Genomic DNA, 265,182 nt, shown 5'->3' on the forward strand with positions numbered 1-265,182 from the left:
ATTAAAAGCCTTTTTTTTTCTTAATACCTGATTGATTTTTCCTTGTTTTTAGATCCAAGGGGTTTGGATCTGTGTTCACCAGGGAATTGGTGGAGTCCCTCAAGGCAACCCAGGGAGGGGAAAGTTTTGAGGGGATAGGGAGTGCTCCAGACACTAATCTCTGGATGGTGGCAGTGTTACCAGATCTAAGCTAGTAATTAAGCTTAGAAGGGTCCATGCAGGTCCCCACATCTGTACCCTAAAGTTCAGAGTGGGGGAGGAACCTTGACAGTTCCCATCAGCAAATCTTGGAACAGATTTGAGTGAGTCTGTGTCATAGTATAATTCCCAATTCTGGACCTTAGCGTCCAAAATATGGGTACTAGCATGAATTCCCCTAAGCTTAATTACCAGCTTAGATCTGATAGGCTGCCACCAATCAGGAGCAGAGTGCCTGATAGACTCTGGTCTCCCCCAAAAACCTTCCCTGGGGGTCCCAAGACCCAAATTCCTTGAGTCTCACAACAAAGGGAAATAAACCATTCCCTTCCCCCTCCCAGCTCCTTCCCGCCCTGGGAGCACTAGGAGATCGCCCGATTCAACTTCTTGAATCACCACACCGAGAGGAGTGTTACCTTCCCCCTCACCCAGAGACCATACAGATTCAAGCTGCGTGAATCTAACACAAAGAGAAAATTTATCCTTCCCTTCTCCCCACCAATTCCCTTGAACCTTAATTAGGAGAAAAAAATCACACGTCTTAAAAGCAAAAAAAGAAAGAAAAGTTAAAGGTTTCTCTCTGCACTTTAGATGATAAAAAGTTACAGGGTCTTTTAACTATAAACAATAGAAAGAAACTTTCTCCAGCAGAAACACAATTTAAGCTACTTCCAGCAAGTACACATATGCAAATGAAACAAAAAACAAATTAAAAGACTATGACCGCCTTTTTTTACTTACAATTCTGAATAGATAAGAGACTGTAGCAGGGAGATTGGCAGAAACCTGGTTGCACCTCTAGTCCCGTCCAGGACCCAGAGAGTATTTTGTCTCCTGATTGGTCCTCTGGTCAGGTGTTTGCAGGTCACTGTTTGTTAACCCTTTATAGGTGAAAGAGACATTAACCCTTAGCTATTTGTTTATGACAGTCTGACTTGCTTCTATGCCATGCAGAGAAGGGGGGAAAATTCTATAGTTCACATATCTTAGTCAATACACCAAAGCTTTTGTGCTGATTTTTATGCAATCTTGTCTTACATTGTCCAACTGCTGTATCTTGTCTGATTCCCACCTTGGGGAAACACACATACACTAGCTCCACTCAAGCTAATGTGCTAAAAATAGCTGTGGTGGCCAGGGCAGCAGCTGAGGCTAGCTACGTACCCAAGGGAGTACCCGAGTACGTACCCAAGGGAGCAGACGAGATTGTACTTGGGTCACTTGTCCAAGCTACCACCTGTCAGTCATGGCCACCTTGCCATTTTTAGCATGCTTGGTCAAGCAGAGCTAGCGTGTGTATGTTTACCAGGCTGGGAATCACACCTCCCAGCTGTGATGTAGATGTACTCTTAGATAGTAACTTCTTGGGGCAGGGACTGTCTTTTTGTTCAGTGTTTGTTCAGTGCCTACCACATGACTTGGACTCCTAGGTGATACAGTCACACAAATAATAATTTGAGGGAATTTTTGTTCAGTGCCTACCACATGACTTGGACTCCTAGGTGATACAGTCACACAAATAATAATTTGAGGGAATGTTTAATTTAAGTTGTCATTCTAGTAATGCTGCTCACAGATGTATAAAAGAGACTACATTTGGTGCATCTGACAAAGTGGGTATTCACCCACAAAAGCTCATGCTCCAAAACGTCTGTTATTCTATAAGGTACCATAGGAAAAAAAAAGTTTACATTTGAGAAGTGAGGGGACAGGCAGGAAGAGGAGGAAGATTTGTCCCAGGTGCTTATCATCCTTTTGTTTTTTCTGTCCTGTAACAGGGAGGTTTCAGCTAGTATCCAGTTTCATGTGTTCACTAGCTTGTAATACAGTTATTTTCAAACATGTAATTTCAAAACAATTTGATTTTTCATATATGATTAATTTCCCAGCTGCAGATCTGGTCTCACCAGAGCTGGGTCACCACTGTCAGGGGTTTTTGGTCAAACGCTATTTTAGCTATCATGAGACATTTCATATAGGAGCAAATCCTATTCCCTTTAGTTCATTTGCATTAGGGGAGATAGGATTTAATGGAAGCTCTACAGGTGGTGTATGACCTCTGCATGGTGCACAGCTCTGCTCTTTGGAAGCTTCCAGAATACCAGCACAGAGGGAAGGGGCAGGGTAGGAGAAGTCTACTTGTGATAGGGTGTGTTAGAGCCATGCCACAGGGGCCACTGTTGTAGTGGCAGCCATGGAGTGGCTTTGCAGCCACTCTATTTGGGGAGGATTCCTTCCCTGCCACCGGGGATCCCCAGCATTTGAGCTCTGTGCTGGATGGGAGGATTTGGGCCTCACAATAAGCATAAGTAAAGCTGCATGTCTATCATGGAGATCACGGAAAGTCACGATTCCATGACCTCAGTGATTTCTGCAGCGGCCGGTGCTGGCTCAGGCTGACCTCAGGCAGCCCCTGGAACAGCAGCAGCAGTTTGGGTGTGGGAGGGGGCTCAGGGCTTGGGGCAGGGGGTTGGGGTGCAGGGCGGTACTTACCTTGTGGTGGGGGGCTCCCTGGCTCCCACAGGCATGTCCCTGCAGCTCCTAGGCAGAGGGGCCAGGTGGCTCCACGTGCTGCCTGTGCCCACAAGTGCCAGCCCTGCAGCTCCCACTGGTTGAGGTTCCCAGCCAATGGGAGCTGTGGAGATGGTGCTTGAGGCAGGAACAGCACATGGACCTCCCCCATCCAGCCCTCCCCTAGGAGCTGCAGGGACACATGGAGCCAGGTAGGGTACCTGCCAGCCCTACCAACCCTCTCTCCCAGCACCTGGCCCTGCCCTGCACTCCCTCCCTGAGCCAGCAGGGGTCCTGGGCCATGTGATGCTGCCAGACCACCCATCCCAGCACCTGTAGTGTCCCCAGATTGCCACCTAAGATCACTCATGCCCCCCACCCAAGTTTTAGTCAGGGGCATATAGTAAAAGTCATGGACAGGTCACAGGCCGTGAATTTTTGTTTACTGCTCGTGATCTGTCCATGACTTTTACTAAAAATACCCATGACTAAAACGTAGCCTTAAGGATAAGGAATAGGCATGAAGTGGGATCACAGACGTTAACTGCAATATACATGTGTGCGGAAGAGAGTATGTTGTAGAGAGATTACTTAGCACTCATGCAGAGCCACACTGGGTACTACAGTAGTTTGAACAGAACAGAAATACTTTTCAGCACTAACCAGATTGTTATACCTTTAAAAAACTATCCCTGTCAAGGGGTGCTACACTCACCACTGGTCTGGCACCTCCTCCTGGTCCCTTCTAAGATAGACGCCCTCATCCGTGGTTGGCATACCATCACTCTGACTCTGGTCTGTAGCTCCTCTCACTCCAGGACTCACAGCATTTCCTTCATGACTTAGCCCCCTATCTAGACCACTCAGTGTTCCCTCTTCCACGGTACAGTCCATCAGTAGCCCTAGGCAATCTCCCATTCACTGCCTCTAGTCTATGCCGCACCCTCAGTGGCTGGTAGGGGAACCTGGACCCACACTCTTCCCTGGGTTCCAGTCCAAGGACCCTCAGTTTAGCAGTTCCGTGCTTCCTTTCTGCCCTCACTGCTTCTTCCCTGATTGATTCCTACCTTCTGGTTCCCCTTCTCTCTCTGGGTGTACCAGCTCCAAAATCCTCCTCCTTCTTCCCTGCTGTGTACCTTCCTGTTACCTTTCCCAGCCACCTAGTCTGTAGGTCCACTACCTGGCTTTCTAGGTCCCACCTGTTCCTGCGCAGGTGAGCCTTGTTCCAACCAGCTGCCTCTGGCCTAAAGCTGCCCTGTTTGCAGCTTAATTAGCTGAAAGGGCCTGCCTGCCCAACCCAGCTCTTGTAGGGCCAGTGTGGAGAGTTCACCTCCTCACACACCTCCTCTGCAAGACTGCAGTCCAGAGGAGAGTAGGTATTCTCCTACTCTGAATCACTTACCCTACACCTGAGGCAGATGGGCTCTCAGGTCATCCCTCACTTGTCTCAAGTTCCTTATCATGCGCTGCAGACTGTCCTGTTCTATACCTTGATTTTAACAAAGCTTTTGATATGGTCTCCCACAGTATTCTTGCCAGCAAGTTAAAGAAGTATGGATTGGATGAATGGACTATAAGGTGGATTGAAAGCTGGCTAGATAGTCAGGTGCAATGGGTAGTGATCAAAAGCTCGATGTCTAGTTGGCAGCTGGTTTCAAGTGGAGTACCCCAGGGGTCAGTCCTGGGGCTGGTTTTGTTCAACATCTTCATTAATTATCTGGATGATGGGATAGATTGCACCCTCCGCAAGTTCGTAGATGACACTAAACTGGGGGAAGAGGTAGATATGCTGGAGGGTAGGGATAGGGTCCAGAGCAGTGGTGGGCAACCTGTGGCCCGTGGGCCACATGCAGCACGTCAGGGTAATACACTGGTGGGCTACAAGACAGTTTGTTTACATTGACCGTCCACAGGCACAGTCACCCACAGCTCCCAGTGGCTGCAGTTCTCCATTCCCAGCCAACAGGAGTTGCGGGAAGCAGAGCAGGCTGGTCAGTTTTCACAATGGAAAGAGGTAAATAGCAGGGACTTGCAAGGGTCTGTAATGGGGCCAAATATATTCAACATATTCATAAATGATCTGGAAAAGGGGGTATTAACAATGAGGTGGTAAAGTCTGCAGATGATACTAAATTACTGAAGATTGTTATATCCTAAACTGACTGTGAAGAGTTACAAACAGATTTCACAGAACAGGATGTCTGGGCAACAAAATGGCAGATGAAATTCAATGTTGATAAACGCAAAGTAATGCACATTGGAAAACATAATTCCAACTATGCACATAAAATAATGGAGTCTAAATTAGTTGTTACCACTCAAGAAAGATCTTGGAGTCATTGTGGATAGTTTCCTGAAAACATCAACTCAATGTGCAGCAGCAGTCAAAAAAGTGAACAGAATGTTAACCACCATTAGGAGAGGGAAAGATAATAAGCCAGAAGGTATCATAATGCCACAATATAAATCTAAACACCTTGAAAACTGTGTGCAGTTCTGGTTCCATCATTTTAAAAAGGATGTATTAGAATTGGAAAAAGTACAGAGAGGGGCAACAAAAATGATTAGGGTTATGGAACAGCTTCCACATAAGGAGAGATTTAAAAGACTGGGACTATTCACTTGGAAAAGAGATAACTAAGGAGAGATACGATTAAGACCTATAAAATCCTCCTCCCAGTTTCACCTCACATCTTTATCTCCCTCTTGGGCTTCTCCACTATTCTTCTGGGCCTCTATGCTTTTCCTGGCTCTCTTTCTTTTCCCTGTGGAGGCAATGCCTCTTTATATGGCCCTTTTCCCCACACCAAAAGCAGGTCGTCCTCCGACCCAATTGCATATTGGATGGGACTCTCTGGGCCCTTGTCTTAGTGCTTGCTTTCTGGTAAGCTTCTTTCGTTCCCTCTAAATAAGGGCACTCCCTCTTCATGTCCCGTCCTCACCCCCCACCCCGACTCCCTAAACCATAGCACCTTCGGGGTTGGGCCTCTGGCCTCCTAGTCCTGAGTACCTTTCCCATTCCTGGTCCTTACATCTCTTCCTGCTTCTTTCCTGCAAGATTCTGTACAGCTGCTGCTGTTGAGCAGACACCCACACCATACAGTCTTGCAAACACACTTGGGCTTCCCAGAGTCTCTGCTGGTTCTCTAATATCTGTCCCCACATAGCATGGACTCATCCCTGTGCTTTACTCTGTGGGAGCAGCAACTCTGGCATCCACCCTAGTAGGGGACATTTTCCCTCAACAAAGAAAATCTGTACTGTAGGCATCTCTGTCTTCAATGCCCTTGTATCAGGGCTGATCACATTATGCAGTCCTTCACAGTACCTTCCCTCAGGGACAACCAAATGCCCACATTCTCCATCAAGTTGTCACAGGGTGCTACACTCACCGCTGGCCACTGCCTCCTCCTAGTTACTCTGGGGATTAACTTCAAAGGTAGATACCCCCATCTGTGGTTAGCATGCCATTACTCTGACTTTGGTCTGCACCTCCTCTTGCTCCAGGACCTGCAATGTCTCCTTTGTGACTCAGCATGCCCCCTTCCAAGGTACAGTCCATCAGTAATCCTAGGCGGTCTTCCCATTCACTGCTTCAGTTCTATGCCACACGCTTGGTAGCTGGCAGGGGAACCAATCCTCTTCTATGGTTTCCAGTTCAGGGACCCTCAGCTCAGCAGTACTGGGCTGCCTCTCTGCCCTCCCCGCCCCCGCTCCTTCCCTGCACTGCTTCCTACCATGTTGGTTCCCCTTCTCTCTCTGGGTGTACCAGCTCCAAAACGTTTCTCCTTCCCCCCAGAGTGACTGTTGCCTGCCTTTCTGTTACCTTTCCCAGCCACCTAAGCTGTAGGTCCAGTACCTGGCTTTCTAGGTCCCACCTGTTCTTGCGCAAGTGAGCCTTGTTCCAACCAGCTGCCTCTGGCCTAAAACTCTCCTGTTTGCAGCCTAATTAGCTGAATGGGCTCACCCAGCCAACCCAGCTTTTAGAGGGCTAGTGTGAAACTCACCCCATCCCAGCCCCTTTCTACATTTTATACTAGTGTTGATAGTTAAGAATTAGCTTCCTATGGGCCTGTGTGGTACCTTTTGAAGTCAACGGAAGTTTTGCCATTGGCTAAAATGGGAACAAGCTCAGTGCACTAAGTAAAATTGTCCCATATCACAGCTCTGATCTGTTGCAGTAGATAATTTAGCAAATAGATGGTTCCCATCTTTTTCAGACCAACCTATTGTCCTGATGCCATAGACCCAGTTATTGCTCTTTTAAATTGGTGTTTGAGGGCACCTACTAATTGTTGTACATTGAGATACCATCTGTCCATCAAGAAACAAACCAAGCTTGGAGCTGGTCTACACCGGGGGGGGAGGGGGCAGGTGGGAATCGATCTAAGATACGCAACTTCAGCTACGAGAATAGCATAGCTGAAGCCGACGTATCTTAGATCGACCTACCTCCAGTCCTCACGGCTTGGGATCGATGGCTGCGGGCCCCCCGTTGACTCCGCTTCCGCCTCTCACCCTGGTGGAGTTCCGAAGTCGACAGGAGTGAGTTTGGGGATAGATTTATCGTGTCTAGACGAGACGCAATAAATCGATTCCCAATACATCGATCGCTATCTACCGATCTGGCGGGTAGTGTGGACATATTCAAAGTCAGACTTTTGACATTTCTTGTACTCAGTTAACATAAACAGATTTTTAATGAGATTTACATCTCTATATGGATATAATTTACTCTCTCCCCTTACAGAAGGCCTAGGAGCTTACTTTAATTGTGAGCTGGTTTGTTAAGATGGCTTAACAAGGTAATTACATTTTCCTTTTGGCATGTTTATCTATTAATCTCTCATATGAATGGCAATGGGTAACTTTGCTGGAAAGAAGAGATGTTTTAAAAGTATTTATAAAATACATTTAAAGACATTTTCCAGTTAAACAAAACAATATGCTTTTCCATATGTATATTAGCTAGTAAAATGTTTTCACTAATGCTTGAGACAAATAAAAAGTATCATTAATGTGAAAGAAATTTGTTGAAGCAACAAGTGTTCAATACACAGGTGATAAAGTGTGCACAGATGGTAGAAGTCCCAAATTGCACAGCAGAATGTACATGGTCAAAGGAGCAAAATAGCTACAGCAAATCCACAAAAGAGACTTAGAACAAGTTTAATATATTCAAAAGGTAGCTCTCAGATAGAAGAATTCATCAGAAAGAATATAAAATACAGGAACTCAGGTGTTAGTGACCTATATAGATACAAAATTATGTATTTCTAGCTCCACTGTAGTGTGTGAATTCAGAACTGTTAACTACTTCAGTTAATGATGGTCTTTCCTTTGACTATATCCTTCACCATTTTAGTATTATACATTTGGATAATTTAATATATCAATATACATAAAAACACTATTTGTTCTGTGTATCAAGTTTGATGGTTTGTTTTGACACAAACAGTTGTATTTTAATATAATGGGAACTGTTTTATCCTATGATGCAAGAACATCTTTGCCGCTAGTGATTATTTACCTAGTTAAGGGTACATGGAATTTATTCAGACTGCAATTGATGGAGGTTACAGAAACTTTGATAGAAATAGATGTAGCTAGACATTGGTTGTAAAGTATCATTGATGTTTTGGATACAATTTTTTAAGGAATTCAAGCTTTTAAGTACAAGGGCTTGTGAAGTGGCAAAAATAAGCTGGTTTGGGTGCTGGTCACTAAGAGTTTTCTGTTTAATGGTGTAGCTGCATACTCACATATGCATGTGTGATTTGGAGGTTAGGTTAGTGCCAGAATTTATTTAATCATTGTTATGTTTTTCCATTGTTTTTATTGTGTGTGTTTTGTTTCTTAACAGCACCTTTCAAATGGCTCTTAGTAAACTTAGCTGTAAAGTAACAAAGTTCTTGTTTTGAAAATTCCTTTGTTTTATGAAAATATCTAATTTAATGATGCCAGACTTCTGATGCTTCATGTGAAAAACTGTCTGCTGTCCAGAAGAAGCCTGAGCATTGGTTAGAGCTTTCTGTGTCAGGTATGCAAAGTCTTTTCCCCCAGAATAATAATTAATAAATAAATAAATACCTAAAACTTACATAATGTTTTCTGTCAGTAGATCCCAAAACACTTCACAAAGTAGCTCTGATTGTTTAACTAGCTACCTGCTGGCTCTAATCTGCTTTGCTTACTAGTGGCCTGAAGAGGTTGAAATAGCAGCCAACGGTAATGCAGTGTAGGGGTATTCTGGCCATGATTTTTTCCCCTCTAGCCCCATTCCCCATGTCAGTAACAAGAAGGGAAATGATTTAAGGAGTTTCAATGCTGGCTGCACTCTACTGGAACATATGTCTTATACTGCGGTGATCCTTCTGGTGCTGGGCATGCTTCCTTTACAGCTAAAAACCGAGCTGTACTGCAGTCCAGCAGCTGACCCTTCTGTATTAGCATTTTTAGAAAATGTTTCAGTTTTACCCCATTTGTTCATTTCTAACTAATTTCCTACACCCACACTTTGTTTGTCACTTCACTACAAATGGACAGTTCATTGTATAAGCAAATCAAAAGTTGTAATGAATAGAAGACAAACAAAATTATAATATAATTACATTATGATACAGTGGTGACCAATACCTATGTCCACAAATGTCAGTATGTTATTAATATAGTAATGATTGTAGGTTCTGAATTACATGTAACTACTATAACTAGCATGTACATTTAAGAGCCAGACTCTGCCTCTGATGTGGCATACAGCTGCCACTAACACCAGCGGAAGTTGTGTATGCACATCTGAAGATCAAATTTGGTCCCTAAAGTGTCAGCTCAAGCAAAAACAACTAATCAGCACTATACATATAGTTCATTTTAACTTTTAGCTATAATATATGGGATCTGCCCAATCCTTGGTAAATACTGTTTCAAAAAAAGTTCCAAAGAATATTTCCCCAGGTTTTCTTGCTATTATTCTTTGTGAATATAGAACATATAACATTGTTATACTATCTTCTCAGAGCAGAAAGCTGGAAATTAAACTTCTATTGCTCTCACTGAAGTAAAATGCATACATTAACCTCTCTGGTATACAAGAGGAGCTGTTTAAGAACTACAGGTAATAACTTGCTTCACTGTTTGATGAATAACTGTAAGTTATAACTCAAGTCTAAACTTTCTGTGTTTCCCTAAGACTGTAACTGGGAGAATTCTTACTGGGAATCATAAGACGACGCAGCATGAAAAAAAATTGGGAAATAGTCCAGTCAGTAAAAGTTTACCCATCAGTCTCTGGATTAATGGATCTTCTCTAGTATTGGAGAAAAGCGTACAGTAATTCAGATCTCTTTTGCATTTTTGACGTGTGACACACTGTCAGACACGAACAGCAGCACAAGTCTGTAAGAAAATGCCTGCCCTCTTTGCTCCCAAAAAGAAAGAAAGGGTTTACTCCAAAATTGTCCTTGTTAACTGTTTAGAGTGGCAATACACGTTATTTTTGCATTCCTGTGGGCTACAGCAAATTCTCTCTCTTGACTGCCATTGTTTCCTATGGAAGCACAATGGTTTCCATTTATCACAAGCTGACACCATATGGTGTGTGAAATCATACCCCGCACTGCAGCATCCAAGGAGATAATGCATGTCACAACTATATATGTTAAAATAACAGCAATAAAACCAAATATTGTAACCAGTGTTTCTATTATTGAAAAAAAAGTACATTTTCAAGAATCATAATCACTTCCACACCCAAAAGTGTTAGTTAATTCAAACTCAGACTTAATACAGAATATATATGATGAAGCTGATTGTGTTCAGCCTAACAAGAAAATCAATTCCACCTTAAAAAACCAACCCATAATTCTTATAGGCATATAGTTTTCTACAAACATCAAAGTACAGTGCAGCTGTTGTGTTGTCAAAGGAGTACTGTGTTCCCGCTGACACCAGTGAATTGTTAGCTTGTGTTTAGTATTATTGATATTAGACCAAGAAAATGCATTAGCTTGCACAGTGATTCTAGGCTCTCTTCATTTTAGTGACTGATGGTGGTATCAGTGATTCATATGTTTTTATGTGCGGGAGGTAACTTATCCAGAGACTTATCTAGAGGACCTTTCATTGCTGGACATAAAGACTCTTCCCCAGCAGGACGGATAACATCTACTTCAGTTGCTTGAGAAATGTCTGAGCTCTTCTGTGCTCTCACAGGGATTCTGGGGTATGCCTTGGCTGCTTCTCTGACCTCTGGTTTTGATAAGTGAGTTTCACAGCCTAATGTCTCCTGGGAATTCTGCAGGCAGAGACTGGGTGAGGTCATTTGGCTTTCCATTGAGTTTCCTTTCTCTGATTTCGGCTGTTCCAGTGAGCCTGACCCTCTAGTACTCAGGAAAACTTCTGTTCCCTGAGGAACTATTGGCCCACTCACTGGTTTTATCTCTGTCCACACAAAAGCTCCATGTTGCTGGAAAGGGAAACAAGGTTGACGTTAACCAGGGGAGCATAAGCAGTTAGTAAAAACAGCTGTGATCTGAGTTCATTTATTAGCTCAACTGCTGGCAAAACATCCACCTATTTCTTGGTCTCTCTACTGGCCATCAGCCTAGGTCCCCTCCCAATAACTGCACGCAATGGAATAATGACTGGCCTGTTAGCCTTTTTTATTCATGAAATGGGGCACAGCAGGAAAACTTGGAGAGAAACAACAAATAAAAGAAAAAGTGCATCTTATTTTCTCTGGTTCACAACCATTCTGTCACTCTGAGTGTGTGACTTGCATATAGCTCTCCTGTGCAAGTCTAATCAGATCAGATTTCATTTCTTGCTACATGGGTTGCTATGGATACAATTCTAAACTGCTGCTTTTGTAGGCCAGGAGATTTATGATTGGAACCCAAAGGACTTTGTCCATTAAGGTCGCACAGAAAGGTTCTCTTTTTTATAAACAGAAGTGGGAACAAACAATAGGCTGTACTCTTCAAAATGTTTCCAACAATGGAATTCTGCATTTTGGGCCTGATTCAAAGCCTACTGGAGTTACTGGAAGTCTTTCCATTGATTTCAGTTGCTTTTGGATCAGGCCCCTACACAGTTAATTATTGATTTGTAAGAAACACACACACAAAGAACTTGTAGCAACAAAGACTGACAAAACTTTTGGACATTTACTTATGGAATGGTCTCAAAATACACATTGGGCCTGGTTCCGGAGGCACATCATTTTTACTCCACTGACCTCAGATGTAAGTGAGAGCGAACACAGACCTACTGGATATCCAGACTGTGTCATATATCATTTGGGCATTTATTATTATTATAGGTGCCGGAAACCACAGTGTTATGATGCACATAAACATAAAATGACATGTTTATGTTATAATATTAATGACAGTTTTTAATAAAACCTGGCAATTCTAAAGCATGTGACAGTATTTCTTAATTTTAAAACAGTCGGAAGTTTGGGAATAAACTTACTCCTCCAGCTTCCTGCACGCTATTCATCATACAGGATGCACATTGTCTTACCTTTCCTCGGATGGGTTCATTAGGAGATTTTCTGGCATTGTACTGATGAATAAAGGAGGTCCGCTCCTGTAAAATTTTTGGAAGGCTTGTTGATGTTCTAGGCATTGCAAGTGGAACTGGGGGGAAAAAAACAATACCGTTGTAAAGTCAGGGCAATGACGTATGGCGTGGCCTCATGTTGGACAGCACAGAATCACTGTTTAACAGCACTCACAAATGTACTAGATGTTGCACAGAAACACAAAAGAAAAAAAAATAGACAGATGCCTGTCCTGAATTGCTTAAAAAATAAATGATGGACTTGACAGACAAGTGAAGATGTAACATATATCTGGAAAGGCAGAGGCAAAGAGGGGCATGACTGTATGGACACTCCATTTTACATGCATACATCCATCATGTTGATTCAAGGCTTTTTGGAATGGAAACAAACTCATTTTTCATAGGCAATGCTGCATAAGTGTTTTGTTTTGTTTTTAAATGAGTGATTTGGATGAGGTGACAATGGATGCCAGACAAATAGAAATTGGAAGGGCATTCTGAGTATAAGAATTATCAAAGTGAGATGTAGAAAAACACTTGTTAGATCACCTAGTACGTACAGGACTGTTCCTGACAATACAGTTCCTCGTCCTTAATATTAAAAAGTCCCAAGTGAAGTTATAATTCTGTATCACAAGAACAATCTTAGGCACAGATTGCAACTGGCCTGCCTGTGGGTGGATGTCAGGAGGGAATGCAAAGAAGCCTTCCTCCCCTGGTGAGTCCCCACAAGGGGGAAAAAATGGACCTGCCCCCTTCACACTGAAACACAGAGTGGGTCTGGCACATTCAGGAAGCAGTTAGGACCTTAAAAAAAAATAATGGTGCATACTGTAAACTCCTCCTATGCACCAGAGTACCAAGACCAGATATCACAAAGATCTCAGGGTACCTGTTTAGACACTTGCCCACAATTAGATATATTATCATTTAATTTTACTCTTTATTGAAAATCTTTTTGCCAGTTTTCAGTCCAGATGACAGGATTCTGTCCAAGCTAACTGGAATAAATTTTGCAGTTATTACTTCATGACACAGACTAAAATGCTATACTGAAATATGCTGCATGTGTACAGTATAAATGTATAATTTTAAAGCATAATTCAATTAAACATACCCTAAATTTCAAATAGGACTACAGATTTTGAGTGCCCAACTTGATAAAATTTGAAGGGGCCTGATTTTGTGTGAACAAATGCTTCATACTTTGTGCAAATCAGGCTCCTTAAAGATATCCCAAATTGGGCACCCAAAATCACTAGTCACCTTTGAAAAATACAGACCATACGTACTTTCATTTGCACAGTGTTAACAAATCTAAATAGCTGCAGCAGTTAGGATACACATTTTGAAAATAGTGACAAAGAGTCCTGTGGCACCTTATAGACTAACAGACATATTGGAGCATAAGCTCTCTCCAATACGTCTGTTAGTCTATAAGGTGCCACAAGACTCTTTTTGTAACTTTTTACAGATCCAGACTAACATGGGTATCCCTCTGATATTTTGAAAATAAACACTAAATATGGGATCAGAGCTGAAATCTTATGTTTACAGCAAAGACCCTTGTCATGCGACTTGTACCATATGGGCAGATATGGACTTCATGCTATACGCTACGGGATCAAGGCCTAAGTTTGGTGGAAATTCAATTATTCTTAAAGGGTATAAGTTAAAAATCATTTTATTCTTTGTGTTAAGAAAAATTTAAAGACAATTGGTTAATTGGCCCTACCTATTGATAACAACATTTAGCTCTTATATAGCACTTTTTGTTTAATGATCTCAAATATCGACATTTTACAGATGAGGAAATTGAGGCACAGTGGTGAGCTGGCTAGGATCTTTGTTGCATATCAAGTCAGTGGAGAGCTGGGAACAGAACCCAATATTTTTCCATTGTGCCAAGATGTTTGAAGTTGCTAATGTTCCATCTTCTATTTCATCCAGTTTTTACTTGTATATACTCATAAGAGAACATAACACATAATTTAAAATATTTTTAAAATATCCTCCATATAACTGTCTATAAAACAGAATGATACACAAGTTTCACAACAATAAAGGACCTGATCAGATTCTTCTAACATCAATGGAAAGACTCCGGTGGACTTTGGAGGGAGCTGGATTGGGCCTTTAATCATTAAAAGGAATAAAGGGGCCAATGGGGGCTGAGCTATCCTCTCCACCCTAGAGATGGTCCCTTCTCATCATTGCCCAGGCACGCTAGCAGGAAAGTGTGAACAAGTTTATGCTAATATTGCTCATGCTGTGTCTGTTCTGGGGATAAACAGAGAAATTGAGTCTCCAGTGCTGTCAGCAGGGCACTGGTCATGAGCATTAAAATTCACATAATACACTGAGGAAATTGTACCCAAAAATGTCAGTACACCAATGAATACATCAATATATTCACCATGAGGGCTTATCTACATTACCTGCTGGATTGATAGGCAGCGATCGATCCAGCAGGGGTCGATTTATCATGTCTAGTCTAGATGCAATAAATTGATTGCCAAGTGCTCTCCCGTCGACTCCAGTACTCTACCAGGGCGAGGTGGAGTCGACGGGAGAGCGTCAGACGTCGACTTACGCAGTGAAGACACTGCGGTAAGTAGATCTAAGTACGTCGACTTCAGCTATGTTATTCATGTAGCTGAAGTTGCGTAACTTCAATCAATCCCCCGCTCTAGTGTAGACCAGGCCTAACTCAGAATACATGAACAAAGTGTACCAACAGTGTTCACAGGCACCATACAGAGGCAAAGGGCAAATCAGGCACAAAGATGATAACCTACTGAGTTTTGGTAGAATCATATTCGAGGAAACAAAATACATCACTGAGTAGACATGGAAACAGAGGTCAATACTGTATTCTGGAAGATCAGCATAAGGTGGATTTTGAGTCTATGTTTAAGTGCTTTGATGCCAGATATATCAAGTTTAGATCAATAGGCAGACCACTTTGTAAAATTAATCTTCCACTCTTTTTGAAAGTTGCAAACTCTTTCAACTAGTTTTTAGTTACTGGAGGTTTAGGATCTGGCTAGCATTTAGCAGTACATTGTTCTGGCACAAGCTGTCAGTATTACATTTTGCTGATGTGTTAAAAGTGGCAAGTTAGCACTCAAAAGATTCTGAAGAGGAATCAATTGCACTATTTGAGGAAGCAGTTTCCAGTGATTAAAACTTGGGATTGGGAGTCTTGCTTGGTTGCTGCTTTGCTGTGTGATGTTGTTTAGGATATATAACCTCTTGTGCCTCAGTTTCCCTATCCACAAAGGGGGAGTAATGATACCTACCTTCCCCACAGAAATGTTGTGAAGCTTTGTGAATTGTCATTGTGGTTATAAGGTGCACTGAGGGTTTGAGTGAAAAGAGCTATAGAAATATTGCTATTATTTTTCTGATACATTTCACTTAAGAAGCCTGGAAACATATTACTTTAGGACAATTGCAAAAATATGCATTGACGTGTCCGTGATATATTTGTAGGGCATGTAGTGGTGTTGCAGTCGTCTCCCACTTCTGGGTCACAGGGAGGCCACATCACCTCACTACATAGTTATGATTGCTGCCTAGTATCAGTGGAAATTAGCAGACCAGGCATTAGCACTGAGGCTGAACCCCAAATGGTCTATAGGCTCCGGGTCCTTAGGCAGGAGCAGAGAAAACACCAACAGTCTATAAGCTCCAGCCCTCAAACAGGGTAGAGCTAGCAAGTATCTTGTCATCCGAGTTCTGGCAGATGGTAGGGGAACCCCAGCCAACTGGCCTACAGTGGGGAGGTTCCCACCTTAAGGGTGGGGTGGCAAGGGTTAGGGGGACCCAGGCCCACCAGGCTCCGCCGGGTCCCAGTCTAGGGCCCTAACAGTGGCAGAGTGGTCAGTGGGGAATCCAGCCACAATTCAGTGACTGTTTCAGGCAGCACTACAGCCAGAATGGAGTTGGCTGCCCCTGGGCCACTTCCTCGGGGATGTATCTGGATCAAAGGGGTGTCCTCCATCTCCCCAGGGTAAGTGGCCAGCGGCAGTCCCAGTTGCTGCCCTGCAGACACAGGTTCCTCTGCAAGGAGGGCATCTCTGGGCTTCGCAGCAAAGTCAGTCAGGAGCAAGCAGGATGCATCTATCTCCCTCACTGTTCCAGACCCATCTGAGTTAGTGGCTGTCTTTTATTTGTCCCACCTATCCACTTTCAGTGCGAGGGATGAGGCTGGTCTGACTCCACCCACCTGGGCACAGAGGGTGATTCCTCCCCTTCTGGTTCAGAGGGAAGCCACAATGCACCACAAATACATCTGTAGCTATCCTCAGATCCCAAGATTTTAAGATTGACTGGGACACTATGCTATTTTCTGTAGCTATGCTATTTTCTGTATAATGCACCAGCAATCTGTTCAGGTAAAGAATATAGGTATGAACTGCATATCTAGCTTCCACTTTCAGTACTTCATAACTGGATCTGGGAATTCTATGAATGGAGATTTTATTGTAAGTCTGAAAAATAAACTTATATAAAGAATTATATTACTTCATGAGTTTTTTACTGGAATATAAAATAGCAGCACATTCATACAAAATGTGCTAGAAGTTGTGAATAACAACATTTTAAATTCTGTAGATTGTGTTCTTGTTACAACTGAGCAAAGGTTATACAAATTCCCTACAGAATTTCTTGCAAAGAAAAAAAAAAAAAGATTCTCTCAGTGTTTAATTTCTGGTCAATTAAATACGGATGGTATATTTTTATTGGAACTCTGAACAGTGGCATTTTCTAGTGATAACGTAGAATTTGAATTGGCCAAATAATTCAAATGAATATTTCCACTGATTTTTTTTTCTTGTCAATCCTCAAATAAATGAGTGATCATTTTTCTCAGTATGTGACCACCTCTATAGGTGATCAATAATGTTTGTCAAATATTCACAAATTATTTCTCTAAATTGATGAATTATTCACAAATAATTTGGTTCAGCATAATAGTCTATCAATAAATTCAATAAAGTGATATTAGTTCATGAGTTTTCTACTGGAATATTAGATAACAGAAGCACACTCATAATAGATTATATAATATTCCGGTAGAAAACTCAATAATAATAATAATCTCAATTTTTTCCTTCATGTGACAGAAGAGAAGAGAACCAACTTTAAGACTCACTTGTAATTCAGCAACATGTGATCTGATCCCACAAACACAGACATGCTTAACTTTAAGCAGGTGAGTAGTTCTGTTGTATGTGTGCGAGCATTCTGCAGGATAAGGGCCATGATGATGATGACCATAGTATTTCTGTAAGTGCTCAGAGACTGCCATGGTAAAATGCCAAGACAAAGTTTTAGAATACTAAACCATCTACTTCTCTGGATTTGTGAGCTATCCGAATATAGCAGGCCTGACAGTCATTTGATGGAATCTTTGAGTCAGATCCCCAGCGAGTGTAAATAGGTATACACAAATAAAACTCACAAATAGGACAAATTAGCTCTAAAGTTATAAATTATAGCCAAAAATCGCTGTTGTCAACTACCTTAGCTGCTGAAATGGCTGTAGGAGACAGTGTAAGGAGGAGGATCCTTACACAGTTCAACAGGCAACAGTTAGTGCAGTTATGTAGCATATAGGAATACACTAGCTTTTTTATTATTTTTCTTTTACATGGCAAAACTAAGGTACAAATAAACCCCCCCCCCCATTTTTTAATCTCTGTAAAGTCAAACAGAAAGGAACCATACATTCTTTCCCAGAGAATATCTTGGCATTTATAACCTTTTAAGGAATTGAGCCATTTAACACACCAATTCCAAGGCATAATCTTCCATCACTTACAGAAGCCTAATGCCAAAAGACAACTGGCTCAACCTCAAAATGGCAAACATGCCAACACATGGAAACCATCACTTTCCTTATTATGGAATAGCATGATGTGAAATTAGATAATCTGGGTTTGTGAGCAATATCCCCACAATCAATCATGCAAAATAAACTGCTTCATTATTTGTATTTAAATATACAGGAGGAGTATTCCAAAGGCAGAACTCTAGATCCACCTAGGGGGAGAAGCAGAGGTACTGGCACTCCTCAGGAAGGAGAGAGGTTTCTGCCAGCACTGGCTCTGTTATACCAATATAATAAAAACCAGCAGGATCTTATTAAGAGGGATAAGGCAAAGAAACAGTTAGCCAGATCTATAACTGAAAAATACCTGGAGGTGGCTTGTACCTTTTGGATGACTTGTGTCATATCTTCCACGATGGGGGCCATAAGTATACTTCTTTTGTTGATTTTCCTATAATTAATGGTTAGTCTTCAGGATTGCCCATCTGCCTTCATGACTGGCCAGACAGGGGAGTTAAAAGGGGAGTTAGTTTTTTTAATCACTCTCTGCTCTTCCAGGTCTTGAATGATTTGGATGACCTGTGTCTTTGCTTTCCTTGGATACCGATATTGCTTTTGTGGGGACACCAGTTTACGTACAATTTTAACACAAGCGTTATTTGCTGCCAACCTCCAGGAGCATCAGGTGCATCTGACACAGACTCAACTCCATCCTTATGACCAAGATACCTGGCCAGTAACTTGGCATGAGCAACTTCTAGGCTGGTAACTATAACACCTATAGAGAACTTAAATAAATGTGTGAATGTGTAAAAAATAAGTAGTAATAAAAAATAAGTTGTCAAACAACATTGTTTACTTTTATCTTTTGCTTTATTATTACATTTACAATAAATGTGGCATTTTTGCCTTATCCCTCTGAATAAGATCCTGCTGGGTTTTATTCTATTGGTATAACAGCTCTTCAGGTCACATTAAATACCCTGCCTCACCTGACCTAGCAGAAGATTGCATTCCATGCACCACTCTAATGCTGCTCTACTGTTTAATACAACCTCAGTAGTGAAAGTGGCTGAAGTGTTGGCTTCTCACCCTGCTCTTTGAGGCTTACACAGTGAGATTCTGCCAGCTGCTTCTCAAAGTTGGGACTAAAGGGAACCCCTACATATCAAGCATCTTGGCAAGTGAAGGAGGTAGGAGAGAGGGTTCAATAATAAATAATGGGGCCAAGCCCCCACTCTATGATACCAGTGTGATGGCAATGTTACTCCATTGGCTTTAATGAATTTACATTGCTATAAAACCTGTGTAACCTTCTATTGTTAAAGCACTGCTAATACAGGTATCCTTGTGCTTTGTCTGTATATAAAAGGGAGCAGAAACTGCTAATGCAAGGACAAAGCCTTGTGATAAAAAGACAGGGAAATCTCACTTTTTAAAATTGTTTAACTCAAACAGTATGCTTAGCACTACAGTACAAGAAACAAAGGCAGCCTTTGCCCTAAAAAGTTTACAGTATAAAAGGGAAAACTTGCAGTGCCTGGTTCTGAACCCATTCACACCAGTAGTAACTCTGTTGCATTCAGTGGAGTTATTCTTGATCAACAGTGGTGTGAGCTCAGAACTCGACCCACGCAGGATAAGGGATGAAAGCCTGACTCTACTGAGGTCAAGGAATGTTTTTCCATTTATTTCAATCGGGCTGGGTTTTCACTCAGGAAGTACTGTGAAATCCAATTGTGGGGATGGCTCAGTATTTTGTTGTGTTTCAAATTCTAAATTCATTTCTTGTGGGCTTCACAGAAGTGAGTTTTTCATTTGAATGAAGACAAGGTAGAACCATAGTCCAGCAGTAATGTATGGCAGAAAGAGGAACAAACAGTCATGTGATGAAGGATGACTTTCAGTAGGACTTAGGCTCTTCAGTTACTTTTAGGCGCTTCTGAAAAAGTTAGTTACTCAAAGTCTACCACCTCAAGAGTCTGTGCTATATTCACTCACTAAGGCCTTGTCTACACTACAAAGTTTTGTGGACAACAGCTGCCTTTTGTCGACAAAACAGTGAATGTGTAAACCCTGCGATGTGACCTTTGTCAGCAAAAATACCCTGTTTCGGCAACAAAATACAACCATCCCAACAAGAGAGAAATCTTTTTCCTCTAAATTTTTGTCAACGAAGTGCCAGTGTAAACACCACGCTTGATTTCATCCCTTTAATTAGCTTCCAGGAGGTGTTCCACAATATCCACTGTGACCGCTCTGGTCAGCAATTTGAACTCTGCTGCCCTGCAGCCAAGTAAACAACTATCCACCCCTCCCCTTTAGAAGCACCAGGGATTTTTGAAATTCCATTTCCTGCTGGCTCTGCATAGAAAGGTCTCATCGCATCTTCCCTCGTGACCATGGCAGGTTATAGCAGCAAATGCTCTCCTGCTTGGACCACTATGGAGCTGTTGGATCTGCTCAGTATATGGAGAGGAGGCTGTGCAGTCATAGCTGCACTTGAGCCATAGGATTTGGGATACCCACAGGTACATTTCTGAGGCTTGTGCGAGAAGGGCTATGATCTGGACACACTGCAGTGCACAGCGAAGATAAAGGAGTTGAGGCAGGCATATCATAAGGTAAGGGAGGCAAACCGTCATTCCTGCTAAGACCTGCCAGTTCTATAAGGAGCTGGACACTATCCCCGGTGGTGACCCCACCTCCACCGCCGAGAGCCCTGTAGATACTTCGGCGGGCCTGGAGGCGGTGGAGAGGACCTAACCCGGAGGACGAAGTAACTGATGAAGAGGTGGAGTTAGATGCCAGTGGGTCAGGCAGCCAGGAACTGTTCTCCACTCCAGAGGTGTCCAGCCAGTTTCAGCAGTTGCTCTCCGGCAAGCAAGAAACAGGAGATGAGACTCCTAGTAAGTGGCTGTGGCTTGTGTAGTGCGGAGGTAGGTTCAGGGCATAGAAATGTGGGACGCTGGATGCGTTTCTGTGAGCTGGACATTTCTCTGTGTAGCTAATCAGTACGTCAGAATGGGGTGTTGATGCATTCCAAGATCTCACAGGAATCCTCCAGAGGGATCTCCAGGAAAGTTTCCTGGAGGTACTTGGTAATCCTCTGCCGCAGGTTCCATGGCAGAGCAGCTTTGTTCCTTCCCTCATTGTACAAAACTTTCCTGTGCCATTCAGCAATCACTTCTGCAGGGACCAAAGAGTCACACAGGCAAGCAGCATAGGGAGCAGGGTGGAAGCCACAAGCATGGAGTAGATGTACTCTGGTTTCCCAGCTTATCCTCAGCAGTGAGATATCTGCTAGAATGACCCCCACCTGTAGAAAAGTGTGGGAAATCTTAATTTTTTTCCCTTAATCAGCTGTACCACAATCCTTGCAGAGTGCATGTTCTTTTCCCCACGTGGAGCGCCCCACCCTCCACCCCCACCACTCACCATGCTTTGGGTGTTTGCAGAGATTTGTGCTTGCCAAGGGTCAGTGAGAATGTGATTGTTATGTTGCAAAAGGTGTATTTAACTGAAATGTTTCAAAGCTATGTGCAAATTTAACAATCCTGCTTCTGTGCATTGTCCCTTGTGCTTCAGCAGATGTGGCCTTCAGGAACACTCCCACACACACCAGCCGAGCATCGCCGCCAGATAAGAAAGTGCCCAAGATGCAGCAAAGACAACATGTTCCAGGAGGTACTGAACTGCTCCAATGCAGAGAAAAGGGAATGCAAGAAGTGCTAGGAAACCGAATGGCAAGACAGAAAAGAGAATCAGGAGTTTGTTAAGGATGCTACTAAGAGGATGATTACAGTAATGGAGGAGCAAACGCAGATGTTGAAGTCCTTAATAATGGTGCAGACTGAGCAGATCTGAGCTCGCCCTCCCCTGCAGCACATTCAGAACTCTTTTCCATGCCATTCCTCCCCCATCCTCCCAACTCTGCCTGCACATTCCTTTCCACTTTCCAGAACTTCTCAGTTTCCCCTTCACTCCACCCACTCGGACAACTTTCACAATGATAGCTGGATCTACACACAGCTCTGAAAGTCTGCCCTTCCCTGGATTCTCCTTTCCCACCAAGCATCTTTGTGTGTACTGGTTTTTGTGCAATAAAAGCAAAGTTTTTGAACGGTAACTCATTTTTATTTGTTTTCTACAAATTGAGATAGCAGGCACTACATACTCAGGCAGTTTATTCTTGTGCTTGCTGGACTGTAAGGCCCAACTGTCACCATTACTTCCTAGGAAAACATGTAATGTAACACTGCAGCACCAAACACAGAGATATACGTTACTGTTTCTCATTTTCAAAAAGTGTTGCTTCAAAGCCTCCCTGATTTGAATTGTCCCCTTCTGGGCTCCGATAGCCCCTTCACCCTTTGCTTCACAGAGATTATACAACGTAAAACATGCAACTATGACCATCAGAATATTATCCTTATTAAGGAGTAACCTGACATAAAGGCATCGCCAGTGCACCTTTAATCTGCCAAAGAAACATTCAACTGTCATCAGGCACCTACTCAGCCTGTTGCTGAACCGCTCCTTACTGCTGTCCAAGTGTCCCGTGTAAGGTTTCATGAGCCACGGCTGTGAAGGGTATGCCAGGTCTCCTAGGATCACTGTGGGCATTTCAATATCCCACACTGTAATCTTCTGGTTTAGAGAAAAAGTCCTCCCTTGTAGCTTTCTATAGAGGCCAGTGTTCACGAAGATCCATGCATCATGCACCACCCCACGCTGATGTTAGTGAAATGTCCACAGTGATCACAAGTACCCCTTCCTATTGATGTACTCTGTTGCAAGGTGGTCTGGTGCCAAAATTGGAATGTGTGTGCCATCTATTGCCCATCCACAGTTAGGGAAATCCTTTTCTGCAAACCCATTCACTATTTCACACACATTTCCCACAGTCACAGTCCTTCATAGCAGGATGTGATTTATTGCCCTGCATTATGCATTAACACAGCCCCAACGGTCGACTTCCTGACTCCAAATTGATTCTCAACTGATCAGTAGTAGTTTGGAGTCACTAGCTTACATACAGCGATCGCCATACACTTCTCTACCGACAGAACGGAACTCTCATTATGGTGTCCTTGCGCTGCAGTGCTGGGGCGAGCTCTGCACACAGATCCAGGCAGGTATCTTTCTGCATCCAAAAGTTCTGTAGCCACTGCTCATCATGCCACACCTGCATGACGATATGATCCCACCATTCAGTGCTTGTTTCCTGAGCTCAAAAGCAACAGTCTACCCTATGCAGCTCTTCTGTGAATACCAAAAGCAATTTAAGGTTGCTCCTATCCATATCACACAGCATGTCAGGCGACTGGGAGTCTTTTTCAGTTAGGAACTTTATGATTAACTGCACTGCCATCCACAAGTCTTCACGACAATTAACAGAACACAGAAGAGCAGTGCGGGATCCATCCCTTCTCACAAAGATGCCGGGGTGCAGAGCAAAGAAGGGCCATTGAAAAATGCCACAAAATGCTGGGAGCCCATGGAGCACTGGGACAGAAAGCAATGCATCGTGGCACATTGAGCCCGGTCCCAGGATGTGGGATAGGTACCCACAGTGCATTGCTCACACTATCAGTGATAGTGCCCCAACTGTGGACGCCCTCTGCTGACAGAGGGAGCAAGTGTGAACATGATATTCCAATTTTCATTAGGCCGATTTTTGAGTGTCGACATAACCTTTGTCGACAAAACTTGGTAGTGTAGACAAGGTCTAACACACAACTACTGAACTCATTTTTGCTCTTTCTAAAATTCTGAAAAGTAGAAAATAATGAGGGGAGAAGGAGGGGGAACACTTAGCACTAACTGAAACAATGGCAAGAATACCAACATGGCTGGACTGGGATTCAGGAGACCTTGCTTCCATTCCCAGCTCTGCCACAGACTTCCTGTGAGACCATGGGCAAGTCACTTAGGTGCCTAAATACTTTTTTAAATATGGTCCTAATGAAACAGATATGCACCTAGTGGCATTAAAAAATAAATAAATAAATAAATAAAGTGTATCTTAGCAGATTAGGTCCCTCATCCTATGTCTTTCAATAGGAGTTAGGCCCTACCCTGCTTATGTGCTTTTGTAAATCCCACTAGGCATCTATATGGATCTTTGTGCACCTAAATACCTTTGTAAATCTGTTCCTTATTCTCTCGTTTCAGTTCCCAATCAGTAAAATAGGAACAATAGTACTTCCTTTGTCTTATCTATTTAGACTGCAAACTCTTTTAAGGCAGGGGCGGTTTCTTACTATTTGTCTGTACAGCACTTAGCACAATAGAGCCCAAAGATTAGTTGGGGTCTCTAGGCGCTACTGTAATCAAACTACAAAATCAGATTCTTCTCTCTGTCACACACCCAAAACTTCCATGTAAGTAAATGGGAGTTGTGAGCACACATCTAAGTGCAGGATTAAGCCCCCAGAACAGTAATAGGAAAGAATGTGCTGCATGACCAAAATAGGCAGAGTACCTTGTCATGTCTGACAAATGTTTTGAATCTATTTTCTGGTAACTCTGATAACACAGAAAAGTTTCTAATATGTATACTGCCTAAGCTGATGTCCAGCCATGGATGACTGTTTTCACAGTGGCAAAAGGGCTCTTTGCTTCAGTGGGATCCATACAGTTTATCTGCCCTATACTACAGAAGCCACTGCTTAAAATAAACTTGTCAATAAACATTTCCAGGCTAGATTCTGCAAACCTTATTCATGTTGGCCAACACTTACTCATAAGACGACCACCATTGAAGTGAGCAAGAAATTCCTACCCAATGAGAGTAGGGGTTGCAAAATCAGGCACTTTGCTGGTAAAAACAAAGCACGATTATCTCAGCATATTCCTTGGTTTTGGTTGTGTTCTTGTATTTTATATTAAATTAGAGGGCCAGATCCAGAGCCGATGTAAATTACTGCAGATCAATTAAAACCAATGGAGCCAGGCCCATTTATACCACATGAGATGTGGTTTGCAGATCTGACTCATCACTACCTCCAATTTACTGTACTATTTCATTTATGCTATTAAAATACATAATTTTCAATCTTACAAATCTACCTTTTAACAGAGTGATTATATTACCAAACCACATTCTAGCAAATGTGATTTCTCTGTGTATATGAGTCAATTGAAACCTGCAAGAGAGCTGAGAAGCCAACTTGCATATGATATAACAAATGCTAACTGCACAGGATGAAAAGAATATGGCTTTTAACTCACCTTGGTATAAAAAACCAGACGTCAATAATTATTTTCCAGTAGATGCAGCTCTGCTGCATGAGAAATATTTGTTGATTTTACAGCAGATAGCAGGCAGACAGTTGTTGGGTGACATACTACACAAAGAACACTTTCATTCTTGACATGGCATGGCATGGCATAGCATAGCTGAAATACCAGAGTCCATGGCTAATTAAGTGGGTTGATGAACAAATGATTAGATAAGATTTAATTAGTATGAACATTCTTATAGACTGGTTATTCTATCTGTCTTTGAGGGCCAGAACCTCAGTCGCAGCTGAGCAATACTCAGTGCAACTGAAGGGACAGAGGGGCACAGTGGTGCCCTTTGCACTCCTTTGATCTTGGGACTGCCATACATCAGACTGGGCCCTTGGCACAGCTTATTGTAGACTCAGGCTACTCTAACTTGTGCCAGCTCCCAGTGGCCCCAAGGAGCTGTTACAACCAGAACACAGGGGAACTCCAGTCACATTATTTTGCTCTAGTTATGCCCCCTCCCTCCATTGGCAGCTGGGGATGAGAGAGTTACACAGGAGCAGCTGCAGCAGCTCTGCCCCATCCAATGAACTTCAGAGGGGAGATTTTCCAAGGACCAGACCCACCAACCTTAGCGCCACTTTGGAGCAACAAAGAGCAGATGAAGCAGGGCCCACGATCCAATATTTAATCTAAGCTCTGTTGCCTTTAGTTGTTTGTCTTTTACACATAAGAGTTGAGTATCTTAATAATAAAATAACACCTTCATTTTTAATTTAATATTTACGTTTGGACACTACCACTTGGAACTGAAGAAAGTGCATGTTGTTTTAGTGTTTTGCTAATGCAGTGGGGCAGATTCTCTGTCCTGATCTGGTCCCTTTGCACCACCTGGGAGCAGAAAATTCCCACAAATTCCAGGACTTGGGCTAGGAAGCTCAAGCAATCCCCAGCTAGTTATGGGGAATTATAGTTGGCTGGTATAAATTTGAGCAGCTCCCCAGGCTGCTTCTAACTTGTGCTGGGAAGAGCTCTAAATAGCTCCCTGACAAGTTCTCTCAGCAGAAGCTGTATGCAGCAGAGACTCTTTTCTCAGATATTCCATCACAAAAGTTAAACTATACACAGTAACCTTTAAAAGATTTTTAAAATAAATAAATCCTTTTATGATTTACTTTGGGGTTTGTATTCAGTGCAAAGCTGTCTACACCATCAAAAACCTGAAGCTGTCAATGATAGGAGCTATCTGACAACCTAAACATCATGGTATTAAAATTAAGTCTATAATTTAAAAGTACCCAAGAGCACTTGGCCAATTGTATTACTTTCAGTCATACAATCTTGGGCTGTGATCTTAGCTCTTATAAGTTAAGTATGGTCAAGCGGACAGTATTTGGCTAGAACAACTCCAGGAACAGCCACAGTGTTGGGGATACCACAGTCCCAACACAAGGCTAGGAGGAGATTCTCTCTTTTGGGTGGACACTAAACCTGAGGTCCTGAGCATCTGTAGTCAACAAAACACCCATGGTGCTTTTCTGCAATAACAGGGGCATTCGTGGTCAAATTCTAATGCGGTAATAACAATATGCCTATCTAAATTAGAGTGCCTTTGCAGTTTCAGTTGGATATATTATCTATTCTCATTTCCAGTCCTGAAAGGTTATATTACATTGCTGTGCTTTGTAATATAGCTACTGTTCCACACCAAAGTTGAAAGCACTACAATGGTTGGGAACAGGGGTTAAAGTAGTTCAAACTAGTTAGAGAAACTCATCACTTCTGGTGGATGCCATCATGGGTTTTGATGACACTTGGGGATGCAACACAGCGAAGAGAAGAGAATGGAGACAAGAAATGTATCCCAAAGGAATTCACATCCCAAGCAGGTACATAGCCAGCCGAAAAGAATGTGTGTGCGTGTGTTTGCAAGCATGACACACAGCAGCACCTCCATTTTCCTCCTACCCCTATTCCAACAGATGCAAGAGTTTAGACTAGACAAGGATAGAGAATGTGTACCAAAAACTAAACAGAAGTTGGAGGTTTGGCAGCTTCTTGCCTCCAACAGTTTGCAATACCCGATGCAATTTCCTGTAGGTTGAAAGTTGCAGGATTTAAAAGATTTTGAATATATGTATTATGTGCTACTTCTCTGTTTCCCCAGAGGCGGAAGAAAGCCAGCAGTTGCAGGTGTCTTTCCCCTCTCACCTTTGAAGGAGAAAAGTCAGCAGGGGCATAGATCTTGCTGCTGAGGAGAGGAAATATATAGGGAAATGGAACACCTTTTTCCCTCAGGTGCTGTTGCTACTACACGGACTGCCAGAAAGATTGTGAGCACCACATTCTGCCCAGCCAACTACTAGCTTCTACTGCTCTGACTTCAGATTCTCTTGCTGAGTGTGTCCGCCTCACCAACTAAAGAGGAGAGAGCCCCAAGTGTGCAGCACTGTCTCAAGCTAAACCAAAGACAGTGAATTTTTCCTCTGCTCTTAACAGAGAAGGCGAGCTGTGCTTGCCCCATTCCCATTTTTAATGCCAGGTAGAGAAGTGACACTGTTGGGTCTAAACTTTTGGTGAACTTTGGAGCCAAAACACACCCAGACTGGCCATCTCTGCATAATCCTTTCTGAACCCTTTATCGAACAAAGCACTGACCTGCAAACTACTCATGACACCCCCTTTATCAAGGAGCCATTAGCCTTTATCTCTATGCATTTACTTGTTAAACTTGCTTTTCCTGTAAAATCTTAATTGATTATGCATGACCATTATCTTTTATTAATCACTTTGTTTACTTCTGTGTATAAATATTGATGCTCACCCCTAATAAAGGGGCCACACTTATTCTAAAGCTTTTGGGTTAGTGTGAGCCCGTTGATCAACGCATTGGTGTCTGGTCTCTGACAGAATTATGTGCCCATAACCACTCCGCACGAACTCGGGTGCTGGAGAGGTGAGTAAGGACTTGCTTTATTACCTAACAATTTGGGGGCTCGTCCGGGATACCTTCTGGTGCGGTACCTCTGTCCAGTGGTCAGACCACTCATATATGAATTGGCAAGGCGCCACAGGAGATTTCTCCCAGCCAATTCAATATTGAGGGGTCGTGTATTGGACAGCAGGGTAAACGCCAGTTGGAGGGCTCCTGTCAGACACCATGGGTCAAGGGACTAGCGTGCCTCTTGAGAGTCCGTTGGGGATTGTAAATAAGTTATGGAACGAAGGGAAACTCCCAGTACAGACAGGAATGTCTAGGAAGAAATTGTACACACTATGTGTAAGGAATTGGACTGGGTATACCGCGGTATTGGCCGACCCGGAGATAAGGTGGCCTTCGTATGGCTCTTTCGAACAGGCTGCTTTAAGAGGAGTAAAGAGCCAGATCGAAAAAGACCATCCGGGACAGTTATGTTACTGGTTTTGTTGGGACACAGCAGCAGAGCTGTGGAAATCTTTAAAAATTATGGCAGTCAGGTACTCTCCCGAGAGTGAACCCCCTCCAGGTTATTTCGATGAAGGGTGTAGACCACGGCGTGTTTTGACTCGTCAGCTGGTCCCCTCTGCACCTGCCCCTATTCCTCCGCAGGGGGACTCTCTCCTTGTAGCAGAGGGGAATCTGCAGGATACCAGATTGGAATTTCTGCAGAAGGATGAGGAGGAAATGGAGGGGCAAACCTCGGGAGGAGTAGTTACTAGGCTTATGTCCAAGCAGGTACGGCAGGGTGCATGCCCCCCCCTGAGGAAAGTATAGTTAGAGAGATGCCTTTACAGGTGCACGATCAACCTTATATGGGCAATGATGGACGGTTGCAACATGCTAGTATTGTGGAATATAAAGGATGGCTAGAATGGGACTTGAAAGAGTGGGGACAGTTGTCAGGGTCTTTTGGGGAAAATCCCCGAAAGTTCATAGAACTTCTAGAAAGATTGTTTTTAAGTTATAATCCTACTTATACGGATGTGGATCAGTTGTTAAGTAGAGTTTTGACCGGAGAGGAACGTAGTAGATTGTGGATGGCAGAAAGGACATGGGGAGATAGCAATGCAGTTAATCTTACTTGGATGGATAGGCGGGATCTGGCCGTTGGCTGGAATCCCCTAGACTGGACTCAGCCAAGGCTGACTCAGCTGCGAGCAGATAGAGAGCGATTGTTAGAGAGACTCAAGGAAATGGCTCGCCGCTCGCCTAATCAGGCTAAGTTCATGCAGATTCGGCAGGAATCTGATGAGCCGCCCAGAAAGTTCTGGTCGAGGCTATTGGAGGGGGCCCGAATGTTCACTCAGATGGATCCTGAGAGAGAAGCAGACCACCCTACTCTTATTTCATTTTTTGTGAATCAGTCGGTGCCCCCTGTAAGGGATTACTTCTTAAAGTTTCGCCCTGGTTGGGGAGGTGAGTCAGTCACTTCAGTGTTGGACGTAGCTGATTTTGCCTGGGAGAAAGAAAGGGAAAGTAGTAAAAAGAAAGAGAAAAAGGAAGAATATAAGCTGATGGCTTTAGCTTTTCACGGCGGTGTTCGAGGCAAAGGCCGTGGCCGTGGCAGGGGATTCCAGGGTGCTCGGGGAAAGGGGTCCTGGCGACCCCAGCCATCAGGAAATTGTTTTCAGTGCGGACAGCCTGGTCACTTTAAACGTGAATGCCCCTGGGGACGCCCAGAGGGTCTGGTTGCATCCGCAGATGCTTACACAAGTGAGGAATACACCCCTGCACCACCAGCTCAGCCCATTCCCCAGGCCTGGATCAACTACAGGAAACAGCAGCAGCCGCAGCAAACTCAGCCTCCTCAATGACGGTACCCGGGGGGCGAAGGCAAACAATGTGATGGTCTTATTTCCTTAATGTCTTTAGCCGGCTCCTTTCTCACTTTCTCCCCTCCCAGCAAAGAGCCTCGTTTAACCCTTTCAGTCCAGGGACTGCCTGTCTCTTTCCTCATTGATACTGGGGCTACTTTCTCTCTTTTAAATCATGCCCCCTCTCCCTGGCTATCCTCTGAGGTTAAAACTGCGACTGGGGTGGAGGGCAACCCACAGTCTCTGGGACTCACTTTGCCTTTGAATGTTGTTTATGCTGATAAATGTTTTCCTCACCGTTTTCTTTTTTCCCCAGCTTGTCCGATCCCTTTGATGGGCCGGGATTTACTCTGTAAGCTTGAGGCTACTTCAACCTGCACTCCTGAAGGGGTAGGATTATTGATGACAGTGTTAGGAGATTCGGCCCCTACTCAGGGTAATTGGGAAATACCCCCCTCTCTCTCCCCTGACCTCACTGACTTGCCTTCAACCCTCTGGGGAATTTCTGACACTGATGTTGGCCTGCTCCTTTCGGCAGAGCCCGTAAGGATTCAGGTGAAGCCTTCCTTAACCCCCCCGTCAGTCCCTCAATACCCCCTGTCGCTGGAAGCCCGGGAGGGCATCCGCCCCATTATCGAGGGATTCATTGCACAAAAGCTAGTCCGCCCTCAGCGCACTCCCTGTAACACCCCTATACTGCCTGTCAAAAAGCCTCCTAAAAAGAACGGAGACCCTGTTCGTTGGCGCTTTGTACAGGATCTACGAGTTGTTAATCAGTATGTGGTCCCTCTTCATGCAGTAGTTCCTGACCCAGCTACTATCATCAGCCAAATCCCCTGGGATGCTGAGTGGTTCACTGCTATTGACTTAAAATCAGCTTTTTTCAGCATTCCTGTGCACCCAGACTCTCAGTATCTCTTTGGTTTCACCTGGGAGGGACAAAGTTATGTCTGGCAACGACTTCCTCAAGGCTACAGAGACAGCCCCACGATTTTCAGCCAGTGCCTCCGCCACGACTTGGAAGGTTTCACCAGTCTGCAGGGATCCACATTGGTCCTATACGTCGATGACATCCTATTAGGTAATCGCGAAGAAGCTGCCCTCCGCATCGATGGTAAGGCACTTTTATTATACCTACACACCAGAGGCCACAAGGTAGACCCTAAAAAGATTCAGTGGGTCTCACAGAAGGTCCAATATCTGGGCTTCCTGTTAACCCCAGAGGGAAGACAGATGGACCCAGCCCGCATAAAGACTATTCAAAACTGCCCTCTACCGAACACCAAGAAACAACTTCGAGGTTTTTTAGGATTAATTGGCTTCTGTCGCCCCTGGTTGCCATCCTGCGGGGAGTTAAGCAAACCGCTCCACCGACTCACTGCTAACCTTGCTCCTGACCCTTTGCAGTGGTCCCCGGACACTATTAAAGCCTTTCAGTTACTCAAGGACAGTGTGGCCTCCTCCATGTCTCTCCGCCCCCCCAATTACAGCAAACCCTTTCACCTTTTTGTCCACGAGAGGGGCGGAATTGCTAGTGGTGTCCTTACCCAGCTGAGCGGGCCCCACCATTTCCCGCTTGCTTTTTACTCTCAGCAAATCGACCCTGTCGCTCAGGGAACCCCATCCTGCACCCGGACTCTGGCAGCAGCTGCCCTGCTGATCACAAAGGCAAAGAGCCTAACCCTGGGTCATTTTACCACGGTTTGGACCTCTCATGCCTTGTCAGCCCTTCTGCGTAGGGGCACAACCCAAGTCTTTTCGGCCCATCGTCAGCAACAGCTAGAGGCCGAACTCTTAGAAGACACTAACCTAATTTTTGAAAGGTGTGGACCCCTTAATCCAGCTACCTTGCTTCCTGACCTGCCAGTCCTCCAGGATCAGCACGACTGTGTGGAAGTAGTTTCCAGCATCTTACAGATAAGGGACAACCTGTTTGACGTGCCACTGGACAATCCCGATTGCATCCTCTTCTCGGACGGAAGCTCCTTCTATGTTGATGGCAAGCGTTTCACTGGTTATGCTGTCACCTCTGAATGGGACATTCAAGAGGCCGCCTCACTGCCAGGCAACTGGGGAGCCCAAGCCGCTGAACTCTATGCCCTGGCCCGAGCTTGCCAGTTGGCCGCTGGTAAGACCGTTACCATTTTTACTGATAGCAAATATGCTTTTGGAGTTGTGCATTGTCATATCCACCTCTGGAAGTTTCGAGGTTTCCAGACAGCTGCCGGTAAACCCATTCAGCACCTCCCCCTCATCCACAAGCTTTTGGACGCCCTCCAAAAACCCTCTGTCCTGGCTGTAGTTCACTGCCGGGCCCATACTAAAGATAGTAGCCCCGTTACCCGTGGGAATGCCCTGGCTGACGCCTCCGCCAAGAAGGCTGCCACCTTACCTTTAGCCATGCCCACATTGGCTATTGCAACCTCCTCCTTTACTCCACCGCACCCCGTACCAGTACCCGCTGCTGAACTACAATCGTGGGAGAGCCTCGGGGCCACTCTGGTCAAAGGGACCTGGCTTATGCCAGATGGCCGAGCCTGCCTCCCTCGCTCCACATACCCCGTGGCAGTTCGCTGGCACCATGATAAAGGGGGTCACTACGGCACGCACGCCCTCGTGGACACTATCGCTCGCTTTTGGTATGCTCCAGGCATTCAACCCTATTGCCTATCAATAGTGAAAGCATGCAGCACATGTCAGCGTAATGGACCTGCTCCGCCTCTTAACAAAATTAAGGGTGGAAGACCTCCGCCTGCTGCTCCATTTCAACATCTCCAAATTGACTTTGCAGATATGCCAAAGGCTTTTGGGAAAAAGCACCTCCTTGTTTTGGTTTGCCCTCTGACTTCCTGGGTCGAAGCTTTTCCTACTGCTAATTGTACTGCTGCCACAGTGGCGAAGATTCTCCTTAGAGATATTGTACCCCGTTTTGGCATCCCTCTTGTGCTCGACTCAGATCGCGGACCTCACTTTACTGGTCATGTCCTTGGCCGTTTAGAACAAGGACTGGGCATTTCACACTCCTTCCATACACCCTACCACCCCCAGTCTAGCGGGAAAGTTGAGCGTATGAATAGGGAACTTAAGTTTACATTGGCTAAATACTGTCAGGAAACAGGATTAAAGTGGCCTCAGGTACTTCCCTTGGTCCTGTTTCACCTTCGTACTCGCCCAACCCGCGCATTGGGATTATCCCCCTTTGAACTGCTCTATGGACACCCCCCTTTCAAAGGCGGGGCGCTACCACGTGCTGATGTTTCACTATTGGGAGGGGATCATATGACCGCGTGTCAGTTTCTCTCCCTACAGGCTCGCCTCCGTACCCTTTGGAAAGCCTCGCAGTTTTCCCAGACCGTGCCGCTGGAGGAACAAATCCACCCGTTCCAACCAGGGGACTTCGTCTGGGCCAAAAAGTTCGTTCGTGACGACACCCTCCAGCCAAGGTTTACTGGACCCCACCAGGTTCTTTTGACAACCCAGACTGCAGTGTTCCTGGAAGGACGCAAATCTTGGATCCACCACTCCCACGTCAAGCCAGCCGTAGTGGACCACAGTGACGGACCAGCAGCTCTTGTCACCACTGAGGACACTGCCTTCGACCAGTGGACCAGCTTACCTCTCTCAGACATTAGACTTAAATTGACTCGAAAAAAATGAGAGGATCCTTTATTCTGACAACTGTATGTTTTTTATGCTTTTTTAGTTTATTTTCTGCTTATGAAGATAATGCTTTTATTAGATATTCCCACGAGGTTAAAACTCGTATTTTAGGAAATAGAAGTGATTGCTGGGTATGTACTCAATTTCCAGTAAATGCAGCACAGGGACTCCCCTTCACACCCATTCCCCTAACCACTGCTAATATGACTTGGATGCCACCGACTAGAATAAAAGATCCAGTCCAACCCAATCTTACATGGGACAAAACAGAAGTGCCAATTAACAAATATCTCAGGGTAACCAATCAAACAGGATCACTGTGTTTTGTTAAAGAAAAAGGGTCAACTTTTGTGGGAACAAGTAAATGCAACATATATTTTAATGGCACCGCCTTTAGTAAAAATCTTGGCTTCAAGCCTTGCGCATCCCACTTATCCCATATGTGGATCCCTCACCCCCATCCAACCTTTTCAACTTTTTCATGGAGGGGCAGATTTTCAGAGTCAGTTTTTAAAAAGCCCTGCTCAGATCTCGAGGGTGTCCAACTAATTGTTAAAGGATACACAATTGCCTTCTACAACTGCTCAAGCAGTACTACACTGCCCTTTGAGGACAACACTACCAAATTGTGCCTCTGCAGTTCACACAACGACCCCTCTGCGTTACCAGGGGAACAGTGGTACAACGGGTGGTGGGTTACCTCCTACTTTGAGAAATGGAATACCCAAAACGCATTATATGGAACATACTGGGTGTGCGGGCCCAAGGCTTATTATTTTCTCTCCCCTGATTGGGCAGGGTCATGTTATTTGGCATGGCTTGCACCGCCTTCTCGCATCTCCCTCACTCCCCCTCATTTTCCCCACGTTCGTAACATCCGTGAAACTGACAGAGATATTAATCTCCGTGATGGTTTGTCCTGGCAGCGGTGGTCTGGTCACACTAGCTTGAAGGGTGCTATCATCCGTCTACAGGGACTGTTAGAATCTTTGACCAATGAAACTGCAACCCTATTTGAAAATCAGGCCAGGGAAATGTCCCAGCTGCGCCAGTTAGCTTTGCAAAACAGAATGGCTTTAGATATGATGTTAGCAGCCCAGGGAGGAACTTGCGCCCTCATAAATGAAGAATGCTGTGTTTTTGTAAATGACACCTACTCTGACACTTTTCAACGTACCAAACACCTAAGGGAAATGGCTAAAAACTACTCCTCTGGCCAGCCACCTTATGATTGGTGGGGAGCCTTATGGAATTGGCTGCCCGGACTTGGGTGGGTTAAAAACCTCTTGGTGGGTGTTGTTGGGGCCATAGTAGTCCTTATAATACTGTGTTGCTGTATTCAGTGTGTCCCCTCCCTCATAAACTCATGTAAGTCAGTTTATTCTTTTCCCACTTCAGCTAAAAGCCTTACTCTCTTCGAATTGGCCCAGGCTGAAATTGCCAAGCGGCCCTTGAGATCTTGAAATAGGGTGTAGCTTTATGATTAATAGTTATCTCAAAGCTACAAATGGAGGAATGTTGGGTCTAAACTTTTGGTGAACTTTGGAGCCAAAACACACCCAGACTGGCCGTCTCTGCATAATCCTTTCTGAACCCTTTATCGAACAAAGCACTGACCTGCAAACTACTCATGACACCCCCTTTATCAAGCCTTTATCTCTATGCATTTACTTGTTAAACTTGCTTTTCCTGTAAAATCTTAATTGATTATGCATGACCATTATCTTTTATTAATCACTTTGTTTACTTCTGTGTATAAATATTGATGCTCACCCCTAATAAAGGGGCCACACTTATTCTAAAGCTTTTGGGTTAGTGTGAGCCCGTTGATCAACGCATTGGTGTCTGGTCTCTGACAGAATTATGTGCCCATAACCACTCCGCACGAACTCGGGTGCTGGAGAGGTGAGTAAGGACTTGCTTTATTACCTAACAACACCTATGCATACAATAGCTACAATGCTTTGGAGTTTTTCAGCACTACATAAACCTAAGAGTCTCTGGCCTGCTCCACTATCTTTGTGCTTCTCAGGCTCCATAGAGAACAGGAACTAGTTAAACTCTCCAACTGGGTAGCCCCCTTGCCACATTTTAAAAACTGTCCATGTCCAGGCTTGCTATTGGCTTGTGGGAACTCAGTACAGCAGAGCATCTGGGCCAATATATTTTTATTTCAATGATATCATTTCACTAACTGTACTAATGATAGTAGAAGAAAAATGCTGGGTTGTTAAATAGAAAATACTTTGTTGCATTCGGTCATGTTTTCTGACAATTAAATAGTCACTATAGTGATGCATGGTTCTCCACCAAAAAATGATGTAATTCACAAGTAGTACGCTGACAATACTATTCTTCATGACTGCTGCTAAGTTCTTGTCATTGCAGTATTCTTGGATACCATAAAGTGGTAAGTAACAATCCTGGCATATCCAACAAGGGTGTTGGTCTGAGGACCAGTTGCCCCCTTAGAAGAAATATGTATGGAATCAGAAAATGCAGCATGGCAGCTGCTATTGAATGAATTATCACAGTAGCATGAGGACAGCCCTGCTTGCTGGTACCACAGTTCGAGAGAGAATGTAGAGAGATCCAGGCAAGAGACTATCAGTAATGCAGATGATATGGCTAGTTAGCTCACTCCAGGCCCCTCCCACACATATGCACACTGCTGGTTGCCTCATGCCTCTCTATTTGATTTTATGGAGGGTAAGAATCCTAAGAAGTCCTGTTGCCAGGTTAAAGTTCCAGTCACTATTATAACATTGCATGATGGAGGTTCAGCTCCCACTTGGGCAGTTTTAACAAATTTGGCGAAGGCTCACTTTTATTACTTTGTTCTACAACACAGCTGGGGGAAAGGTAAGGGGGTTACTTTACACCTGTTTTGGGGCACAGCTCAGAGGATTTTCAATCTTATTCATTCTTTATCTGACTGAACCTTTTTAACAAAAGAACAATCAATGAGTAGAAACACCGCCACTTAGGTGACGAACCACAAAACAAAGGGAGAACAGTCAGAGCAAACAGCTTCTTTCTGATAAAAAGCATTCACCCAAAATATCTGCAGAACAATTATGAATACCAAATACATTTGCAACTGATGGAAATAGTTCAAGGATTGTTTGCAATTCACTCTTCAGCTATATTTAAAAATTAGACATTTCCATAATTTGTATAATCTGAATTTGTTTGCAAACCGCAGAAGAGGGAGAGCCAATAGGAATTATTTGTATGTATTCTATACAGTGGTTGTTATTAAACGGACAACATTTACCAAGTGTTCAGACATCATAATGATAAGTGCAAGAAAGATGGATGGATAGTTAGCTAGAGACTCAGCTCTTAGTCTGGATTTACAACAATGCAACTAACTCAACTGACTTTAATGGAGTTACTCCAAATGTACACTGGTGCAACTGAGATCAAAACTTGATCCAAAGTCAGACAGCAAAAGATCCCATACAAAAGTACCTGAATTACCAGTTATTGTTTATTCTGAATAGAGAGAAAAAAACCTACATCTGCCTTGGGGTATGGGGGGGGTGGAGAAGAAGGGGGAGGGGGAAAAAAGAGCTTCCCTACAGGTTCTTACCTATTCCACAGGAAGGCTGTAGTTTACTGCTGTATTTAGTTGGAGAAGACAATGTACAGGTTGGCTTCTGGAAATCATTTCTTTGAGTGCTCTGTCTGTCGTAAGGTGGAGTATAATGATATACACATGGTTCCCCACTTGGCCACCAATGATGCTTTAAAGTCAAAGGGAAGAAAAATGTATGTCTATCTAAACACTTAGGTATAAAGTAAGTACTGATAGAATGCTTCTCCAACTCTCCCTCTGTCCTCCACAAGTTCTCAACTCCCCCTCCCTCTCAATTTACTCTCACGATTGCTTAGCACATTCTGACTCCTAAATAGGAGCAAAATCAGCCTAGTCTGAAGTTTGATTAACATGACCCCACTGACATCCAGCATCTTTATTCCCCCTTCTTCTGTCCTGCACTGAAATTCTTCTCTCCCCGCTTACTGTGTCAAGCAAAGGCTCCGGCAAGGAGGAGGAAACAGAGAAAGGCTCTGTCAGCAGGGAGTCTCCCCCTGCTGCAGCCTTTACTTGCTGCTGGAGCCTTTTATTACTGTGGAGAAAGGCTCCAGCAGTGGGACATTACACTGCTAAAAATAGCCGTGTGGACATGGGAGGCACGACTTGGGTGTGTCGAGAGCTATGTATATCTACGCCCTGGGGGTTCAGGTCTGTAGAGCACTGTACTCTAAGCCAGCATTTCTCAAATGCAGCCACTGTGGTCACATGTGGCCACTAGGGGCTTTTCTTGCGGCCACAGCCTCCTGGGCTGTGTTGGGTGGAGGGGGGGGGGAGTAGCGGCCCCTCCCCCTCTCTGTTGCTCCTGGATGCACTGCCTTGGTATTGATTGCTGAGGCCGCCATCAAGGGTTGTGCCCTGTCCCCCCAGAAACACCTGGGGGACAATGCTGTAGGAGCAGGCAGGCAGTGAGTTCTCCACCTTCCCAGAGGCAGTAGGGCTCAGGCTTTGGGCTTCAGCCCTGGGTTGGTGAGGCGCCAGGCTCTGTCCGCACAACTTCAAGCTCCGTCCCGAGGCCCTGTCCCCTCGCTGCCAGGCTTCGAGCTCTGGCTGTGGGGCTTCAGGCTCCAGCCCACCACTGCCTCCCCTGGCCCCCAATCCCAGGCTTAATTTGTCCCCAGGCTTGTCAGGGCTGAGCAAGGATGCTGTGAAAAGTGATACTTCTATGTTTGTTAATATCACTTTTCACAACAGACTTACTAGCTAGCAATAAATAAATTACAATGATTTGGACATGTATTATGTGCAAATTTATTTGTTTTTCCCTAAAGCTGATTAAGTATTTTAGGAAAAAGTGTTAGAACAGCCACCAACAAGGATTAGTGGCCGCACTCTGACTATCAATATGTCTTGAGAACCATTGCTCTAAGCTATGTCTCATCGTCTACACTGCTATTTATACCTGCTACAGCTGGGCATGCAGTGTCTGCACTCTGCATGCCGCCACAAGTGTAGGTGTAGCCACAGAAAAGAGATATACAAACACCCTTTTTACGAAACACTGTTCTCTTCTAATACTAGTACACAAAGAGAATCAAATTAAATTACAAACTACAGTGTGCTAAAGTAAATCCAAGAATTGACTTAAACTTACAAAAGCAAGGACAGTCAGAGTTTAGCAACTTGCCACATTGTGCCTGGCTAATACAAGTATCCTCACCCAGTGAATGATTTTACATGGCATATATGCTGCAATACCTAGGCACAACAGAGTAAGTTAAGCAGAGATTTTAAGGCGTAATACTCTATTTCCTTACTAGTGAGGGGTTCATTCAGATCTTAAGATTAGTTAATTTAGTTCTTTTATACAACATACATGTACATATTATTTAGAATGTTACCTTAATTTGAAAGATAATGCAAAATGGCCCTACCTTTTTAGCCACTGTGCCTTCTGTTTCCATATAGTATATTGGTTCATTTAAGAACCTTACATTGGTGTTAATTAATTTTGCATAACGTGGTTGGGGATTATTGCGCCACTCTGGTAAATACGAGTGCTGGAAAGACTGTTTATTCTTTTTAGGTATATATTCACCGTTGACCTTTTCTATTCTCATGTTTACTTCTGGTATATCAGTATTAAATATTCTGTAAGTATTTGGGCTGAAAAACATAACATGAAAAAGAGTTGATTATTTCCATGCATATATACCAATATTTATTGATAGTATAATGTTATATCACATAGAAGAGGATAATAAAATACTTGCTAAGAACTTAGTAGGCCTGATTCTAATTTCACTCACTACTTTCCAAATCCAGAATAAAACTGATTTCAATGGAGTTACTCTAAACTCAGATGGTCATAAAGGACAGCAGAGCTTTACCCTAAACCCTGATTAGGATCACTCTCACTAATGTATCTACTACCTTCAATGGTGTTACTCATGATAAATACCTATGTAGGTGAAATCAGGATGAGGCTGTACAAATAAAAAGAACGAGGAATACTTGTGGCACCTTAGAGACTAACACATTTATTTGATCATAAGCTTTCATGGGATAAAACCCACTTCATCAGATGCATGCAGTAAAAAACACAATAGGAAGATACACACAGAGGAAATGAAAAAATGAGTGTTGCCATATTAACTATAACAAGAGTAATCAATTAAGGTGGGCTATTATCGGCAGGAGAAAAAAACCCTATGTGGTGATAATCAGGATGGCCCATTTCCAACAGTTGACAAGAAGGTATGAGTAACAGTAGGGGAAAAAGATAGCATGGGGAAATGGGGAAATAGGTTTTACTTTGTGTAATGACCCATCCACTCCAAATTAGGCTTGAATAAAGACTGGGAGTGGATGGGTCATTACACAAAGTAAAACCTATTTCCCCAAGCAGGACTCTGATCCCCTTTAAATAAACTTGTATCAGACTTAGATGGATGTATTTTACTTGATAATTGAGAGCTCAAGACCATTTCACACTCTAAATTCTTGGGCTGGGATGCCTATTTTCAAATTCTTCCTCACAATGTCTAGCATTCTATTCCTGATCCTTCATAATCCAGTTTTTGCCATGGACATTCTACCAACACAATCCTCCCTAGAATTATTAATGACTTACTAGTATCAAATTTCCAAATTCTCACTTCTTTTCTGATCTTCCTTGACTTATTAGCTCCTTTTGGCACTGTGAATCCCTCACATCTCTATCACCTTGGCACATATGGTTTTTCTGACTGGATCTCCAATGTGTTTCTTCCAATTTCTCTAATAAAGCTTTCACATCATACTAGGATAATCTTTTTTTCCTTCATCCTCTCTCAGCTGGTGTCCCCAAGGCATCTGTTCTTAATCACCTCCTCTTGTCTTTATACTTTGCCTACATTATCTCTGATCACAGTTGACAATATCATCATTTGCACATTAATGACACTCAAAATGTCTCCTTTCCTTCTTTTTTTCCTGCAATCTCTCATTCAGGCTTATCTCCATTTCCATGAAATGGAATAATAAGTTGACTATTCCAGTTACAAAGAAAACACCCCAATTCAAAAAACCCAGACTATCTCAGAAGTATTTCTATGTGAATAATGAATAAAGTGAATAAATATTTTATTAGAAAAATAAATAAATAGAACTGATAGTTAACATAAAAGATATAGCTAGTGTTTCAACAAAAAGCGTCTTCCTCAGAACCCAACATGCCCCTAGCGTATAGGAAGAAATTTCTTATTTATGCAATAGCTTCAAGTCATGAACAGGAAATAAACCACCACATAATACTACCATGGATATCAATCACTTATCTCATACTAATAATTGCTAGATTCAGAGCAATTAAATAAGGAGTCATTGAGGAGCCTTGGCTCTGACAAGACACTTTTGTATGCAAACACTAATAACAACTTTATTAGCATGATAGTAATGCCTAGAGGCCTGATCAGGATAAGGACTCTATTGTGGGGAAGCTGTACAAACACACAGTAGAAAGACACAAATGACAATCTTTCCATTGACTTCAGTTGAAATGGCTCAGCTCTCTGAGGAGTTTACAACTTCATTTTATGCTAAACATCATTTCTGTTCACTAATACAATAGTCTTTATTTCAAGATATTTTGTTGGACTGGAAAAGTTACCAAAGAAAAGGTAACTTTTACCTGTAGCAGCACTTGGCAGGATATCCCAGGATATCCCAGGATATTAGAGACACAAGATAGGTGAGGTAACATATTTTATGGGACCAATTTCTGTTGGTGAGAGAAGATTTTGAGCCATACAGAGCTCTTTTTCTGGTCTCGGAATGGTGAGCATCATAGTTAAATACAAGATGGAACATATTGTTTAGCATAGGCAGATAGCACGTAGTCTAAGGAACCATTCAAAGAGGGGTGGCCTATTAACTCCACCTTGAATGGTCCCTTGGAATATGTACTAACTACCTATGCTAATCAATCTGTTCCATGCTGTATTTAGCTGCGAGGCTCAGGACATGTCTACACTACAAAATTAAGCCAACCTAATTTATGCCAGCATACAGTTGCTGCAATAGTTACATTACTTGTGCGTGTCTACACTTTGCTCCTTGTGTTGGCAGTGCGTGTCCTCACAAGGAGCACTTCCACCAACAGAACTGTCAGTGTCGGGCACTATGGGATAGCTTCTGAAAGCCAGCAACAGTTGATGTCAGTCTGACTCAGGGATGGCCAAACTTTTTGACCTGAGGGCCACATCTGGGTATGGAAATTGTATGGCGGGCCATGAAAGCTCACAAAATTGGGGGTTGGGGTGCAGGCTCTTGAGTGGGGCCAGAAATGAGCAGTTCAGGGGCTGGGGGTTGGGGTGCAGGGGTGGAGAGGGCTCCAGCTGGGGGTGAAGCATTGGGGGTGCAGGAGATTGCTCCAGGCTGGGACGGAGGGGGTTAGAGGTGCAAATTCCAGGCAGCACTTACCTCAAGCTCCAGAAGCAGCAGCATGTCCCGTCTCCAGCTCCTACGTGCAGGCGAAGCCAGGCGGCTCTGCATGCTGCCTTGTCCGCAGGAGCCGCCCCTGCAGCTCCCATTGGCCATGACCACACAAGCCACGTTAAAGCATTGCCACACAGTGCTTTAACGTTGCCAGTGTAGACTAGCCCCAACTCTGTAGAGTACATCAGGGCCCAGAATACCTTTTGCAGACCTAAAGATCTCAGTGTAGCTTCAAAGCTTATCTTTTATTGGACCAAATTCTGTTGGTGAACAAGACATTACCTCACCTACCTTGTCTCTCTAATATCCTGGGACCAACACAGCTACAACACTGCATACAACAACAGAAATTAAATGGAACAATCACAAGGGTGAAATGCTGCAAACTGCATGGAAATTATTTAAAAATACCATAATAGTGGCTCAAATGAAATGTATACTCCCGAAAAATTTAACCAAACAAGCAACCAAAAAAAAGCCACCATACCTAAGCAGCAGAATAAAAAGAGGTGTTTAGAGACAAGAAGACATCCTTTTAAAATTGTAGTAAAATCCTACTGAGGGAAATAAAAAGAAAACATAATTCTTCAGACCACAAGACGTAAGGAAGTGTAAAAGCATAATTAGGTCATCCAAAAAAGGAAGTAAAGAGCAACTAGCAAAAGACAAAAACTAACAGCAAAACCATTTTCATAAGGACATCAGCAACAGGGAGCCTGCCAACAATCAGTGGGGCTATGAGACAATCAAAGAGGTAAAGGAGCACTCAAGGAAGACAAGCTGTTGCAGAGAATCTGAGGAACTGAACCAGACAGAGGCATCAATACAGGAGGTTTTGGAACAAACTGATAAATTAAACAGCCATAAGACACCAGTACCAGATAGCACTGACCCAAGAGTTCTGAAGAAATTGCAGAACTGTGGTATGTAACTTACTGGTTAAAATCAATCTCTGTATCAGATGACTAGAGGATAGCTAATGTAACACTGATTTTTAAATAAGGCTCCAGGGGCAATCTTGGCAATTACAGGCTGGTAAGGCTAACTTCAGTACTAGGCAAATTAGTTGTAATTAGAATTATCAGACATAGATAAATGCAGTATGTTTAGGAAGAGTCAACATAATTTTGTAAGGAGACATTATGCGTCACCAATCTGTTAGAATTCTCAGAGTGTGTCAACAAATGTGGACAAAGCAATCCAGTGAATATAGCGTACTTGGACTTTCAGAAAGCCTTTGACAAGATCCCACACCAAAAGCTCTTAAGCAAAGTAAGCTGTTGTGAGGTAAGGTCCTTTCATGGATCAGTAACTGGTTAAAAGATAGGAAACTAAGGGCAAGAATAAATGGTCAGTTTTCACAACAGGAAGAGGTAAATAGCAGGTTCCTGCAAGGATCTGTAATGGGACCAGTACTATTCAACATATTCATAAATGATCTGGAAAATGGGGTATAGTGGTAAAGTTTGCAGATGAAACTCAATTACTCAAGATTGTAACTCTTCAGACATTTTAGGATGTAACTAATAGATTTCACAGAACTGGGAGACTGGACAACAAAATGGCAGATGAAATTCAATGATGATAAATGCAACGTAATGTACATTGGAAAACATAATCCCAATTTTGCATATAAAATAATGGTGTCTAAATTAGCTTTTACCACTCAAGAAAGATCTTGGAGTCATTGTGGATAGTTCCCTGAAAACATCCGCTCAATGTGCAGCGGCAGTCAAAAAAGTGAACAAAATGTTAGGGACTATTAGGAGAGGGATAGATAATAAGCCAGAAAGTATAATGCCACAGTATAAATCTAAACACCTTGAAAATTCTGTGCAGTTCTGGTTGCATCATCTTAAAAAAGATGTATTAGAATTGGAAAAAGTACAGAGAGGGGCAACAAAAATGATTTAAGGTTATGGAACAGCTTCCATGTAAGGAGTGATTAAAAAGACTGGGACTGTTTACTTGGAAAATAAATGACTAAGGAGAGATATGATAAAGAACTATAAAATCATGAACGGTGCGGAGAAAGTGAATAGGGAAGTGTTGTTTACTCTTTCACATAACACAAAAACCAGGGGTCACCCAATGAAGTCAATAGGCAACAGGTTTAAAACAAACATGAGATACTAGTTCTTCACACACACACAGTTAACCAGTGAAATTCATCATCTGGGGTTGTTGTGAAGGCAAAAAGTATAACTAGGTTAAAAAAAGAACTGGGTAAGTTCATGAAGGATAGGTCTACCAATGGCTGTTAGCCAAGATGGTCAGGGACACAACCCTATAGAATGGGTGTCTCTGACTGCCAGAAGCTGGGACTGGATGACATAGGATGGATCATGATCTCTTCATTTCTTCTGAAGGATACTGGGCCAGATGGACCATTGGTCTGATCCAGTGTGGCATTGTGTGTCTACAGCCTCCTAAGGTGCACACATGATTGTGCGCACATAGCACAGGGTGCAGTGAGACAGAATGATCAAGCAGTTCAGCTAAACACTTGGGTCCCATTCCTGCAAGTATTTATTTATTTGAGGAATACTTGGCTCCCAATCAGAAGACTGCATGAATGGCGGCTATTCAGGTGAGCGAAGGCTGGCAGAATCAGGCCCTAGGGACAGAAGGTCATTAAGGGCTCAGTCCCCAGGGCCCTGAGCTCATGGCAGGACAACACCCAATAGCACAGGACCAGGTGCTGCCCCCTCCAGCACCCATTCAGGGCCAAGTTTCTGCAGGGACTGTCCCTCAGGGCTGGCCTCCTGAACTTGAAAGGGTTAGAACTTGGGCCTTGCACATCCAGAGAGCCCATAGCAAAGGCAGCACTTACAGCTGGTGCGGGGGCGCCTTTTTCCTGCAGTGCATGCTGTCCTGTGGAGTCTGGCGCATGGTGCCTAGGGGAAGAGGGGGAATGGGGAAGTGAGAGGGTACAGAGGGGGTGTGCATGGGGAGCGGGCAGAGGGCATCTAGCGGGTGCATGTGGGGTAAAGGGGATGCACGTGGGGGCAGAAACACGGGGCAGAGCACAAACAGAGGGTCCACCTGGGGGCAGAGGGTACATGTGGGGGAGGGCAGAAGCACTTGAGAGTGTGTGTGGGGCAGAGGGGAAGGAAGAGGGGGTGGGGAGCCAGGAGGAGTGTGTGCGGGGGGGGCAGCAGGCAGGGGCACAGCGAGAAGGGCTGGGGTGAAGCAGGCTGGGGCAGCGGGTGCGGGGGAGACAGCGAGAGGGAACTAGGGCAGCAGGCAGGGGCGCAGCCGGAGGGGCTGGGGCAGCGGGTACTCGGAGCCAGCGGGAGGGGGCACGGCAGGGGGTGCGCGGGGCGCAGCAGGAAGGATGGGAATGAAACAGGCCAACACAGGGGGTGCGCGGGGCGCAGCAGGAGGGGTGGGGGTGAAACAGCCCAACACAGGGGGTGCGCAGGGCGCAGCAGGAGGGGTGGGGGTGAAACAGCCCAACACAGGGGGTGCGCGGGGCACAGCACGAGGGGGGGGGGTGAAACAGGCAGACACAGGGGGTGCGCGGGGCGCAGCAGGAGGGGGCAGGGGTGAAACAGGCCGACACAGGGGGTGCGCGGGGCGCAGCAGGAGGGGTGGGGGTGAAACAGGCCGACACAGGGGGTGCGCGGGGCGCAGCAGGAGGGGTGGGGGTGAAACAGGCCGACACAGGGGGTGCGCGGGGCGCAGCAGGAGGGGTGGGGGTGAAACAGCCCAACACAGGGGGTGCGCGGGGCGCAGCAGGAGGGGTGGGGGTGAAACAGCCCAACACAGGGGGTGCGCGGGGCACAGCACGAGGGGGCGGGGGTGAAACAGGCAGACACAGGGGGTGCGCGGGGCGCAGCAGGAGGGGGCGGGGTGAAACAGGCCGACACAGGGGGTGCGCGGGGCGCAGCAGGAGGGGTGGGGGTGAAACAGGCAGACACAGGGGGTGCGCGGGGCGCAGCAGGAGGGGGCGGGGTGAAACAGGCCGACACAGGGGGTGCGCGGGGCGCAGCAGGAGGGGTGGGGGTGAAACAGCCCAACACAGGGGGTGCGCGGGGCGCAGCAGGAGGGGTGGGGGTGAAACAGCCCAACACAGGGGGTGCGCGGGGCACAGCACGAGGGGGCGGGGGTGAAACAGGCAGACACAGGGGGTGCGCGGGGCGCAGCAGGAGGGGGCGGGGTGAAACAGGCCGACACAGGGGGTGCGCGGGGCGCAGCAGGAGGGGTGGGGGTGAAACAGCCAGACGCAGGGGGTGTGCGGGGCGCAGCGGGAGGGGTGGGGGTGAAACAGGCCGACACAGGGGGTGCGCGGGGCGCAGCGGGAGGGGTGGGGGTGAAACAGGCCGACACAGGGGGTGCGCGGGGCACAGCAGGAGGGGGCGGGGGTGAAACAGGCCGACACAGGGGGTGCGCGGGGCACAGCAGGAGGGGGCGGGGGTGAAACAGGCCGACACAGGGGGTGCGCGGGGCACAGCAGGAGGGGGCGGGGGTGAAACAGGCAAACACAGGGGGTGCGCGGGGCGCAGCAGGAGGAGGTGGGGGTGAAACAGGCAGACACAGGGGGTGCGCGGGGCGCAGCAGGAGGGGTGGGGGTGAAACAGGCCGACACAGGGGGTGCGCGGGGCGCAGCAGGAGGGGGCGGGGGTGAAACAGGCCGACACAGGGGGTGCGCGGGGCGCAGCAGGAGGGGGCGGGGGTGAAACAGGCAGACACAGGGCGTGCGCGGGGCGCAGCAGGAGGGGGCGGGGGTGAAACAGGCCGACACAGGGCGTGCGCGGGGCGCAGCAGGAGGGGGCGGGGGTGAAACAGGCCGACACAGGGGGTGCGCGGGGCGCAGCGGGAGGGGTGGGGGTGAAACAGGCCGACACAGGGCGTGCGCGGGGCGCAGCGGGAGGGGTGGGGGTGAAACAGGCAGACACAGGGCGTGCGCGGGGCGCAGCAGGAGGGGTGGGGGTGAAACAGGCCGACACAGGGGGTGCGCGGGCCGCAGCAGGAGGGGCGGGGGTGAAACAGGCCGACACAGGGGGTGCGCGGGGCGCAGCAGGAGGGGTGGGGGTGAAACAGGCCGACACAGGGGGTGCGCAGGGCGCAGCAGGAGGAGGTGGGGGTGAAACAGGCAGACACAGGGGGTGCGCGGGGCGCAGCAGGAGGGGTGGGGGTGAAACAGGCCGACACAGGGGGTGCGCGGGGCGCAGCAGGAGGGGCGGGGGTGAAACAGCCCGACGCAGAGGGTGCGCGGGGCGCAGCGGGAGGGGTGGGGGTGAAACAGGCCGACACAGGGGGTGCGCGGGGCGCAGCAGGAGGGGGCGGGGTGAAACAGGCAGACACAGGGGGTGCGCGGGGCGCAGCAGGAGGGGGCGGGGGTAAAACAGGCAGACACAGGGGGTGCGCGGGGCGCAGCAGGAGGGGTGGGGGTGAAACAGGCAGACACAGGGGGTGCGCGGGGCGCAGCAGGAGGGGTGGGGGTGAAACAGGCAGACACAGGGGGTGCGCGGGGCGCAGCAGGAGGGGGCGGGGGTGAAACAGCCCGACGCAGAGGGTGCGCGGGGCGCAGCAGGCAAGCGCAGGGGCTACGCGGGGAGCAGCCTGAGGGAGCGGGGACGCACCGAGCAGAGGCAGCGGGCGCGCGAGGGACGCTCCGAAGGCGGCAGCAGCGCTGCCCCACCCCGGCTCTTCTGTTGCTGCGTAGTTGCTAGGAGACGCGGGCGGGGGCACGAGGGCAGCGGCGGCTCTTGCGCCTTCTTCCGCCCCGCGGCCCCGCCTGGGCCCCTCGCTCCTCCCCTCCCCTGGCTCCCCGCTGGGTCCTCTCGCAGGCGCCGGTCGAGCCCCTCTCGCCCAGGATCTGGCCCCAGCCCCGTTGTTGGCGGTGCTCTCAGCGGGCCTGCAAACCCCCCCCCTCCCACCGCCAGGTGCTGCAGCCTGGTTTGCAATGGGAATCCCACCCCGGCTCCCAGTGCAGCCAGGGAATCGCTTTGTCGATTTCTGCAGTGTAGACAAAGACCTGGTCTAAACTACATATTTAAACTGAATTTAGCAGCGTTAAACCAATTTAACCCTGCACCCATCCACACAACGAGCCCTTAATATCGATATAAAGGGCTCTTTAAACCAGTTTCTGTACTCCTCCCCGAGAGGAGTAGCGCTGAAATCGGTATTGCCATGTCGCATTGGGGTTAGTGGAGCCGCAAATGGACGATATTGGCCTCCAGGCATTGTCCCACAGTGCACCATTGTGACTGCTGTGCACAGCAATCTGAACTTGGATGCAGTGGCCAGGTAGAAAGGAAAAGCCCCATGAACTTTTGAATTGCATTTCCTGTTTGCCCAGCGTGGAGCTCTGATCAGCACAGGTGGCGATGCAGTCCCAAATCCAAAAAGAGCTCCAGTGTGGACCGTACGGGAGATACTGGATCTGCTCACTGTATGGGGAGACAAATCTGTTCTATCAGAGCTCTGTTACAGAAGACAAAATGACAAAGCATTTGAAAAAAAATCTCCAGGCTATGATACAGAGTTCACAGCACAGTGCTGTGTGACAACGGTAATGGAAAGTCAAAGAATCAAATGGACGCTCATGGAGGGAGGGGGGACTGAAGACTCCAGCTATCCCACAGTCCCTGCAGTCTCCGAAAAGTATTTGCATTCTTGGCTGAGCTCCCAATGCCTGTAGGGTCAAACACATAGTCCGGGGTGGTTCAGGGTATATCTCGTCAATTTACCCCCCCGCCCCTCCCCATGAAAGAAAAGGGAAAAAAATCATTTCTTGACTTTTTTCAATGTCACGCTATGACTCCTGCATGCTGCTGGTAGACGCGGTGCTGCGGCACTGAACAGCAGCATCCTCTCCCCTCCCCGGTGGCAGACAGTACAGTACAAAAGGACTGAAAGCCGTCCTCGTCATCATCCCGTGAGTGCTCCTGGCTGGCCTCAGGAGAGATCGGCCAGGGGCACCTAGGTAAAAATAGGAATGACTCCCAGTCATTCCCGGCAGATGGTACAGAACGGCTGGTAACCGTCCTCATCATAGCAACTGGGGGCTGAGCTCCATCAGCCCCCCCATTTCATGTCTAAAGAAAAGATTCTGTACTGCCTGGACTATTATAGCAGCGGGATGCTGGGCTCCTCTCCCCCCCACTGTTTAATGTCCTGCTTGGACTATCATAGCAGCTGGAGGCTGCCTCCCTCTCATTTTATCTCACTAAAAACTCAGTGTTTCTTATTCCTGCATTCTTTATTACTTCATCACACAAAAGAGGGGACACTGCCACAGTAGCCCAGGAGGGTTTGGGGAGAAGGGAAGCAACAAGAGGGGTTGTTGCAGGGGCACTCCCTAGAATGGCATGCAGCTCATCATTTCTGCGGGATCTGACACAGAGCAGCTGTGCTCTCTGGTTCTCTGATACACTGCCTCTCTAGTACACTTGCCCCATATTCTAGGCAGGACTGACTCTATTTTTAGATAAAACATAAAGGAGGGAATGACCCAGGGAATCATTCCCACGTTTATCTTTGCGCCCCTGGCCGACCTCAGCAAAGGCCAGCCAGGAGCACCCATGACAGCAGCAGATGGTACAGAATGACAGATAACCGTCATCTCATCACCAATTTACAATGGCACAGCAGACGATACAGAACAACTGGTAACCATCTCTGCTACCTTGCAAAGGCAAATGAATGCTGCTGTGTAGCACTGCAGTACCGCCTCTGTCAGCGGCATCCAGTACACATATGGTGACAGTGACAAAAGGCAAAACGGGCTCCATGGTTGCCGTGCTATGGCGTCTGCCAGGGCAATCCAGGGAAAGAGGGTGCAAAATGATTGTCTGCCATTGCTTTCATGGAGGAAGGAATGAGTGACGACATTCACCCAGAATCACCCGCGACACTGTTTTTGCACCATCATGCATTGTGATCTCAATCCAGAATTCCAATGGGCGGGGGAGACTGCAGGAACTATGGGATAGCTACAAGATAGCTACCCACAGTGCAACGCTCCAGAAACTGATGCTAGCCTCGGTACATGGACGCACACCGCCAAATTATTGTGCTTTGTGTGGCCGTGTGCACTTGACTTTATACAATCTGTTTTACAAAACCAGTCTGTGTAAAATCGGAATAATCCTGTAGTGTAGACGTACCTAAAGCCCCAGTCAGATCAGACCTGCAAAAACCAGAAAGCGCTGGGTGGGCCACAGCATAAGTAGGTCCTGGCTACGTTCAGAAGCTGAGCAGGTTCCCTGAGCTGGTATTGAAAACTGTTTAAAAAACAGTATAAACAAAATGTTTTTCCATTCCATTCCCGCTAATAATCCTCGCTTGGTTTTATAATACCTCACAAGAGCTGCAGTTGAAAAGGGCTCCAAACTAACTTATTTCAACACCAGTTTAAGGGAGCCCAGAGCTGAAAAGCATTTTCCAAAGCCCTTCAAGTGCCTGTCACGGGTGGGTGACAACAACACAACACCTACAGTACTTTTTGAATTATTTGCCCTTTTTAAAATGAGGGCATTCAAGTTTGTCTGCCTTCTTATCCGAAAATTAAAAATGTAAATTCTGGAAATTGTAAATCTGCACATTGTATGAATTCAGTAACTTGACCGATGGAGAAGAGACATTTATTTTAACTGTGGTTTTTAACCATGAGTTAAAATTAAATTAAGAACTTTTTACGATTGTTTGATGAAAGGTTTTGGATATTCTGGTTAGACTGATACAGAGATTACTTCTTAAAGACAAAGGATGATAGTAATGAGGTGGGACACTTGGTTTTCTAATTGTTTACTATAAATCCTTTCAAGAACAATTGGATTTTAGGAGTTATCTAGAGAAGGATTTTTCATTATTTTAAGTTTAGAGATCTCCCTGAAACTAAATTAGGTAACAGGTAACATTGCATTTAGTTACCACAAAGTGGCTTAAGAAAGGGATAAAGCTGAGTTAAATTTAATCCAAGAAAAGTAGACTATAGATCTCCTAAATCAACCAGTTTGTGTCCTTAAACCAGTTTAATCTGATTGGTCAATTCAAAAGCTTCATTTTTCCCTTCCATGTGTGTAAAACATTTTTTTTAAATACTAATGTTAAATATTTATAGTGAGAGGAATTATCTGATCTATTAAAAATCATTATCTGCCTCTAGGGAAGAAAAATCAAACAAACTTTTACGCAAAGACTTCTGTGAACTACCTCTAGTCAATAAACGCTAACGTCACTAATTTCAAATAGCTGGAAAGGTTGACTCTTGCTCCTGTGCCATTGCAAACAGTGCTCACTCAACTCAGCGCTTGCAGACTCATTACCCAGCACTTCTCCTAATATTTACATAATTATGGTTGTGGCACATGTGCTGCTATAGTGATGGCCATGTCATCACTTTCCCTATAAACTTGGTGTTTAAAGGATTTATAATTTGTCCCTGACAATTTGCCTCTTGGTAGAACTTGCTCCACAAGGTCTCAGGCTGGAAGAAGGAGAATGTGCTCTATGCCACTGAATGTGGGAAGGAGAAGCACTGGTACAACTAGGGCAGTTATATCCCAGCATTTTCCTGTAGCTGTCAGCTAAAGCTACAAGACCAATGTGGAAATAAAGAATGTTTTAAATATTCCTATGCAGGAAAGGACTTTAACGTGAAGGGAAAACAGCGCTTTAGGATCAGTGAAGTTAACTCTATCTCCACCTCCAATTGGTATTTTACAACAGTTTCTCTTTTCTGCATGCCTGGTTAAGAGAATCGCCTAGGGCCTTACACTGTCAGAGAACATACTTCACCTTCTGGATCAGTGGCAGTGCTAGCCCATTGGGGGCCCTAAGCAAGAATGTTCCCCCCTGCCTCAACACAATACAAAGTGAATAGGGGCCCCCTTTGAGCTGCTAGGGGCATTAAGCAATTGCTTAGTCTGCTTAAGCCCGGTACTGGCTTTACACTAGATTGTAGCAGTAAAAGCAGGAACTCCATAAAGAAGCCCTGACTACATTATAGTGAGATGCCAAAGCCATCCACTGTTGCTACCAGCTACAGCTGAGCAGCTAGAAAAGAGGAAGGAGCGAAAAAAAGCCAAAACAAATAACCAAAAAAACCCCAGAAGCTGTGCCTAGAGCAGCATTATAAGAGAAGCTGCATCCTGATCAGCTGTGAAGCTTAAATGAAAATTCAGAGGCAAATCCCAGCAGGAAAGGAGAGAGCTGCAAGGGCTTTTGGGCATTTGCAGACTAAAACTCTGGCTGACCTCAGACTCAATGGACTTGAGAGAAAGTTGGTGGGAAGAGAAAGGCCTTGGCACAGGCAGCTGGGTGACTAAACCTTAAGTGGGGAAGGGGAAGACGTGCCAAAGAGCTGAAAGAAGCCTGAGGGTGCTGAACATTCTGTCTTTTGGAATGATATGTTGTAGTTATCCACATTTCCATTATGTGTAATAAGCTACCAGGGTCTGAGAACTCCCATCTGATTTCAGGACTCTCTAATCCCCCACACCCAAGATCTGTCACGCTCTCTGGTGTGGCTCACAGCCATGAGTGCCAACCTCGAGGTAGAAAGTCAAAAAGCAGGGCAGAAACTCCAAACTGGTTTTATGGTCTACAATTAGATTTCACCAACCCAGTAACAGGTGTAAATACCTAAAGCGCTATAACAGTCTTACCATGGAGTCACAGACCATCCCCTTGAGCACACCAGTCTGTCTTGCCAACCAGGCAAGCTGGGCAGTATGATAGATTGTCATTTTAAACCAAAAATCATAACAATATTCAGGTTACTCCCCATCCCAAAGGACCAGTCATTTTTTGGAATATGTTGAGTCAGACATATGAAAATTATACCAGTAGAAAGAAAAGTAGGTGCTGCAGAAGTACAGCCTACCCCTTTATATAAGATGTGGTGTGGCCATGTAAAATCCTGTCTCTGAGTCAGAATCCAGAACCAAGTTTCTGCGTGGCAAGCTATCACTTGCCTCTGTATGGTTTAGGCATTACTGGTCTTGGGCTCAACTGAAGTTTAAGTCCAGCCATATGTTGTGGGGCAGAGGTGAGGCAGAGGGGAGTGGAGTTGTACCACATAGTGGAAGCTCCAGTGAGGATTGTGCCTCCTTGGATCTGGAAACTGGAGGAGTATCTTCTGCACCAGCCCTTAGGGTGCTGCAGCCTATTCCCCACCATGCACTGGGCTAACTCTTCTGGCAGATGTAAGGTGGAGAGAAGTCCATGCGCCCACCTCCTCCCTGCCTCACCCCTTTCAGAGGTGGCTAGTGCAGATGATCAGGAATGGACTGTCATAGAGCTGGAAGGGGAAGGATACCTACAAGCCAGTGGGGAGGGGGTCTCTATTAAATACATAAATGTATGCTTTCACAACACTTTGCAGAAGCAACTTCCCATAAATGCAAAGAATTACAGTTTACTAGGGTTACCAACTGTCGATCACACAAACCCCGCCCCCTCCCTGTCCCTCCTCTGAGGCCCCACCCTGCTCACTCCATCCTCTCTCCCTCTGTCACTCACTCTCCCCACTCTCACTCGCTTTCACCAGACTGAGGCAGGGGGCTGGGGTGTAGGAGGGGTTGCAAGCTCAGGACTGGAGCCAAGGGGTTTGGAGCATGGGAGGGGGCTCTGGGCTGAGCCTGGGGCAGGAGGTTGGGGTTCAGGAGGGGATGTGGGGTGAAAGCTCTGGGAGAGTGTTTGGGTGCAAGAGGGAGCTCAGAGCTGGGGCAGAGGTAAGGTATGGGACGGGGTTCAGCATGCAGTAGGAGGTTTGGGGTGCTGGCTCCCGAAGGGGGCTGGGGCAGGGGGTTGGGGTATGGGAGGGGTGAGGAGTCTGGCCTCCCCCGGGTGGTGGCACAGCAGGGCTAAGGAAGGCTCCCTGCCTGGCCTGGCCCCGTGCCACTCCCGGAAACAGCTGACATGTCCCTGCGGCCCCTGGGAGAGAGCTGCAGTTCCTGGCCAATGGTAGCTGCAGAGTCAGCACTCAGGGTGGGGGCAGCATGTGGAGCCACTCTTGCTCTTGCCCTCCCTCCTGAGGCCACAGAGATGTGCCGGCTGCTTCTGGAAGCGGCACAGAGCCGGGACAGGTAGGGAGCCTGCCTTAGCTCTGCTGTGGCCTAAAATCTCCTGGTTTGGCTTTTGTAGCCTTTGGGAGATAGAGCCTGATTCCAGGAGACTCTTGGTGAAACTGGGAGGGTTGGCAACCCTAACAACAGCCCCTAGTTAAGCCAGGCCAGAGCCAGGGAGAAAGGCTGACTGGCTGACTTTCCTTTGATGTCTCAATCTCACTGAGGAGGATGGGGATCCCAGAAGGAGAGAGAAGAAAAAGGAGTGAGATGGAGCGGGGGGGCCGGGGGGGGGAAGAATCTACCTCTGTTCTCACCAACACACTTTTCATTGAATTGCAGCAGAGGAAAGGGAAGAGGGATACCTCACCAATCATATCTATCCATAGATAGACTACCAGCTGGGGGAAGTAGGGTGGCGGAAAGGGTGAGAGAAGAGATGAGCAGGTATCCAGTGATTAGGGCATTGGATTGAGAGATGGAACACCTACCTTCTGTTTCCAGCACTGTCACTGACTCAGCTAATGAATTCTCTGTGCCTCAGTTTCTTATCTATAAAATGGGGATAATAATTCTACTCTCTTTTGTAAAATGGTTACAGGTGAAAAGTGTTGTGCAACTGCTAAGTCCTGTATATTTGATATAAAGGATTTACGACTTGTGTTTGAGATGACCTTATTACACCAAACAGCTCAACTGAAACAAATGCCAATCAACTCCTCACACCCCACCATTCTGTATTTTGATTTAACCACATTTTTGAAGGAAACAGTCTTAGAAATGCTTTAAGATGTTTATTAATACTATTTTTCATATCACTCCACTTGAAATTCCAAGTTGTCATAGTATCATGAGCCCAACAGTGTAGGGTTTGGGTGGAGAAAAATGATAACTAAGATCATAACTGAAATTCCACACTGGTGTGGAAATAAAAGTTTTAGTGGCAGATTGTCTGAAAGGAGTTCAAAGGTTTGAAATATGAAGTAGCTCCAGCAGAGATGAATTAGTGGGCAAAGTGCAGATGAAGCAGTCAAAGCAGAAAGACAAATGCAGTTTATCCCAGGGATATAAACACCATCTGCGTATTAAAATAACGTACATATAAATCAGTTGTGAGATGTCCAAAATATATATATAGTTATCCTAAAGCATAATAGATATGACAGTAGAGTAATTTGGAAACATCAGGACAGCAGTTCACATTAGAATTGCTCACCTATTTTTTCACCAGGCAGTAGTAAGATTTTTTTTGTCTTTGATAATATTTGTTTGAATTCTTTTAATTGGTTGTGTCAGGCTATTTATTAGCAGGACTTTATCCCAAGTAACTTGTCAGATAGCTCTAGGTCCTGGATCTGTTATTTTGTTTATGGTTGCTGCCTTAATTAAGTCATATGCTTTTTGACTATCACTTATGCATTCTTTTTTGTTGACCTTCTCTGAGGCTATTTGCCCTTATATCTAGCTAGCTGGATATATCAGAGCTTTCAGAGTCTAAATATGCATACAATTGATTTTTTTTGTGTGGCTGTTTCAGTAATTTACTCTCAACTCTGATTCCTAGTTTCCTAAACTGTGATGCAGGATGAAAACTATTATTTACGTCTCTTATCAGCTCAACTGCCAGATCTTGCAATTTTTTCTTGTTGAATTAATCAGAAATCCAGCTTTCAAGTTCATGTTTTGATGAAATTTTGCTTTTTGGTATTACCTCCATTCCGGGATCTCAATGAACTTTACAAATAAATTAAGCCTCAGAGTAAATGTATGATGTAAATAAAAACTATCAGCCCCTTTGGGCAGATAGTGACACTGAAGCACAAAGATTAAGTGTGGGATTTTCAGACACACAAGTGATTTAGGTATACAAGTTCCACTGAGAGTTTGTGGGGTCAAATGAGCCTAAGAGAGTTAGGCACCCAAATGTCATTAAGTTTCAATGGTATTTGGGCATCTAGCTCCTTAGGCTCATTTAAAATTCCTAGCTTATGCTGCTAACTCACATTTGGAAAAGCCCACCTGATGTTACTTCTCCCCAGATTCCATGGGCCCTTTCATTATATTGTTCTACTGCTCACTTGGGACCAATTTATTAGAATTCTTTTCTTATTACTATGAGAAAAAAAAAACATGCTGTGTGCTTTAAATCAGTGCTTCTCAAAGTCAGGCCACCGCTTGTTCAGGGAAAGCCCCTGGTGGTCCTGGCCAGTTTGCTTACCTGCAGCATCCGCAGGTTTGGCCAATCGCAGGTCCCACTGACCACAGTTCGCCGCTCCAGGCCTATCAGGGCTGCAGGAAGGGTGGCCAGCACATCCCTCGGCCTGCGCCACTTCCCACAGCCCCCATTGGCCTGGAGCAGCGAACCGCGGCCAGTGGGAGCCACGATTGTCCGAACCTGTGGACGCGGCAGGTAAACAAACCAGCCCAGACCGCCAGGGGCTTTCCATGAACAAGCAGAGGACCAGCTTTGAGAAGCAAATAACAATAAGACATGTCCTGTAGGACATCTGTACAACTAATTCTTCCAGTTCTTTTGAATCTAGACTTAAAATTTCTATTTTAATTACATTTAGACAGCATTGTTTTGTCTGATGGGTATTTTTCTGCTATGCTACTAATTTCTTTGATGGCATTTACTTGTTACTGATTTGTTACTTTGATGCCTGTTCCAGAAAACAATTAAAACCTCAAGTTTCTTTTCTTGCTGTGCAAGCAAGTTTTCAGTCTTAGACTAAAAAGTATGTTGTTGGTTTTTTGATGCTTGTTTCTTTGGGGCAGCTCTGGCAAGCAGTGAGGGAGTTTACACTCTGCCACAGGTATGTCTATATGTCCAGCGGTGCAGCTGACCAATACACATCTGGTGAAGATGATGTATGCTGAAGTGGGAGAGTTCTCCTGTTGGCATAAAAAAAACCCCTCCTCTGCAAGCAGCATATGCTACTTTGGCATGAGAAGCTCTCCCACCAACATAGCGGTGTGCACACGAATGCTTATGTTGGTGTAATTTATGTCACTCAGAGGGATGGATTATTCACTCCCCCCCGAGTGACATAAATTTTGCCAACATAGACTAAAGCTATGTCTACACTACAGCCTATCTAATTAAAGTTACTGAGGGAGACTTGCTCCCTGAGAACCAGATGTTGGTATTTTGGCTGAGATTGCCAAAAGAAAGGATTGCCTGCAGGCTGCGTCTAACCATCTCTGTTTAAGGACTAGTGTATGTAATGTAAAACAAACAAGCTGTACTAAGAATATATTCAAAATCCATGTAAAAGATTTCTCCTCCAAGGGGAAGGTAACCTGCAAGGCCATGACCTCAGTTACCCCTCAGCAAAGAGTCTGCAATACAAATGCAGAAGAGTGCCTGCCCTGAAGGCAATTCTTATGTTCCATTGAATTTAATTGGTGTTTTGGCATTTACTTCAGAGGGAAAAGCAAGTTCAGGGCAGGGACTGTTCTGCATTTATATTGCCTCCAGAACTGAGATGACTCCACAACGCAAGAAGTGCACAAGTAAATAGACACCGTCACAGAAGTTAGAGTAAAAACTGACATGCAGTGTCTTTATCTTGTACTCTAGAAAGCTATCACTACGATTCCAGTCATGTATTACATTTATCATAGCACAAGTTAACTGCGGAGGCCCACCTGGCCTATCATGCAACCCTTTGTAAACAAACCGGTGAACAGGTGCTATCTTAAAGTGTGTTCATCAACCAGTAGGTGTAGGTTATGGGGTTGTTTAGTTAAGCAGTGGGAGCAGAGATCTGGGATTGTGTACCTGTAAGTAGACACTGCTAGGAAGCGTTCAGGGGAAGGAGGCAAAACAATGTTAGGTGATGCACAGGTGGGGTGGATAGAGCAATAAGACAGGTGGGGCAGGATTTTCAGAAGTACTGAACGTCCACAATTCTACCTGACATCAGTGGGATCTATGGGTGATCAACGCTATTCAAAATTAGGCTCTTGGTTGAAAGGGTGAGCAGCAGGAACAAAACATGGTAAGAGGGCTAGCTTGAGAAGATGTTAGTAAGAGTGTCTTCAAGGCATTTTTGAGCTGGAGAAGATATTCCCAGAAGCAAAGGCACTGGATATATGGTTAGAGTAGGCAGGGGGGAGCATTACAGCATACAAAATTAAAGAAAGAAACTAATAAGAGATACAGGCCTCTCAGTGTTCTGGGCATATTATACTCAGTGAACACTTAGGGCTTATTATAAGGTCCTTGTAATGTGCTATCATTTATCACTGGTATTTTGTAGTGGCTTTTTCCCTCCAATTCAGACACAACTATTCCCAGGGAAAACGGTGCTTAACTGTACAACTTATGCATGATAGGACAGTTTAACTACGTCAGTTATTCAGGAGGAAAATACAGTGTGTTGATTCTATGGCACATCTCTAGATTAAGAAGGTATTATAATTGTAGCATCTTTCTTTTACCTATGTGAAATATCTGCATGCACATTAGCTAGGAAATATGCAGACGAAAAATTCTGCAGATGCAGTTAAAATCCAATAATGAGCCACTGTGTAACTCAAAGAGAAAAAACCTGTGCAGTTATCTAAGGTTGCTGACACTTTCAAAACAAAATGATGACTAAATAGTAATGTGTACTCAAAACAATGAGTGATATAGCAAGATCAATAGGACTTTAGGCACTATTTAACACAGTAAAGCCATAGCCTGAATACCATAATGCTGATTACTTAAATTTATTATGCAGACAGTATAATCTAGCAGTCAGTAATATGTCTGTGAGGAGGAAGACACTTATTCTATCATTTTAAACTGAGTTTCAGGCAGAGTGATTTACAAGATCACACTTTTTCTAATTGCCCAGATAGATTACCTACATTTGTTGGTAATTATATATTATTCATCTCAACTGAGGTTCATTAAACTGATTTTATATGCCACTTGGCTAAAGTGATAAAAGGTTCAGCTTTTGGCCCAATGTCAACCTCCCCTCTTTCAACAGAGTAATGGCATGTCATGGTGTTGAATGAAATTCTCACGACCCAGAAATGAGTGTAGTTTTCAGATATCCTTCTGAGCATCCACTGCTTTCAGTTACAGATGACACACCAAATCTGCCTTTCCTAGTGCCATGATGCTAATAATTAAGCACTTTACAGTTATAGTGTCTTTCATCTTAGAATCAAAATGGTGTATGAGCGTGGATAAGCATTGTTATATCCCTACTTTATACATGTGGAAGTCACAGCAGAGAGGTAAAATGCCTCACCACAGTCACAGACCAGCCATGCAAAGGGATCTATAAAACCATGCTGAGTTCTGCTGAAGTAGATGGGACTGTGCTCAGGCATAAGTGTCAACAAAGTGGCTCCCTCTGCAGAATGTGGGCATAAGTCAGAGAGAGGACTGGAACAGAACCTAGGTGTCCCCATTCTTGTCCCTTGGTTGAACCACTGTATGTTTGGAAACAGTAGAAGTCAAAAAAGTCACCATGGAAATGTAAGACATGAATAAATATAAGCCCAGTCTCCACAGCCTAGGTATGCGCAAGGCACGCACTGTTTGCTTCCCTTCTAGCAACCCCAGCCTGGTCCTGGAGACAGTATTTTTCTCTGGAGGTAATAGTTCCATTTCCATGGTATTTATAATGCTCAGGCCTAAGACTCTCTTCACATACACATGATGTTTTTATGTATAAGACATTCGATAGACCACTTTAGCATAAACTTGCATGGCATCATGACAGGGGAAAAGGGAACTGCACCAGCAAGCTCCTTTGCTCTTTTCTTTTTAGAAATTAGTTGTTTTAGACAAATGAAGATTTTAGGAAAAGGAAATCAGCCAGGCAAGAAAATTAAAAAAAAAATCAAAAAAAAATCAGAGCTTGCAAGTTTCTTAGCTAAGAACAAAGACACTTTAAAAACACATCTTCTGATTAAAGGCATGTAAAGGAGAAGCCAAAACAAAACAATGTCCCTTTAAGCGGGTCTCAGAGAAGGAGCAATCTTAGCATTCATAAGGTCTTGACCTCAGATCCCTAGTTCAGAGCTCCTTAACTGAGAAGCAGCAAGCAAAAGTCTCTGGGCTCACCCAGGCTAGTCCCACTGGAGAATACAAGCAGACTAGGCAACCTACATAGCCATTAACATCCTCTCTTAATCCACTTCCTTTTCCTGTTTAGATAGACCCTGCTTAGAGTGGGAGAGGGGTTTCCTTGATTACACCCAGGCTGTTTTGGTTGTAGGCTCCAGCATGTCCCTTAAAGGGGTACTACACTTCTTCACAAGGCCCACTGTCAACCTTAATTCCTTAAATAATGTCTAGATTTTAGAGGTCCACCAGTATAGAGCCACTTGCAGCACTGGAGCCTGAAAAGGGTTTGATCCATCGTTCTCAGCCTATTTAGCATTGTAGGCTTCATATGCAGCTCTGTGTTATATGGGCTGCATCCACACAATATATAAATAAAATTAGGGTTGCCAACTTTCTAATCACACAAAACTGAACACCCTTGCCAGGCCCCTTCCCCAAGGCCCCCCTCCTGCCCTGCACCTTCTCCAAGGCACCACCCCCACTCACTTCATCCGCCCTCCCTCAGTCACTTGCTCTCCCCTACCGTCACTCACTTTCATCAGACTGGAGCAGGGGGCTGGTGTATGGTAGGGGATGAGAACTCTGGCTGGGGGTGTGGACTCTGAGGTGGGGGCAGGGATGAGGGGTTTGGGGTGCAGGAGAGGACTCTGGGCTGGGGCAGAAGAGTTGGGGTGTGGGAGAGGGTGCAGGAGGGGGCTCAGGGAGTTGTGATGTGGGGGGGTTGGGGTGGAGGAGGGGGTGAAGGCTCTGGGAGGGAGTTAGGGTGTAGGAGGGAGTTCGGGGTGCAGGCTCCAGCCAGCCGGCATGTCCCTGCAGTTGCTAGGCACAGGTGCGGCCAGTGGGCTCTGCACGCTGCCCACGCCTTCAGTTCCCATTGGCTGTGATTCCTGGCCAATGGGAGCTGCAGAGCCTGCACTCAGGGCAGAGGCAGCGCGCAGAGCCACATGGTTGCCTCTGTGCCTAGGAGTCGGATATGCCGGCTGCTCTCAGGAACCATGCAGAGCGAGGGCAGTCAGGGAACCTGCCTTAGCCCCACCACACCACTGCCTGGATATTTAACAGCCCAGCCAGCAGTGCAGACTAAAGTCCCTTTTCGACTGGGACCCTGGTGGCTACAAAAAAAAGTTTAGTATTTGTTATATGACAGCATTGCCATTCAAATTGATATAGTACCTTTCAATTCAACAGTGGTAAATGTCTACCAGAGCATTTTAAATTAGCAAAATAAGTCAAAACATTAACTGTTAAAATTAATTAATTTACTCTAAGGATGGCATGGCATGGCATGGCATATTGCCACCCTCACTTCCATGCTGCTGTTGGCAGTGCAGCTGGGTTGAGTTCCCAGATAGCACAGCTACAGAGCCTGCCTGCAAAGATGGGGAGCCCTGCCTTGTGCAGGATAAACCCTCAGCCAGGGGTTGCCCCCCACGTGTACCTAGCCTCCCAGCCAGAGGCTGCCCCCCCAGCCAGGGACTGTCCCCAGCCCCTCCCCCATGCACCCAGGCCTCCAGCCAAGGGCTTCCTCCCATGCACTCAGCCTCTCCCCAAACTGCCCCCGGCCAGGGAATGCCCCCGTCACACAACTCTCCTGGGACTGTCCTCCCAGCATTCAGACCTCCCAACACTGGGCTAGCACACGTCTGCCCTGCACAGACAGGATGCCCTGTCCAGGGCAGAACAGCCTCCCAGGAACTGCCCTCTGTAGCACCCAGTCCCCCACCTAGGGACTGCCCCCCAGTTCAGAACCCAACCCACTTAAAGACTGCCCTCATCTGGGGATTGTGCCCCAGTATGGAGCCCCCTCCATCCAGGGACTGCCCCCAGCCACCAGTACCCCACCTAGAGTCTGTCTCCCATGCACCAATTGCATCTTCATCCCCATGCCCCAGCCACCTGCACCCTCCTCCCAGTGCCTGCTGGTCTCCCACCTTGGCTGCAGGTAGCTCAGCCATGCACCCTGCCCTGCGATACCAATGCTGGGGAGCCTGCTTCAGCCAAGGTCACCACAAAACTGTTGGGAGTGAGGTCTGAGCACTCTGATCTCCTGCCGACACTGCTGGGGGATGGGGCTGACACTGATGGGCTCAAGCCTGCTGGGGGCTAATACTGGACCTGATCCTGCACCACCCCATTTCCCCTCTCCCCTGGCTCTGTGCCTGGGACAGATACCCTGTCTGTCCTGCCCTATATATGGCCCTGAGGCTACCACATGGGCCCCAACTGTGTGCTGATGGAGCTGCAGGTGGAGAACACTGACTTTGATTCTGCATTCCTTACTGAGGCAAAACTCACAGTGATTTTGCTCAACTAGGGACTGCAGGACAAGTCTGGTCCTGCTTTCTAATACTCTACTAGATGAACCAGACCAGTAAAGTGTTTGGTTTCACTGCGCTTTCTTTTGGACAAGACACTTGAAGTCATCAGGGCTCTATGAAGGTGCAGGGACTGCTTGCAAGATTGGCCATCATGTGTAAAGGGAGGCTAGGAGCTTTGAACCTTTCTGATTGTTCTAAAGTATGAACTATTTCAGTGCTTGACACAAAGGCCAATTAATCTTTGTTGTATTACAGCTGCACAAACAGCATCAGGTTAAACACAGTGGGGAAAATTCTGTTGTCATTTATATCAGTGCAACCCCATTGACCTCAGTGCAGCAGGGCAGAATGTAGTCTTCTGCCTTCAGTTTCTAGTTGGTGGTGTGCTCTATTCCCTAAACCACTTACTCCTGTTGATTAGTGTCAAGTATAATTCCCAATTCTGGACCTTAGTGTCCAAAATATGGGTACTAGCATGAATTTCCCTAAGCTTAATTACCAGCTTAGATCTGATAGGCTGCCACCAATCAGGAATTTTTAGGGTCTGATACCCTCTGGTCCCCCCAAAACCTTCCCAGGAGACCCCAAGACCCAGATTCCTTGAGTCTCACAACAAAGGGAAATAAGCCATTCCCTCCCCCCTCCCTTCTTCCTCCCAGCTCCTTCCTGCCCTGGGAACACTAGGAGATCGCCTGATTCAACTTTTTGAATCACCACACCGAGAGGAGTGTTACCTTCCCCCTCACCCAGAGACAATACAAGCTGCGTGAATATAACACAAAGAGAAAATTTATCCTTCCTTTCTCCCCACCAATTCCCTTGAACCTTAACTAGGAGAAAATAATTAAACAGGTCTTAAAAGCAAAACTTTTAATGAGAAAGAAAGAAAGAGTAAAAGGTTTATCTCTGCACTTTAGATGGTAAATAGTTACAGGGTCTTTCAACTATAAACAATAGAAAGAAACTTTCTCCAGCAGAAACACAATTTAAGCTACTTCCAGCAAGTACACATATGTAAATGAAAAAAAACAAATTAAAAGACTATGACCGCCTTTTCTTACTCACAATTCTGAATAGATAAGAGACTGTAGCAGGGAAATTGGCAGAAACCTGGTTGCACCTCTAGCCCCATCCAGGACCCAAAGAGAACAAAGCCAAACCCAAAAAATACAAACAAAGGCTTCCCTCCCATGAGATTTGAAAGTATCTTGTATTCTGATTGGTCCTCTGGTCAGGTGTTTGGGGTCCCTGTTTGTTAACCCTTTACAGGTAAGAGAGACATTAACCCTTAACTGTCTGTTCATGACAATTAGTCACACACATTTTATCCTTTTCACCAGGGTAACTAGAAAGAAAAGTTAGAAAGGTCAAACAGAAAGATTACTTACTGGTTGCCTTTATGCTCTATTTATATGACATTTGTACAGTTGGCAGTGCAGTCAGGTTAAGTGTGCACCAAATGTGTGCACAGCTGGTCATTAAAGCAAAGGAAAACACACAGGAGAAAAGACACATTTTAAATGCTTAGTTGCCTTTTTTTTAACCCTAGTGTTTCTAATTATTTATTTTCATTTTAAAAATACTGCCTTGAGCATGCACAGAGACTAATAGTTGTAGTAATCTGTAATCGCTCTGATAAGGAACATAGTTTAATGTTGCTTAATACAAGCTCACCCCATAACAAATATTGGAATAAATATAACTCCCCCTTCATCCCACAGGTAAAATTCTGAATAAAAATCTGGGCTTTGCACCGTGCCCTGAAGGTTAACACACTCCTGCTCTGTTGGAGCAAAGAAGGAACAGATTCCAGCGTTTAGGAGCCTTCCACTGAAAATGGCCCTGAAGTATTGAATCTTAGTAATGTTACTAAGAGCATATCAGCCAATGTCAGTGCCACTGTCACAGGTGTAAAAGTGGTTTTAGGGAGCTAAACCTTAATACTGCCAGCTTGAATTACACCTGAAAGCAAATAGGAAAGTCTATTGAGCATTGGTATAACATACTCTCAACTCTACTAAGCATTCTGGCCAATACAAGCCACAACAGCTATAGCTTCTGACTACAGCTGGTTGGAAAATTTTGACTAAATATATTTTTATCAAAAATGCTGTTCTGGCAAAGCTGAAACATTTTGTGGAGACTTATTGATTTCAGCAGAATCTTCAATGGGAAGGTTTCTGAGGTGTAGGGTGGAATAGGTGATTGCCTCTGATGAGAGAGAGAGAGAAGAAGAAAAAAACTGATCATTTCTATCCAAAAATGAACAGGTTGACACAATTCTATTTCATGAAAATGTTCATTCCAGTATGGAACAAAAAACAAATGTAGAAACAAAAAAGAAGTCACACAATGGAATTGTTGTTCCCCAGCCAATTCTATTTCTGAGCAAGTACAAGAATCCAATTAAGTGTCAAAGAGACATCAGTAATTGTGGCAAGGTACACAACCAAGAGAAATGACTGAATTCTTCTCACCAAACATAGATGAAAATGTCAACAAGGTCTCCATCCTTCAGTGGAAAATGAATCATGTACCATACAGCGTACACATGGGAGTCTTTCAACTGATACTTGTCATGGAAGATCCCAATGTGCACCATCATGGAAGATCCAGTGGCATATTATCGCCTAGGCCAACAAGGCCAAGGCCTAGGGTGGCAAATTTGCAGGGGTGGCAAATTTGATCACACCCCATCCCCCAACTCCACCCCTTCCCCAAATCCCTGGCCCACCTCCTCCCCCAGGCATGCTGCGCTTCCCTCCTTACACCTCGCTCCCAGGCTTGCTGCGTGAAAGAGCTGGGAGGGAGGGAGAAGCAAGTAGCGGCACTCGGAGGAGACGACGTAGAGGTGAGCTGGAGCCTGCAGGCGCGGGGAGTCACCTGGGAATGCTGGGAACCAGCTCACCTCAGCTCTACCACTGCCATCTCCCGAGTGCGCCACAACTTCCCTTCTCCCTCCTCCCTCCCCCCTTGCTGCGTGAAAGTGCTGGGAGGGTGGGAGGGAGAAGCGAGTAGTGGCATGCTCAGGGGATAGCGGAGGTGACCTGCTGCTCCCTGCCCCAGCTCACCATCACTCCACCTCCACTATCCCCCGAGTGTGCCACAACTCCCTTTCTCCTCCCCACCTCCAGGATTGCCGCGGGGGAGCAGAGGTGAGCTGGGGGTGGGGCGGCAATTTTTTGAAGGTCTAGGGCTGGCAAATTTGTTAATCCGCCACTGAGAAGATCCCAATGTGCTTTTTAAAGAGCAGGTATTTGCCCATGTCCTTAGACAACATTTCCTATTCCCATTCATAAATATCATCTAGTGTGAGGAGAATGGGAAATTGTGGCCAAGAACACTGAGGAAAATACCAACTCTTTAAAAAAGCACCATGGGATTTTCTATGGTTGGCAAACCAGATGGCTGCTATTCTCCGTTCTAGAGGTGGCTGCATTTCAGAGCTGGTGTGTAGTTTATTGATTTGGAATACAAGGCACTATATATATAAATATAAAATATTGGTAGTAGAAGCAGCCTCCCTAATTGTGGAAGCAAACCGTTAACATGTTCACAAGCATCCAGGAGTTCATTCTTGCCAGACTTGGATATTCATATGATTTTAAAAACTAGCGAGATCCCATAGTCCAGAAAACCAGCTACTTCATCATCCTTTGAGAATAGCTATTTTAGCCAAAATAGCTTTCTTCTACCATGGCGTTGCATGGTAAACCTTATTCAGTTATGTTTGCATCTGTGCAATATATTCTAATTCTGAGGTAGGAATAATAGAATCACTTCTGAGTCCTGAAGTAAATGCTAGTGTTAGATACGTCCCACACAAGGGTGTGGTGAGGATTAATTAGTTAATAATGTTTATGTAGTGCTTTGAATATGCCCAGTGCTAAAGAAATGCTAAGTACTGTATTGCTATTCTGTACAGCATGCAGTAGTTTTTTAATTTTGGCCCCTTTAGAGCTGTTTCCTCTTTTCTTTCAGCCAATGTCCCTCTCAAATCAGTATCCACAGTACTTTTCAGCTTGTAGTAGTGTGCAACTATATATTAAGCAGTAAGCTGTTTTGACTGATCTGGTTCTCTCTGACTAGTAAGAAGATTCTACCAGCAAACATGCATACAGTATTCTAAGAATAAAGAATGCTGGGAAAGGCAGCTCGAAAGGACATCAGGAAAATAACAAGTGACAGATTGGTGTCACATAAGAGAAAGTATGACAGTGAACACCATCATGCTTTCTGTGTAACATGGCTGAAGACTGATTAGGTGCAACATAATATTCATATTATCTCTGATAATAGTACACAGTAAGGACTGACAATAAGCAGCATAATAGAAGATTACTCCATCTTCCATCTGCTAAAATGCTTTCTCACTTTGAGTCCAGAGCTCAATGGTGTTTGTCATTCCCTAATCCTGTATATCAACATTATCTCCGTATTGGAAGTGTTAATAGTGCTATTTGCACAGGTCTGGCTAACATGACTGGTTGATATTTCCATTTGTCACCCTCTTTTTTCAAGCATTTATACTTTGGTAATGAGAATACTCCCTGAGCTAAATTGTGCATACAAAAATCTCTCTGCATATATATATATGTTTGCGTGTGTGTTCTGGCTATTTAGCAGGATGCTCCCATTTTCATTAGCACAGGGCTCATAATTTATTTTTTAGTTTAGTCCTTACCCTTGGTACATACATTAATCCATTATGAAGGAACACAAATAGAGCTAGAGCCAGAATTATGTGAAGAAAATTAACACTTTGCAGATAACTTTGCTATAAATTGTAAATAGGGAGGGCAGACTTTAAAACAGTTCTAACACCATTTAAATAGTACCAATTTCCAGGGTATGGATATTTTTTTAAGTTATATGTATATGTACTCAGCCACTATCTACTTTCTGGATTTTCAGAGCTGCTGAGAGAACCCATGGCTCACATGGCCAGTGATGGAGTTTTTGGGTGCTCTAAAAATCAAGCCTTATAACAGTGAGGAAAACTGGGGTAGGCTCTTGAACTCTAAGTATCTAATCTAATCTAATCTAATCTGTGTTTTATATCACTGCCCATCACTGCAGTACCTGAGCAATTTATAAAATCGAGTAACAATAGTGAAGTCATTAAAATCCACAGTTTCTAACATACATGGAGGCTGCGATTTTCAAAAGCACTCAATGTTGGCCTAACTGCTCCCACTAAAGTCAAAGATAAAATTGCCACTGAAGTCCACGGGAGCAGAGTTAGGCCAATGCTGAACACTTGAAAAATCCTACCCAAACAGAGCCCTGGCAGACTTCCAGCGATGGGCAACCACCTCCTCAGGGCAGGGCAGGCTCCAGGCACCAGCTCAGCAAGCAGGTGCTTGTGGCGGCCAAGGGGAAGGGGCAGCACATCAGGTTCTTCGGTGGCAATTTGGCAGCAGGTGCCTTGGTCCCTTTCAGAGGGAAGGATCTGCTGCCGAAGAAGAATGCGGCGCAGTGGATCTGCCACCGATTGCGATCACAGCTTTTTTTTTTTCTGCCGCTTGGGGTGGCAAAAACCCTGGAGCTGGCCCTGCCTCAGGGGGCCCTCCTCAGGGTTCCAGTGATGGGCCACAGCCTCACAAGGGGGAGAAGGGAACCCCACAGCTGTTAGCCACCAGGGTGGCAGGAGAAACCATGGAGCAGCAGCAGCAAAAGTCATAGACTTGTCACGGCTTCTGTGAATTTTTGTTTATTTTCCATGACCTGTCTGTGGCCTATACTAAAAATAACCATGACAAAATCTTAGCCTTAATAATATGCCATGTTAACAAAGACAGAGAATTTTTGAAAAATCGTTCTTTGGTAGGCCCAGTTCTTCATCCAGCATTAACAGATGTAGCTCTATTGACTTTAATGGAACTATACTCACATCTGCTGAGAATCTGTCTTAAATATATGTCAAATTTCTTGTTGCCACATACAGCATCTTTATCGAACAAACTGTATAACAATAAGCATTTTTAATTTTAACTGAGTGTGATCGTAGGTCCATGCAAGTCATACATAGGCCTCCATTCAGCATTTGATTCACTAATTAGCAATTGTCCTTGATTTTCTGGAGTTCTCGCTGTCTCTGATTTCTTTGGCTCTCAAGATTACTGCTGTTTTCAGTAACCCTCTGATTAATACAATGCAAGCCTTCTCTGGTATTATACACAGTGTATAGCTCATATATTCTGAAGGTTTTGGAGGACATCTGAAATATTCAGACAATTCAGGGATTTGATACTGAGATCTATAGGAACTATATATGGACATTGGGGGCTGTGACTGCACTTCGGATAACTGAAGATGTTGGTTAACTGACATGTGGAATCACAAGGTTTGTGTGACCCATTCCACTCAGTTTGGCTGCATAGACTACTACAAAAAGTAATCCAGTAGTCTGTAATTGTTACAGTAGCAGTAGCTTTCTTCCTTTCTCATAGGGCAAGTTAAGTAAGGGTGACAGGGAATGTGAGAGTTGTGAACTATATTTATTAGGCAACTTTTTGCACAGTGCTGTTAATTTTAATGTTTTTCACAGATTATGCAAATATTTTGTTAGCATCAGGGTGTGCTAAGCAGGGCCCAGATCCACCAAAATTTGGAGGCCACTTTTCCAGACTTTTCCAGCCCCCTGAATGGATCTTAGAATCATAGGACTAGACGAGACCTCGAGAAGTTTTCTAGTCCAGTCCCCTGCACTCAAGGCAGGACTAAGTATTATCTAGACCATCCCTGACAGGTGTTTGCCTAACCTGCTCTTAAAAATATTAAATGATGGAGATTCCACAACCTTTCTAGACAATTTATTCTAGATCTTAACTACCCTGACAGTTAGGAAGTTTTTCCTAATGTCCAACATAAACTGCCCTTGCTGCAATTTAAGCCAATTGCTTCTTATTCTATCCTCAGTGGTTAAAAAGAACAATTTTTCTCCCTCCTCCTTGTAAAACCTGTTATGTACTAGTGACACAGGGCCAGAAAGGGTTAAGCAACTTGCAGGCTAAATGACCCAAATTTTACCCTTTAAGACATATTAGGAAAGTATATAAATAGTAATTAGGGCAATTCCTTAGAAATAGCTAGCAAAGCCATGTTAGATAGACTAGAGCTTTGCAATGTAGACTTGTATTGTTAAAGAATTGGAAGAAGGTAGTGATTGTAGTAGTCTATGTTTACCTATATCTTGTTAGAGGTTAATAATGTAACCAGACAGTTCCTGTCTGTCACTATGTTCTAGTGATTCAAAGATCAAAAGGAAATATTGACATTTAGATGAACTGTGAATGTAGTAATAGCATTGTCTTCATTGCCCTTCAAAGTATGTAATAAATTACCTGTAAATGGTGGGAGATGGGCAGTGGCCTCATGCCAATCCATGTAGCTAATTACGGGTGGTGTTTAGGAAGCAGGTCTTACTTCAAGCCACGATGATTGCCTATTGTTCACCCAAGGACAGCACGCTGTCAAAAGGCTGCCATAGAACTATAAAAAGAACTCTTGGGCCCTGATCCTGTTATCTCAGATCTGCTTAAACTTCATCAGGGGAAGTTTGAGTCACAAGACTGAGCTTCCAGTTCCATTCTGGATCATCCTGATATTGGCCATTGGACTATAACTTGATGAACTGATGCTGGAAAGGACTCTTTGCAATTCTAAAGCTCACCATCGCTACTATGAAACTGACCTAAGAACGGTATTCATGTCTGTATGTATAATGATCTTTTAACCATACTCTTTCTTTTTTAGTACATCTTAGTTTAGTTAATAAGAATTGGCTGTAAGCGTGTATTTGGGTAAGATCTGAAATATTCATTAACTTGGTGAGTAATGTATCCAATCCTTTGGGATTGGTAGAATTTTTTATATGATGAGCAAGATTTTCAGTAATCCTCATCATATTTGAGTTGGCTGTCTGGGTTGGAGCCCAGAGCTGGGTTGCTTAAAGGGAACTGTATTTCTGGTTTCTGGGTAACCAGGAAGGTATTGTAGAAGCTGTTTTGTTGCTGGTTTGGTGAATCTAATTATTTGAATAAACACCTGTGTTGGGGAACATCTGCCACATTCTTTGCAGTTTGCCCAGATTTTGAGCAATCTCAGTGCGGCCACAGTCACAGCACTTGAAAACTGTTATCGGGTCCCTCCTCAGTCTTCTCTTTTCCAGACTAAACAAACTCATTTTTTTTCAATCTTCCCTCATAGATCATGTTTTCCAGACCTTTAATCATTTTTGTTCCTCTTCTCTGGACTCTCTCCAATTTGTCCACATCTTTCCTGAAATGTGGCACTCAGAACTGGACACAATACTCCATTTGATGCCTAATCAGTATGGAGTACAGCAAAAGAATTGCTTCTTGTGGCTTGCTTACAACACTCCTGCTAATACATCCCAGAATGATGTTTGCTTTGTTTGCAACAGTGTTACACTGTTGACTCATATTTAGCTGGTGATCCACAAGTTCTTCTTCCATCGCTAGAGTCCTTGAACTTAATATCCCATGTGCCAGCCCAGCCAAACTTTGCAGGAAGCTAGTGGGCAGAAATTGCCACCATCTTGCTGCCTTGCCTCAAGCCTGCTGTTAAGTCTGCACCTGTTTTAACTATTGGCTCATATCTTAAACAGCCCAGCTTTGAAAGATATTTCTGACTAGAAGTCACGGAACAGTAGTTATTTTAACAGTCTTTGGGTAGCTATCATGGAAAAGGTCAACCACCTAATTAAAAAACCAAATGCCAGCCCTCTTCTCCAAGCTTTTCAGGGTCCCGTAATAACAAAAAGTTATACAATCTCTTTTCCACATCATCCATTTTTTTATGTTTAATTGCTGCACATAACCTTCAACCTGTTCATCTGCCTGCATCCAGACAGCACTAGGCTCCATTTGTGTGCAGACATTCCCATGGATGTTAGAACTGAATCCTGTCTGTCTGTTAACTCTGATATCTGATATCTTGGGCTAGATTTTCAAAGTTCCACATGCTTGTGTTTGTGATTACCTACCGTATATGTGTCATTATCAGTGTGCACAAATATGAGGAAGTTAGTTAAATAGAAATTAAAAGGTACAGTGCCAAAAGTGAAATCCTTGCAAGCTCTATGGAAACTTTTTAGATACCAGAATAGAGGTTCAACTTAAATGTATACCTCAAATTAAAAAAAAAAAAAGTGCCACCTTGGCTAAACAACAAATTAAAAAAGCAGTGAGAGACAAAAAGGCATCTTTTAAAAAGAGCATGTTAAATCCTGTTGAGGAGAATAGAAAGGAGCATAAACTCTGGCAATGAAGTGTAAAAATATAATTAGGAAGGCCTAAAAAGAAGTTGAAGAACCACTATCCAAAGACTGAAAAAGTAATAGCAAATATTTTTTAAGTACATCAGAAGCAGGAATTCTGCTAAACAAACAGTGGAGTCACTGGACTATTGAGATGCTAAAGGAGCACTCAATGACAAAAATGCTATTGTGGAGAAACTAAATGAATTCTTTGCATCAGCCTTCACGGCTGAGAATGTGAGGGAGAATCGCAGACCAGAGCCATTTTTTTTAGGTGACAAATCTGAGGAACTGTCCCAGATTGAGGTGTCATTACAGGAGGTTTTGGAACAAACTGATAAACTAAACAGTAATAAGTCACCAGGACCAGATGGTATCTACCCAAGAGTTCTGAAGGAGTGAAACTACAGAACTAATAACTGTGGTTTGTAACCAACCATTTAAATCAGCTTCTGTACCAAATGACTGGAGGATAGCTAATGTGATGCCAATTTTTAAAAAGGGCTCCAGAGGTGATCAGCCAGTAAGCCTGACTTCAGTACTGGGCAAACTGGTTGAAACTATAATAAAGGACAAAATTGTCAGACGCATAGATGAACATAATTTGTTGGAGAAGAGTCAACATGGTTTTTGTAAAGGGAAATCATGCCTCACTAATCTAGCAGTATTCTTTAAGGGGGTCAACAAGCACGTGGACAAGGGGGTTCCACTGGATTTTTCCCACTCTCTCAAGACTGCTCCTTTTGTTAACTTTACACACAGCTCATTCTTTTTTTTTTTTAAACAACTAACAAAATCATCCAAACACAGGACTTGGTGGTGATGGGGAACTTCAACTACTCAGACATCTGTTGGAAAATAACACAGCAAGGCACAGATTATTCAACAATTTCTTGGAATGTATTGGAGACAATTTTTTATTTCATAAGGTGAAGACAGTTACTAGAGGAGAGTCTGTTCTAGATTTGATTTTGACAAATACGGAGGAACTGGTTGAGAATTTGAAAGTGGAAGGCAGAAGGTGATCATGAAATGGTAGAGTTCATGATTCTAAGGAATGAAAGGAGGGAAAGTAAAATAAAGACAATAGATTTAAAGAAGGCACGCTTCAGCAAACTCAGGCAGTTGGTAGGTAAGACCCCATGGGAAGCAAGTCTAAGGGGAAAAACAATTGAAGACAGTTGGCAATTTTTCAAAGAGACATTAGTAAGGGCACAAGAGCAAACTATCCCACTGCGTGAGAAAGACAGGAATATAGCAAGAGACCACCCTGGCTTACCCAGGAGCTCTTCATTGATCTAAAAATTAAGAGTCCTACAAAAAGTGGAAACTAGGTCAAATTACAAAGGCTGTATAAAAACAACTAACACAAGTATGTAGGGACAAAATTAGAAAGGCCAAGGCACAAAACAAGATCAAACTAGCTAGAGACATGTAGGGTAACAAGAAAACATTCTACAAGTACATTAGAAGCAAGAGGAAGACCAAGGACTAGACCTCATACTCAGTGAGGGACAGATGGACGGGGACAATAACAGACAATGTGGAAATGGCAGAGGTGCTTAATGACTTTTTTGTTTCAGTTTTCACCAAGAAGGTTGGTGGTGATTGGACGCCTAACATAGTGAATGCCAGTGAAAATATGGTAAGATCAGAGGCTAAAATATACAAAGAAAACGTTAAAAATTACTTAGATAAGTTAGATGTCTTCAAGTCACCAGGGCCTGATGAAATGCATCCTAGAATACTCAAGGAGCTGACTGAAGAGATATCTGAGCCATTAGCGATTATCTCTGAAAAGTCATGGAAGATGGGAGAGATTCCAGAAGACTGGAAAAGGGCAAATATAGTGCCAATCTATAAAAAGGGAAATAAGGACAACCCAGGGAAATACAGACCTGTCAGCTTAACTTCTGTATCTGGAAAGATGATGGAAGAAATAATTAAGCAATCAATTTGCAAACATCTAGAAGATAGTAAGGTGATAAGTAACAGTCAGCATGGATTTTTTTCAAGAACAAATTGTGTCAAACCAACCTGATACTTTTCTTTGACAGGGTAACAAGCCTTGTGAATAAGTGGGGAGTGGTAGATGTGGTATATCTTGACTTTAGTAAAGCTTTTGATACTGTCTGTAGATGTCCGCTGTTGGGGTTCGTCCCTCTCTAAGGCAGCGGGGAGCCAGGCCACCTCACCACACGCCACAGCAAACGACAGTTCCGGGCTCAGACCCTCAGGCAGAGGCTGAGCAACCAGTTCAGTATATTAAGCCCGGGTCCTGCGTCAGGGCTGGGCAACAAACAACAGTTCAGGGCTCAAACCTTCAGGCAGGGGCTGAGCAAGCAGTTCAGTAGTTTAAGCCCAGGCCCTAGGTGAGGGCGGGGCTACAAACAACAGTGCAGGGCTCAGACCCTCAGGCAGGGGCTGAGCAAGCTGTTCAGTAGGGTAGGCCAGGCTTCTGAGCGTCGGGCAAAGGGGAGACTGCCACCCGTGAGTGGGGTGGCGGGGGGACACAGGCCCGCCCACTCCTCTGCGTCCCAGCCCGGGGCCCTAACAGCGGCAGGCAGCCTGCTGCTGTATCAGTGGGGATCCTGGCCGCAACACACTGACATTGGCTCTGGGTGTGCTGCAGCCAGACTAGGGTCGGCTGCCCCCGGGCTACTTCCAGACTCCCCCTTGGGGCCTACCTGGATCCTGGGGTCATCCTCCGCAGGATCCAGGTGCATGGGTTCATCCTAGCTGGGGCTGGGCGGTAGGTCCAGCAATGCCTCCAGAAAGTCGGCCCAGGGTAGCTCCGGCGGCTCCTCCGGGTACCAGGCGTGGAGAAGCTCTGGCAGCTCCTCCGGGTAGCAGGCACGGGGGAGCTCCAGCAGCTCCTCCAGGTAGCGGGTGCGGGGGAGCTCGGGCCACTCTGGGCGGCTACCCTGGGTTGCAGGAGTCTTCCAGTCCCGAGCTCCCTGAGGGACATCTGCTCGCTCCGGCTGCTGGGGCTTAACTGAGCTCTGAGGGCCGGCCTTTACAGTTCCGGGTCAGCGGCTGACTCTTTGCAGGGTGGGCTCAGAGCTCTTTAGCTCCGCCCAGTCCGGCCTCCGGCTGGGCTCTTTCTCCTCTGGGGTGGCGGGGAGCCAGGCTGCCTCACTACACTGTCTTACATGACCTTCTCATAAACAAACTAGCAAAATGCAGCCTACATCGAGCTACTATAAGTTGAATGCCAAACTGGATGGAAAACCATTCCCAGAGAATCGTTATTAATGGTTCACAGTCATGCTGGAAGGGCATAATGAGTGGGGTCCCACAGGGATCAGTTCTAGGTCTGGTTCTGTTCAATATCTTCATCAATGATTTAGATAATGGCATAGAGCATACACTTATAAAGTTTGCAGACAATACCAAGCTGGGAGGGGAACAGTCAGTTGCACACATACAAAATGGGAAATGACTGCCTAGGACGGAGTACTGTGGAAATGGATCTGGGAGTCATAGGGGTTCACAAGCTAAATATGAGTCAACAATGTAACACTGTTGCAAAAAAAGTGAACATCATTCTGGGGTGTATTAGCAGGAATGTTGGAAACAAGACACAAGAAGTAATTCTTCCGCTGTACTCCATGCTGATTAGGCCTCAACTAAAGTATTGTGTTCCAGTTCTGGGGACCACATTTCAGGAAAGATGAGGACAAATTGGAGAAAGTCCAGAGAAAAACAACAAAAATGATTAAATGTCTAGAAAACATGACCTATGAGGGAAGGTTGAAAAAATTGGGTTTGTTTAATCTGGATAAGAGAGGACTGAGGGAACATGATAACAGTTTTCAAGTACATAAAATGTTATTACAAGGAGGAGGGAGAAAAATTGTTCTCATTAACCTCTGAAGATAGGACAAGAAGCAATGGGCTTAAATTGCAGCAAGGGAGGCTTAGGTTGGACATTAGGAAAAACTTCCTGTCAGGATGGTTAAGCACTGGAATAAATTGCCTAGGGAGGTTGTGGAATCTTCATCATTGGAGATTTTTAAGAGCAGGTTATACAAACCCCTGTCAGGAATGGTCTAGATAATACTTAGTTCTGCCATGAGCACAGGGGACTGGACTAGATGACCTCTCAAGGTCGCTTCCAGTCTCATGATTCGAGTTCTCTTTATATTTTGCTCCAATTGTCTGGTTTTTGAGCAGTAGTAAGTGCTGGTTTCTTTTGTTACATTATTATTATCCCCACCATCTTAGACCCACATCCTGCAACTGGATCTATGTCTGTGGGCAGACTCCTGAGACACATAAAGCTGCACTGACTTTGAAGGACCTTTTATATGGGTGGACCCTTGCTTTGGCACAGAGCCACACTGAAATCAGTGGGATTCTTTATGAGCACAGAGGTCTGCCCACCACATGGATGCTGTGATAAATGAAAGGGGTGGAGGTAGCTCCCTTTTATGGACCCAACCAGCCAGTTAGCTATAAAATCCCTCATAGTAGCTGTTCTCTACTTGCTTTACCTGTAAAGAGTAGTTACTGCTATGCATAGGTAAAAGGAAGTGAATGGGCACCTGGGCAAAAGAGCCAATGGGAAGGCTAGAACTTTTTGAAATTGAACCAAGACTCCCCTTTTGTCTGTCTATTGTTGTTCTCGGAGGAGGCAGACAGGGCTCCAACTATGCTGTAAGAAGCTTGGGGCCAGGTATGAAAAATCATCAGTATTATACCTAAAAACTATTCATTTGAAACCCCAGATATGTAAGTAGATCAGGAAGTGGAGATCAGGTTTATCTCTTTTTATTTTTTTATGGCTTGTGGACTCCTCTGTGCTAACCCCAGGTGCTTTTGTTTTGCTTTAACCTTTAAACTGGACCTCAAGAAACTATTCTTGATGCTTAATCCTTGTATTTGCTCTTTTTAAATCTAGCAGTAGCCTAAGTTCCCAGATGTATTTTCTTTCTTTTGTTTTTTTTTTAAATAAAATTTACCTTTTTTTTAAAGAACAGAACTGGATTTTTGTGGCCTAAGAGGTTTGTGCACATGTTGTTTAATTAGCTGGTGGCAACAGCTGATTTCCTTTGTTTTTCTTCTCAGCTCTTCCCTGGAGGTGGGGTGTGTGTGTGTGTGAAAAGGCTTGGGGGGGACCCCATAGGAAGGAATTACCAAGTGTGCCTTCCTAAGTTCTCAAAAGGGTTTTGTACTTGGATGGTGGCAGCATCTACTAAACTAAGATCAGAGAAAAGCTGTAACCTTGGAAGTTTAATACAAGCCTGGAGTGGCCAGTATTAATTTTTCAAGTCCTGGCGGACACTCACCTTCTGCACTCAGCGTACCAGGTGGGGAATTAGCCTTGACAGATGCAATTGCAGGCTCAGGACCTTAATTTCAACTGTGGCTCATTTCCACATGTATCTACTGTCCTTTCTGCTCTCTGCCCTTCTCTCCATAACTTTGCTCAACACAATAATAAAGAAATCCAGCTGAAAATGCTTTGACCTGTGTGGTGTATAAGTGTAATAGGTATTGTCACAGAAGTTGTAAATCTATTAGGTCTTGGAAATGCAAGATATACTCATCAGACATAGGATATATCAGTTGTTGAACTGATATTACACTTGGACTTTGCCATTTATAGTTTGAATTGAACAAGGATTATTCATGATGACTTCAACAAAGAGTGCTTGTGGATAATCACAAAAGCCGTGTGTAGTTTGAACTACAATAATCTATAAATAACTCTTGCAACACTAGAATGAAATCTTCAGAGGCTTATGTACAAAAGACCCAGTGAAAATAAATCTAGTTGTCAGCAGAAATACTAAGTTCTGTATACATCTTGTGGTTCATCTGACAGACAATCTCAAACATGCTGTGTTATGAAATAAAAAAATGAATTTAATGCTTGAAGATGGTGGTGTATCAATGCCATCAGGACTGACTCTATATATCTCTAGAACATGTATGGATCAGCCAGTGGAGATGGAATGTAAATTTCCACACAAAGCCTGCCAGTATGTTTTACTCTTGATTTAGAAGGACCATATCTAGGATTGAGGAGAGTTCAGCCTCTGTAACAATGTATTTCTTGGCCTCTTTGCCTTAAATACCAAAAAAGATGAGATTTAGGCATCAGTCCTACAAAGACTTCTTCAAGTGCTTAACTTTAAGCATATGAGCATTAACTTCAGTGGGACTATCGATGCTCAATATGACATACTTGGCTAAGTCTTTGCAGGATCAGGTCTTAAGTGATAACCCTAGTTAGTGGTGATTTTTGTGATGCAAATGCTTGGCCATTAGCTATGAAACTAAAGCCATCAACTAATATCATATAGGTCACCATAAAGAAATCAGATGGAAGTAACTTAGTTAATATTTATCCTGGCTGGGATTGGACAAAAGATCTATGAAAGACTACATATCTCTATATCCCATATTCTGAACTACCCAGACATTATTATGGAAAGTTTTTAATCAGACTTGACTGGATACGTTTTATAGGGCAAAACACATTTATTTTAGAACATTTGCTACAGTATTAACTAATTATTACAAATAATACAAGAGAACTTTACGATTCATAGCATATAGGATATACTACTGAATGTTGCTGTGATCCTGTTTAAAGATTACTTAAAGTATTTAAACATTTTTAATTATGTCACAGTGAAATTGAAGTTGTTTTTTATTTGTTTGCTTTTTAATATATATAAACCAAATATTTTATTGGGCAAAGACTAGATTCTGTATGATCATGTCTTATAAATTTCACTGTGCATTAGTATTTGCTGATTTTGCAGTTGTATTTTTTATTGATTTTTTTATACTTCTAAGTAAATTACATATAAATTGGCAATGTTGGTAAAGATTTACATTGTGAAATTTCTAATACAGTAACTGACAGTCCTGCATTATGTAAAAGGGGCATTTTTATACTTTAGTATGAAGCAGACATCAAAAAAAGTGCTGTCGTGTTATTTTTTGGAGACACATAAATTACTATGCAGCTGAAGCATTATTATTTTGTGCTTAAAGATTTCTTCCTCCATTAGTATCTAGTGCTAAATCCTGAGAAATCAAGCTTAGAGATCTCCTTTTCATTAAAAAAGTTGGTTCGGTCTATGCGAGAACTGGGACTTCCAACTTTACTCAGCCAGGCCTTCCTGAAAAATAAAATAAAAATAAAAGCATGTTAGAATAAAATGAACTGTATGTGTGGCATTTGCTCTTCTGTCATGCTTTCTATTTAAAGGGCTTATGAAGCTCAGCTTTTCAATGAGGAAATTAGTCCTGATAAATAGTTTCCAACTATGTTATCTCCCTCAGCAGTTTTTCCCCTTTTCTCTTTACAAGCAAGATAAAATTATTTAAATAGTAAATAAATTTGTCAGTGTTTCAAAATATATTGTAGAATATTACATAAAATTAAATCTGGACTCTGAACAAAATTTTAACTGAAGTAGGCTCCTTACGGGTGCATTATTAAAACGAGTACTCAGTTTTACCTACTTTAATTATGTCATTCATTATAATAGTATGTGTTTACAAAGTTAATAGAGTACTCATTGCAAGCACCAGAGCACTACATACAATTAAAAAAAACAGCAACAAGAAAGGATTATAATACCCTGGAATGTTTGAGGGGGTCAGAGAAACCTTAAATCAAACAGCATACAAACTACATTAAGAGAACGTTATTGAGTTGCAAAGTCAAGTATTAAAAAGTTAGGAAATGCCAGAATTTAGGCTGTCTGTGCAACATTAATTCTGCCCTTGCATGCATGTGCATAATGAACAGTCTTTAATTACATAAACACATTGTTTTTCCTTCACATGACACTGAAATTAATAGGACTACTCCTGAAGCAAGGCACTACTCAGTGTGAGTAAGAGTGACAGAATCTGGCCTTTAGTTAATACTTTGTTCCAGATAAGAATTAACATACCTTTCCAATTTGCTATTTTCACAATACACTGTACAAATATGGTGCAGAAAAGTTTTCTAACTTATCATCCTCAGCATCACTCACGGTAAATGGATCTGCAATGATTTATCAACACTTAAATTTCCTAAGGGTTTAATTTCTCTTATTTATTTAAGAGAATAAAATATGTTAAAGTATTTTTATTTGTTTATTTTTTTAACCTTGCTATCACATACCTGTGACACTGCACCCCATATTCTTCATAATGATATTCTTATAATATGATTATAGCATAATTATGATGCATTTTATGCAAGACAGGTCACATGAGATGTCATTGAAAATATTGTTATTCGCAGAATATTTTTATCCTATTTGTATGCATGTATCTTTTTTCTATCTGAAGTTATGAATATTGAATATGTATCTGTATTTCAAATGTAGTTACACTTGGGTAATGCTCACTAGGCAAGATGTTTTCAGTCTAGCTAGCTGGTTGGGAATGGTGTATTCAGGGTAATGAGCCATTAGGGAAAACAATAGGCCTTAGGAAATGCTTATTCCCCACCTGGTAAGCCTTCCTGAGAGTACTCCAGACAGCCTGTAAGTAATGGCTGCTATGACTCCACAGGGTCATGTGACCAGGCCACATGATTCTGGACTTCATTTTGGGCTGTCAGTGTTTTTCCACAAACTGAGTTTGGGACAAAGGATTCCCAGCATATGCTAAAGCTATGTAAGGCAGGGAGTGATGTCATCTGCTGCTCTTTACTCCCCACACAAGAAGACTCCTGGAAACACCTGAGGAATAAAGACTGAACTAGGGGAAGTGCTGGACCCAAACTAAAGGGATTTCTAGCTTGCATATGAAAAACCTGGTTATTCTAAGCTGTAAAGCAAGTGCAGTTTGTCCCTTAAGAATCTGCAAGTCTGCTTGTACCCCAGCAGTCAGGGTGAGAAATTGCTAATTCACATCCAATCTATCTAGTATGTTAAATTTAGTTTGCGTTTTTTGTTTATTTGCTAAGTAATCTGCTTTGAGCTGTTTGATATCACTTATAATCACTTAAAATCTATCTTCTTGGAATTAATAACTTTATTTTATGCTTTAATCTAAACCAGTAAGTTTGGAATGAAGTGCTTGGGAATCTTAGCTTGGGGGCCTGTTGCATTTCATCTCCACATTGAGGGAGAGATGAACTCTATGAGCTCATACTGTACAGTTTCCTGTGCAGTGCAAGATGGTATAATTTGGGTTTATACTCCTGTGGGGGGCTGCGTACCTGGGTTATCTTGGCTGTAGCCTCTCTATTGTTGGTCAGCAGGTTTATTCAGCAGTGAGAGACAGGGGTTTTGCTCCAGGGGTTTTGCCACCCCAAGCAGCCAAAAAAAAAAAAAAAAAGACGGGATCGTGATCTGCGGCAATTCAGGGGGAGGTCGTTCGCTCAGAGTGGGAGTGAGAGACCCTCTGCCCAATTGCCACCGAGTACCTGAACATGCCGCCCCGCTCTGGAGTGGCGGTCCCAAGCACCAGCTTGCTAAGCTGGTGCCTCGAGCCGGCCCTGGTGAGAGGGAGCCCAGGCTGGTGGGTCCCAGGGCTCAGTGGTACCCCAGTTCTAGATGGCACCCCGGGGGTGGAGGGGCAGAAACCTGTCACAGGACCGGTTACAGCAAACTGCTGTAAAGTGTAAGCTGACTTTAGCCAGAGCCTCAGGCCACACATTGTATAGTATTGTGCTTTTTGTCTACAAATGAATACCTCTGCTCCACAAAGTACAGTACATCCTATGTGCACACTGACAAGATATAAAGATAGATGATTGACTGTTTTTTAGGAACTTACAGAAATGAAAATAATGCAAATAACTGATATGAGATTTAATAATCACTTTGGGGGTTTTACTGCTAGAATGGCTCTACAAAAATGTACTTAAGGATCAAATTATTTCTCAAGATTCTAGATCATAATAGAATGCACTAAAGCAAATGCAATAACAAAGTAGAATTCATTTTCTGTGTACTGCTTCTAAAGAGGAATGCATTTTACATACATTTTTATCCATGACTAAGACTGTCTTAATTAAGTAATTGTTCACTTAACAATGCAGTTAAAATATAAGATTTTATTCAATTCGATATGAATTTTGAACAGTTAAAGCAATTAAATTGTTGATTAGTTTTACTGAAAGTTACACTCAGCATTACACAAATAAAATATTCTTGCACTGAGACTTTTCTTGATATCTCCACCACGAGAACCACAAATCCGTGGAGGCTTTAGACCTTGAACCAACACATTAAATACACCTGGGACATAGGCCACGTTTATTATAGCCCTATCAAGAACCTGGGAAAAGTGCTGATAGGAGATCTTTTTATGTTGAATTTCTGACAATCCAATGTAATAGCTGAAAGTGTCTCAGAGACCTTTGCTGGGTGTATGGAGCAAGAAACGAGTTTTCCATTACTTATATTACAGCTGTAGAAACACTTCAGTGTTGCCACCAAAATGGTTACATCAATGCTTGTATTAATGGCCCGGCTCTGGATAAATAAACGTTATCCTTGAGGGCAAGTGTATAGATTCCTGGTTAGTTAGGAATCTCTATTTCTAAAGTTTAGTTATGAAAGCAACTATGTGCCTAGACCTCAAGTGTTTTGGGATATAACTGTAGGAGCTGTAAGAATGCACTTGGTGGGTTAGTGAAGCATGCATCCAAGATAGAAGCACCCTTATAGGAAGGCTCAAGCGAGGCTAAGTGGAAAGGGAAAGATCCATTACAAAATACCACACAGAACTAGGGAGGAGAATGTGTGTTCAGAAGGAACTGGCTGTGAGGGCAAAAGCCTTGATTTGGTCTATAACTGTTTATTGTAGATCAAATTAACATCCAATTTCTACTAAATGTTTACACACATTTAGACCCAAAAGAGATTGCTCCCAAGGAGCTATGTGGGTTGTTAGTTGTGTGACTCCAGTGTGGTCACAACGTGTTTACACTGCCACCCTGCATAAGCCTTGAAAAATTTAATTTGAACCAGTGCTTGTAACGCATAGGTTTTGGTGCCCAGAGGAGGACTCTGTAGGACCTTCCTATCTGCTATGCTTCATTTCAAAATCCAGTGGTATCTTTCGTTATTTTTTATAAAATAACTGTTTGTTCTTTCAGCCCTTTGCCAAGCCACCTATCTTTAATTAAAATTCACCATAATCTAGGGAGCAGACCCTGGGAATCCCTACAATTGTCAGACATAAGAAGTGTACAGAATCTTTGATTTTTTTTAAGACCTCCTTCAAACCCTTTATATGTAACTATAATATCATGCATTCATTTGTAAAACACTTTTGACTAGTATCAAAGTGCTTTGTAGAAAGACCCACAGTAATGCAAATGTATAATAAGAATAATAGAATAAGATGGGGGGGGGGAGAATATTTTCAAAGGGACTTTAAAAATGGAAAGAGAAATGATAACATGTATATTGGCTAGTTTGGTGAATTGCTGGAGCTCATGGCCAGTCTGACTGGGCAAGAAGCAGTGTTATTACCAGAGTCTGGTTATTAATGCAGATAAAACTAAGTCCCTAGTCATTACTATCACAGTCTCCAGCTCCAGATTACAACCAGCTCAGTATTAACCTATCCAGATGGAATAGTGAGCAGATGGCAACTGTCAAATACTACGGCAGCATCACAGACGAGTGCTGGAGGATGCTTTAAAGATGTGGACACTTGTGTAGCAGCAGCTGCTGTCAGACTTTAGGCCCTTTGGTGGCCTTTGTGGCACGTTATAACATCAAGCTTGCTTGGAGGCTGCAGACCTGTGAGCCATGGTTACATCACCTTTATTCAGGAATGCTGAGGAAGGCTGAGGAGTGGCCACTTGGTGTTTACAATTCTCATCGTCTTTGTCAGCTGCTCCATATTAAGTGACAGGACAAGATTCACAATGAGGTTGGTCATAGCTAAACCTGCTAACCATCTCCATCAACCCTGGTTTGGTTTTAGCAACTTTCTTGATATGGACACATCACATGTAGTAGGATGGAAGACCAATGAATTAAAATGTGTTTACCAAGGAATACTGCTACATAGCCAGTGATCATGTGGTCATCAATGTGGATTCCAGTAAGATCACCAATTATGAACATTGTGACCCAAAAACCTCTTAATGACCACTGTCAGGAGGGTTACAGGAATATCCAGATTGTGTTATGTACTCTCTGGTTCACCAAAGAATGTCATATGAAGCCTCAAATGAAAGCCAGTGTCACACTAGTTATTAGTATCATTGTGAAATTTATGTACAAATACCATGCATTATGTCCCAAACTGATGTCCATAGAAGAGGTTTTAGAACAAATTGATAAACTGAGCAGTAATAAGTCACAAGGACCCGATGGTATTCACCCAAGAGTTCTGAAGGAACTCAAATATAAAATTGCAGAATTACTATTAGGTTACATATTACCATCACTGAAATCAGCCTCTGTACCAGATGACTGGATGGCAGTTAACGTAATTTTAAAAATGAGACTAACTTCAGTATTGGAGACATTGGTTGAAATTGTAGTAAGGAACAGAATTATCAGAAATATAGATAATCATGATTTGATGGGGAAGACTCAACACAGCTTTTATCATGAGAAATCATACCTCATTAACCTATTCATATTCTTTGAGGGAGTCAACAAACGTGTGGGTAAGAGTGATAACTGTATTGACTGGTACTTGGATTTTTAGAAAGTCTTTGATAAGGTCCATCACCACAGACTCTTAAGGAAACTAAGTAGCTATGGGATAAGAGGGAAGGTACTCTCATGGATCAGTAACTGGTTGAAACATAGGAAACAAAGATTAGGAATAAATGGTGAGTTTTCACAATAGAGACAGAAGAACAGTGGGGTTCTGTATTGGGGCCTATGCTGTTCAACATATTTATTAGTGATCTGGAAAACAGGATGGAAGTTAAATCCTAGTGAGGAAAATAGAAAGGAGCATAAACTCTGGCAAGTGAAGTGAAAAAATAGAACGAGAAAGGCCAAAAAGAATTTGAAGAACAGCTAGCCAAAGACTCAAAAAATAATAGCAATTTTTTTTTAAGTACACCAGAAGCAGGAAGCCTGCTAAACAACCAGTGGGGTCCCTGGATGATTGAGATACTAAAGGAGCACTTATGGCCAGTGCATGCATCACCGGTTGGGGGAGTTAGCTCCCAGCCCCACCCCTTTGTCCAGAGACCCTGTCCCTTCCGCGCCCCCACCTGACCCCAGAGGTCCCACCGTAGCGGCCAGCCCCTGCCCCAGGCTAGTGCCCCCAGCTCCAGAGCACCCCCCAGCCTCTTCCCCCGCAACCCCAGAGCATGCAACATAGCCTCAGTCTCCCCAGCCCTGGACTGCAGGGAGGATGGGCAGAGCGGCCCAAGCTCAGGCCACCCTGGGAGACTGGAGCTGCGCTGAGTGGAAGCAGGATGGGGGAGCACATGGGGGCAGAGCATGGACGGGCCACACCTGGCTGTTTGGAGAGGCACAGCCTCCCCCAGTTTATGACACGCATTGCTCATGGAAGCACTCAAGGATAATAAGGTCATTGCGGAGAAACTAAATGAATTCTTTGCATTGGTCTTCACGGCTGAGGATGTGAGGGAGGTTCACCAGAGCCATTCTTTTTAGGTGACAAATCTGAGGAACTGTCCCAGATTGAGGTGTCATTAGAGGAGATTTTGGAACAAATTGATAAACTAAACAGTAATAAGTTACCGAGACCTGATGGTATCTACTCAAGAGTTCTGAAGGAACTCAAATGTGAAATTGCAGAACTACTAACTGTAATTTGTAAGGTTTAAGACAAAACAGAAGGAAGTATTTCTTCACACAATGCACATTCAACCTGTGGAACTCCTTGTCAACCTGTGGAACTCCATGTTGTGAAGGCCAAGAGTATAACAGGGTACAAAAAAGAACTAGATAAATTCAAGGAGGATAAGTCCATCAATGGCTATTAGCCAGGATGGGCAGGGATTGTGTCCCTAGCCTCTGTTTGCCAGAATCTGGGAATGGGCAATAGGGGATGGATCACTTGATGATCACCTGTTCCCTTCATTCCCTCTGGGGCACTGGGCCTTGGCCACTATCAGAAGACACAATACTGGGCTAGATGGACCTTTGGTCTGACCCAGTATGGCTGTTCTTATGTTATGATGAATAGTGAAGGCGCAAAGTTTGCAGACAATACAAAACTTTCCAAGATAGCAATGGAGTGAAATTTTAGACATCTGCCCTGGCATGTGGTTAATGCACAAAATCATGATTTGCAATAAAATAATGGAATTGATGTATGTTATTAGAGTGTCTTTACAATTCAGTTTGTACTAGAACACTGATCCAAAAGGCAATATCTCCAGGGTATGGCAATGGGTTATGTAACCTTTTATCTCTAGGTCTCTGGTTCAAGTCCAGGTTAGATCAGTAAGGACTGATGGCTCATCCATGGCCCATGTGAGAGGAGTTGGTGGTGTCCACATAATAAAAGAAGAACACAACCGGTGGACTCAGAGGCATACAGCATGGAGGTCAAACTTCCCTCTTATGCCTTTAGGTGGCCCTTCTGGAAATTGGTTGAAACATGCTTATGGAGTAGTAGGAGCTGTGATATTGGGGACTACCTATAAGGGCTGTGTATCCCAGGCACAGAGTCTGGGCAGCATGCTATGAACCTCTTACTGTCATGCCCAGCCAATTGGAACCAGACATAGAATAAAGCAAAGCTCTTGCAAGCACTTTAAACACTGAGTGATCAATGAACACTGCAGGAGGGAGGAACGCTTAAATTTCAGCTGCATGTGTTGTACTTCTTCAGGGACACAGGGCTTCTCCAGGCCTTGCAGCCTGGCATCTTTCAGGAATCTTATGGTCACTTACAATTAAAAAGAAAATGAATCTTTCAAATGTGGAAGAGGTTGTGGACAGATCAAATTTTAGATATATACATAGTGCATTTGTCCCATGATGAAACAAGCATGGAGGCATTTCCATACCCAGACTGATTTTTACAGTATTTAATCATTGACTATTAAAAAGAGCCCAGCTCATTTTCATCCTGAGGTTGTGGAGAGAATCCTAAGCCACCTAAGTACTAATTTAAAAGTTTGTGGAATGTAGAGTGACCAGATGTCCCATTTTTAAAGGGACAGTCCTATGTTTAAGCTGTCCTGCAAGTATCCTGACTTTTTCTTAAAAACAGGCAAATTGTCCTGTACAGTGTTTGTCTCCACCCCCATCAGTATTGGTGGTTCCTGCTGCTGGACGGATCCCTGCTTGCCAGGCACCTACCCATCAGCGGTGAGTGTGTGTGTGGGGGGGGTCCAGTGGCCAGTGACGGGGTGGGTGTGCAAGGCTGATGGTGGGGCGAAGGTGCAGCACATGAAGCCAGCTGCTCCCCCTGCTGGTCCATCAGCGCAGCCCCTGCTGCATGCCAGCTCTTGGCCAGCAGGGCCCCGTCTCATTTCCAGCCAGCACTGGCTGCACACTGCAAGCCCACCCACTGGCCCTTTACGGGCTCCCCCTCTTGCTGTCCTCTCCCTGCTTTGCCCCTTCGTCCCACTGTTCCTCCATATCCCCCTGGCGGGACACAACCCACTCCCAGTGCTGTGCAGAGAACCAGCCCCTGGTTGGAGCATTCAGCTCATCAACAGCCAGGCTGGCAGGCTCCTTCCTTCCCCCACTGCCTCTGGCTGGGCTGGCAACCCAGAAAAGCTCAAGACCCTCTGGCCTGGGGCGCTGGCCAGGAGGAGCCAAGCCCTGCATGTGCCAAAACCCCGCACAGCGCTGGCACGGGGAAGCCTCTCCTCCCCTCAGCTAAGTTCTGGAGTGACGGTGGGGAAATGATTCCCAGCCTGTTTGCACCCTGACCCTGTGGGCTCAACAGAGTGAAGGAAAAAGCTGCTTCTAGCCATGGGAGTTGGGGGAAGAAGAGATGAGCTCTGCAAAAACACAGGCCAGGTCATCCCTCCCCCTGCACTCCTCCGCCCCTTTGGCTGGAAACAGCTCCTGTCCCCTCCCTCCCGCACAGTGCCAAAAGGCTGCTGCTGGCCACATTCTGGTGTGAACCCTGACAGAAATCTAGGGAGGGGGCCAGGTGACCCTCCGTAGCCCCCCACCCCTGCCATGTGTTGCCTTGGGAAGACACAGCACCAGGTACCAGGAAAGGCAGGTGGCCCAGCCAGGCATGGAAGGTGGAGAGCACTGGGCAGGGAGAGTCGGGTCAGTCGATCACCACTCCTGATGTGAGAGAGGTGTACAGGCATGTGTGTGTCCGTGCGTGACCTCTCTCCATGTGAACCTTAAAGATAAGAAGGTAAATAAAAATAATCCAACTATGCAGTATTTCTTTTTAACAGAGGCTCAGCCAACTTGATGTTAATTTGAACATTTGTACCGCATAGTTCTGATGGACTGCTGTTGAATTCACTTGAATATAAGTAATTTTACCAGGTATCCCATATTCAGTATGGAAATATGGTCACCCCAGTGAAATGAAATGGAACCAGGTTTTGAAGGTGATCTAAGCACAAAGGGTTGGGGACTCCAAGCTTTAGAAAGGGCTACCTAAGTGTGATTGCCTCTTTCATGGTAACATGGGTGGCAGGTGAACCCCCACTTTGGGTAGACTAGCCTGCTGGACACGCCCCTTCCACCTGAGGCCCCGCCCCCGCATGCCAGAGCCCAGAACCATGCTCCCCCTGTAACAGGAGGAGCCCTGAGGACCCCCCGGTAACTGGAAGAGCCCCGGCCCGCCCACCCCAGTCACGACGGGAACACCCCCCCAGCCCCTAAGTGCCAATTCAGTCCCAGCCACACCGGGCTGAGCCACCACCATCACCACCCCAAGCCACTGGGTCAAGCCGCCAGCTCCCCTGAGCTGCTGGGCCAGCCCCGGCACCCAGCTGAGCCGCCTAACTCCCCCGCCAGACCCTCCCATTCACTGCTGGCTCGCCATGTTCCCTCCTCACTCCCCGCCCCCACGGAGGAATGCGGCGAGCAATGGCAGGCAGGCAGCAGCAGCAGGCAGTGGGGGCCTCGGGGAAGGGGCAGAGCCAAAGCAGCCCAGGTGTCCAGAGGTGGGTTCGTGGCTTAGCCTTCCCTGACCTACTGTACCCGCAGCCCATGCATATTAACTACAGTGGTGTTTACTAGCACAACAGTGTAACAAGAGGTAGATATGCACTTTTTATAGAATGAGAAATAGAATCTGGAAAAGGGAACACTAAACTGTTAAACTTTACTCTGTTTCCAATTAGCAAGGATAGAATATTTGAGATTGCATGTTGAAGATTGTATTTTTAAGTGAGTGAGAGAGAAAACCAACATTTCAAATATTTCAGTACTCCCATAGTGTTGTCTTAATAGAAAACACTATTGCCAACCTCAAGCTTTCAAAATTCATGACTCAGGCCCCCAAATCATGAGATTGGTTTTAAATAATGAGACTTTACAAATAATAAATGTGGGGTTCTTTTTCTTTGCTTTCTGAGTCTTTAGGATGCATTTGGTTCATGTTTGCAGGCTCTTTCCAACACTCCTGAGGGCTAGAAACATACTTTTATTTTAAATAAGAGTGGAGATTCGCATTTCATCAATAGTCCCCAGGAACTTGGGTTTAAAAGAAATATTTTTTGGAACTCTCACAATAAAGCAGTGAGAGTTAACAACACTATGATAAGCTTGCTTTTTTTTTTTTTAAATGAACATTATGTGTGCATGTGCACGCACAAACACACACACACAAAATAAGGAAGGACCAAAAGATGTTACGAAACCTTCACAGAAATTAAGCATTAATATTTACAAAAATATCTGTGTAACAGCTTTTGATAAAGTTAACATGCTACAGATGTTGACCCCATCTATACTACAATTCAAACTTGGTCAGAGAGGATCAAGTTTTTAAATACAATTCTTGCCTGCAAGCATGGGCAACGGGTATAATAGGCCAGGAGAGGCTCTGCCTCCCCTGGTACTTGCTGCCGGATGCTCGGTTGCAGGTTTGGTGGGGGAAGTTTTTGCTGTATTATGCTCCATGCAGGTTCCGGGGCAGCTGAGGAGGCCGTATGTGCTATTCAGCTTCCTAAACTCATCAGTAATCTCCCTGGACTCCAGAGAGATTACTGATGGACCCAGGAAGCTGAGTAACACATACTGCCTGCTCAGCTGCCCCAGAATCTGCATGGAGTATATCAAAAGCTCAGGTTCTTCTTCAGGAAGAGAGGCTGTCATGCTGCAGGTTTTCCCAAGTGGCTTGGGGTCTGGGGAGAGGTGGAGAAGGGAGGCGCGGTATGGCTGAAGATGGCCAAGGGATCCCCAAGCAGTTGTGGGGGAGGGTTCGGGGCTCCTCTGGCTGAGGGGGGAGCACTCGGGGCTCTGGCCCAGGGGAGTGCAGGCAGAAGGATCAGATCTGGGGGCTCCACCTGCCCGAAGGGGGGGGGCTCCACCTGCTGCCCATGCCCGCAAGGCACTAATTTCGATTTCCTGGCCAGAAGAGCAGTGCTTCTCATGGGCCTAGACATCCTCAAATTTTAGTCATTGCCTATGCTGAATGCAGCAAGAAGGCTGGAGGCTGAGTTGTTACTACAGCAAAGATGCTGCTGAGCCAGCTGGCATGCATTCCTTCCTCTGCCTCCTCCATAGATTCTTCAGGTTTTATATAAAATGGAGCAGAAGAGGCAGGCACAGTGCAAATAACACATACCAGCTGGGTCAGCAGTGTTCGTGGGTTAAGGATGGGAAATGACGTATAAGTCCCACATAAACTGCCCCAAAAGCTATGCCTCAGAGCAATCCTCTGCCTCCCCCTTCCCCTGGCTCAGGGGCACAGGATATTGAGTCTGCTAAGAAAAGAGGAATCTGGGGACAAAGCTGAGTGGATCCAGTGTTGGTGTGAAGAAAGTAGCAGGAGGGAATGAAGCAGTCAGGGACATCTCATGGGCAGTAAGCTGGGGAAGACAGGCTCTCAGATGCAAAGCATTAGCGAAATCTGGAATGGCTGAGGGGTCCCAAGAGAAAAGCTTGAGGAGAATTATTAATTATTTGGAGGAGGAGACAGGGCCGGCTTCAGGTACTAGCGCAGCAAGCAGCTGCTTGGGGCAGCCAACGGAGAGGGGCGGCACGTCTGGCTCTTCTGCAGTAATTCGGCGGCAGGTCCCTCACTCCCTCTCAGAGTGAAGGACCTGCCGCTGAATTGCCGCCGAAGAATGAAGCGGCGGCGGTAGATCACGGTTGTTTTTGGTTTTATTTTTGCAGTTTGGGGCGGCAAAAATCCTGGCCCTGGCCCTGGGAGGAGAGCATGCAGAACAGGGTTCAAGGATCTCCAAAATACACTGAGCCTAGCAATCTTATAAAGTGATTTACAAAACTGTGCTCTAAACTGCGTGGACCTGAAGCCTGTTGAAGCAGAATGCATCTGTTTACAGAGCCTTTGAAACTAAAGTTCCCTCTACTGCTGCTGCCATGGAAACTGATGCATCTGATCAATTTTAAATTACCATGCCTACTGTATGGTAAAAAAAAAAAATTGTTACAAACAGAAAATGCTAGGTCAGGATCAAAGGGCATTATGTAAGTGTGTATGTGTATATCTATCGATACATATAGCACATTATATTGTATATATTGAAAAGGGAGGGGGAAGCGGCAGAGAGAGAGAGAGAAAGTGATAGAAAGTGCCTTACTCCCTGAAGGTGAAATACAATTTTGACACATTTGATCAGGATGACCACATTAGCCACCACTACAAAGCAGAGTCACAAGTCTGGGACTAGGTCACCTTAGTGAGTGAAAGGAAAACAAAAAATACAACCACAACTTGGACCAATTGACAGTCCAAGAAGAGAGGCCAAGAACTGGGTGGGCGTGGAAACTGAAGTATGCTCTCATCGGGAGATGGGGTGAGGGGTTCAGTCAGATCCTACTGCAGTTATGGTTGGCACATCTCTATAGACTATCATTTCTTTGAGGTACTATTTGAAAGTAATGTCAACAACAAGGGCAAATGAGCAGAGTCTTTGACATGGAAAGGATATAAATTAGGTGTGACATCCTGAGAGTACTGAATAAACAGCAAGATTATACATATCTATTTAGATGTCACATATCTATTTATAATGTTATGAGAAAAATGACTTTTATGTGCTCATCACATACTGTATACATTACGAATACTGAGCCAAATTTTCTACTGGTGTAAATTAGCATAGCTTTGTTAGTTTCAAAGGAGCTGCATCCATTCACATCAATAGTCTACTACATACACATTCCTTAGCCCCGGTCTACACTGTGGGGGGATCAATCTAAGTTACGCAACTTCATCTATGTGAATAACATAACTGAAGTCAACGTACTTTGATCGACTTACTGCAGTGAGTCGACTGCTGCCGCTCCCCCATCAACTCTTCCTGCACCTCTCGTGGCGCTGGAATACAGGTGTTGACAGGAGAGGGCTCAGGGGTTGATTTATTGCGTCTAGACTACACGCGATAAATCAATCCCTGCTGGATCGATCACTGCCTGCCGATCCGGCGGGTAGTGTAGACATATAATTAGAAACCTGCTTCATTAGGCATATTTGACCCATATTGAAAGACCATACCTATTGTTAATTCTCAATCAAAAGGGAGCAATTTCTCAGCTAGAAGGAACTTTAAACCTAAGAACAACTTGCTCTGTTCTGATACCCACAGCAGATCTCTGTTTCACACGCTGCCTAAATTTATTTTTGTAAAGTTTGAGCAAAATTGATTGACCTGTTTTTGATATGTGAGCAGAAAAAAGCATTTTCCCCATATGTTCTCGTTAGAGATTTTGCTCCGCTTAAATAGCTTCAGCAACAAACTTCAAATTTGTCTTCTTTGACAGATCTCACTGAGATCTTAAAAAGCAACATACATTTGCAGAAAATTAGGTAGTGTTAAAGTCATGTTTTCACACAACGCATAGTCAATCTGTGAAACTCATTACCACAAGCGTTCATTGAGAATGGTAGTGTCCCATGTTGCTCTGGTCTAAATGACTACATGAGGCATCGGGCAACCGAGAATCAGACCCTAGTAGTGTTTCATGCCCTCCTGCTGTAATGGTACATTACCGGGGCTATCAGGAGAAAGAGGCTTCCTATTAAGGTTTCCAACTTTCTAGTCACACAAAACTGAACACCCTAGCCCCACCCCTTCCCTGAGGCCTTGCCCCCCACTCATTACATTCTCCCTCCCTCAGTGGCTTGCTTTCCCCCATCCTCACTCACTTTCACTGGGCTGGGGCAGGGGGTTGGGGTGTGGGAAGGGGTGAGGGCTCCAGCTGGAGGTGTGGGCTCTGGGGTGGGGCTGGGGATAAGGGGTTTGGGGTGCAGGATGGGGCTGCAGGCTAGGGAGTGGGGCCAAGGGATTCAGAGTGCAGGAGGGGGCTGTGGGTTGATGCAGGGGGTTGGGGTGTGGGAGGGGTTGAGGGCTCTGGGGTGGGGGTGCTGACTCTGGGCTGTGGATGAGGGGTTTGGGGTGCACAAGGGGGCTTGAGGCTGGGGGCTGGGGATGAGAGATTTGGAATGTGGGAGGGGGCTGTGACTTGAGGCAGGGAGTTGGGGGGCTGAGGGCTCTGGGTCAGGGATGATAGGTTCTGGATGTGGGAGGGGCTCTGGGCTAGGGCAGGGTGTTGGGTGCAGAGGGGTAAGGGCTCTTTGCTGGGGCTGGGGATGAGGGGTTTGAGGTTCAAGAGAGGGTTCCAGGTTTGGAGGGGGGGCACAAGGATAGGACAGGGGGTTGGCACACGGAGTTGGGGCATGGGCTTAATTCGGGTGGTTCCCGGTTAGCGGCACAGCAGGGGGACTAAGGCAGGCTGCCTGCCTGTCCTGGCAATGCACTGCGTGCACCCTAGAAATAGCCAGCAGGTCCGGGTCCTAGGTGTGGGGGCCAGGAGGCTCCACATGCCGCTCTCGCCTGCAGGTACTGTCCCCCCGCACCTTCCATTGGCTGGTGCTTGGAGTGGGGAAAGTGCATGGAGTCCATAGCCCCCCCTCTAGGACGCAGACCTGCTGGCGAAGCACAGTGCCAGGACAGGTAGGGACTAGCCTGCCTTAGCACCACAGGACCGGCAACAGGACTTTAAATGGCCCGGTCGGCGGTGCTCACCGGAGCCGTCAGGGTCCTTTTTCAACTGGGTGTTCTGGTCAAAAAACGGACACCTGGTCTCCCTACTTCCTGTGCCCCCTCCCCTTCTAGCACATTTGCTAACTCAAGGTAAGACTTAGGCCCATAGTGCAACTGAAAAAGGGGGTTGGCTTTTCCCCTCTGATGCTGGGGACCTGGAATAAGTCAGCCCCACTCTGGACAGTGTTTATTCTCCCACTTGGGGGTTTATTTTCCCAACAATTTCTGGGCAGGCCCAAGGAGTGCCCCTCCACCAAACAAAAAAAGGAACTAGTTCCAACACAAAACAAAGAGGAATACCTCCCTCTCCACCCCAACACACACACACACTCTGAGGGTGTTTGGCTTTGTTATTGGTCCTGGGGTATCAGTCCTTACCCTACTCAAGCAGCTAGTTTATGTAGCTTTCCCTGCAGGCAGGGCTGGTTCCAGGGTTTTTGCTGCCCCAAGCAGCAAAAAAAAAAAAAAAAAAGCCGCAATCTACCACTGCCGCTTCATTCTTTGGCGGCAGGTCCTTTGCTCCGAGAGAGAGCGAGGGACCCGCCACTGAATTACCGCTGAAGAGCCGGATGTGCTGCCCCTCTCCGTTGGCTGCCCCAAGCACCTGCTTGCTGTGCTGGTATCTGGAACCGGCCCTGCCTGTAGGGAGGAGAGCGCCATTCACCCTAGGGCAGCCTTTCTCCCTGCTGCCACTAGCCCTGCAGCAGCTTGTCTCTCCTCCCTCTCACCAAAGAAGCAGTTTTGAAAGATCTCAAGCAGCCCTTAACTGGACTCAAGTGTCCCTAGCTGACCCCAAGTAGCCCCTTCTTAGCTTCGAGGGAAAAGGGGTTTTATCATTCTAGGGCTAATAAGAGGCCTGCCACCCACTTACGCTGTCCAGCGAGACTTTATCACAGGCTATATTGTCATTTCATGAAGTCTGATTAAAAATTATTTTTCACATTGAGCCATTCAATCACAAAAGACAGAACGATGTTTGAATGAGGAGTTTTTATGCCATTAGCTACTGTACCAATCCAAACTGTAGGAAAAGAAAAGAGAGTTCTGACATCTGGATGCTGGTTGATTAGCACATGTCAAAGAACATTAAAAAGTGGGTGTGTTTAAAGCAAATGTAATGTGCATAGTTATGCATATTACAGAGCTTGTGCAAAGAGTGAAGTGCAATTATTTCTAAACAACAATCACATAATTAAGATCCCTATGACTAATTTAGTCATGGAAAAATAAGTTAGTCAAATCCCCCATTGTAGGCATTTTCAAAACCATCCATGTGGAGGGCCATTCTGAACCATCAATTATTCACTGATTCAGATGGGGAATTCTGCTTAAAATGAATATCAAATGGCACCAAGAAAGTAAATCAACTACTTTCTAGGCAGGAAATACTGTAAGATTGGTCCCAGCAACTACCAATCTGTGCGCCTTACTTCACTCTCAGACAGACTTGTTGAAATGATAGTTAAAAATAGAATTTTAAAGCACCTAGGTAAATGTGGTACAATAACGAACAAACCAGCACAGCTCTGAAGAAGAGCTCTGTGCAGCTTGAAAACATGTCGCTCTCACCAACTGAAGTTGATCCAATAAAAAATATTATGTCACCCACCTTGTCTGTCTGGGACTGACATGGCTACAACTACACTGTATATACAACAATAGGAATAAATAGTCAATTTTCAGCATTGTAAGAGGTTAAGTGTGTGGTGTCCAAATGTTCTGTACTAGGACTTGGGCTAATATATTTATCAGTAGTATGGAAAAAGAGATGAACAATCAGGTGGCAAAATGTGTAGCTGGCATAGTTACTTAATTTAGAAGCTCAGCAAAGAACTCACAGCCCAGGGAGTGGCAGGGGCTAAGCCACATTTCCACTCTCCTGATACTGAGCTGCTCTTGTGGCTAGAGAGGCCCCCTATGAAACTTAGACTGCCCTGTGGGCCTGTCTACATTATAGCACCTTCCTAGGGCTGTCCTATGAGCTGCAGCACTGGCCAGAATTCCCTCAGCATTGTCTGCTGTGCCCCACCCGACATATTTAGCTTAGGAGGAGTCCTCCACAGCAGCGAGAATTCTCCCCAGCCAGAACCAGGGCTTTTATGGCCCCTTTATACTGCTCCAGCCCTTTGATGTGGTATTTATGGACAGCAGCAAGGATGAGGATTCTCCTGTTATGTTGTTTGTCCTTGTGCCTGTGCAGTAGATATGGAATTTATACTTCACTGGAAGCTTGTGTGCCTGCAAGATTTGTCTCTTAGGGCTTTAGCCAGATGAAATTAGTCACTGTCTTCCAGGCTAGGGAGGCTCAATATACTAGTTGCACAATGAGATGATCTCTCTAGGGCAGTAGTTGATCAATTACACAAGGCCAAGAAGTACACACTAAAAAGCTCAGCAACAGGCATTTGTGGTGCCACACCCCAGTAAATGAGCTGCCTCCCTCCTCAACACTGCAGCTCTCTTTGCTGGTTCCGCTCCAAACCTGCTAGTGCAATGTGGCCCAGTTGGAGTTACTACCATCTTATGGGTGGATTAAAGCTATGTGCCCATGCACAACCCCCTCTGGGGACTGGGGAAGGAAAGAAGCATAGGACTGGAAGGGACCTTAAAAGTCCCATTGGTGGTGCTGGCCAGCTAAGACAGGCTAGTGTGCCTACCTGTTCCGACACCATGCTGCGCCCCAGAAGCGGCCAGCAGCAGGTCCAGCTTCTAGGCAGAGGGGCCATGAGGCTCCGCGTGCTGCCCCCGCCCCGAGGGAGTCAATGGGGGCTGAGGAGGGAGTGGTGCCTGTGGGCAAAAGCCACACGGAGTCGCTTGTGCACCTCCACCTAGGAACCAGACTTGCTGCTGGCCACTTTCAGGACACAGCACGGTCCATTGCCAGGACAGGCGGGACTCCTGCCTCTGCACCCTAGCTGCACTGCTGACCAGGAGCCATCGGAGGTAAGTCTGTACCTCGACCATGTGCCCCAATCCCCTGCCCATCCCTGAGCCCCCCAAAACCCGGAGCCCATCCTGCACCCTAAACCCCTCATCCCTGGCCCAACCCCAGAGCCTGCACCCCCAGCTCAGAGCCCTGACCCCCTCCCACATCCCAACCCCCAGCCCCAGCCCTGAGCCCCCCCAAACCTGAAGTCCATCCTGCACCCCAAACCCCTCATCCCTAGCCCCAGCCCAGAGCCTGCACTCCCAGCCCAGAGCCCTGACCCCCTCCTGCATCCCAACTCCCTGCCCTAGCCCAGAAATCCCTCCCACACTCTGAACCCCTATTCCCAGCCCCAGCCCACAGATCTCATCCCCACATCCCAACTCTCTGCCCCAACCCTGAGCCCCTCCCACACCCCAAATCCCTCATCCCCTGCTTTGTTGGGTCGTGGGCATCAACAATCCCCAGAAAAAAAGGTTTGAAAACCACTGGTTTAGGCTACCACCCCAATACTGATGTTGTGGAAAGTCTTCCTGATCAAAACAGGAAGCTCACTTCCCCTACAGTCACTATAGGTCAGGAATTTTTCATCCTGAAGGACTATGTTTCTCCTTGTTTGAGAATGAGACTCTTTGAGCTACATGAACCTTTTGAATTAGTCAGCAAAGGGAGGACCAGCCCTGTATTTGCATGCTCAGCACATCCCCAATGTCATTCCCACAAGTCTGACTTCTACAGAAAAGTACAGATTCATTTGTGATACAAGAAGTAAAAACCATTTCTGACTGAAATGTAGTGAATTCTACAAACAGCACCAGGAATTCTTAATATTTTTTCTTTAAAAGTCACCCTTCATTACAAGTGAAGTGTGGCGAGCTGAAACACAAGAAAAGTAGTAGAGACCAAAGGGTAAGTTTGCAGCCACTTCAATTACTTTCCTGGCTGTTTTTCAGCTGACAGCACTAAATATCTTATAAAAAGTAAAATAAAGACTTTTGAAGGGAAAAAAATCCAGAGCTGTATGTAGGAATCAGTTTAAATTCAAGACTGAATGAGAGCTTTTAGTACTCAAAAATCTTGCAATGATTTTATATGCTTTAAATTTCCCTCACCATCCCTCTGGTTTTGAATATTGCATTGACCAAAATTTCAGCAGACTTCTAACTAGCCTCCAATTTTGTGCCTGCAAAAACTTATGCACAAATTCTGTCCTGTCAAATTACACTATCTGTGCATCCACATGTGAGAGCACTGGTTAGGTAGCTGGCAGCCCAACTACTTAATTTGCACATGCAAAGGTATACATATACAAAACAATGCACAGACATTGTGCAGAAAAAAACACATGCGTGCTAATGTATGCTGAAATGTTTACTTTGGATATTTTGATTCTTTTAATTTATTTTCTCATCACTTGGTAAACTGATTAATTCACATTAGTTTTTACAAGGCGTCTTTAAAGAAAAGATAACTACATTGTGGTGCCTAGGTACTATGACCAGGGATACATTACAGATAAACAGGCTCATAGAATTTGCTATATCAGAATATCAACAACAAAGTGAGAAAAAGAGAAAACAGAATCTGTGGCAATTGTTCTTTCAAAATGTTTCCACTTAATAAGCAACAAATTCATCTCCTGTAGTTTGGCTTCTTCATGTACCATTGATTGACTCTTGCATTACATGATTTACCATTTAAATTAAAAGATTAAACGCTGGCCAAGCAAGACCTATATGTTTAACCTTCAACCTTTACCATTTTTTAAAGCAACTGACACAGAGGATACATTTTAATAATTGATACTCCATTAGAGGATGTAGCTGTTCAGAAAAATACTTATTACAAAAGCACACCACAGTAGATGTCATTGGAAAGCAGCCCCAGCAAACTCCTAAATGAATTTTGCATGATTAAAAAACCCCCTTAGCATTGTCAGAACTAATACTGAGTTATATAATATTTCTTTAAATACAGTTACAACACTGAGGCAGCAAAGAACTAATGTGCGCATACATTATACCTATCCTCCTCTTCTCTTTATTGTAAGAATTGTGCATTTCTCATGTAGCCACTAACTCCACTGAAGTGAATTACAGTTGTGTGTCTATACAAGAAAGGTGCATTTGGCTGTTATATTCTATATAACAGTCCTTAGATCTGATTAGATTTGTATCAAGGATTGAGATTCAAGCCTCAAATAATTCTTTCACACCAATGATGACACCACCCACATTTATCATGTCCACACTCACATAGAAAAATAAATCATCTGACTGGACACCCCACACTCTTGATCATCACATTGATTGCTTCAGGAAAAAAATGTACTGTGAAATACTTAACAAACATTGCATCCACCACAATTTCTCCACCTCCAAGAGGTCAGCTATACAGTCCCTGAAATCCAACCACCACACAGTGAGCAAACCCAATAGACAAGGAAGGTGCCTTCGCAGTACTCAACCATGATGACTCCATTAATGAGGCTGACCAACAAATTTCTGACATCACCTACTATGAAGAACTCAAAGAACACCCCACACCACAATTTCCCCAGGAATACAAGGATATCATGAAATCCTTCCCCAAACAACTCCAAGAGAAACTCTATAACTTCATTCCCCACAAACCCACCCCAGGGACTTTCTACATGCTTCCCAAGATATACAAACAAGGGAACCCAGGCAGACCCATCATATCTGGACACAGCACTCTTACTGAAGGAATATTGGGACTCACAGAAACCATCCTCAAACACAAAAACCTTCAAAGGCTGAGTCTGGCAGCTTAAATTCAAAATTTTGCCAGAAACTAAAAATCATGGACTGAACAGAGACACCAGATTAATGATTTATTATGACAATCTGTAACCCACTAACCACCACCCCTCATTTGTTTTCCCCCTCCTTTTCCTTCTATAACTGGAGAGGTGTTAACTGGCCACTTCATCTTGAATGGTTTCAGAGTGGTAGCCGTGTTAGTCTGTATCAGCACAAACAAAGAGGAGTCCTTGTGGCACCTTGGAGACTAACAAATGTATCTGGGCATAAGCTTTTGTGGGCTAAAACCCATTTCATCAGATGCATGAACTGAAAAATACAATAAGCAGTATATATATTACAGCACATGAAAAGATGGGAGTTGCCTTACCAAGTAGGGGGGTCACCTTGATTGAATTGGCCTCATTAGCACTGATCCCCCATGGTCAGTAAGTCAACAGCCGCTAGAAAGTCCCGAGTGGCCCACTACTGTTTTTTACATGATTCATATTGTATATTTATAGTATCACCTATTTGTATTACTGAGTCTATCATGTCTTGTACCAGTGGCATTTTAATCTCTTGCCTTCACACTTCATCTGACATAGCTCATCAGTGAGCCACAATGGTCTGTGAAGTGATGTGGAGGAAGGGTGTTTAGGAGCCAGCACATTAATGTTTGCAGTCAACAAGTGGTTGTAGCATTGAACCAAACTAATAACATGCTGGTCCCAGAACTGGGCACCATTCTCTCCTAGGCTATTCTGCATTAGGTTTAGGGATGGACTAAAACACTGGTCCACCTTCCCAACAGGAAGTAACAAAAGCTCTGATTTCTGCTCAATACAGGCAGGCTTACAAGTTTTTTTCTGTTTGAGTTTTGCTCAGAGAAGCTAGACTGTGTTTGTTGGGACTGATGGGGTTAATATCCAGAAGTCATTGCTATATGAAACAAACTTTTTAAGTCAATGGAGAGACATGTGGGGATCAGAGATCTCTGTATATGAGCAAGTAGTGATTCCCAAGGCAAACTGAAAAAAGGCCCCAACCATTCTGTATTCTCCAAGTCCAGAGCAGGAAATCTCCCCCTTAATTCCCAGAAGTTATTAATTTTTCAAGTTATGACTTATTCCTACAGCAGCCTCTGGGACTTTCGTGATGGTAACTGTTCTTTTAAGAGTAGGGAAAATGCCTACTCTTAAAAGAAATACCATGGAATCTTTTACGTCCACAAAAGCCTCTGTTTTTATGGCCTTATCCAAAAACATAAAAAACACACACACATATTAAACTGCATGGTATACAATTCATCTACTTCAGTAGGACAGAGGGTTCCATTCATACTGTTGGGATTTGAATATGCTGTTTCAAGGTTCCAGTACACTGACTGTGAAGCTACCTGTCTTGCAGAGGGCTTGAACTACCTGTGTAAACTGTTGGTAAGCAGAACCTGAATTTCTCACAAGGTTTACTAATCTAAATAATTTCTTTGGTTGGTTTCCACTTCATTTTCAGCAGAAGCATGAATAAGGCTCTAACAATTTAGGCTCCAATCTTCTAGTAAAATATTACTTAGACACAAATTTTTAAAATAAGCCGTAGAAATCAGGTGAAATCAGTTTTCTTCATTGCTTTATGTGTGTAATTAAACATTTATAAACTGTTAGTTTTTCCTGTGGAAAATTGCTCAAGTAATGCCAACTTGCCAAGTATAATTTATGTATTTCAGTGATAATGGCTGCTACTACTACTACTACAGTAAGTGAAAAGTATAACTATGTTTGTTTTCTTACTGTATAGGTTTCTAGTTTTTATGGCTATTTAGTAGTAAATACTTGATTTTTTTAGAAGTACTATTACTGGTGAAGTAAATATAAACTTATACCATTACCCACACATTTTACACACATTTTGGCCTTAACTCTTCCCCTTCCCTGAAGATTCACTTGTCTGCCAAATATCTCATTTTTTTTCATAACTTATGCCATTTGTTTCCTTTTCCAAATTTCACTCATCTTGGTCAGTAAAATCACTTTCTAACCAGCTTCACACTGCTGCCGTGATTAAGTAGTTAATTTTTGTACTGACTTTGAACTGAAAATGTAAAGCACTACGTAAGTGCCATGGACTTACAAACAATGCTAGGAATCATTTCATTTTTTTAAAAAGCTGTTTTCACTGATTTTTTTTTAAGTTATGAATAAACATTTGTAATAAAATGTTTTACAAAACCTAGATTCTGGGCCTAATCTACCAGTGCCACATTAATAAATACAAACACGGACCAGTATCGTGGCTCACTGTGTTAGTTCATAAACTCCTGAGGATTACAAGTTGTGGAGCAGAGCTCTTGGTTGGCTTGGTATTTTGAGACAAAATTTGAATCTTTTCAGAAAACGTGGGTAAATGGGCCTTCACCAAGGTGTAAGTCAGGGAGCTGGAATCATTTCCCATCTCCCCAGGACATGTCATGGAGAACCAACAGAAACACTCTGCTCCAAGAGCTGGGCCTGCTTCATTCAGTATTTTTTTTATTTTTTTTTGGCTAGCAAATTTGCATAGCCATAGAGCAGCTGGTCGGGTCCCCAGAGCTGCACTCCACCACTTTTGTGCTGACATGAAGTAACAGCTCTGGCCTGTGAATGCCCCTTGTGCTGCGTGCCCTTCCTGCATAGCTGAATCACAGTAGGTCTGCTGTATTTAGATCCTTCCATGCATGCAATGTTGTTTTTGTGGGGGGTTGGGGAGGGAGGAATGTGGCTATGTGCAGAATTTGGCTCTCTGTGGCTAGTGTTTGCTATAATATGATTTTCAACTCTGCCGGCATTTATCTTGAGATGAAATTTGAAACATATCCACAAAGTTACCAGTTTCTCAAGGAACTAAAGGAATAAGACTGTTTGGAATAGCTAATTTCAAACTAAATTTTCAGTTACTTAGTGCGGCCATCACCAAGAGTTCCATTGTTATTATTCTGAAAGCAAGTATTTAAGATTGATGGGATTTTATGGAATAAAGCCTCTCAGGAAGATGTACTGTAATATACTCTGGTGGAAAGATTTTGCTTGTCTGTTTTCTAGAGTATATATACATAGAGAATACAAAATATTTTTTTCTTTTTGAAAAAAATAGAAATCAGGAGAATAAAATAAAACCAATCATTTTGGGGAAAAGTTATGACATCTCATAACAATCAGAGGAATATGTTTTGATGAGAACAGTTCTAGACCAACTTGAAACACTTAGTCAAGGCTATTCTGTGCTATCACACATTGTACATAACCTAACGTATGCTACATTCTAATAATTTTCAATAAGTAAAAAATAAAATGTATGTATTCAGAACCATTTACGTCAGCTCTGTCAGTTAAATATGAATTTTAAATTACAACAGTTGCAATGAAATTCAGGATCATACAGTATAATTTACAGCAAATAAAGAGTGTTCACCTCTCAGAAAAAAAGTGGAGTTAGAGGAAAAAAGCAAAGAGTATTGGAGCTCCATTGTTTTCCGTGACACCATCATGACTTTAAGTTTCTACACAAAATATGATTTTGACCTTTTACTTTAAAAGAAGTCAAAGTCATAGTCAAGAAATTACATTGAGAGGAATATGAAATAATGATAAACACAACTCTTGAGTCAAAACAGGCCAGGAGCCAAATACTGTACTTTTGTTTATCAAACTGCTCCCAGCATTATCCCTTCTGCTAGCTGAGAAACAGTTTAACATAGGCACCGTCTCAATTTATATATTCATATTACAGACAGAAAACTATGTTAAAAGAACATTACTGAGGTTGTAAAGTCAAGTGTCCAAAAGTTAGGAAATATCACAATTAAAGTTGCCTAAACTTTGAATACTTGACTTTACAACCTTAATAATGTTCTTTTAACATAGTTTTCTGTGCGTAATTTCCTAGGTTTTTAAAAAATAAAACTGAAAAAACAAAATTCCATCATGTGTCATCATATTGACACCACATGGTTCATGAGCAGGTTTAGAACCTTTAGATCCACCTTACAGACCTCTGCCACTTGAGCTAATGGGGTAACAGATAGTAGTAGTCAGTTGTCATCCTCTTACATGAGGGGTGGGCAAACTTTTTGGCCTGAGGGCCACATATGGGTATGGAAATTGTATGGTGGGCCATGACTGCTCATGAAATTGGGGGTTGGGTTGCAGGAGGACAGGAAGGTTCCAGCTGGGGGTGCGGGCTCTGGGGTGGGGCTGGGGATGAGGGGTTGGGGGTTCAGGAGGATGCTCCAGGCTGGGACTGATGGGTTCAGAGGGTGGGAGGGAGATCAGAGCTGGGGCAGGGGGTTGGGTCACGTAAAGAGGTCAGGGGGACAGTTTCTGGACAGCACTTACCTCAAGCACCTCACACAAAAAACGGCATGTCCCCACTCCAGCTGCTACCCGGAGGTGCGGCCTGGCGGCACTGCGTACTGCCCTGTCCGCATGTGCTGCCCCTACAGCTCCCATTGGCTGTGGTTCCCGGCCAATGCGAGCTGTGGGCGCGGCACTTGGGGCGGGGGCAGCATGCGGAGCTGCCTGGCTGCCCCTATGCTGAGGAGCTATAGGGGGGACATGCCCCTGCTTCTGGGGCCATGCGGCGTGGGGCAAGACCCCACTCTGCTCCTCGGCTGGAGCGCCACAGCAGGAGAAGCCCTGGACCCCACTTCCTGGCAGGAGCTCGAGGGCCAGATTAAAACGTCTGGAGGGCTGGTTGTGGCCCTTGGGCTATAGTTTGCCCACCCCTGTCTTATATGGACCAGCACTAAAGGGGGATGAGGCACATACTTTGCTGGTGAGTTTGTGATAAATGAAGGGGGGGCTCCTTTTTATGAACACCCATCCAGTGCCAGCCAGTCAGTTATCTATAAAATCCTGTTAGTAGCTGTTCTCTACTTGCTTTACTTGTAAAGGGTTAAAAAGTCCACAGGTAAAAGGAAGTGAGTGGGCACCTGACCAGAAGAGCCAATGGGAAGGCTAGAGCTTTTTAAATTGGGAAAAAAACTTTCCCTTTGTCGGGAAAGCAGGGACAGAGCTGGAACTATGCTGTAAAAGCCTGTACCAGGTATGAAAATCATCAAATCATACTTAGAAAGCACTCATTTGAAACCCCAGATATGTAAGTAGATCAGAAAATTTATAGGAAGACGTGATTAGGCTTATCTCTATTATTTCTTTATGGCTTGTGGACTCCTCTGTGCTAACCCCAGGTCCTTTTGTTTCGCTTGTAACCTTTAAGCTGGGCCTCAAACAGCTATCTTGATATTTAATCCCTGCAATTGTTTTTTTTAAATCTAGCAAAAAGCCCAAGTTCCAGATGTATTTTCTTTCTTTTTGTTTTTAATAAAATTTATCTTTTTATAAGAACAGAATTGGATTTTTGTGTCCCTAAGAGGTTTGTGCACATGTTGTTTAATTAGCTGGTGGCAACAGCTGATTTTCTTTGTTTACTCTCTCAGCTTTTCCCAGAGGAGAGGTGAAAGGACTTGAGGGTACCCCACAGGGAGAAATTCCCAAGTGCGCCTTCCTGGGTTCTAAAAGGGTTTTTTTGGCACTTGGGTGGTTGCAGCATCTACGCATCCAAGGTCAGAGAAAAGCTGTAATGTTGGGAGTTTAATACAAGCCTGGAGTGGCCAGTATTAATTTTTAGAATCCTTGTGGGTCCCACCTTCTGCATTCAACGTGCCAGAGTGGGGAATCAGCCTTGACATGGTTTGACAAATATTTGCTGATAGAAAGGTAAGACTCAAGGATTTTAGGTTCCATTCCAGGCTTTGGAGGGACATGTGTTATAGTGGACACAGATTCCTGAGGTTTACCCCCAAATTGACTCCTTCTGCCCCATCCCCTCCAACCCATCCAAGTCCCATTCTCATTCTCCTTGCCTATCCAATCCCAGCCTCCACTCCTCAAATTTCTCATCCTAATCCCAGACTCTGGCCAGCCAGTTCTAGTCTTGTCCTCTGGGCTCACTGTCCGAGTCCTAGTCTCTTCCCATCCCATTCTAGCCCCCTCCCTACACTCAGTTGCACTCTCCTTGTCTAGCCAGTTCCAGTTTCCTCCTCCTGGCTCCTAGTCCGATCTCTTTCTCCCCTCCCTCAGTCTCCCACCTCATTATCCCATTCTTCCCACTCTCCTTGGGTCTTTGTGCCAGTCCCAGCCCCAGTTCTCCATCCACACCTCAATTTATTATCGTATCTGTCTCATCTTCCCACCGCCATTGTTATCTCCCCACTGGTTTCTAGTTCCAGCTAGTCCCACCCTCACCAACTTCCTCATCCATTTGCAGTCCCACCCTCAGTCAACTGGCTCCTCGTCCCCCTTCCCCTTCCCACTATTTCCCTTGTCCTAGTTTACTCTCTCCCATCTCCCAGTCCCAGTCTCCTTACCTGACCAGTTCCAGCTGCCCTTCCCCACCCGCTCCTTGCCCACAGAGCATGCTCAGACATTCTATGAGGTTGGCACATGCACAGTCTAATCAGCTCTAGGAGCTAGGAGAGGCTCAGGGATGCTCAGTGAGGATGGAATATTCAAAGATTTTAGCGGCTAAAATCAAAGAAGCCTCTACTGAGCACATGCAATATGTGGCTGTTTTTTTTCCAGAGGTTTATAACTTGGTCAAATTTCAACAGATTTTCACTGGAATGGCAAAAGGCAAATCCCGGACACAATACTCTCCCTATTGCAAAATTTCAAATCCTTGCTTCACAGAGTGGGGCACTAGAATATTTTGAAAAAAGGTTACCAAATTTATTATAACAGGGGCAAAACAATGATTTTTTTCCCTAGCCTCGTTGAACCATTTTTGCTGAAATTTTCTAAAATAATTCAGCATGGGATAGGCAACTGACATGGAAAATTTCAACCCAAACCATTTACATTTGCAAGGTTATAAGCAATTGAACACAAAGTTTTATAAAGGGAACTGTTGGGCAACTTTGTGTGCTACCATCCTTGCCTATAATAAGTTTTTTTTAATGCAGTTATGTACCAGGCCAACTGATTTTCTTATATGTAACCAGCAGAGCAGATGACATAATTAACCCTGAAGTAAAAAACCAGACCCCTCAAGTGGGAGCACATCAGGTAGTTGAACAGATATTTCTGAATAACTTTATGCTTAGGCATAAATGGGTTAGATTTTTATCAGTAAATGTCAGTAAACATCAATTTGACTATACACAGACAAACTGAAGAAATTTTTTTCCATCGATAATAATCAAAATTCACAGGTAGGCAAAGTAAGAAGAATGCTGCTTGAGAACTACAGTTTGATTTAAGGATATTTACATTTTATATTTTAACCTGTGATATTGACAAATTATGTTTTAACAGTTATAGAGCTTTAACTTTTTGAATCTCTACATCTACTGTCATTAAATAATTGCCTGACCCTCCCATTGTCTGCAACTGTGAAAATTTAAATTTCTTGCAACTGTGAAAATTTAAATCAATAAAAATAAAAAAGTTTAAAACCCATTACTTTGCACAGCTGTGAAAATTTAAATAGATTAAAAAATCTTAAAAATAATCCAATATTATCCACAGAAGTTATACAAAAATTCTAATTCTGCCAAACCTATATTAAGATAGATGATATCTGTTCACCACAGTCTTTAGAGAGAATTATTATAGTAGATTTTCTACCTGATAATTCAATCCCAGTGATGGAACCAATGCCGGGGGGAGCAGGGGTTGACTTCCCGTCTCAGCAGACTTTAGGTGTACGCATAGGGCCTTTTCAAGCCAACAGATATAACTGAAGGTGGCACCATCAATGACCCATCAACCCTTACCACCACTGCTCAAAACCTGGCTCTGCTATGGCTTCCATCCACACAGCCAGTTGTGTAGTCCTGAATTTGCAAGTACTGGTACTACTGGAACAATATGACCCTGCCCCTGCCAGTGTGATCTCACACCACAAGGAGAATGCCATTTTATAGAGCAAAATGGCATCCTCTGCACAGCATGACCTCGCAAAAGTGAAGGACAGTGTTCTGGCACATTCCAGGTCCACTACACCACTGCATACAACCATAGGGGCTGACTTCCCCTCTGCCCCTTGGGTGCTCGAACCTGCTCCTGCCCCTGGTCCCACCCCTGCACCGCCTCTTCCCGCCCCTGCACTGCCCTCACCCTGCCCCATTCCACCTCTTCCCCAAAGTCCCTGCCCCCTTCTCATCCCCATTCCACCCCCTTCCTCCAGGACTCCGCCCCGCCTCTTCTCCACTTCCTCCCTCGAGCATGCCACATCCCCACTCCTCCCTCTCCCTCCCAGAAAGTCCTAAGTGCCGCCAAGCAGCTGTTAGGTGGTGGGTGGGGGTGGGAAGGGGTGGGAGGGATGGGGAGGAGCAGGGATGCGGCATGCTTGGGGAGGGAAAGGAGTGAGGAAGGGTGAGCTTGGCTGCCGGTGGGTGCAGAGCACCCGCTAATTTTTCCCCATTGGTGCTCCAGCCCCGCAGCACCCACAGAGTAGGCGCCTATGCACACAACAGAGTAGGCGCCTATGCATGCATCCAACGAAGTGGGTATTCACCCACGAAAGCTCATGCACCAAAACGTCTGTTAGTCTATAAGGTGCCACAGGATTCTTTGCTGCTTTTATAGATCCAGACTAACATGGCTACCCCTCTGATACTATGCACACAACTGTATCTCTATCTATATATCTTAAGGACAAAGTTGGTTTCACTGAGGTGAGACAGTGGGTTTGTCTACGCAGTTTGGCAAAATGTGTTAGAGAAGGTCTGATCAGGGATGCAGCTAAAATTGTCCTAAGAAGGGGGTTACGCTCCACATACACCTTTTGTAATGACCGCTGTTACTTGGCAGGTAAGCCAAGCCAGGTTACCCACCAAGCAGCAGAGGTCACTACAAAAGATGTAGGGGGAGATGAGGAGCCCTGGGGCAGCTGAGAACCAGCAGGGTGGGGGGAAAGCGGGAGCTGGGGTGTAATGTGGAGATTTGGGAGAAGGGTAACAGCCCACAGAGCCTGTCCCGTGCCCACCTCCTCTACCTGTTCTCCCTGGGCAGGGGGCCCATACTGTCCAGCTGCTCTCACCCAGCTTTTAATATCACCCATCTCTGGCTCCTTCCTGGGCCCCTGAGAGCAATGGCCCCTGTGCTACCCTGCCTGTCCCAGCTGCAGTGTCCCCAGCTCCCATCACACAGATGTGCCATCAACAGCCCCCAGCACAGACTCAACATGGACTGACTCGGAGGATGCTCTGCAGCTGGGAGGGAAAGGGCCACCTGGCCTGGAACTGGCTACCCCCACCAACTACAGGAACCCTGCAGCTGGGGCCTGCTGGTGTGGCGGGTCACCCTGGCCCCATCCCTCCATGGCCCAGTTTGCGCCACTCTGGGCTCTTGCCCCAGAAGCTGCAGGGGGTGGGAGGTGGAGAACAGGAGAAAGAGGATACAACCCCAGCTACAGAGACAAGGGCACACACTGTACAGGGATATGCAGCATCTCTGGCCTGCCATTGCAACCCTGGGTATGATTAGGGATAAAGCTGGGTTCACTGAGGTGAGATTGTAATGTGTAAGACACCCATCTGCTTGTTACCAGATTTGCCTCTTACTTTGAGGTTTGCTCAATTATTAGGGTTACTCTTCTGGGGGCGGCAGGGGGCTTCTGTAATTCTATCAATGTACTCGTTGTGTCACTTGTGTTCTCATACAGAGCTCTACTTCTCCCTGCTGCAACTTCCCTCCCAATGGAGCTATCCTGTAGGACCTAGGTTCCCCAGGGCTGGGTTCTTCCAGACCCAGAATCAGACAAACACACACACTTTAACAGAGTGCATCTGAGAGGACCGAGTTAATCAGCACTCCCAAGCTTATATGTCCCTGGACTCAAGTGGGCCGGGTCGACCAGCACCTCCAAGCTGTTACCTGCATATGTCATGAGTACGGCACCAGAATAGAGCACGCCTGAGCAGGTTGGGTTGAGCAGCACTTACAATCTGCCACCCTCATATGTCCCAGTTCAGCCCGTCCCTAACCCCACTTTCACATTACAATTGTTCTGGAAGTAACCCACTTGATAAGCAAACCCCACAGGATTTTTGGGTGCTGCAGGGATCTTTAGCTTAGGCACGAGGAACGTTGCTGCAGAGCAAATGGGGAAGCCAAAAAACACCAATGACGGGAGAGGAGAGAGAGAGAGAGAGAGAGAGAGAGAAGCAACCAGCTTAACCATGAAAGTTATTTAGTGCCAGGTAATAACCATACAAGGGGAGCCAAACAAACAAAACAGTTACAGTATTAAATCTAACTTAAACTTGATTATAAAAGTCAGGTTTAGAAAACTATAATTGAGCACACAAATCAGGGACAAAGTTTCTATATCTAGAAAGAGCGAGCGAGGTGGGTTCTCACCACTCCGAGAAGCTTGAATCAATCAGGGTTCCCACGTGGTGGTGGTAGCTGAGGGTCTGGAGTGCTGGAGACAGGCAGAGCTCCCAGCACGATCAGTCAGGAGAAGATGAAGTCCCACTGGAACTGATGCAGCGTTCCGTGCAGTTCTTGCCTTGGAATTTCTGTTCTACATTCTCTATGCTAATAGAGATGCCTCCCTGTCCCATCTTTGATGCAAATGAGGCTAGGGAAATTTCCTTAATCCCGTCACCCTTGTCCAAAGGGGTTTAGGTGTGTCTTCCACTGCCTTTTCATTGCTTTCTGTAAGTCTTTCTTCTGGTTGGCTTTGGTTCAAGCAGAGGTTGGGTGGGGGAGGTCTTTTGTGAGTCGGACAGATACTGAGCCCTGGTTCCCCAAGAATGCAGAGCTGGTAAGTAACACTTTATTCTCACTAAGTTTGCAGAAACTCTCTGTGGTTCATTTTACCAGTCGGTACAGAGGACTATGTTCCCTGGAGGAGGGCCCATTAAATGATAGCTGGAACAAAGAGTGTAGCAGAGAGACTTAATAGGGATCAGGGCCTCATTGTCTTGACAGTGGTTTTGGATCCTGCAGTGAGTCCTCGATACGGTAGCTGGTTTGGAAATAGAATTTTAATTTGGCATGGCAAGGACTAAATAGCTATACCATTACTAATAACAAACTTATTAAAATAAAGTCAGTTGCAGGTCAAACAATGTTTTGTGTGTCATAAAATATCCTGTCTCAGTTCCTCATTCATGATAGAAGCATTTTTGTATGTTGAACTGAAGAATTAAAGAATAGATTTCAAATGACAATGAACAAAAGAATAAAGATTTTCTTTGTCAAAGAATTTCAAGTCCTTGTGTCATTCTGGCGACTCTTTGCTGTACATTTGTTTAAAAACAGACACGGCTGATATGGCAAGTAACCAGAACTATGCGTAATATTTTAAATGTGGGATTAGTCCCCACTACAGCACAAGATTAAGTCCCTCCGATTTATAGTCTTCTGTATATTCCAGATTTTTGATTGCTTGTTTTAAACTGCCCTTAATTACTGTGTGTATATATATAAGCAACTTTCCAGATACTAGATCAAACAGTGTTTTGGATAAATAGCGCAACAGTCAGCATCAGTCTAGTTGTGTATGAATGGATACGTGAAAATAAAAACTACTTTCTCCTAGACAAATGTAGGAAATGTATCTTTTAAATGTTTTGCTTTCCCTTTCATGAGTGTCCTAAATCTGTCCCTCTAGTCACATAGGCAGACAATGAGAGCAAACTCCTAAAGGGATATGGTTGCTAAAATTACATTTGAGATCAGTTGGTCAATAATACTGTACTGTGCAAAAGGCAACACTAATATACCTTACTAACAGTCTAGGGAATATTGTAAAAGAGTAACGTTCTCATCTTGATGCATGGGGAATTACGCAAACAAATATTTGCATGTTGAAAGGAAAATATACCCCAAAGATTTTATTCTAATAATTTTCTGTGGAAGGTGTAGAAGTCCTGCATTAAAAATATTTTCTAATGCTTTTTCAGTTAATCATACTTTTTTATTTTAAGATAGAAATATTCTTAACAAAAGTAAGAACCAAAAGACAACACCAAGGAATTCCCTTTTAGTAGATATGTTCTTCTTGTCTCTGAATTACGTATTAAGAATCACCAAGTCAGAAAAAGAGCCACGCCCTTTACTATATATGCAGCACTGCATGTAATGGTGAATCTGATTATTTCCATGACAATACTGAACATCAGAACTTTGTTCTTTTGGTTTCATACAGACCTGTCATGTTAACATCCCATGCCAAAAATCATGTTTATAGGAGCCTTATATCTGGAAAATTTTATAACAAGAATGTAGGTAAATTCTCATTGTTCAACTTACTTTTTCCAACAAAAAAGTTTAAAAATACAATAAATTTAGTTTTATTTTCATGAAAGTTTGCAATAGCATAGATCTTGGAACAGAAGGGGAACATGCTTTTAAAAAACTTTATGGTCTATTCCTTTTTTATAAGTTTTCCTGCCAGTTCTCCATTGAATGTTTATGTATATCTTAGGAAGTATTTTGTTGTTGTTGTTTTTGCCATGCTTGTCTCTCTCTTTGTTATTACACATTTTATATGTTACAGTTTGGGCTTTATGATATCTTTAATTCGGTTGGATGCCCTTATGGTTGTGATGATAGAACCTTCCAAGCATGAGCCTACTGTAAATGAATGATTTTTTGACTTTCTGAGTCTACAGCAGCCTGAAATATCAGAAAGAGAAATGTGAACTGCCCCCCCCTGCCCCCGCATCAATCTAATGGGAATATTAATGCTGAAGCCTAACAATAACATTGTTCCCATTAAAATGGAACACTGTTGCAGTGCAGTTTATTTTAGTAGAGCGATGAAATAAGGAATATTGGGGATTGAGGATGGAATGTGGAGGTAGTATAGTAACTTCTTTCTGCCTCCTTCTAACATGCAGCCTGGGTCCTGCAGGGGGACCACTGAGAACAGAGAAAGGACAGTCACTCTGTCCTGTTCCTGAGTCCTGAGCCACAGTGGCCCCTGGCTGCTGAGAGAAACAACTGCAGGAGTCCTGCTCAATCCCTGTAGCCATGGGGTAGAGCAGCGGTTCTCAGACTGGGGTCCACAGATCCAGGGGGTCCACGACTCATGTCCGGTCCACCAGCCCTCCTGATGATTAACTCCTCCCGCTCCCTCCCAGTGTCTCCTGCACACCGTGGAACAGTTGTTCAGCAGCACGCAGGAGGCACTGGGAGGGAGCAGGAAGAGCAGGGATGGGGCATGCTTGGGAGAAGGGGTGGAAAGAGGTGGGGAGAGGAGGGGCACAGGTGGAGTGGGACTGGGAAGAGGTGGGATAGGAGTGGGGCCTTGGAGGAAGGCGTGGAGCGGGCATGGGGCCTGGGGCTGAGCAGAGGTTTAGAGCCCCTGGGGAAAATTAGAAGCCAGCTTAGGGGGTCCGCGATAAATTTTTAATCATAATGGGTCTCCTCAGGTTGCTAAAGTTTGAGAACTGCTGGGCTAGAGCATCTCCCATTGCCTTGTGGGGATAGTGCATGCACAGTCCAGTTAGCATGTAGGAGCTGTGAGCGGATGGAGAGTGCTCATGTGTGAACCGAGTTTTCCAGAGGCTCATAAATTGGCTGAATTTAAGTGGATTTTCATGGGGCCTGCAATCCCTGACACCAAGGTGACGTCTCTGCTAAATTCCAAGTCCTTGCTCCAAAGCACGTAACTACTAAAGCAGTGGTTCTCAAACTTTTGCACTGGTGACCCCTTTCACATAGCAAATTTCTGAGTGTGACCCACCCTTTCAAATTAAAAACACTTTAAAAAATATATTTAACACTATTATAAATGCTGGAGGTGAAGTGTTTGGCTTGGGGGTGGATGCTGATGGCTCATGACCCCCCTCCCCCATAACCTCCCGAGGGGTCACGATCCCCAGTTTGAAAACTTCCCAGTGAAACAATTGCCAGATTTTTTAACATGAGCAACACAACATATTTTTACCTAATCTCATTTTACTGAAATTAAAAAAAGAAAACTTCAGCCCAAACAGTTACAGACAGGCAACTGAAAACATGCTCTTATAATGGGAAGTGCTGGGCACCTTTAACTATAGGCATCCCTAGCTGCACTGCCTACAGCCAAAACATTAGGAGGCTGCAAGAATTAGTTTGAATATCAAAATAAACAAAACAAGAAAAACTCTACTAATTAAACTATTTGCTTTCCTACTCAAACTGCCACTAGGCTGTGTACTTGGGAGATTCACAGGAGTTGTCCTGTCCCCTTTAGGTTGCCCTGTGGCCGTTACCGCAGCTTTAGGGCTCATACCTCTTAATCTTCAACACAAGTCATTGAAATGAGAGTGACAAATGCATGAAAGTCTTGTTTTGTTTGGCACCATGCACTAATTTACAGATAATCATTCACAGTGTTTTTATTATACAACCTGTTTTTAAGAATGTTTCCATACTGTTTGAATAAAATACACCAGTTCTGGGATTGGGTACAAGAAGGGGAGGGAGAGGGAGATTCTACAAGGATCTGCATGCCTGGGCATTTGCAGAGAGCATCCCTGCCTAAGCTACTCATCGGGCAGCAGGGATAAAAAGGATTGAGAAGGGAGGAGCGATCTCTTCCAAGGCTGCCCTCACCAAAATTAATCAGGTTGCCCACCTGCCCCTCCATCCCAATATAATTTATTTAGGCCCCATAGCTATAAAATAGTCAGCTGCACCTCATCCCCCATATCAATACTAGTTTACTACATTATCTCAATATAATTAATTTAGGCCTAGCCATAGCTCTCTGCAGGACTCCACTGGGGTAGATACATTATACATAGGATATATATAGGGGTATAAAACAGTGTCATATACATTATATACAGGGGTATATACATACATACACTGCTAAATCCTGGCCCCCACACTGCTGGTGCAAAACATCACAAAGCCAGTTTATTCAGCTGCCCATGGATTCACCTCCTACACTACCTCTTACCAAGTTCCCAAAATAGGGGGTGGGTCTGGGGAGCTGCTACTGCCAGTTGATCCCAGGTTGCTGTAATAGTCCCATGGGAGTTCACAGAATCATAGAAGATTAGGGTTGGAAGAGACCTCAGGAGGTCATCTAGTCCAACCCCCTGCTCAAAGCAGGACCAACCACAACTAAATCATCCCAGCCAAGGCTTTGTTCAAGCCAGGCCTTAAAAACCTCTAAGGATGGAGATTCCATCATCTCCCTAGGTAATCCATTCCAGTGCTTCACCACTCTCCTAGTGAAAAAGCTTTTCCTAATATCCAGCCTAAACTGCAACTTGAGACCATTACTCCTTGTTTTGTCATCTGCTACCACTGAGAACAGTCTAGATCCATCCTCTTTGGAACCCCCTTTCAGGTAGTTGAAGGCTGCTATCAAATCCCCCCTCACTCTTCTCTTCTGCAGACTAAATAATCCCAGTTCTCTCAGCATCTCCTTGTAAGTCATGTGCCCCAGCCCCCTGATCATTTTCGTTGCCCTCCACTGGACTCTCTCCAAGTTGTCCACATCCTTTCTGTAGTGGGGACCCAAAACTGGATGTAATCCTCCAGATGTGGCCTCACCAGTGCCAAATATAGGGGAATAATAATTTCCCTTGATCTGCTGGCAGTGCTCCTACCAATGCAGCCTAATATGCAATTAGCTTTCCTTGGCAATAAAGGCACACTGTTGACTCATATCCATTTTATCATCCACTGTAATCCCCAGGTCGTTTTCTGCAGAACTGTTGCTTAGCCAGTCAGTCCCCAGCCTGTAGCGGTGCATGGGATTCTTCCATCCTAAGTGCAGGACTCTGCACTTGTCCTTGTTGAACCTTATCAGATTTCTTTTGGCCCAAACCTCCAATTTGCCTAGGTCACTCTGGACTCTATCCCTACCCTCCAGCGTTTCTACCTCTCCCCCCAGCTTAGTATCATCCACAAACTTGCTGAGGGTGCAATCCATCCCATCATCCAGATAAGGGGTCCTCAACGCAGTGCCCGTGGGTGTCATGGCGCCTGCCAGGGCGTCTAAGTGTGCCCGCGTACTGGCTGGCAGATGAGCATCTACCAAAATGCCACTGAATTTCGGTGGCAATGCCTCTGGATGACGCCGCTTGTTGGCGGCATTTCGGCGGATGCGTCCGCTGCCGCGGTCCTCCATAGCTTGTCATCTGGCGACTGCCAGATGAAAAAGGTTGGGGACCACTGATCCAGATCATTAATGAAGATGTTGAACAAAACTTGCCCCAGGACTGACCCTTGGGACACTCCACTTGATACTGGCTGCTAACTAGACATCCAGCTGTTGATCACTACCCGTTGAGTTCGACGATCTAGCCAGCTTTCTGTCCACCTTATAGTCCATTTATCCAATCCATACTTCTTTAACTTGCTGGCAAGAATACTGTGGGAGACCATATCTAAAGTCAAGGTATATCATGTCCACCGGTTTCCCCATATCCACAGAGCCAGTTATCTCATCATAGAAGGCAATCAGGTTGGTCAGGCATGACTTGCCCTTGGTGAATCCATGTTGACTGTTCCTGATCACCTTCCTCTCCTCCAACCCCGAGTGCTTCAAAATGGATTCCTTGAGGACCTGCTCCATGATTTTTCTGGGGACAGAGGTGAGGCTGACCAGTCTGTAGTTCCGTGGATTCTCCTTCTTCCCTTTTTTAAAGTTGGTTACTATATTTGCCTTTTTCCAATCGTCCGGGACCTCTCCTGATCACCACGACTTTTCAGAGATAATGGCCAATGGCTCTGCAATCACATCAGCCAGTTCTCTCAGCACCCTTGGATGCATTGCATCCGGCCCCATGGACTTGTGCATGTCCAGCTTTTCTAAATAGTCCTTAACCTCTTCTTTCACTAATGAGGGCTGTTCACCTCCTCCCCATACTGTGCTGCCTAGTGCAGCAGTCTGGGAGCTGACCTTGTCTGTGAAGACCAAGGCAAAAAAAGCATTGAGTACTTCAGCTTTTTCCACATCATCTGTCACTAGTTTACCTCCTGCCCCCTATTGAGTACGGGTCCCATATTTTCCTGACCTTTTTCTTGTTGCTAACATACATGTAGAAACCCTTCTCGTTACCCTTCACATCCCTTGCTAGCTGCAACTCCAATGGTGCCTTGGCCTTCCTGATTACAGCCCTGCATGCTCGAGCAATATTTTTATACTCCTCTCTAGTCATCTGTTCAAGTTCTAAGTTGTAGTTAGTTGGTGCAATTTAGAGCTGCCCTGAGGTCTTGGCAGCCCCAGAACAGAGGATGTGTGAAAGTGGCTCAAAGCATCCTTTTCACCCTCCTGTCATGAGAGGCAGAAGGGTCAGACATGAAGACTATGATCTATTATTTGTATTGCAGTAGCATCTAGAAGCCCCATCTGAGATTAGACTCCATTGTGCAAAACAATACAAATGCATATAAGAAGGCAATCACTGTCCTGAACATCTTACAAGACAAGACAGACACAGCATAGGAGAAAGGAAGGATTACTAAGCCCAATTTACAGATGGGAAAACGAGGCACAGACATTGAGGGACTTGCTTAAGGTCACACAGGAGATCTGTGACAAAGCCAACAAATGAACCCAGAACTTGAGTCCCAGTCCATTACCTTAGTCACATGGCCATCCTTTTTTTCTGACTCACAGAGTATATACCCAAATATTGGAACTGTGTGGGCCACACCATGTGTAGCAGGAAAATTGGAAGTCCTGATTATCAGAAGTCAATAGGCAAGAGGAACCAGTCTACAGGAACTTGTGCTGGCAGTTCATTAGATAGTGGGTCTGAATAATGCATATTCTGTTAATAGACATTATTTTATACCTACATAATGATATAAACTATTTAGTATATAACTGTGTACTATATTTATAAATGTATATTTTCACAAAATGCAGGTGATTTAGCTACACATCTTCCATTAAAATTTAAGTAAAATATACAACTGCCTTGCACTACTGTAAAAAAAATCTCAACTATGTATACTGTACAACAATCTTAAAATAATAAAGCTGAAATATAAACTAATAAAAGCAACGACATTCCAAACTGGTTGCCAGGACATTTTAAATTCAGCCCTATTGTTCCCTTGTTTTGCAGCAAAAATATAACATTTAAAGTAAGAGAATAATCTATACTATGAACAAGTTGCCTGAAAAATATACCTTTAAAAATCTCCATCCATTTTTGTGTTATGGGATCATACTATTCCCCCCTATAATCCAAAATGGCAAAAAGAATTATCATTTAATTTAAAAAATAAATCTTTTCTGTCTTAAAATCTAGTACAGCAAAAATATTTTGTGGCTCAGTTACAAACCTCTATAAGTAAGATTCCAATGCAAGTGATTTACTATTGTGGTAAAAATGTTCTGCTCTGATTACATCATTTTCCTTTGTATTCCTACTGGAAGAACAGCCTTTATTTATTTATGTTTGGTTGCCTCTTCATGCAGATATTGTATCATAAAAGAAATATAATCTGACTCCATCCTGAGTCCATTACTGCTTAAATGCTCTTATTTTTTTCTTTTTGCAAAGTAGAGCAGGAATGGCTTTTAGATATTTCCGTTCTATCTTGAAGGTGTTTATTCCCATAACTTTTCTTTTGTTTTCATAGTTGTGACACAGAGGTCCATTTGTGGTTCACTACTCTGAGTCATCAAGCCTGACATACTCACTATACCTATCACACTGTTGTCATAATCTATATCTAAAAAGGGGCATGTAAGATGATATTGGAAAACTAATAACTCACTGATCATCAATATTCTTGTATGATGCATGCACAGGTTGTTATGAATATGTATCTAGGTGGTGCAATTCAGAGCTGTCCTGTTATGAATATGAGCTAGAATTATATTCTTAACATGTGCTTGGCAAGCAATGCATAAGCACAGTCTAAAGCAAACAAAGGAATGTGTATCCGCTTTTCTGACCACCCTGGTTTTCAGGCAGAAACAATGAAAGTCTATTTACATATAAGGTAAACACAGCTATCAAGCTAATAAGTGGGGGATGACACAGAATGGTGTCTATATCCCAGGAGAAGAGAGAAACTTTATCTGGGCTATAAAGACAGGGGGTCTGAACCTCAAATGATAAGTAATGGAATCAACTGATTATATAACAATATTATCGTATTACAAAAGTGTATCCAATAAGGTCTTTTCTGAAAGCTAATGACACCCTGATGATTCATATCACTGTGAAATATATGTATTAACACTTCATAAAGAAATATGGATATTTAATGATATTATGCTTTAAAGTCTGTAACCAAACACAGGGAGAAAGAGATTCCCTCCCAGAGAGGAGGGAAGAGGCTATCTTCCTGTCTCCAGTGAAATTAAGCAAGGTGTGGCCAGAAACAATGAGAGCCCCATTTATATAAAAATCAGCAGAGGGATGCAAAGACCACAGAAAGGGAGGAACAGCATGAAGTCATCCTTCCTCTTGAAACAAGGTAATTGAACTTTGGAAGATGCTGTATAAACAAGGAGAGAGAACTTGTAAGTTCTCCATCACTAGACAGGCACGAGGGGCCAGAGCTCTTGCAAGCTGAGAAAAATGAGTCCTTCAACAAAGGGCCTGAAGTCTCTGGGAATGGAAGATTACTAAGGGAACTACCTTAAGCAAAGACTGTAGTTTGTTAAATTAGGTCTTAGCCATTAGAAAGCATATTTTTACTTTTGTTTGTAACCCTTTCTAATTTTATTCCTTCTACTTGCTATCACTTAGCATATGCCCTTTTGTTAATAAACTTGTTTTATTTTTACAATAAATCAACTCAGTGCTGTGCTTGAAGGGAAGGGTATTTTTACCTATTAAGTAAATAAGCTGTAATTTGTTTTTGTCTCTTTAAAGTAGCAAACAAACCTTAATATTTCTCTGAGTATTCCAGGAGATGGCTGGACTCCTCAGGGCCCACAGTTTTGGGAAAATTCAGGACTGGAAATGTATCGGGGTCAACCTGCAAGTAGTAACCAAGACAGGTGGAAGCCAGGGAGGGGCTAGTGTGCTGAGGCAGACTGCTGGAGTCAGTGTTGCTAATCCAGGGATGTACTGTGCACATGCACTGCAGGCTCGTAGGCTGGCTGCTGATGTCCAAGTTGTGAGCCATAGCAGCAGTGCGGTCAAGGCATTCAGATTACAGAGCAGGCGGTGACATAACCCCTCACTAGTCTGGACTGCACCCAGAATGTGACAATAGTATTATAATTTTATGCTTTTATTCATGATGTAAAATTCTTAAGCTTATAAGACAAAGCCAGAAATGAATAAATACTGCAAGTTCCCATTTCCATTCTAGTGATTACTGTTAACAGTGCATCATCTGTTAAATCTTTTAAGGATGATGAGTTCAAGTAACATATATGGAACATAGTTATGAAGGGTTAGAATCCACTTAATTAATGTCCTCTTCAGATTTTAATTTATAGGACTTAATTCTAGAGTCTGATTCATTGCAAAAGTATCTATGCTGCTGGTAGGATATTTATGGTATACTTGATTCACATAGTAAGTGCCTTAAGTAAACAGTATCAGAGGGTAGCCGTGTTAGTCTGGATCTGTAAAAGCAGCAAAGAATCCTGTGGCACCTTATAGACTAACAGACGTTTTGGAGCATGAGCTTTCGTGGGTGAATACCCACTTCCTCACATGCATCTGAGGAAGTGGGTATTCACCCACGAAAGCTCATGCTCCAAAACGTCTGTTAGTCTATAAGGTGCCACAGGATTCTTTGCTGCCTTTAAGTAAACAGATGTGCAAGTTTGGATGTAGCTACTTAGACAAAGAAATCAAACATAGATATGAAGAGGAAACGCCCTTTTTAATCTAGACAAAGGCAAATTATATGATCACAGCTGGGACTTGGCAGGGCCTAAGTCAATTAAATATTAATATCTACTACTTTGCTTCAGCAGCAGTAAAACAATTTTTTTTAATGAACAAAATGCAGCAGGAAGCTGAGGGGAACCTAAAGATTCCCCCACTTATACACTGATTGTACAGCAGCCAGTTTAGTCTTCAATTTATCATGTTGCTAATCCTTAGATCTGCTCTGTACAGGTTATGTTTGAGGAGCGGGAGGACAGCCCAAAATGCTAAGACTGGTTCTGTTTGACTCCAATAGTAGCAAATATGTTCTATATGCAGGGCTGGATTAACTTTTTGTGGGCCCGGTGCCAAATATATTTGTGGCCCCCCCTAGGGAATGATTGTAAAAAGGGCTGGGGGCAAAAGCACAGTGGGCCGGGAGCTAGGGTTGGTCTCTGGAGCAAGGGAAGGGCCAGGGATAAACTGCAAGTGCAGCAGGGCTGGGGAGGGGGGTAAACAGGACCCCCCCTGCCCCTGACCACATAGAGCGGGTACCTGCCTGACTCTAGCCCATTCTCTTTGTCTCTCTCTGCACTTAGCTGCCCTTCCTCTCAGAGCAGCAGGACAGGGTCTCTTCCAGCCCTCTGGGGTGGGTGTTGGGAGTGGGAGGAGCGGAGGCTAATGTGGTTACCCCTACAACCGGACATTTAGTTTCCAGTCAGCACTGCTAACCGAACGCTCAGGTCCCATTTTCTACTGGAGTTTCTAGTCTAAAACTGGATACCTGGCAACGGGGCTGCCATAAAAGCCTGGGGGTGGGGAGAGGGGCAATCAATCATTTTTAAAAGTGAGAGGGCTAAGCCTTAAGTGAGGGGGAAGCAAGTGGTGGGTGAGCTAGGGAGTGGACAGGCGCTAGTGAGCAGGGCCATGTCTGCTGCACTGCCCAGATAGGTTGGAGACTGTGGGCATCAGCTGACACAGTATCCCCAGCCCAGGTGATGTGACAGCCAGTGGTGGATTTAGAGTTAGTGGGCCCCTCCCCCTAGCCCTGTGCTCAGCTTCATTTTTGGGGCCTCTCCTTGGGACCCAACCAAGAAAAAGAACATTCTCTCTTATCTCCCCCTGCACCTGTTTTTCATTTTTTTTCTTCATCCTCCTCCCATAAGTAATAGCAAGTAAATGAAAATAAAGTGAGATACCTTGATTGTTCTTGTAGTGTAACTTATTTTTCCACAGACCACTTGAAAATCGTGGAGGGTCTCGACAGACCACTTAATGATCTTTTCAAATATTATAAAAAAAGTTGAGGTGCAGGGTCTGCCCAGGAGATAGGGTGAGGGAGGGGGCTCAGTGTTGGGGTAGGAGGTTGGGATGTGGAGTGCTTACCTGGGGCAGCTCCTGTTTGGTCCAAGGGGCGCAGGTGGGAATAGGGGAAGGTGCAGGAGCTCCTGTTTGGTCCTCAGGATGGGGGTGAGGATGTGGGGGGGGGTGAGGGAGGCTGGGTATGTGGGGGGGTGCAGAAGTCAGGGCTGTGGGCTGGGGATATCTGATGGGGGTGCAGGGGTCAGGGCAGGGGGATGGGGGCGTGAGGGGGTGCAGGAGTCAGGGCTGGGGGCTGGGGAGATGTGATGGGGTGCAGAGGTAAGGGCAGGGGGATGGGGGTGTGAACGGAGTGCAGGAGTCAGGGCAGGGGGATGGGTGTGTGTGGGGGGATGCAGGAGTCAGGGCAGGGGGCTGGGGAGGTTTGGGGGTGCAGAAGTCAGGGCAGGGGACTGGGGGGGTAATGAGAGGGAGTGCAGTAGTCAGGACAGGGTGATGGAGGTGTGTGATGGGGGAGTGTGAGGGGGTGCAGCGGTCAGGGTGGGCAGAAGTCTGGGAGTGTGGGCTGGGGTCATAGGGGTGCTCATGGCAGGGGGCTGGAGGGAGTATGCCCCAATTCCAGCCCCTTCCCCAAGGCCCCGCCCTTGCCTCTTCTCCTCCTCCTCCCCAGAGTGGCGAGTGTGCTGAGGCTCTGCTCTTCCCCCTCCCTCCTGCTGGCAAACAGCTGATCGGCAGCAGGGAGAGCGGGAGGGGAGGGAATGTAGCACGCTGGGGGAAGAGGTGGGGGAGGAGCTTGGCTGCTGGCAGAGCCTGCCCTGCTGCAGCAGGAGCCCCAGGAGCTGATAGCATCAAGCTTCTGCCCTCACAGGAGAGAGTGGGGGCTGGGGGTGGAGAAGAGCAGGCTGGGTTGAGGCCTCTTTGGACTACAGGCCTGGTGCCATGGCGCCAGTGGTGCCATGGTAAATCCGGTACTGCCTATATGTACCAAAAGGTCAATTGTATTTGATAATTGAATATGGGAACCACAGGTTTTATCTCCTCTCACAGAATTCAAAAGCACGTACTTTGATCAGAAAAAGTATGTTGTGCATTTCTACCAAATAAAGAGCTGAATTATTGATGGTAGTGGTAGTACATGTGTGTGCCGAATAGAAAACATGTAGACAAAGCCATGCAGCAGCAGGGTGCTTGGTGGAAGATAGCCAACTTAATTCTATCTCTGAAACACATGTAGAGATTCTTTAGGGTTTCAGAAACAAGCATGGTGGAGAGAGATAATTGGGACAATTGGGACAAGGGGAGTAGACCTCTTGCATACAAATATGTAATTTGCCAATCCTAGCATTGTACGCTATGCACCATCTCAGCACAAATCACTTCTACTGTGAGCAAGAGAGATCTGAGAGGTGTGAATCATTACGTTGCCTTAATATAAGCCATATACAGTGCACAAAGTCACTAGGTTTAAAGTGAAGAACAGTGACTGTTCTCATAGGAGTTTGGTTGGGTAAACAGATGCACATACTGACCTACATCCCAAGCTGAACCTAAGAAACATTTGTCACAAGTCAGAAGTAGGTGTACAAAGGTGGCCTCTCACTGATCTTGGCACTAAACTGTACCACAATGCAATTTAGAGCAGCATGAAGGCTGATCTAATTTACAATGACTGCCAGCGGACCCAAGGGGCAATTTTGGCAGTCAAGAATCACTGTGTTGTAAAGATTCACCAGCCATACTTCTCTTTTCCCCAGGCCAGGCTTGTCCACAGTTTTAGAGGCCAGAAGAGGGAATAGATCCTGGGCAGAGAGGAAAGAAGGGAACACAAGAGGAAGTGTTTTTAAACAGAATCAAATGTGGCAAAGAGCTGCCAAGGGTCAGATAAATGAGAGTGAATAAGAAAGGACAAATAGGGCTGATGAACCTAGTAAGAGCAAAACAGAAGAAAGAGGGAACAAATTTACAGGGACACTCTGACAGTCATTAGCATCTTCCCTCATCATCTCTTTCCTCTTCACTGTCTCTTTGAGAGGGATCATAATCTACATGAGCAATGGTGGATATGAATCCCTTAAAAAGAGGACCTCTTCCTCAAACATTTGAGGTGGAGATCTAGGTGACTTTACAGGTAATCTCGCAACTGGGTGGTCCCTAGATGGTTAAATATAAGAAAACAGTGTATAAAACTCATAAGGATAACAGACTTGCAGTGGAATCCCATAATGGCCGAACTGTGAGGCAAAACATCCCCAGGGTAATCTGGAGAATCTATAGCTTAAGTGTCAGGTGATGATGAATGAGCCCTTCTTTAGGAGTCATCCATAGGCTCAAGAGTGGACTCATGAATCTGAGAGCCTCCAGGATGAGACTCAGACCCAATCATAGATGAAACTGAGACCAGCAATGAAGGTCTGCGGTGGAGAATGGTGCCTTGATTGCTGATTCTCCAAGCTCACAGTCAAAACTAAGAACACTTAGATCAGCACTGTGAGAGAGAAACAAACACTTTCTATAATGGATTATGTGGCATCTGCTGGGTCTTCTTGGATCTAAGTAGGGTCATTCATGTAGCTCTAATAGTAATTGATTTCTAGATGGTTCCAAGTTCATGGCACCAAGTGAAATGCTCCAAAGAGTGTGGATCCATGATGCAATTCCTGATGAAGAAGTATCTAGCAACACTCTGCTGGTTAAAGAGATATAAATACCTGGAGAGGTTCAAAAAGTATATTAAACATTTTAACCAATCAGTAAATTGAAGAATTCCAAATGAAAAGAAATTACACGTTATTAACAGACATACCAGTGAATTTCAAAAGCACCCTTGTTTGCTTGTGAACACAAAACTCTTAACTCCTGACAGAATCTTTTCAAGTAATGATGAAACTGCACTGTGCTGTCTGCTATGGGATAAAACTATTTCAGTTTTTGAAAGTGAAAATGTCGTTTTTTTAAAAAGAAATCCCTATTTGCATGAATAGCTTTATGTACAGCTGCTACTTGGATTTTTTAATATTTGGTCTTTTTTGACAAATTTATTTTAGATGAATCATGTGTTCAAAAGAGATTTTTGAGGTAGGCATCCATGGAATGTGGCCAACATGATTTTTACACTCACCCTCTAGGCTAGAAGGAGCTGACAGAACAGCAGAGGCACCACCACAGATCATTCAGTAGTGTTCCCCTGTGGTTAGATGTTGATAGATGTTTGGCTGCATGTGCTGCATGTTTGGCTGTGTGCTGCTCCAGTCCTGTGCAGACAGCTGGCATGGCAGACCTTGAGCAAACCTCCCAATGACCACAAGATCCATTAAGGATGAAGGCACCCAGCCAGGTTTATTGTTGACAAAGCATGGTACTAGTATCCCACAGATTCGAACAGGCTACTAATACATATAAACCCATAACAACGGACCAGCTCAGTAAACGGTGGGACTTTCTGTTCCTCCCTAGGCGAGACAAAAATACTTCCCCTGAGATACATCTTTATACCCCAATATAATCAAGTTAGTACTGCCCCTCTGACATAGTTAGTTACTGCCCCCTGATGTGGCTAGTTATTATCCACCACCTTGTACACGTTGGTTTAATTAAAACATCTCTATTACGTGCTGTTACCCTGACCTTATCTTTTAGGAGGGCTCAGTGTGTTCCTGTTATCCTTGGGGAATGTTTTTGTACCATCCTTGATATCGTAATGTTCTGGTACCACTTAATATCGGGATGTGTTTGCGAGAGTACTTTATGACAAGCACTTCTTAGAAATGTGTATTTTTGCAATTTCAGCCCTATTCTTGCCAAATTCTGTGAGCAGGTCCTGCCTCATACCAGGCTTCTGATACAAAGGCCTATGTCTCAGGCTCTCTTCCTACTACATTCCCTTTGGTCAACCAAAAAGAAACACTGGTGATCCTTACCTGGAGGGGTGATCTGAAAGGGTGTGAAGTGCCTCAGAGAGTAACATAAATAATGAATGAGGCAGAGCTGTGAAGGAGCAACTTCTACAGAACCAGACATTTTAGGGGTGGCTAGCAAAATAGCTACAGAGGTGGAATTTCTTTATAAAAAACTAAGAATTTCTATTTTGAGGGAACATTAAAGGTACTGTTCAGCACTCAAAAGTTAGAAAAAGTTAGAATATGCGAACAATGCATATGCAACCTTACGTTTCCCCCCGTTGCATCTGCATTATGATGCAGTCTTTAGATCAGATTCAAAGCCTACTGAAATCGACAGAAAGACTCCCAAAAGATTTGGATCAAGCCCTTTAAGTATAAGCTCACATATTATTTGTCACATAATACAATACATTATCACTTCTTTTCTAAAACCTTATCAGGCATATCTTGTAAGGCAGGCAGTGAATGAGAAAGGGCTCTGCAGGAGACTTTGCAGCATTCAGTTCATATCTAGTGTCTAAATCAATGGGATTACTGACATGCTTGAAGTTAGGCAAATGCTTAAGTACCTTGATGAATCAGGGCCTATGGACTCAGTCCTCCAAATACTCATGCACGAGTTATTCATTGTGCTCAATAGGTCTAGTAACATTAATAAAGTGTTACTCACATATCTAAGTGTTCGTAGCATTGGGCCCAAAATTGCTAAACTTTTAAAATTTATTTCTTACATCGCTTTAAAATGTTTGCATATAGTTTTTCTAGGAATCTCACAAACAAGGATCAAATGGAAAATGTTTGATATGGAAGCTACTTTTACTTTCACTGTCTTCTTCCCACACTTACTAATCAAATGGGTGAAATTCTGGGCACACTGAAGTCAATGGGAATTTTTGCCAGTGAATTCATCAGTGGTAGAATTTTCTCCCAATTTAATAGAATCATAGACTATCAGAGTTGGAAGGGACCTCAGGAAATCATCTAGTCCAACCCCCTGGTCAAAGCAGGACCAATCCCCAACTAAATCCTCCCAGCCAGGGCTTTGTCAAGCCGGGCCTTAAAAACCTCTAAGGAAGGAGATTCCACCACCTCCCTAGGTAACCCATTCCAGTGCTTCACCACTCTCTGAGTGAAAAAGTTTTTCCTAATATCCAACTTAAACCTCCCCCACTGCAACTTGAGACCATTACTCCTTGTTCTGTCATCAGGTACCACTGAGAACAGTCTAGATCCATCCTCTTTGGAACCCCCTTTCAGGTAGTGGAAGGCTGCTATCAAGTCCCCTGTCACTCTTCTCTTCTGCAAACTAAATAATCCCAGTTCCCTCAGCTTCTCCTCATAAGTCATGTGCTCCAGCCTCCTAATCATTTTTGTTGCCCTCCGCTGGACTCTTTCCAATTTTTCCACATCCTTCTTGTAGTGTGGGGCCCAAAACTGGACACAGTACTCCAGATGAGGCCTCACCAATACTGAATAGAGGGGAATGATCACGTCCCTCCATCTGCTGGCAATGCTCCTACTTATTCAGCCCAAAATGCCATTAGCCTTCTTGGCAACAAGGGCACACTGTTGCCTCATATTCAGCTTTATCGTCCACTGTAATCCCTACGTCCTTTTCTGCAGAACTGCTGCCTAGCCACTCGGTCCCTAGTCTGTAGCAGTGAATGGGATTCTTCCGTCCTAAGTGCAGGACTCTACACTTGTCCCTGTTGAACCTCATCAGATTTCTTTTGGCCCAATCCTCTAATTTGTCTAGGTCCTTCTGTATCCCATCCCTACCTTCCAGCATATTTACCACTCCTCCCAGTTTAGTGTCATTGCAAACTTGATGAGGGTGCAGTCCATGCCATCCTCCAGATCATTAATGAAGATATTGAACAAAACTGGCCCCAGAATTGACCCTTGGGACACTCCACTTGATACCGGCTTCCAAATAGACATGGAGCGATTGATCACTACCCGTTGAGCTCGATGATCTAGCCCGCTGTCTATCCACCTTATAGTCCATTCATCCAGCCCATACTTCTTTAACTTGCTGGCAAGAATACTGTGGGAGCCCATATCAAGAGCTTTGCTAAAGTCAAGGAATAACACGTCCACTGCTTTCCCCTCAGCCACAGAGGCAGTTATCTTGTCATAGAAGGCAATTAGGTTAGTTAGGCATGACTTGCCCTTGGTGAATCCATGCTGACTGTTCCTGATCACTTTCTTCTCCTCTAAGTGCTTCAGAATTGATTCCTTGAGGACCTGCTCCATGATTTTTCCAGGGACTAAGCTCAGGCTAACTGGCCTGTAGTTCCCTGAATCCTCCTTCTTCTCTTTTTTAAAGATGGACACTATATTAGCCTTTTTCCAGTCAGATGGGATTTCTCCTGATCGCCATGAGTTTACAAAGATAATGGCCAATGGCTCTGTAATCCAGGGCCGGTGCAAGGATGTTTCGGGCCCTAAGCGAAACTTCCACCTTGTGCCCTCCCCTGCTGCGCCCCCGCCCTGAGCCCCCCACCCCCACAGCAGCTCCCCCCTCTCCCCTGAGGCGCCCCCTTGTGGCAGCTCCCCACCCCACCCTCTGCCCTGAGGCCCCCCCACCCCGCCACAGCTCACCCCTGCTCTGCCTCTTCCCTGACCATGCCATGGCTGCTTCACTTCTCCCAACTCCCAGGCTTGTGGCACCAATCAGCCGTGGTCGCTGCCAAAGAAAATGGCGCCCCCCCTCACCCTAAATCCTAGCGCCCTAGGCGGCCGCCTAGGTCACCTAAATGGTTGCACCGTCCCTGCTGTAACCACACCAGGCAATTCCTTTAGCACCCTCGGATGCAGCTGGTGCTTGTCCAGCTTTTCTAAATAGTCCTGAACCACTTCTTCCTCCACAGAGGGCTGGTCACCTCCTCCCCATACTGTGCTTCCCAGTGCAGTAGTCTGGGAGCTGACCCTGTTCGTGAAGGCAGAGGCAAAAAAAGCGTCAAGTACATTAGCTTTTTCCACATCCTCTGTCACTAGGTTGCCTCCCCCATTCAGTAACGGTCTCACACTTTCCCTTACTTTCTTCTTGTTGCTAACATACCTGTAGAAACTCTTCTTGTTACTCTTAACATCCCTTGCTAGCTGCAACTCCAAGTGTGATTTGGCCTTAAATACATTTTATTTAAATGTTTTAACATAGGGATCTCTGCTCCAGGTCAAACCTTCTTATAGCAGAAGATTACATAAACCCTCAACATATCATGAGCAGTAAGTACACAGGAGGGATTGTGCTAGGAGGTGAATAGAAGCATTTCTGAAATGTTCAGGTACCTCTGGAAATGTGGTAGTAATTCCAGAAACACTGATGAGCTGGCATTATGAGGACTGAGATCCTAAAAGTCTCCCTTTCTCAAAAGGATACCTCAATGCAATGGTTTCAATCTGCTGTTATTCTGATTAGTATTCGTGGGTACCAGGGATTGCTGCTAAAACAAAACAAAAATCCACAATAACTACTGTGTTCTTTAGCCTTAAACTATCAAGAGGAAAGTTTAATTTTTCTTTCCAGACATTTTATAATCACATCTGGTTTCTTTTATACCTCTGTGAGGTTAGTTCAGGGCACCTCTAATGCGGCCAGAATGGTGCCTCAAGAGTATTTTAAGTATTCAGCTTTGTAGTTCGAACCTGTTAAATAATCAGAAGGCATCACTTTGATAAGAGTTATTGGTCCCTGAACTAGTCGCACCAAGATATTATATAAAGATATTCCAAGAAACAGCTAGTGTAAGATAATAAATTCTACAGTGATAACATAGGTAGAAATTTAAACTCCACAGATAAAATAAAACACAAGAAATATAATTTAAATTAAAAAACTGCATAGCTTTGATATTCAACCATTATCCAGCAGTGCAGCATATTATATCTTGTAACTCTTTTGATTAGTGTAATTTAGGGCACAATTCTGCAAAACTTACTACTGAGCATAATGGTTACTACTATGAATATGAGGTCATGAAAGTCATGAAGTTATGGAACTTCTGCCAGGAAATGAACTAGTTAAAATGATATATATATCATATATATATATATATCATATATATACATATATATATGTAACCCTTCTGCCCCTCTGAGTTGGCATCAAGGGCCAGGTTCAGTATCCAGGGATTCCGTTTCAATAACACAATGCAAAATCGGCTCGAGCCCCCACCCAGAGACCTGGGACAATTACATACCACCCCCCCGGGCGCCTCTAGGAGGCAATACTTCCCCACTCACAAGCACAGGTCTGAGTGTAGCAAAATCCTTTTAATAAAGGAGGGAAACAATGTGGCATCACGTTGGAGAAACACCACAAACAGGATTATAACAAAAACCATAAGCAAAAACCCACCTTCAAGTACGTTTGGCAATGTCCTTTCCCCCTTAGGGTCTTAAGACCAATCATCCCAAAGTCCAACAACCCGAAAGTCTCTGGTCAGTGCCACCCCAGAGTTCAAAAGTTTATCTGCAGAGTTTTACCCCCCCAGCCTGGGTGGAAATGAGCGGGGGCACACACAGGGTGTTAAGGGGCACCTTACGTGGGCCAGGGCCAACTGCTCTGGCTCTCCGTGGAATTCTGCTGCAGTCTTCACCACGACCAGCCCCACTACACCAGCTGTGCCGCTCCTCCAGCCGACCCGTGAGCCACTCCAGCCATCCCCGCAAACCGCTCCACTCTGCTCACTGTTCCATGGACTGCTCCAACATGCTGCAAACTGCTCCGCTCTGCCCGCCGCTTAGCGATAGATCTTTAGGCTCCCCCACTAGTTAACACAGCACTCAGTGATCTCAGCTCAGTAAGCTTAGCTCTTTTTAATGATTTCAGCTCATGGTAGGGGAGCCCCGGTGCTGGTGCACCATTGGCCCAACGTGAATTCAGCTCAGCAGCCTCTAGATGGGCTCCTAATGGAATCAAAATTAGCTCTACTCTTCAACAGTGGAGACAGGAGGATGTGCAATTGGTGTTCCAGGCCCTCACAAGGGGCTCATACCATCAGGGACACACACCAGTCCCCAACCTCTCTCATTTCAATGGGTTTTGGCACCCATGTCCCTTGTCTAGCAAGTGCTACTTAATTGATATTGAGACATCTCTGTCATAAAGCAGTCTCATAATTCCTCATTCACATAATCAAGGTGACAACACTTTATTCCTCCTGCCCCCAATAACAAAGAAATTGGGGATCCCAGAGCTGTCAAAATAACCATCCCAGGCTGCTATGGGCTATGCTAGGTGGGGTAGGTGTGCCAATGCAAATACCTAAAATTCCTTTCCACACTCCCATAATTCACCACCAAATGTCAGGGTAGAGCTCATCCTGACTCTGCTTACATCCTCCCCCCAGCTGAGAATTTGTCGTCCCGACAAATCACATTCCCTACTATACCAACTCACTGGTCTCCTCCAAAGGGCCTCAGATAGCCCACTTTAGCTTCCACAAACCTGTGTGCTAAATGTATTGGCTCCTTACCAGTCACCCCAGGTGCATCGTAAGTTAACCGTTTCACTGGTCTTATTACCCTGTCTCACCTGTTGAGAGTCTCTGTCGCTGTGGTAGGGGGGACATCCTCTTGAGTGACGGATGGGGAGGTTTCCTGTGAGTTCCCCTCGGATACTGGCATAGGCCCCTGCATTTCTAGTTCTAACAGTGGAGGGTCGAAGGTGCTCAGGTCATCCTCCATCTGTATGTTGCCACTGTCCAATAACCTGTGTATGTCATTACACGGGGGTTCCACCAGTGGCTCAGGAGTGTCAGGAATGGGCCTAAATACTTCTGCCATAGGGTTTAGGGTGGAAGAGGAGGTGCTCTCTTTTGATTCAGCTGATCGAGACTGAAATCTTATCTTCATCCCAGGATACACCATGGTTGTGTCTTTCTCCTCAGACTCACTCTCAGATGTGCTGAGTAGGGGTAGGTTAGTTGCAGGAGGCCAGCTGTCCATGTTGGAAGGCGACTTTGGTACAGCACCTTCATTCTGCCCTGTTGCGGCCCATCTCATAAGGGGTGCCTACCAATTCCCCCACAGGGAGCAAAAGTTTTCTGTGCACGGTCTTTGTCTGCCCTGGACAGTCTTCAAGTTTGATCTTGTAGACCGGCAGGTCTCCTAGCTTTTCCATCACCAAGTAAGGTATTGCCTTCCATCTGTCAGCTATCTTGTGTTTGCCAGCGATACCCAAATTTCGCAGCAGGACTCTGTGCCCTGGTTGGGGCTCTTGCAGATGTACCCTAGCATCATATCAATGTTTGTTGCGGCCTGCGTTCTTCCGAACTGCGGATGTAGCTAAGTGATAAGCATCTCGCAGCTTTTCTCGTAGTCGGGATACATATTGCTGATGGGTTCCATAGCTATCACCATCCTCTGATACACCAAAGCACAGGTCTATGGGTAATCTTGGTTCTTGCCCAAACATCAAAAGATATGGGGTGACTCCCGTAGCATTGTTCTTTGTGGAGTTGTAAGCGTGCACCAGAAATGCAACATGTTGGCTCCAGGTTGCCTTCTGCTCTGGCTGCAAAGTCCCTAACATATCTAATAGGGTTCGATTGAACCTCTCTGGCTGAGGGTCACCTTGCGGGTGATAAGGTGTTGTCCTCAACTTTTTAATTCCTGCTATCCTCAGCACCTCCTTCAGAAGGTGATTCTTAAAGTCTCGTCCCTGATTCGAGTGTATCTGGGCTGGGAATCCATAAATTGAGAAATACTTTTCCCACAGTACTTGAGCGACAGTGGTGGCCCTCTGATCACATGTGGGATGTGCCTGCGCATATCGCGTATAATGGTCGGTCACAGCTAGAATGTTCCCAATATTCCTCTTGTCTATTTCTAAAGACAAGAAATCAATGCAAACCAGCTCCAGAGGTTTGTTGCTGGTGATGTTCTTCAGATATGCAGCCCTCGTGGGCAGAGTTTTCCTTTGAACACATCGAGCGCAGGTCTCTCATTTCCTGCGAACATCTTCAGCCATCCAGGGCCAATAGAACCTACTGCGAATAAGTTCCAGGGTCCTCTCCATCCCTAAATGTCCAAAGTCACCATGCAGGGCCCTCATGGCCAGGGTCCTGTACTCTTTTGGCAGCACTAGTTGGTTCCGTTGCTGTTGTAGAGGGTCTGTGGTCGTGCGGTATAGCACTCCCTGAATCAGTTTTGGTTTGGTCCATTCCCTCAATAGTAGTTTACCCTCCGGGTTAAGTGGGACGACCGCAGCTGGGCTTCGCCCCTCCCTTTTGGCAAGTAGTGTATCACGAATGTCAATATCTTGCAGCTGGGATTCCTGCCAGTCAGCTGCATTGAGCATGGGCAAGGGAGATTGGTCCAAAGTGATATAGTTCACTGAAGCAGAAGGCACACATTCAGGGGGCAGGCCCAAAGCTTCAGCAACACATCCATGAAGGCTCTCATGAGCATCTGACTCTCAGTGACTAATGCTACAAATAGCTCTCACGCCATCCGTGGGTATCACAGCAACTCCGGGTGCCTGTGGATGCCTGGACAATGCATCTGCGTCTACATCGCTTCCCCCAATTGGTATTGAACGCTGAAGTCATAGCTAGCCAAAGCGGCCACCCATCTTTGCCCTGTAGCATCCAGCTTAGCACTTGTTAACACATAAGTCAGTGGGTTGTTGTCTGTCCACACCTGGAACTGAGCCCCATACAAGTAGTCTCAAAATTTCTCAGTGATGGCCCATTTCAAGGCCAAGAACTCCAGCTTGTGAGTGGGATAGCGGGTTTCACTATCAGACAGTCCTCGGCTGGCAAAGGCTACAGGTTTACGCTTGCCTTCCGCATCCTGGTACAGTACTGCTCCCAGACTCTCCAAACTGGCATCAGTATGCAGGATAAATGGCTTGCTTGGGTCAGCAAAGACTAGGACTGGGGCATGAGTTGGGCAAGTAATGATTTCTTGAAAAGCCCTTTCACATCTCTCATCCCACCGTGGCCCAAAGGGTTTGAAGGGGCCATAGTGTCTCGCACGGAATACCCCTTATTCTTGGTCTTAGATTTGTTCTTGCTGGACTGATATCCCCTGGTAAGATCATTGAGGGGTTTTACAATTGTAGCATAGTTTTTCCAAATCTGCGGTAGTAGCCAATAAACCCAAGGAAGGTCTTGAGCTCTCTGTAGTTGCTTGGACATGGCCATGTAGTGAGTGCTTCTATTTTATCAGGATCAGTACTCACACCCTCTTGGGACACGATGTGACCCACATACTTCACCGAGGTCCTGCAGAACGGCATTTGTCAATTGAAAGCTTCAAACCATAATCCTCCAACCTATCAAGCACTTTAAGAAATCTTTCTTCATGCTCCTCCAAAGTTCTTCCAAACACAATCAGGTCATCCAAATAAACTAACACTTGCAGTAAATTCATGTCTCCCACAACTTGCTCCATAAGACGTTGAAATGTGGCAGGTGCTCCAGAAATCCCTTGGGGCATGCGTTCAAACTGATAAAACCCTAATGGGCAGATGAAGGCTGTCTTCTCCTTATCTTCTTCACCCAGAGGGATCTAGTAGTATCCACTCTGAAGATCCAACATAGAGAACCACTGGCTTCCCAGCAAACAGTCTAAGGCATCTTGGACTCGAGGCATTGTGTACTGGTCAACCACAGTACGGTGGTTTAGGGTGCGGTAGTTGATACACATCTGGATTTTCCCATTCTTTTTACGGACCACCACAATGGGTGAGGCGTATGAGCTGCGGGACTCTGTAATGATGCCATTTGCAGCCAGCTCTTAAAGATGTTGTCACACATCTTCCATCTCGGAGAGAGCAAGCCTCCTAGATCTCTCTTGGAAAGGTCGAGAGTCATGTAGTCTGATGTTGTGCTCTACTCCTTTTGCACGTCCCACATCCCACTCATGCAATGAGAACACATTGGATCTTTCACAAAGTTTGCTCCTCAGGAGATCTTTCCATTCCTCGGACAATGGTGAATCTCCAAAGTCAAACTTTGCTGGGTCTATTGTCGGAACTTGAGTCTCGCACTGGGGTTTTACAGTTGATTCAGGCTCGAAGAGGTCTGCTATCTTTTGTCCTTGCTTCACAACAACATCTCGACTTGTTTCATTAGCAATCAGTATAGTCACCTTTTCCTGGGCTTCAGCAGGTAGGGTTATGACTCCACTGGGGACCAGCACTCCTTCCGGGAGCTCTCCTTCAACCGGCTGCTCTATCATTGCTAATGCCCCTTTACTGCCTTTCAGCCTGGTACTCATGACAAGCACTTCTTGCTCCGTCCTTGCAGGCACTACTAAGGGGGTTGTGCCCATGTACTTCAGTGCCCCAGTCGGTAGCTCAGATGTCTCCTTTTTAGCACTCTCAATCTTCCTGTAGGCTTCAGCACAAAGCATATGGATCATCAGGGTACTCAGGTACTGGTCCCCAGCCCGTTGTCTGCAGTAATCCGCGAGCACCTTGAAGAGACTGGAGTTGGTCCCTATCAGCACAGACACATCAGAGGTCCCTTTAGGGTCAGGGCATATTAAGGCAGCTATGTCTACCTCTTCCCTTACCCCAGCAACCTACTCTGGGAATTCCAGGTGCACTATGATATACTCTTGATAGGGGTATTCATCCATGCTGAGGCCAAACAGACCAATGCCAGTCAGTGGCTGTATAGGCAGGTGCCTAAGCATCTGTTGGTAAAATGATTGAAATATAATAGTCACTTGAGATCCAGTGTCAAGCATGGCTTTACACTCCTCCCCTTCAATCCTCACCATGACCTCTGCTTGAGGCCCTATCAATTCTGCAGGGATCCCAGTTGGACGATCTCTTCCGGGGGAATCTCCAAATCCTGTAGGCCTAGGTGGTCTCCGTCTCCAGACCTTCTGGCAGCTACAGGATCTCTCCCAACTGATCCTCAGTTTTCATACACTAAGGAGGGGTTCTCTTCCTTATGGCAGTTAGCAGCACTGTGCCCATCCTGACCACACTGGTAGCAAAAGAATTGTCCTTTCCCCCTTCGCTGGGGTGGGATGGTGACTCTAGATACAGACTTCTCCATTGTCACAGTCTGAGGCGCCTTATTTCTGGAAATCTTAGCTCGGTCAATGGTGCTTTGCAGCTCAGCTATCCATTCCGTCAGGACCTGCGTCTGCTGGGCAAGTTCCTCTGTGGTGCTCACCATCAGTACACTGGCCATTTGCAGTGGCGTTGTGCTGGCTGGTTCCAATGTTTGGGTTTCTCAACACTTGCTGGAAGCCTGCCTTTCTTCCTCTTCCCTGACCTCCTTTATCAGCTGGGAGTAACTTGGGGGATGTTCCTGCCGTTCTCTTCGTCGGAGATGAAGTAGGATCGGGTTCTGATACTGAGTCCCTCTTACAACTTGAGCCAGTCTGGTCTGATCCATCTCCTCAGCGTCACTGCTCCCCTCATAACAGCTCTCTAAAGCTGTTTCTCCAGCCTCTGTATATAGGCTGAAATTTTCTCACTGCTTTGCTGTCGGGAATTAAGGAATGTACAGTAACTGACTTCAGGGCCCTCTACGCTCCCAAAGGTATTATCAAGGGCCTCTAGGCAGTCCTTCACACTGACCCCAGGGTCAATGAGCTTCAGGGTGCGAACTACATCTAATGCTGGGCCACTAAGGCTCTCTATTAGACATCTTCGCTTTTCTACATCGGGTACGGCCCACTCCCGCAGCATTTCAGTGGTATGCTCCAACCAGGGTTCAAACTCCTCTTCCCCAAGAAATATTAACTTACGACAAGCGTTTGAAGTAGCATAGGCCCACATAATCTTTTCCAATATATGCCCCAATGCTTCTGCCCAATCATTGGCTGCGGCTGCCGCCCCTGAGCTAGAGGCTGCAGGACTGGGGCCCAACAAACCCGACATATTAGCCATTATACAAACAGTAATTTCCTCAAAATATAAACACAATTGTTTCCCAATAGAGTGGAACACTCAACAGGTGCTTGCAAGGGGTACTCCATTGCTGAGTTCCACTTTACATTTAAAGTGGGAATTAAACCTCTGTTATGTATGAAAAATAATAATATATCCTTTCCAAATTTAAAGCACTTTCTCTCTGAGCATAGAATGAATTTTCTGAGCATTTACAAGCAAATCCATTAATAAGTTGATGAGTTAAAGTTATTTAAAATGTAATTCTTTAAGAAATTTAGTATCCATGTTGGTCTTTCTTTAATCTCAAATTATTTTAATAATTGAGTAACACAGACTCTTCAAGCTTTCTATAGAGTTATAATTCTTTGAAATCTTGTGCACAGGTTATAGTTGAAGAATGTAGGTCATAATCAAGCTAAGTTATTTACTGTTGTTGTATCTAAGTGTTATGATTATAGAGGCAACAGATAGTGTCAGATCAGCAGCTCAAGTAATTAGGGACATTGGTCCTAATCTCTGAGGTTACAATCATCAACCTTTTTCTACAGCTTATTTGCATGCAACTATCCCATCCACGGTAATGAGCTAGTGTTATGAGAGAGACTGGACACATTTGACAAAAGTTCTTACTGGTAGAATAATTGGCCTATGTCACTGCACTTTAAATATTCTGTGTGCACATTAACTTGGGCATCAGTGGCTGGAAGGAATCCAATGTCACACTGCCTAGGGTCTGCTGTGCACTGAAGTAGCATTGCCAGGGGAGCTGAGATGGGAGCATAGTTAAGGAGGAGCCCTTAAAGTGCAGAGACATAAGCCTTTACATAGTGCCAATTTCTATTACACAATCCACTAAACCAATAAGTAAATTTGAAGTTAAGAGTCACATTCACCAGTACACTCTGCTTGCTTTGAACTGCTGTGGTATACCAGTAAATTTGCTTGTAAAAAATCTGTTTACCTTATTTAAGGTTGATACAACATATCTTCAAATCAATAGATATATGTGGCATTTTTAATAACTATTAAAAAGCCAAGGAAATTCTTAGACAAAAAGTTATATTAAGATACTGATAAGGCTGAGGGTAAATAGTAATTTAAGAATAAATATATTACAGGGATGTTGTAATAAATCCAAATCTAATCATTATAAACCCAGGTGTAGTGAGGCGGTGTGGCTCCCTGCCGCCCTGGAGGGAGAAGAGCCCGTCTGGAGGCCAGAGTGGGCGGAGCTAGGGAGCTCTGAGCCCATCCCTCAGAGGGTAAGGCGGTGACCCAGAACTATAAAGGCTGGCCCTCAGAGCTCAGGAGGAGCCCAGCCACCAGAGAGAACAGACGTCTCTAGCCGAGCCTGTGACTGGGAAACCCCTGCGGCCCAAGGTGGCCGCCCTAACTGGCTGGGCCTGCCCTGCGCCCGCTATCCGGAGGAGTTGCTGGACCTGCCCTGCAGCCGCTATCTGGAGGAGTTGCCGGACCTGCCCTGCGCCCACTATCTGGAGGAGTTGCCGGACCTGCCGTGTGCCCGCAATCCGGAGGACTTGCCTGCCTGCCGATCAACCCCTGCCCCAAAGAACCCATGGTCCTGGATCCCCAGGCCAACACCAGGGCCCAAGTATGGCCCAAGGGGGAGTGCAGAAGTAACCCGGGGGCAGCTGACCCTAGTCTGGCTGGAGCACTGCCAGAGCCCATGTCGGTGTGTTGCGGCCAGGATCCCACTGACTAAGCAGCAGGTCTTCTGCTGCTGCTAGGGCCCCAGGCTGGGACGCAGTGGAGTGGGAGGGCCTGCGTCCCCCCTGCCACCCAACTCCTGGGTGGCAGACTCGCCCTCTCCCCGGCCTGAGGAGCTGAGTCTTGTTATTGCTTAGTCCTGCCTGAGGGCCTGAGTTCCTGACTCAGCGTTTGTTGCCTCACCCTGATCTAGGACCTGGGCTTAATACTGGTATACTACTATTGCCCCACCCTGACTGAGGGCCAGGACCCTGACTTAGCATTGTTGTCCCACCCTGAGCCAGGGCCGGGCTGACCGGGTTTCTGCCGGCTACAGCAAGGACTACCAAGGGAGACCCCATGGTTGGACTAATTCCTTGGGATCAACTGTGGGTAGTGAGCCGGTGTGGCTCCCCACCACTCCGGAGAGGGTCGAGCCCTGGCCAACACTTGTACACCAGGAAATTCAGAGTTAAGATTACATTTAAAAGAAATTAAAATATATTGAGATATGGAAAGACATAAAAAAAAGAACAAAATCTATTGTGTCTTCAAAATGAGTTGTGTCTATCCTGAAACAACAGCACTAAAATGCCTTAATTATTATATGGTTAAATCATATTTAAATCATAATATGGCCTCACTACAGGGCAAAGTTAAGGTTGTTTGTGTACCTCAAATGTACATAATTAAAGCATAATTATAAGGTACTGAATTTTCATAGTGGGATTTGATGGAACTTTTATTGCTAATTTCATGATAAATACTATTTACAGGTGAGAGCAGAGACTGAATTTCAGATACAAGCTGGAATAATGAACAGTTTTTAAAGTCCTGACACTGAAGTGTAATTCTACATTTTTTATTGTGGAGACTCACTAATGAGCAAACCTCAAAAGGCTTAGTGGCTTAAGTCAGACAGACAAGCAAATATTGTTATTTAGATTATATCTGAATCTCCAAACTTGTACAAGAAATTTACTGCCTCATTTAAACAAAATACACTGGAAAATGCAATGTTTTTACTGAAACCTTGACACAAATGACTGTTTTGTTACTTCCAAAGATCTTCTCAGATGCCACACTCCTTAACCTTTTAACGAAAGCTAACCTATTACAATCAGCATCTGGCAAAAAATAAAGGTTTAAAAATTCTTGGTGAGAAAATGAACTTTGTAAGCAGGATTTTGAGTAGTATCATCTTTCTTTAATGAATTCTGACTCTTGCTTCTCTTCTCTAATAAGCGCACACACACTCTCTGGTGGGGGTAGTGAATGAAAAGCTCTGAGAATAGTTCAATCTATTTTAGGATGTGCAATCTACCATCCTGTTAAGATACTAAATAGTGCATTTGTAGGAAGGACTAATGTGTCACTCTCAGACAAGAGAGAAAAGTGATAATGCTTAAATGACCTTTACATTCTTCTTTTTTTCCCCTTCCAAGAATCAGAGTCTGTGAGAGGCCTGTAGATTACTCCATTTTACTCTGATATATAGCCTCTGTACCAGATTTAACATGCAGTGCAGCCACCATCATTCTGGCAGTGAGCGTTGGGTCACAGCAGAGATAGGCTCAAGGTGCAGAGTCTGAATAAGTAAGTACCCATATCCAAACTTTCACAGTCTTCAGCTACCCAGGGTCATGAGGGCACAAATGATAGCTTAGAGTTACTTTAGTACCCCCCGGCTCCTACACTGTGAGTTCTGTGTTGTGTTAATGACAACAGCACAGAATCTCACCCCAGTTCTTGTGAAAAATCTCACTACAGTAAAAGCCATGTTATCCGGCACTTTATCAGCCAGAAAGCTCTATTAACTGGCATTCTTGATATCTCTCAATACAAATCTTCAATCTAGTAACTGGGACTAGTATTCTGACCAGGACGTTATGCATTGCACATTCTTCACGGTACTTTTATGCAAAAGAGCCAGAAGACAAGTAAGGAAGCTGATATCCAGGATTTATTCAAAAAAGCACCTTTCAGGATGTGTCATAGGGGCATTACAGGTTCAGCCCAATCTCCTACACCTAGGGTACCAACTTTCTACTTGCACAAAACTGAACACCCTTGCCCTGCCCTCCTCAGTCCATCTCACAGAATATCAGGGATGAAAGGGACCTCAGGAGGTCATCTAGTTCAACCTGCTGCTCAAAGCAGGACCAATCCCCAGACAGATTTTTGCCCTAGAATCCTAATGCCCCCTCAAGGATTGAGCTCACAACCCTAGGTTTAGCAGGCCAATGCTTAACCCCCTGAGCAATCCCTCCCCTCTCTCTGTTGCTTGCTCCCCCCACCCTCACTCGCTCGCTCTTTTTCACCAGGCTAGCTCAAGACCTGGGGTGTGGGAGGAGGTGAGGGCTCCGGCTGGAGGTGTGGGCTCTGGGGTGGGGCCAGGGATGAGGTGTTTGAGGTGTAGGAGGGTGCCCCGGGCTGGAACTGAGGAGTTCAGAGGGCAGGAGGAGATCAGGGCTGGGGCAGGGGGTTGGGGCATGGGAGTGTGAGGTCTCCATCTGGTGGTGTGGGCTCTGGGTTGGGGCTGAGTATGAGGGGTTTGGGGTGCAGGAGGGTGCTCTGGACTGGGACCCAGGGGTTTGGAGGATGGGAGGGGGATCAGGGCTGGGGCAGGGAGTTAGGGTGCGGGGGGCGAGGGCTCTGGCTGGGGGTGCAGGCTCTGGGGTGGGGCTGGGGATGAGGGGTTTTGGGTGCAGGCGGGTGCAACACTGGGATTGAGAGGTTCCAAATGTGTGAGAGGGATCAGGGCTGGGGAAGGGGGTTGGAGCAGGGTAGGGGTTAGGGGTGCAGGTTCCGGGTGGCACTTACCTCAGGCAGCTCCCAGAAGCAGCAGCATGTCCCCCCTTTGGCTCCTATGTGGAGGCATGGCCAGAAGTGGCTCTGCGTGCTACCCCATCCGCAGGTGCCGACCCCGCAGCTCCCATTGGCCGAGAACCATGACCAGTGGGAGTTGCAGAGCTGGCGCTTAGGGTGGGGGCAGCGTGCAGAGTCCTCTGGCTGCTCGTACGCCTAGGAGCAAGAGGGAGGACATGACGCCACTTCTGGGAGCCACACGAAGCCATGGCAGGGAGCCTGCCTTAGCCCCATTGCGCCGCCAACTGGACTTTTAATGGTCTCGTCAGCAGTGCAGACCAGAGCCACCAGGCTCACATTTTGACCGGGCGTTCTGGTAGAAAACTGGACACCTGACAACCCTACCTACACCTTCTACATCTACAATGATAATTGATGTTGATAATGATGACCCTGAGGCACTCAAGGCCCTGAAGTGACTTCTGAATCATCAGACAAAGATTAAATTGTGTTCAGTCTAGTTTTAGTGTTAAGCGTATTTTTAGTGATCTAGATGTATGCCATATGTGCCCATAGTAATATGTAGTGTCATAAGATAACCTACTTTATAGAAAACTTTACTTGTATACACCTAAGTGCTTCAAGAAACCAACCACTTTGCAGTGCAGTACTGCCACTGGATTGGTGAGTACATATATACTATTTTATACTTTATTCATTTTATTATATTGTAATTCTTTGAAAATTGGTATTCCATTGGTAAGTACCACTCTTAGTTAACCAGAACTTTTGACCCCATTTCCCCAACATGCCGGATAACAAAGCTTTTACTGTGCTTATTCTGGTGCCCAAATAGAGCTGAGTTTTTCTGAAAATTTGGCCTGTAACTGTTGTACAGTACTACAGTACTAGCTTACCAGGCCAGCTTGAGCCAACAACTTTTTGCATATGATATTAACAGTAGTTTCCTACCATGCTATATTTATTTGTGTCAAAAGAATTAGGTAAACTATTAGCCCAATAAACTATCTTTTTTTACAGTGCTCAAAAGTACTTCAGGTGCTATTCCAAACAAGCAGATGCCCAAGGGAGCTTGCAAACTAATTTTAGACACGATACAATAAATGAGGGTACCAAACAAAAAGGAGGGAATGAAGAGTGAGGAAGGACAAGAGTCACATTAATAAGATCACCATTATTAATGTTGGACCAGAAACTGAAACTATAACTTGCACTGAACAGTATCTTACCCCTTAAATAGTTCCACTGATTTCAAAGAAACTATTCATGGAGGAAATACAAAAGGTAAGTAAGAGTGGGAGAACATGGCCTTTGACAGTTTGGTTACCTGTATATATTTATATCTATCTTTTAGCTATATAGGGCCCAATTGAACTAAGGTAACTTCGTACACTGACACTCTGAAGAGGCCTTAAAGTGATTGCAAATGTACTATGCAGTCAATTTAAGGTCCCCTTGCACTGCCAGAGATGGGTAAAGGGGACTTAGTGTAAATAAGAATCAGGCCCACAAACTTTGTGATGCTTAATCACTTTGAAGTGCCTGAAAATTTTGTTTGCAAATCACAATTTAATAATATTTATATTGAAACCTATGGGGCAGACATTGTGTGTGCATGTTTTAAATACTGTAAGCTTCTTGGGAGAGGAGCTTTGCATATGTTTGTACAGTGCCTAGCACAAGCGGCCCAAGTCCTCATTGGAGCTTCTGGATGTTATTGCAACAGAAATGTTACATAATGACAACTTCCTTTTCCTTTATGTGTTGAGATGCTTTACAGTCTTCTGAAAGTTACTCTGTTCATTTGCTTTGCCAGGCTGAGTAGCTATTGTGACATTTTGGGGGTCACCCAGATCAGTAAAGGGTTCTGTCACTGCCTGCCCTGCAACCTTGGGGTGCCTTAATGCTGTGTTGCTCTGGCTCGGATCCCGGACACCAGAAACCTGCCCACAAGCACATGCTCTCACCTACTTACACCAGCCTACTTACTCCATGCAGAGTGACACCAACAGAGTCTCACCAAATCCGTCCTTCCTGAATTCTTAAATATCAGACACTCAGACCATTCTCCTCTGGTTCATCATCGTCAGAGGCATGAAACCAGCCCCCTGGTTACCAACTCACTTTGGAACCTACACTCCACACAATTTGCACAACAGAGACCACTTGGGGTAAAAATAAACAACAGGTTTATTTCATAGAAAAACCACAGGTTCAAACATGAATGAGCAGGGAAAGCAAACATATACAAGTTAGACAGAAAATAAACAAAGACGCAGGCTTTACTCTTCCACATTAGATAAAATCCCTTTTCTAACAAAAGTTACCTATTTCCTTTGCAGTTTCCCAGCGTACCCCTAGCCATAGCAAGGATCCAGCATGTCACGGACAGCACTCACCAAGTAACTGTCCCTCAGTTTCTGAATGCAGATTTCAGTTTCAAGTCTCATTTTTAAAAGGGCTTTTTCCTTTTCTTCCCCCCTCATCCCACTTCTGGACTGGTGACTCATGGTTATTCAGGGTGGGAAAATTCTAGCTAGGGTGTCTCAGTGTCTTCCCATTAACTCTAATGGCTCATCATTCGTCTTTTCCTGGGTTGTAGATGGCTAGGTGGTTGGAGCTAGGCTCATCTCTTTGGGGAGGCAGCCCCACCCTGCCTGACTGTACCACAAATTATAAGCATTCTGTATACACAAATACATAAATTCATAACCACTGTCTGTGTACTTATCTCATAAAGACCATTGAGTTCAGAATATTATGAACTTTAATAAAAGACCTTACTCAATATACTTTTACAGTATGATAATACAGTTTGCAATCAGTTGCTTTAATGGTTTATTTTTTGGGGGTTAAAGTGCCTGTTCTCCCCTTGGGGTGTCTGAACACTGATTGTCAGAGCTCTGGTAACAGCAATAAAGGTTTTGCATATTAATGACTAGATAAACAATGCTGTTTCAAGACTTTAAATCCCTGATGTCCTTTTTGAAATACACAGGTTGGAGTTCATCTATTATTTTTGTTTTGGAGCCGGGGGAAGGAGTGGACTTCAGCTAGCAATGAACCATGGCAATGGAAGTTTGTGACATCAGCCAATGGGTAGGTACCCTAATACACAGTGGAATATGCAAGACTATTCAAAGAAGAATTTGAAAAATCATGAATTTTAAGGTAATTGGGCAAATGCTCCCCCAGAAAATACTTAGAATTTTTTCCAAAAATTGGTGCAAAGGAGCTTAAAGCTTCATCATGTTACATATATTTCCTATAAAATAATTTAAAGAACTTACTGTACATCCCTTGAGTTTTATTCTTCTCTTTTCCTCTCCCTTTATCTTCCCTCCTTCCAGCACCGGCTCTAGGGTTTTTGCTGCCCCAAGCAGAAAGAAAAAAATGCGATTGCGATCAGCTCTACCACCACCGCTTCAGTCTTTGGCAGCAATTCGGCAACTGGTCCTTTGCTCCAAGAGGGAGTGAGGGACCCGCCGCCAAATTGCCACCAAAGAGCCAGACATGCCGCCCCTCTCCATTGGCTGCCCCAAGCACCAGCAGGATTGGGCCCAGCAGCATCAGGGGTAGGCCAGGGTGCTTAGCATCTCTTTCACCGCACAGGATTGCAGGTCCATCCAGTAACCCTGGCTGGAGCAGGCTCCCAGCTCTAGGATTGCAGTGACTGGCAGGCAGGGCAGGCTGCATGGCTGAGCTACATACAGGCAAGGTAGAAGACCAGCGGGCGCAGGAAGGGAGGTACAGGGGACTGGGGCATGGGGGCGGGGATGCAGCCAGTGCCTGGGGAACAGTCTCAGGGGGTTAGGTCATGGCTGGGGGCATTTCCTGGCTGGGAAGGCAGGCTTGGGAGGGGCTAGAGGCAGTCTCTGGGTCAGGAGCTGGGTGCAGCCGCACTCTCCAGGTGCTCCTGACAGCTGCACCACCAGCAGCAGCACAGAAGTGAAGGTAGGAATACACCATGCCATGCCATTCTTACAGTAAATTCATTAATTTTACTGGTTAATGTTTTGACTTGTTTTGCTAATTTAAAATGCTCTTGGTAGACATTTGCCAGTGTTGAAATGAAAGGTACTATATCAGAGGTCCTCAAAATGTGGGGCTCGATCCTCTAGGGGGGCGTGGAGGAACGTCCGGGCGGCACAGTGGGGCTCAGGCCAGCCCCCATGGGACAGGGAGGGAGTGCTGCCCAGTCCCTCCCTGCCCCCAGTGCTGCTCTGGTCCCACCCCCAGCTGCGTCCCCGGCTGCCAGCCCCATGTCTGGCCCGGTCCCCAGCCTCAGTGTGGCTCCACTCTCAGCCCCACGCCAACCCCCAGCCTTGGCCCAGGGCTGAGGCTGGGGCAAGGCCAGGGGCAGAGCTGCACCTGCTGCGAGCCCAGCTGTGGCTCCGCTCCCCTCTCCCCGCCCCCAGCCTCGGTTCTGCTCCTGGCCCCAGTCCCACCCCCAGCTGCATCTCAGTCTCATCCCCTTTACCCCATCAGCATCCGCCTCCCGAGTCGTGGCCCTGATCCTGGCCGTGGCTCCTGGGGGGCAGAGGGGGCATGGACAAGGGTAAGTAGGGGTGCGACCCTCAAAAGTTTGGTTACCAATGCACTATATCAATTTGAATTGCATTGCAGTCTTGTAACAAATACTAAACCTTATTTTTTGTGTGTAGATGACCAGAAGTCACAAAAGAAATCAATAGGTAGCAGGTTTAAAACAAACATAAGGAAACGCTTCTTTACACAATGCACAGTCAAACTGTGGAACTCATTGCCAGATTATGTTGTGAAAAACCAAAAGTATAACTGGGTTAAAAAAAGAATTAGATAAATTCATGGAGAATAAGTCCATCAATGGCATTAGCCAAGATGGTCAGGGATGCAACCCCATGTTCTGGGTGTCCCTAAACCTCTGACTTCCAGAAGCTGGGATTGAACAATGGGGAATGGATCACTTGATAATTGCCCATTCTGTTCATTCCTTCTGAAGCACCTGGCACTGGCCACTATTGGAAGATGGATACTGGGTTAGATGGACCATTGGTCTGACCCAGCATGGCCAGTCTTACTTTCTTATGAGAATCTGGAATTTGTTCTTGAAAACCCAAGATTTTCTGAGACCAACAATACACTGTTAATAGAGGTTTATCCATTTTGCTCAGTTTATCATTCTTTATGTTCACATAGCAAGAAGAAGTTATTAGGAACAGATTTCAACATGAAATTGAAAACTACAGCTGGTCAGAAAATGGAAAAATAAATTCACTACAAAAATTTCAAAAAGTAAGTTCCATTTGATGCTGAAATTTAATTTTCAATCAAAATTCTCCAACCAACTTTACTGAAAGTACTTTAATTACATTTGGCAATTCTGAATCAACTGCTGGTGACAGCTATCTTGCTAAAAAGTGACATCATATTCAATATTAGCCACCAATGATGCATATTTGAAACTCTGATTCAGCCCTTGCTCTGTATAGTGATCTAAATCCCTTTCCAAATTAGGGTGGAAATACCAGAAAGTTCACTGGGTGAAAGAAAAATCCAGAATGCACAAAATATATATACACTACCTGCTACATAAGCAAGTAGATTGACATCTAGTGTGAAAACAGAGAACTGTGCATTCTATACAGCAAACAAAGTAGGATGATTGCAACATTAGTTTAAAAATTATAGCCCTTTAAAACATAGATAAAGAGAGACATTCCCCCATGTTTCAACTCTGTTTTTTTAGAAATGATTACAAGGAAGCCTAAATATTATGGCCAAGAAGATTCTTACTTAAGTCCCCATGCAGCAGAGATGATTCAGAGTCTTATATACTTACTTAAAATGGGAAAATGGCTACCTTGCCTGTACACAAACTATTTGGCGTGAAGTTCAGTTGGGATATCGAACAGATATTCAGAGAATCTGCAAGCAGCTGGTGAAAATATTAGTGGCTATAATGACTATAAAAATCAACATTACTCCAAGTGCACGCAACAGTTCATATGCTCACAATTCCATCAAATTGATAATTATCCTAGCTGATTAATACATTATCATAAAAACTTTTACTAGGTTTCTGTCATGTTATGCTTGATTCTGTCATATTTAATTACATCATCCAACATATGTTCACATATGCCACCACACTATATTTATTAAATTGTCTGTTGATACCATACATCTCACATGCTGAAAATGTTTAAAAGAAATCTTTCACATCTGTAAAATTAAGACAAAATTCAGGATAGTAGATTTGATAATATGCAGTTTTAAATCAACTGTATTTGTGTGTTTCCTCCCCTTCCTTCTGTTTTTTTTTTTAAAGAGTCTGGCATATTTTGCAGAGAATATCTCTCTAACAAAGCTACAATAATGACTTACTACATAGCAACACACACAAATATCACTAGTCTTTTGTAATTCTCCTGGATCAGCTGTTCCGTGGCGTGCAGGAGGCTCTGGCAGGGGAGGAGTGGGAGGAGCGAGAGCATGGCAGGCTCAGACAAAGGGGTGGAGTGTGGGAAGGGCCAGCAGCAGAGCCAGGGGTTGAGCAGTGAGCACCCCCTGGCCTATTGGAAAGTTGGTGTCTATAGCTCCAGCCCTAGAGTTGGTGCCTACACAAGAAGCCGCATATTAACTTCTGAAGAGCCGCATGTGGCTTTGGAGGGGGTTGGCCACCCCTCAAATACAACAATCGTTACTTACATCAAGACCAAGGAATGTAAATGTACAACTCCATTGCTTAACACTTTTAGCATTTTTTTGGTTTTGTTTTGTTGTTGTTTTAAACACAGGAGTCATCTGTAATTTTACACACACAATTTTAGTATAAGCCAAATGTTACACTTTCACACTGCCTAATTTGTGTGCACAAGGTGAAATCCCGAATCCACTGTAGTCAGTCAGAGTTTTTCAATTAACTTTAATGGGGCCAGGCTTTTACCCACAGCCATTTGCATATAAAATGAGGTATTGTTAGGGAGTGTAGAGAGGAGGTGTGGTCTTTCTCAGAGGCGGATACAGAGAGAATGCTGCAAGCCGCTTTGTGGGTGGAACTAGGAGGGCCATGACCTGCATGCCAGAAGCAGAGGGGCAGGACAGGAAGAGGAAGTAAACCAGCCATCCCAGCTGCTCAGTTGAGAGGGACCTGCCGAAGGAGACAGATGCTTCTTCCCTGCTGCTGGAGTAGGACACCAAGGAAAACTGCTGCTGCCCCGAGGACCTGCATGAGATTCCAGAGAGCCCTGCCACTCCTGATGCTGAGGAGCTGCTACTGCTACCCTTGGCAGTGTATCCCAGAGAGACTGAGGATGAAAGACTGAGGACAACTCCCCCTCGGGTGTTAGGACCATGGGCTGGGATGTGGTGTAGTTGGGTGGGTCCACATCCCCCTACCCCTGCCACCCCCTCAAGGGTGGCAGTACTCCCCCTGCTTAGGCCAGGAGGCCTGTGCTCCTCAGGCACCCCTGCCGGAGCCCCATATAGGGTTGCCAGGCATCTGGTTTTCAACCGGAATGTCCAGTTGAAAAGGGACCCTGGCAGCTCCGGTCAGCATTGCTGACTGGGCTGCTAAAAGTCTAGTCGATGGCACAGTGGGGCTAAGGCAGGCTCCGTCTGCCCTGGTTCCACGTGGCTCCTGGAAGCAGCCAGCATGTCTGGCTCCTAGGTACAGGGGTGACCATGGGACCTCTGTGCACTGCCCCCACCCTGAGTACTGGCTCTGTAGCTCCTATTGGCTGGCCAGCTGTTTCTGGGAGCCGCCTCAGGTAAGTGCTGACCAGAGCCTGCACTCCACACCCTCTCCTGCACCCCAACCGCCTGTCCCAGCCCTGAGTCCCCTCCCACACTCTGAAGCTCTTGACCACAGCCCAGAGCCCTCTCCTGCACCCTAAATCCCTCAGCTCCACCCCAGAGCCTGCTCCCCCAGCTGGAGCCCTCACCCCCTCCTGCATCCCAACCCCTTGTCCCAGTCTGGTGAAAGTGAGTGAGGGTGGGGGAGAACGAGCAACAGAGGGAGGGGGGATTGAGTGAGTGAGAGCAGGGCCTTGGAGAAGGGGCAGGGCAGGGGTGGGGCCTCAGAACAGGGGAGGGGCAGGGCAAGGGTGTTCGGTTTTCTGCAATTAGAAAGTTGGCAAACCTAGCCCCTTAGACTGTGCTTGGTGCTCATATCTGCTGGGCTAATCCCCTAATTCCCTCTTTCTTTGTTTTTAAGAGTACTCCAGCAGACCAGACTGCGAGAAGGCGTGGATGCGAAGGGATGGCTATGCAGGCTTACAATTATATTCTAACAAAATTCGAAATTATATATGTATGTAGCATTGTCTCTATTGTATAGGCCTCAGTTTTAAGTTGTGGATTATGACAATTTAGCATTACAGCAGCGCAGCAATAATAATATACTGTATTTGTATTGTTTTATGTTCACAGATAAGACACTGATTTAGACAGAAAACTCCTTTTATAACTTAGCCCTAAGTTGTGATATTAAGCACAATTCTGTGGTTGGCCAAGAGCTCCTGGAGTGAGCTCCAGAATACAGGTTCTTACATCCTAACCACTCACTGATGTATATGATACCATCGACCCTGCTTTGGAGAGGCACTCTGCATCCCAGAACTCCAGAAGGTACAGTGTATACTGCCCTCCACATCCATCCATTTCATAGCCAATGGAGAAGGGAAGAGCCTGGCCATATCTTTCCTATTCCCACCCATTTTACAGAGACGAGTGATAACCAGAGAGCTAAATCTGCACAGCCTTCATATTTGGCAAAGACTGCCCATGTACCAAGCCAGTGTACAGGGGATACAAAGAGAGAAGAGGATACTGTTCCCTCTTTTCCCCATATGCACAGGAGCCAGGCAAAATCTGTCTCAGGGCAGGGGTCATGTTTTATTTTGTGCCTTCTACAGTGTCAAGCACACTGTTGGCACTTCTATTATAATTAATAATTGGTAACCTGTTACTAACAACTTGTGTATTTTCCTTTCTTTTCACCATACTGACACTTCTGTGCCACTTGCAGGATTCCTCTCAGGACAGAGGGTCTCTATTATTTTTATCTGAATTATTTACCAATACTAAGAATCTTGAGTTCATTTGGTTTATGTGTGGAAAAGGGATCTGAGAAGCTATAAGAGATCCCTGCACACAGCTCATATGCTCCTCAGCACACATATCCCCATGATTGAAGGAGGCTATCTGTGCAAGGATAAGTGAACACAGGGTTTACTTTCAATGTCCTTTGGTGCGTATGCTGTAACTGCTATTTTCCTCTCTACGTTTCTCTGACTAACCAAGGAGTTAGTGGTATTTTGTTAACTTGCCCTTTTAAACCACTGTGGATCACATCTGCATCATTGGGTTTTTTTCCCATTGAAAGAGTTTTTTGTAATTTTGTAATTAGATGTTTGCTACAAGTTAGTCTCTTGGAAGAGTGCCTGGATTTTTCTTTGCTTTGTGGGATGATTAGAGCTGTCTTATTACAGATCCAAAGCTCCAAACAGCACAAGTACTCCTGTTCCTCTGAGTAATGAGTCCTTGATTTTTTTTTTAAATCCAGTCTCTGTGATACTACAATCTACACAGCTGTTGTATGTTTTCCTCTTCTGTATCAGTCTGTAGGTCTTTCCTCCTGTTTATATCTTAGAAACTTCCATGACAAAATTGTCTCTCTCAGTATTTTTCATTGTATAGATTTAATCATTCCTATTTTTTTGCTTTTGTAAACTAACAGTAAAACAGATGTGTAATTTTGACACCATTTTATAACTTCAGTTTGACACATGCTTTAAGTCTGAGACACTTTATTCCATGACTGCAATGTCTTTCATTAATAAATTGACAATTCCTCACCCATTATTTCAATACTACTTTCCATTTTTTCCAGCATAGTGTCCAACACTATTGTCAATCTGGCAGAGATTTTCCTGGCCCTCTTGATTCTTGATTCTGATACTTTTGATTCTGATTTTCCCACCTGTGTGTGTGAAAGTTTGCAGAACTAGTTTCTTTCTTTCTTTCCCCCCCCCACCCTCCTTGCCTCTGATTTTGTCCTGAATTTTCCATTTGTTTTCAATCACTTCAGAAAGAAGTATTTTTCCTTATTAAGCACTGATACATTTGATTTGCATGCATTTCATCACATTTAGGATATAAGTGGTAAAAAGGACAGAGAAGCAGCATGCTCAGCAGGTCTGACTACTCCTTCAGTGACATCATGTAAAAAACTCACTTTACAGTCATTTTGAGTCCCAGACAGATAAGGGACAAATTTCCAAAAAATGTGCTCAACAGATGTACCCACATATCCCACATATGTGCACTCAAAAGGAACTGTACTTGCAAATGGGCACTTAAACACAAAGCTTCTTGTCTTGCAGAAAGGATATGACAAGCACAGCAGGTATGATTCTTTGGAACTAGGATGACCAGAAAGCAAGTGTGAAAAATCAGGACGGGGTAGGGGAGTAATAGGAGCCTATATAAGAAAAAGACCCCAAAATTGGGACTGTCCCTATAAAATTGGGACATCTGGTCACCCTATTTGGAACTAGTAGTTATACAGCTACCAAGGGCAATAAAACAATTCTGAGGTATTTTTGACAGTGCTGTTCCCCCATTAAATCAATGACATCTTATAAACTGAGCTTTTAAAACCTCAACCTTGGATTCAGGAATACTAGATCTGAGGCTTTGGAAAGGAGTATGCCTGTGTGCATAACTCTAGGACCGTCACACACAAAAAATAGTAGTTGTGTTTTTTGCTGAGAGAGGAGGAGAAAACTATCAGTGTTTTGGGCCTAAACTGTCAGAGCACATGAAAGGTGATTTGTGATTAGTATTGACTACTGTGATCTGAAGAATTACTAACCTTGATTTAAGGCCCAGTAATGAGTTTTTGGCTGTTTTACTCTATTTTGTGATTATGGATTAAAGTAGATGAAACAAAAGGGTAATACGTTAATGACTCACTATCTTTATCTTTTTTAGCAATTTAAAGACAGCTTAATTATACTTATTTTTCCCATTATTTCTTTTTATTGATAGTAGCATACAATTTAGTAACTAAATTTCAGCTCTCATGACAGATCTTTGACCACATTTTAGCAACAACCTGGTCAAAAGAGTAAAATTCTGTGAATGGCCTTTCTTAGAGAAATTAAACGTAGTGCATTTTACACTTTCGTATCCAGGATGTATACATCCTAGAATGAATAAGGCTGTTAACAACATTGTCAAAACAGAATCAAATGTCTGCCAAATAATTTAATAAACCGCGGGGTGAGGAGTCCTCAGTAATTGGCAGAATAAAACTGCAAATATAATCAGAAAACTGGAAAAACTTCCATAAGTTTTACTCTTAGAACCTTCAATGTCCTCAAGGACTGTGGATTTTCTAATAGTTTTGTCTTTGTTTTATCTGCACTAAATATTAAAAACTATGATTTGGAGGGGGTCTTTCAGCATAATTACAGTTTCTTTGCATATACTTGGGATGAAGGATTTTACTATATCAATGCAAAGCTGGCCCAAATGTTGAAAGGTGCTGAACACTTGCTACTCTCATTTAGCACTTTATATGTAGTCTGGGACTTTTTAAACTGCAAGTTGAGGAATAATGATATTATAACGAATTCCTGTCTATTTGGAAGTTAACTCAAGCACACTGAAGGGAGATTCAATTAGATGTGAGTAATTTTCACAGGAAATAATTCCCAAAGTCTTAGGATTTCTTTTAATGGCTAACTGACCGAAGTGCAGTAGTATTACAACTCTCAACCTGCTTATGATTCATGTGATGTCTTTTTAACAGTTTTAATATTAAGATTTGGCTCTGTAGCCTTTATATTTTCTCCTAAAGCCAGTTTGGATTAAGTGGTACTGACTTTCTGAAAGGACGGCTGACTACCCCTTTATTTGAGTCCCCACTCATGTCTCAGAGCCCTGTTTGGCTGATATTTTCTGCAGTGTGACTGAACACTACGTAAACACAATTAGAATTTTTAGATTCGAGATTCGTTGGGAAAATCAGAAAGCAGATGCTTTTCACCAAATTAAAGGCTGATAGTATATGCCTAAAAAACCCACACACAATCCACAAAACCAGTAATGAATACACAGTTAATAAACTGCCTACTTTGTAGCCACAATTTTTTTAAAAAGCATCCTAATAAATAATACGGAGATTACTTGAATACCTATTGAAAGTGATGGAAATTATTTTTATTTTTATGCATGAAAAGATATTTCCTGATTCCAAAAAAAATTAACATAAAAATATAAGACCTGCCATGTTGGGTCAGACCATGGTCCACCCTACCCAATATCCTGTCTCCAACAGTGGTTCTTACCAGTGTTTCAGGCAAAGCGTAGGGAACAAAGCAATTATGGAGGGATACACTGCTGTCTTCCACTCTGAGCTTCCAGTAGTCAGAGGTTTAGGGTCACTTTGAGCATGGGGTTGCATCCCTGACCATCTTGGCTAGTGGTCATTGATGGAGCTATCCTCCATGAATTTATCCAGTTCTTTTTTCAATCCAATTATACTTTTGGCCATCACAACATCCACTGGAAATGTATTCCACAGGTTAGATGTGCATTGTGTAACAAAGGACTTCCTGTTCTTTGTATTAAACCTGCTGCCTATTATTTCATCAGGTGACACCTGGTTCTTCTCTATTTGCTTTTTCCAAACCATTTATAATTTTATAGCCCTCTATCATATCCCCTGTAGTCATCTCTCTTCTGAGTTGAACTGCCGTAATCTTTATAGTCTCTCCTCTTATGGCAGCCATTCCATACTCTGGATCATCTTAGTTGCCCTTCTCTGAACCTTTTCTACTTCTACTATATCCTTTTTTAGATGGAGTGACCAGAACTGGCCACAGAATAGATTAATATAATGGAATTATAATATTTTCTTTTCTATTTTCTATCACTTTTCTAATAGTCCCTTACATACTGTTAGCCTTTTAGATTTCTGCTGCATGTTGGGTGGAAGTTTTAGGATTTGACTTCCAAATTTTAAAGGCTGCCTTTTTGCCTCTAACAGCCTCCATCACTCTGCTATTTAGCCATAGTGGCATTCTTTTGGTCCTCTTTGTCTTTTTTTGATTTGGGGTATAGAACCTATATTATGGTGTTTTTAAGAAATCTCCATGCTACTTATAGATATTTTACCCTTCTGATTGCTCTTTTTAATTTCCATCTAACGTCCTCATTCTTGTACAGTTCCTTTTTTTAAAATTAAATGTTACTGTGATCAGGTTTTTTGGTATTTTCCCCTCTACAAGGATACTAAGGATCTTGTTTCACAACTAGTTGAAAAGAATGAATATGGTCAAGCAAATTACAAACTATGGACTTGGATTTAAGCTTTATTTTTATTAATGGCCAGCAAAAAACTTTAAATTAATATTCTAAGGACCCACACTAGAAATAGTCTGATTTCACTAGTAGTTTTGCTTGGGTAAGGTTTACAGGAACTGGCTGTGAAGTTTTAAAAGGCTATTTATTTCTTATGCCACCCACAGAAAGTCCATACTGAAATGAGAAATTGACGAGTAGTAATGTGAGACAACATGGGTGAGATAATATCTTTTATGGGCTGTCTTCTTCTTCAGAGCTCTATGTAGCTTGAAAGTTTGTCCCTCTCACTAACCGAAGCTGGCCCAATAAAATATATTACCACTTCCACCTTGTCTCTCTGATACGCTGGGATCAACTTGGCTACAACACTGTATATAGTAGTTGAAACAGGAGCCCAGTGGGTGGGCTGACATGGAAACCAGGACCCCTGTGAGAAATATTTAATTGGATTTAAACAGATTTAATTTGTACTACTAATTTTGCTTTCTATCTGGCAGACCTTTAGTTGCAAATATTAGTTTACATCTAAAAGGAAAACCCTATATGATGTATTGTTTATTGCATGTCTTACCAGCATATAAAAATGCATTCAGCTTGATTTAAAATGGGTAGGTGATACAGTACAGTCCTGTCAAGTCAAATATACCATGTGTATTATTATTCACTAAGAGCCAGATTCCAGTACACTTATTCTTACTGAGTAGCCCCTTATTCTATCCATTGAGTTAAAAAAAAAAGTACTATTCAACACGAGTAGAGACATGAGAATCTGGCCTTCTAATCTGAGCCCAATATTTTCTACTTTCATTGTTGTTTTACCTTTTGTACAAATAACTAGTATAAAGAGGAGCTCTTTATAAAAACTATCAAACAAATAGAAATAATAAAAAACATTTTATGTTTTGGTGTTTGGGGAAGAAATATACAAATTGTAAACAATTTCTGGAATGTGTTTGAAATAGAGATATCAGATCAATATAAATGCAAAAATGTCTGAAGAGTGGCCATTAAGGATCCTTATGACACCAGCAGATTTTTTAATCAATTATGTCACCTAAAAGTAAATTCCCTTTTATTGCAGAGTGCAGGGAGTTAACAGGTAAGCCTGCACTCTGATCACTCTGACACTCTTTAGTTCCCCCACAGAAAGCTCCCTGAGGTAATTACAGGTAATTAGCTAACCAGGATGTTGGGCTGGATAAGCAAATTAGCCCATTAGCTCAAGGCTGATAAAGCAGCTCGGGAAGCAAGTGCCACAGGATAGAGGAACAGGGTTGGCTGAACTCAGTCTCTTAGAGCCCACAGGGAAGGAAAATCTCTGGGCCTCTCAGGCCCTTAGCAGAGGGCCAGAAGTATAAAGGATGTTGTAAATAGTTCTATTGCAGGGGACTGTAAGGCTGTTAGTGGACAAAATTCAAGTAAATGGCACAGTGGATACATAGCCAATGCAGTCTAGGCCAGTTTCTGTGGTGCTAGAAGGCAGGAGCAGACCACACCCTGGTACATCTTTCTATTTACTTTCTAGATATTCCCCAGCTATAAAGCGTCATAAAAAATGGTTACCTACCTTTTCGTAACTGTTCTTTGAGATGTGTTGCTCGTACTCATTCCATTCTAGGCGTGCGTGTGTCCATGTGCAAAGCTGTCAGAATTTTTTTGCCTTAACAGTATCCATAGGGCTGGCTGTGGCACCCTTTGGAGTGCCACACTCATGCGCTGGTATATTAGGCGCCACCGCCTCTATGCCCTCTCAGTTCCTTCTTGCCGGCAACAGAGGGGTAGGAAGGTGGGTAATAGAATGAACATGAGCAACACATCTAGAAGAACAACAGTTGTGAAAAGATAGATAACCATTTTTTCTTCTTCACGTGTTTGCTCATGTTGATTCCATTCTAGGTGACTCACAAGTAGTATCCCTGGAGGTGGACTTGCAGTTCACATTCATGGGGCTTGCAATACTGCTCTGTCTCTATCTTTTCTCCTAAAGGAGCCTTTCCGAGAAGGCCAAAAACTAGGAGCCGGGGGTGGCCGGAACTGTTTCCTTGCTGTCTGCAGCATATGAAGGCTCTGAAAGCAGAGTGTTGCTCAAGAATCCTTGATTCCATGCAGCCTTGCATCCGTCTGTTCAAAAAAGAGTCCATTATCCTCGAACAGAAGATCCTGGATGGAGGACTGCATTTCTTGGAACAGACCCAAGGACTGGAGCCAGGAACTGCTTCTCATTACTACGGCCAAGGTGACAACCCTAGCCACAGAATTGGCTGCGTCCCAGGCCATCCGGAGAGAGCCCCTTGCTACAGTAGCGACCTTCTCCAGGATGGTAGTGAACTCCTGGCACATGTCCGGAGGCAAGGAGTCTTTAAATTTTTTAAGGGAGTTCCACACATTAAAATTGTATCTCCCCAACAAGGCTATTTTGTTCAGTACTTGAAACTGAAGGCTGGCTGTCAAATAAACTTTACGTCCAAAAAGATCCAGCTTCCCAGCATTTTTGTTCTTTGGTGTGCAACTTACTTGCCCTTGCCTGTCCCTCTCATTTGCAACCACCATGACTAGTGACTCTGGCCGTTTAGAGGCGGGAGGAATAGAGGAAGGAGTTTGCCACGGGCTTTGGCTATTTTTAATACCCCCTCAGGGACAGGCAGCACCACATGTGATGGGGTTGCTGCAGTTAGGACATCGAACTGGTTGTCCAACTGTTCCGCCAGTTCCTCCACTTCCAAGCTCAAGTTAGATGCCACCCTTCTAAGCAGGGCTTGGTGCTCCTTAAAGTCATCAGGAGGGCTGGCATGTGAGGGTACCACTACCACCTCTTCAGGCGATGAAAATGAGGACTGCACCATCGGGGGTGGGACATGGGGCACTGTCCCCCACAGGGGAGGGCTTCCTCGGAGTGGGTACCCACACCTCTACCCCAGTGTCAGAGTCTGTGATGTGCAGCGAGTCCAGAGCCAATGGTCTGGAGGTTGCTTCTCCAAAGTGACCTGGCAGAAATGGTGCAAGAAGGGCAATGGCATCATTGGCATGCCCCATGCATTCCAATAGGGTCATTGGGCTGGCTACTGGCTCTGCTGCCATGCAGCCATCACAGGAGCTGAGCCGGACTCTGGTGCCCATGATGTTTACTGCTGCCAGGGCGAGGGGCTAAACTCCTGTTCCAAACCCAATGACTCCTTTTCTGGTGACCAAAGTGGGGTCATGGACACTTGCATCTGGCGGATGACCCTAGGTGCGAGGGACCGGTGCCTTGAGTGTGGAGATGGATGCCTCTCCGTAGACTGGTGCCAGGGACGTGGGGATCGGTACCGTGGTGGAAAGCAGTCCTGCACCAGCTGGGATCTATGCACTGATGGAAACCTGTGTCCGGGGGTCAACTAGAAAGAGGAGGATCGGTGCCAGGTGTATGGAAATTGGTGCCTCGCCGCAGGTGACCTGCACCACGTTGATGGAGACCAACAGCACGGTGCCGGTGACCTGGGCTGTCTAGCCAGAGAACAGGGTTGTTGAGTCAGGGATCTCAGTTGCAGAGTCAGGGAACAATGCCTCTGCTAACGGGACCAATGGCATTTCACCGCTATCTGAGGTGGTCCTCTGGCTGCCTTGCCTTTGGCTGGGGCACCTTAGTTGTAACAAGCGCTGTACATGGTTCTGATGGTACTGGAAGGGCTCTCAGGTCCCTTGCTGCCTGGAGGGGCTTGGGTGTCAAAGGCACAACTAGGTGCCGTGGTCCCCTACCCCTCCCAGGAGTCAGAGTCAGATCCCTGGGGGAGCTGTGGTGGCCAGCTGGAGGGGAAACTCCTTGAGCCTCCAGGGTGGGCGGGTGGCCCAAACTGGGTCATTCGCCCAACACCTGTTGGTGCCAGAGAACACAGCTTTTTCAGGCGCATCTTAGGCACTGGTGAAGGGGAGTGGTGCCGGGCAGAGCCTAATGCCAGCAGTGGGCTTCTGACCGACACTGAGGTGCTAGGCGTAGAACTGGAGTGGGAAGGCTCCAAAGCCAGACAAAGTGCAGCCTCCATGAGGAGGGCCCTTAAACAAACGTCCCGCTCCTTTTGAGTCCTGGGACGAAAGTTTTCACAAATTTGACACATCTTTTACGTGCAACTCTTCCAAGCACTTTAGACAGCTGCAATGGGAGGTGCTGACAGGCATAGGCCTGTTGCAAGCTAACTAAGGCTTGAAACCCAGGAGCTCTAGCGTGCTAAACTAACACTAACCACTCAGCACCTAATTGCTAATTAACTACTATCAGCAACTATGTACAAAAATAAGTCAATAGGTGCTGGAAAAACCGCTATCCATTTTTAAGGCAAGGGGAAGGTGATCTGACACACCATTATGGGCAGTAAGAAGGAACTGAGAGGGCATAGAGCCGGCAGCGGCTCATATACCGGCACACAAGCGCAGTACTCCAGAGGGTGCCATAGCTGGTCCTACAGATACAACTAAGGCAAAAAATACTGACATCTGTGCACATGGGTGCACAAACTCCTAGAATGAAATCAACATTAGCAAGCACTCAAAGCAGAACTACACTATCTGGCTCCAGTACACTATTACACATACTATTTCTTCAGTTATGCCCCTCTCACTCCAGAGATAAATATACTTCTTTATTTCTTTCTGATCCCATGTCCACCCATATTCCCCCTCAGCCCCCACACACCCCTTGAGAATAAGAGAGGAAATGGAATAATTGAGGTCATTTGCCTCCTAAAACCATCTCTGTGCTTTTTTTCCAGACTGCCTCCTAATTCCTAGAACACACTCCCAATGATGGTCTATCAAGCTACTATCCTCTCTTCATCCAAGTCCTTTCTTTGCACTCACATCTTCTGCAATGGTCCCAAATGAGTCAATAATTATGATATAAATTATACACAGAGAGAGAGAGAAAGTACACAAAGACATGCACATGCCTATTGGTACCCATGACATTCTTCTCCCCTCTCTATTGTTATTAGCCTCACTCATCAACTCATATCTATAGTGTTAGCTGTTCTGGCCAGAGACCAGTCTTTCTGCAAAATAATAAGTAATAAATGGAACAGTTTACTAATCAAATTACAAATGTTTGTATTTTGCTTCTTATTATGCAGACATTTAGTGTAGTTATAATTTTGCTGCATTTATTACTATTAATCATATCTGATATTTCTTTAGCAGCTTTAACTCACTGAAGCCCAAGGCACTTTAAAATAGTCCTGATATTTAAAATGTCACTAGCACACTTTAGACTAAACATCCCAATTAGATTAGATGGGGGTAGAAGAGTATATGCCTCTCAGAGTTACTGTTTCATGCTCTCCGCAGACTTATGAAGACAGCACTGTCTTGGTCCATATTTGGATGGTGATTTTTGCAACCATGATGGCTGGAAACTTGATTTTTTAAAAAAATGAAAGGTTAGATCAGGGGTCGGCAACCTTTCAGAAGTGGTGTGCTGAGTCTTCATTTATTCACTCTAATTTAAGGTTTCACGTGCCGGTAGTACATCTTAATGTTTTTGGACAGTCTCTTTCTCCAAGTCTATAATATATAACTAAACTATTGTATATGAAGTAAATAAGGTTTTAAAAATGTTTAAGAAGCTTCATTTGAAATTAAATTAAAATGCAGAGCCCCCAGACTGGTGGCCAGGACCCGGGCAGTGTGAGTGCCACTGAAAATCAGCTTGCGTGCCACCATCGGCACACGTGCCATAGGTTGCCTATCCCTGGGTTAGATTCTGCTCTTACGTGTATCCCACACACACTGGCAGGCACTCAGAATACTGGCACACACCTTATTCTACAACATTGTGGGGAATAAAAAACAGGAACTGATACAAATTGCTTTTTTATGTCCCTTTCTGTCTCTTCTAAAACAAACACTTTTAATGAGATTATGCTGATTGGAAAACTATTAATTTGCTATAATTATTTAAAAAAATACAGTACATGCCTAAATAGTTTGAATTCATACAGCCTGATTTCCTAGTGGCCTCTGGTCATCTGGTCCCATTGTGGTGGCACAAAGCAGACATAATCCTGGCCTCATTTGCCATGGGAGGATTTCCTCTGCATAGAAGAATCTTTTGGATGATGATGACCCCCCTACTGAGCAACATCCCCTGCCCCACACACACACCAAGACACCTCCCTCTCTGCACCCCAACCACCTCCATCTGGACCCCACTGCAGAGTTCCTTTACCATTGCACCCAGAACCCCTTAACAAGCCCCTGTGCATGCAGATCCCCCCCACACCCAGATCCCCCACTGAGCCACCCATACCCAGATTGCCCCACACAGAACCCTCTCAACCCACACCTGGATCCCCCACACTAAGGTGCTTCACACTTGGATCCTGTCTTGCTGAGCCTGCCTGTCCACATCTGGTGCAGCTGGCATGGAGGGGCAGAGTTTCGGGGGCAGACCCCATTCTTGTGCTGTGTCAGGGTTGGGTGCAGCCTCACCACTGAATCTATGTCCTGGGGCGGGGGAGGAAGCTGCACAGTGATCTCCCACCCCTGTGCAGTCAGTGGCCTGTGCTCCCCAATGCCATGCTGGAGCCTCCACATTTATTTGACAAATAACATTTGCAGAATTTTAAAATTCGATATGCAGAATTTTTAATTTTTTGGTGCAAAATGCCCTCAGGAGTATTAAATTTATGCATTTTAAACCCAGGTAAGAGTCACAAATTACCTTGCCAGGCATATCTCTTGGCTCTCTTGAAATATGTGGCAAGAGCAACATGCTGTTTTTGGCCCTACAGCTAAGGGTGTTAAAATGGAAACATTATTCCATAAACTTGAAACATGGTATACAGTGCCTCCCCTGATCACTGGGAATAGATGGTAGACAGCCCTGCCATTTTGGAGTCTTGCATTTAGATGTGACCTTGAGAGTGATTCCAAAAGCCACTGATACGTTAGTATTGATTCACTTTGAGAGAAAGGGAGTGGTTGAGAGAGGGGGTAAGGGGTACTGACCACTATGCTTTAAATGACCAGCATTAACCTGAACTTGGAAAGGACTGTGTGTTCCACCCCCAGGCTAGGCTCTGTCACCTTTATTCGTGTTTATTTCACTGTTCCTAAGTTTCACTTGAGGATTTGCCTAAACTAATCTTGTGACCTGCTGAACATAACTATTCTGGATTGCATTTTAGGCGCTGCAGATGAAAGAACTTATTACCACCTAAAGGCAGCTGTTTAAAATTAACACTTGCTTCCTATCAGATATGGCTAAACTATTTTACTGACATCAGTGCATTACTGAAAGCACTACTAATTCTCTGTCCTTCCTGACTCTGTCCTTTGAGCCTATTCCTGGGGCCAGTAACAACCACCAACTGGCTGCCTACCAGGGGAAATTGCTGCTGCAAACAAATAATACTCTGTGCAACTGCTCGCAGCCTTTGAAACACTGGCTCACATTAATCACAGCGAGTTGGTATTTCTTGTCTTCTGTGTTCCGAGAATTCTGTTTCATTTCTTTTAATTGGGTCAGATGGTCCATCACACAGAATGACCATAAAGAATGGGAAAGTTTGTCTTAGGTACAATATCCCACACCACACATCTCTCCATTCCCATGGCATTGGGTTTGAACAGCAAGTATGAACAGATTAAGGCAAATATCTTTAGTTTTTATGTATACAGTTTTACAATGGTTCATGAAAACAAATGCCCTGATCTTACAACGGGTATCACATGGATGGGGCCCTTTTGCCTGTGCTGAATCTCACTGAAGTTAACTCGATGTCACACTGGTGTAAGGATCCACCCATGCAGATCCCATGGCAGGATTAGGGTCATAGTATGCCATATTAGCCAGGAAACAGTATTTAAACCATTGTAGTAAGATCTGTTTTTAAACCCTGCTGTAGCATTGCCCCTCTTCTACAGCTTTCTGCAGGGAGTAGATGTTCTCTGTGGAGTGTTCCCCTGTGGACCAGACACATTTCCATGCAGGACTTCACTCTAAAATCACTAACGCCTCCACACCTTCTATCCCATATGGAACGGGGGTTTACAGGCATGGAGAGGCAACCAATAGCAGCACGATTACCATAGGAGGAGTACAGTATGCCCTGCTTCATGATGTCAAGCTGGGTCCAGCAGGCATGGTATTCATCCCTGACAGCTGGAAAAAATTTTAAGTGATAGATAATGTGTAACTTTATTTACATAGCACACCCCTAAAGGAAGAGGCAAAGCCTGTGACGTACTTTCAGCTTTTCAAAACCTGTATGATTCATCATTTAGGGCCTGATCCTTCTCTTGGGGTCTACTTGACTAGGGCCAATAGCTAAACCCCCTCTGAAAATGCACTTGAATATTATTTTAACAGACTTTTCATTAACATAAATATGGTGAAAAGCTGACCCTAAATTCAGGCACAAGGATAACTGATAAGAGTATAAAGCATCATTCAAAATGCCAGGAAAGGATCAGAGTTTTGTTTTTTTTAAATGTTGGTAACTTATATAGGCAGGGCCGGCTCGAGGCTTTTTGATGCCCCAAGCAAAAAATTTTTTGGCTGCCTCTCACCCCAGCCCTGGGCTCTCACACCCCCCGCCACCAGTGCCATCCCCCACCTGCACCCCCTATGGCCCTTGCTCTGGGCTCCCCCCCATGACCAGTGCTGACTCCACCTGCTCCCCCCTCACCTCCAGCCAGTTCGGCGCTGGCAGGGTCAGGGTAAGCAGTGGGGCTGCCGGACTGCGCCTCAACCCAGGGTCCCTCCAGCCAGGGCTCCTGCCTCCAGGACTGGCCAGGACCTGGAAGGGCAGATCCATGGGACTGCCCCAGCAGGGGGTTGAAGAGCCAGGGCAGGGTAGCCCCAGAGGGAGCAGAACCCCAGAGGATGGGACATGGGCCCCGCATGGCAGAGCCCCACCTTCTATGACCCCGCTGCTGCTGCTGCTTCTGGCCTCCCTGCCGCAGTCCCTGGGAGGCTCGGGTCGCTTCGCTCAATCCCGGCTGCAGTGCTGCGGGGGCGGACACCCTGCGGCACCTGAAGGAGGCTCTGCGTGCCCTGCGGGGCAGCCCCAGCCCGAGTGTCCCTCGCTTGGAGCCTGCCTGGCCCAGCCACAAGGTGCAGGCGCTGCTCCCCAAACCGCAGTGGCCCCAGGGTGCCCCCTGTGCACAATGAGCTGCTACTGCCAGGGCTGGCTCTAGGCTTTTGTCACCCGAAGGGGGGGGGGGGGAGGGGAGAAAAAAAGGATGACTGGAATGCTGCCCTTGAAAATGTGCTGCCCCAAGCACGTGCTTGGTTTGCTGGTGCCTAGGGCTGGCCCTGATTATATAGGGATTTCCAATGGTGAGAAATCTGCTGTACAGATAACAGCACAGCAGAGATAAATCCTGTCTGCTGTGTGGGTTCTACACCAAGACCCTTTAAAAAGGATAATGAAGACATTATCACATTTCATAAGAGATCTCCTGAATGCCTGCTGAGCTGACCCTGTTTACAAGTGCTCACTGAAATGATTAATTGCTCATATGTGCCATTCTAAATGGCTGTGGTTCAGAATTTACTTCCTATACTGTCCACATCACTATCAGCCAAATGAAATTCTCTATGCAAATATCAGATTTGTTATTATGAATTGTTAGTGTTTGATAACAAGGAAAACAGAACATTTGCCAGCTGGTATACATAAAAATAATCCCTTTATACAGATTTCAGAGTAGCAGCCATGTTAGTCTGAATCCGCAAAAACAACAGGAGTACTTGTGGCACCTTAGAGACTAACACATTTATTTGACCATAAGCTTTCGAAGAAGTGGGCTGTAGCCCACAAAAGCTTATGCTCAGATAAATGTGTTAGTCTCTAAGGTGCCACAAGTACCCCTTTATACAGTTCATAACTGCTTTATATCTGTTACTTACTATACAGGTAAGATCATTAAAAAGGCATTCAGTTATTTGGGGATAGATATTCAAATACAGATAAATGCTTATATTTTCTACTATAATTGAGGAAAGGTGCAAAGAGAGGAAGGATGATCCTCTGGTTAAGGAACTGGACTGGGATTCAAGAGATATGGGTTGAGTTCACATGCATGCAACAGACTTGTTATGTGACCTTGACCAACTAATTTCATCTCTCTGTGCTTCAGTTCCCCCTCTGTAAAATGAGACTTATACCTCCCACTCCTTGTCTGTCTTGTCTATTTAGATTATAATCTTTCTGAGGCAGGGGCTGTCTCTTATGAGTTCGTACAGTGCCTAGCATTATGATACCCTGATTTTGGTTGGGCCTTTAAGCACTAAATGTAATACAAATTAATAAGACATATCACGAGGACTCTGAGAAACTAATAGTGTTGGGGCATTCTGGTATATCTGAACTAGAGCACACGCATGTCTATCTCCCCCACTTTCACATGAAAATAGTATTTTGCTAAACAGTTTTCTTACTTGTACCAAATGTACCAAAACACCAAACTTATCATTACTCAAAATAACCCAGACAATACACTGCTAATATAACAATGCAAAGATGATCATTTAATTTGATACAGATACGCAAATGTACTACTGAAAGCTTCAGATGAGTAAACATGTTGTCCCATCCTGTAACTTAAATCAATATATTTTTAATAGTAGTAGTAATATTTAGGACTTCTAGAGAATTTTTTTAATTTTCAAAGTGTTTTACCAACATTAGCTTACCAATCCTCACAACCCTATGAAGCAGCTAAGCAGGGCCAACTCCAGGGGTTTTGCCACCCCAAGCAGCCAAAAAAAAAAAAAAAGAAGCCACGATCACAATCTGCGGCAATTCAGCGGGAGGTCCTTCGCTCCCAGAGGGAGTGACGGACCCTCCGCCGAGTTGCCGCCAAATACCTGAAAGTGCCACCCCGCTCCCGGTTGCTGCCCCAAGCACCTGCTTGATAAGCTGGTGTCTGGAGCTGGCCCTGTAGCTAAGGAAGGAGTTGTGGTTTAGTGATTAGAGCATGGGATTGGAAGTCAGGAGTTCCTTGTTCTGCTCCTAATTCTGCCACAAATCTGCTGTGTGATATTAGCAATTCAAATAATGAACCCCTCTGTGTCTCAGTTTCTCCATCTAGAAAATAGGTAATATGCCTGGGTAAGAGATCACATGCATGGGTCAGCTGGCAGAACCTGGATCATAAAATACAGTTCATCATGTTTTTATGAATGATTTTCCAGTAATACTGCTAGTGCATTTAAGGAAAGTTTGGATACAGCATTTGAATTCTGAAATTATTTAAAAAACTCCACCCACATAAAAAGGGTTTGCAAGATTAGATTCCAGTCAGTAATAGTTTAAACCAGCAGTCAGCATACACCAGAGGAGCTATCCTTATAGGGTCACTCACTTGATATAGCTACAAGAGCCACTTATACCAGTTAATCAAATTCCTCTAAAGGAATTTGAAATAAACCATTTTATCACTCAACTTACTCAGAAAGGCATCTCTCTCCTACACTCTTTGAGCAGGGACATAGATTTAAGCTACACTTTGTTTTTAGTAATAATTTTTAATTTTGTGCTATCATTTTTCCCTTTTAAATTCCCTTCCTCTTTCCTCTACTGATTCCTCTAAAGCATTTATTAATTATGTGATCTAAAGGGCAGGAGAGACAGACAATTAATTTAATTATTAATCTGCCAGAGACCACTACATATGATGGGACTGCACTCTGTTCTTCCACAAATCCAAAACAGCTACATCTGAGAGTTTAATCAAGCTTGAAGAACTACAGACTTACAACTGTTCTTCAACTTCTGTTTCCTTCATGTCTCTTCTGTCAAATCCTTCAGAAAAAACATATGGAAGGCAAGTGAACTCTGTCTTTATAACCAGCCAAGCAAATCTGTGTTTATTATTTAGTAGGAATATGTATTATTCTTTTAAAATATACATTTTTCTAGCCTTAAAGGGCAGGATCCAGACTTCCATTCTGTGACACTTTGCTAATGATCACAAAAGCACTTTAAACAAAGAAAATGTGCTGGGGTAGGAGGTAGACGAATAGACTAAGAGGACCTTAATTCATGACCTGACACTCTTAGCATGCTAACTACTTTGCTCTTAATATTGAGCAGTGAGTGTCCTCATTTCACTCATGCCAATATTCAGTCTTTTTCCTAGGTGAGAGGGAGAAACAGTTCATTAAAGCTACTGGAAACAACGACTGGAATAATAATGACTGAGTTAGCAGAGTTCATCACTGGGACTACTGCATTTGATCAGCTTTGCTCCCACAACATGTTGTGAGGATTACTACTGAGATTTTCTGAGGGCACTGGGATAATATGATAATATGACAAGTCATACTATAAGAGAGAGATCTGGAAAAGCAGCCAACTGTAATGCAGTTAGTTGCACAGGCTCACTGGAACCCTATTTGCATACAGTTCTTTAAAAAACTGAGCATATCTAGTTTAGACAACGGATTTTATGATAAACAGACTTAACACATGAACGCCTGTCTGGGACAAACAATAGGAAACAGTGAGCATGTGTTTTGCTATCTCTGAAGTTTAACAGCATTGCTCAGGAGCTATCCCTCTGGCTGATTAAGGAGCGGCATGGATGGTGGAGCTTCCCTCAACAGCAGGATAAAAAAACCTCTCTATTCCTAGTATGAGTAGGGTGAGGGTGGAGGTGCGGATGGATGGTGGTTGATAAAACAGCATAAAGAGTTTCATTTCCAGAGAGGAAGTGAATTTGATGACAACTTTCACTGGCCAAGCAGCTTTCATTTTACCCCAAGTTCTGAAAAGTGCTGTCATCCATCACATTCCTTTCAGTAGTGCCTCCTTAAGGCAATCCAGCTTTTGCGCTTGCACATTACAGCTGTTCATAAATCCCAGCAAACAACAGTCCTTTCTGTTGGATATGAAAGGAGTATTATTAGCCCTATAAAAATGGAGTTTTCCATCTGGAAGAACTGTATTTCTCTGATAGAGGATAGAATTTAGATAATCAAAGCTTTCTTCAGTTAATATATATGAAAAGAATGGTGTCCTAATATTAAGAGATTAAGGCACCAGGATTTAGAAAGCACTTCTCTTTGAGAAATGCTAACTGGGTGGTAAATGGTAATCAGGAATGAATCCTAGTAATATGTCACAAGATTCAGTATTAAGGGTCCATCTCTGTGAAGGACCCTTAGCTCCCAATGGCTCAGCTCAGTACCTTGCAGGATTGGGCCCAAACTGAAGAGAACTGAAAAATACGTTAAAGAGAGAAGGAAAATCTTTCACACAAAATTTAACTTTTGTATTTAATTTTCTTTTTACACAACTAAGCAATACATGAAATGCTCTTTCTTCCAATGAAAACAATTGTTGAGATTTAAAAACACAGAAATTGCCATATCAGCTAAGAATAGAGTTTCCTCTAGTCCAGAATCCTCTCTCTGACAGTGGCCAGGCCTAGATACTAGAGAAAATCACCACAGATCAACCATAGACGTTCCTTCCTAACACCAGACAGATAGTGGTTTGCTTACAACCTAAAGCATAAATAGTTGTCATAATTGAACATTTTTATCCTATCTTAGGTAACTGTGATGTTCTTATTATCCATATAAATGTCTAATCTTTGTTTTGAATCCTGTTAAACTCTTGGCTTCAAAAATACCTGGTGGCCCTTATTTCCACAGATTAATTAAACACTGTGTGAAAAATCGTGTGAAATTTCCTTCTATCACTTATTTTGTTGCCTTTCAATCCGATTGACTATTCCCACAGTCCTGTATTATGAGAAAGGGTAAACTGAGAACATCTGATTTATTTTCCCTGAGAACACCATTCATAATTTTATATACCTCTATTGTATTCCTGTTTATTCATTTCCTCTCTAAATTAAACAGTCCTATGTTTTGTTTCTATGTCATGATTTAGATACTCACCTGCAGCACAGTGCTAATGCATGAAAATAAAGTAGAAAGTGAAACCAAGAAAAATAAGTGAAAATGGCTGGCATGTTTCTATTGGTGAAGCTGAATTAAATATAAAAACAAATATCATAAATGTGGAACAGCAAGTAAGATTTTTACCATCCTTCAAGTTTAATATGCTTAAGGAGGTATTTGTAGCACAGATAAGAATATATTTTTAAACAATATATATGATTTCCAGCCTGACAGTTTTAACAATATAGTAATTGTGCACTGGTGAAAAAAGGTAAAGGATTCAGATTCTTTGGCCTGTTCTACTTCCTTTGTTTCACTTGGATGTGAACCAGAGCCACACACTTTTCTGGGGAGGGCTTCCTCCCGCTCTTCTAGAAAAATCTTCTAGTCTCATGAGAGATCCACTTCTCAGTGCAACAAAAATGTGGAAACATGTAAGCCTTGTGGACTGGCACTTCAGTCTGAACAAAAGCTCCAAACTGGGATAGTCATTTAATATTTACTTTTTTGCATTTATTGATGTTTTCTCAGACACATAACATAAAATTCTTGCATTCGTACTAAGTCTTGATGGACTGATTCACAGGGTTTTTTCCCCTTTATAATGGATTGTGTGTATTAAAACATTGATGTTTCTATCTCTAGTATTCCAGGATCTCTGAACTTTATGCAACTGCCAGTCAGAATTCTTGATCTGACTGGAGTTATGGGGGGGAATATAAAAATAACCAAGTCTGTCCAGAGTGAGATAATCAAAAATTGCCCAGTAAAACTGAATGTCTTAGCATTAAACACAGATTGTATCAGAAAGAAATTGACCGCTGTTAGCCCTAGGAAGTGCTGTAACTCCTCTGCAGAGAAGGGATATAATGCCCCCTCTGCTGGAGCTAATGCCTCAAATCTATAAAAAGTCTAAGGGTTAAATGACTAAATACATCCATGCAAACAGGAACAAATATAACAAGGTCTCATGTTAAGTGATATACCTTCCTCCCTCTCGCCCTTTTTTTGTATGTTGCTTATTTTAATTGTAAGATCTCTGTATTTCTATAAAGACAAATGCATATCTATGTCACTATATCCATAATAAATATAACAACTTTGAATGATAGAAGTTTCCACCTGGTCTCATACAAGATGCATGGACTCCAGTATCAATTATACCAATTTAACCTTAATTCTGAATTTCCTGAGTTCAAACAGCTTGTTTTTGGAATAATGATAACATTCTTGTGAATTTTCTCCTTATGTTACTCAACTTTAACTCCATCTTAATATTGTCTGATCCCTGGCTAAAGATCAGAATTCAGAGGTGGTCATCAGAGACATGTTCCCTCCCTATTTAGTTACTGGTCCTAAAAAAACGTAAAACAACAGATACCAAGAAAGGGGATATGAACACCAAAAAAATTAGGTTTATTATTCATGAGTTATGTACAAGAAACATGGGAAAATTATAAAACAAGAGCAGAACACAGTCAAACAATAACATAATACAGTATACACAAGTGTGTATAACCTAACAACTTAAAGTTAACAGTACTACTTAGTTACACCTAAATCTAAGTAGACATTTTACCATCAAATTCTCATCTGGACATGGTTGCTTCAGGAAATTGCCACTGGTTCTCTCTCTAGCACATTGGAGCATTTGCTAATTCTCATTCTTTATGCCCTTCAGAGACAATGATTGGCTAGAAACTCCAACTTGAATGTGGGAATCCTTGTCTGCTTTCTTTTCTGTATCATTTATCATTGTCAATGAGTCAGAGACCGCAAACTCTCGTTTTGATGTGTCTTCCTAGGCTGAACTCCAAATAGTGAACCAGTATCGCTATCACAATCTTCCTATGTTTCTAGCTCTAGACTAACTTCAAGCAGTTATGGTAAAATCAAAGAATCCCTAAATCTGCACCTTTGGGGAGAAACCCTACAGACTTCAGAAAGAAAATATTAAGCTTATACCACAAAAGCAACATGGAAAGTAGGTATATTTCTGAAACACTGCAAGAGCAGCACAACTTAATTGCTTTTTATTGTTCTGTTTTTTAAACTTTGTAGATTGATCCAGGCAGGCTGTGGAGAGGGTTTCCATATATTTGGTTGTGACATATATAGTGAGTGCTTAACCTTATTCATACCTATGTCTCAGTCAGTGCAACAGGTTTCTCAGCAAGTAACTCAGTGATCTAGACAACTAAGTAATGCACATTTGATCAAACATATTTAGAATGTTCACATTAAAAGCTACTCTATTTATGTGGTACTTTATATGCCCATGCAGCTTGGTCAAAGACAGGATCTATAGCATGTCCCAAGCAGGTAACTTACACTTCTCAGTCCTACTCTTTTTCCAACGGTAGAACTATCCTAACTACTGTCAGAATCCAACTATTGTGTTAGAAATTTGGTTAAGAATCACTCCTTTATAAACAACATTTTAGACTGAACTGTTGCTCACTACTACTTATGCAAGGAGTGTATCTGTTGCACAAAATATTTCAGAGACAATCTTTGTCCTGCAAGCAGCAGCAGTAAGGGACTTGAACTGGTCTACATTCTACTGTATGAGTGCTAACAGAACATCTTCAGACTGCTTCCAGAATGTTTTGAAAACATGACCCAGAAGCATTACATTGGGTCCCAGCAACGCATCAACTGTAAGGAAGATTTTTCAAATGCACAAATGGCTTTCAGTGGAAGTTAGGAGCCTGACTGACATTTGTGCCTTGTAAATTTGCCACTGGAAAGTTCAGCAAAAGCTTTATATAAATACTTCATTCTCAAAATGTAAGGGAGTTCTCAACTTTAAACTAGTTAATGGGGGTTAGAGATTTATTAACTGTTGAAATTAGTATCTTAAGATGTTCAACATGGGTTAAAGAAAAAATATTTACCCCTTCTAGTTAGCTAAGAAATTTTCTAAATCCAGTTTCCAGATGAACAGCTGTGTTATCTATTGTTTACAAGACAGTCTGATTCAGCCTTACAGTACAAATTGCTTTTACCTCTGAAATAGAAATGGGGTGGTCTAAATGTTATTTGTTCAGCTGGTAACTACTACTAAAAAATAATAGTTCACAATTCAAAAGCATTTTCAGCTGAGGACCACTTTACAAAATTAATTAACTCTTGCAACATCCCTATAAAGGTAAGTATTATCTCCATTTTAACTCCATTCAAACTGAAGCACAAAGGCTAAATGACTTGCCCAAGACCACAGAACCAAAGTCTTGTAGAGCTTGGAACAGAACCCAGATTTAGATTGTTTGTTGCAAAATGCTTTGTGATCCTCATCTGGAAAATGCTGGTCCTTATGTGGGGCATGACAGCAGAGGTGGATTAAGATTTATTGGTGCCCTGGGCACAAAGAACATTTGGGTCCTCGACACCCTCGGAGCCCAGGGGGGCCAGAACCGGGGGGGGGAGAGGGCAGGGAGCGTCATGCCTGCTTACTTTTTAACATGGGCATAGTAGCCTTGGGCAGAACAGCAGCGGTATGGGTGTAGTTTGGGAGTTGGAGGGCGTTGCGGCCCCCTCCGAACTGCAAGTCTCATGCCAAAGGTGACAGGAGGAACAATGTCTCACATGGTTTCTGCGGGGGCAGCCTGGCAACAGTGAGACCCAGCAGGGCAGCCTGGTAGCGGGAGCCAGAACTAGGCACTGAGTGAGCCTAGGTGGAGTGCAGCAGCCACTGAGGATGGGCCAGTAAGCACGGGAGGAGCCCTTCCTTCTTGGCTCTTCGTGGCCTGTGACCTTCCCGGGGCTCCTCAATTCCTCCTAGGGCCTCCTCTCCCTGCAGAGCATTTCTGCAGGCCCCAGGGAGAGTACAGGAGTCCGAACCAGAGCCTCTAGCCATAGGTCCCACCAGCAGTGGCATGCCCTGGGGGATGGGAATATAGGATAGGAGCTGATCTTGGGCACCCTAGCCTCCACCCTGGGCAGGTGGAGGGTCTGGGGCTCCCCACAGCAGCCCAGTCTCCCTGGGCAGCTCTTACCACTGCCTAGCTCTGGCTTTTGGCCTGGCCAGAGGGCAGGACCCCAGGGAGAAGAGAAGGAGCATGGCCACAGTTCTGGTGCCGGTGGACCTCCCACTGCTAACCAGATTCCAGCGCTCATGTGGGGGCCCCCAAATTTCCTGCGTGAAAGAGGTGTGTGGGCCAAAATGAAGAAAGCTTGAAGACTATGCATTCAACCTCCACCTTCCTTTTCCTTCCAAAACATCACTTCTTTCAGCCCATATAATGAGTATTTCCAAGTTATTCTGGAACAAGATCTGTTGTATGCTAGTATAGAATGTGAAGGGCTGGTGCAACCATTTAGGCAAACCAGGTGGCTGCCTAGGGCGCCTAGTGGTTGGGGGTACTTAAAAGCTCCCTCAGGCGAGGAGGTGGAGTGGAGGTCAGCTGGGGTGGGGAAGGCATGGGGAGGGCTGCCCGCAGTAACGGGGCGGGAGCGCACACAGGGGAACCGCTCCCCGCCCCAGATCACCTCCACTCTGCCTCCTCTGCTGAGAACACAGCCCCCGCTTTAAGTCTCCTCCAATCAGCGCCGCAAGCCTGGGAGGGGAGGAGAATTAGAGCAACGCCAGCATGCTCAGTGGAGGCGGAGCAGAGGTGAGCTGGGGCGGGCTCCCCAGGAGGGGTTAGCTGCCGCAGGGGGGGTCTCCCCAGGTGGGGTTAACTGCTGCAGGGGGGGGTAGGTCTCCCCAGGCAGGGTTAGCTGTTGCAGAGGGGGGGGCTCCCCAGGCAGGGTTAGCTGCCACAGGGGGGCTCCCCAGGCACGGTTAGCTGCCATGGAGGCGGGCTCCCCAGGCTGGGTTAGCTTCTGCGGGGGGGGTCTCCCCAGGTGGGGTTAGTTGCGGGGGGGTAGCTGCTGCGGGGAGGGGGGCTCCCCAGGCGGGAGGGGTGGGGTCCTCAGGTGGGGGGCTCGGTTAGCTGCCGCGGGGGGCAGGGTTAGCAGGGGGGCACAAGATGGCCCTGAGAATGTGACTCCTTATCAAGCCAGATATAGTTGAAACATAATGAAATCATAGTCCAGTGCACTACAAGCTCGTAAATAAACTATGATAACATTATGGAAAATGTGTGTACAGGAAATATTTATTACCCTGTAAAATCTGTAAAAACAAGATGAGTTTTCAGTATCAATGGTAAATGCAATGAACACATTCCCTATACTTCATGTGATAAACAGCAGACATTAATATGGGAATTATTTTAACTGAAAACCAAGTATAACTTGCAAGTTCTCTTTCATGCCTGTATGCTTCTGCACTCAACTACAGATTGTCTCCTATTTTCATCTCAGTCCATTCCTTTCTGACTTGGGTATAAAATACAGGAGAAAGATGCTCACTTGTTTGCAGGTTCGCAGGGTATAGTGGGGTATAGTAAACCGCACAGGTGTTCAATAAATCATTTGTGGTATATTTTTCCAATTTTTTAAAGTATAATTTTGATAAACGATACACACACCTGTAAACTCTAAGGCTATTTTAAAGACAATTGCATATAGTTTTGCAAAACTATAAGATTGCTTCTCACAATCTGCTTGAAAATGTCCTTTAAAAGTACTTACACAAAGACGATATAATCTTTTCCTTGCCAAATCCTCTTTGCTACATTTGACACTATAGATCATCCTTTCCTTTTTGACAGGTTATCCTCGCTGAGCTTATGAGATATCTCCCCTCCCAATTCTCCTGTCTCTCCAACCATTCCTTGAACATCTCTTTCTGTGACATCTCCTCCTCCTCCATCACCGCCACTCCCCCTTTTTCTGTCATCTCTGTTGATGCCACTGCTGTCTTCCTTGTCATTCAAGCTCACAATTGGGAAATTATTTTTACTCCTTCCTTCTCCTCCTTTGCCCACACAGCCAGGCTATTTCCAGACCCTGATTCTCTTCCTCAACATTTTCAAAATCCACCCTTTTCTTTCCAACCTCAGAACCAAATTATCACTCTGTTCTATATCACATCTTTACTGAAATATCCTCCTTTCTTACCTCCTAGACACACACATTTGCACCCCTTCAGTCCACACAAATTATAGCCACTAAAATCTTCTACCTTTCCTGTTGTTTTGATTGTGTCACTCACTCCCCTCTTTGAATCCAGTAGTTCTCCATCCATTATCACATTGCCCTATTTATCCTCCCTAGTCAAGCCCAAATTGCTTTGCACCCCTGGCCCTCATTCTCCCTCTATTCTATTTACATTCCCACCCTCATTCACTCTTTTGTCAGCTTTTCAACAATCACCTCTGAGTCTTCTTTCATCTTCTCCTCTATGTAAGATACAACCTTCCTATACTCATCTCAGTATCTCCCCTGTCCACACAAATTCCTCTTAAAGTCCCATTTCTGCCTTCAGGCCTATAGCAAACTTAACTGATGTGTATAAAATACCTTACTACTGGTCCTCTTCCCATAATCTATCTGTTCTTAAACTGAGCTCAAGATAAAAATAGCCCTTCTAAAAAGAAGAAAAAATGTCTAAGGACATGGCTACACTTGCGAGTTAGAGCACAATAAAGCAGCCCCGTGTGCTCTAACTCACGATGCATCCACACTGGCAAGGCACGCAGAGACTCTGCGGCTAGAGCGCTCCTGGTATTCCACCTCAGTAAGTGGAATAACATTTGATGCGCCCCCGCTGGAGCACCGCGGTGCCAGTGTGGATGCCCTGGTCTGTTAATGTGCTCTGATTGGCCTCCAGAAGTGTCCCACAATGCCTGTTCTAGCCACTCTGGTCATCACTTTGAACTGTACTGCCCTGCCCTCAGGTGACCAACCGTCAGACCCGCGCTTTAAATTCTCTGGGAATTTTGAAAATCCCCTTCCTGTTTGCTCAGCTAGGCGTGGAGTGCACTCAGTGAATCTTTCGCAGTGATCATGCTCCATGCGCTAGGCAATCCCCAGTATGGAGCAATGGTGAGGTGCTGAACCTCATCAGTGTTTGGGGGGAGGAAGCTGTCCAGGAGCTGCACTCCAGTCATAGGAATTATGATACTTTCGGGCAGATATCAAGGGACATGATGGAAAGGGGCCATGACTGGGATGCACTGCAGTGTAAGGGTAAAGTGAAGGAGCTTCGGATTGCTTACCGCAAAGCCCGTGAGGCAAACTGCCGCTCTGGTGCTGCCCCCGCCCACAACCTGCCGTTTCTACAAAGAGCTGGACTTGATACTTGGGGATAACCCCACCTCCGCTCCGAGTACCACCATGGACACTTCAGAGCCCAGTTCAACAAGGCAGGAGGAGGAGGAGGAGGAGGAAAGCGGGAGTGAGGGGGCTGAGGACAAAGAAGACACCCTAGCATCCCTAGATGCATGCAGCCAGGAGCTGTTCTCAAGTTAGTACTTCCAGTCACGGTGGCCGGTGCTTGGGGAAGGACAAACACCAGAGGAGGTGCCCGGTAAACGGCTTTTATTTTGGGAAGAAAGTTATTCGGTGCGGGCTCTTGGGGTGAGGAGGGTTAGGGCTGTATGCATGCCTAGATGCAGAACAAGGCACTGATGTGCTCTCTCACATTGCGATAATCAGCCTCAGTGATCTCTTCAAAGGTCTCATCCAGAACTTGGGCAAAGTGCTTCTGCAGTGGGAGAGCCACTGTGGTCCTGGTCCTAATCAGGCTAACATGTCCATGCCACTGTGCCATGAGGGGCGGGGGGACCATTGCTGCACACAGGCAAGCTGCATATGGGCCAGGGCGGAAGTATCATTGTAGTAGAAGACCATCCCTTGCTTCCCAGGTCACCCTCAGCAGCGAGATATCTTCCAGGACAAATGGCTGTGGAAAATGTGGGGACAATGTTCAGTATAGGGGCCCCCTGCAGCTGTTGGCTCTCCACAAGCCTCTTCTCCAAACCCAGAGGACAATACAGCCATGAAACAATCAGTCCCCCTTGACCCTGTGCCTACTCTTCATTTTGGGGCTCCTCTGGGTTATGTGCACTCGCTTTGGGATGGGCAAATTATACTATTGTGTAGACTATGCTTGCCCTTAAGTACGGGGGAATCATTGCTGTGTCTGGTGTGAACAATGTTGCCTCTGTTAAGTGCTGCATTTTGCCTTTACAGATGCAACCTTGTCATGTTATCACCAGCCGAAAGACTGCAAAGAATTAGGAAAAGAACATTTAGAAACAAAGAAAACATGCTACATGAGTAATGCAGCAGTCACTTAATGAGAATCTAAAAGCGCAGGAGTGGAGGGAGAGTGAAAGGAGGATCCACCAGCAGAATGAGGAGTGCCGGAACAAAAGCACAGAGCTCTGGCAGCAAAGCACGGATCGGCTGATGAGCATCATGGAGCGCCAAGCGGACTCAATCCAGGTGCTCATAGCCATTCAGGTGGAGAACTACCACGCCCGCCCCACCCTACAGCCCTTGACCCAAAACTCTTTCCCTTGTGCCCCATGTCACCTCCAACCCGCTTTCCCCAACATCCAGGTTCTTATTGCCACCAGCTGTCTCCAACACCTGTAGCTTCACCACTCAGCCCTGAAAACTATGACCCTTATTCACTGCACTCAACCCCCATCACCATGCAGTATAGCCATCCTGAAGTGAAGCACTCATTGCACAGCACTCCAGACAGGAAGGCTGAGTATGATACACAACTCTGTGATTGTACCGTTCCCCACACCACCCCCTTGCCATTTCTGTTTCCCAAGCAGTTGTGTTTCTTGTCAATAAATGAATTTTCTTTTCAATAAATGGATTTTTGGCTTTGAAAACATTCTTTATTATTGCATAAAGTAAAAGGAAAGCAACAGGCACTGCAAGTCAGCATAGAAAACACAGATTTCTACTAACACTGGAACCACTGCATTACACTGCAGGGCATCAAACATTACTGGTGGCTTTCAGCCTCAAATTGCTCCCACAAGGTATCCCTAATCCTTGCAGCCCTGTGCTGGGCCCCTCTAATAGTCCTGCTCTCTGGCTGTTCAAATTCAGCCTCCAGGTGTTGAAACTCTGAGTTCCATGCCTGAGTGAATCTTTCACCCTTCACTTCACAAATGTTATGGAGGTTACAGCACATGGATATAACTGCAGGGATGCTGTCATTGGCCAGGTCCAGCTTCCCATACAGAGAGCATCAGCGGCCCTTTAAACGGCCAAAAGCACACTCCACAGTCATTCTGCACCAGCTCAGTCTGTTCTTAAACTGCTCCTTGCTGCTGTCAAGGCTCCCTGTGTAAGGTTTCATAAGCCATGGCATTAAAGGGTAAGCAGGGTCTCCAAGGATCACAATGGGCATTTTGACTTCCCCTACAGTGATCTTCTGGACTGGGAAAAAAGTCCCAGCTTGCAGCTTTCTGAACAGGCCAGTGTTCTGAAAGATGCATACATCATGCACCTTTCTGAGCCAGCCTGCGTTAATGTCAATGAAATGTCCACGGTGATCCACAAGCGCCTGGAGAACCACAGAGAAATACCCTTTCGAATTAATATACTCGGAAGCTAAGTCGGCTAGTTCCAGAATTGGAATATGCATCCCATCTATCTCCCCTCCGTTGTTAGGGAAACCCATTTGTGCAAAGTCAGCCACAATGTCATGCATGTTACCCAGAGTCACGATTCTTCTGAGTAGGATGCGATAAATGGCCCTGCAAACTTGCACCAACACGATTCCAACAGTTGACTTTCCTACTCCAAATTGGTTAGTGACTGATCGGTAGCTGTCTGGAGTTGCCAGCTTTCAGACTGCAATAGCCACCCACTTCTCCACTATCAGGGCAGCTCTCAATCTCATGTCCTTGTGCCACAGGGTGGGGGCGAACTCATCACATAGTCCCATGAAAGTGGCTTTTTTCATCCGAAAGTTCTGCAGCTCTGTGATCCCACCACTTAGTGCTTGTTTCCTGAGCCCAAAAGCAGCTTTCCATGGTGGTAAGCATGTCTGTGAATGCCACAAGCAATCTCGTGTCATATGCATTACTTGAGTTGATATCGTCATTGGAGTCCTCACTGTCAGTTTGGATCTTAAGGAGTAACTCGATTGCCAAACATGACGTGCTGGCGAGATCTGTCAGCCTATTCCTCAGCAGTTCGGGTTTCATTCCTGCAGAGCGAAAGAGAAGACAGAACGCACAGTACAAAAAACATTGAAAGATGGCGCCAAATATGGACGGAAGCACAGGGAGTGCTGGCATGTGAACCGATGCATCACGGGCCATTGGGACAGGACCCAGAATGCCCTGCACCCCTTGCTCCCTTCCCACAAGCCACAGAGCCAGAATGGAAAGAGGTGCTCTGTGGGATAGCTGCCCAAAATGCACCGCTCCCAATGCCGTTGCAAGTGCCACAAATGTGGCCACGCCAGTGCGCTTGCAGCTGTCAGTGTGGACAGACTGCAGCACTTTCCCTACTGCGCTCTCTGAAGGCTAGTTTAACTCAAAGCACTCTACATCTGCAAGTGTAGCCATGCTCTAAATGTCCTCAAAATATAAACTGGAATTTCCATTCACTTTATTTCACACCTCCAATTAAAACAAATGAGGAATAGGAGTCTGAATTAATACCAGAGATGTTTCCTTACTTAGGAAAATTAATATTACATAAATTTGGAGATTAGATTTCAACCATTTACTCAATATTTTGCACACGGCTCATTCATGGCTTAAATATGGCACTTAATAAAAACCATAACCAATGGCTTTCAACCAACAGTCAGATCTATTTCAGACTACTCTGGCTATTGTTTGGGAATGTATTCAAAATGTTAATACAGTAAAAACACGCCTACTTTGCAAGGTATGGTTTTCAAGATATCAAAAGTCCGTTATTTTTTGGAAGAAAGAATTTACTCTAAATGACAAAATGACAAATAGCACTTTGTTACCTGGCATCTGTGGAATGGATCTATGGAATACTGTCAACATTCCAATACTTCCCTGAACTCCAAACATCTGACATCAAAGTTGACTAACTCATATCTCGCTAAATACAGACAGAATGGGAACAAACATATTTATCTTCTCCTGAACCCTCCTTCCCCATTTTTGTTATTGTAAGGTAAAAAAATCTAGACACTCTTGATAAGGGCACATACTGAAATTTTACCTAAGTAGCTCTAGTGTTGTTTGTACTATGTGTATACCTGATTTTCTCTCTTCTTAGTAGTCTTTGGTATTTTTACCAAAAACTTCAAATATTAAAAATAATTGTGAATTCAGTTTACACCATTTTTATCTATTAAAAAAATCCATTGTTCCAGGACAGGGAATTTTATACTTAATACAACACTGTCCCCTCTCCAAAAGAAGGAAAAATATGTAAATACCATTCTTATTTACTAATGGTAGTTGCTATTTAAAAATGTACATCAGCTATTATTTCTTAGGAGTATGTCAATTCTTTTAACCTATTTTAACAAGGCATCATAATTTTTAATAAATTCTAAGTTTAGCGATCCACATACGCTTATCTTTACTCCTTTTTGTAAATTAGTAATTGCAAATGAGTAATGTTATAATTCAAACCTGAAAATATCCACTAAGAAAAAGAATAACTATTCTGTCGCTGTAAGTTGCTATGGCAACAACTACAATGTCTATAAAGACTTTAGCTTCATTTTATGAATAAAGGAGAAAGATCACAAGATACTGTAAGAAAACATATTGTGTTTATACAGTTCTCTTTTATGCAAAGGGAACAATGGATGTTTTTATTTCATTTTTTAAAATAACATATTTTGGACTGGTAGGAAATCCTTCAATCTGTTTTAAAACTGCGTAACATTGTGTCTCAGTTATTCACTGCTATAGGTCTAACTTGGCTTTGAAAGTGACCTTACTATGCTTGATTCACAGGCTCAATGACAGGTGAAAACTGTGAAATGAAGCTTTTTGTGACTAAGGGTAATGATATGCTGTCCATATGGACATGTAATAACATGGGGAAATAGGATTATAAAATACTGTGAAGGGGAAAGCCCCTAACTAATGGAAGGGATTCTACAGAATAGTCTAAAAATAGCCTTACAGGATTTCATATGAGGCATGAACAGTTGAAAAGTACAAATATCTACAAAACAAACAGCTCCACCTAGAGTTTAAAAAGTAGGCGTTATTAAATAAAAGAACAACATACTATTAGCAGGGTCTTATGTACAAGACTCCTATAAAACTGCCAGTGCACCTATAGCTACAATAAATGCTAGTGTTAAACAAAGATGCCTTTTATATAATACAAAATGCTATTATCTAATAATAGGCATCAATAAAAATATTTATTTTCAAGGATACTTTGCACAAATATTTAACCCAATGATATAACGTTTTGGTATATTACCATCTGGAAATGGTTCATAAGATTTTCCACTTAAATTAAAATATATTTTAAAAATACATACATTTTTAAAGACTACCCTGCAATATAGAAATTACTTAATCCTTTTCTTCTGAGAATTTTTTAAAACTTAATTCTCAGAAAATAAACACAGATGATCAGACTACAATAATGCATGAAGGGTAAAATCCTGCTCTCATTCAGACCCTGCTAATCCCACAGATTTCAGCGAAGATATGCAGGGCAAAATCCTGGGAATTTCACCACTGATTTCAATAAGGCCAGGATTTCACCCACAGGGTGTAAAACAGGGAGGAATTTAGCCCTAAAGCCCTAATCCTGCTAAGATTTACACACATATTAAACTTTAAGCAAATGAATAGTCCAACTGAATACCCCGGGTCTTCTCACATGCTTAAAATTAAGCACATACATAAGTATTTGTAGTAATGGGGACCTGAAAAACCAGTTAATTATTTTCACTTAGTTCTATTAAAGGGCCTGATCCTGCAAGCATTTACACCCAAGATAAGTGCCATTGTGCAGGAGCAACCATTTGTCACATTGGTCTCAAAGTTTGTTTCTTTATATGAACTTCTGTTTTTTTAGAGTGCTGGGAGAGCTGCGCCATGACCACACAAGCCATGTTAAAGCGCTGCCGTGGCAGCGCTTTAGTGTTGCCAGTGTAGACTAGCCCTAATTGTCAAGTTCTCGGCTTGCCTGGTTGAACTCCCTCACCTCGGGCCCTTTTTGCTTTCTTCCCTGTTTATCCTCTTTCACTTGGTTTCTTGTCTGAGCTCTCATCCCATTCTCTTCTCTTTTCGCTCATTTCATCTTGCTTTCTCTATCTTCTTTTTCATGTGCCACATTTTCCTCCTGACTCCCTGTCTTCTTATTCAGTCTCCTCTTCTCATTTCTTTCTGCCTTTTGCTGTCTGACCATCAATTATTTCCTCAACACACTGTGTTCCTACTATTCTCCCTTTCTTTTCTGCTTAGTCTTTACTCACATAAAGAGATTTCTCTGAGGTGTCTTCCCTTCATTTTCCTTTCTGTTATCACAATTTCATCCTCTGCACTATGGGTTAGGAACATTGCTTATTCTGCTGGTTCTCTTACCTATTCTGCTCATATGCTTCAAAGAGAGCAGAGCACTTAAAGGAAGTGAACTAGCACCCCAAAAACAGATTGTTTCAGAGATTAGGATTTATAAGAGATGGATCATAATTTATATAAAAATATTACATAATTTAAATGGATTTGGTAGAAATCTAACCTTTTTACCAAAGAATTGTGTTTCTGATCAGTCTTGTACAACAGCAATTATACTTTGTTTAATTTATTGTACTTCATTTCCCAAAGCAACGTTACTCAGCATTCTGTCTACTTCATTTGCAGCACCAGACTGGAATAAAGATTCTAATACTTATGACAACTCCCAAACCACCTCCTTGTGACATATACTGTCATACCTTTCTACTTACTGATGTTTGCATTTTAATGTTTTTCTTAGATGTATATATCTCTGCTGAACTACAATTAACTGTAACTATGATTGAGGGAGGACGTGCATAAAGAAAGATTTATTCCTATGACTAGATCCTCTGGGGGCCTGTAGAGTTCTAAAAAACCTAATAATTTTTTCCAGGTTGGGAGGCTGAATGAAATATTCAGAGACACAACCTAAATTTCACCAGAGAAAGCTAAAGAGAACTGAAAGATGCTCCATCCCTACAGGACTGAGCACAAGGCTTGTAGAGTACTCCTATCTCATTCTCCAGAAATCAGAAACCAGAGCTCTTTGTAAAATTTAATAAAGCAATTTCCTTCACTTCCTGTCCTAGATCGACATTCGAATTAAATGGAAGATAGTATACTGGAGAACAGAGTTCCAAAAATATTAAATTTCATATTCAGAGGGAAATCACAAAAAACTCATTCTACTAGGACTCACACTGATGGTACAATCTAGTCATTGTAATACACTTGAGTCTCTATGGGAAAGTAATGAACAGTATAACAAAATAAAACAAGGAAAAAATAAGTCTACTTATATTAGGCTGAATGAAGTACACAGAAGGTCATTATCTATAAAAGTGACTGTGTAAGTAATTACATTCCTCCTCCTGTATTACTGTATGGTGGAATTAAAGATTTTGGGCCTGATCCAAAGCCCACTGAAGTCAATGGGAATATTTCCTTTGACCTCCACGGGCTTTGGATCATGGCCTTAAACTATATCTAATTAAAAAATATACAGCAGTTATAAAAGACACTTATTTAAAGAGTTAACTCTACTGGATCAATAAGGGTCAATATTGAAGGATAAACATTTGGCTAAAGATTAACATAATGTTTAAAGCAAAAAGTGATTAAATCAGAAAGCAAATGTATGACATTTGTATAATAGGCAAGAAATGCAGATTCAGTATTTTGGGTCAAAAGCCTTGTGGGGATAAAATGGCAGAGGAGCCATGCTAGTATTTCTTAGGGTGACCAGATGTCCCAATTTTATAAGGACAGTCCTGATTTTTGGGTCTTTTTCTTATATATGCTCCTATTATCCCCCACCGCCTGTCCCAATTTTTTACATTTGCTGTCGGGTTATCCTAGTATTTCTCAACCTGGCCTTGCTGAGGGGAGCATCTCTGCAGCCTGCTCAGCCATCCTGATGTAAACTTTGCTTATATGACAGTCAGGAACGGCTGATGGGGAGGAAGAGGACATATTTCTTGCCTTTCCACTTCAGGCTGTCTCTGCCTGCCATTTCTGCAGAGAAAGAGGGGGAAAGAGGGTACTGCAACATGTACCTTCTTCAGAAATCCCCAAAAAAAGTTTCTGAAGGTAACAGGAATTAGAAGAAAAAACCTTAAAGCCAATGAAGAACATTAGAAAAAATTTTTAGTGAAAGGCTCCATTAAAAAGGGACATGCAGAATCTTCCATCTGCACAGAATTTGAGGCAGAGAATTCTGAAGAGGCCTTACTAGGGAGGGTGAGGCTAAACCCAGGCTCAGAGCAAAGATCTGGTCTGCCTCCTTTTGCCAAGGAAAAGGGGAAATGCAATGCTGTAAAGACTGTTTAACAGGGAGGGGACAGAGAATGCCCTGAAACAAAACTTTTCTTATAAAACGTAGCAAGACAGTTTATGCTCTTTGAAATATTGTGATCCACAAAACTGACAATTATTTATACTAGGCAGCAAAGACTCAATCCTGAACGCTGTTGAACATTGCTGAAAGAAGCATGGAGAAAGTGTTTGCCAGCATTTGTACAAGGAGACATTCACACAGTGCCGAGAACTGAGTGCTCATCATATGAGCAATCATCTATTTCTACAATTAGCTAAGCAACAGTTAAAACAGAGGAGGGAGAAAAGAGTGTGCGAAGGACACTGTAGGAAGATGGCATGATCAAGGCATAGAGGTAGTTGTTTAAGTGTAATCTGTAAGTGAGCACAAATTTTGTACACCACACATATTTTTAGAACTTTCAGTTACTCTGACAGCCAACCAAGAACAAATATGACTGTTCAAATGCACTTAACCACTGCTCTTAGAAGAAAGTGAAAGCAGGGCAGCTGTGAGGGCCAGTCACTGACGCAGAATCTATCCAATGTTTCTCCTAGCTAGCTGATCAAAGCCACAGGGCATATGTTGAGCACAGTGTTCTAGTTGGCCCACAAGCCTCTGTGATCCAGCCCTACCAGTTTGCCTCACCTTACAAGGTCACTTGTAATGAAATATGCTCAGCAGTCCTACTGGTGGCTCAGTGGCGCTCTTCTGAAACCTTTAATTATACCCCTGAAAGACTGAGGCACAAACCCTCTGAGTTGCAAAATATAAGAGAAAGAAACAGTAAGAAGTTGGGAGAAAACACAGTAGCAGCAAAACCAGACAAACAAACAAGAAATAGTAAAGCAAATATTTCACCAATTTTAAGTCTGAAAAATCTTATGGAATGAAAGCTACAGGTGCTGCACCTCTGAAAAAATCAGGCCACTTATTTAAGAGCCAAAACATAACTTTAAGCACCTACGTTTTAAAATGTTGGGCTGAGGTAATAGAACTAAGAATTATGAAAAGTTTTATAATGAGACTATACATTTTTTCAATCTATGAAGTATGTAAACATGGACCATAATACCACCAATTAGGCAGATTGCTTTAAAATGCCTCTCTTGTGCCTTCTTGCTATTATATTAACCCATGTATTCTCTTTGAAGTATATTATAATTCCTGAGCACAAAGACCTTCTCTTTTTATGAATTTTGAGGAAGTGTCAAGTAAACATACAGCACTCTGAAAATACTAAATATAGAACTGAAAAATTACTAAATTATTCAAGTTTCACGAACAATCTGTTGCTGGAATTACTCTTATTTCCATTATTTAGTGTCCTTACTATAGAAATATTGTGTTTAGGTTTGATCTACCACATGCAATAACCACTGCAGAAAAGAAGGTTCCTCACCCTGTGCAGTAACTGAGGTTCTTCGAGATGTGCGTTCCCCTGGGTGCTACACTTCAGTTGATGGTGCATCCCTACACCTTTGATCTGAGAATTTTAGCAGCAGTGTCCGTTTGGGTCACACATATGCTCTCTGTCTCGCAGCACCCCTGGGGCCTCATTCAGCGTGCACAACCTGACCCCTCCCCCTAGTTCCTTCTCTGCTGGAGAGTCTGAAAATTGAACTCCATGTAGAGAGGAGGAGGGTGGATAGTGGCGCACCCACAGGGACACATATCTCTAAGAAACTCAGTTACTGCACAGGGTGAGTAACCTCTTCTTCTTCAAGTGATGTCCCTTTGGGTGCTCCACTTCAGTGATGGTAATGAAAATGGCCCATTTCCAGCAATTGACAAGGAGATGTAAGGAACTGGGGGTGGGGAGAGATAAGCATGGGGAAATAGTTTTACTTTGTGTAATGACCCATCCACTCAGTCTTTATTCAAGCCTAGTTTGATGGTGTCCAATTTGCAAATTAATTCAATTTAATTCAATTTAATTTGCAAATTGGACACCATCAAACTAGGCTTGAATAAAGACTGGGAGTGGATGGGCCATTACACAAAGTAAAACTATTTCCCCATGCTTATCTCCCCTCCCCCGGTACCCTCCCCCTCAGTTCCTTACATCTCCTTGTCAATTGCTGGAAATGGGCCATTTTCATTATCACTACAAACAGTTCTTTTTCTCTCCGGCTAATAATAGCTCACTTTAACTCATCACTCTCCTTATAGTGTGCATGGTAACACCCATTGTTTCATGTTCTCTGTGTATATATATTCCTACTGTATTTTCCACTACATGCATCCAATGAAGTGGGGCTGTAGCCCACGAAAGCTTATGCTCAAATAAATTTGTTAGTCTCTAAGGTGCCATAAGTACTCCTGTTCTTTTTGCGGATAGAGACTAACATGGCTGCTACTCTGAAACCTGAAGTTGAAAGGGATCAGGTAGAGTGAGTTCTGATCCCCAATGAAGGTTTTACATTCTTTTGTTGATAGCAGAGGTGAATGCACCCAGAGATCCATTTTGATAGTCTTTGTGTGGAGATAGCGGAGCCTTTAGAATGTTCTGCAGTGGAAATGAAAAGCCTCAGAGAGGTAAAATGCTAGCGCGCCTGACGTCAAGAATGCGTAGTACTGAATCTTGTGTACTCTTGTGTGGTTTGGGAAAGAATGAGGGGAGATGGATCGGCTGATTTATGTGGAAAGAAGAGATATTTTAGGTCAGAATTTTGGATGAGGTTTTAGGTGACCTTGTCCTTGAAAAAGTTGGTATAGGGTGGGTGTGCCATGAGGGCCCCTAGCTCAACCACATGACAGGCTGATGTGATTGCCATTAAGAATGCTACCTTCATTGATAGGTGTGTCAGAGAACATGTCGCTAAGGGTTCCAACAGAGGCCCAGTGAGGCAGCATAATACTAGGTTCAAGTTCTAGAGTGGCATGGGTGTGGCTAGGGGCAGGAGGGTTGCAGGAAGCAGGCTTGTCTCCCACCGCATGTCTAGTCTGAGCAGCAGAACAAGCTGTTGATAGATTCCCTCACTTCACAAAAATCTCCCTCAGAGATCTCCAGGAACTCTCATGGAGATACTGGGCAATCTGCTGCTGCAGGTTCCTCAGCAGAGCTGCTTTGTTTCTTGCCCCATTAACGGTAACTTTCCCACGCCATTTTGCGGTGACAGGGGGAGGGGGGACACCATTGCTGCACACAGGCTAGCTGCATAGGCGTTAGGGTGGAAGCTGCAGGGTTGGAGAAGACCCTCCCTTGATTCCCTGCTCACTCTCAGCAGCGAGATACCTTCCATAATGATCACCTCCTGTGGGCAGTGTGGGGACAGAAATTATCAGGCCCACCCTGCAGTGCTAGCTCTCTCCAAGAACCATGTGCCAAGTGTACAGCAGGGTCCGGGAAGAGTGATTTACCCTGCCCCTGTGGCTACTCACCATTTGGGGATCTTGTGGCTCATGTATGCTTGCCTGGGGTCAACCAGTTAGTGACAGGCATGTGAGTACTGGCTGTGTTTTAAAGCATTGAATCGTTGTTGTCAGTGTTGCAAACAATACTGCTTCTGTAAAATGTTGCCTTTAAACTTCACAGAGATGACCTTGGGAAGCCAGCCTCCCTTATTGGCGGCAGAACAGCTGTGCAGAATTAGCAAGCATCCAAGAAGAATTAAGGAGGACTTTCTGCTGAGAAACAGGAATTGAAGGCTAAGAAACGGCCGCTAAGAAACAGGAATTGAAGGAGTGGTGGGACAGCTAAAAGAAGGACCAAAAGGAGAATGCAGCATGCCAGAATGAAGCCACGGAGCAGCTCCTAACAGTTATGGAGTGCCAAGTGGACACCCTTCAGGTGATACTAGCTCTTCAAACTGAGCAGCTCCATGGCCACCCTCCCCTGCAGCCGCTGTCACAAAACTCTTTCCCATGCACCCCACATACACTGCCAACACACTGTTATCAAACTGCTGGTTCCACTCTCTACTCGCAGCACTCCACTCCTCCCTCCCCAGAGTCCAGCAATGTGGACTCTCACTTCCCACTACACTCAACACCCATCCATCTGCAGTTTGGCCCTGCTGAAGTACAGCACCCGCTACATTATATTCCAAAGGAGAAGGTTGGGTCTGATCCCTGGACATACACAAATCTGTAGCTGATCTCCTCTTGAGAACTTCCTTTCCCCCATATCTCCTCCCCCTCCCAGCTGATGAATTTTTTCGTTTGACTCTCTCCTCCGTTTGTTGTCTTTTAATAAAAGAATTGTGTTTGTTTGGAAGCAATCTTTATTCTATTAAGTGAAAGTAAAAAGAGCACTGCAAAGCAACATACAATAATGTTAAGGACCCTCTTGCATCATGTGCACCAATCACCTCCTAGCACTGCAATTCCGAGCATAGCAACAAGTATTAGTGGCTTTCAGCTTTAAATTGCTGCCTGATCTTTATGGCCCTGCGCTGTGCCTCTCTAATAGCCCTAATCTCTGGCTGTTCAAAGTCAGCCTCCAGATGCTGAGCCTCTGCAGTCCAGCCCTGAGTGAAGCTTTCACCCTTCCCTTTACAAATATTACGGAGCATACATAAGCATAGGAATATTGTCATCGGCAAGCTCCAGCTTCCCACAGAGGCAGCGCCAGTGGGCTTTTAAATGGCCAGATGCACACTCCACAGTCATTCTGCACTTGCTCAGCCTGTTGTTGAATCCCTACTTGCTGCTGTCAAGTTGTCACATGTATAGCTTCATGAGCCACGGCATTAAGGGGTAGGCAGGGTCACCCAGGATCACAATGGGCATTTCGACTTCCCCTATGGTGATCTTCTGGTCCGGGAAGAAAGTCCCTGATTGCAGCTTCCTGAACAGACCAGTGTTCCAAAAGATGTGTGCATCATGCACCTTTCCGGACCAGCCTGCGTTAATGTCTATAAAATGCCCATGATGATCCACAAGTGCCTGAAGAACCACTGAGAAACACTCTTTGCAATTAATATACTCGGTGGCTAGGTGGCCTGGTGCCAGAATTGGAATGTGCGTGCCATCTATCACCCCTCCACAGTTAGGAAAGCCCATTTGTGCAAAGCCATTCACAATGTCAAGCACGTTGCCCAGAGTCACGGTCTTTCGAAGCAGGATGCGATTAATGGCCCTGAACACACTTCCATCAACACGACTCCAAAGATCAACTTTCCCACTCTGAACTGGTTAGCGACCGATCAGTAGCAGTCTGGAGTAGCCAGCTTCCACAGTGCTATTGCCATGCACTTCTCCAGTGACAGGGAGGGTGTGGCAAACTGGGAATGTTCTTAATGCTTTCTCTGAATACTGTGGGTGGGGCTTCAGTGTCCCCTATGCAGTTCTTAAGTATCTAGGTGGTGGGATCAGGGTGTGTGATTGCTGTAGAGCAAAGGGCCAGTGCACACGAATGCCTGGCACTCTGTCTCCTAGCAACTGATGGCCTGGGCCCCTTCTCTGCAAAGGTGCCAGCTGAAGGTGTTGGAGACAAAGAGGTCAGGTGACCTTCTGGCCCAGGAAAGGAACAGAGCAGAGGAGGAGGGGCTGGAGGGGTTTTCAGTCGAGCTGGCTGGGGATGAGGAGTGAAGTGCAGATGTGGGGGTCTGGCTCACTGCCCCCCAAAATGGACCCAGCCGAGGGGTCTGGTTCATGGTACCTACAAGCTCTGTTTTAGACCGTGTTCCTGTCATCGAATAAACCTCTGTTTTACTGGCTGGCTGAGAGTCACGTCTGACTGTGAAGTGGGGGTGCAGGACCCTGTGGCTTCCCCAGGACCCCGCTGCGGCGGGCTCGCTCTGGGAAGCGCACGGAGCGGCAGAGGATGCTGAATTCTCCAAGGAGAGACCCAGGAGGTGAAGATGTGAGCTTCTTGCCCTGAAAAACTCTGCTCCAAGGGACAGGAGGCTCCCCAGAATCCTGACTGGCTGTGTGGGGGGCAGTTCCAGAGCATCGCCCGGGGATGCCGTGACACAGGGCAGCTCTCATTCTCGTGTCCTTGCCCTGCAGGGCTGGGGCGAGCTCATCACACAGTCCCATGAATGTGGCTTTCCTCATGTGAAAGTTCTGCAGCCACTGCTTGTCATCCCAGACGTACATCACGATGTGATCCCACTACTCAGTGCTTGTTTCCTGAGCCCAAAAGCGGCATTCCACTGTGGTTCCACCTCCGTGAACGCCACAAGCAATTTCATATCATAGCTACTACGCATGGTGAGATCAATGCCGCACTCTTCTTGCCTTTGTAATTTAAGGAATAACTCCATTGCCACTCGTGATGTGTTGGTCAGAGCGAGCAGCATACTAGTTAACAGTTCGGGATCCATTCCTGCAGCCCGAAAGAGGCACGGCACGCAGTACACAAACTGTTGAAACATGGTGCCAAATGCAGATGGAAGTACAGGGATTGCTGGGATGCAAAGCAATGCATCATAGGACATTGGGAGTGGACCCAGAATGCCCTGCACCCCCATCCGCCTTCTCACAAGTCTTGGCGGCAAAAGAGAAAGAGGTGCTCTGTGGGATAGCTGCCCAGAGTATACCACTCTGTATAGCGCTGCAAGTGCCAGAAATCTGAACATGCTATTGTGCAGGCAGCTGTCAGCGTGAACACACAACAGCAGTTTCCCTTCTGCACTCTCTGAGCGACACTGTAACTTTGCAAGTGTACACATGCCCTGAGATACTAAAGAATGGACAACAGCATGATTATTGGGTATGATCTGAGTTATATATTGACCTGGCTATGTGGCTGATCTCTTGGGATTAGAGGACCCTATAAGTGATGAAACTGGTTTTCAATAACCACTCATCATAGAGTCCAGTGTCTGAGTGATGAAACGAAGGCTGGAATAACTGCATTTTTAATTGCTTGTTAACCATGTATTGAGACAGAAGTTTACTTTTGTTACTGGCTTGGTATATCTGATGTTAGAATAACCACCAGTTTGGAGGTGAATCTGCCCTATTTCTCAGCAGTTTGTCCTGAATCTGGTATTCTCAACTGTGACCTACTGAGGCACGATGACATTAGGTGACACAGAGCATTCTCTCTCCCAACTGCATTCCCAGGACCACTAGCAGCTGATAGGATAGATGATAATCAGGGGGCAAATTACGCTTGCAGTTACACCAGTGTGTAAATTTTAGAGTATTTCTACTGACTTCAGCGGAGATACTCCAAGTTTACATCAGTTTATGTGAAAATAAGCGCAAAGTTTGTCTGTCAAACAGATTTCTAATATGGGTGTGGACAATTCCTGTCTGGTTTTGTTAATTTATCATGCAACCCCAAAAAATCAACTTGACATTAAATCACCAAAACAAAGACCACAGTTACTGTGCATAATGCAGTCATATTAGTTAATCACACATACATCCCTAAAGATTGAACTTTTAAATGGTTTATCGGGAAATGCAACATTTGTTTTCCATTTTCTTTTACTTTGCAAAAAGTAGATTTAACTTTAACAAAACAATAGTTTTGAAACTATTCATATAAAAGAAAATGTCAGAAACTGCATTCCAAATTGGCTACATGTAATGAAATTTGCAAAAGAAAGCTTTCACTGTCAATCATCCTTATTACAAGAATGAGGCAATGAAGGAGAAAAAGAAGACCCAACCCACATGCAAAATGACCCTGAAAGCTGGCCTGGGAACAACTGAAATGGACTTCTGTGCTTCCAGGCAGCCCTCCTAATGATGACGGCCACTGCTGTATTCCAGATTTCCATAACTTTAAGGAAAACCACACCCATGTTTTTAAAGACATTGCAGCATTTGAAGTTTTCATTTCCTGATGGTAGAGGCTGCAGGCCTTTTTTGAAATCTAGATTTATACGTTTCGATTTCTTATCATATATATTGTATGAAAACCATTTTTAAAAAATATGAGTTCAAAAAGCAACTTAAAAAGTTCCCCAGCCAATTTCTTCACAGAACTATTTGACAATAATTAAAAAATACATTTACAACAGATTAGGGTTTGCCAATGTTTCATTTTTAAAATATTACGGACATATAAAATTGTAACCAATTGCTTTAGGCTAAAAATTGATATAGGCTGAGCCTATACGCTATTTTTTTTAAAGTTTAGGAAAAGTACAAAGGTTTTAAATTATAGGAAGTGAACACACCTCCACAACTATCAGCTTACCAAATAAAAAATGTCTTTTATCTTTGTACCTCAAAAAGGTCCAACATAAAACAAGAAATGTAACCTTGTTATTCCATAACATTGATTAATTATCCAAATCACTAGTCAAAGGAAAATAAGGTCAAGTTACATTCGTTTAAAAAACAACAAAAGCGCAAAGTTCCTTGTATACATCTGTGACTTAAATACCAAGTCCAATATGGCTATGTAATATGTAGTGTATAAATTTACTTACACTACATACTCCGAATTTAAATAAAGTACTTAAAAATATAAGTACCAGATAGAATTACTACTGCATATTTACAGTATAGTTACTTTTTTACAAATTACCTAATAAGTAACATTACACTATAATGCACCCAACCTAGAGTACATTTTCTTACACAAATCTTTACACAAATCTTTCCAATGAAACAATGGTTGTTCTACGTTATCGTGTCATAAAGCCATGCAAAATATTTCCTAAAGCGCACAATCACAATCTACTAAAATGGTTCCACAACAGTCCATGATTTATAGAAGTATCTACTTTTTGGGTTGTGATACTCCTGCCATTAAAAAATACTACTAACAATGAAATGCACATAAAACCTAAATTTGAAATGTCTGTGCTTCTGTAGGATTAAGTTTGAAGCTATGGCCAGACCTACACAGTTTTTCAACCATAGCTGGTGTGTGTGTGTGTGTGTGTTTACTGAAATTATACCAGTAAAATCTCTAGTCTGGATGCAGTTTTAACAACATAAAGATGACTTACATTAGTATAGCTTATTCTCCCTCTATGTGGTACAACTTTTGTGTGTCTTCAACTTTGCCTATGGTGATTTGGTGCTACAGCAAATAAAGTATGTACAATCATATACTGCTATTAGACTTTTGTAATGCCTCACAACTAAATCAAACTACAGTTACTGTAATAAGCTTTACCTCGGAAGCTCTTATGACACAGTCAGAGCTGCATCATATCATTGTTGTTAAGTATATTATAGCAGTTTCCACACAAAATTTCAGCTCCACTCGCATGACACTTTCTTGCATAAAGGGACAGATATCAGAAAGTAGATGTTGACTATGTGTGTCAGGAAAGCCTCTGAAAGTGGAATAAATTAAGTAATAACTATGACAAATAATTTGGCTAAATCTTTAAGAACTTCACATTTCTGGAATGAGCACAATAAGCAGTTTTCTTTTAAATGTTTCACAATAGCAAGTATGAGTTAAAACACTGGAATGGAAATTGCCTATCCAAAATATGCGATGGACTAGCAATATTTTGTGACATAATGTCACACACACCTGGAAAATGTGAAGCTTGCCACTCACCTGATTGTTTCCTATGAAACACATCTACAATAGGTAGTACTCTGCAGTAAGCTAGCAAACACTTTTTGGAGTCACTTTGTCCAGTTTCCTTATCTTTCAATTTCAGAGTTATCACCTGCTTCTCTTTGGGGAAGGTAATCTTGTTTGAGAAGCAAGGGTGTGTCTGAATTAAAAAGAACATATGACAGAAGAGACAGCTTTTTTGCCACAGAAACTATCTTTCTTTTTAAAATCCTGTTCCTTTAGATCTTGCCTAAACCAGGGTGTAGTGGGGTGATTACCCCGCTGCTGCCCTGGAAGGCATAAAACAGCTCTAGGGGAGGGCTGCAGTGGGGAAAAACCAGGGTAATTAGGGTAAGCAGCCACGCCCCAATCAGGCCACAGCTGGCCCTATAAGAGGGCTGAAGGCCAGAGGCTAAGACAGACATTCTCTCTCTTGCTCCTGAGAGAGAAGGACCTGGCTCCCTGGGAAGCTAAGGAAGGTATCTGAAGTGGAGCTGTGCTGCGGAAGGGCAGAGGGAACTGGGGAGCTCCAGCCTAGCAAAGCCCCAGGCTGCAGGCCAAGTTAAGGGCCCACAAGCAGATACTATGGTTGCAGAAGTGTAGCCCAGGAACAGACAGAGGCAGCTGGTCCAAACCTCCTTGCTGATGAGGAGTGGTTTATAGACTGCAGTCTGCCCCAGGGAGTGGAGGCTAGATGGTGACTGGCAGTAGCCACTGAGGCAAGGTGGGGATAGAGGGTGGGAGGTTCCCCGGGATAGGAAGACCCAGATTGTGGGTTACTGCCCGGGACAGAACCCTGATGTAGAGGGGCACTGAGGTCCAGGAGGGACACGGGGCCAGCGGCAGGCGCAACACTGGTGTGCAGAGGGCACATTGGATGCTGGAGAGCTAATTCCTGAGACAACCAGCAGGAGGTGCTGCGCCAGCGAGACATTGCCCTGCCACACAGGAGTTGAGAGCAAGTCATTTCTGTTGAGCTGCAGCAAACACGTGTTCTTCAGTTTAGTTTTAAATGCCAGAACATCCTGAGAAAATTTTGAACATCAATAATGAACAAGTTTCTGAACAGTCTTTTTTCTCCCATTTACGATTGTGCCTTTTGTTAACTCATTGTCCTTGCCTAACACACCTTTCCTTTTTCTTTATACCAAGCAACTGCCATCTGCCTCTCTCTCTCACACACATACACACCCCTACCTACCTACAACTTCTTTTGGTTTGTCTTCCATCACTAAACTCAACACCAGTATCAACTGTCACGTCTCACATTTGACAAATACATAAAAGGTGAAAACACTCCAAAACCCCACAAAACTGTAGCAATGTTAGTGTGGTCCAGGAGATAGGGTGCAGGACTCAGAAGATCTGGATTTTGTCAGTTATCTGCTATAAGATCTTAGGCAAGTTACTTCATCTGTCTGTCTTATTTTGATTGTAAACTCTTCTGGATAGGGAATCTCTCTTATTATGTTTTTGTAGAGTGCCCATCACAACAGGAACCCAATCGCAGTGGAGGGCTGTAAGTACTATTGTAATACCAAAATATAATAGTATCACTTAACTGGGTGAGGTAAGCAAATTCTACTATGTGCAACTGTAACTCATCCACCCATAATGCATCATCATCAGGGTTTGAACTTTGGACCTCCAGCACTGCAGCATAGTCGGCACTCACTACAGTGAAAAGAGTAACTCCAGTAATGGGCAGCAGGAGTAGGCTGTAATCATTTGTGGACTACCTATTAAGGAATGCACAACATACAGAAACAACGATTACATATGTATGAGTAGCCTCATTTTACCTACAGTATAATCAGACACATAGATTTGGGAGGTTCTTAAAAAGAGGCAGTGTGGCTAATGAAATAAGATTTTTGTTTGCCATATTCTATTTCCAGCTTCTGTTGCTTCTCAGGGTGGTATGAGGCCTTGCTCAGTAACAAATATTGTGAAAGGAACTGAATTACCAACAGCAGTTAGAAAACATGAGTTTAAGGCCTCATTGATCTTAGTCTGGTGCAAATGCCCCTAGACCAACGTGCATTTTGATAGGGCAAGTGGGACAAGGAGGAGGATCTACTTTGTCTGATTCCCATCAGGAGATACATATGTGCCATGCTAAAAAGAGACACTGGGGAGCATGCCCAGTATATGTGGTATCTTGAAAAGTTTTAGCAGAGAGCCTCCAGCAACCTCTGCTGGGCATAATACAGATTGGAAATGGCAAATCTGACATTTTATAATTCAATCAGATCTGAATGGATTTCCACATGGACAATAAAAGGCAAGTCTCTGACACGAGGACTATCCTACAAAATCTTGAAGTTCTGCTACAACTTACAGAGATGCTAGAGCCCTTGAAAAACAGGTCAGAAACGTTTGTATACTGAAATTAGGCAACCTCCATATAAGGGTGTCAAACCTTTAGTTCCAGATTTGGACCTTAGCGTCCAAAATATGGGGGTTAGCATGAAAACCTCCAAGCTTAGCTACCAGCTTGGACCTGGTACTTCCTGCCACCACCCAAAAAATTAGAGTGTTTTGGGGCACTTTGGTCCCCCTGGAAAACCTTCCCTGGGGACCCCAAGACCCAAATCCCTTGAGTCTCACAACAAAGGGAAATAATCCTTTTTCCCTTCCCCCCACCCTCCAGGTGCTCCTGGAGAGATACACAGATACAAGCTCTGGGAATCCAAACAGAGTGACTCCCCCCGCTCTCCGTTCCCAGTCCTGGAAACAAAAGCACTTTCCTCTTCACCCAGAGGGAATGTAAAATCAGGCTAGCAAACCCAACACACACAGATCTCCCCCTGATTTCTTCCTCCCACCAATTCCCTGGTGAGTGCAGACTCAATTTCCCTGAAGTAAAGAAAAACTCCACCAGGTCTTAAAAGAAAGCTTTATATAAAGAAGAAAGAAAAATACATACAAATGGTCTCTCTGTATTAAGGTGACAAAATACAGGGTTAATTGCTTAAAAGAAATATGAATAAACAGCCTTATTCAAAAATAATACAAATCAAAGCACTCCAGCACTTATATTCATGCAAATACCAAAGAAAAGAAACCATATAACTTACTATCTGATCTCTTTGTCCTTACACTTAGAAACAGAAGATTAGAAAGCAGAAACTACTTCTCCAAAGCTCAGAGAAAGCAGGCAGACAGAAAACAAAGACCTCAGAAACAAAATTCCCTCCACCCAAAGTTGAAAAAATCCGGTTTCCTGATTGGTCCTCTGGTCAGGTGCTTCAGGTGAAAGAGACAATAACCCTTAGCTATCTGTTTATGACACGCCCCCCAAATTGCAGACAGTGGGGAAGCTCACTGGCGGCGATTTCCTTCTAGAACTTTAAAATAAACAGATTACTACAACACATGCACCTTTACATATACTACTAAGTATATAACTAACAGACTTCTACATTTTAAGAACACTTTTAACTACTGAATTCTGGGAAACTCTCAACTTTGTTAGAAGCTCCTGTGATGTGTTGAATTTCAAAATCAAAATCTTGGAGAGCTAAACTCCAACGAAGAAGTTTCTTGTTGTTCCCCTTGGCAGTATGAAGCCACTTTAGTGCAGCATGGTCAGTTTGTAGTTGGAACCGCCGTCCCCAAACATATGGGCGTAGCTTTTCCAGGGCGTACACAATGGCATAGCATTCCTTTTCACTGACTGACCAGTGACTTTCCCTCTCAGACAGTTTCTTGCTGAGAAACACGACAGGATGGAAGTTGTGATCTGTTGCTTCCTGCATGAGCACTGCTCCTATACCACGCTCAGATGCATCTGTGGTTACTAGGAATGGTTTGTCAAAATCCGGGGCCCTGAGCACAGGGTCAGACATGAGCGTTGCCTTAAGTTGGGTAAAGGCCTTTTGACACTCATCAGTCCACTTAACTGCATTTGGCTGGGTCTTTTTGGTCAGGTAGGTCAGTGGGGCTGTAGTGTGATACAAATCGCCTGTAGTATCCGGCCAAGCCTAAGAAGGATTGGACCTGTTTCTTTGACCTTGGGACAGGCCACTTTTGGATAGCATCCACCTTGGCCTGTAGGGGGTTTATGGTTCCTCGACCCACCTGGTGCCCCAGGTAAGTCACTCTGTTTTGGCCTATTTGACACTTTTTGGCCTTAACAATTAGTCCGGCCTGCCTGATGCGCTCAAAGACCTTTTCCAGGTGTAGTAGGTGTTCGGGCCAGGAGTCTGAAAAAATGGCCACATCATCGAGGTAGGCAACTGCAAATTCTCCCAGTCCAGCTAGTAGACCATCTACCAGCCTCTGGAAGGTGGCAGGTGCATTTCGAAGGCCGAAAGGAAGGACATTGAATTCATACACCCCCGCATGGGTGACGAATGATGACCTCTCCTTGGCAGGTTCATCTAGCGGTACTTGCCAGTACCCCTTGGTTAAGTCTATTGTAGAGATGAACTGGGCACATCCCAACTTCTCCAATAGCTCATCGGTGCGTGGCATTGGATAGTTGTCCGGACGAGTTACTGCATTTAGCTTACGGTAGTCCACGCAAAAGCGTATTTCCCCATCTGGTTTGGGTACCAGAACCACTGGAGATGCCCATGCACTGGTAGATGAGCGGATTATACCCATCTGTAGCATGTTCTGGATCTCCCGTTCTATAGCAGCTTGGGCATGAGGAGACACCCGGTAGGGTGGGGTTCTGATTGGGTGAGCATTACCTGTATCAATGGAGTGGTATGCCCATTCAGTCCGTCCTGGGGTGGCTGAGAACAATGGGGCAAAGCTAGTGCACAGCTCCTTGATTTGTCGCCGCTGCAGACATTCCAGGGTGGTTGAGAGGTTCACCTCTTCCATGCCACCGTCTTTTTTTCTGTCGTAGTAGACACCGTCAGGCCACTCAGCATCATCTCCCTGGACTGTAAACTGACAAACCTGTAAGTCTCTGGAATAGAAAGGCTTGAGAGAATTAACATGGTACACTCTAGGCTTTAGTGAGGAATTGGGAAATGCTATGAGGTAGTTTACAGTTCCCAGGCGCTCTTGGACCGTGAATGGCCCTTCCCATGATGCTTCCATCTTATGGGCCTGTTGCGCCTTCAAGACCATAACCTGGTCTCCTACCTTGAAGGAACGTTCTCTGGCATGTCTGTCATACCAGGCCTTTTGTTCTTCTTGAGCATCCTTTAGGTTCTCTCTAGCAAGGGCTAAAGAGTGTCGGAGGGTGCTTTGTAGGTTGCTTACAAAGTCCAGAATGTTAGTTCCTGGAGAAGGCGTAAACCCCTCCCATTGCTGCTTCACCAACTGTAATGGTCCCTTAACCTCGTGACCATACACAAGTTCAAATGGTGAAAACCCTAAACTGGGATGTGATACAGCCCTGTAGGCAAACAGCAACTGCTGCAACACTAGGTCCCAATTATTGGAGAATTCGTTGATGAATTTTCGTATCATGGCCCCCAAAGTTCCATTGAACCTTTCCACCAGGCCATTGGTTTGATGGTGGTATGGGGTGGCAACCAAGTGATTCACCCCATGAGTTTCCCACAGTTTTTCCATGGTCCCTGCCAGGAAATTAGACCCTGAATCTGTAAGGATGTCGGAGGGCCACCCTACCCTGGCAAAGATGTCTGTTAGGGCCAGGCACACAGTGTTAGCCCTGGTGTTGCCTAGAGCTACTGCTTCTGGCCATCGGGTAGCAAAGTCCACTAAAGTCAGTACGTACTGCTTTCCTCTGGGTGTCTTTTTTGGGAAAGGACCCAGAATATCCACAGCTACTCGCTGAAATGGGACCTCAATTATGGGGAGTGGCTGGAGAGGGGCCTTGACCTGGTCTTGAGGCTTACCCACTCTTTGGCATACCTCACAAGACCGGACATACTTGGCAACATCCTTGCCCATCCCCTCCCAGTGGAAGGACTTCCCCAACCGGTCCTTGGTTCTGTTCACCCCAGCATGGCCACTGGGATGATCATGGGCTAAGCTTAAGAGCTTCCCCTGGTACTTAGTTGGAACCACCAACTGTTTTTGCGGCTGCCATTCTTCCCGGTGTCCACCAGAAAGAATTTCCTTGTATAAAAGTCCTTGGTCTATAACAAACCGGGATCGATTAGAAGAGCTGAGAGGCGGTGGGGTGCTCCATGCCGCCGCCCAAGCTTTCTGAAGGCTGTCATCTGCTTCCTGCTCAGTCTGGAACTGTTCCCTTGAGGCTGGGGTCACCAGTTCTTCCTCAGACTGTGGACTTGGGGTTGGTCCCTCTGGAAGCAATGTAGGTGATGGGGTTGTTTCCGGTGCTGGTGAACCGCTCTCCGCTGGTGCACCTGAGGTTATTTCAGGCTCTGGCTGAGCCTTTTGGGTATGGCTGTCTGTTGCTTCTGCCAGTTTTGGCTCGCTGGCACCCTCTGGCTTTGAGTTTGAAGATGTGGTTGCACTTGCTGGTGCTGGTTGCTGTTCCAGTTCCGGGCCTGGGACTGGAGGTGTTGTGGCTGTTTCAGGGGTTGGCATGGAATCCGGGTCCACTACCTCTGTCTGGGTCTCTGGTAACACAGACGGGGCGTCTGTGGACGGTTCAGGAACAGGAATGGGTCTGGAAGCTTGCCTGGTTTGGCTACGTGTAACCATTCCCACTCTCTTGGCCCGCCTCACCTGGTTGGCCAAGTCTTCCCCCAGTAGCATGGGGATAGGATAATTGTCATAGACTGCAAAAGTCCACATTCCTGACCAGCCTTTGTACTGGACAGGCAGTTGAGCTGTAGGCAAGTCTACAGCTTGTGACATGAAGGGGTAAATTGTAACTTTGGCCTTTGGGTTGATGAATTTGGGGTCAACGAAGGATTGGTGGATAGCTGACACTTGTGCCCCCGTGTCTCTCCACGCAGTAACCTTCTTTCCGCCCACTCTCAAATTTTCCCTTCGCTCCAAGGGTATTTGAGAGGCATCCGGGCCTGGGGATCTTTGGTGTGATGGTGGTGTAATGAATTGCACTCGCATGGTGTTCTTTCGACAGTTGGCCTTGATATGTCCCAGTTCATTACACTTAAAGCATCTTCCATCTGATGGGTCACTGGGCCGAGGTGCGTTACTGGAGACTGGTGAGGTGGAAGAGTAGGGCGTCTGTGGCTTTACTTGGGTTGTATGTGGGGTCTTTGGCTGTCTTCGGTTGTAGGGTTTATGGTCGGTGTGCCCCCTGGGGTATTCGTTCCCCTTGACAGTAGCTTTCTTGCTTTCTGCCACTTCCATCCATTTGGCTCCAATCTCCCCCGCCTCAGCGAGATTTTTGGGTTTTCCATCTTGTATGTACCGTGTTATGTCCTCAGGAACACCATCCAAGAACTGCTCCATTTGTATGAGGAGGTGCAGTTCTTCCAAGGTTTGAATGTTGTGTCCTGTTATCCAGGCCTCATAGTTTTTTGCAATGTAGTAGGCGTGTTTGGGAAATGACACATCTGGTTTCCACTTTTGGGTTCTGAAGCGCCGACGGGCATGATCTGGGGTTATCCCCATTCTGTATCTGGCCTTGGTTTGAAAAAGTTTATAGTCATTCATTTGCTGCTTAGGCATTTCAGCTGCCACCTCTGCTAAAGGTCCACTGAGCTGTGACCTCAATTCTACCATGTACTGGTCTTCGGGGATGCTGTACCCAAGACAGGCTCTTTCAAAATTTTCCAAGAAGGCCTCGGTGTCATCACCTGCCTTGTAGGTGGGAAATTTCCTGTGCTGAGGAGCAATATTTGGCGCCGGGTTGTTAGGGTTGGCTGGCACATGCAGCCCAGCTTTTGCCAAGTCCAGTTCATGTTTTCTCTGTTTTTCCTTCTCTTCATTTTCTTTTTGTTGTTTTTCCATTTCTTTTTGTTGTTTTTCCATGTCTCGGCGGTGGGCCGCCTCTTCTTCTTCTTGCTTCCTTCTGTGGGCCACCTCTTTGGCTGCCTGTTCTCTTTGGTAGGCTGCATCTCTTTCTCTCTCTCTTATTTCCATCTCTGTTTGTTTTATTTCCAGTTGTCGCCTGTGTTCAGCTTCTCTGACTTGTTTTTCGGCCTCAATTTTTGCCTTAGAAATCATGGTTCCGGTTTTCTTGTGTTGGGGTGCCCTCCGGTGTTTATCTTCTGAACTGCAGGCTCTGTTGCCTCCTGGGGTCTGCCTAGCAACAATGTGTTTTGTTTTTTTTTTTCCTTTCTCCCTCTAGCGTAAACTAGAAAAACCACTTTATTTGCATGATATAGTGCTGGTACTTGCCTCCTAATGGGAGGGCTATTGCATGACAAAAGACCTGTAACAGCTCCTTAATGGCTTCTTGCTTAATATGCAAGCCACAAACTGCCAGAGAGAGCAGAAAAAAAAATTCTCTCTGGTTCCCTTTTAAAACCAAACTGTTTCTCTCTGCTAAAAAGCCCCTAGCAGAGAAAAGAAAAATAAAATATTTCTACTGGCTTCTGGATTCTGTCTATCCCGTAACCGCTGCCAACCATGTCAAACCTTTAGTCCCAGATTTGGACCTTAGCGTCCAAAATATGGGGGTTAGCATGAAAACCTCCAAGCTTAGCTACCAGCTTGGACCTGGTACTTGCTGCCACCACCCAAAAAATTAGAGTGTTTTGGGGCACTCTGGTCCCCCTGGAAAACCTTCCCTGGGGACCCCAAGACCCAAATCCCTTGAGTCTCACAACAAAGGGAAATAATCCTTTTTCCCTTCCCCCCCCCCAGGTGCTCCTGGAGAGATACACAGATACAAGCTCTGGAAATCCAAACAGAGTGACTCCCCCCGCTCTCCGTTCCCAGTCCTGGAAACAAAAGCACTTTCCTCTTCACCCAGAGGGAATGTAAAATCAGGCTAGCAAACCCAACACACACAGATCTCCCCCTGATTTCTTCCTCCCACCAATTCCCTGGTGAGTGCAGACTCAATTTCCCTGAAGTAAAGAAAAACTCCACCAGGTCTTAAAAGAAAGCTTTATATAAAGAAGAAAGAAAAATACATACAAATGGTCTCTCTGTATTAAGGTGACAAAATACAGGGTTAATTGCTTAAAAGAAATATGAATAAACAGCCTTATTCAAAAATAATACAAATCAAAGCACTCCAGCACTTATATTCATGCAAATACCAAAGAAAAGAAACCATATAACTTACTATCTGATCTCTTTGTCCTTACACTTAGAAACAGAAGATTAGAAAGCAGAAACTACTTCTCCAAAGCTCAGAGAAAGCAGGCAGACAGAAAACAAAGACCTCAGACACAAAATTCCCTCCACCCAAAGTTGAAAAAATCTGGTTTCCTGATTGGTCCTCTGGTCAGGTGCTTCAGGTGAAAGAGACATTAACCCTTAGCTATCTGTTTATGACAAAGGGTATCTACTACTCTGTTCATAATGATTTATGATTTAAGAATCAAAGGAAAAGTAAGTCTATTTTACTCAGCCAAGCAGTATAAAAGCTGACAGGATTAGCACTTGTCACCAAGAACAAACAGTTCTAATTTTTTTTAAAAGTTTTAAATTTAAAATAGTATCTCAAAGCTTAATGCTATAGGCAGACATCTTGGTAAAAATTGTATCATTTAGGGTACCAGCTCACAGAAGACCAATGGAAAATACTATTACATTGCAGCAGTGGTTCCAAGTCTTTTTTGTTGCTGTTGGAGGGGAAGCCCCTATTTACAGTGGACAGGCAGGCACACACATTCCTCCCATCACCACACATTTTCCCTTATCCTATGTCCTGGCACAATTGATGGTCTTTTCTTTATATTGTCCATTTCCTTCTTTCTAATCCTATTAATTTGTCTGTTGTGTTTTCCTCCTCCTAATTTTGTGTTTTTTCACTTAATAGTCTCTTCTTCATTTTTTTGGTTTTCAATATTCCTTTTGGCTCCTCTTCCCAGCTCTCCGATACACCAGAAGAATAACTATTGCTCAGGAGTCAAGATGGCATGTTTCTTACAACCTTGATTTGTTATTGTTACAGTAAGTCACTGATCTCTAAATCTAATTTTACATTCTCTTCAGAATCATTTTAACAAAATTGACAGGTCAATGAGGCTAACACACATTGACACAAAAGTACTTACATTGCATTTACTTTATCTTCTGGGCCCTGAACTTGGCCAGTAACAGTCCCTTGTCTGGTATTTTTAACCCAGCCAACTACTCCCATTTTCCTAGCTTCATCTTCTGTGTACTGATTTGGAAAATAAAACAAAAAATACATACAATATATTCAGTACCAGCAGTTATGACACACACAGATTGTGCATCAGTAATCTTAAAGCCACAGTTACATTTCCACAACTTTCTTAAAATCTACTCTTCCTAAAAAGTATCTGTAGATATTAAAGCACCTACCCAAACACCTGGATTTTTCCTGCCGGTTCTGGACTTGCAGCAGAAGCAGCCAATTTTTCAACAAGAAAGCAAGCCTTATCCTACTTGTGCTTATCAGTGTTTATCATAACATCATCCCTTGGCTCCACTTTCAAGTTACACTGCAGGCAATAAGCAAGTAGCACTATAGCTTCTTTGGGACAGTTTTCTCATGATATGTCAGAACCTACTGATGGTTCCATTTGAGGGAGAAGACAAAAAAATCAACACTCTCCATTTTAAGAATTTTCAACATATATCTTATCTTCTTGTGCAGAGGTCAAGCGTCTTCCACATCACGCCACAACTGCCACTTCGAAGAAATAACACTGATAGCAAAAAACAGAAGGCTGTGAAAACTTGATCTTTTGTTGAAGCACTTCTGAATTTGCTATACTTCCTTAAGGAGCTATGACATCCCATCTTCAAGCAAACTGTCAAAATAATTAGCAACTTTCCTTGAGAAGTAAATGAAGAAGAACAAAACACTTGAAGAAGAGGGAAGTGGGGTTAGCAATAAAGATTGAAGTCCAGTTAAATGTTTGGGTTGTTAATATGGCTCTTTTTGCAATACATTATTATTGTGAACTTATGCTGATTTCACTTACTCATTTCCTGAACTGACTTCAGCCACCTCAGTTTATCTCCACCTTTTTTTAAGTTTTGCCATTCTATATTATCTGTCTCTCTCATACCTAAGTAACATATGTGTATCTTTAATATACATGTTTTAAAACCACAAAACTGCACAGAATAGGAAGTCTATCTCTCAGAAATCCAGCAAAGAATTATTCCACCCAAAGAACAAAGAGTAAGTCAATTAATATTAGTCAACACATGTTCTTCTACTTCTCTTACATCAGTTACATAAATATAGATGTCACAGGTATTTTAACTATCTACATCTTTTCTAACTCAATCAAGACAAAACAATCTGTGTGCAAGCATGCATCTCATGTTTATATGCTGCACTGCAGAGTACAATCAGACTCACCACAATTGTAAACTTTAATGCAGTTCAAAGATACAGTTGGGAGTTTTCCACTCTATGTTTCAAATTTTGCTCAATAATACAATAATATACCAGAGTATGCACAGAGACTCTCTCTTTTATATCTATCTATCTATCTTTATCCAGCTGCATATACTGCACTCAGATTTGGCTAATAGCCTCTGGGGACTACATTTTAGTATACTTCACATACACTCAACTGGGTTGGCCTAGGCTGCTATTAATGAATAGTCATTATTGATTAGTTTACTAGAGAACTGTTCCTGTTTAGACACTATCAGCACAATTTCAGTGTTTTTTTCGGTCTTCTGTTGCATCTGTTAAGCAGCAACAAAGAGAATTTTTAAATTGTTTATTTGGTTACATTTGCCTGCTGATAAGGCATCAAAATATAAGAGAGGCATAGGCTCGTTCTTTCCTCACACAAAACACTCAATGCTCACGTCCCTTCACTTAAATATAAAGCAGACATGGGATGATGTCATGACTTTCAATCACACACAGACATAGATTTGCACTTCCAAGTTAACAGTAACTTAGCACAAAACAATGAACCACATATCTGATAGAGTGGCAACTCAGCATAGGAGCCCGAAGTACCTGGGATAGACCTGAGCTGACTGAGTAGAATGAATGATGTCACTAAATTCAAGACATATGTTATACCCTAAGTCCTTCAGCAATTTCATTTTTCAGGTGTTTCACAAGTACACCTCTACCTCGATATAACACGAATTCGGATATAATGTGGTAAAACAGTGCTCTAGGGGGCGGTGCTGCGCTCCTCAGTGGATCAAAGTAAGTTCTATATAACGCGGTTTCACCTATAACGCAGTAAGATATTTTGGTTCCCAAGGACAGTGTTATATCGGGGTAGAGGTGTATAACCATATACTGAAAAAGCTTTATATTTAATAGTAAACAGTCAATATTTTCAGAAAATACAGTATCCTAACTATTTCAACTCTGTGCAACTTGTGTCCTCTTGTTTTCTGAGCTTCTGCCTTTCTTTTGAATTGTAATGCTCCTGCTGCAGGTTCAGAACTGGTGGAGAAGCTTGGCTGGGTTCTGAGCTGCAGAGACCAAACTTTCACATCATGTGATTATTAGACATCATCTGTCAGAAAAAAATTATAAGCACTGTAGATTAATTTATTTAATTCTCTGAAGAATTAGCACTGCACTTTCATTTTCATGAAGAAAAATAAAAAGAGAATACACATTGCTTCAGTAGATCAAAACTAACATTTTCCATTCAACACATTGTTAGGCCCTTGTGATGTTTAAATTCAGTGATTGAAGCTTCTGGATATTACTATGATACAAACAAATTAAATAACATCAATATGAATAAACTCTTAAAAGAAATTCTGTTTTAACAGTAGGATTATTCTAATCCATGTATCTACTATAAAAAGAACCCAAGATTAAAAAAAACAACAACAAAAACACAAAATACTTAACTGTCCAGCTAAGGACTGAAAACGTCAGCTGAATGCCTTTATACTCTACTATAGGCCTCCTACAATATTTTTAGCATTGGAAATATAACACTGTTGTAATGTAAAATGGGCACAATGCATGCTGCCTTACCATTCTGAAACAAACACCTAGAAAAAAAGGAAAAGAAAAGAGATTAATTTGACAGAATTAATGCTATTGCTAACAATTTTACCTAATTTTTGTCTCTGTAAACTAAACTAAGTACTAGAGGTTTGTTCTAGTCATTTTCTACAAAACTTTAAAGAACGGTTATATCTATTCATCACACTTCTAAAATATGGATAGCTACTTAGGAGTCAGGTTTATACATACATACATACATATGTTTTGATGTTATTAGGGCCCTACCAAAATCATGGTACATTTTAGTCAATTTCAAGGTCATAGGATTTTAAAAATTGTAAATTTCATTATTTCAGCTATTTAAAGCTGAAATTTCAGAGTTGTAATTGTAGAGGTCCTGACCCAAAATGGAGTTCGGGGCGGGGGGGCTGTTGCAAGGTCATTGTAGAGGGAGGCTGAGTTACTGCTACCCTTACTTCTGTGCTGCCAGCAGCAGCGCAGAAGTAAGGATGGCGTTGTAGGATACTGACACCCTTACTTCTGTGCTGCTGCTGGCGGGGCGCTGCTTTCAGAGCTGGGCTCCTGGCCAGCAGCCACTGCTCTCTGCCACACAGCTCTGAAGGTAGCACAGAAGTAAGGGTGGCAATACTGTGATGCCCCTAAAATAACCTTGTAACCCCCCTGAAACTCTCTTTTGGGTCTGAACCCCCAATTTGAGAAACACTGGTCTCCCCCATGAAATTTGTAGAGTACAAGGTAAAAGCATACATAAGACCAGATTTCATGGTCCATGACACATTTTTCACGGCCGTGAATTTGGTACGGCCTTACTTATTATGGTCTTCCTTAGGACAAATAATGACAGAGAAAATATCTTACTTGTAATTTTGCTTCTCTGAATATATCCTTTTGAAGGATTCTCTGTCCCTAGCCTTAACTTCTTAGCAATACAGCGAAAGAACATTCCTAGAGCTTCAGGTTTTAATCCTTGAGAACAACCGTAGGAAGGTAGAAGATAAGCCAGGCCCCCTTGATTCTTGCATCATGTACTTAAATTTTTCTGCAGGCATCCCAGGAGCACCCCCCCACTTTTTTTTTTTTAAACACTTCATGTTGAACATCCAGAACTGGCACTTTCTTTCTGGGAACTTTGCCTACCATGCAATTAAGAAACTGAGTGGAATGTTCAGAAGGCTCACAAGGACAAGTAGGGGATATGTATTGCACTCTATCCCACTACTGCTGCCCTCAAGACTCACAAACTAGGAGAATTCCATCATCTTCTGCTAAGGAGATAAGACCTGTAGTCAATATCCTGCACAGATAGTATCTTTAAAGAATGCAGAATGTCAACAGTCTCCAAGTACGAAATAAATGTTATATTATAAAAACAAATTTCCAAGCTTTTAGTTACCCAATTGGTGGACTACTCCCACCAAAAAATTAAGGTTGCTAAATTTATGTATGAGAATATATATATAAGTAGAATATATATATATATATAACCTTTCATGCATTTGTTTTTAGAAAACTACACAATACTATCTGAAGAGAGACAGTTTATACCTTCATGGAGAAAGTACTGAGTCCTTAGTTATGAAGGACAGATAAAAGTCACATGATGCATTAAACAAACAAAAACAAGAATTCCATTATTATGTACTTGCATTACAGTAGTGTTTAATGGCCCCTGCCAATATCAGCCCCCATTGAGCTAGACATTGTATAAACAAGTAGTAACGTGGCTCTCTCTCATTCAGTTTATGAGGTTTGTATTTTTATTCCTGTTTACACCTATATGATCCATAGCCTCCCTTCACACCATCCACTCAAGCATGATCAAAAGAGATATCAGGCCAACTTTATCACTGGCATATTCCATCAAAGTAAGTGGTGTTATATCCATTTTTTACCATGGTAAATTTGATCCATCAGCTGCCAGATAATATGGTTTGTGATTTTTATAATTTAAATTTAAACACAGAACTAAATAATGTTTTGCTGATCCTTTATTGCTGATTTATCTATGGTGCATATTCTGACACTCTGAGTAAGTTGTCAATACTTTCAGCTAACAACAATGTATTTTAAATGTAGTTACAATATAACAGAACCAAACAGGAGACCTGCACTTGTCAGATAACTTACAAAAGATACTCATGTTTGCTGTGTTGCTATAGCCATGTTTGTCCCAAGGTATTAGGAGGTACAAGGTGGATGAGGTAATATCTTTTATTGGATCAGTTGAACTGTGGCATTCTGAGTACCTTTCCCAGACCTGAAGAAGAGATCTGTGTAAGCTTGAAAGCTTATCTTGTTCACCAACAGAAGTTGGTCAACTAAAATATATTACCCACCTTCTCACCCACCCACCTTCTCTGTCCACAGATATTCATGTAATTTAAACAATGCCCTTGTTGTTTGCCTTGTATTATTGCCAACATTCCTCTCTATTCAAACTGTCTTAGTTAAATTATGTAGAAAAACAGTTACCTTTCGTAACTGTTGTTCAAGATGTGTTGCTCATGTCCATTCCTTTGTAGATATGGGCATGCCCATGTGCACAGTTGTCGGAAACTTTTGCCTTAACTGTATCCATAAGGTTGGCTGTGGCACCCCCTTGAGTGCCATGCTCAAGCATCGGTATATTAGGCACTGTCGACTTTCCGCCCTCTCAGTTCCTTCTTGCCTGCAACTCTGACAGAGGGGTAGGAGGGCGGGTAATGGAATGGACATAGCAACACATCTCGAAGAAGAACTGTTATGCAAAGTAACATTTTTTTCTTTGAGTGCTTCCTCATGTCGATTCCATTCTACATGACTCATAAGCAGTATCTACGGAGGTAGGCTTGGAGTTCACAGTTTCACGCTTGCAGTACTGCCCTAGCAAAGCCAGCATCATCCCGGGCCTGCTGAGTCAACGTGTAGTGGGACGTAAACATATGGATGCATAACCCAGGTGGTCACCCTGCAGATGTCCTGGATAGGCATCTGGAACAGAAAAGCTGCCAAAGAGGCCTGCACTCTGGTTGAGTGGGCGGTGACAATCGCAGGGGGCAGCACCTTCACTTGATCATAACAGAAGCGAATGCAGGTGGTGTTTCAAGAGGCACTTCTTTGGGAGGATAGAGGGTGCCCTTTCATCCTGTCAGCCACAGCGACGAACTATTGCGTAGACTTAGGGAATGGCTTGGTCATGTCAATGTAGAAGACTAGAGCCCTTCTAATGTCCAAGGCATGCAGTCTACACTCCTCCTCTGACTTATGCAGCTTAGGAAAGAAGGTAAGTAAATGTCCTGGCTTGAATGAAACTGAGAGCCCACCTTGGGCAGAAAAGCCAGGTGAGGTCTCAGCTGTACCTTGTCGAAAACTGTATAACGTGGCTCCGAGGTGAGCGTCCAAATTTCCAAGACCTGACAGGCCAAAGTCACCACGACCAGGAACGCAACCTTACAGGACAAGAGAAGGAGAGAACAGGAAGCCAAAGGCTCAAAAGGGGGACCCGTGAGCCACAACAGCACCAGCTTCAAGTCCCACAAAGAAACAGGATCCTTCACATGTGGGTAAAAGTGCTCAAGGCCCTAGAAGAATGCCCTGGGTGAAGACCGACCTGCCCTCGAGTGGCAGATGGAGTGCTGAGATGGCCACCAGGTGGACCTTGATCAATGAAAGGGACAAACCCTGGAGCTTGAGATGCAGAAGGTATTCCAGAATGAGCTGCAACAAGGCCTGTTCAGGCTAGACACCTTTCTCCGATGTCCAACAAGTGACGTCCACTTGGCCAGGTAGGTTGCACTGGTAGAGGGCTTTCTATCTCCCAACAGGATCTGCTGAACATTTGCTGAGCACTGCTGCTCCTGCTTGTTCAACCATGCAGCAGCCAACCTGTCAGGTGCAGTGTCGCCAGATTCAGGTGCAGAAGACTGCCATGGTTTTGGGACAGAAGTCTGGCCTGAGAGAAAAGGTCCAGCAGCATGATGTACCAGTGCTGGTGCAGCCAGGCCGGCGCTATGAGGATCGCCTTTGATCTGTCCTGCCTTATTTTTGCGAGGACCCTGGGGAGTAACAGCACTGGAGGAAAGGTGTATATCAGAGTCCTCAACCACGGGAGTAGAAAAGCATCTGACAGGGAACCGCTGTTCAAGCCTCTCATTGAGCAAAAGATGTGGCATTTCCTGTTCTGTCTGGATGCAAACAGGTCTAACTGGGGAGTTTCCCACTTGCAGAAGATGAAACTCACCACCTCTGGATGGAGGGACCACTTGTGGTGAGACAAGAAGGTCTTGCTGAGGTGATCTGCCAAGGTGTTTCTTGGCCCCTGGAAGGTGCGCTGCAATGAGATGTTACCGTACTGCAGACAGAGGTCTCAGAGTCTGAGGGCTTCTTGACAGAAGGCCGTTGACGTGGCTCTGCCTTGCTTGTCGACATAGAACATGGTTGCCATATTGTCCGTAAGTACCTGAACCACTTTGCCCTGGATATGAGGTGGGAAGGCATGGCAGGCTAAGCAAACTGCCCTGAGTTCCCTGGCATTGATGTGCAAGTAGCGATCATAACTGGACCAACAACCTTGCGTACTGAAATCACCCAGATGGGCTCCCCACCCCAGATCTGAAGCATCGGAGATGAGGGTCATCAATGTGGCAGGAGCCACAAAGGGGACTTCTTTCAATAGTGGCGTCGAATCTTGCCACCAGGTGAGAGATGACAGTACACTATCCGGAATCCTGACCACCCGATCCAGGTTGTGCTGCTTGGGGACATAAGCCATAAGCCTGTAGGGGCCTGAGGCGAAGCCGCGCATACCAGACCATGTATGTGCAGGCTGCCATGTGTCTCAACAGTATCAGGGACGTGTGGGTGGTAATGAGCGGATGGGCTCACATACACAAGATGAAGTCCACCTTGGCTTGGAACGGAGTCTCAGGGAGGAAGGCCCTGGCCCGAATGGAGTTGAAAACCACTCCGATGAATTCTATGCATTGCACTGCTGGAGTTAAGGTTGACTTTTTCTTCATTTATTATCAGCCTCAGGTCACAACAGGTGGTACAGACCAGTCCAAGATGCCTCCACACTTAGTTTCAGGACCGGCCCCTTATTAGGCAGTTGTTGAGGTACGGATACATTTGGAATCCCCAATGTTGCAGGTAAGTGGCCACCATCGCTATGCACTTTGTGAACACCCTTGGAGCTGACCAGAGGCAAAAGGACATCACCATGAATTGGAAATGACAGTGGCCTAGCATGAAATGGAGGAAGTGCTGGTGCCCCCGGAAAAATGGAAATATAGAAGTAAACATCCTTTAAATCGAGGGTGATATACCAGGGAGGGGATGACAGAGGCCAGGCAGACCATGTGAAACTTCAACTTCTTGAGAGAACTGTTGAGGCAACATAGGTCCAAAATGGGTCTGCGGCCATCTTTTGCCTTCGGAATTAGGAAGTTACGGGAGTAGAAACCTTTTCCTTCCATGTTCTGAGGAACCTTCTCCACTGCCCCCAAATGCAGGAGGCTGTCGACCTCCTGAATGAGGAGCTCCTTGTGAGAAGGGTCCCTGAAGAGGGACGGGGAAGAGGGGTGGGAGGGATGGATTGAGATAAATCTATAAATGGTATAGCTTAACTAAACTGTATTGAGCACTCAAGGTGATACAGGACCAGGCCGACCAGAAAGGGTGGAGGCAGTCAAGGAAGGAGAAGGATGGATCCTACAGATTGGCTCAGGAGCATCCTCAAAACAACTGTTTTTAGCCTCCCTGGCCTCAGGGATGGTCAGGTTGTGAAGCCGGGCAGGAAGACGACAGATATCACCATTTATGCCCTTTGTCTTTATCCTTTCTCCTGTAGGAGCCTGCTCTGGGAGTTCCCCAGGACCTGGACTGCTGAGGGGGAGGAGGCAGAGGACAGAAAGGCTTCCTGGACTGTTGAGGGGTATGAAGGCCCAGGGAACGGAGAGTGGCTCGGGAGTCTTTAAGGTGATGGAGCCTTGATTCCGTGAGCTCAGAGTACCCTCGAAAGGGAGGTCTTGGATCGTGGCTTGCATCTCTTGGGACAACCCAAAGGACTGCTGCATCTCATGGCCACCACAGATGTGACCACCCTGGCCACTGAGTCAGTAGCGTCCCAGGCCATTTGGAGGACCACCCCTGGTGACTGACGTGCCTTTGTCCAGCAGCGCAGCAAACTCCTGGACATGATCTTGGGGGAGGGTCTCTTTGAATTTATTCAGGAAATCCCACAGATTGAAACGATAGCATCCCAGAAGGGCCTGGTGACTAGAGACCTTGAATTGTAGGCTACTCATTGAATAAACTTTTCTGCCAAACAGCATGCTGCTAACTCGTGCTGCTAACTTGACTTTGTCTGTGCCTTTTGTTCACTGCAGACATGACCAGTGATTCTGCAGGGGGATGTTTATAGAGATATTCAAACCCCCTTGCAGGGATATAGTATTTCTTTTCCATCTTCTTAGGGGTCGCGGAAATGAAGAGGGGGGTTGCCACAGTGACTTGGCAATTTTAAGGACCCCTCGGTTGGAGGGGCACTGCGATCCGAGCAGGGGAAGCGGCTGAAATGATGCCAAAGAGGTCATCAGCTTCCTCTGCATCCTCCTCAACCTGGAGCTTTAAGTTTTCACCCACCCGTTAAGGAGGGCCTGGTGCTCCTTGAAGACATCCGGGGGACAGCTGGAGTGGAAAGGCCCGGCCATCACCTCATCAGAGGACGATGAAAAGGACTGTCCCACTTGAGGAAGAGCGTGTTCCCCCTCCTTATCTGGGGAAGGCTCCTTTGGTGCCAGAGTCCAGTGCACTGGTGCTGCATCTGGCTCAGTACCATGCTCTGACTGTGGCACCAATGGTGCCATGGCTGGCTTATCCGCGGCAGTCAGAGAGGGATAGGAATATGTGATCGGCATTACCAGCACTCCCTATGGGTTCCATTATGGCCACTGAGTAGGCCACTGTCCCTGCTGTGATGGCACTGTGGTCAGTGCTGTCATGGTCTCCCACGTTGAGGATAATTCCCTTGTCGGGGTGAAGGCTAAATTCTTGGTCCGACCCGGACCACTGTCCCTCCAGTAACCAGGATGGAGTCATCGAGGCCGGGCCTTTTCACTCCAGCTGTCTCCCGGATGTCTTCAAGGAGCACCAGGGTGAAAACTTAAAGCTGACTTTGGACGGCAACCTGTGAGGCGAAGGCAAGTAGTGACATCTGCTGGAGGAGCAGTACCAGGGCTACTGGGACCAGCGCCGTGATTCTAAGCAGCCCCTCCAGGACAGTGACCAACGTCTAGGAGACAGGGCCTAGGTGACCTGTGGCCGGAAGTTCGCCAGTATCTGCGGTATGGGGAACTGTGTCGCAGCTCTGGCATCTCACAGCTAGTAGGCGGGGAATGCGTCAGGGACCTGGGTCATCTGGCTGGAGAGTTAGAATATGGTTCCAGTGTCCGAGGTCGCGGAGATGGGGATGTGTGCCTGCAGTCTGGTGATCAAGGGTGCTCTGCCCTCCTGTGAGGCTGCACTCCTAAGCTTCCCCTTTGGTGCCGGGTCACAGCCAGGACAGTCACCTGGTGTGGTGCCTGCGGAGCCAGCTGGCTTTGCTCTTTGGCCACTTGGACCACTTCGGCCCCTGATGGCCCTGGCAGAAGTCAGCGACCTTTGCAACTCCCGCAGGTCGGGGTGGATCGCTGGCTGAGCTGGGGGGTCTGAACTCAGCGGTACCCCCGTGAAACCCCACAGTGGACGTATGACCTAACAAAGGTCCTTTTCCACAGCCCTCTTGTCCTTCACTGCCGAGGGGCTCCTCTTCTTTTGGGGGTTCTTCGGCACCAGCGAGGGGGAATAGTACCATGTGGAACCCGGTGCCAGCAGTGCCCTTTGCTCCGAAGCCTCGCTCCTTTTGTGTACAAGGACGAAAGTTCTTACAAATGCGACACTTATCCTTTCTATGGGCTTCCCCCAAACACTTCAGGCAGTTGTAGGGGTCACTATCCAGCAATGGCCTGCTGCATGACGCACATGGTTTGGAGTCAGGTGAGTGGGGCACGCCCTGCTCAGGGACAAAGTCCCAGCGGGGACTCTAAGTACTGTAACTTAACACTATAAAGACTAACCAACTACCATTAACTATGTACAGATTAGGTAGAACAAAGGACTATGAAGAGCTGCTAACACTCTTGCTAAAGGCACTCCAACCAACAGTCATGGGCAGTAAGAAGGAACTGAGAGGGTGTAGGGTCGGTGGTGCCTAATATACCAACGCATGAATGTGGTACTCAAGTCTCCAACAACTGTGCACATGGGCACGCACACACCTGGAATGGAATCAACATGAGCACACTCTTGAAGAACTGATACTTGCATCTAGGTTTATCTGCTTCAAGATATCAATCTCTTATCTAACTTTCACACACACTGAATGAAAATAAAAATAATTTAGACTACACTTGACCATTACAGTATTTTAAGTACATTTTGTACTTATTTCCATACACCATTTATTACATCCTTATTTCTTAGAATAAGCTAGGTCTGCCCCACAAACTATATCATGGGCTTCCTGAAATCACTTCAAAACAGTGCGCTTCTAATTATCAATTTTTAACATCTTTAAACTTTTCTGTTTATTATGCCGGTTCACCTAATTACTAATGCTGTGGACCTCTTTTAGTATAAAGCCTCCTCGCTCCTCCCTGTCATAACCTAGTCCCAGATTTGGACCTTAGCGTCCAAAATATGGGGGTTAGCATGAAAACCTTCAAGCTTAGTTACCAGCTTGGACCTGGTAAAGCTGCCACCACCCAAAAAATTAGAGTGTTTTGGGGCACTCTGGTCCCCCCAAAAACCTTCCCTGGGGACCCCAAGACCCAAATTCCTTGAGTCTCACAACAAATGGGAATAAACCATTTCTCTTCCCTTCTCCCTTCCAGGTATTCCCTCCCTGGGTTCCTGGAGAGATAAACAGAAGCAAACTCCGTGAATCTAAACAGAGGGATTCCACCCTCCCCGTTTCCAGCCTTGGAAAATAGAAGTACCGAGAGCTAATCTCTCTTCCCCACTCACCCAGAGGGAATGCAAAGTCAGGCTAGTAAATCTAACACACACATGCTCCAAAACCTCTGTTAGTCTATAAGGTGCCACAGGATTCTTTGCTGCTTTTACAGATCCAGACTAACACGGCTACCCTCTGATACTTAACACACACAGATTTCCCCCTGACTTCTTCCTCCCACCAATTCCCTGGTGAGCACAGACTCAATTCCCTGGAGTTCCCCACTAAAGAAAAACTCCAACAGGTCTTAAAAAGAAAGCTTTATGTAAAAAGAAAGAAAAATACATAAAAAATGGTCTCTCTGTATTAAGGTGACAAATACAGGGTCAATTGCTTAAAAGAAATATGAATAAACAGCCTTATTCAAAAAGAATACAATTCAAAGCACTCCAGCAACTATACACATGTAACTACAACAAAACAAACCTATCTTTTTGTACTTACAACTGGGAAACAGAAGATTAGAAAGCAGGAAATAGAGAAATCCTTCCCATAGCCAAGAGGGAGATAGGCACAAGACCAAGAACAAAGGACTCACACACAAACTTCCCTCCACCCAGATTTGAAAAAGTCTTGTTTCCTGATTGGTCCTCTGGTCAGGTGTTTCAGATTACTTCTTTCCAGGTGAAAGAGACGTTAACCCTTAGCTGTTATGACACTCCCCCTCAAACAACGTTACTCCATTGGTGGTGCAATAATTTGCAAAAGGTGCTTCGATCAATAAGAGGCTTATAAGGTGCATCATTACACGTGAAATTTCACTGCCTCCAAGTTCATTGTAAAGAGATACTATTATTGCACATCTCTGGGAAAGCTTCTGTTCTTCACACACAATCCAGCCTCCTCATTCAGCAGCATATGGCTGTGAAACTCAAGCACTCATATTTTAAAGTTATAGCTCGGAGAGAGTTTGAAGCTTTTACAGAATCATAGAACTGGAGGAACCCCATCTAGTCCAGTCCCCTGCACTCACAGCAGGACTAAATATTATCTAGACCGGTGGTTCTCAAACTTTTGTACCGGTGACCCCTTCCACATAGCAAGCCTCTGAGTGCGACCCCCCCGCATAAATTAAAAACACTTTTTTATATATTTAACACCACTATAAATGTTGGAGGTAAAGCAGGGTTTGTGGTGGAGTCTGACAGCTCACAACCCCTCACGTAATAACCTCATGACCCCCTGAGGGGTCCCAACCCCCAGTTTGAGAACCCCTGATCTAGACACTCCTGAGAGGTGTTTGTTTGAGCTGCTTTTAAAAATCTCCAATGATGGAGATTCCACAACCTCCCTAGGCAATTTATTCCAGTGCTTAACCATCCTGACAACTAGGAAGTTTTTCCTAATGTCCAACCTAAACCTCCCTTGCTGCAATTGAAGCCCATTGCTTTTGTCCTATCCTCAGAGATTAAGAAAAACAATTTTTTTCCCTCCTCCTTATAACAATCTTTCACATGCTTGAAAAGTGTTATCATGTCCCCCTCAGTCTTCTCTTCTCCGGACTAAACAAACCCAATTTTTTCAATCTTCCCTCATAGATCATGTTTTCTAGACCTTTAATCATTTTTGTTGCTCTTTGCTGGCCTTTCTCCAATTTGTCCATATCTTTCCTGAAATGTGGCACTCAGAACTGGACACAGTACTCCAGTGGACACCTAGTCAGTGCAAAGCAGAGAAGAATTACTTCTCATGTCTTGCTTACAACACTTCTGCTAATACATCCCTGAATGATGTTTGCTTTTTTTCACAAGAGTGTTACACTCTTGACTCATATTTAGCTTGTGGGCCACTACGAGCCGCAGATCCCTTTCGGCAATACTCCTGCGCAGGCAGTCACTTCCCATTTATGCAACCCTCTGGAAAAATTATATGGATGGGAGGGGCAAGATTACATTTGACGGGCACTAACAGGACCTCTACAAGCCCTTTATTGTACACATTGACCGCAACCAGACCTCAGATACATGCTGAACTTTAACACGTTTGCCCAGCTGAGGCAGTCCTGCAAGTCATAAGGAAAAGACTAGGGGCCTACCCTCCAGCTCCCTCATGGAGAAGGGCGGGGAGAGTGGGGTCCCCTACCCAGCCCCTGTTCCCCGGGCGCGGGGCTCGCCGCTGCAGGGCCCTGAGGCCGCAGCCCTCAACCTGCTTTCGCGCAGGGAACGAACTTGCAGCTCCGCGCATGCGCACCCAGGCGCGTCACGCACCCGGTCCGCCCCGCACTTACCCTGCACCCGGCCAAACACTTCATAGTCCACTGACTTGAGGACACCGGAGGCCTTGGCGAGGGCGGACATGGTGGGGGGCGCGGGCGCCGGCGCCGGCGCCGGCCTGCTCGAGGATCCGCCGCGGGAATGCCCAGGACCTACGGAGCCGGGCGCGCCGCGAGAGCCCCCTGGGCTCGTTTGGAGGGGCCGGGACGGCAGCGCGCGGGGCTCAAGTTTCTTGGAAAAGCGGCCGCCTGCCAGGCTGAACCTGTGTCGGGCCCGAAGCGCCCTGCCCAGGCCCGCTGGTGGGAGCTGTGACAACGGTCTCGCGGTACCTGCCGCGCAGCGCCCCGGCCGCCCGCCCCTGACCGCGTACTGGGGCCCAGCCCGCACTGAGACCCCCGGAGAGGGCGGCTGGACCGCTCACCGGCGTGGGGCAGGCGCCTAACTGCTGGGACCCCCAGGCAGGGGAGAGAGCTCCAAATATTGAGCCCTCCCCCACACCAGCCTGAGGGCCTCTCCCGAACCCAGAGACAGCCCCCAGTGAGGGGGAGAGGCCCCTATAAGGACCTCCAGGCAGAGCCGCCCAGAGGATTCAGGGGGCCTGGGGCAAAGCAGGGGAGCAGACATAAAAAAGGTGCCACCTGCTGTGGCACTTGTACTCACCTGGCAGCCTTCTGAGTCTGCAGGGGGGGCGAGTCCTTCACTCGCTCCACAGCAGGGCGTCCCTCACTCGCTCCGTGTCTTCGGTGGCACTGAAGGACCCGCCGCTGAAGACCCAGAGTGAGTGAAGGGCCTGCCGACCCGGACTGCCGCCGGGTGAGTAAAAGTTAAAAGGGTGCCTTTAGCCAGGGCTTATGGGGCCCCTGCGGGGTCTGGGGCAAATTGCCCCACTTGCTGCCCCCCGGCCTGCCTCCAGGAGTGGGAGAGACCCACTGACCCTCCCAGGAAGTCCCCTCCCCCAACATGACATAGTGTTAACCCCCACCCCCACTGAAGAATTTGTCACCACCTGCAAGAAGTGAGGAGTGTCGGGGCACGCTCTGTGTTAGGGGATTTGGACTAGGGCCTGTATAGAAGAGTCTCTCCCTTTCCTGGCCTCTCCAGGAAGCAAGGGCGCTTGGGGCAAAGACCCCTTCCAACTTCTTCAATGAATAAGGAGACTTGGGGCAGCCTCTTCAACTGTTCCTCATTGGGTGGACCACACCTTTATAGAGTCTCATGGATCACCTTCCTAATCATGCGGGACATGTCCTTTTCCATTTGTGATCAGGTAATGTGTCAATTGCTAACATTGAAAAATAACTTTAGGAAGGTATTTAAGGTACAGCAGAACCTTAGAGAGCATTATGAACACCAGAGCTACTAACTGACCTGTTAGTAGGGCTGTCAAGCGATTAAAAAAATTAATCATGAATAATTGTGCCGTTAACAATAGAATACCATTTATTGTAAATATTTTTGGATGTTTACTACATTTTCAAATATATTAATTTCAATTACAACACAATACAAAGTATATAATGCTCACCTTATTACAAATATTTGTACTGTAAAAAAAAAAACAAATTTCAGTTCACCTCATACAAGTGCTGTACTATAATCTCTTTATAATGAAAGTTGAACTTACAAATGTACAATTATGTACACACAAAAAAACTTCATTCAAAAATAAAACTGTGTAAAACTTTAGAGACTACAAGTCCACTCAGTCCTACTTCTTGGTCAGCCATCACTCAGACAAACAAGGTTGGTTACAATTTGCAGGAGATAATGCTGCCTGATTCGTGTTTACAATGTCACCTGAAAGTGAGAACAGATGTTCGCATGGCACTGTTGTAGCTGGCGTTGCAAGATATTTACGTGCCAGATGCTCTAAAGATTCTTATGTCCATGCTTCAACCACTATTCCAGAGGACATGCTTCCATGCTGATGATGGGTTCTGCTTGATAACAATCCAAAGCAGTGGAGACTGACACATACTCAATTTCATCATCTGAGTCAGATGCCACCAGCAGATGGTTGATTTTCATTTATGGTGGTTTGGGTTCTGCAGTTTCTGCATCAGACTGTTGCTCTTTTAAGGCTTCTAAAAGCATGCTCCACAACTTGTCCCTCTCAGATTTTGGATGGCACTGCAGATTCTTAAACCTAGGGTCTAGTGCTGTAGCTACTTTTAGAAATCTTACATTAGTACCTTCTTTGCGTTTTGTCAAATCTGCTGTGAAAGCCTTTAAAGGAACATGTGCTGAGTCATCATCCCAGACTGCTGTAACATGAAAAGGGTGCAGAATGCAGGTAAAACAGAGCAGGAGACATACAGTTCTCCCCCCAAGGAGTACAGTCACAAATATATTTGACACATTTTTTTAATGGGCATCATCAGCATGGAAGCATGTCCTCTGGAATGGTAGCCAAAGCATGGAAGAGGCGTATGAATGTTTAACACATCTCGCATGTAAATACCTTGCAATGCCGGCTACAAAAGTGCCATGCAAACACCTGTTCTCACTTTTAGGTGACACTGTAAATAAGAAGCAGACAGCAGTATCTCCCGTCAATATAAACAAACTTGTTTGTCTTAGTGATTAGCAGAATAAGAAGTAGGACTGAGTGGACTTGTAGGCACTAAAGTTTTACACAGTTTTGTTTTTGAGTGTAGTTATGTAACCAAAAAAAATTAATCTGCATTTGTAAGTTACACTTTCACAGTAACAATTCAGTATTTGTATGAGGTGATTTGAAAAATACTATTTCTTCTGTTTATCGTTTTTACAGTGCATATATTTGTAATAAAAATAATATAAAGTGAGCACTGTGCACTTTGTATTTTGTGTTGTAATTGGATTCAATATTGAAAATGGAGAAAAACATCCAAAAATATTTAATAAATTTCAATTAGTAGTATTCTATTGTTATAAGTGTGATTAATTGCGATTAATTTTTAATCACCATTAATTTTTTTTAGTTAATCACGTGAGTTAACTGCAATTAATTGACAGCCCTACTGACCAGTCAACTACACGCCTCATTTGGAACCGGAAGTATGCAATCAGGTAGCATCAGAGACCAAAAAAAGAAAGAGACAAGTACAGTACAGCACTGTGTTAAATGTACACTACTACAAAAAAAATTTTTTAAATTTGATGAGGTAAGGAAACTTTCTGTGCTTGTTTCATTTAAATTAAGATGGTTAAAAGCAGCATTTTTCTTCTGCATAGTAAAGTTTAAAAGCTGTATTAAGTCAATGTTCAGTTGTAAACTTTTGAAACAACAACCATAACATTTTGTTCAGAATTATGAACATTTCAGAGTTACGAACAACGTCCATTTCCAATGTGTTCATAATTGAGGTTCTACTGTATTTATATCTATCTGTAATGCAATTTATATGCAGTGTTGATGTAGTTGTGTGTCAGTCCCAGGATATTAGAGAGACAAGGTGGATGTGGTAATATCTTGTATTGGACCAACTTCTGCCAGTGAGTGAGACAAACTTTTGAGTTTACACAGAAAGCTTGTCTCATTCACCAACATAAGTTAGTACAATAATAGATGTTACCTCACCCACCTTTTCTCTTTAATGCAATTTAGCAGGTAGAAAGAAGAGCTAGCACCTTATGAATAACCATCTCTCTACAGAACCCCAGAGATCCACAGGCCAAAGTATTGTTACATCTCTACGATGTAGCACTAGATGTCAGGGCCCTGTTGTGGGAGGAGAAATCAGTGATGTGCTGTCTAGGCATATTCTTAGCGCAGCTTCCTTATTTTACACTATATACAGCAGCCCTTGAACAGAATTAGTCTCAAATTGCTTGCATACACTCCCCTCTTTCATGGAGCTCAGTTCAAACACAACCGGCTGGTTTCTCTCCCTCAAGAAGTGACTCTAGTTAGAGCAGTGGTGGCAACCTGCAGCCCACAGGCCACATGTGGCCTATCAGGATAATCTGATTGCGGACCACAAGACATTTTGCTGACATTGACTGTCCGCAGGCACGTTCCTCCACAGCTCCCAGTGGCCGCAGTTCACCATTCTCAGCCAATGGAAGTTGCGGGAAGCGGTGGGCTGCAGAGATGTACTGGCTGCTGCTTCCCACAGCTCCCATTGGCTGGGAACAGTGAACTGCAGCCACTGGGAGCTGCAGGGGCCATGCCTGCAGATGGTCAACGTCAGCGAAAGGTCTCATGGCCCGCAATCAGATACCCTGATGGGCCGCCCGCGGGCCGCAAGTTGCTCATCAGTGAGTTATGTAGGGATATTAAAGAAGGTACTAACAGTGATTCCCCCAATAATTTGTCCCCCACACTTTAAAAATCCAACAGTTTCACCAAGTACAAAAATCTCTTCGGTTTTCTGTTAAAACTTGTAAGCTACTGTCTGCAGAAACCATTGATTTTATCTATTCTGTGAAAGATACTCTATTACTATGTAAAACTTACAAACAAGTTAATTGACTTTGTTCTTGAAGTGAACGCTGTGAGCGTTAAGCTGTAATTGATACAATGTAAACAAATGCTATAAACAGTTAAGTGACTTTCACTTCATTGTAACAGCAATGGCTCCTAGGAACAGACCCCCACACTCTGTGATTAAAGGGCCAGGAGTCTCAAATGAATTAGCACATACTCCAAAAGTGATGGAGACAGTAAATTAAAATATGGTTAAGATATGGATTATATGTTGATGAATGCTTGATGTACATGAATGGTTAGGGAGGTGCCAGCCTAGAAAGGGAGTATCCGTCGATGAAAGAATGTGTCAAGTGGACCACCAGACAACCCCCGGACGGTAAACTGGGATCCACCCCAACATCTGGAAGGATGAGAAACACAAACTTTGGACAGTGTGGAGCCACCAGGAATGTGCCATCTGCTGACTGAGTCAGCAACAGCAAGATGAAACAGTTCCCATAGACTAACATAGGAATTAATTCCCATAAGAATGGACTCTAAAGACTGAGGACTTTGAGTCTCTGGTTCTGCTGCTAACCTCCAGGCAGGACTGGCTCCAGGCCTCAGCGCGCCAAGTGCGTGCTTGGGGCGGCATGCTGCGGGGGGCGCTCTGCTGGTTGCCGGGAGGGCGGCAGGCGGCTCCGGTGGACCTCCCGCAGGAGGGACCGCTGGTTCCGCGGCTCCAGTGGAGCTTCCGCAGGCACGTCTGCGGGAGGTCCACCAGAGCTGCGGGCCCGGCGAGCAGCAGAGCGCCCCCCCCGCGGCGTGCCACCGTGCTTGGGGCAGCGAAATGGCTAGAGCTGGCCCTGCCTCCAGGAGCATCAGGTGCATCTGACACAGACTCGGCTCCATCCTCATGACCAAGATACCTGGACAGTAACTTGGCATGAGCAACTTCTAGGCTGGTAACTATAACACCTATACAGAACTTGAATGAATGATTGTGTGAATGAATATATATATATATATATATATATATAATGTGTGTGTGTAAAAGGAATAAGTAGTGATAGGAATAAATAGTTAAACAACATTGTTTACTTTTATCTTTTGATTTATTATTATATTTACAATAAATGTGGCATCTTTGCCTTACCCTCTTAATAAGATCCTGCTGGTTTTTATTCTATTGGTATAACATTTAGAGAGATTAAAGCAGAGAGCAAATTCCCTTGCTATTTGCCATAGCTCCCCCCAAAAAACAGTATATCACAAAACTAATAACAATACAAGAACTTCTTTAAAGACTGTATGTTGATTGCATGATAAAAAATATATTCTTTAGACTGTATGTAATCGTACCAGATGGTGAATCCCACCTTAACAGAGTGAAGTTTGATTACTTTCTGCCAATCCTTCTAGATACCCATGCAATCAATTTGCCTACGTTTTTATTTGTGCCTTATATACCATTGTGTTATAGTAAAAATTATTGTTTTCCCTGACTGTGCAACAATTTTTGTAAGTAACATGATTGTGAACGATACTCATTGTTCAATAAGTGTATAACTATACATCCTATAGGTCAGATTCTCCTGTGTTCCAATGATTTAGTATCACTCTGGTATCAGGAAGTGGTTGGAAAGCAGCCAAATCTTGTCCTCTGAGAATTCCACTTGTGTTGGAGAGTTATCAGCTGATGGAGAGCTGGTGTAGCTGTTCCTAAACCACCAGCATTACCATAAATCCAGCCCTAGTCAAGGAGTTTGTTGGGAAGAGCCAGGAGTGGCTACTTAAAATTCGTGAAGAAAAGAGAGTTACCTTTTCCGTAACTGGTGTTCTTCGAGATGTGTTGCTCATGTCTGTTCCAAATAGGTGTGCATGCTTGCCACATACACTGGTGCCAGAAGTTTTTCCCTTAGCAGTACCCATGGGGGAGCGCCCCAGCGACCCTTGGAGTGGCGCCTCCATGGTGCGGTATAAGGGGTGCTGCGTACCCCTCCCACCCTCAGTTCCTTCTTGCCAGACAACGCCAACAGACGGAAAGGAGGGCTGGATGTGGAATAGACATGAGCAACACATCTCGAAGAACACCAGTTACAGAAACTGGTAACTCTCTTTTCTTCTTCAAGTGATGCCCATGTGTATTCCACAATAGGTGATTCCAAGCTATATCTGTTGCAGTTATGTAGAAGTTCACAAATTCTCAGGACGGAGCACAGCCCTGCTGAACCCAGCGTCATCCCTTGTCTGGGAGACAATCGCATAGTACGAGGTGAACATGTGAACTGAAGACTATGTGGCAGCGCTACAAATGTCCTGAATGGGGACATGAGCCAAAAAGGCAACTGACAAGACCTGCACCCAAGTCGAGTGCGCCTTCACAATTGGTGGCGGAGGATTCCCGCCAGGTCATAACAGGTACAGATGCATGAGGTGATCCAGTTGGAGAACTGCTGAATGGAGATCAGCCAACCCTTTATGCGCTCTGACAAGGCAATGAACAGTTGAGAGGCCTTTCTAAATGGCATAGTCTGCTCCAAGTAGAAAGCCAGAGCCAGTCTCACATCCAGCGTATGGAGGCGGCGCTCCTCACTGAACGCATGGGTCTTGGGGCAGAGGACCGGCAGAAAAATGTCCTGACCCATATGATAGGCGGAGATCACCTTCGGGAAAAACGAAGGGTGTGGGCAGTGCTGGACCTTATCTTTATGAAACACTGTGTATGGGGGCTCAGAGATCAGGGCCCTGAGCTCTGAGACCAGCCTAACTGATGTGATTGCAGCCAGGAAGGCCACCTTCCACGAGAGGTGTGACCAGGAGCATGTGGCTAGCAGCTCAAACGGGGGCCCTGTGAGATGTGCCAACACCAGGTTTAGGTCGCACTCTGGAACAAGGGGCCTAACCTATGGGAAGAGACGATCCAACCTCTTAAGGAATCAGCCAGTCATAGCATGGGAGAATACTGTATGGCACTTCACCGGTGAGTGGAAAGCCGATATGGCTGCCAGGTGCACCTTGACTGACGAGTTGCAAGGCTCTGGACTCTAAATTGAAGGAGGCAGTCCAGAATAAACTGGATCAGGGCGGCCACCGGGAAAACGCCCTGCTTGTCCGCCCATCTGGAAAGCCGAGACCACTTTGCCAAGTAGGCTCAGCAAGTGGAAGGCCACCTGCTTTCTAGGAGGATGCGCTGAACCCCTTCTAAGCACATCCTTTTCTTCTTACTTAACCATTGAGCAGCCACACTGTGAGGTGGAGTGCTGCTAGGTTGGGGTGGAGAAGGCAGCCCTGGTTTTGGGAGAGCAGGTCTGGGCAGGATGGCAATGGCCATGGTGGGGCAACCGCCAGGCCCATGAGGGTCCCATACCAATGCTGCCTGGGCCATGCCGGGGCAATCAGAAGGACCCGGGCCTTGTCCATCTTTATCTTTTCCAGGACCTTGCCAATTAGCGGGAATGGGGGAAAGGCATAGAGAAACCAGCCTGACCAGGACAGGAGGAAGGCATTGGAGATAGAGCCCCGTCCCAGCGCCCCAGGGCAGAACCAGGTTCTCTCGAGTCTCGAACAGGTCCTCCTGGAGAGTTCCCTACACTTGGAAAAGTCTGTGCACCACCCCTGGGTGGAGAGACCACTCGTACTAAGAGGAGAAGTCCCTGCTCAAGCAATCCACCCACGCATTCCAGATGCCGGGCAGATGAAAGGTCTGCAGGCAGATGTTGTGGGCTATACAAAAATCCCACAGCCTGAGGGCTTTGCGGCAGAGGGCAGAGGATCCGCCTTGCCTGTTGATGTAGAACATCAAGGCCATGCTGTCCGTGAGGACCCTGACCACCTGGCCCTCCAGGTGCAAGTGAAAGGCCATGCACACCAGCCATACTGCCCTGAGCTTTTTGACGTTTATGTGGAGGGTCAGATTCTGAGCCGACCACAGACCTTTGGTCTGAACATTCCCCACATGGGTCCCCCATCCCAGGTCCAATGCGTCAGACACCAGCTCCAGCAATGGGACCCTGCCCCGAATGGGACCCCTTGGAGCATGTTTCTCAGAGAGGACCACCACCGTAGGGAGGTGATCACTGGCTCGGGTACCATGATGACTTTGTCAATCCTGTCCCTGGCCTGGGAGAGCTCCGAGGCAAACCAGAGCTGGAGAGGCCTCATCCTGAGTCTGGGGTGACAGACCACATATGTGCACGCCAACATGTAACCCAAGAGCTGGAGATACACTCTAGTTGTTGTCACTGGAAACCTTGTGACCGTGTCAATGAGCCTCTTCAGGGTCTCAGACCTGTCCGGTAGGAGGGAGGCTCTGGCCGACGTGGTGTCCAAGAGTGCTTTGATAAACTCGATGCATTGAACCGGGACTAATGTGGACTTGACGATGTTGTTTATCAACAGACCCAAAGTGGTGCATGTGGACAGAAGGAGTGCCACAAGATCTCCTGCACCTGCGACCCGTAGCTGCCCTTGACCAACCAGTCAGCTGGATAGGGGAAGATCTGGACCCCTTGGTGACTGAGGTAGGCCGCCACCAGCGACATACATTTCATGAATACCCTGGGGGCAGTGGACAGGCCAAATAGGAAGACCGTAAACTGGTAGTGTTCCTGCCCCACCATGAAACAGAGGATGTGTCTGTGCCCCTCAAATATATGAATATGGAAGTATGTGTCCTGCAGATCGAGGGCGGCGTACCAATCCCTGGGATCCAGGGAGGGGATGATGGAGACCACAGAGACCATGCGGAACTTGAGCTTCACCATGTATTGGTTGAGGCCTTGCAGGTTCAAGATAGGCCAAAGTGGGGCTCAGGCCCTTGGGATAAGGAAATAGCGGGAGTAGTACCCCTTGCGCTTGAACTCCCCAGGTACTGCTTCCACCACTCCTAGGCCCAGGAGCTGCTCCACCTCCTGCTTGAGCAGAGCCTTATGTGAGGGGTCCCCCAGGAAGGACGGGGGGTGGTCGGGCGGGGAGGAAGTAAACTGTAGGTTGTAGCCCCGGGAGATGGTTTGAGGACCCATCGGTCCGAGGTCAGCCGCGACCACTCCGGGAGGAAAGCACGCAACTGATTGGAGAAAGGAAGCTTTATTGAGGGTTGATCTCTGATGAGAACTGGCAGGGCACCCCTGGGTATCCCATCAAAACCCCCTTTTCCCCGCTTACTTGCCCTTGGAGGACCCAGGCTGAGGGGCTGGCCGAGACTGCTTCTGTGGGCCCCTCGTATAGTCCCACGATTTCTTATAAGCGGTCTCATATTTTGGGTAGGTGTCCTGAGTGGGAGTCTGCTGTGGCTTGAACTTAGGTTTAGCTGGAGCAGGAACATAGAGACCCAGAGTCTGGAGAGTCGTGCTGGAGTCTTTCAGGCCATGCAGCTTTGTACCCGTTTGTTCTGCAAACAGAGCTTTGCCGTCAAAAGGGAGGTCCTGCAGAGAGGTCTGCACCTTGCTGGACAGCCCAGAGAGCAAGAGCCATGACACCCTTCTCAGGGACACCGCAGAGACCAGGTACTGCATGGCTGTCTGAGCTACATCCGAAGTTGCCTGCAGGGTTGCCCTTGCAGCCACTGTACCCACTTCCACCAGCTTGAAATCCTTGCTGTCACACTCCTGGAGAAAGTCCTTGAACTTGGGCAGGGAGCCCCACAGATTAAACTCATACCAACCCAGAAGAGCCTGGTGGTTTGCCACCCGTAACTGGAAGCTCGAGGATGAATAGATTTTCCTTCCAAAAGGGTCCAGCCTCCTTGAATCTTTATTTTTCGGGGTGGGGCTGGCTGGCCCTGCCATTCCCTGTGATTGACCGACTCAACCACCAGGGAGTTAGGAGCAGGGTGGGTGTATAAGTATTCCTGCCCCTTGGTGGGCACAAAACACTTGCGTTCTGCTCTCTTAGAGATGGGGACCAATGAGGCCGGGGTTTACTACAGGGCATTTGAAATTTTTGCCACCCCTTCATGGAGAGGCAAGGCCACCCTGCCTGGTGTCGCAGAGGATAGCACATTAAACGGAGTCCGAGGGCTCCTCCATCTCCTCTGCTTCGAGGTTGAGGCTTGATGCCGCCCTTTTTAAGAGTTCTTGGTGGGCCATAAAGTCCTCCTGTGAGACGGAGGGAGGAGGGGCCATAATCATCTCATCCGGGGAGGGTGAGGAGGCCAGTGTGGTACTTTGGGTGTCCACCAGCATTGGAGGGTCCACCAGCTGGTCGGTCTCCAGGCACGGTGCCAAGGATGTACGTCCCACTGACTCCTTCCTTGGAGATCTGGAGAGGGAGGCCGATGGTCCTTCTGAGGTTCCGGACACTGAGCAAGCCCACACCGGGGGCTGCGTTGGGGGCCATGGTGCCCACTGGTACCATTGGGCCAGCCACAGGGCCCATTGATACTGCACCTGCTGTGGCACCAGCGGAGCTGGCGGTTTGGCCTGGCTGGCCTGGCCCATTGATAGCCAACTATGAAGGGAGTCCTGGCTGACATACAACCTGCCGCTGTCCCTGGACCGGGAGAAGCGGTGGCGCCGGGAGCAATGCCAACCATGGGACCGTGATCCCGATGTGGAGAACTGGTACCGTCAGTCCACATCAGCTCCAGCGGGTGGACTTGCGATGGGAAGATGCCGGCGATCAATGCCCGGGGCAGTGGAGGCGGTGCCATGGCGGGGTCTTGGAGTGGGACACTGAACAGGGATGACATCGACGTCCATGCCTTGACCAGCTGCGATAGCCCCTCTGAGACAAGGACCTTTGGTGATGTCTGCCTTGGTCCCATTGGTGTTCGCTCCTCAAGGCGGAGCGGTGCCGAGAGTCTCAGTCAGATGGAACCCAGCTAGACAGCCTGGTGGGCGTTGAGGGCGATCCACATGGACTTTGCCCTGAACGGTCACTGGGCAGTGAACGGCGTCGGGAACATTCCCTTGACTGAGACCAGTACCGAGCCGGAGTCGACTGCAGAGATCCCAGCAGCGGCTTGCTCTGGAGTGCAGGGCTGACATCAGTGGTGCTCCTGGTATCAGCATGGACATAACATCCCGGGCCGCCTGTAGGGCCTCCGATGTGGAGGGCATCGATGGGGAGGCCTGCTCTGAATGGGCCAGGCTACTCCACTCGACTTGAGTCGGAGGCCTAGAGGCTGGTGGGGATCGAGGACTGCTCGACGTGGGTCTAGTCTCTGTCTCGGGTTTACTCTGGTGTCGCGGCAAAGAAGGCCTCTTCCTAGCCGCCTTGGTGTGCCCGGTGGAGCAGTGCTGACAGTCAGTGGCGTCAGAGGGTCGCCACGCACCGACACCACGGTGCCCAGTGCCAACTCAGAGGAGCGCGCTGGAGCCAGGGTCAGCACCGATTCCATCAGGATATCCCGGAGCCTAATGTCCCTTTCTCTCTTGGTCCAAGGCTTAAACGACTTGCAAATCTTGCAGTGATTGCTGAGATGGTTTCCCCCAAACAGCATAGACAGTCCGCGTGCGGATCACTCAGTGGCATAGATCACCTACAAGTGTCACACGACTTAAAACTGGGGACGTGGGGCATGCCATGGCCCGGGCGCTCTAGCTAAACTAAACTAAACTAACTAACTAACTACTGGTGCCATAGACTGAATGAACAAGCAGTTTCAGTGACGAGCTACAGCAAAGCTGGAGTAGAGCAGTTCCGAAGCACCTTCACTAGTGGTAAGAAGGAACTGAGGCTGGGGGGAGCACGCAGCGCTCCTTATACCGCACCACGGAGGCACCTCTCCAGGGGTTTCTGGAGCATTCCCCAACGGATACTGCTAGGGAAAACTTCCGGCACAAGTGCATGTGACGAGCACACATACCTGTTGTGGAACACACATGAGCAATCACTAGAAGAATAAAACATTTAAAGAGTTGTATTTCATATTTGAAACCTTACCATTTACAATTTCAGATCTCTTGCTAATGCAAAGGTAGCACCATTTTGTTTTGAGAACCAAAGACTCTGCAGTCATATAAAAGGAGAACCTGATACAGCACAGTTTGAAAATCTCAGTCATTTGCTGCCATCTACCAACAATTCAGTGCAAGACAGGATAGATAGTTTTAGAACAACTGTATGAATACATTAAATAGAAGCTGAAGTACTGTGTCCCAGGCTTTGGTACCAAATCACCCTCTGAGTAAAGTTAGACCTCAGAGCCCAAGGACCCTGGTGCCAGCTGTAACAGTCTTGTTCTTTTCAGGATGGATCTTGATGCCTGTGTAGCGTTTTCTTGGTAACCTGACTCAGTAAGGCCGCCTTCTCCTGCTCTTTTACTACTTCTTCCACTGACCCAGCATCTATTCCATTCATGCATTGTTCCTGAAGTCCTCCTGATTCATGGAGACTTTGTGGACTACTGTCCTCCTACCTACTGCTATCACCTTGGCTTCCCCACTGCTATCATCTCTATCCGAGGGGAGTCAGTAACAGAAGAGAATGTGTGGGATCTGGCTGATTAGCTGGAAACACATGCTCCATTCTCATCTTCTCCAGATTCAAAGTCTTTTAGGCTGATGGCTTTGATTCTGATTTGCTGGGAACACCAGAGCAAGCATTATGTTGAAGTCAAATATCCTATTAGAAAGCAGAAAGCCTTCAACTAGATATATGTTTAATGAAGTGGGAGGTATTTTCCAGGTGGGAAGCTCGAAAGGGAGTAGATGGTCATTCTTCACCTTTATCTAGAATTATCTCCTACACTTTGGTCAAAATGTCTTTGACTTCTTTTAAGCTCCATTGGCCTCATCAGCTTTCCTTCATGCAACGCATGGATTGACACTCTTCACTTAGTCTACTGTAGGAAGTTTATGAAAAGTGTGTTTGTAAAGGCACACAGCTGGGGCTCGACCCTCCCTGAGGAGGAGGGTAGCCACACAGGCCTCGATACACATCGTCTACGTCAGCCCCTTTCTTCAGGGCTGAGCGACGCTGCAGTCACCTGGGGCCCTGGCCTTCTGCTATAGGGTGGGGCAACAAACACAAGGTTATAGAGGCTCAGATCCTCCTGGCTCAGGGCTGAGCAACAATAGTTCAGGCAGCTCGAGCCCTTTGGGGCAGGACCGAGCAGCGGTCCAGTTAAAGGGGGCCCATCCCTTGGTTCGGGCGGGGCACCAAACCCACCGTTACAAAGGCTCAGACCCCTCATGGCTCAGGGTCGAACAATCAATAGTTCAGGCAGCTCGAGCCCTTTGGGGCAGGACCGAGCAGTGGCACAGTTGAAGGGGCCCAGCCCTTGGTTCGGGCGGGGCACCAAACACACCGTTACAAAGGCTCAGACCCTCGTGGCTCAGGGTTGAGCAGTCAATAGTTCAGGCAGCTCGAGCCCTTTGGGGCAGGACCGAGCAGTGGCACAGTTGAAGGGGCCCAGCTCTTGGTTCGGGTGGGGCACCAAACACACCGTTACAAAGGCTCAGACCCTCGTGGCTCAGGGTCAAGCAGTCAATCACTAGACTTGATGACCTCCTTAGGCCGGGGAGAGGGGGATTCTGCCACCCGGGTATGGGTGGCAGGGGGAACGCAGGCCCACCCACTCCACTGCGTTCCAGCCCGAGGCCCTAGTAGCGGCTATCACTGCTAACGGTCAGTGGGGTTCCTGACCGCAACACACTGACATGGATTCAGGTACACTTGCAGTCTGACTGGGGTCGGCTGCCCCCGGGCTACTTCCAATCTCCCCCTCTGGGTCTACCTGTTCTGTGGCGTCAGCCCCTGGGAAGTCCAGTAGCATGGGCCCCTCTCGGCTGGGGCTGGGTGGTAGATCCGGCAGTACCTCTGGGAAGTCTGGCCAGGCTTGCTCTGGGGGTTCCTTGGGGTAACAGCAGGGATGGGGCAACTCCGGCAGTCCTTCCTCGTAGTGGGCATAGGGAAGCTCCGGCAGCTCCTTGTTGTAGCGGGCACGGGGAAGCTCTGGCAGCTCCTCGTCGTAGCGGGCACGGGGAAGCTCCAGCCAGTCAGGACAACTGCCCTGGGCCTCAGCAGCCTCCCAATCACGAGCACCTTCTGGCAGGTCTGCTCCTGACAGCAGCTGGGCTCCAACTGAGCGCCGCTGGCCAGCTTTTATGCTTCCGGGTCGCTTCCTGATCCTCTGAGGGGCGGGTCCAGTGCCCTGTGGCCCCGACCCTGGCGGGGCTCGACCCTCCTGAGGAGGAAGGGAGCCACACCGCCTCACTACAGTGTTCCATGTGTTTCCTCTGGTGCCTGAACATCTCCATCATGAGACATTAATGTTGTTCTCACAAAAATTTACAGCCCCTCTCTTCAAACCATTGTCAGGTCATTCTCTGAACCATCTGTCTTATGAAGACAGCATTCCTTATAGCAATAACTTTAGGCAATTTGGAGGGTGTTTTGAAATGACTACATTCTTTTTTCTTTTTTTTAAGCAATATGTACCTGATTTGTTACTATTTCAGCAAGCAAGAGCCAAAGAACAGCTGCCAGGGTATCACTCTCCTGGTATACCACCTATGTGTCTGATTTATGGAAAACTTAAAGCAGCCTAAGACCAACTTCAATTTGAGAGAGCAGATTACCCTATACTAATTTTACAGCTCTGAAGTATCTCCGCATAGTGAAATTTACAAATCACTTAGTCATGCCCACTTATTCAGGCCATGCTCTTTTTGGTACATAACAAGGACAATTGTGCTCCTCCTGTGGTACCTGTTTTGAGCTATCTTTACCTTTACTTTAGGGCCTTACTACACTAAGAGTATGTCTACACTTACTGGGGATCAACGCTGCAGGTCCATCTTCTGGTGCAGTGTGCATAGACTACTGAAAATTATTTGAATTGTTTAAACTATCCACACTATCAAAAACTAGAACTATAACAAGCAAACAAGAAATCTAGTATAAAAAAAAACACAAGACAATCTCTGTGAATGGGGTGAACAATCATACACACACATACAGTTACCCATGGAACAGAAGGGATTGAGGAGACTGCATGGCCTCTTATAACTACGATTCCCAGTTTTTGGTGCTACGAGAGTGAGAGGGCATGCACATGGTGCCAATGGACACAGACATTTCCAAAGCTCAGCAGAATTGCAGGCTGTGGAGGTCACATTCTGCAAGTGGCCACCTCAAAGAACCTATTTTTGTCACTGCTGTAATCAGCTATGACTCTGCATACATGAGGATCCCATCTGTTAAGAACGTACCATTTTGAGATACTCTGTTTTCAGAGTAGAACTGTTTTAATCTTGGAGCTGCTACTGTGGCTCCACAATGAAGTTTTCTTCCTCTGTACACCAGCAGTCAGTTCCATTGTGATGGGTCCCCTCTCCCTTCAGGGTACCACTTGGAACCGGGCTATCACTGAGCCTGCCTGATGTACCAGCCTGGGCCCCCTTTACACTCGATTGCTGATGCAGGCCAGCCAAGCCCTCCTTCTGGCTTCAGATTGAACTTTACCAGCACACATACAGTAGGGACACATCCAGCTGCAGCTATACACACAGATGCTGAGATCAGCTTGCATGGGATGGGTCAGCAAAGGAATTGCCCAGTACTCAATTGCACACCCCCCTCTAGAGGGAAAACCCCAAATTGCACTGCCTTGCACTGCACAGAGAACTGTACAGCATAAGCTCATGAAATTCGCCACCTTCCTCAGTGTGAAGAGAGATATACACATCTTTCTGCCCCAAGTTATGATTTCCTCACAGACTGGTTTTAGACAAAATGAAACAAGTTTATAAACTATAAAAGATTTTAAGTTATCATAAGTAAGGCTGTGAGTCTGTCACAGAAGTCACGGATTCCATGACTTTCCATGATCTCTGTGACTTCTGCAGTGGCTGGTGCTGGCCCAGGGGCTGGCCCTGGTCCAGCAGCAGCAGTTTGGGTGTGTTGAAGGGGGCTAGGGGCATGGGGATTCGAAGGTGCGTGGGGATGCTTATCTCAGGGTCGGGGGTGGCCCCAGCATGGCCCTGCAGCTCCTAGGCGTCAGTAGGGCCAGGAGTGGAGGCCTCGCCCCCGCAACTCCCATTGGCTGCAGTTCCTGGCCAATGGGAGCTGCGCAGCCGGTGCTTATAGTGAGATGGGAGCAACACACAGACGAGTCCCCTGGCCCCTATGCCGCCTAAGAGCTGCAGGGATGTGTAGCTGGGTAGGGAGCCCCTGCCAGCTTCACCAGCCCTCCATCTCACCAGCACCAGCAGGGGTCCCAGGCTATGCACTAGAACCTGGATCCGCCCTCCCCCCCCAGCACCAGCAGGGTCTTGGGCCACTGCAGCATCCCCAACCAGCACCTACGGCATCCCCAACCACTCCCCTCCCCAAAGCACCCATGGCCCACCGCCCAAGTTTTAGTAAGTTATGGACATGTCACATGCCATGAATTTTTGTTTACTGCCTGTGACCTGTCCATGGCTTTTTACTAAAAATACCCAGGACTAAAATGTAGCCTTAATTATAAGGGATAGCAAACAGATCAAAGCAGGTTACCTAGCAAATAAAACAAACAGACAATCTAAGCTTAATATACTAAAGTATAATTTAGTAATTAAATATTCTTAATATACTAAGTAGCAAATTGTCACCCTAAATGTTATTTTAGGCAGATTGCAGAGATTCTTGAAGGAAAGCTGCCTTTGCTTGCAACTTAAAACTTCAGATATTCCATTCACAGGCTAGACAACCTTCTAGCCTGGACTCAGTCCTTCTCTAGTTCAGTCTTTTAGTTCTCAGGTGTTTCCAGCTGTCCTCTTTCTTGGGCAGGGAGTCAATGAAGAACCAACCACAATGTCATTCCCCTGCCTTAAATAGTTTGGGATATGGTGGGAATCCTTTGTCCCCCAGTGTGATTCCCACCCCCAGTTAGTGGAAAAATATGAGTATTATCATGGAGTCCAGTACCAGTTGACTTGGTCACATGACCCTGTAGCCATAACTCAGAGGCTCAGAAAGACTTCCTGGTGGGAGATTAGCATTTTCAAAGACCTATTGTTTTCCCTAATGCCCTTCCTAATTGGCCATCCAGACTGATTGCATCTGTCTAGTGGGCATTCCCCAGGTGTAAACACATTTGTAATATATGCATAAACAATATTCCTAAGTTCAGATACAAAAATGATACATGCATATAAATAGGATAATCGTATTCATAATCTTTCAAATGATCTCTCACATGACCCATCTTGCATAAAATACATCTTAGTTATGCCATAATCATATCATACCCATATCTCTATGAAGAATATGGGGGCATAGTACCACATCCATCTCCTCCTCCAAAGCTACTTAGGCCTGGTCTAAGAAATTAGGTCGGTATAACTGCGTCAGCCAGGAGTGTGAAAAATCCACACACCTGAGCAATGCTGTTAAACTGACCTAACCTCCAGGGTACAGAGTGCTTGGTCAATGGGAAAATTCTCCTGTCGACTTCGCTACTGCCCCTCAAGAGGTAGATTACCTTCCTATGCCAATGGAAGAACCCCTCCCGTCAGTGTAAGCAGCATCTTCACTGAAGTGCTGCAGTGTTTTAAGTCTTTTCAGACTCATATAAATATACTACTCCCAAGGGGATTCTGCACCACTGTGCACGTGCAGAATTAATGTCCTGCATAGATTTTGACAGGGAAGCAAAGGGAAGCCACAAGAGTGGTCACACACCCCTCCCCAGCAGTGTGAGCATGTCATTTTCAGGGGCTTGGAGCAGCTTGCAGAGAGGTAAATCACTGTGGCAGGGTGGGGGTGGGGACACCCCAGCCAGTGCTGGGTCCGACCCTCCCCACCCCCTGTCCACCCAACCCCCATGCATTGGATCCCCCCACCGAGCTTCACACCCCAGAATCCACTTCACCAGGCTCCCTGCACCTGAACCCCAACCCTGCTGAGCCTCACCCCCTGCATCTCGAGCACTCCCACCTCTAGACACCCCACTGAGTCCCACCTCGCCCCCACCTCCGGCCCTCCCCAGTCTCACCCTGGTTGGTGGCTCCTACCCTAGGCCAGGCTCAGGGGCTAATCCCAACTGGGCTGGGGGTAGGGGGAAAGTACACTTCTCTTGCATGGAGCAGCCAGGGCTGGATCCAGGTCAGACCCACTCCCAGAAACCTCCCCCAGCTCTGCACCCTCCCCCTTGCTTCGTTCCCCCATTGCTCCTCAGCCACAGGGGCAGTGGTCACTGTGAAGGGAGCTGCTCCCCCATCTGGCCAACCCCTGTGCATTTGGACCCCCCCCCAATACCCAGGCCACTCCCTCCGAGCTCCATGCCCTGCATCCAGACCCTGACTGCTCCACCTCTCCACCCAGATCACCCTCTGCTGAGCCCCCATGCTTGAACCCCCATCCTGATAAGCCTCACCACATATGTACCTGGACCACCCCAAGAGCTCCCCATCCCATCTCCCACCTCACTGAGCCCCAAACAGTGGCACCTGGACCCCCAACTTCCAAGCCCCACTCTCCCACACCCAGACCCACTCGCTGAGCCACCCAGACTCCCCTACCAAGCCCCATCCTCCCACACCCAGACACCTCCCCCCGAGCCCCAACCACCTTCATCTTGACCTCTCTGCAATGCCCCATTACCCCTGCACCCAGGCCAGAACCCCACCCCCAATGAGCTCCTGTGCATGCAGAGTCCTCGCACTGAGCTGTCTGCCCCCAGATTGCCCCTCCCCCAGAACCTCTCACCCCACACCTGGATCCTTCCACATTAAGCCCCTATACACTTGGATCCTGCCATGCTGAGCCTGCCTGGCCACACCTGGCATAGGGCTACTAACCCTGATGCGTTGCCTCACCTACTACTCCTGAGGGAATTCTGCACCAATGTCATGGTATTCTATCCCCAATCTGAACCTTAGAGTCCCAAAGATGGGGTACCAGCATGAATTCCCCTAAGCTTAATTACCAGCTTAGATCTGATAGCTGCCACCAATCAGGACTTGGAGTGCCTGATACACTCTGGTCCCCCCAAAACCTTCCCTGGGGACCCCCAAGACCCAGAACCCCTGGATCTTAATACAAGGAAAGTAAACTCTTTCCCTCACCAGTGCCTCTCCTAGGCTTTCCCTCCCTGGGTTACCCTGGAAGATCACTGTAATTCAAACCCCTTCTCTCTCCTTCTCAGGCTTTCCCTCCCTGGGCTATCATGGAGAGAGAGTCAGATTCAAGCTCCGTGAATCTAAAACAAAGGGATTCCACCCTTCTCCCCTCCCTTCTCCTTCCCTGTTAAGTACAGACTCAATTTCCTTGAGACTCAACAAGGGGAAAAAATCAAACAGGTCTTAAAAAGCAAAACTTTTAATAAAAAGAAAGAAAAAAAGTAAAAGTTGTCTCTGTAATTTAGATGATAAAATTTACAGGGTCTTTCAGCTTATAGACACTAGAGAGAAGCCCCCCCCCAGCAAAATACAATTTAAAATACTTCCAGCAAACTACACATTTGCAAATACAGAAAACAATCAAAAGACTATAACCGCCTTCCTACTGAATACTCACTATTTTGAATATATAAGAGACTGTAGCAGGGAGATTGGCAAGAAACCTGGTTGCACGTCTAGTCCCTTCCAGGACCAAGAGAGAAAAAACAAAACCCAAAAAACACAAACAAAGGCTTCCCTCCACTGAGATTTGAAAGTATCTTGTTTCCTGATTGGTCCTCTGGTCAGATGTTTTTGGTTCCCTGTTTGTTAACCCTTTACAGGTAAAAAAGACATTAACCCTTAACTATCTGTTTATGACACGCCCCTATACACTTGGATCCTGCCATGCTGAGCCTGCCTGGCCGCACCTGGCACAGGGCTACTAACCCTGATGAGTTGCCTCACCTACTACTCCTGAGGGAATTCTGCATCAAAAAATTAAAAATTCTGTGCCAAAAAAACCAACAATTCTTTGTACAATATTTCAAAATTCTGCAAATTATGTCAATAAATAAATGTGGTGGTTCCAGCATGGCAGTGGGGAGCATAGGCCAATGGCTGCATGGAGGTAGGAAATCACCCTGCATCCCTTCTCCCCCACCCAGGACATGGACCTCAGGGGCAGGCCCGGCCCTTGTGCTGTGTCAGGGTCAGGTGCAGCTTCACCACTGAGTCCATGTCCTGGAGTGTGGGAGGGCTTGCAGGGTGATCTCTCACCTCTGTACAGCCAGTCACCCATGCTCCCACTGCCATGCTGGAGCCTCCACATTTATTTTAAAGAATTTAAAAATATTATGTGCAGAATTTTTATTTTTTTAGTGCAGAATTTCCTCAGGGGTATACTCGCTCTCTGATGTGCCGCCAACATTTTCCAGATCATTGTTCTGCATGGTTTCATAAACTAAGGTTTCATAAGACTCCATACAAAACCCTTAAGAGTCAGATCCTTAGATTTGTCCTTGGGACAGGGCCCTTTTCCCAGGCACTGTTAGGAAGTAATCTACAGCAATTTCTATTAGTATGCACGGCTGTCTGAAAATTTCCTGTCTATTCTGGAAATAAACAATTCTAACTATAACCATGATGGAAAATTGATATAATACAGGCTGTGTCCACTCTAACAAATGTATTGGCAGGGTGAATGGTGGAGTGTATAGTATCTAGTCTATAGTGTCGTGGTAACAGTGTGAGCACTAAGTAGGGCTGAAGTTTCTATCATTGCATGGCCTAATTTAGAGCAAAGTTAGATGACACAATTAGGACTGGGTGAAAAATTTCCACCAAAACCATTTTTGATGGAAAATTGAGTTTCTGACTTAAAAGAAAATTTTCATGAATAGCACCTTCTTTCTGTGGAAAAAAACTGGGGTTGCGTTCTTTCTGTTTGTTTTGTTTTGTTTTGTTTTGTCAAAATGTTCTGGCCAAAATCTTTTGGTTTTTCAGCTGAAAACTTTTGGTATTTAATTTTTTGATCAAAAACACAAAAATATCTGCAGAAAAATAATTGGGACCATCTGTAGACACAATAGTAAAAAATACTTGAGCTCTGTGTACACTGGCAGTTCCACCATTGCTACTGCTTGACTATAGACTAGATAGCACATTCTACTCCAGGTATCCTCCCAGTAATATGCTAGGATGAATACATCCCAGTGGTTCTCAACCCATGACCCTCTTGCGGCCGAATCAGCACACAGTTGCAGCTCATGTGACATCCTCAGGGCCGTACCAGTAGTATACAGATTGTGTGGATGCAGCCCATGTAACACATAGAGAGTTGCATATGTGGCCCACAATGGTAAATAGGTTGAGAACCATTGATAAAGCCTGTTTGGTATCTGTTATCCAACATGGTTCTTGCTAGGTTGGTTTCAGTTACCAGAATGCACAATTACTATTTTAGACAACCATCTATACTATGAAATTGCTCTAGACCACTCTACAAATACAGCTTGCAATCTAGTTATATGTGACTGCAAAAAGTATTACAGCTGTGTTTGTCTGTAACCTGTTTGAAACTGCTTTTAACATGGATACAAACCTAGGATATCTATGTCTGTACATAATTTCCCCCATTTTGTGCTGATCTCAAATCTGCAAAGTCCCTGTTTAAATGCTACATGATTTCTTGTATCTATTTCCTTTCTTCATTACCTATAGCTGTCATGCCAAACCTATGACACATCAGCCTAATGTGTCATACAATACTAATTCCATTGGCTCTTGTCCCAGACCTCTTGGAGCCAGGACTGGCAACGAGGGGGCAGTAAATGCACTCAAATTCATGACATGGCAGGTTTCCATATATATGTATGTCATAAACAGATAGCTAAGGGTTAATGTCTCTTTCACCTGAAACACCTGACCAGAAAACCAATCAGGAAACCGGATTTTTTCAACTTTGGGTGGAGGGAAGTGTGTGTCTGAGTCTTTTGTCTGTCTGCCTGTTTCCTCTGAGCTTTGGAGAAGTAGTTCTATTTTCTAGTCTTCTGTTTCTAAGTGTAAGGACAAAGAGATCAGATAGTAAGTTCTATGGTTTCTTTTCTTTGGTATTTGCATGAATATCAGTGCTGGAGTGCTTTGATTTGTATTCTTTTTGAATAAGGCTGTTTATTCAATATTCTTTTAAGCAATTGACCCTGTGTTGTATCATCTAATACAGAGAGCGCATTTGTTTGTATTTTTCTTTCTTTTTTATATAAAGCTTTCTTTTAAGACCTGTTGGAGTTTTTCTTTACTTCAGGGAAATTGAGTCTGTACTCACCAGGGAATTGGTGGGAGGAAGAAATCAGGGGAGTTCTGTGTGTTGGATTGCTAGCCTGATTTTGCATTCCCTCTGGGGGAATAGGAAAGTACTTTGGTTCCAGGATTGGGAACGGAGAGGGGGAATCACTCTGCGTAGTTTCACAGAGCTTGTGTCTGTGTATCTCTCCAGGAGCATCTGGAGGGGGGAAGGGAAAAAGGATTATTTCCCTTTGTTGTGAGACTCAAGGGATTTGGGTCTTGGGGTCCCCAGGGAAGGTTTTTCAGTGGGACCAGAGTGCCCCAAAACACTCTAATTTTTTGGGTGGTGGCAGCAGTACCAGGTCCAAGCTGGTAACTAAGCTTGGAGGTTTTCATGCTAACCCCCATATTTTGGACGCTAAGGTCCAAAATCTGGGAATAAGGTTATGTCAATGTAACATCAGCAAAGGGAAATAATTGGCAATGTGGCCTGAGTCATCAGGACCAGCGTTCCAAAAGAGCTTAGAATGGTGGGCACTGAGCTATTTGAATACTTCACCATAGGGTCCATTACAGCTGCTGGATGCTGAGCACTTTTGGAAAATCTGATCTTTATTTAGGTGCCTAAATGGGGTCTGTGCTCTTTGGACAAACTAGTCTCAATTTTGATTGCTGAGCACTTGAAGATTTGGTCCTGAGCGCCTTTGGAAACATAGGCCCATATCAGATCATATAGAATGGAAACCTGGGAAGCCATAGTGGCTCATCTCCAGATGCTGGGTCCCCATCTTTGATGTTGGTGGCAATGGGGGTGAGGGAGGTGAAATGGACGAATTTTTAAATGGACCAAAAGAAAGAAAAAGTATTGGAAGAGAATTGAAATGGGCAGAAAGGTGTAAAATCAGGCTGAAAGGGAGGGAAGTGGCCAGCATATGTCCATAATTTCTGTTACTGCTTTTGAACAAGGACGGATAAAAACTTACATACATGTAGCCCCACTTTCACAATGTCAACCAAACAGCCAGGAATTCCAGATCCCAATTAAACTATTTTTTTTACATCTCCCCAGTAAAGTCCTTTTCTAAAAGCATGTAGATTTTAAATAATTTATAAAGATTTTATAAATCATGTCAGTCTACATCTCTACCCCTCCCATGTAGGGTGCTATGGGCCAATACATTTGTTCATCTTGGACAAGCCAATTGTCCATCTTTATCCAGCTACTCTGCAACATAAAGGGTGCAAACTAAAAGTCAGTTAATTTTCCACTTCAATATAACAGTTTATTTTCCTTTGCAGATCAACTTTAAATGGGTTATGCTTTTCTTTTTTTCCCTTTTGCTACTGTAGGATGTGTAAAGAAGGCCTGAAAGGTCCTCTCTTTTAATGTTCATTTTTCCTGCTTGCCTTTTGTTTTAGACATGTCAGTAATGTCAAATGTGATCTTCCATTTTTTTCTGGAGAATTTATTGGCAGTCTCAATTCAAAATCCATATCTTCCTGGGGACTATATTGAAGAGATGGGGCTGTTGAACTTTTAAAAGCATTTTCAGACTTAATTTCCCTAAAAGTTTGTGTGTGTTTATTTTGGGGTGGTTTTTGTTTGTTTTGCTTTTGTTTGGTTGGGTTTTGGTCAGGAGCTTGAAATAAATAAGTAGGTATTAAGAAACAAACTAAAAACAAAGAGTTTTTAAAAGTCTGAATAAAAAACACTGGTCCCTCTCAGTTACTCTGGTTTCACTTCCTTGTTGTCTATGAAGTCATCATTTACTAACTCTCTGATTGTCCAGAGAATCTTCAATCAACAACAGGATACATAAGACCAATGTAAAAATGTAATGTAATGTAAAAAACCAAACTCTTAAAAACAAAAAGCTTTCAATTATGAAATAAGAGAGGGCACAGCCTCCCCTTTTTTTTCTCCATTGGGAGTCACTTTTAAATGTTTTGCTAACTGCTCATCAACAGTTGTCATTTATTGATTGCACTTCTTTAAGCACTGACAGCCAGCTTTTCAAAAGGATGTAGATGCCGAAAGAGATGAAATATCTTTTATTGGACCAACTTCTGTTTGTGAGAGAGACAAGCTTTCAAGCCACACAGGAACTCTTCTTCAGGTCTGGGAAAGGTATGCACAGCGCCACAGCAAAATGCAAGGTGGAACAGTTTGTTTAGTGTAACTATTTAGCACATGTAAGGAACCACTCTACCTTGAATGGTTCCTTGCAATATGTGCTAAATTTTTATGCTAAACAATCTGTTCCACCTTGCATTTTGCTTTGATGCTGGGAGTACCTTTTCCAAACCTGAAGAAAAGTTGTGTGTGACTTGAAAGCATCTCTCTCTCTGTGATGCTGTCTAACGCAGTGCTTCTCAAACTATCTGATGTGGTGGACTGGCAATTTTTTCCCCCCAATGTGCCACGGACCGGTACCATATTTGCCAGGGATCGGTACCATATTTGTGCCATATTATTATTGTTTTCACATAGGCACGTAGCACATCAGATCAGAAAAAGCTAACATTCTTCACTGTATTAATTGGAATGGGAGTGTGGTGTACATGCGGAGATGTTCCCATTTAAATACATTGAAGACTGACTGAAAGGCTCTGCGTCTGTGCAGATAGTAGAAGATGACTATTATAAGAAAATATTATTTGAACATTCGTAGTAATATTAATTTATATCGGAAACAATATAATGAATAAAATAAAAGTTAGCAGACATTTTTTATTTTATGTTTATTTTGTAAACAAATACAATATTATAATACAAATAAAAAAAATTAAAAAATCGAACCAGCAAAGTCTCCTAACAAAGATATTATGAAAAAATTATTAACACAATAATAGGCATGTTAAAACCTTAACCTTTACTAATGTGAAAGGTGAGCCTGCGTCTTCTTTGTCAGCTTATCCAGTCATGGTTCAATTGAGGACAGTGCCACATGCAATGGAGAATGACTATCCATACTATTCCTGTACTGTGTCTTAATGACACTCATGGTTGAGAAGCCAGTCTCGCAGAGGTATGTTGAAGGAAATGGGAGAAGAGTTTTCAGAGCAATTTCAGTAAGCTCAGGATATTCTGCTTTCACTTTTATCCAAAAGGAAGCAAGCGATGTTATAGTTTTGAAACTCATCTTCAATCTTTCATCAGCAGCCAGCTCCAAAAACTTATCCTCCATAGCGACAGTTAAGTCATCTTTAAATGGAATAAATTGATTTTGGATCCATCCGGTCCCTTTCCATGGATCTTCTTCTGCTGGAAAGTAAAACTCAAAACGTTCTGCCAAATTTGTCAAGTGTTCACTGATGACATTTCGTAGAGATGTAACATCAAGATCTTCGTCTGCATCGGCAATGATTGTCGCTAAGTTGTGAAAAATGTCATAAGGATCTCTTGACACTCAACTCTTCCATGCTTTTAGCTTTCGTTTCTGTCAGTCTTGGCTGCCATTGTAAGACACGAAGCCATCCTTCCCTGCATGGAGGTGTTGAGATAACTAAAGATGGCAAAGATATCAGCCAAATAAGCCAGCTTGGCTATCCAATCCACATCTAGGAACAATTGTGATCAATTTGGTTTTTTGTCCTGAAGAAACTCGGCAAGCTCGTTTCAGAGCTCAAATATTCTTGACAGGACTTTTCCCCTTGATAAACAACGTACATCAGCATGCAATAGGAGCTATTTATGATCAGCTCCCATATCATCCCATAATGTAGCAAATAGTCTTGAATTTTAAGCATTCGCCTTTACATGGTTCACAATTTTTATGACCTCGCTGAGCATACTGTTCAGTTCCGTTGACATTTTTTGTTGTTGCAAGGCTTTCTCGGTAAAGGAAGCAGTGTGTTGAGTTGCATTCCGGTGCAAGCGCCTTAATCTGGGTAACCACTCCAGAATGCCATCCTGTCATTGCGGCAGCACCATCAGAACATATACCTACACAAAACTTGAAATCCAACCCACATTTGTTAACAATGTAGTCGCTCACAGTCTTGAACACTTCAGAACTAGTTATTTTTGTTGGTAGTGAAGCAGAAAACAAAAACTCTTCCTTCAAATCACTCTCATGTTCAAAGCGCACATGCACCATCAGAATTGCCATATTAGCAACATCTGTACATTCATCAAGCTGCAAAGAAAAGCACTTTGCTAATTTAATCTGTCCTATGAGCTGACCTTCCATATTGTGAGCCAGATCATGAATTTGTCGCGCTATAGTGTCATTTGAAAGTGGCACCTGAGCCACTTTCTTTGCCGCTGGCTTGCCCAGCATTTCCATGCAGACATCTTTAATGCAGCCTATCACTACTGTCTCACCGATTGTGTGTGGCTTTCTAGCCTTAGCAACGTGAAGCACTACTTTATAAGAAGCTCGCAAAGCACAAGTATTTATGTGTGACACTTCAAAGATCTGTTTCTGATAGCCTTTTAAATCAACATGCTTTCTTTCGAAGAACTCTTTTGGCTTTGAACTAATTTCATTATGTTTTATATTTAAATACCTCTTGAGCTTTGAGGCTTCATTGCATCATTAGCCAACACATCTCCACAAATAACGCACTGTGGTTTTGGTACTCCACCATCATTCGTGGCTACAAAACCAAACTGAATGTATGAAGAGTCATATATCCGAGTAAAGCTAGCACGAATTCTTTTAGTTGACAATACTTCGGTTTCATGTACATTGCCATCATCTGATTCAGAATTACTTGTGTGTTCAGCAACCAGATGTCTCTGCTTGATAAATACGTTGATTGGGCCTCACTTTGCCATCTGTAAATTAGGCATAAAAATAATTAATATAAATTCCGTTACCCCGGTGTAGTAAGTGAAGGCCCTGATAAAGGCCCAGTATGAGGCCTGAGGCCTGAACTAAAGTAATGTCAAGACTTAGCTAGAAAGCAAAGTCAAGCTGTGAGCTGAAGGCCGCCTCAGTTTACAGATGTTGGCAAGGAAAGGGCTGATATTGCATAAACATAAATTCACCTAGCATACTGAAGTATAAACATGGTACCAGAACACCTTATACTGGAACATTCCACAGATAAGAAAGAACAGGCCGACCCATTCCAATGACAGGGGCAAAAGGGTAAAATGATGGATAGAGTTGTTTTGATCGAACCAACATGTACAAGGTGAGAGGCGGCACCTTACTACGTAGAGGGGTTGTACCTTGCTGCGTAGAGGGGCTGCACCTCAATACGTCCGGAGTGATGTTTAACTTGTTTGTACCTGTGTATAAAAATGTATCCCTGGGGCGATGTCTTTGTCCGCCCTAGGGGGCAGTGGAAAGTCCCACCACTGACTGAGCCGGGTCCATTGCCAAGAGGCACTTTCTCATAGTATGCCTGGTAGACTAAGTAATCTACGGGGAACTGCAATTGTGTCCGAGATTGCAATAAAGCTGGCTGATGTGCCTTCGTACCTTACTAGACTCTGTGGTCATTGGGGGTTCTCTTCGGGTCTGCTGTGTCAGCTATCTGCAGAGCTGGGACAGCACAAGAGGGAACACACGCACGCAGCCGAGTGATACCAACAAGGAGAGAGCAGAGCACCACACCGGTAGCATCTGACAGCACCTCAGACAACACCCGGGTATTTACTTAATTTATGATATTAGAATGAAAGCCGAATAAATGCAGTGGGAATGCTTTTATTGAGAAATATGTGCGGGAGAACATTGATTAATAGGGTAAGTAATGTTAGGATAAGAAGATAATATAAAATTTAAAATTGAATTGCAAACAGGATAAATATTGGAAAGTTAAGATGGCTTGAACATCTGGGATCCATCATGTGGTTGGGAGGCCAAAGCCCTCGCCTGCTTGGTGGCTTTCTAAGCCATTCTCCCACATCTCACGGAATTTCGAGACTCATCTGCGGGTATTTCTGCAGATGGGAAATTAGCATTCATGATAGAAATACCTCACTAACTTCCATTTTTAATTAAGTTCTTCTAATTGAGCCACTATTTGGTTGCAATTGAAAATGCTGCTCCTGAATTCCTGATAGATTGTACTTGATGATATAATTTCCTTTTCTTGCATTAAGGTTTACAGATGCAAAAGATGTTTTTCTATGTTTTTTCTTATTTCCTTTTCAACATCTTTCCTTAGGAGTTTCAGTTATAACATGTAGTTACACAGGACATCCAGGATAACCTAGGCACTTTTGAAAATCCCAACAGCTGCCTGTCTGTATCTCTTTAGTTGTATGTAGTGTAGTTGTAGCTGTGTCGGTCCCAGGATATTAGAGAGATAGTGAATGTGATATCTTTTCTTGGACCAACTTTTGTTGGTAAGAGTGTCACGCTGTCTGGCATGGCTTACAACTGAGAGTGCCAATCTGAGGTCAGACTGTCAAAAAACAGGGCAGACACCCCAAACTGGTAGTATATTCTATAATTAGATTTCACCAAGCCAATAATAACTGTGCATTCATGGATTAACATATTAGTCTTACTATGGAGTCATAGACTGCCTCCTTAGGCTCTCCAGCCCTTCTTTACCACCCAAACTGGACTTTGTGATGAAAGGTTATTAAAACCAACAATCACCTCTCATTAGGTTACTCCCAACCCCAAGGGGTCAGTCACTTATACCAGATCATTGGACACTCTGGGATCTCACACCAAAGACAATGCTGACAGCCAATTTCTCTAATAAACTAACTCAATGTTTATTAGCTAAGAACAAGAAATGAGAGTTATCGAGAGGCTAAAGCAGATAAAATACATTAACAGGTGAATCAAAATGTGAAAGTTCAAAGTGATAGCAGAGATGTAGCAATCTGCTGGTTTTCCAGAAGTCTCTCATAGTTATCTAAAATAACTTTGAGGATCTCTGTCTTTGTGTCTGGAATGTTCCCTGTAAGTGTCAAACACAGCTCAGAGATATAGGATCCATCCCTGGATTCATTATTATAACTTCTTCCAGAGAAGGCAATTTGGCCAGTGTTTTCATTCACAGCTGGGCTCTTCCTTGGCTGACCAAATGCAAACTGAGTTTGTGAGCTTACATTGTTGAACATAATGACCCATGCTTTGAAGTTAGCAATCTTTTACATTTTCAAAGCTCCAATCTCATGTGATGGGCAAACGTAATGCAATAGCCGGAACAAATTCTTCATTAGTTTTCATGAAGTTTTAAATATTAAGTAAATTCTCATCCTAATACAAACACACCTTTGATCTAGGATTTTCTAATTACAGGGTATACATAATGTAACTACATGCAAGGTGATAGCAGATAGGTGAAAACAATATACTCAACATCTCCCTTTGATCTATTCTAACAAGTGAATTGGCTTGAACACCCTAAGACTTTTTAGCATTTCTTTGATAGTCACACACAAGTGAACTTCCCTATTGCTCTAGCCTGAGCTGGAAATCCGTTAGATCAGTGCTACTCAAAGTGGTGGTCCATGGACAGGTGCCAGTCCGTGAGCCATTGGCTGCCAGTCTGCAGTGAGTTTCCAGGAAAGAAAGAGAGAAATAATAGTATAATTTTAAAATCGCACCGGAATTCCACCAAGAATAATTATCAGTCGATAAAAGTTGACAATATTAAATATTATGTTTTCAGAAGCACATATTATAATATTGATAATTATGCATGAGACGTGTGAGCACGCACTTCGCATATAAAGACGCCACCCCACCGGCAGTTACCGTTGAAAAGTTGAAGAGAGAGCGTCATACGAATCTCTGTGCGTTTGTCATTTGGGACCCCATCCGAACCCACTGATCTGAGATGATAATATTATATTTATAATAATATTATAAATTTTATTATTTTCTATCCTATCCTGCCGCATCTCTTACGAAGTAGATAGAGACAATTGAGCACTACACACCTATAGCCAAATAGACAGCAGGATTTTATAATTGTACGAATTGTACTATAATAATTGATGTAAACTTTGATTTCATTATGCCAGCCACCCTTTTTGAATAATAGTAAGGAATGACCCTCTGAGACTGGGATCTTGTTTCCAATATGCATTACAATTAGGACCTGTTATAAAGCCTAGTAGTAAGAGACAGGATTTTGTATTGTGTCTATGATAAACAGATTAGAGAAATGTTGAGGGCCTGAAGCCCCAGTATGAATTCTTTTAGTTATAAGATTTAGCAAGGCTTGATTTACAATGTATTCTGTTGAATATAAAATACTGCTGTCTGTATACTTTTGAAAGTTTCTGTGAGAGACTGTTTGTGTGAATGAGGAATAAATGCATTAGGAAGAGATAAGGTGTGAAAGCCATCACAAATGTCCAGATGGTCAAGAAAAAGTGAGAGACTTGGAAAGACCAGGAGACAATCAGATGCTAAACATGTTAGCAGTATGACTGGCACGCAAAAGCTTAAATTAGAGTGAATAAATGAAGACTTGGCACACCACTTTCGAAAGGTTGCCAACCTCTGGCCTAGACCAATCTACACAAGTGGTCCATTTCCTTGACACTACTGTGCTAATAAGCGATGGTCACATAAACACTACCCTATATCGGAAACCTACTGACCGCTATACTTTCCTACATGCCTCCAGCTTCCATCCAGGACACACTACATGATCCATTGTCTATAGCCAAGCTCTAAGATATAACCACATTTGCTCCAATCCCTCAGTCAGAGACAAACACCTACAAGATCTCTATGAAGCATTCTTAAAACTACAATACCCACCTGCTGAAGTGAAAAAACAGATTGACAGAGCCAGAAGAGTACCCAGAAGTCACCTACTACAGGACAGACCCAACAAAGAAAGTAACAGAACGCCACTATCTGTCACCTTCAGGCCCCAGCTAAAACCTAGCCAGCGCATCCTCAAAGATCTACAACCTATCCTGAAAGATGATCCCTCACTCTCCTAGATCTTGGGAGACAGGCCTGTTCTTGCTTACAGACAGCCCCTAAACCTGAAGAAAATACTCACCAGCAACCACACACCACAGAACAAAAACACTAGCCCAGGAACCTATCCTTGCAACAAAGCCCGATGACAACTCTGTCCACATATCTTTTCAAATGACACCATAATAGGACCTAATCACATCAGCCACGCCATCAGGGGCTCGTTCACCTGAACATCCACCAATGTGATATATGCCATCATGTGCCAACAATGCCCCTCTGCCATGTACATTGGCCAAACCGGACAGTCTCTACACAAAAGAATAAATGGACACAAACCTGACATCAGGAATCATAACATTCAAAAACCAGTAGGATAACACTTCAACCTCTCTGGCCATTAAGTAACAGATTTAAAGGTGGCAATTTTGCAACAGAAAAGCTTCAAAAACAGACTCCAACTAGAAACTGCTGAACTTGAATTAATATGCAAACTAGATACAATCAATTTAGGCTTAAATAGAGACTGGGATGGCTGAGCCATTACACAGATTGAATCTATTTCCCCATGTTAAGTATCCTCACACCTTCTTGTCAAACTGTCTTAAATGAGCTATCTTGATTATCACTACAAAAGTTTTTTTTCTCCTGCTGACAATAGCACATCTTAATTAATTAGCCTCTTAGAGATGGTTGGGCAACTCCCACCTTTTCATGTTCTCTGTATGTATATATATCTCAGCAGTATAAGTTCCATTCTATGAATCTGATGAAGTAGGCCCACGAAAGTTTATGCTCAAATACGTTTGTTAGTCTCTAAGGTGCCACAAGTACTCTTGTTCTTTTTGCAGATACAGACTAACACGGCTGCTACTCTGAAACATGCCAATGTAGTGACTGTTTGGAAAATTGAATTGAAATTGAAACATTAATACACACTTTAAAAGCATATACAGTGTATGATAAAATACGTGTATCTGAAAGTATAATAGATTTGAAAAGTATGAACATAGACTAGCTTCCTTATACAGCTGTTGTTTTTAATGACAATGTCAGTGCATTCATTTTGGTGATGTTGGCCAACTTAATAATTCCAAATGATGATTTGTAAGCAAAGTCTAAATGAGCTTTCCCTGACAGCTGTATTTACATTCACACCTAATCTACCTAGGTAGCCAGCAAACAGAGTTCTGTTGCCCAAGTGATAGATTTTGGCTGGGGTTGGGTTACAAATCACTTGAATGCAGTAGGTGGGGTTGGGAATGAAATGTTGTTCTTACTGTATGAGTAAAGGGCAGTAGAACTGTACTTAGCCTGTGCTGATTGAGGGCATCAAAAGAGAGGGTGGGGACCTCTTCCTCTCCGCTGTTTAAAGACAGAGCTGATTAGGCTCCATAGATAGTCTTTTGTTCTGTTAAGTGACCACTGCAACTGAAATCACTGATAATCAGGTCTAAATGCTTAGTCCTGCTGTGGGACAGTGTTCCTGTGGGGACAGTGTTTTTGTGTAAAAGACAGCCCAGACTGCACTAGCAGCGAGGTTCCCCCACTGAGAGCTCAGCTGAAATCACTGAGAGCTGGGTGAAACCTCAAGAGACCAACTCACAGAGGTCATAGTGGCAGGTGGCAGCAGAAGGTGATTGCACAGGGCCATTGGCAACAGAGTGATGGAGTGAATGAACAGCCGTGGCCAGAGCAAACAGTAAGCAGCTGGAGGAACAAGCAAGGTGCCTTCTTGCCCCCTAGCTGGGAGGTGTACTCACGTGAAAGCACCTCTGATGTCTTAAATAAGGGGCACGTTAAATGAACATTTGTTTGTTGGACTATATTTTAGTGACTTTGCTCCAGAATGCTAGATTTGTGACTGGAAATGAAAACTTATACAAATATGTTTCCTACTAGGCCAAATTTTTTAAAATGCAATGTTTGCCAAGGTTGTTATCTCACATTGTTGATATCTTGAGAGGTCATTATGTTGAGTTTCTGTTCTAAACATTTTTATTATTATAATTAATTTTTACATAAAGAATGGTCATACTGGGTCAGACTAATAGTGCATATAGCCCAGTATCCTGTCTTCCGACAGTGGTCAAGGCCAGGTGCATCAAAGGGAATGAACAGAACAGGTAATCATCAAGTGATCCATCCCGTTGCCCATTCCCAGCTTCTGGCAAATAGGCTAGGGACACTCAGAGCATGGTGTTGCATCTCTCCCCATCCTAGCTAATCGCCACTGATGGACCTATTCTCCAGGAATGTATCTAGTTCTTTTTAAAATCCTGTTATAGTTTTGGTCTTCACAGCATCCCTTGGCAAAGAGTTCCACAGGTTAAACTTTATGTTGTGTGAAGAAGTACTTCCTTTTGTTTTTTTAAAACCTGCTGCCTATTAATTTCATTGGGTGACTGCTAGTTCTTGTGTTATGTGAAGGATTAAATAACATTTCCTTATTCACTTTCTTCACCCCAGTCAAGATTTTATAGACCTCTATCATATTCCCCCTTAGTCATCTCTTTTCTAAGCTGAAAATTTCTAGTCATTTTAATTTCTCCTCCTGTTTCATACCCCTAATCATTTTAGTTGCCCATCTCTGTACCTTTCCCATTTCCAATATATCTTTTTTTGGGATGGGGTGACCAGATCTCCTTACAGTATTCAAGGTGTACACATACCATGGATTTATATAGAGGCAATATGATATTTTCTGTCTTATTATCTATCCCTTTCTTTAAAAAACAATGGTTTCAGAGTAGTAGCCGTGTTAGTCTGTATCCACAAAAAGAACAGGAGTACTTGTGGCACCTTAGAGACTAATAAATGTATTTTAGCATAAGCTTTCGTGGGCTACATCCGATGAAATGGGCTGGAGCCCACGAAAGCTTATGCTCAAATAAATTTGTTAGTCTCTAAGGTGCCACAAGTACTCCTGTTCTTTTTAAAAAAGCAAACAGAATGTTGAGAATCATTGACTGCCGCTGCACGAGTGGATGTTTTCAGAGAACTATTCACAATGACTCCAAGATCTTTCTTGAGTGTTAACAGCTAATTCAGACTTCTTCATTTTGTATGTATAGTTGAGATTGTTTTCCAATGTGCATTACTTTGCATTTATCAACACTGAATTTCATCTGCCCTTTTTGTTGCCCAGTCACCCAGTTTTGTGAGATTCCTTTGTAACACTTTGCAGTCTGCCTGGGACTTAACTATCTTGAATAGAAGTGTATCATCTGCAAATTTTGCTACCTCACTGTTTACCCACTTTTCTAGATCATTTATGAGTATGTTAAACGGTAATAGTCCCAGTACCGACCCCTCAGAGATACCACTATTTATCTCTCTCTATTCTGAAAACTGATAATTTATTCCTACTCTTTGTTTCCCATCTTTTAACCAGTTACTGATCCATAAGAGAACTTCCCTCTTATCCCATGATGGCTTACTTTTCAAAAGTCAATTTAAATTAAATACATTTTTGAAAAAAAATTATATGTTTTTAGAAATCTAGACCCGTTATGTGTTTTGGTATAACTTGCATTATTCTTATGTTAAATTTGCATTATCCTAACAAAATATTTACTTTATTCATATCTCTTTTATATATCTCATCGGTTGTGACACCACCTCCCCGTAAATTCAAACACCCCCCAATTTCAATTCCTGGGGAAACCACTGAGGTAGAGGCTTTACCGTTTGCTGAGCTGCACTATAAAAGAAAATAAAACTATATTATAAAACTGCTGTATTTGAAATCCAAAGGCAGATGCAAAATGATCCTTAGGTTATGGGCTGGAGATCATCTATCTATCGAAGTATTTATACTGTTATTGTTACCCCAGTATCTGGAGTACAAAATTCTGCAGAAGTGGCTACTAGAAGTATTGCATTTAAATGTGAAAAAGGATCTGGTCCCCATAGATCAGATTCACTGCCTCACTAGAAGAGGAAATCCCACCAAAAGCAGGCACAGTTACTGCTAAGTTATTGAATGTGTTGTAGCATTAGACTGCATTTAGCTGAAGTAAATTAAAAAACACTTCTGTATTTTCTTTGGTAAAATTTTAACATTATAATCTGTTTATGGAAAAACAAGTGTGTGATCACTTGAAATAACGCATTGCTGCAATAGTAATGCAGGTTCACAAACAATGAGAGTTTGCTAAATTGTTTGCTGACTAACTGTACTATGGCTTCATTTACAACACAACCACAATCCAATCAAGGGACCCAGTTACAATAGCTGTCTACTGACCCATTTATAAGGGCCCTCCAATTACTCTCATTATTTATCTGCAGTGGAACAGCTTTGTGGAAGTACAGAAAGAACTGACAGGGGTTTGTAGGGGATCTTAATGCATGACAGTCTCTGTTAGCAAGAGTTAGGCTAACCGTAACCCTAATAATGCGAGATTTGTAGAAGTGAGGATTGTATGAGGCGAGTGGAAAAGAACTGCGTAAGAAGTTGTTTTTCGACCTTGTGTAGATAATACGAAAAGTAGACTGGAGTCTCTTGAGTGAGAAAAACAAGATATCAGGATGACCTATATATAAACAAAATGCAGCTGTTGCTTATTATTGTCTGTAACAAAAGTATAAATGCTTGCTGTAATTGTTTACCTGTTGAGAGACCTGTCTAGGAAGGGGAGACCCTATGTCCTAGTGCACTCTCTCCCTGTTGTAGCTGCTAAACAGAATAAAGTATCTGACTCTGCTGCACCCAAACAAAAAGCGAGAAATGAGGTTTTCTCCAACAATTTGAGGGCTCGTCCGGGATGGCAATGCCTACTGAGACACAGGCAGTGGCCATGGATTGTTCCCCTTCAAACCTCATGGCACCACAAGAGAAGTATGAGACCTTTTGAAATCTCTATTGGGGTATCAAAGGAGGACTGTCCGTGGGGCCTTCTGTCCCTGTTGGGCTTATGCCATCTGAACTTATTGACTGTGCAACAAGATCAGATGCAGAGCGGTGCTGGGGAACAGTTTTGCCATTCCCAATAAGGTTAGTTTGATGCAGTACTGGAAAACTGCTTGGTTGGCCAACAAGGTTAATGCATAGGGAAATACATTAGGTATGCACCGGTGCTGAGGGGTTTTTACCGCCTCAAGAGGGGTTGTTATACTGCCTCATGGTATTGGGTCCGGACGTAAGATACAGATGCACCGTGGTAAATGGAAATAAAGGCCTTGGGGTGTGTGTGTGTGTGTGTACACCAGTGTGAGTGACTGTTACCGGAAGACACCCAGAGTACTCTGTGAAGCGAAAGCTCGTGACCAGGACTACTCTAACACAAGCCCGGTAACTAAAGGATCTTAGAAGATCTGACCCACGGTGGGCTGACTCAGCCTGGCATCGTCTGGCGAGGAAGCTACCTGGGTCTAGGTGCGTGTGAACCCATCTTCCCTCCCCGCTTCCTTTCTGTGTAGGCTACTGACAGTCTGATCATCTCACTGGATGCAACAGAGTAAGCGGCACCGTCTCCCTGAGACTAGCTGACGCTCTTTGCTGAAGGGAGATGTAGGAGGGTCGTGGCCATCCTCGTTAGCCTCTCCTGTGTGAGTACCCTGTAGGGAGAGACCCTTAGTTTACGTGCCGCTAGCGTGGACAGGGCATCCCCCCTGTGTGTGTGTGTGATTGGAAAATGGGTGGGGGACAGTCTAAGCATTCCACCTCACCCCCTAAGGGTACCCCATATTACATGCATGTACATTATGGTCCAACAACCTGCAGGTATTTAGGGAATTGGAATCTTTACATGTGTGAAAATCCATCTAAACAATGTCCACTAGAAGGTACCTTCAATCTAGATAAGATCATACATCTCAGAGGAGCTTTTAATCACCAAAATAAGCCTCTGACACAGTGTGAGTAATTTGTCTATTGAGGAAAGGAACGGGTTAATTTGAAATTCAGCTTGGCCCAGAGAGAAAGAGAAAGTTGCTCTGCGTTCAAGGTCAAGAATCAATGCAGACCATGCTAAGTACAAAGAAAAACTGCTTTTGGCCCCAGCTGGCTATGAAAAAATATAGACAGAGGCAAACCAAAGGCAATACAAGTTACAGAACTGAGATTACATTTGCAAAGCTTAACTGTCCAGTAAGATCCAACAGTGTGCTTTTGCGACCCTGGAGCCGGTGTGGCTTGGTGACACCGAAGAAGCCACAGGCAGCCGAGCTGGTCCAGCAACTAGGGAATCTCTGAAACACTGGAATCTCTGAAAGAGACGCCACAGGAGATTCCAGGTTGTAAAAGAACAGCCCTCCCAAGAGTGGAAGCATGTTTGAAATTCTGGACAAGCTGCATACAGGATAATCTCCCGTCCACCTATTCTCCTTCTCTGAACGTTATACACAGACGTGACCAGTCTGGACATGTGTGAGTATGAAAGTGGTTTAGGGCTTTGGGGCATTAATGTTTTTCCTGAGTGATGTGGAAGCATTCCCAACACTCTCTGTTGTTGTTTTATTATTTTAATAATGAAGCTTAAAAATTCAGTCATATGGTGTGTTTTCTTTATCTTCCCCCAACGTCCTGCAGTGTCAGCCTGATCATCTGACATGAAGGATAGATTGGTAACAGAAATTTGTCAGTTTGGTGAGCAATTGAGAAGAGGGGAGCACCATCTATTTGTTTTACCCTTGTTATTTTATGTTTGCTTTGCTTGGTACTGTTGGTGTTATATGTTGAGGATTGCATGCATGATTAAAGGTGTGCCCACTCTCAGCCACAGTAAGTCTGAGAACTGGAGAGGGGTTTAGCATTCCTCTCTCCACCCTGGTTGAGCGGGAAGGGTGGCAGGTGGATCTACCCCCAGTCGTAGCAGGACTGGGCAATAGAGTAGTTGGAGAAAAGGGAAGAGATGTGTACTTGATAACTAGAATTGAGCAATTAAGAGCATAGATCATGAACCAGGCAGCAACTCAAACCTACGCCTAGGGCAAGTTGCAGGCCTTAAGACAGGACTTCCAGTTAAAAAAGGAAGCACTGGCTAAGCAAGTACTGGTCCTTCAGGGACTTGTCAAAATTTAACCATTTGTGCTCAGCATATGCCGTAACAGCAGTGTGTTTGCCACAAAAGAAAATTGAATAGTTAAACGCCAAAGGGCCATGCGTTTTTTGCCCAGGTGGCAAGCCTCACAAGGGAGGACTTGGGTAGTCTTGTGAGTAAGAATGTTTAAGGGAAGAGACCAGGAAGGATAGGGGCTAGTTGAGAAGCCCACCCTCCTAGCTAAACTGGTAGTGGAACAAAGTTGGTGCCCATGGAAGGGATGGTTCAGCGAGAAAAGCAGGATCGGGTCCAGGCGGGCAGGCAACAGATAGAGAGATTGGAAAACAGGTTGGAAAATTTTGATGACGTAGTGGAAAGAAGGAGTAAGTAAGTATAAGCATGGGGATTTCAAATACCCAGGACAATACTTGAAATGGTGATTTGAGTTGATAAAAGTGGCTGCTGGGAGACAAGCAAGTGATTTAAGGAAGAAGTGAGAAGTTAACTCTGTAGTTGCTGGAGGGAACAGCAGTTGAACTTTGTAAAAATGCTAAAGAGGAAAGTTCTTGGTGTCTTTAAAATGTTTATAAATAAATTCAGGCAAAGAAATTATTAGATTGCAATCATTTGGCTAAGAACAATTTAGTCGAATTAGCTAAAGAATGTATACAGTGCTATGTAATTGAAATCTTATTAGGCTCTAAGGGGCATTATAAGAAGTGCTTTTCTTTCAGTGTTTCAAAGCAGGAGTTAGAAGTAAAAAGCCATCAAAATTCTGGTAAAGTTAATTATGTCCCTTTTAAGGTAAGAATCTTTAAGCTGTGAATAGCTTTGGATCCAGAAGCAAGCCAGAAAGCATCTGTATTAATGCAAATTATCTAACTGATAAAGTAGAAGCCAATGAAACCTGGGCTGCCTATGAAACAAATACAAGAAAATATGGGGTAATTCCTCTGTTTTGCCTGAAATCAACAAGGGTATTTGTATATTTTAAGCAATGATTGACTGCCCAGAAGGAGTAGACCTCTGTTTTTTGTTTTTCAGATAATCAGAGAAAACTGATGCCAGCTGAACAGCATTTAATGTACCATGCATTTACTGGCACAATAGGAATTATGTTTTGTGTTCTATGTCCTGTCTTGGGGTGTTTGTTTCGTGGCCAGAATTGTTGTGTTTAATATTTTCATAGGATAGTCTAGTTTAAAATCAAATAGAAGGGTTAAATTAAAATGCAGATACTTGTTTTATTCAACTTGGAATACAAAGTGTTTGGATAAATCAGGAAAATGTGATATACTAAAGTCTAATACATTTCCTTAAGTAAGAAAAAGAAACTTCATTGGCCAAATATTTTAACTGAAAATTGTTATTAAAATTTGCATACCAACAGTCTTTAGAAGCAAGGACATGAAAAGTTAACCCACTCCCCATATTGTACATGAGATCCTTCTGGCTACCTCAGATTTCTAGCGAGAGGGCCGGGGATGGTGGGAAGCTATTGGACACCAGAGGTTGTATTGAGTGAGCTCCTCAAAGTGGGTGTGCTTGTCCTGGCTTGCTGCTCCAAAGCTCTGTAATAAAGTTATTTTACTAGAAGGGTATATGTGGCATACATTGAATAATAAGACTAATGTACTGTATAATGACAATGTTTATGTGTTCGTTGTTGGGAAAAAGTGTATGAGTGAAGAGTGGAAGTTTCCTTTGTAGGTTAAAAGAAGCCAAGAAGGGAAGAAGGAAAAAGAACAGAATGAATTAACTGGAAAAAATAGCTAGCAAGCTCAGGCTAAAGATAAGACACTGGCCCTGTTCAAGGACACTGCTCACAGCTAAGACTTGGCTGACAACCAAGAAAAAGGGGGTAGGGGGGCTTGAATGTGCCCAAGCAGCTATGAGATCTGCAAAACACTGCCAGGCACTAATGAAATGTGTTAGGTTTCTTTCCTCACAGGTAAATAAGCGCTACTCAAAGACCCTAGCATCCCTGCCACTCCTTGGAACCAGGAGACTGGATCTCTTTAAAGATCCACCAATGAAAGACTGCTTTGGCTCCATGCTGGAAAGGCCCTTATTAAGTCCTGTTGACTACCAACACTGCTGTGAAGCGCCAAAGACTGACTGCTTGGACCCATGATTCTCACTGCAAAAAGACCCCTCCACCTCCGGAGGATTCTTCTACTGATGATTAGCCTATTTTTCCTTCTAGCTCTGCTTGCCTTCTGGACAGCAGGGAAAAAGGACAAGGTGAAGTGCTAGTAACCTCTCCCTTGTCCACTAACAGACCCACTGTGCCTTTGAATTTTTCTAGAAGAAGCAAAACCATTACAGGGTGATGTGCTGGTAACCTCTCCCCTGTACGATGCTGAAACACGACTGTTTCAAGAAAGAAAAAGGAAAACTCACTCCACTGAAATTGCCAAAGTCCAGGAATTCCTGACTAGAAAGGACATTAAGAACTGATCCTGGTGAAGAAACAAAGAATTATACACTGGCAGGAAGAAATTTGGGACCCATGCTTGGGAATGTGGTATTGATTGGATTTGGGGGTTTATTCTATAGGCTGCACCCTGTGTTTTGATAAATCCTTCAGCGTGTATTGCCCTCCCTAATTGGATTTTAAATGGCAAGTACCAAAGGCACCTTGTTGCCACTGTCTCTGCCATTTCCTCCATTACACTATTACCCCTGTAATACATCCAAATACAGACAATGCCATATATTTGATAAAACCAATGGCCAAGGCCCTCACACTTTAGTGATTTATTTAAAGATTGTTGGGAAAAAATGTTTAAAGTTCAGGATATCCCATATAAGCAAACAATTGAGTGGAGAATAAATGAATCAGTGGAAATAGAAATTTATGATATCACTACAATTGAACCCCAAGAATCTGTAATTGAAATTGATGGGTTCTATAGTGAAATAGGTATGCTGGCTATTCCTGGAATTTGTACTGTATTACATGAAAGAGGCCCTTATTGTTATTTGGTCACCCAATTAGTGATTAATTAAACAAATACCCAAAGAGTTTGTTCTGCCACTGGAAATTTTACCTGTATTAAAATTATTCCAGTAATTAATAATGTAACCTGTACCTTATTGCAATACACCCCCTCCTATGCTATTAATGTTAATGCCTTTTGAAACTGCCTGAGATTAGTTAAATAACAGATGTGATATAGACTACACAAAGAGAGATGTATTAGGATATCAATGGACTGATTAATACAACACTAGGGGCTGTCTAATTTACATTGTCCTTATCCAGTTTTCAGATCACCTCTACATACCCAAATTACTCACAAGGGGCTGCCATTAGATTAGCACAACAGAAGGCCTGGGTTATTTCCTCTGGAAGAAGAGGGACTTGACCGGATCCCTATGGGATAGGGCCAATAGTGCAGCAGCCATTTGGAATATTCTTAAAAGCCAAGAACATGATGAGAAATTGGGCCAACTAGAAAAGGCCACTAGCCTTATTTCTGGAGCTCAGCTAGCCTAAGTATAGGCTGGAGTTGGTGAGCTACATGTTATTTTCACCCTTAGTTCAATGACCCAGAAGTTGCTGACAGAGATGGTATTGAATATCACTGAGGCTGGGAAGGCATTGCAGTGGGATCTAGTATGTTTAGAAATTCAGGATTTCCTGAATGACCAGCTGATGGTCATTTGGAGTGATCTTGAGCACCAGACTTGGCCCACTGCCCTTACAGACACATCAGGAGTACCATCTGATCTGTGGTCATGGAGACATACCTGAACACTTTCTGGGTGGAAGTGTGGACATTCACAGTGCTCCTTCCAAGCATTTGGACCGGTTAGGGGGGTGTGGGCTCCCACATTCCAAATCCTGCTGGGTCCATGGGGAGGATGCATGTGGGATTGGGTTATTCACCGAGACATCTGGGAGATTAGACCACCTGGTATACCTAACTGATTTATAGTCAGTGCCCCTAGAATTACACCTGACATTTTGGATAGGAATAGAGAATCAATGGACATTTTGGCCGTTAGAACCTCTACAGCTTCAGTGTATCCATAAACTGAAGCCCGGGGAATTTGTCACTGTTCATGACAATGTTTGTTGAGAGGGTAGGAGACAAGGAACTAACCTGACAGGACACCTACTTTTTCAAGCTAATAGCTGTGTATGTTAAAACCACCACATTGCAAGATATACATTTTAATCTCATTACCACTGCAGCAATCATATTGTTTACTGGCCTGCAGATAGAATTTTGCAAGTAGCCTTAGGTTCCAGATACCCTTTAATTGGACCAGTTTAGTACCTGATCGATTTCAAAATTTGCTCTCATTGTTACCAGAGGTTCAAAGAATCTCTCAATTACAAGGGCAAATTCATATGCTTCAGAATATATATCAAGCTGAAAAAAATGCCTTTCATACAGCTTATAGAATGTTTACTTTATGTACTAAGTATGATGTATTGTGCTTTGTGACCAGAACTGTACAACAACCCCATCATATTACTGCTATGGGAATGTTATTGCTTATATTGCTATTAGTTAGCTTAGGATTATGTTGTTGTTGTTGTTGTTGTAAAGGATGTACTAAAAGTAATACCTTTCATGTTCACGCTAATCATGCATTGTCATTACATCCTATCAAAACCCCTAAGGTTGAAACATCTGATGTAGAATCTGAAATCCATGGCTTAATGCAAATAGAGGTTTGAAAATATTTGTTGTACCAGACGTACAAAGGGGGAGTGTAGAAGTACAGAAAGAACTGACAGGGATTTGTAGGGGATCTTAATGCATGACAGTCTCTGTTAGCAAGAGTTAGGCTAGCTGTAACCCTAATAATGCAAGATTTGTAGAAGCGAGGATTGTGTGAGGCGAGTGGAAAAGAACTGTGTGAGAAGTTGTTTTTTGACCTTGTGTAGATAATATGAAAAGTAGACTGGAGTCTCTTGAGTGAGAAAAACAAGATATCAGGATGACCTATGTATAAACAAAATGCAGCTGTTGCTTATTATTGTCTGTAACAAAAGTATAAATGCTTGCTGTAATTGTTTACCTGTTGAGAGACCTGTCTAGGAAGGGGAGACCCTATGTCCTAGTGCACTCTCTCCCTGTTGTAGCTGCTAAACAGAATAAAGTATCTGACTCTGCTGCACCCAAACAAAAAGCGAGAACTGAGTTTTTCTCCGACAGCTTCAACAGGAGGGATGGAGGGAACCTCACATCAGAATATTCGATAGCCCAGTGACTAGAGCACTCCCTTGAGATGTAGGAGAACCCTGTTCATAGCCTCAGGAAAGTCCTCAAACTACTAGGCTATAGGATATTCTGATATGGGGCTCCCTCTATCTCTCCTTTGAAGCTGTTTCACTGTGGCTAAATAATGAAAGAGTGATTACAGCAGGGGGAATAGACTCTGGGGGCTTGTCTACAGTACAAAATTAGGTCAACTTAAGTTAGGTCAACCTACAGCCACCACAGTAATTAAATTAGCTGTTGGTGTCCACACTATCCTCCTCCTGCCCATGGTGCACATACTCACCAGGAGCGCTTACACTGATTGTGGGGCACTGACAGCCACACAAGACTCACAGTTGGAGCCCCACTCCACCCCAGGGCTGACGGTCCCAGCTGTGAGCAAGGTGCTAGGCTCAATTTCACAGCAGGGAACTTACCAACAGCACAACCGACATTCTTGTCAGTTTCATGGCTGCTATTATTTCACATTTTGTCTCTTGCTCTAGCTTTCAGAACTGCCTGCCTCTCTCAACTGGTGCTACAACACCCACCCAGGGCTGACTGCCCAAGCAGGAGACCAAATGTGAAATAATAGCAGCTGTGAAACTGACAAAAATGCCAATGATGGCAGGCTCCCTGAGTCCTTTGTGACTGAGTCCTTTGTTGTCCCAGCTCAGGCTGTCAGCCCCAGAGTAGGGTTTTTCAGCAGAGCTCATGCTGTGTGAGCCCCATGCCAGGCTGAGAGCCAGGAGCCCTGCTGCCACCTAGACTTGGACTCTTCTCCCCCCTCCAATCCTTCACCAGGAGGAGTCCAGGTTTGGGCTCTCCTCCCCCCAGTCCCTTACTGGGAGATGGCAACAGGGCTCTGGGCTGTCAGTCCTGGCAGTGGGCCTTTGGGATGGCAGTGGGGCTCCAGGCTATCAGCCCAGCTGGGCTCTGGGCTGTGAGCCCCATTCAGGGCTGACAGCCAACAAGCAATGTAAGTAATGCAGTGTCTACATGCCCATGGAGACCTGCTGCCCCCTCCCTCCAAGGGGCATGCAGAGATGTGTCCACAGCAGGGCTAAGCAGGGCTGGCTCCAGGCACCAGCCCAGCAAGCAGCTGCTTGAGGCGGCCAATGGTGGGGGGTAGCACATCTGGGTCTTTGGCAGCAATTTGGAGGTGGGTCCCTCGCTCCCTCTTGGAGCGAAGGACCCGCCGCTAAATTGCCGCTGAAGACCGAAGTAGTGGCGGTAGATTTGCAGATCACGATCATGGCTTTTTTTTTTCTTTTTGCTGCTTGGGGTGGCAAAAACTGGAGCCGGCCCTGGGGCTAAGGCAGCTCTCTGCCCATTCTGCCTCCCTCCCTCTGCACTGCGCTGCTCCCAGAAGAAGCCAGCATGTCACTGTGGCCCTTGGTGGGTGTGTCTCTGCATGTTGACCCTGCCCCGAGCACCGACTCTGCAGCTCCCATTGGCTGGGAATTGTGGCCAATGGGAGCTGCAGGGGTGGCACCTGTGGGCAGTCCTGTGTGGAGACTCCCCGCCCTTTAATGTCTAGAAGCCACTGCCAGAGGGGTGTGCCAGTCGCTTTGGGAACCACAGCGCCCGAGGTAAGTGCCACCCCGTGACCCACTCCTGCATCCCAATCCCCTGCCCCAGCCCAAAGCCCACACGCAAACTTCCTCCCAGAGCCTGCACCGCGCACCCCCTCCTGCACCCCAACCCTCTGCCTCAATCAAAGTACCTCATTTTATTTTCATTTACTTCCTCTTACTTATAATATAGGATGATGAAGAAAACAAGAATGAAAAATCGAGTGGGAGATGAGAGAGAATGTTCTTTTTCTTGGCTGGGTCCCAAGAGGGGGCCCCCAAAAATGAAGCTGTGCACAGAGCCCCACTAACTCTAAATCTACCACTGTATGGGCGACTTACATTGGCAGGAGCACCTTTCTAGTGTCCACACTTACAGAGCTAGATCGATGTAAGCTGCCTTATGTTGACCTAACTCTGTAGTGTAGACCAGGGGTCGGCAGCCTTTCAGAAGTGGGGTGCTGAGTCTTCATTTATTCACTCTAATTTAAGGTTTCACGTGCCAGTAACGTTTTAATGTTTTTAGAAGGTCTCTTTCTATAAGTCTATAATATATCACTAAAATATTGTTGTATGTAAAGTAAATAAGGCTTTTAAAATGTTTAAGAAGCTTCATTAAAATTTAGATTAAAGTGCAGAGCCCCTCGGACTGATGGCCAGGACCCGGGCAGTGCGAGTGCCACTGAAAATCGGCTTGCCATAGGTTGCCTATCCCTGGTGTAGACTATGCCTGGGTTTTCCACCTGCCAGGTGGATGCCCTAATCACTGGACTGCAAAGTCATTTTCCCCCTCTGGCAGACAGGGGAGAATTGAACCTGCATCTCCCATATCTCAGGCAAGTGCTTTAACCACTGAGATAAAAGCAATAGCCTTCTTCTGCTCTCCAGCCAGATTTTGAATGGGACCTGATCCAGGTGGTGGTCTCTGAGCATGCCTGGTGAATTCTCCTAGTTAGTAGAGTGTGGTTAAATAATATGTGAGAATGTGAACTAATCTTTCCTGAAAGAAAAAAGCACATGGAAAAAATTACATTATTTTGCCTTAAACGATAGGAACCAGAAGGTGTGAGTTAGTTTGTGCTGGTGGCAGCGGTTTTGGATTGGTGATTAATCCTAAATGTAAAAACCCCACCAGCCATAGTGACTGAAGGGATTTAAATCACAGTGCAGGACTCCATTACAATGGTGAAAAGACTTGACATTGTAAGCATCTTGTGAACAATAGGACAATTTGTACAAGGATAACATTGTGGCACCCTGACATCTAATTAGGATATGCCTTATACAAATTATGCCTTGTGAGGTGTCATTCTAAAAGTCTTGATCTGCTAGACATTAATATCTCATTGGATTGTATGTGCTATTGTCATATGTGAAGTTATGAAGTTTGGCTATGCATGTGTTACTGAAACATGTTGTGAGGTTGAAAACACCCACAAGCAGCCTTTCAGGTATGACAGTAAAAAGTCCAAACAATGTTAATGGCTTATTGAGGAAATGCACACAAGCACAAGAATTTCCCCCAGAACTGTGTACAACAGAAACCGCTCAGAGATAGCACTGCACAATGGGAACTGTTTGACCCAGGTCACAGCAAAAGAGCTTTCCAGTAAGTGGGGAGAAGATATAAAAGGGAGAAAATGACATAATGGGGGGACCTCACTCTCCTTATAACACACCTGGAAACACAAAGACTGAACTGTGGGAAGTGATGATCCCAGGCTAGAAAGATTTTTAGCCTGCATATGAAAACCTGGGAAAGCCAAGGCAACTTGAGCCTTAAGAATCTGCCAGCCTGTGTATCACTCAGGGTGAGAATTTACTGATTTATATCTTACCTATCTATGGGGCCGCCGAGAGTGGGTCCGGGCCCGGTGAAAAAAATTTCGGGGCCCCTGGCAAGGGCCAACCAACTAAACAGGGCCGACGACACTGGGGAAGCCGGGCCCCGGACCCCCTTCCGGATCCCCAGGCCCCGGTAATTTGTACTGGCTTTCCCTCCACCCCCCCATCAGCCCTGCCTATCTAGTGTATTAAGCTCAGTTTGTGTTTTTTGTTTATTTACTACGGTAATCTGCTTTGCTCTGTTTGCTATCACGTATAATCACTGAAAATCTATCTTTTGTAGTTAATAAACTTGTTTTGTTCTGTCTCAAAAACTACTGTGGAAATCATACTTGTGGCAGAAAGCTGTTGCATCTCTCCCTCCACATTGAGGGAGAGTGAATTTTATGAGCTTATGCTGTATAGTTCTCTGTGCAGCACAAGACGATGCAATTTTGGGTTTCACCCCAGAGGAGGTGTGCACTTACAAGCTGGGAAATTCCTTAGCTGAGCTCTCCCAGGCAGAGTTGATCTCAGCATCTGTGTGAATATAGCCAGTAGCATAGCTAGGGAGGGAGTGCGGAGCGGCCGCTCCCCAACTGAGCACAATTGGCGCCTTGTCAATTTCTTGGCATCTTTTTACTCACCTAAAGGAGTGATTAAAAAAAAAGGCATCACCCGCTGCAGCGCTTTTATTTTACTCACCCGGCAGTGCTCCGGGTCTTCAGCAGCACTTCAGCTGCGGGACCTTCAGTGCCACCGAAGGCACCC

At 44.6% G+C, this 265,182-nt stretch overlaps 2 protein-coding genes and 1 pseudogene across 6 annotated transcripts; all 3 read right to left on the minus strand.

The window, feature by feature from the left end:
• Positions 1-9,816: 9,816 nt before the first annotated feature.
• On the minus strand, positions 9,817-47,973 carry C3H2orf73 (chromosome 3 C2orf73 homolog). Of its 2 annotated transcripts, XM_030557724.1 has the most exons (6): positions 47,909-47,973; positions 45,154-45,217; positions 39,278-39,509; positions 37,401-37,554; positions 12,235-12,350; positions 9,817-11,173 (listed from the first exon to the last, which is right to left on the minus strand). In XM_030557724.1, the coding sequence occupies exons 2-6, from the start codon at positions 45,210-45,212 to the stop codon at positions 10,772-10,774; spliced, it is 963 nt and encodes a 320-aa protein (XP_030413584.1). In that variant the 5' UTR covers positions 45,213-45,217; positions 47,909-47,973; the 3' UTR covers positions 9,817-10,771. The 2 variants fall into 2 exon arrangements, with proteins under 2 accessions (XP_030413584.1, XP_030413583.1); XM_030557723.1 differs by lacking the exon at positions 47,909-47,973 and having other exon boundaries at positions 45,154-45,649.
• Positions 47,974-78,502: 30,529 nt separating this feature from the next.
• ACYP2 (acylphosphatase 2) lies at positions 78,503-218,866 on the minus strand. 4 transcript variants are annotated; one of them, XM_030557726.1, is made up of 5 exons: positions 217,465-218,087; positions 206,213-206,229; positions 203,316-203,425; positions 144,514-144,593; positions 79,063-79,159 (listed from the first exon to the last, which is right to left on the minus strand). In XM_030557726.1, the coding sequence occupies exons 1-5, from the start codon at positions 217,532-217,534 to the stop codon at positions 79,146-79,148; spliced, it is 291 nt and encodes a 96-aa protein (XP_030413586.1). In that variant the 5' UTR covers positions 217,535-218,087; the 3' UTR covers positions 79,063-79,145. The 4 variants fall into 4 exon arrangements, with proteins under 4 accessions (XP_030413589.1, XP_030413585.1, XP_030413587.1 ...); XM_030557729.1 differs by lacking the exons at positions 144,514-144,593; positions 217,465-218,087 and adding an exon at positions 218,111-218,866 and having other exon boundaries at positions 78,503-79,159; XM_030557725.1 differs by lacking the exon at positions 144,514-144,593 and having other exon boundaries at positions 78,503-79,159; positions 217,465-218,083.
• Positions 218,867-242,817: 23,951 nt separating this feature from the next.
• LOC115649428 lies at positions 242,818-247,648 on the minus strand (annotated as a pseudogene).
• Positions 247,649-265,182: the final 17,534 nt, after the last annotated feature.

Source organism: Gopherus evgoodei, chromosome 3 (genome assembly GCF_007399415.2).
Source record: "Gopherus evgoodei ecotype Sinaloan lineage chromosome 3, rGopEvg1_v1.p, whole genome shotgun sequence".
NCBI lineage: Eukaryota > Metazoa > Chordata > Testudines > Testudinidae > Gopherus > Gopherus evgoodei.

What these genes read in the sequence shown, in the direction of transcription:
- ACYP2 (XM_030557725.1), bottom strand. Translation starts at nt 217,534, where the DNA reads ATGTCCGCCCTCGCCAAGGCCTCCGGTGTCCTCAAGTCAGTGGACTAT. An exon ending in GAAGATAAAGTAAATGCAAT is followed by an intron (nt 79,160 to 203,315) that starts GTAAGTACTTTT and finishes TTTATTTTTCAG; the next exon opens with GAAGGCCTGGCTGAGTAAAG.
- C3H2orf73 (XM_030557723.1), bottom strand. Translation starts at nt 45,302, where the DNA reads ATGCACCCGCTAGATGCCCTCTGCCCGCTCCCCATGCACACCCCCTCT. An exon ending in ACAGCCTTCCTGTGGAATAG is followed by an intron (nt 12,351 to 37,400) that starts GTAAGAACCTGT and finishes TTTTCCCCCCAG; the next exon opens with TTCCACTTGCAATGCCTAGA. An exon ending in ATGAACCCATCCGAGGAAAG is followed by an intron (nt 11,174 to 12,234) that starts GTAAGACAATGT and finishes TTCCCTTTCCAG; the next exon opens with CAACATGGAGCTTTTGTGTG.